General features: G+C 41.4%; 9 protein-coding genes, 1 long non-coding RNA gene and 1 other non-coding gene across 23 annotated transcripts; 5 read left to right on the top strand and 6 right to left on the bottom strand.

The window, feature by feature from the left end:
* Nucleotides 1–27523: 27523 nt before the first annotated feature.
* On the bottom strand, nucleotides 27524–32466 carry LOC129206641 (uncharacterized). 2 transcript variants are annotated; one of them, XR_008577240.1, is made up of 4 exons: nucleotides 31968–32466; nucleotides 31593–31814; nucleotides 30202–30298; nucleotides 27524–29529 (listed from the first exon to the last, which is right to left on the bottom strand). It is a non-coding gene; the product is annotated as an uncharacterized LOC129206641 (long non-coding RNA). The 2 variants fall into 2 exon arrangements; XR_008577239.1 differs by having other exon boundaries at nucleotides 31593–32466.
* Nucleotides 32467–33623: 1157 nt separating this feature from the next.
* On the top strand, nucleotides 33624–35596 carry ANKRD9 (ankyrin repeat domain 9). The gene is given in 4 exon segments (XM_054826207.1): nucleotides 33624–33777; nucleotides 33779–33879; nucleotides 34349–34409; nucleotides 34412–35596. Coding segments are annotated over 4 exon segments (1167 nt in total). The 5' UTR covers nucleotides 33624–33657; the 3' UTR covers nucleotides 35297–35596.
* An 18019-nt stretch (nucleotides 35597–53615) lies between these two features.
* TECPR2 (tectonin beta-propeller repeat containing 2) lies at nucleotides 53616–97047 on the bottom strand. The gene is made up of 20 exons (XM_054826206.1): nucleotides 96928–97047; nucleotides 90728–91012; nucleotides 90486–90614; nucleotides 89954–90085; nucleotides 89508–89665; nucleotides 88073–88385; nucleotides 87164–87296; nucleotides 85380–85847; nucleotides 83742–84736; nucleotides 82067–82250; nucleotides 79461–79634; nucleotides 77095–77275; nucleotides 75472–75613; nucleotides 73918–74158; nucleotides 73030–73119; nucleotides 71960–72193; nucleotides 68170–68318; nucleotides 55815–55956; nucleotides 54416–54565; nucleotides 53616–54149 (listed from the first exon to the last, which is right to left on the bottom strand). Exons 2-20 carry the CDS (start codon nucleotides 90959–90961, stop codon nucleotides 53992–53994), a joined length of 4407 nt encoding a protein of 1468 aa, XP_054682181.1. The 5' UTR covers nucleotides 90962–91012; nucleotides 96928–97047; the 3' UTR covers nucleotides 53616–53991.
* Nucleotides 96971–103740, top strand: CINP (cyclin dependent kinase 2 interacting protein). 2 transcript variants are annotated; one of them, XR_008577238.1, is made up of 6 exons: nucleotides 96971–97109; nucleotides 98191–98359; nucleotides 99474–99600; nucleotides 101158–101287; nucleotides 102777–103054; nucleotides 103692–103740. XR_008577238.1 is itself a non-coding variant. In XM_054826208.1 (5 exons), exons 1-5 carry the CDS (start codon nucleotides 97103–97105, stop codon nucleotides 102977–102979), a joined length of 636 nt encoding a protein of 211 aa, XP_054682183.1. In that variant the 5' UTR covers nucleotides 96971–97102; the 3' UTR covers nucleotides 102980–103740. The 2 variants fall into 2 exon arrangements, 1 of the variants encoding a protein (XP_054682183.1); XM_054826208.1 differs by having other exon boundaries at nucleotides 102777–103740.
* A 2789-nt stretch (nucleotides 103741–106529) lies between these two features.
* On the bottom strand, nucleotides 106530–119008 carry ZNF839 (zinc finger protein 839). 3 transcript variants are annotated; one of them, XM_054827943.1, is made up of 8 exons: nucleotides 118175–119008; nucleotides 116332–117267; nucleotides 113983–114234; nucleotides 113134–113226; nucleotides 112628–112780; nucleotides 110824–110964; nucleotides 109681–109819; nucleotides 106530–107901 (listed from the first exon to the last, which is right to left on the bottom strand). In XM_054827943.1, exons 1-8 carry the CDS (start codon nucleotides 118889–118891, stop codon nucleotides 106910–106912), a joined length of 3423 nt encoding a protein of 1140 aa, XP_054683918.1. In that variant the 5' UTR covers nucleotides 118892–119008; the 3' UTR covers nucleotides 106530–106909. The 3 variants fall into 3 exon arrangements, with proteins under 3 accessions (XP_054683918.1, XP_054683920.1, XP_054683919.1); XM_054827945.1 differs by having other exon boundaries at nucleotides 117157–117267; XM_054827944.1 differs by having other exon boundaries at nucleotides 116332–117264.
* Nucleotides 119009–119568: 560 nt separating this feature from the next.
* TRNAI-AAU (transfer RNA isoleucine (anticodon AAU)) lies at nucleotides 119569–119642 on the bottom strand. Its single transcript has one exon. It is a non-coding gene; the product is annotated as a tRNA-Ile (tRNA).
* Nucleotides 119643–127623: 7981 nt separating this feature from the next.
* Nucleotides 127624–140249, top strand: MOK (MOK protein kinase). The gene is given in 12 exon segments (XM_054826135.1): nucleotides 127624–127734; nucleotides 129317–129391; nucleotides 133119–133143; nucleotides 133146–133201; nucleotides 133703–133751; nucleotides 134690–134821; nucleotides 134823–134869; nucleotides 137078–137079; nucleotides 137263–137362; nucleotides 137778–137933; nucleotides 138163–138274; nucleotides 139524–140249. Coding segments are annotated over 12 exon segments (924 nt in total). The 5' UTR covers nucleotides 127624–127645; the 3' UTR covers nucleotides 139605–140249.
* Nucleotides 140250–143173: 2924 nt separating this feature from the next.
* WDR20 (WD repeat domain 20) lies at nucleotides 143174–192037 on the bottom strand. 8 transcript variants are annotated; one of them, XR_008577223.1, is made up of 5 exons: nucleotides 191701–192031; nucleotides 162602–162784; nucleotides 156429–157706; nucleotides 154619–154685; nucleotides 143174–145865 (listed from the first exon to the last, which is right to left on the bottom strand). XR_008577223.1 is itself a non-coding variant. In XM_054826130.1 (4 exons), exons 1-4 carry the CDS (start codon nucleotides 191962–191964, stop codon nucleotides 145812–145814), a joined length of 1779 nt encoding a protein of 592 aa, XP_054682105.1. In that variant the 5' UTR covers nucleotides 191965–192037; the 3' UTR covers nucleotides 143343–145811. The 8 variants fall into 8 exon arrangements, 5 of the variants coding, with proteins under 5 accessions (XP_054682108.1, XP_054682105.1, XP_054682109.1 ...); XR_008577221.1 differs by having other exon boundaries at nucleotides 154619–157706; XM_054826130.1 differs by lacking the exon at nucleotides 154619–154685 and having other exon boundaries at nucleotides 143343–145865; nucleotides 191701–192037.
* Nucleotides 192038–213262: 21225 nt separating this feature from the next.
* HSP90AA1 (heat shock protein 90 alpha family class A member 1) lies at nucleotides 213263–221826 on the top strand. Its single transcript, XM_054827108.1, has 11 exons — nucleotides 213263–213437; nucleotides 215145–215303; nucleotides 215401–215767; nucleotides 216313–216446; nucleotides 216919–217227; nucleotides 217919–218084; nucleotides 218367–218557; nucleotides 218700–218847; nucleotides 219955–220223; nucleotides 220562–220895; nucleotides 221079–221826. The coding sequence occupies exons 2-11, from the start codon at nucleotides 215145–215147 to the stop codon at nucleotides 221186–221188; spliced, it is 2187 nt and encodes a 728-aa protein (XP_054683083.1). The 5' UTR covers nucleotides 213263–213437; the 3' UTR covers nucleotides 221189–221826.
* A 10191-nt stretch (nucleotides 221827–232017) lies between these two features.
* LOC129207273 (uncharacterized) lies at nucleotides 232018–238250 on the top strand. The gene is made up of 5 exons (XM_054827957.1): nucleotides 232018–232111; nucleotides 234255–234325; nucleotides 234996–235049; nucleotides 236113–236172; nucleotides 236358–238250. Exons 1-5 carry the CDS (start codon nucleotides 232018–232020, stop codon nucleotides 236895–236897), a joined length of 819 nt encoding a protein of 272 aa, XP_054683932.1. The 3' UTR covers nucleotides 236898–238250.
* Nucleotides 238251–240029: 1779 nt separating this feature from the next.
* On the bottom strand, nucleotides 240030–284835 carry DYNC1H1 (dynein cytoplasmic 1 heavy chain 1). 2 transcript variants are annotated; one of them, XM_054825969.1, is made up of 78 exons: nucleotides 284480–284835; nucleotides 281801–281888; nucleotides 281020–281193; nucleotides 280542–280797; nucleotides 279475–279661; nucleotides 279031–279302; nucleotides 278694–278921; nucleotides 277121–278197; nucleotides 276655–276834; nucleotides 275913–276062; nucleotides 274906–275052; nucleotides 274619–274759; nucleotides 274301–274477; nucleotides 274074–274184; nucleotides 273872–273991; nucleotides 273400–273639; nucleotides 272725–272880; nucleotides 272251–272364; nucleotides 271521–271631; nucleotides 271233–271442; nucleotides 270683–270829; nucleotides 270299–270465; nucleotides 269452–269625; nucleotides 268544–268709; nucleotides 268277–268465; nucleotides 267999–268193; nucleotides 267021–267303; nucleotides 266661–266761; nucleotides 265063–265222; nucleotides 264578–264821; nucleotides 264213–264396; nucleotides 263518–263730; nucleotides 263098–263336; nucleotides 262831–262987; nucleotides 262191–262418; nucleotides 261715–261945; nucleotides 261448–261588; nucleotides 260948–261181; nucleotides 260172–260378; nucleotides 259951–260072; nucleotides 259406–259571; nucleotides 259044–259207; nucleotides 258625–258754; nucleotides 257724–257857; nucleotides 257349–257463; nucleotides 257046–257207; nucleotides 256754–256968; nucleotides 256463–256667; nucleotides 256148–256321; nucleotides 255929–256048; nucleotides 255681–255801; nucleotides 254850–255045; nucleotides 254084–254201; nucleotides 252905–253120; nucleotides 252126–252338; nucleotides 251812–251939; nucleotides 251238–251391; nucleotides 250298–250444; nucleotides 250057–250207; nucleotides 249595–249848; nucleotides 249291–249425; nucleotides 249098–249192; nucleotides 248833–249007; nucleotides 248374–248449; nucleotides 247058–247218; nucleotides 246671–246782; nucleotides 246528–246588; nucleotides 246010–246133; nucleotides 245559–245672; nucleotides 245161–245331; nucleotides 244766–244983; nucleotides 244464–244567; nucleotides 243855–244066; nucleotides 242837–242990; nucleotides 241892–242034; nucleotides 241318–241486; nucleotides 240876–241003; nucleotides 240030–240426 (listed from the first exon to the last, which is right to left on the bottom strand). In XM_054825969.1, exons 1-78 carry the CDS (start codon nucleotides 284748–284750, stop codon nucleotides 240298–240300), a joined length of 13956 nt encoding a protein of 4651 aa, XP_054681944.1. In that variant the 5' UTR covers nucleotides 284751–284835; the 3' UTR covers nucleotides 240030–240297. The 2 variants fall into 2 exon arrangements, 1 of the variants encoding a protein (XP_054681944.1); XR_008577195.1 differs by lacking the exons at nucleotides 240030–240426; nucleotides 240876–241003; nucleotides 241318–241486 and adding an exon at nucleotides 242301–242426 and having other exon boundaries at nucleotides 241897–242034; nucleotides 284480–284823.
* Nucleotides 284836–288358: the final 3523 nt, after the last annotated feature.

Raw genomic sequence — 288358 nt, 5'->3', positions numbered from 1 at the left:
TGCACAGCTATTCTAACACAAATTTCTCCTCTCCCAGGAGAGGAGAAATATAAAAGCACAGATTTTCCTCCCTCTGTTCATCTCTCTCTCGTCCCGTTACTTTCCACAGATTTCCATTTCCCCTAACCCTAATTTTCATCTGCTGAAAAAGTCCCTCTAAACAACTAATCCTCCTGCCCTCCCTCTCTCACCTCCCGTTTTCCCATCCCTGCTCCTCTCCTGCTTCAGGTTTCTTGCCTTTCATCTGGTTTCTCTCCACCAGCTGGTCTCTCCATACACACAGCCCTCCCTTCCTTCCCAGCCTCTCTTCTCTGTTCATCATATCATCATTTTTTCACTCATGCTAATTAGGCCCTCAGCAAACATCTTTTCTCTGCCTCCCTTCCCTCTCACTCCCTTTCCGTGCCTTCGTAACTCCCCTGTCCTGGAATTTGCCCCTCTGGGGTTGCCTTTAATGCCCTGCTGGGATGAAGAGGCCACCCAACACCTCCAGAGGTCTGCACAGGCTCTGGCACATGAAAACACCCTTACTCAGAAAGCTGACCCATTCCCAGAACCATGCTACACGCACGTCTGCCACCCTGCGCAGCTCAGCATCAGTGAGGAGCCACCATAATTACGACCGCCCCAACCGGGGCCCACCAATTAAGAGAAAGAGGTCAAATCATTACCAGCAGGTCGGCCCGCCAATGCTGGCTCTGCAAGCACAGCGGCGCCGGCCGCCTTCCTCCCCCAGCATCTCCAGCTCTGCATGCAAATTCCTGCGCCATGGTCCCAAATAACGACCATCTGGGGTCGGACACCTACGGCCGGACTGCACCCAAAATGCCTGATGCCAGGAAGGGCTGCCGAGGCGCTGCACAGCTCTCCCTGTGGAAGAGAACGGAGCTGCACGGAAGCATTTCATCTCAGAGCTACTATTCATGCCACTTGCCCTCAAGGACATATGTTACAGCAGCAGTGCAACTTAAACACAGAGTCTTGCTCTGCATCCTGGTGGCAAGTTCCCAAGTTCAAATAGCTCAGTCGCCAACAAATTGTATGATTCAGATGCCAAACCCCTGGTATCTGGGACTTCTCTAGTCAAGAAGGGAGGAGGGCTTGTGGCTCCTGAGGAACCCAGCCCATGAAAGGAAAAGTGAGAGGGTTTTTGCTCTGTACTCCTACTCTTATGTGTGCTTTTGCCAAAGCTGGCCCGGAAGAAAGTTTCCTCTCCCAAAAATGCCTTTGAGCTGCTTGTCCCAGGGGTATTTGCCCCAGCACAGGATCCCCAGGCAAAGATTTCTGCAGCTGTCAGAAAACAAAACGCTTGTAAAGAAAACCAGTCTGGCTCAGTATTTTGTTTCAACATCACTATCATTTTTCCTCCTGATCATCACAGTTTGTCTGTACCATCAGAGCAACCAAAGCCCCACTACTGGGCTAGACCCTGACTGTCCCCCACACAGAAAGATAAACTCTCTGGTGCAAGGGCAATCACCTAGAAAATTAGCTTACTTTTAAAAATCATTTGGAACAAGAAAAGTAGATTTTTTTAAACTTTGAAAATATTGAGACATCGTTTATATCACCACTAGCAGTTCTCCAGTTGTGTCATTCATATGCATGATCCACCTGAGAATGCAGGCACTCAAAGCTGGTTTGTGGCCAGCACTGCCTGTAATGCCCAGACTTTGCCTCTTTGCAGGCTGCCTGTAAAGGTTATACAGGATAGTAGGTACGTCTCTTAGCAGAGGAAGCTGAGGAACTGGGGCTTGGGATGTACATATGCACGGTCAACTCCACTGAAGCAACATCCAAAGCACTGTTTTGCTGAGAGTAGCCCCCAGCAGAGTCCCGCCTTCAGAAACTCACTGCTGCAAGCACCAGGCTGCATAGGCACTTCGGAGGCGTTGCCCCAGCTCATCATGGCCCCTCCTCAAACCACGAGGAGTCCACGTGGAGCCAGTAGGACCAAGGACTGGAGAAGGGCTCTGCTGAGCATATATGAGAGCTGGCACAGGGACACTACTGTCCCCCTGCAGAGCCTTTCCAAGGACAATGAGCCACCGCAGATGCATCTCTGCGCTGCAGCTCTCCTCGCTTGGAGGAACACCCGCTTGGGATGTGTTTGACCGCACACGAACCTTCTCCCTCCTCCCTCTGCCAACTGCAAATGCGTCACCAAGGGACATTGCCAGAGCCAACCCCAGTGAGAAGTCGGGTGCTTTTTATTGCAAAATCAAAAATGAGGAGGTTTGCACATAAAGCTGTCTCAAAAAAATATTTTGACAAGGATGAAGCTATTCACATTTTTGCATCACCAAATCAAAATTTTTTTTTAAATACAAAAAAGTTTCAGTTGATTTCTTTCTCTCCCTCTTCCCCTTTGATTTAAAAGCTGTGTTAGCAAACACCACAATGCAGCCTCCCCATTAACCTCACAGCACAGGCAGGCAAATGAATTCTAGAGGACTCCTTTAAATTGCTCTCTGCTTTTCCCTTCACCTCCCAGTCCCTGCTCCCCAGGACATGGCTTCCCCTGGGTCCACTGAGCAAGCACAGACCATCTCTGCTTCCCCAAATATGCAGCGGGGATAAACCTTCCAGGCTCAGGCTGTGTCCCCTTGTCTGTCTCTGGGTTCATGGAGGCTGAGGACCATCCCAGCTCCTCCCCAGGTCTGGATCAGTAGTCCATACCACAGCAGAGCTTTGCCCAGGCTGGATTATCCAAGCACATCGGCAGCCCCCTGGGGTCTGTGCCCCTGCCCACACAAAATATTGTTCCTCCACTGGTGTTCGCCAGCTGCGGGGTGGAACCTGCATGCCCATCTCCAGCCACAGCTTCACCATCTCCCTTGCCAGGTGTGAACACCAACAGGTCACCCACAGTGCAAAACTGGTGCTGGTCAGGTACAGGCACAAGGAGGCTGAATTACCCCACACACTGCGGTTAGCTGGGTGCTGCGCGCCGGGGCCGTGCCAACTGAGAGGATGGGTAATCTCCAATGAACTGTGCAGCTGGAGCAGCCCTGACAAACACTATCTGATCTTGCATCAAGCCAGCCGATACAGTTTACTTGTCAGAATGTTTTAAGCCCGTTTGGACATGCAGCAGGAGCTTGTGCTGCACCAAAGCTCTGCAGCAAGGGGGTTACAGCAGCAGCAATCCAGCCTCCAGCGGTGGGTATGCGCTGCACCAGCAAACCAAGCTCATGGGTCTCCTCTTGTCCAGCTCTTAATGTTGAAATCAGACAAATCTGCATCATAGCACGGAGCAAAAAGCAGCAGCACATTTTAACTGTGCTCATTACACAGTAGCAACAGCCCCAGCCAGCTAAAAAGGGGAAAATTTTAAGGCAGTTTCAGACCAGATTAACAGCACATATTCTGGAGATGAGGTACTGGTGTAAGAGGAAGCGATAGGGACAAGACCAGCAGTGCTTTCCTCTTAACAGGAGTGATTCATCCAAGACAGTTAACCAAGTAAAGTTTTTTCTGGAAAACAGAATAAGGTTTGTCTCTGCAATTATGTAAAAAAAAAAGCTGTCATTCAGAAAAAAAAGAGTTGTTTCTAAATTTTCCATTGAGCATCAGCAGTTTCCTTGGCCACTCTTCCCAGGAAAACCTTTCGAAATGTTGAGGGGGAGGAAGGGGGATGACAAGAGAAAGCTGTTGAAGGATGCCTGCAAGTTAATAAACAAGAATCAGTGTGAAGTGCTGTTCTGTGACAAAAATTTGATCACCTGATTTTCTAAGGATTTCACACTACTTTTTTGGTTTTTAAAAATTTGGGCATATTTCCAAGCAGCTGTAGTGTTATTTTTAAACACTCTCTCCCTGAGCAATGCCTGAAATTCCCCTCTGACATAGATATTGCTCTTGGGGAGATGCAGGTGAGGCGCAGCTTCCCATGGCCAATGCTGGGCAGGCACTGGTAGCAAATTTAGGGCTCTGAGGGCCATAGCAGACCTGGAGCAGGTATCGGCCAGGAGCAGCCCCTTGTGCAGGGTCTCAGGGCAGAAGCTCCAAAGCTCAGGACAGCAGTGCAAGAACCAGGCATAGAGAGGTGACTCACCCTGGTCTTGGTGAAACAAAGTCTGTGGTTCCTGCAACACCAGCCCTGCAATGGAGGTGAACTTTTAAAAGCGCTTGTTTTCTTTACTGCATCCTAAAAAGAAAAACAAAACAACGCATTTAATGCATATTTCCTGAAGCTTTTAAAATGCTTTCTCCCTGTTGTGCTCTGCCAAGTGCAGCCTGAGCCCTGACACCGTTTGGAGAAGAGGAACAGGACAGACAGGCAAGGGTAGAGTCACCTCCATCAGCTCACAACCAACGGCTTCCCATTCCAACGGCAGGCAATAGCAGGCGCTGAACACAAAAGCAAGCCTTTTAAATCAAACTCCTAAAACCCAACAGGCTGCATCCTGGTTCACAAGGGGAACACTGAGGAAGTGGGTTTTCCCCCTCTGAGCCTGGACAGAGGGTGAACGCCCCACACCAGCTGAGATAAAGTGCCTCTCAACTTGGTGGCTTTCTCCTTGCCTCTCTGCGCTGCTCTGCAAAGGAGCTGGGCGTATTTGTAACCAGAGAGTCCCCACAGCTCCGCGTGTGGCCAGCCCCTCATGCCTCCTGACCATTGGAGCCCACCCGGGCTGCTGGCATGGCCCCTGGGAACAGCTCTGCCCCAAGGGGCTGCTGAGGAAGACAGATTCCCAAAAGCTCCTCAAGTTACACTGGCAGCCCCATGGAGGTGGGAACAGGAAAGCAGGAGGTGGAAACACACTTGAGGAAAGGATCAGGCTTCCCATGGTGGGTCTGATTCATTGCATCTGTTCCAGCTCTCCATATGGCTGGTGCAAACCCAGCCTGGTCCAGGCTCCTAGAAGGGAAGCCAGAGTTTTCTCCTCACCCATTCCCTTCAGTGCCTGCACACCCATCACTTGCCACTAATACGTGACACACCAAACCCCCACTGAAACACCACCCATTGGGCTGCCTCCCTCTGCTTTCAGGGTACCCAAGAACCGCAGGGCCGTGGCATGGTGGGCACTCACAGCACCTTCTGCTGCCCACATTCTTCCACTTACCCTTTCCCCTATGGCTTTTGGGCTGAGGACTATCCTGCCCTGCCCAGCACCTCCAATTCTAAACTTCAGCAGAAAACAAAAAATAATGCCACCCTGCCACCGGCAGACACCTGTTGTAGACTTTGGTTTGTGAAGGGAGGGAAATGTGTTTTCAGGGGCTTTTTATGCCTTTGCGAGCTTCTACCATAAAAAGGAAAGGGGGATTCAAGCGCCCTATTTCCATAATCAGCAGTAAAATGTTACATACCTACGAAGCTGCACCTGAGATTATAAAGTAAGACTAAGTTGAAATTTAGTACTTTTGCCTTAGTTCAAGACATTGCATTTTCAGTGGAACCTTAATTACTTCTTCCAGCTGTAGGTCTTAAATAAGCCTGTCTGTCAAAAGCTCACAGGTTGGATTGAAGTGGAAATTTCTGCATAGTCAAATTTGGAGTAGATTAAATTAAAGAATAATAAACCACAAAAGAAAAACAAAGTGACATAATGCACTGAACTGGAATTAATTTTGCTTTCTTGCCAGCCTTCTGAAAGGAGTCACTGAGCCCCACATGCCTGTGCCCAAGGTACTGGGCAGGAGGAAAGGAGAGCTACTACAGTGTTAATGCAGTGAAGACCATCTACTAAGAGTTGAAGAAAACCTAGAATAACTAAAGCCAAACTTCATTAGGTAACTCCTCGTACAGCTGCATTTTGTCATCTCCCAAGGTCAGTTTTCCTGCAAGAGAATGTCAAAGTCAGCAATTCACATTTTTTTTTTTTACTGACATGCCATCTCACAGCAGGTTCCATGTTAAATTTAAAACGGGTGCAATTTCCTGCAGGGCAGGCAGCTGTTGTGGCATGTCTCCTCCCCCACGGGCAGCCCTTAGCCCTGGCTGTTGCTACCCCGGGAACCGGCTTGGGGCAGAGCCAGGGCCACTGGGGGCTCAAGAGATATTTGGCCACCAAGAGCTGTGGAGGGAGGTAGGGTCCCACAGGCCCCCTAGCACCTCTCTCACTGCACCACAGCCTTCCCTGGGGACAGTGGTTAGCCCAGCATGGACAGCCCATGGTAGGGGCTTTGACAGAACAGCATGAATGCCAGAGCCAAGAGTCACTGTTGGAGCATTAAAGTCTACTGCTGAAGCACATCCCCCTGAAATTTGTACAGAGAATTGGCCTGAAACCCCAAAACCACATTTGGAGCAGATCAAGACTCCCTCGGGTTAGCTTTCTCCTCACTTTTTTCCTATGGACAAGGGATGTGTTGCTTAGCCACCATAACAGACGGGACATAAAGCATTTGGGACAGCATTTGGCCCTGGAAGAAGAGGACCCTCTGCAGAGAAAGGAGCACAGGAGGGATCAGCTTTCAGCCAACAAGCCATATTTGAAGGTGTGTGCACTTCATAGCCACGCTGCGCAGCTTCTGGCCAGCTGCCACAGCCGCTTACCAAGTCTGCCCTCGCTGTTGGCAAAGCCCAGAGCTTTTCTTTGATGAAGGCACCCCACCACCCTCACCTCTCTGCTCAGCCAGCCCTGTGCACCCCCCCAGTCCTCCACCCCACAGTTGGGCTGGTCACCTGGCTGGAGCATCCCCCTGCCTTCACCCCCCTCTGGACCCACTCCTGCAGGTTTTGTTTTGCCTGATCATGTGTAACAAAGCCCAGATCATCAGCTAACCTCCACCCTCTTAAAAAGCAAAAAACAAAAAACCCCACCACATTGAAACTCAGTTTTCACAGCTTTCTGGGCCCCCAGCAGAAGCCACACTGTATCACTCATGTTCTCAAAACCAAGTGGTGTGATGTTATAACAAACCTTACCCACCCGGACCAGGGAAGGAAGCTAACCCTCTTTTACATTCAATATATTGAGTAAAATACAATCCCCCCCCACTCCCACCCTGACCCTATGAAAACAAAGTGGCCCCTGCACCCACCTCCCCCCCACTCCAGGGGAGGACAAGAGAACAGACAACTCGTGACAAGCGCTGTCATCTCCCACCACACTGGACAGTGCTCAAAGCACACAGCAATCGTCCTCGACATCTCCAGGGAAGAGAAAGATGTGTCTAGAGCAGGCTCCTCTACTCGCAGCAGGAACACGTACTTGTGCATGTCATCCATCCCCCCACCCACGCATTTTCTTTGCTGTTTCAGAAACGCTCAGTGTTACTTTGGGCTTTCCCCCTGTTTTTCGGTGACATTCATTGACTGTCAAGTTCTTTCCTGTCTCTGCACCGATCACCGAGCCTCACACTGGGAGGGCTAGCAGCAACGCGGGAGGTGCAATCACCCAACACTGGGGTCCCACTCATGGATGAGCTGAGCCCTTTGTTCATGCCCACACCAGGCCAGGGCCCACAATCGCCCACCGCCATCACTCCATATGTGCACATTGTGGCATTTCCTCTTGACTCACTCCCTTTCCCATGCCAGATCACATTGCCCTCTAGTGGAGATGAATTTATAAAAACCATCAGCCTGCAGTGACAATGGCCGGGAAAATTTAAAAAAAAAATCCAAACCCAGCAGAGCAGCTCCCAACCGAGCTCCTCCCATGCGTGAGGAGCCACTCTCTGAAGGCAACAAGATGCAACAGGCAGCCACCCCCACGCACCCAACGCTGAGCCATGGCGGGTATCAAAGCCCCCCAGTGCAGGGAGCCACTGGCTGTGTAAAGGAAACACCAGGGCCAAGCACCAGCCCCTCCGTGCTGCTCAGTCCCATGAAAAGCAAAGCAGGCTTTACAGAGCCGATGAGCACAGCTTACAGCCATCCCACGAGACAAGGCCAGGGCCTTTTGCACCCACCTGGTTCCCCTTTGCACCCAGGCTGAAGCCTGCATTATGCACAGGCTGCTGCATTTTGTACGAACGAGCAACAAGAGATACAGTCAAGAGATGCCTCTCCTCTCAGAAGGGAGGAATTTAAGCAAACAGTTACCAACCTCTAAAACGCATGTGCTTTTTGGAGGGAAACACTCCAACTATTCAACTGAGGTGGTGGGTTAGGAACAAAGTGCAAGCTGCTCCAGCCTGCCAGCGGGCTAATTGCATCACGCCCGCACTGGCATCCGATAAGAAAAGTGAGGTCAAATATCCCCATTTACAACAAGATTTCAAAGCATTTTGCATGAGCCATGAACCATCAGGGCAGCAGCCTGTCACTTCTGAAGGAAGAGCGGTGTGACTGGGAGCTGCTGGCCTTGCCAGTGATAAATGCAGCACCCTACATCCCAAGGCTGGAGTTCAGCCCTGAGACACAGGCACCCCCCAAAGCTCAGGGGAGGCTGGAGCAGCCCCTTCTCCCAGCAGCAGTTTCAGGGTGAATTCCTGCTGACTCCCATGCAGCACAGCCATGAGAGATGCTTCAAGGGGAACCACAAAAACCCAAGAGGCATTGCCAATGGCTACAAAAGCTGCCAACCCTCCCAAGGGGTTGATTTTCTTTGGCAACCTGACTTCAAATCCAGTAAGGGAGGACCAGTATGGTATGTCCATTGCAATAATTCTGAGGGCTTTGGCACAGTAGGTCAGGCCAACATCAAGATAGCTCTTCCACTGTACCAGCACAAGCCAGATTTTCACCAGGGCTTGGTGGAAAACCAGCACGTATGAGAAGAGGATTGGGCTTTCATGGCACTCCCCTGCCTAAAAGTAGTTAAAGTTAGAAGAAACAAGGCTATTTTTGTCTCACAGGTCAGCACAGACCAGCCTTACCCTGTGGTCCCTAGTAGGTCTCACACCCCCCAGGATGCCACCGGCCACACCAGAAGCTCAGGGTCACCTTGGTTCAGGGTATTGTCCCACTTCACCCTGGAGAGGTAGTCCCAACTTTGGGCCTTTTGCAGGCCTCCCCCTAGGTGCCATTCAGCAATTTCTGTTTAAAGTTTCTGTTTCTTTGTGGTTTGGGGGGCTGGATGGCTGCCACCGCATGACTGCACCAGAGAGGCATCCAGCATGAGCATTTGCTGAGGGGAAGCTCATCCAGGCTCAGATACTGACCAGAGCCTCCTGGGGCTGATGTCCCCCCTCAGGCACTTGCCCTCACATAAGAGCACCCCCCACACTCTTCCTAGGGTGATTCTGGGCATTGCCAACCACTGGGCAGGGCAGGTTTGTGGATTGAAGCCCACAGATCCTCACATCACCCAGCCAGCAGCACCTGGTCAGGACACAGGGCAGATTTCTACACCCCAGCAGGTTGTAGAGGAGGCAGCAGGGACCCACGTGCAGAGGGCAGCAAAAGTCTTCCTCCCCTCTTGATCCACCTCAGCCAGGAAGGCTCAAACCCTCCCAGTTAGCCAACATCCCTCCATGCAGAAGTTTCAAGTGCCCTATGCCACCAACACACAGTGAAGATTGGGCACGTGGTGTCCATAGCAGCTTTCTGGGTTCAGTTTCTCCTGTGCTCCTTACAACCGTGGCTCAGGTGTGAAGGCCCTGCAGGAGATGTCCTGTCACCAGAAGTGTACCCAGCTCTTGAAGGACATGCCCAGAGCAGCACCAAAACTATCCAAGATGGGGCAGGAAAGGAAGGGAGAAGAAGGTCAGCACACAGGATATTTCTGCTCATATTACTCTGCCAGCAATCACCATTTCATAATTTCTCCTGAGTACCTGTGCACACTCACCTGGTTCACAAGGCTAAATGAGCTTTGTTCAGCCAACACATAGGTGCAGGAATATAATAAGCCATCTGTAGTATGTCTTATTGAGTTAATCCATCTTTTTATTTCAAAGTGGAGCAGACATTGTGCAGGCCACTGGACTGAAGTTCACAACCCTTGCTTAGCACTGCCTTCTGCCAGGCAGCGGGATGCAGCTGATCCTGCAACCATTGAGGAGGGTGTACTACCAGGCTCCACAGCACATTTCACATGCCCCTCAGACACAGGCCCATTAGGCAGATCCTAATCTTTCCCACTCTTTTTCCAGTTTTACTCCTATGCTTTTCTCACACATCCACCCAAGTCCTTCCAGTCATCAGTCAACAAACACTCACCGGGCACTGGCTCATTTCAAGCATCTCCCCACTTCTGACAGCTCCCTTGCTGTGTTGGGAACTGAACATCAGTCCTTTGGCTGGCCCAGGAGAACTCTGCCTTTTTGGGAATGGCATTGCATCCCACTGTCAAGAACCAAAGGAAAAGCAGCAGCATTCGACCCTCTGGTACCTCATTCACTATTGCTCCTTGACAGATGTGGTGCCCCTCTGGGGACAACCACACACATGACAAGTCCATCACTGGCACCCAACGGCTCAGCCTGCTGCACTAGCACATCTGCTCCTGCTGAGCAAGGGAAGAGGCAGAGCACCACCTTCTCCCCCAGGAAAGTCCATCCATGGGAGGAACAGCACCAATCTTTCCCCAGCAACAACCCCCTCCTCCCCCAGCCTTCTCTCCCCGACTCTTTCACCCATCCCAGCCTGAAGCTGCTGTGTTCTGCGTGCACATTGGAAAACTAGTATATTTTCCAACATAGGCTAATAATAAAGAATAAATAATCCTTGATCTGCTCAGCCATTCTGCTAGTGCCAAATGGGGACAGCATTTACCTTCAAATGTCCTGAGACATAGCATCCCGAGAGCAAGATTTATAAGGGGTCCTGAATAGACAGAGAAGGAATTCAGCAGACTTATGCTATTTGGGACACTGAATCTAAATTTGGAATGAAGCAGTCACCTTCCTGTTAGCCCTTAGCCATCCACTTTCCCAGAAGTAGCTGCCTATGTTTCCAAAGTATTTGGCAACTTTTCCGTCTCTCGTTCACATCGTGACAACTCCCATTGGCTTCTCTAAAAGGTCTTTGAATAAAAGGAAAATGCTATAGAAAGGCAGAGTATCCCCTTCAATACAGGTTACAGAGGGCATAATCATCCTTTACCAACCTCACAGATCAGGAGGAAAAGTGGTTTTAGTTACAAGTGCACTTTCAATAAATAAATGCATGTTCAATGAAAGAGTTTCAAACAATTTTTTCATTATTACTAATGACAAATTCCATATGCATTCAACTAGTGCCAAGTTAGGTCTTCTAAACCATTGATAGAGCCTTATTTCATCTGATAATTAGTTACAAAATTAGTTCCTTGGGAATACCATCTCCTTGGAGGATCAGACAAGTTCAGAAAATTTCCCTCCAGAGAATCGCTGGTTTAATATTCAGATTCAATTCACTTCTAAATTTCTGGTCTGACTCTCTGGTAGCTTGAATATGTAGTTCAAGACATTTAGTAAAATATACCTTGTCATGAAGCTGAATTTATATTTTGCCTGGGAACTTGAAGGCCGAGCTGCTAGAAGTAGAAACATATTTTCCTTCCCACCTTGCTCTCAGGCTGTTCCCCGTCTGGGGTGTATCACAGGCGGCACCGTTACATGTAAGGCTAATTTTGCAATACACAGGTGCTTTGTAGCACCGCTCCCTGGGTGAGCGCAGCTGCCCAGATGCAAAGGTCTGTGCCCCAGAGCCCCACATTACAAGTGCCCTCACGTACAGCCTGTTTCCCAGCCAGGATGAAGCAACTCGGAGATGGCCATCCAGCTCAAAGGGCAGAAACTCACCTCAGCAGAGTCCCTGATGCAACCAGCAGCAAGAGGGAAGAGTGGCAGGAACAGAACCAAATACCTTTTTACACCTAAAAGCAGGCTGAGGTGTACAACACTGGTAGCTGCTGGAGGAGGGGAAACCTCACCCACCGGTGGCAGGGTGCTTGCCAGTGCCCCAGCGAGAGGGAGGATTCCAGTCCCTAGGGCTCTTAATCAGGCATTTAAAATAATAAATCTTCTTACACTAAGTATATTACTGTTAAGCCTTCAGCTGTTAATGTTTAGCCACTGTTGGAAGGGCTGGACCCAGCAACAAATCAGCCTAAAAGTGATACATCAGAAGTGGCAAGATGATACTTCCAAGATAATTACTTTGGCCAGGGAGACTGGGAGCCAGTGCAGCAACTGTTGCTCCCATGTGCATCACCAACACCATGGAAGCACTGACTAGTTATCATGGGGCACCAGTGGGAGATGTCCTCTGTGGCCAGCTGCCTGCAGACATGCCTTCCTCCAGCCTCATGCTGCAAACACCCCCCCACCCCATGACCCACCTGCTCCTTGGGTCCTAGCTCTGAGTAATTTAGACAGGCAGACAGGTTTTCCCATACCAGGGACAAGCCCCACACCGCACTCACTATCATTAAGGCACACAGAGCTCTCCAACCCTTGAACATCACATGAGGTCTGCTTCTCCAAGCCTCATTAGCCCCCAGCCCAGCTCCTACACCCTCCAGGGAGAGGAAGCCCACTTTCATCTTCCAAGGCAGAGGAAGGCTCCCTTAGGCACCACCCAGCCCCTAGTAGAAAGCTTAACAAAATAACCTTCTCTCCAGCCCAAATCCCAGGACTTCCACACTGCTAATGAACATACCAGCAAAGAGCAGTGCCCCAAGGCATCACCTCCTCTCCAGGATTCCCAAATTATATCCCCCAGCTTCCTGGTGCCCTTTATAGCTAGCATGAATAGCTAACAGCTATCACCTGAAGGCCAATCTGTAGGAGCTGTAGGTTGTAGAGGGGTTTTTTTTTTCTGTCTAAATGAAAGCTTTAACCACCCACCTGGTGAGAGGTTTAGCAGTCCAGGTGGTTTCTGTGGGTACCTGGGCATTGATGGTGTACAAAGAGTTGGAGGCAAGTGAGCTGCACTGGGTCTGGGTCTGGTTCTGCACCCACCCAGCATCCTGCGGAACCAGGCAGAAACCATGCTGGGTTGCACTCACACCACCTATTTGTCTTTGTGCCACAGGTTTTTTTCAAAAGGTTTTAATATTGGTCAGCTCCTTATGTACTATTTGTTTAAAAGGGACCTTATCTTGAATACCCTATTTTTGACATTATCAGCTGTGATTCCAGCACTTAAATATAACACCAGGCTCCAATTATCTTATGTAAAAATCATAACTGATCTTAAAACCAAGGCATTTGAGAAAGTCTTTTGATTTCTTCATTTTCCTAAGCCTTTTTTAGGGCAAAATTGTAAGCTAGAAGTTGAGAGCTGGAATAGAATTTAAAATAAAATAAAAGCTAAGTTTTGACTCTAGTACCAGGAACGAGGACCTCAGGCTCTAAAAGGATCCTTGAATATTTGAAACCAGAACAGTATTACAAGAACCAGCTGTGCTAAAACTATTCATCTTACTGTTTTTATATACAAGGTGGAAATCTTTATTTGAGAAGTATTGCGTGTGATTTGAGCACCTGATGGGAACCGAAGAAGAAAAATTCAACCCTGAAGATTTGGTTTATTGAACATAAATAACTGAAAATAGGGTATCTGCTGATTCATTCAGTTTGTGATGGACTCTGTCATCATTGTCACTTACTTGATTTCCTTCTCTGTTCATACTTCTCTATTTCATAAGGGACAGAGAAGACAGCATGCACGGGGAGGTCCTTGGAAGCTGTTATTCATCAGATCCGTGACTGAAAGCCGTGGAAACACTGCTGACTTCAGGCAAGGGCTCAACGTAAGACACAGCTGGCTTCCTGAGCTGCTGGTGGGTAGGAAACGGGCAGGTAAAATGAGATCTGTGTCACAGAAGAAAACCAGATACGAGTTCACAACACTGCACATAGGATGCCTGTGTCCGACCCATCCTAAGGAACAGGCTGGGAAGCCCTCATTTGCTACCACGGTTATCCTGCACCCGGCTGGCGGAAACCAGGGGGATTTCCACAATGGCAAAGGATTCCCAAAAAAGTTCTCCCAATGCACGCGTGCCTTTCTCCCCCCTTGGGGAAAGGATGCCTGCTGGACCAAGTCAGGCAGAGGCTGTCCCAGAGCCTGCTGCCCTACCCCAGGAGTGGTCTCCCTCCAGCCCTGCTGCGGCAGCAGAGGCAGCTGTGCGTGGACTGCCCGCCATGGGATCTCTCCTGACGAGCCTTTCCCATGCCATTTGGAACAGCAACATTAACAAAAACAGTTGAAGGCCCATTAACTATGAGTCATGCATCCTGTGACAGCCTTTGCACATGAGGACTGAACTTTAGGAAACACCATCTCCCACTGGTTCCCAGCAGCCTCCAAACCAGTGCCACCCAGTTCAGCACAGTGCATATTCTGCCTTGCAACTTGCACTGGTTCTTTAATGGAGTTTCTTGGCCCCCAAAAGCAGAGCCCAGCCATGTAGTAATCTCACTGATAGCTTGTTTCATACAGCCTCGGTCCTGCTGGGGAAAACCGGTGCTAGAATAGGAAGCCTGACGTTCAATAGCCCAGGGGCTTGCAGCCCAGATTTGAGGTACACCCTCTCATTTCTGAGATGCTCTCTGAAACATTATCCATGATTTGTTAATACGACCTGCTCTGAGCTGCCTGCAGAGCACAAAACTATTTTATTGGAAAGTCCTCGGCTCTTCAAGACAAACGAGGAAATCAAATGGGATGAAATATAACAACTCCAATGAATGTGGCACTCCGCTGTGTTATCCCATTTGAAAAGGCTGAACTAAATCCAGTGGTGAGAAAAATTTTGATTTCACTCCTGATTTAGCATTTTAAAGACTAACACAGGATTGCACTACAGAAACATGCTGTTACCAAATTACTTAATTTCAGGCCCTCCCCAGCTCAATAAGCGGTTGGATTGCTACAGCCACATTTTGCTCTACACTGCAGTAGGCTTTTGGGTGACTCCACAGGAGGCCAGGTGGCTACCACGCTTTGCAGTAGGAAAGCGTAATTTCACCCTCCTACTTGTGCGTATTTGGGGCCAAAACTGCTCTTCTGTCCCCTTCTATGCTCAGGCACAGAGATCTAGCCAAGGGCATTTCACCACCGTTGCTGAAGACCATCTCCAGACAGGATGCTGGTTGTAACAGGCCAAGAGAGACAAGACCTTCACTTTCCAGTTTTCTTCTCCACTTTCTTTTTGTTGTTTCTCTTCTCACCATTCCTTTCACCACAAATTTCCCCCAGCAACAAGACCAAATTAGTACTTGCAAAGAGCGTTGTACCAGACTGCAAATGCTGCTGCTCTTTGTTCTAAAATAATTCTCATGTGAGTGATTAGAATATGGACTCCCTGAATTGTGATTTGTTTTACCTTAGTCCAAATGTGGGACTTAAAATTATTAAGATTTTGAAAAGTGGCTGGAGAGTGCCCAGAAGTGCCATTTGCTTCTGGAGTGGAGCGTGACCTCTGCAGGGCACGGCTGTGTCCTCTGCCGCTCCCAGGGGTGACTGTCCTGCCCTGAGGCGCGGGGGACGGAGTCAAAGCTCTGATAAGTCTTTTATATGCTCTCTTTGATCCCAGGAAGAGCTGCATTTGTAATAGATAAGACTCAGGGTGATATCTGAAGCTGGCAGGTCCATGCTGAGCTGGCAGGGAGGCAGCAGCTCACCCTGGGTGATTTTCATGTTTCTAGAGGATGGAGAGGCAGCACTGGGCACAGGGACGTGGTCCTGCCAGCTGCAGAGGGACCGGGGCACCTCTTGTCTCAGCAGATCTAATTTGTCACCTGCAAATACCTTCTTGACAGACATTACACTGTATTTGACCTTACACACACGTGTTCACGTGTGGTCCCATCAGCAGCGTCTCTGATGTCCCTCCTACGCTGCCACTAGGTTGAACACTTCAGTCACCCAACAGCTAAAAGTTGGGCATTTCCAACCACGTCCCTTAGGGGACGTGGAAATGCCAGTCTCCAGACTGGGGGCCCCTGCCAACATACCCATGTACCCCAAACACAGTGGCTCAAAGAGCCCAGAGCCCAAAGAGACTTTTGGGGTCAGAGACAGGACTATGTGACAAAGCCCAGATCCCCAGTCACCCAAGACACTGGCAGCAACCAGGTCAAATCCACATTTGCACTGAGCATCTCGGCAGGCCTGTGGACAGCATGCCAAAATCTCAACTCCAAAAGGACTAAATCTAGGGGGAGTTTAAATCCAGAAACAAGACACACTAAAATCGTACAGTATTTACAGAGTGTGTGTGCACGGGTGGGAGTTTATATTTGCATCCTATGCACACACGTATGCACATATTAACCACTTTCATTTTTAACAAAAGCTAAAATCTAAGTTAGATCTCGAGAAAAAAGAATTGCTCATATTATTCCAATTTATCATATGCAAAATCACAGCTCAGGCTGGCACCACGATCTGCTTTTGCTCAGCTCTTTTCCCACAAACAGCGTTTTGGGGCACAAACGACCCGGTTCAGTGAAGCTGCAGAGAGCCAGCCCATGCCAGGGGCAAATTCCAGGCCTGGCCTAAATGGGTGCAATTCACATTCAAATCAGTTGAAGTTATGCCAGCCCGCTCCAGGACTGGCCCTGCTCCTGAAGCTTTTCTCCTGAGCTTTGTTCCCAGCCTGTCACTGTAATGAGCACACGCAGCCAGGATTTGGCATAGAAGTGATGCGAGGACAGCTCCGGACACGTCGATCAATCACAAAGCTTTATGTTGGACAGAAATGAAATCAGTCACCGATTACCAACTCCCAGCCTGGTGAGGCCTCTGACGATCAGAGCATTTGGGGATACATATTTGTGTTCCCAGAAATGAAAACATAGGGAGTTATTAATAGACGAATCTAAAAGCATCCCCGAGACTGTGTAAGTTATCATCATCTGGCAATACTTTGCTATACCCACTGCCGGGAACGTAATCATGTACATTGTCGCCGTGCACCCACCGTCGTCGTCAGCAGCACAAGCTGAGCCCCGCTTTGGGGCCAGCCCAGTCTCCAGGAAAGGGGCAGCAACGTTTTACCCCCCCTCCAAGGCACTTGCAGAGCGAATGGGTGCCAGGGCCAGGCACACCCAGGCAGGGCCAGATTTTCCTCTTACCAGCTCAGCTGTTTCCACCTTCCCTTGGAAGACAGGCTCCCTTTTCCTCTCTTCCCAGACAGGCTGAGGGAAAGCCTGGGTGCCACCCTCTGGTTTAACAACAAAGGTACACTCGGGAGCAGGAGGGCACCAGTGAAGGATGCTCCTGGCCTGGGGGCAATGATGAAGGGGGATCCAGAACTTACCCTTGCTATTCTTAGCTTGGAATAGGACCTGGCCAGGGCTGGAGAATGGCTGGATCAGTCTCAACTTCATGCCTAGACCTTCTCAGCATGCAAACTGAGAGGCTGGAAGTACTTCTCACCACCTGCATCCGGTGGGGCCAGAGGATCAGGTAGGACTCAGCCGCACCGGCCAGGTTTTCAATGCACTGTGCATCAGTATTCACCGCAAGGAACAGAAACGCAATGCCCTTGTCCATTTGTTGTTATGTCTGCTCCTCTGTTCCTCCCCGCCATGAGTTTCCCTTGATACTGCAGACACAAAAGACTTTGCTTTCCAGCTCCCAAATAGCTGTTATGCAAACAGACAGTGCGAGACTGTCCTTTTCCAATAACCTCTGAGGTCTCTGCTGTCGCTCTGTAAAGGTGGAGGTGTTGGCCGAGAGCAGGCTGGGGTACCCATGGCTAGAAGATGAAAGGCTGGAGAGGAAGGTGATGTAGCCAGCTGATTGCTGGTTCGAGTGCTCAGTTCCTGGGTATGGCAGTGTGCTGAATGCTGAGGGGGAAATATTGTTAGTAGTAGCATTATCATCATCATCATCATTATTATCATTATTATTATTATCATCATCACTACTACTACTACAACTATTACTATTACTATTATTTAAAGCCAAATACATGAAATAAATGACCAATTTTACCTATATTTTTTCTTCTAGAAATCTGTGAGTTTTCTAGGCAAAACTTTTCTGAACATGTTAAAATACAGGTATATCTCACATCTGCTCTGTTCTTGTGCTTTAGTGTGGTCATCTAGCACCCCATTGTAAAGCTCTGTTTCCAGAAGGTCATTCTGTTATAAGGCTGCTTAAAATGTTACAGATTTATAAACAATCACATATTTATGTAAGGGGAGGCATTTTTTTTTAATACACATTTAATAAGACACTCAGAATATGAACTGGCTATGTTTTGGGATTTTGTTCATTTTTATGGTGTTACTACCCATTTATTTTATGGGCTCTGGGGAGTGGAGGCTAAAATTGAGAGCTTGTAAGAGGTTATAAAGGAAAAGAATGGACATTTTTCATGGCAGTTTGAATAGCCAGGTTGGAAAATAAAAAAAAGGAAAAACCCCAGCAATGCTTTTTACTCACTTCTTAGTCAACACTCTTCAGCCAAAGGTAGAAATAAAAAGACACACATAGAGCCTCTAGACTGGGCAGTACTTGCTCAGCCTGAGCTCAGCATCATTTTTTTCTCATCGGCTTTTCTCTGGAGTGCTCCACCGGCATGAGAGCTTTAACTGCAGCCCGAGGAGCGGAGGGCTGTGGCTGTGCCCACCTTAGGGACTGGGGCACCCCAAGCAGAGGCTGTGAACGGCCGGTAACTGCAGGGGCCCAAGCGGAAAGCCCCAAGACCTGAGTTGCCGGGGTACGTGGCACCATGAAACTCTGTATGTTTAAAGCATCACTCCTACCAATGTCTGTCAAAGCTGCGGGCACTCGGCACTTCGATAAGTCTGATTTTCAGGGCTTCAGCAGGCATCCAGAGAGTGAAGAAAATACATTTACGGGCCACCCATGGTCAAACACTGCAGAGGTCTGGACATAGATTTGCACAAACCAGGAGGTCCCTGTGACCAGAATAGATTGAGTACCCAGCGAGCCAAAAGCTCAAACTCCTTGTGTGCAGTTGGTTACCCATCTCACATGCATTGCTTCTGGCCCCTGACTTTACAGCAAACTTCTTGAAAGGAGCGGAAGCAGCTGGTGAATAATTCATTGTGCACCCTCCCGGTTGTACTGCAGCCTCTCCGCTTGTTTGCAGGCAGGGTTATCTGTACCACTGCGAGCCATTCCCCCGACGCTGCTGGAAACAAAGGCTCCCTTTTTGCAGCTGTTTATGCAAAGGACACAGAGAGGGATGCAGGAGGAGCTGGGGAAAAGCAGTGGTCAGAGATGCCACCCAGCAAGGTCCCTCCTCAGGGAGCAGAGGTACCTCCAAGCAAGGAGGGCCTGGGACTCGCAGCCACGTCCCAGGTCTATCCGCTGGCTCTGTTCCCCTCACCACCAAGCCTTCTCCCAGCTTACTGAGGATAGCGACCCACCCTCCCATATCAGAAAGACTACTTCTCAGCTTGGGAATGAAACTGAAGTTAGGAAAATTAAAGAATTATGAAAATTGAAGAATAAGCAAATTAATTAGCATGGTGGGGGAAGAAGATTCCAGGAACATTTTGGAGGGTGAAGAGCAGGGCTGGGCACTGCAGGACGTAACGGTACAAGGACAGGCTCTCAGCAGAAGCTGGGGCTGTGCCAAAAAGTTGAGCAGAAGCATGGTGCCTCTTTGGAATGTCATACCACTCGGGTACATACCGCTACCCTTTATCTGGAGTTTGGTGGCACAGAGCAGTTCTGGGAGATGTGGCAACAGGGACACTAGCTCCAGGGAATGCTTTTTGGGGAAATGCTCCAAGCAGGGATGAGCCGTTCCCCAGGACAGGGCTGCCAGTCGGGATAACCATGCTGCTTGTCTTGTGCTGAGGACCCCCAGCCATCATCTCACTTCCAGCTCATCCTGAACTGGTGGAAGGTTATTATCCTTACTGCACCTCCCAGGCCATAACTCACACATCTACTAGTCAGTGACACCTTACTATATTTTTTTGCCATCACTTGCAGTGCTTTAGATGTTGCCAGAGGCCGGCCCAGGGAATGTTTCTCCAACATTCTTTAGATGTAATTTAAAAAGGACTCTTTTATTAGCTGGCCATCCCAATTAGCCTGTAGCACGGAGGCTGGGGGAGGTTTTGCAACTGTTTTTTTTTACAAGATCGCAGCAAAAAGCTGTTCCCTCTGACATCCAAGAAGTTTCCTGCAGGAGCAAGTCGGGCGCAGCCACAACTCCACATGGAGGGTCACTGGCTCCATCTCCAGGCATGGCTGCTTCGGGCAGAGGTGGGCACACAGCCTCGCAGCTCTCCCCCCGTCCTGAGCCCGTTCCCCCACGAAAGGCCGGGGGAACAGCTCATTTCCAGGCCCCCGCCGCTGGCCAGTGCGGCTCTTTGTGAGCTGCACAGATGCAGTGGGAGGGAGAATATTGGTCGAGCCCTGACAGACCTTATGCTAATTCAGCAAAGAGAGTTTTAGACCATACACGGACCCTTAATCAAGTGGCAGAGACAGCAGCGAACACGACATTTAATTATGGGAAAGAAAAACGAAGTCTTTTACCCTGCATTTGGCGTTCTCCCAACACAGAGTTAATTGTTAGGAGGGTATATTAGAAGGCAGTGAAGGAGAAGATTGAAAACCCTGATCACGCCAAGGTCCTGAAAATGCTGAATATATTGAATTTCACATGAGAAAACACAGGCTGTGCCACGCTGAGGGCTGTGCCAGCAGCCAGCTAAGAGCTCAGGGGAGGTCTGTGTGCGCATGTTAGAGGGGGACAAAGCGCCCCAACCGCTTTGTGAGCCCCTGCCAACTGCTGGCCAAGCCCCACTGCATCCCTAAAATGGGGCAAGTCAAGATACCAGCGTAGATGGCCCTGAAGCATGGGCAGACCTCAGTGTAGGTGATGCACAAGGTCAGCACGTTCTCCAGAGCTCCATTTTCCTTCCGAAAAGGATCTAACCAGGTAGAGCTGGAAAGGACATTTCAGCTGTGATCTCTGTGTAATATATTCAGCTACATTTGCCTAAATTTGGCAAGAATCTGCAGCAACGGCGAGGCCGAACCGCTTCAGGAAGCGCTGGCACAGATGCCGACGACAGCATGAGAGCCATGGGGCTGGAGGAGGGGGCACTACGAGAACAGACAATCCACAAAAAGCTTCCCCAAAAAAACCTCACCGCCTCCAGCAGTTTGATACTTCAGCATGTCCTTGGGCTGCGGCGTGGCTTTAGCATCCCTCAGCACGTTTCCCCATGCAATCTCCCAGTCCTCCCTTGAACCACATAAACTTTTAGCCTCATTTTTGTTCATGTCTGGTCACAGGTGAGGGCAAAACTGCGGCTGGAGCTGACCTGTGGATTTAGTCGTTATGCCATGATCCTTGGCCTAACACATCTCCCTGGGAAACTCTTCCAGTTGGGTCCCGGGAAGAAAAAAAGTGCCAATAATTCCCAATTCCTTCATGCTGTTAACAACCCCACCTGTGTTTGCCGAAGTCCGTAGAATTGACTCTAGCTTTCAGCAGAGCAAGCTGCTTTTTTCTGCCCTTTATTTATTTTTTTTAAACATGAAAATCTACACTGATAAATGAAATCCTGCTCATGTTATACCTGCAGTAGCTGTAGATGTACTGCAGGGGGTAACCTTTGGCTGCTGATACGCTTGCTGCTGCAGCAAGGCAAGTGGAACAAGTCAGCTTTGGCAGAGACGAAACTCCACCAGGAGCCCTGGCGATTTATACTGTGGTCCAAATTTAATTACAGCAAGATTCTTTTTTTCCTCGTTTTAAATAGCTTAGGAAAATGAGCCCTACAAATAAAAATAAAATAATAAATTTTAAAAAAGACAGTCAGAATCTGACATTTGGGGTAGGGTAGCTAAAAGTATTATTTTGCTTCTCTCAGATTGCATGATTTTTGTGCTTGACCAACGTCACCAGAGATACCCAAATCGAACATCTGAATCTGCCTCACGGACACATAGCCAGACCATCACTGCAGAGGGGGAAGTCCAGCAGCAAATGTTATTTTCCAGCTCTTAATGAAGTACAGTAAACCAGAGAGAACCTAAAAGGCTCATGTACAGAGCAACACACTCCTCGTGCCAGCAGTCAAGGAGACCTCCCAGTCCAGAGAGCACTGAGCCCACACTGAGCTTTGAAGTGAACCTCAGCAGCTTTGCTGGGAGTTAAGCTAAATGCTGAGCCAGGTCCCAAGCTGCTGCTCTGGGCAGCCATCAGAGGCCGCGCATCCCTCACGGCCAGCCCGAGGATGCTGCACGCACCTCCTGAGACGGGGAGCTAAGTCAGGACAGTGCAACACCGAGCATCTGTTCATTGATGGAAATCTCAGGGTGAAATTCTGCTGAGATGAGAAAATAAAAAAGATTGATGGCAGGCCCATCCCCAACAGCCAAAGGTAGTCTGGTTTTGGCTTTGATTTATCAGGAGTCTGACCCGGCTAGCAGGCAGCAGCAAGCACTAGCCAGGTCGTGTTACAAGGCTGGCGGCGGGCAGGAGCTCTGCTGCCTGTGCCAGCGCAGGACCAGCCAGGCAGAGCTGTGGCCACCGGACCCGCCGGGGGGTGAGACCCAGGAGCTCCGGCTCAGCCCCGCAGCGCTCAGCTCTGCCTGCCTCATGCTTGCAGTCTCCACCACTCGTGACACAGCTTTTAGGTAAATAATAAAGTTGGGCTCTTTTTTTAATGAGTCAAGAATTAATCTCTTAACTAAAACATCTAACATGCTGTTAAAAAATGGATTTAAACACTTCCCACTGTTTTTATAACACTTGGTCCTCTCTGTTGGATTTTTTTTTCAGTGAAGCAATTTTTCCCGTTAAGCCCTATAAACATTTTCTTCTGAGGGGCTCTTTGAGGAAGGGGCTGGCTGATCATTTGCAAGAGCGCTGTTCCCCGGGGCCGTTTCCAGCGCTGCTTGGTAATGCTCCAGGAGACCTGGCAATAATTCACCCCCAAGCTGTGCACGCCCTCAGTCACATTGGATTTTCAAGAAACATGTCAGCGTCTTACCGCGCACCAGGAGCCCGATGCCCGGGTTAGCAGGAGGAATGTGTGAGCCCACACCTACAGGCAGGTCACACAAGTGGAAATGAAGGTTAGAAAAGTGCCAAGGTCAGACAGCAGCGAAACGCGAGTGAGCAGATCCCTCCTTTTGCAAGGATTGATTTGAATCGTTTGCCTTTAGTCTGCAGCAACATCCATGCCTCAGATCCCTGTTGTCCTACCAATGCAAGTGTCCTCCAAGAAACCCGGGGAGACCTCTGGATGTAAGGAAGAAGGAAAGGTCTCAAGACAGCATGGACTCATCAGGGGAAAATCAGTGAGACAAAGCCAGGCCTCACTGCAAAAGTAAGGGGGAAAATAAATTAAAAAACTTTAAAAAAAAAATATTAAAAAATCTCAGAACAAAGCCACCTCATCTACAACACTGTTAAAATGGAAGTCAAACTGAAGATTGAAAGACCGGCTTGCTCAGGAAGCACATTTTCCTGTTCCCTGTACAACAGCCAGAGGGTGGTTTCAATTCATCAGTGGCTGAGCTGTTGCACACTACAACTCACTGATGAATGAGCTACGTTAAAAACAACAGACCTTTATCCTCTTGGTAGCTCAGCTTCTCCAGTGCCTCTCAAATGTTTGTTTATAAGTGGGAAATGACTAACAGGCCTTTGCAGAACCGAAGGCAGTTGAGGCTCCAGCTTCGGGAAGTTATCACGGCGTCAGGCAGACGGAGCTGGGGGAGCCCCGTGAGAGCAGGGGCTGGGAGGCAGCAGAGCAGCGTGGACGCAGCTCCATCCTCACCACTGCAGGTGACCCAAGGAGTTCAGCTCCTGGCGTCTGGTTCAGCCTACCCGAGCCCCGAAAGCAAGCCTGAATGTCGCATCCACTGCTCTGAACTCGCCTCACCTCTCCCCACACAGCCATCCTTACACTCCTGCTAAAAAAATCCAGCCCTCAGATACACTTAGTCTTTGAGAGCACAGATCAAGTATCGGAGAACCAGTCCCATCTTCCCCAGATGACAAAAAGCTGGAAGTGGCAGCACCGAGAAGGCTTGCCTTGCCTTTACATCTCCACAGGCTGTCAACTCTGAAACCTAATGATGGTACTAAAACAGCAGCCGTCCTTGGCTTGCTTCCAGGGACCACTGCAGTGGGCTACCAGCTGCAGTGGGCTACCAGCTGCAGTGGGCTCATGCCACCACCCCATGCTCCTTCCATGAAGCCCCAGCCCCTCAGAGGGAGCATCCAGCTTACCCCAAATGCTTGCCGTGGCATAGCCACTGCAACACATCAGAGACTGAAAACCTGGAAGCTCACCTCTGATGTAGGACAAACTACAACCCACACAGCAGAACCTTGTCTTACTCACCAAGAACAGCCTGGACACAGACCAGCAGCTCTGGTAGCCCAGGGATGCCAGCAGCAACTTAAGAAAAGCTGCTTTTATTCTATACAAGCAAGCAAAGACCTTGAACTGTTATCAGGCACTTATCACCAGGACAACAGAGAGAGGTGCTTGAACCCTGGCCAAAATGCTTTTCTTTCTGCTCCACAGAACACATGAATTGCAAGAGCAGCCTGTCTCCAGGAGTACTTGTGCCTCAGACACAGCAGCAAGTTTTCCAGGGTAAACTGAAATGAGATCTTATGTTTTCTGTGGCCTAAACCCAATCACAAGTATAAGGAATCTCACCATTTAAAAAACCACCAACCCAAGGGCATTACCTCTCCCAAGCACAGGCATTACTCCAAGACTTACATCTCTTTATCACACTACTCTGCTATATTAGCCCAGTCCCACTGTCCTCAGTAGTTTAAGCTGAAACACCTGGCTGCAAACTAGGACACGGGCACTTCTTATTTTGTCATCTCTGGTTTGGGGACAGAAGAGCGGGGCTAAAGGCTGGCAGCAACAAAGCAGAGATGCGAATAGGGGAACCTATTTTGTCTGTCTCCTGCAACACTTCTTAGCATGAGCTATAAAACTCTAGAAAGTTTCATTATTTGTACACATTTCCAGCCCCTGGAGCTGTAACTCACCATGCATAGACTTTTCCTCCTGCTTGTGTTACCTGCCTTCCTATCGGATTTAGTAAAAATTCCCATTTTATTGAAGTGAAATTCCCACCTGCATTCTTGGGTGCTTCAGCAGATGCTGCCATAGCAGCTCTGGGTGAGCTGCCAGACAAGAGCCCATCAAACGACCCTTGTCTGTGATGGACCATGTTGGCGTGCACAGGGTACGCAGACGGGCTGCATGGCCGGTGTGGAAACCAGCCCTGCCCAGCCTCCGTGGTATGCCATGCTCTGCAGCCCCCGCAGCACCAGGCTCTGGGAAAACATCTGAAGAAGCCCAAGACCTTGCCCAAGCATGCTTCGCACCTTTCTGCAATAAAAAAACCCATGTGCGCTTCAAATACGTTGTTCATGTCAACAGTGGGTGCTGCCCCAGCCCCACCGTGGGCAGCCCCGCTGCCGAGACAGAAGGCGATGATGAGCCCGGTGAGCCCGTTCCAGTCCCAGCATCCGAGCAGGGCTGCAGGAGAGGTCTGGGGAGCAGAGCCAAGGTGGAGCAGCCCACTGGGACCCCTGTGCTCGTCCCGCACGGCTCAGGCGGTGGCAGGGAGCAAGCCAACCTTTCTGCCATCCTTAGCAGCTGGGCTCGGGTGTTTCTCAGCCTCACTATTTATACCAGCCTCACTATTTATACCTGGCTTGTTTTTGTCAGGCGTCTCATCTCCCCGTTACCTTACATCATCTTTTTAGCCCTTTTTTTATTTCTGTTTACTGGGCTGGAGGCACAGTGGAAAGCAAAGATTGTCATAACATACCAGCAACATCTGGAAACATCAGCCCTCCCATTTCACTAAAATGCTTGTGCAGGAGCAAAGGGAAATCCTGGCAAGGGGAGCTACACTCTAATCCCCCAGCCACTTACTAAGCCATGAAAAAGACATACTAATGGACAAATCTGATCAGGCAGTTACAATAATTTCAGTGCAAAAGATACACTTCCAGATGGAGAATAGCGTAAAATTATACTAGTGCCGAATCCTGCAGGTAAAAGGCATTGCCACCCTGATTTTAGGTGGCTTTATATGCACAAAATTATCTTATCGCCTCTACGTAGAGGATAGCTACTGAGTTAGAAAAAGGAAAAGCAAACTGAAAAACCCTACTGTGAACTTGCTATGGTCTAACCTCCTGATTACACTCGGATTTGAAAATTTCATTAGAAAATAATTACAGAGAAACCGGAAATATTACAGAGGCCTCATCACCAGACCCAGGAGGTTTTCTTGGCAGCAGAGCAGTTTCAGGCAGCACTAGAAGACTTCTATTTTTTTACAAAAGAAAAGGGAAAGGCAGACTCTTTCTAAACACCACTTTGCAGCAAAAAAGGCTTTTGACTGATAATCCAATCCTTTTCAGCAAAAAAACCAGGTTTCCTACTGGGGACGTACAGGACAGATGAACATCTGCCTGTTGAAGTGGCAGTTGCTGTTAGAGTTGACTGCTGTAACGCAGCCGCTTACCACCGAAGGAAGTTCATGACAGAGCTGCCCTCTTTCCTCATCCCTGTTTGTTATTTCAACAGATCCAGTGGCAGCCAAGAGCGGGGAGAATGAACAAATGGGAATAAAAATAAATCCTCAAAGACATCCAAAGCATTAGGCAAATTTTATTTTTTTTTTTCTTTCTGCTTGGCCTTATATCTATTGTGTTTTAGGATTCAAATGGCAGAGGGATTTATACAGTAAAACCAGACCAAACACAACCCTTGGGTAAGCATTATACTGTATGTACCTGCTTCTAAAGAAAAGTGAGGTGGCTGCTTCGCTTTTCCTTAGATAGGAGGAATTTGCCCTGTGATGAGCTACGAGGTCAGAACAGTTTCATTCTGAACAGTGGGGTCTGAACAGCCACGCGCGCCACCAAAATTAAATACACACTAATCACATGTGAACTCACATTATTTAGGCCCGATGGTTGAATAGGTCATTTCTGAGTCGCAGAGCCCTGCTCACATCCCAGCTATAAATGCCTTGGGGAAAAAAAGGATGGTGAGGGTATCACTCCCTGCGGCAACCCGAGCATCTCCACGGTGATGCTGCTGCAGCGGGAAGATGTCTCTCTGCCTTGCTCTGAAGAAGCTCCATCCCCCCAGACCTCATCTAGAGAAAGGGATCTACACAGCCCTGACACGTACAGCCTGCTCCAGAAACCAGGAGCCTGTGAAGACGCGGCTCACACTACGTTCCCACGCATCCCTTGGCTTTATGCAGAGCCATCTCGGCATCCCTGGCAGCATCCCCCGGAATGAGGGTGCTGCTGCAACCAGCAGTCCTGGGGCCCTACAGCCCAGAGAACCACAGGCTTCATTCAAGCCAATTATAGCACATTATAAATAGAGGATCCTGCTTGTTTTGGAACCTGCAAATAACAAGCGGCAGGTTCTGCTTCTGCAAATAGCCCGGGGAGCTGGTAAGGCCAGGCTCATGTCAGCTGGCCCGAGAAGTGCTGAGGTTGAAATGACACTACCGGGGAGCAAGGAAGTGTCCCCCACCATGGCCAGAAACTGGGGTAGGCAAGCCTCGGATGCCGATCGTCAGTGGAGTCAGGTCCTGCTTTAGCAAAGCCCTTATCCTACTTAGCTGCAGGAAAACGGAGCTTTCATCCTACACCTTCCTCGAGTTTTTTAAGTCAGCAAACTTTAATAATCACAGAAACACTTTTCTAGACAAACAGATGCTTTTATAGCAATTTTAGGCATGTTCACAATATACAATACAAAATCAGGCAACTCATTGGTTCACTACCTCTTCTCAGGGAGCCAGAGGGCAACAAATTCACACTGAATTCAATCAGGCACTTGCTCAGAGCAATTCCCAATGGGGAAGGCATACCATTCTCTAATTGTAAAGCACTGCATCAGTTTTCTAACCTTTGAATATTATTGATTTCTTCTTTTTTTCAGGTGTGGAGAGAGAAATGCCAGGCGTGATGTCAGCAGGCAGCGGTACATGGCACAACTGCTGTTTCCAAAAGTGGAGCACTGAACGCCAACCGAAGCACCGGCTGGATATTGCATGGTAAGACACAAGCTACGCTGTGCATATTTGGGGCAAGGGAGGCGAGGGTTTGACCCCTCGAGCCCTTGGGGTTTGCTCTGCCAAGGCCAGGTTGCTGTATCATTCTGATAAGGGTAATCCTGTTAGGCAAGCACATCAAACAAATAGTCATTCCCGACTGCAAACCTTGTCTAGGCAAATCTAACCCCGGGTTAAAAATGTGCTGAGCACGCAGTCCTGTGGCACAGCATGCTAGGGGCCGAGTGAGGGATATGTGGGGTCTTCTGTGCCCCAGGACCCCAGCGCAGGCACTCCCTGAGGCTCGGGCTAATGCCTGGAAGCACCTAAAAATTGTAACAGAATAAGTTCCCCCTCTTTCCCCTTCACTTCTTGTGTAGAAGAGGACAGATGACTCCTATGTCAGGCTGTTTTGCTTCTATATTTATGTCCTGCCTTAGGCTCACAATGTTCAGCTCAGATGCAATCCAGTCTGGTCGTATTAATACATCTGGGAAAATATTTTTAACAACCAACATCAAGCTGAAGGCCAAAATAATCCACGGGTGCCAGGAGCTCTCTGACCCCTGTCGCCCACTTGCTTATGAAACAGAAAGGCTCCCCAAATGGTATTTTTTTGTCTTTTAAGGGACAAACACACTTTTCAGCTTCTCCTTGTAACATACTGGATCAAATTTAATCTCTGCTGCTGCTCTGGGAGCTTCTCTAGGCTTCCAAAAGGCTGAATGTGGCTCATTTATTACAGGTGTCAAAATCAAAGCTTAATGAGGGGTGGCCCGTAAACCTAGCCAAAATAAAGAGGACGCTGATGATAGCCTGTGACCAGTCCTGAGGGCTTGTGAGACAGCTGCAGCTGAAGGACCTTATCACCTTGCTGCCCACCTCACTTCTGCCAGACCACTTTTCTCTGTCAAGGAACCAGAATGAAAAATAAGTTTCAAAGCCTTAAAAATTGGGTTATCCCACCAGTGGATACCGACCACCTCAACAGATGTGTGACACCAGCTGAGCCATTTATTCAGCCTCCCATCAGCCGGGACTGACATTTGACAGCGGTCAACCCTCACGTTACGTACTTCCTCCAGAGCTGGTGGAGAGATTTCCTTTCCAAAATGAAGTGTTTCGGAGCTTCGCTTGGGCTCCCAAGCATCCTTTGGGATGCAGATTTTTGGAAGGGTGTCACATTTGCTCAGCAGCAGCCAGAAACAGGAGTAACAAAAGAAGACTTGTTGGCTTTGCTGTTTCCAAAGCAGATTTTCTTTCATGCTGTGGGTCAGGATGGAGCTGACCCTGTAACGCAGCAGAGAAAACAAAGCAGCCAGGGTTATGGGCAGCTCAGGCTCAATGTGAAATGATGATTCATACAAACTTAGACAAGTAGAGAGCGAGTGTAATACAAAAGAAGACAGGAGGAAGAAGAGGTGGGCACTGAGCAAGACAGTGTGGGGGTGAGTGGTGAGAACAGGGTTCAGGGCCACGACTCCTCCCCTGGACAGAGTGATGTTGTCTGACGGTTTCAGCAAGGGAGCCAGCAGCAATGCCCCAACCCCGACCACCGCTGACTCTCTGCGGCATCTTTAGTGATCTTGTTTCTGAAATAAAAATATTTTCCCACTTCCCAGGAAAACTTCTCTGTCTTTTTTCCAAAGCGATTTGAGATTCTGAAATGAAAGGACAGAGTGATTTGTAACAGCCACTTGCCAATACGCCCTCCTGAAAAATGGAGATGGGCAAAACAGGCACACAAAAGGCATGTACGTGATGGATGTTACAGACTCAGAGGTGGGTATGGGAGGGGGGTGCTTTCCTCTCCACATCTGATGTGCAACAGACATCCATGGTGAGATGCCCTCACCGCCACATGGGGAGGGGACGTGCCCTCCTCCTTCTCAGGGAGGGAAAGGACAGTCCTCGGGATGCCCTCCTAGCCCTGCCGCCTGCTTTCTGGCTGGGTGCTCTGGAGATGATAGAAATAAAGGGTGAGCACCTCAGGTGGGGAACCAGCAGCAGCAAAAGAAACGAAACTGAAAGGTTTCTGGAGAAAATCTACAGCTTCCACGAGGTGTCAGCAACAGCTATTATTCACCACAGCTAACAGAGGTGCCTGGGGCTGCCATCCGCCTCTTTGCCTGGCATGTCCTCACCAAAGGAGAACCAGCCCCGTCTGGTGACTGCCAGCAGCTCTGCCTTCTCGTCTCCTCACAGGCCAGCACTGGGCGACCAGCCTCTGTCCCCTGTCTGACACAGCAGAGCAGAGGGGTCCCCACGCAGAGCCAGGACCCCAAGGACCAAACCGATATACTTGCATATTATCCCTGACCTAAAGAGCTCACCGGCTAAAGCAGGATGGTTGAAGTGGCGTTACTGCACCCCTTCTGCAGACGGGATGCTGGTGGCACAGCGAGATTAAACTGGAGGTCAACGACGTACCTGCGGTGGGAGGGGGACATACAGCGTGGATATTCCAGCCCAGCACCCCTACTGCAAACCCCTGACTCTCCTTACTCTTTACTTCTCTCTGAAGACGTTTAATTTTAGCTAAACAGGACATTAGGCGTTTCTATGCGACTTGTTGACAAAGATCCAAGAAGCTTAAAGCCAAGCGGCAGCTCTGCTGCTCCAGCCCACCACAGGTCTGGGGCTGTTCGAACTCTGCTGACCTTTGGTCCTGAGCCTGCTTTCGAGAGAGGAGGCTGGCAAATGTTCAGAGTCAAACCCATGCAAAAAATCCTTGCAAAGACTGGAGTAAAACCCGTATCTTTCAGCCTTTTTCAAAAATGAGGGATGTACTCTTTGGCCATCTTTTGTCTCATCCCCAAAACCAGCACTAAACATTAACCACGGTCAGTGTGCTCACTGATACTGCCTATTTTCATATTGCTTTTAATTACACCCACAGTCATGTCCATTAAGTCAATATGATCCTGCCCTCAATTTAATGAAAACCTCAGGAAACAAATGACGTCTGCTACAAGAAACTGCAGAACTTTTCCCTTCGTTCCATTACGTGGCTGGGTTTCCGTAGCGTTAAGCAGGTTTTAGTTGGTCACTGGCTGGAGAAACTAAAGGATCAACATCCTGGAGGAGGGTGAAGAAAAAAATAGCTCTGAGAGGACACGTCACATTACTCAGATGTGGTCGCACTGACAAAATAATCTTCGTCATGTGCCAAGGAACCTGTGATAAGCCCTCTCATAGTCGGATCAGTAATAAGATCAGTTACTTAATTCAAAGTGATTAAAACCAGGCTGGACTGCAAACAAACAAGTCGTGTCTGTGCGTCTGCACATAAAATATGTATCACAAAATTCAAACCTTTCTGGGCTATTGTGTTTTGTCAGTAGAGCTGGGCAAGCTATAAACAATTTTGGGGGCAAATGTAATACTTCTCCAGTGCAGCCCACAAACAGGCTGCCTTTCCTGCAGGCAGGCTCCTGCTTCCAATGTCTGTGACAAACACCCTTTGCAAACAGGGGCCAGCCTCTGGGTTACCCACTGGCTGCACGGCCGCGAGGGCTCCGCGTGCTCTGGCCTATTTTTAAGCCAGTGCTGGGGCCCGAAGCACCCTGGTTGTAGCTGGTCCCCTCACCTCCATAGGAGAGCTTGGCCTGAGCAGAACAGTCCCGCTTCCACCCCAAATACATTAACGTCCTATGCAAAAGCCATTTTGGCTTTGCGACTACGCTAATCCCCTCCCTTTGGGCTCCAACACCACTTGGCTTACCCAGGCATGTGTGGAAGATGAGTAGAACGGGGCTGGGCAACCTGGCTCGTCAGCACGCTGGACTTCCAAATCGATGGAAATCTGTGGCAACGTCCTGGTGGCAGCAGGGAAAGGATTTGGGATTCCTCGTCGGGCAGGGCTGTCTCCCGGAGCAGGCAGCACGCAGAGATGTGGCGGGTACCGCTGCCATCAGCGACGGGCGGCAAGGCACGGGGGGTCAGGCTGCACCGGACACAAAGGGCTATAAAATTAGCTATTTTTAAACTATTTCTTTTGATCCTGCGCTTTGGTACAAATTATCCCTTGCCTGCGGTAACAGGATGTGACTGACAGGTGAGTGCCCCGGCGACAGCAGGCAGTGGTGGAAGCAGTTACCTTTAATGAGTTTTCATCTGGAATCAGACACGACCGACGAAAGAGGATTTTCCATGCTGCGGCTGACATCCAAGACACCAGGAGCTGCGCTGGATCCACGGGGATCCTCAGATGACAAATCGCACTGACAAACACTGGACGTAATTCTCTCCGGCAAAGCAGCTCAGCACACGTTATCTTGATTTCTCTTCCCTCAGGTGTGGTCACGGAGTTTCTAAGCGTGACAGTGGTGTGCAATGGCCTGCCTGGCTCGCCCACCCGCCTGCATCCCCTCGCACGGGCACCCGGGTTTTGGTGCGAGCATCGCGTGGCAGGAAAGAAGTTACAAAGCAAACCGAGCACAGTTTAAGCATTGTTTCCCTGGCTGAATGGCGGTTCAGAAGAGGCACGACAAAGGGAGCGGTTGTTCCTTGCCAGCTTCGTTCTCATCAGGGTCAAGGGGAGGGTTGGCAGCGTGCCACGGGCTCCCTCCCTGCCGCCCTGAGCAGCTTCACAGAGATAGCTGCAAGGAAGTGGGGTGTTTCAGCACATGCCTGGTGATCCCCCCCGTGCACGTGCACGTTGTGCTGGGACGTTCCAGCAGCGATCAGAAGCTGCGCTCCTGTGCTGGCGAGGGGAAGGCTGGAGAACCCCAAGGATGGAGAAACCGGAGTTATTGGCCATGAACCCAACAGCAACCGGCATTGCCCACCTGCAGAGGGTCTGATCACGCCTTTCTGACCAAGAGGGCGATGGCTGCAAGCGGGGTAGATGCTGGGGGTCAAACACAGTGTGCAAAAGAGGGAAATGCTCTGAACCCACTTGGGCGAGGATAAGGATGGAGCAATTCCCAGGATGTGCTGTTAGTGAGGAGGCCTTGTGAGAGAGCAGATCCCAGTCACGACAGCGCTTGCTTTACCAGTGCGTCGCTGTTACCTGTACACACACATTTTAGGGCCAAGGGACTGCAGGCACCCAAGGGAGGGAGTCCCTGGTGCAGGGCTGCTGGCAGCGCCAGGCTCACCCCGCACCACGACCATCTCCTCACTCTCCTGTAGCCAAGACCTGATGGGTGACCGCCAGCAGGAAGGGCAGCAGGCAAATGTCACTATCCAGGAGACAAGTGAGAGCCACGAGTTTTGCAGCAGGCACGTGTGCGCACACACGTGTGAGCCCGCAGCTGGCGCCGGCTGAAGGGCAGTGCCAGCCTCCGGCCAGAGCCACCCACGGGGGTGGCAGGGCGAGACTGAGATCTGCCGTGGGCCAGGCTGGGCCCTGCCAGGGCAGGCGGGGAGGAGTGACACCGTGTGCCCAGGGCAGGCAGGGAGGAGTGACACCGTGTGCCCGGGGCACTGCATGTCTGCAGCCTCCTACACCCAGCAGCCCGGGTGTCCCAAAGCCCCTGTGCGCGGGTCTCGCTGTGGCCCAGACGCCACGCTCCCAGGACCCCATGTGTCCAGGTCCCTGTGTGCCCCGGAGCCCACAGACTCAGGACCCCATGGCCCGCGACCCTGTGCTCTCTGCCCCCCATATGCCCAGGACCCCACGTGCCCCGGACCCCGTGCGCCCTGGACTCCATCCCCCAGGACCCCATGCCTCCAGCCCCCACACCCCCGTACCCCCGGGCCCCCGGCACTCCCCGCCCCGCCCCCGCCGGGACTCCGAACCGGCAGCCAAGTTTCTTGGAACTTTGCCTTCTGTGACGCACACGATGGTGCAGGGCCCCGTCCTCTCGGCGCAGCCAATGGGCGCCCGGGGGAGCCGGGGCGGCCGCCAATCGGCGGCGGCTGGACAGTTCCCCGGTCCTGACCGACCTTCACCGCCCGGGGCGGGGGGGTGGGGATAAAAGGGCCCCGCGGCGCCGCGCCGCGCTCCCGCCCCCCGCCCCTCCACTGCGGCTGCGGCGGCCACGGGCAGCGGCGCCAGCGGAGAGGTGAGCGCCGGGCGGCTGGCGGGGGCGGGACGGAACGGAGCCGGGCGGCCGGGTACCGCCGGGCGGGGGAAGTCCCGTGCACCGGGAGCGGCGGGTTGCCGTGCGGCGGGGGCCGGGAGGGGTTCCCGTGCACCGGGACACGGACGCATTGAGTGGAGGCCGTTCCCGTGCACCGGGTTCCTTTGCACCGGCGATATGTGCGTCCCGTGCACCGGGGGGAGGGAGCTGCAGTGTATCGGGGATATGGGCGTCCTGCGCACCGAGGGGAGGCGGTTACCGTGCACCGGGTTCCTTTGTACCGGCGATATGTGCGTCCCCTGCACCGGGGGTGTTGTCCGCTGCAGCGGGGCTACCGCGGCTCGCTGCCCCCCCCCCCCCCCCCCCCCCACCCGCGGCGGTAGGGGTGAGGAGGCGGACGCACCCGCGGAGCCCCGGCCGCACGGTACTGACCGCCCTTCTGCTCCCGCAGGTCCGGGCCCGATGCGGTCTCTGTGCGCCGGGGTGGGAGGCAGCCCCCGGCGGAGCCCACCCGCCTGCCATGCCCTGGAGCGTCCGGTGGGTCGGCGGCCGCGGCGCCCAGTCCCAGAAGCAGTGCAAGAAATCCTCCTTCGCCTTCTACCAGGCGGTGAGGGACCTGCTGCCTGTCTGGTTCCTGGAGGACATGCGGACCATGGAGGTCTTCCACTGGGAGGATGGCGGCAAGGTGAGCGTGTACTCGCCCTCGGAGGCCCTGCTCTACGCGCTGGTGCATGACCACCAGCCCTACGCCCGGCACCTGCTGACGAAGTTCCCCCAGAGCGCCCTGGCTGTGCCCAGCCAAAGCTTCAGCTGCTGCCAGTCCTCTGCCCCTCACCTGGCCATGGCTGTCCGCTACAATCGGGTCCGTGTCCTCTTCCGAATCCTCAAGGCCATCCAAGCCTTCCCGCCGGGCGACAGAGCTGGCCACCTGGACCGCCGGGGCTGCAGCCGCGTGGAGGGTGGCAAGACGGCCTTGCACGTGGCCTGCGAACTGGTGCGACCCGAGTGCTTACTCCTGCTGCTCGGGCATGGCGCGTCGCCCTGCTTGCAGGACAGTGCTGGGAATACCCCCCTCGACACCTTGCTGCAGCAAATTTCCCACACACCGGCTGCTAACATGCGTGCCAAGCTCCTCTGCCTCGACTGCCTCTTCTTCTTCGTGCCTCAGGACCTCCAGTTCACAATGAAACAGCAACTGTTGGACAACCGGCAGCGGTGGCAGGACCTCTTAGGGGAGAACAGGTTCCAATGCCTGCTGGGCTTAGCTCCCCCGTCGCTGTTTGTTGGAGCCATGCGTGTCTTGATCAGGACCATTTCACCTGAGCATTTCCCAGAGGCTCTGGACAATCTGCCTCTGCCTCATTTTCTAAAGCCTTTGGACTTGAAACTGGAGAGCTAGAGGGGTGGCATGAGAGCCTCCCGCTCACCTGACAGAAATAGACTGTTGTGCTAAAAATGTATTGGTATACGAAGCTGCTAATGTAGCAGCCAAGTATCTGTTTTAATTAGAACTGTATTTTTTAAAAGAATTGTATCTGGCACTTTACAATATATTTTATTTAAAGATCCCTGCAGTGAGGTGAGGTCTGCACTGCATTTTATAAAAATGTTCTGTGGCATGTACAAATGAGGGTATGTGGGAGAATATATTTGTAAATACATCTAAATAAACCAGTGGCAGATATGATCAAAATACAAACTGAGCAAGTGAAAAGCCTGAAGTGGCATGTGCCTTGAGAAAGTGTGCATGGGGTGGGGGAGTATCTTTTTCATTAGGATTTCCCTGTTACATAAGCCTCACAGTCCTGGAACAGGATGAGTCCTTTTTTACAGCTCTCCTAATACATCTTGGCAGGGATGTGGGGTTTTTTTAAAGGCACAGATGAAAACTTCCTCATCTTGTACACAAGACCAAAGAGAAGCCAGATACAATTAAAACTTCCCTAAACAAGGCTGGCAGGGATGTGCAGCTGAAGAAAATATATTTCTAAAATAAGAGAATAATAATTTCATAAATAACAGTTGGTCTCTGTTCCTCTTGGAGAGCCAAGGTGTCAGGCAGAGGAGGGCAGGAACATGCACGTCTCTCTGGCCAAAGATGTTCCTGCCCTGGCAGGAGGCAGGGATGGACCCTGCAGCCCCTCGGATTGCTGCAGGGAGAGGAGGGTAGGGCAGAGCAGGAGGGCCAGCCTCGTGCCCAACCTCTGCTATACCCACAGGGATTTACGTAGGTATGGCAACACCAAGACCTTAGAGCAGCTTTTTTTTTGGTGGATTCTGGCCCCTCCACTGCCAGTCTCCAGCGGGATCTGATGATAGCTTAGGTTCAGCTGAGTGCTGTGGCAGTCTTAGTGTCCACTCTGCGTACCAGAGGAGTAGCTTAGATATCCAGTCTTGCCCCCCCCACTATCCCTCTTCTGAGATGCTCTAAGGTACGTAAAACATCTTCACAGCTGCTCCACATCAAAAAGCCTTTTAGGGGTAATATCCTGCCTCCAACACTTGTGTTTAGACACATCAAAGTCCTGAGCAAAGGGTACAGCTTCAGTTCTTTGCAACCTTTAGTCTACAGCATTCTGGGCAGTCACGCTGCTTACTTCCCTGTAAAACTGGCACTGCCCCTGCCTGCTCCGCAGGGAGCGAGCTGCCCCGGCTCCACCAGCCTTGCAATGGTAGAAACCTCCTGGGCCACAGCGCTGTAGCTTTGCTTCTGTTCTTGGAAGTCATCAGTGAAACCGTAGGGTTTTGTTTCAGTGACTAAATTTGTAGCCAGGGAGTTGTTTGCCACTTAAACTATTTCAGCTCTGTTGTTCCCTTTGGGGTCATCAAGGAACTGGTGCGCTCAGAGAGAAGAGGGCACGTTAAAAGCACAAACTTCTTTATTCATGAATTAATTTTTGGTTAGGGAAAAAAAATGCAGTATGAGGCACTATAAGCTGTTCATACTTCAGCAGAACAGAGTGGTATTTCATCTAAAATAATCTCCCTACTGCATGCACAATAAAAGATAAGCCATACTTCTGAAATTTGAGATGCAACAGAAAGATTGCTATTCTTAGACTGATGGCACTGAAAATGTTTCCTAGAAGAGCAAATGTTCCTTTTTCCCAAGAAACCAAGCTGAATCGTGCTCAAATAATTACCATGGGAAATTTAGGTCCCTTGCTAGAAAGCACAGAACAACTCTAACTGTTCTCTTCAGCTACCTTGTTGATAATAAAAAATACAGAAATCCAAAGACCTAATCCCTTGCTTAGCAACTTCATAAAAAAAAAAAAATTAAAAGTCTATGTTGCTAAATTCTTTATTTGAGTACATTTTCCCCATTGCTTCTGTAATAACCATGTGGAAGCATGTTCCAAAACAGATGAGAAGCAGTCAGATCTAACTTGCACACGGAAAAATATCTTGAGGTGGAAGAGACAGAGCTGGGGGTGGGAGGAAAGGTTTATCAGCCTTGCTGACAAAGGCATAATGAGATTCAGCAGTGAGATTCAGTTGAACTGAGTGCTGGAAGACGCTCCAGCTCCCAAGCTGTGAGCGTAATTACACATTGGAACAACATGACAGGCTGGGCAGGACATCCTACACCTTAAAATGTGCCCGTTAATGAGAAAAGAATCCAAGGCCAAAGCTGCCCCTGTGATTCCCTACAGCCCTTCCACCAGCTCTCCAGTAATTTCACCGCAGCAAACAGAAAGGGTCCCCTCAACATGCTACGATGGGTCCGAAGTCAGCTAACTGCTGTGCCCCTCCTGTTACCCTAGGACAGAAGTCAAGCCTATCGCCAAGCCCGTGCTGGGGTCACTCTGCTGAAGGTCGCTGACAGACCTCGCTACATACGGCTCGTTGATGTGTTTGGGATGCTTAATCTGGAGAGGCCGAGAGGAACTGTGTGCAAACTACACCAGTAACTACACAGATCACTCACCCAGCTGGGTCCAGGCTTGTTTTTCAAACAGCGTCATGGCTTGGAAAAAGGCTGGGGCTTCTCGGCTTTGGGAACAGAAGTCCTTTGTTTATAGACCAAACCATAGTGGCATCAGCTTTCCCCAGCCTGACTTGCCAGCATGTCTCTGTCCTCCGCCACCTTTGGAGCACAGCGGAGCGCAGGCTCCACAGCCCGTTCAGTTCTCCGTCTCTTGGCGAAGGCTGCCAGCAAAAATGCCAATTAGTGCCAGTTGCAACACCATTGGCAAATTTAATAAAGCAAACACGGACAGTCATTATGTCTCTGCCGAGGAGGACTGCCAATGCTAGAGTCAGGGAGCTGGCCACAAAGCTGTGGGAAAGAAGGTTCACCAAGCCCTAACACCATGAGACCACAGGGGTAAGGATATATACTTAAAAGCTTCTGTCTTACCTGCACAGGTTAATCTAGTCCCACAAGGCAAGTTACCCCTCTGTAGGAAATGCTTTCAAAAGCATATAAGGCAATATATAGGGCCAGCATTCCCAAAAAGCATAGTTACAGCCAGTTCCTCTAAAAAACTACTTTCTGTCATGAAACAGTGATGAAATAGAATATTTCCCATGTGTTGCTCAAGCACTTTCAAAACAAAATATTCATATAATACCCACCTTTTAGTACAAAGTGATTTTATTTTCTCTGACAGGTAAAAAAGGCCTGGAACACTTTCATTTGGAAAGGAAGGGGAGAGAGGAAGTATTTGGCTACTTTCATTTTTGACTCTCTGCAATTGACCCCTCTCTGCAGCTCCCTTCAGTACTGCAGGAGTTACAAAGTTTAGCCTGTCTGGAGTCTGCTGAAGGAGCTGAAGTCTACTGTAATTTTGAGTAACTCGTGTAAAAGACGCATTTGGGATCTTTAACAATCTCCTTTTATCCAAAATATTAAGTAGTTAAAGAATTTAAAGTGACGTGAACACAAAACTAGGTGGTTTAAGTGGTCTAAAAAATCCCTTACTATAACATTTGTCTCGGTCTTGCTCTCTGATGTACTGTCTTGCTGTAAAAACTGCATTCTTGCTCTTACCATGGTCACAGCCTGGCACGAGCATTGCCAGAGGTGGGCACCTTAAATTTAGCAGAAGATGCAGGTATTAAGTGCACTTGAAATTCACTCCCTTTGTGAAGATGCATAGATACGGAACGTCAAGCCTAACATCAGCTGAAGACTCAGCACTGCACAAAGAGTATCTGCTGCAAATAGGTAAAGGTTTCATACAGCTTCAGAGGGAGAGGAAGAAGGCTGTTAATGAACAGGTTCCTCCGTGTGGACAAGTCTTGCAGACTAAACCGAACAGGCAGGCACTAAGTAAAGGAGAAAAGGAAGCAGGAAACCACTGAGAGCAAGACCTGCCAGGAGAGGAGGCCTTGGCTATAGGTATGGCTGCAATTATAGGCTGGTTTGAAAATGAAGTTGAAAATAGCAAGGACAGCAATCCAGCACGGAGGCGTGCAAGAACAGAGACTAGAAACAGGCCAGGGTGCCAGGTTTGTTTCCTAATCCCTATTTGTCATATGTCTGGTGTTCAAGTCATATGGGTTTTTGACTTGCAATATAACAAATCTATTTACATCAGCAGATCATTGTGCATTGCATCACTGTCTTCAGATCAATGTTCCCAATTAGACAAACAAAGCAGCCATGCCATGTGCTTAATATTTAAACAGCACTAAATCCTTGCAAACCAACTTTTGTAAAACCTATGTTAATAACAGTACCTCCATCCCTGGTTGGTGTCAGCAGCTGTCTGAGGTTAGATCACCATCAATTCCCAGCCTGGCTTCAGTGGTCTCTCCTCCACCTACAATGTGTGAAAAAGAAACTGTGCCTATTACTTGCTCAGACCACATCAAACTGTCCTCTGTTATGATGCCCAAGAATCACATTTATGGTGTTGCAAGGGTACTGCTTGCACTGATTTACTCCTGCTCTTTCCACCAAGCAGGTACACGTGCATGTGTAGCACAAGAACAGAAGGAGCAGAACTCTCTTGCAAAAACATAAGTCATCAGTCATAGCAGAAAACAGAAATACAGTTTGCAAAAACAGCGCTCCCTCACTGCTGCTAAATGAAATGGATCCAAGTTGAGCTGGGATAAAAAGTTTCCCCCTACTTGCCCTGATGACCTCTGAAAGGAACGGTATCTCTTGCCCAGTGCTTTACTTGATAAATTGAAAGACCACATAAATCAACAAAGCAAATCTTCAGAAGCCTCAAACAACGAGAAACTCATCACCTTTAGGAATTATTGCTAAAGTCAGAAGAGTCTAGTCATCTAGTCTAAATTGTGTATGACACAGGTCAGCAATTCCCGTGTTGGGCCTATCACATCTGATTGATTTGCAGCATCTGCTTTAAGTCCAACCTTATTTTATGGATTTTTAAACAGTGGAGCATTCAAGGCTGTCTGAGGAACTTGAGGCTGAGCCAAGCAAAGATCCCATCCAGATGACCTCAATCTCTCATCTGTCCCTAAACCACAAAACATCCCCTGCCATCAACCCGCCTCCTTCTTCTGTACGAAAAATTAATCACTTCCTAATGCAAATGCGAGAATTGACTAGAATGGATCTGAGTCAGCATGGAGGGAGGCAGAGACCCACTTCCAAGAAGCAGGGAAGGCAGAAAGGGGCTTTGGTCTGTCCCACGCTTGGGCTGCAGCTCTGCGAGCAAGCCGTTCCCTTAGGCTCCTCTGCAGAAAGCAATGGAAGGAGGCCAAGGGAAGAGAGAGAGGCTTCCAGGCACTTGGCTGCACGCCTCAGCCAGGACAGGGAGCAGCTTCCAGCTCCGAGGAGGACAGCATCCTCCCTGCCGCTCGGCTCCCTGATTCCTGCCCCACTCACGACCAGCGCCCCGGCTCCTCTCCCACAGCCTCACGGCTTTGAGGGCAAATTGCCTGTGCTCCCACCTCCTGCTCACACACCAGTGACCGGGCAGCGTCCGCAGACCCTGACTCCATTTGGAAGACTGGGCAGCCCCATCTTTTCTGTCAGCCAACAGAGCTCCCCTGCCCAAAAATTGTCCCTCTGCTCCTTTGTTCCAGCCCCAGTGGTAATTACTGTTTTGATGTAAGGGTGGGTTTTTGGCATCATGCTCTTAATATTCAGGCTTTATTTTATAATCATTAGGGTTCTTCTTTTTAATAGGCAAGTAAATTATAGTAAACACATTATACTGCATCACATTCATATTTTTAATGTGGTGTCATTTCCCTGACAATGTTTGAGGCAGCATTTTAGAGCAAAGCCTAAAAGGATAAGTAATTTCTAACTCACAGTAAGAGAGAAAATGAAGTCCCTTGAGGAGCTGAGTTTTTGAACGTCCTTTCCTCCAAAACCATCTGCTAGTGCTCTCCCGCTCTCTCCCACTCCTGCGATAAGGAAAGCTATCGATGGTTAGTGACTCAAAGTGACAAGACAGAAGGATGCAGACTCTCAAACTGATTTCAGTCCTGTGTTAATGACGTGCACAGACAGGGCTATGGCCAAAGCCAGGCTGAACTAGTAATGGAAGTGACCTGAGTGACTGCTTGTCCATCGGTTCTGTGAGAGGGGCACATTGCTTCTTTCACTTATAACGCATCCGCAGGCTGGCGCAGCAGGAGGGATGCTGGGACCTTAGGGACCACAGAGCTTAGGAAAACTATGGAGAGCGCCGTAGGGCCACGGCCATCCGACAAGAGCCGTCACAGAGCTCCCAGCGCAAGTGAGGGGAAACACACGCCAGCAGGAAGAGTGTGGCACTCCCTCAGGTTTGCCTCCTCCTTCAGATGGCCAAGGTTTGACTCAGCTTTGCTGCCACCTCATCTCTCCTGCCAGTACCAGCACCAGGGCTGTGGTTAGACCAAGATTGCCCTGGCAGAAAAACACCTTCTGAGACAACCCTGAGGTAAGAGCTGCCAGAAGGACAGACCAGGTGAGTCACTCACTGAGTCACTCATTGGGTAGAGTATTTTGAAGGATAAAACCAGATTGTTTCCTTCAAAGTGAAACACCAGCTGCACAGCTAAGGTAGTGCACATATTGCCCAGGTTGCCTTTCCTATGGAGAACACTGGCTGTGGTGTTGGAGCTCTGTACAACATGCTGGCCAGAGATGGCCAGTTCACATCCAGCAACATCATCTCAACCTTCCTGGTAGGTCAGCCAGCTCTCACCCCATAAGCCAGGGCCATGGTACCAAGCTCTAGGTGAACACCTCCAGATGTATCTCTTCATAACCCTTTGCTCCAGCCAGTCTGATCTCTTGGGAGACTATGGCTTCTCCTGAGGGTCGTCACCCCGGACTGAGTGTGCAGTGGGAGACACTCCACCCTCCATTGCTTCTCTGAGGAATAAAGCCTTCTCCCTCAGCTCAGCTCGTCCTGAGACTTGCCTGCCACTGGCCCCTTCCAGCACTGCCTGCACCCCTGCTCTTGAGGTGCAGGGGGAAGCACACTACCAGCATGGTGATGGGCAAAAAGCATGGCCAGATCCAAGCTATCCTTCACTGTTGAAGAGACTTAGTAAATCCTGGCTCCCCAGTGAGATCAGACCCCTGGGGACGCACAGGGTAGGAAGCACCTGGGGGTTGGGGAGGACAGCATGGCCAGGCAGGCAGTGGTGCCCAGCACCACCACACTTGTTTCACGAATGCTGTGAGAACTCGAGGTCCTAATTCTTTGGTACCACATGGTATCAGATATGCTTATGTACGTGCTTAGATATGCCTAGCAACAATATGCCTATGGTACTGATGTGTTGCCCACATGATGAACAGCCAGCTCACATCACATCTCCTCCCCTTACCAGTTTAGAGATACATAGAGCAGTTACAATCCCAGCTTCTGAGCTGGAGCTTTTTCTCAAGTGATATCAGCAAATACTCTTATCACCAGAGGTCTCTGGCTCAATATTGCCCTGTGGTGGCCACAGTAGTGGCCTTTAACTCCTCAAGTCTCTCAGGCACTCACTCAACGCAAGCCAGCTAGCAGCAGACCTTGTCCTGCAATGGTCCACGCTGTACCTGCAAGCAGGATTTTTGCTTGCGCGAGCCAGGGAGTTATCAGGCAAATGTTTCTCTCTACTGCACAGCTAAGCCCACCGGGCCAAAAAGAGAACCACGATCCTCTGCATGCTGCTCAAACAGCAGGACTCTGCTGTGTTCCCATCCTCTTTCCACTTTTGCTGCAGGATGGAAGGAGAAAAAAGGGGGAGCAAATTGCCTTGCTGCCCCTGATAGTGAGGGAGTAACCTTCCAAGCTAGAGCCAGGCAGAAGAGAGGAGGAGTAACGCAGAGCTTGGCTCTGGCCACCTCCAACTCAAAAGGAAAAGCTCTGCTTAGCAAATGCTGTGCCTTTCAGAGGGTGCCAAGCAGCACTGAGCACTCACTTTGGGAGGTGAGAAGTCCCAGCTGGTAGCCTGCACTGATTCACCTTTTCAGCATTCGCAGTTCATGCATGGAGAAGTGGTGCTGTACTGTACCAAACCAAGGATACCGAGCTGGGAGGGTATTTGGAAGACTTTTGTTCCAGAATCAAAAGAAGCCTTTCCTGCCTCCTGCTTGGAATTTGATGCTTTAGAAATTGGTTGCTCGGATACCAAACAAATCTTGTGTAGACTCCCTCTTAAAACAAAAGCATAGGAATTTATGCAACCAGATCGCTTCTTTGGACTGGGACCTTACCAGGCCCTATTCATTAATTAGGCTACACTGAAGCTCTACGCAGATCCAGACCTGACACTGATGCAGCTGACTCTGTAGGAGACACCCTACCTGATGGGACACATACCGAACATGCTGTTTTAATGCGATGTTGCCCACAAGTGGCCTTGATGACCTAGGCATTAAATATAGTGTGGCAGAAAGATATGTGTCCTAACTCTACTAGCTGGTGTCTGTGAAGAAAAAAGCCAGTTTGGCTACCTGAGCCCATGGCTTTAGCTCAGCTGGTAAAAGGGCTGCGTGCACTATGACAGCAAGTCGTGAGCTCCGAGCCTATGCAGAACCTGTACTCTTTGTGGTATCAAAACATGAATGTCTAGCACAATGATCATGGCATTTTTGCCCACCTTCCTAGTTCCCCGGTCTCTGCAATGGGCAAACATAATTCTTTATTGGTTTGCTGCTCACTTTGCTGTTACTGTAGGATGTACTTGTCCTGACCATCAAGCTACTCTCAAGTCCACGCCCTCATTGTAAACGCCAAGCTTGACACCCTGCTGAACTTCTGGTTAGCAAGGGTCACCCCACCCTGCTCACCACTCTGGTTTACTCCTTTCTGAGCAGCATTAGGAAACTACTCCTGAACACAGTAAGTCTGTCACCAGCAAACCTTCAACTCCTGCTTCCTGTTTGCCTGTCCTCCTCCTTCATCTGCCTACAGGTAAAGACAAGTTTACTGCTGATCATCCCTTCAGAAAGTGTTGCTACCAAAAGAAAACATGAAGACAGACATGAGATGGCTGGCTTTGGTGAAAAATTACAAGGTAAAAAAAAAAGGGGGGTTACACCACAGAGCTCAGATGTGTTGAAGACAAAGGCTGATACTAAATGTGAGCATCTGCTTGTGGAGGGATCACCTCTGCGAAGAAAGATTACTGAAACCAGCACCTACAGCTTGACAAAAATGGATTTACTATATGAGTCTAACCATTTTCTTCTTACAAATCTGCCATATTGTCATCGTGTCAAATCATCAGTGGTCAAATCAATCCCTCTCGTCTTATGCTCTTGACATACTGATTCTGAAAACAAAAACAACCAAACAAAACCCTGTTACAGGTGATGTCACATGTATTACTAGCAGGCCGGTTGCTACCATGCCTCCTCTACAATAAAGAGCACTGTTTTCACACAGGCCATCAATAAGCCCTGAATGTTCTCATATATAAACCAAAATAGCTGGAGGACTGATTTGCAGAAATGCTGAGTGTCCACAGCACCAAATGACATGATGGAAGATACACGTGTTCTGCACCTTCAAAAGCCCTGACTTTCTGCTAATGCCATTCGGATCTACCAAACGGAACATAAAAGGACATAAGAGCACTTAAAGAAGTGAAAACAAGATGATACCACCTACATAAAGGAATTAAGCAAAGCAACAAAACGTTAAATGGCTCTCATAGATGTTCTCATCCCTTTATATCATTACAGGGCTTGTCCCCTTTGTCCAGTCTTAAATGCTTCATAGAATGGGACTGCCACCCTTTCCTGACAACAGCACAACCTAATAAGCCTTATTATGAGGAAATGTTTCCTGCCATTAAGCCCGATTCTCCTTTCCTCATTCTTCTTCCACAGGTCAGAAGTATTCTTTTCAGCACTCTCTGAAACCATCATATTACCTCTACTCACCCTAGCAACCATGGAATAAGGCAGGTATTCTTTAAAGGCTCTTTGACTTTTTTTCCTGCCCTCCTTGCCAAGTCATTATCTCTGCTCAGTTCATTATCAATACCGGTGTTCTCAGAATTTTTCTGAAATTCAAGTGCTTCCAGCTGTTTATAGCAACCTAGATGTGAACATATCAATATCAGAGGGAAAAGAAACTACATTAGCACTATGCAATGCAAAAGAGCTTCACCCCGAACCAGGACCGAAACTGCAAATACTATACAAAACCTGCTACTCAGGTCCTCCTGGGACTTGACTATCTTTTGAAATCTTTTAAAAGCTGGAGGGGGACTGGGTACAAGTGACAGGACAAGGGGTAACAGCCTTAAGCTGAAGGAGGGTAGATTTACATTAGAAATAAGGAAGAAATTCTTTATGTTGAGGGTGGTGAGGCACTGGAACAGGTTGCCCAGAGAAGCTGTGGATGCCCCATCCCTGGAAGTGTTCAAGGCCAGGCTGGATGAGGCTTTGGGCAACCTGGTCTAGTGGAGGGTGTCCCTGCCCATGGCAGGGGGGTTGGAATCTTTTAAGGTCCCTTCCAACCCAAACCATTCTGTGATTCTAAGATATGCTCCTGGTTCCCAACCAGGGGCACAGAATGGCTTCCAAAGATACTCCTTACTGATCTGGACTACAGCAGAAACACTGGGATAAAGAGGGGACAAAAAGATGGTTCCTTCCCCAAGCATCATCCATGTTAAAACTTTATGAGTCACTGCCAAGACAGACAGACACTCAGTACCTGGCTATCACTTCAAAGTAGATGCATTTATTTTGCAAAATCACTTGCCTGGGATGGCTTCCAAAAACATCCCTTACTTGGCTGAACAGAAGCAGAGCTGCCTCTAGAGATGTCATACAGTGAAGCCTTAGATCCTACTAATAATATTCCTGAAGCCAAATCCAGATCCATTGTAGTGACAGCTTTGCCGTGGATTTATATGGGACTAAATATGAAAGACAAGTGTTTCAATATTCCCTGCTTGCCTGGCTGTGTTTTCAAAAATTATTTTGAAAAATAATCAAAAGATTATTTTTTTTCTAGTCATCATGGTATGGTTATAACTGTTACAACTATTAGGAGTATTTCTTGAGCTTTAACACAACAGGATTCAGATACTGCAAATCTGCTATTGGGAAAACAGCTAACTATAAGCCAAGAGATCAATGATACCAATGTTAATAAACAAAAATAAACTCATATTCATAGTTATCAGATTATTTATTCTTTTTGGGAAAGCAAGACTATATACACATTTCTACTGCAGCAGTTTCTGGAGCAGTGATTCTCAAACAACTGTCCATCAGGCACTGACAAGCGGAGCATACTTGGTTTACAGAAGTGTACAACTTCTGCAGTGCTTTTTATTAAAAACTTGATGGAAAAAGCATGGGAAAATCTGCAAGAAAGTTTTAGTGGTGACCCAGGTCAACCGACTCCAGCATTTGGGGAATCACTATTTTAAATTTACTCACTCTGTATAAAGTTGGTGCTTGTAAAAATAACAGAGATCAGTGATGAAAGATGGGAATCTTGAATGCAGAAAGCAAATAGGATAATGATATGCAAATCATCTGAGTACACAGAGACAGGTCTAATTGCTGGGCCCATTAGACACTGGATTTCAAAAATACCCAGCTCAAGCTGAATGTCACTGTGACCCATTAAGGTCCTCAAAAAACTGTAGATGGTAGATACAAGAGCTGTGCCACTCCCCACAATGCTAACTTTTAAAATGGAAAACTGCATGAAATTTGGTGAAATTCTGCACAAAGAGAGCATGAAGGAAGTTTCATTTGCAACAATTGACCAAGGATGTGACTTAGGTCTGTGTTACGCTGATGTCTTCTACCTTGGCTGGCTTCAGGAACCGTAGCAGGGAAACCCAAGACCTAAAGCAAGAATCCTTAAGAGACAGACCTACGAAACCACACGTTTTCCAAGATCTGTAAAAGATTCCTCTTATCCACTACAGAAGCTGGCAAAACTCACAAGGTAGGGAATCATATGTAGGCTATGAGCCTGTCCACGCTGCCCAGAACAAATGTACTATGGGAGACACTGAAGTCTAGGTTTTAGCAGTACAGTTCTGCAGAGACAACGTTCTGCTTTAGGTCTCTGAACCTGACACTAAGATAGATGCCAACCTGCTCCTAAAACTGGCTTTGAGAAATCACTGGATGTATGATTGCAAAACTTCGGGATTGAATGAAGCATGGCCTTTTAAGTGAAAGCTGAGCTCACCTTATTCAATATGCTTTGAAAACTTGTCTGGCAAGATACAGCATTTCTTGCCCATTAAAAAAACCCAACCAACCATCTGTCACCTTCCATCTTGAAAGTCTTCTATTAAAATCAGGTTTGAGAAGTTACCATATTGCAAGCAGCCAACAATGGTGAAAAACATGCTGCAAAGGACTATGGGCAAGGATAAAGGTAACAAAAAAACCTGCTGGCTTTAACTTCAGTTTCAATAAAATACCAAAGCTTAAGTAGAAGGAGCTGCTTTGCTACCTCCCTGGACCTAAACTCCTGTCCTACAGCTAGGAGAAGGGGCAAGATGGGGAGGAAGGAAAGGTGACATACCAAACACTCAGAATTGCCGCTACACAGTCCTGTGTTTTCCTCCCAGGAATGCTCTATATGTGCACCATGTAATCATGTAGTTGTGCGTGGAAGGACAGGAGAAAGATCTCTCCACTAAGCAAAGAACAGCATGAAAAGTTGCCAGCAGGCCTTAAGAGCAACAGGATCGGGCTCTCCAATGTATCTGTTCTTAGTACAGATAAACACCTATTTCAGGTTTTTTGTTGTTGTTTTAAACACACACCCCATGCTGACAGTATTTTAAGTAACTGTGCTGGTCTTGGCTGGGACAGAGTTCATTTTCTTTACCGTAGCTGGTATGGGGCTGTGGTTTGGATTTGTGCTGAAAACAGTGTTGGTAACACAGGGATGTTTTAGTTACTGCTGAGCAGTGCTTACACAGAGCCAAGGCCTTTGCTGCTCCTCACCCCACCCCACCCTTCCGATTCTCTCCTCCATCCCACCAGGGGGGAGTGAGCGAGTGGCTGCATAGGGCTTAGCTGCTGGCTGGGGTTAAACCACAACAGTAACCAGCTAGTTAGACCTGAAGCCCAATAGATCTCCTACACAAGTACCTATGGCATCAATGTTAATATTTAACAAGGTCAGCATTATTATTACAGTAATGATAAAGTGAATTAACAGTGCTAAACCTGTTATTTCAAAGCGTTACACTGATCATTTACCATGTTCTCCTTAATTTAAAAGGACTGACTTTCACCACAGCACCATGGAATGAAGTGCAGATCTGCTGCTTCACATGTTTGCTATTCCCAATTCGGGGTGCAGGGTGCGGCTCAGGGAGGGAACAGACTATAGCCCATCTGTTGAGGCAGAGAACGGATTTAGCAAGACAAGCGTGGGAGCTGAGGAAATACAATCCCAGTCATCCTAGCACTTACCCTACTTATTTTGCACTTCCCATGATTAGCTGGCTGGTCTGTCCCCTATAACAACCAGGGATTGGGGGGTTTCTTGCTGGCAGTTGCATTTCTTCCCCCTGCAGCTCAAGCAAATTCATTCTTTTTTGTATACCCCACTGCTGCATAGCCAGGCACGCGTGCCAGGCAGTCTGCTGGGGGCTTCCCTGGACCTTTCCTCCCAGTCTTTTATTTCTTCTGAGAGGGGTCTAATTAGCTTGATCTTTGCCCTGACCCAGAAGAGCTTTGCTAAATTCATCCAGCCCATGGTTAGGCAAAATACAACAGCATAACAACTTCAGCAAGGAGTCACATACTGAGTATTCTTATTTCATGCTTTAACAGATGTAACATGTACATCACTTCTCCTTTCCATATACAAGATACCTATGCACACTCCTAACAGACAACTCCTCCTGGCAAAGGCTCGCTATACTGATTAGACTGCAGGTCCACTGAATCCAAATAAAGCATGCAGTCATCTTCTGCAAAATCAGGATGGTAAGTATAGGTCATTAATACAATTCTGTATGCATATTTACATATATTTTCTTTGGATATGAGATTCAAAACACGAGTGTTGTAAATTGAAGTCTCCTTCCTTTACCTCTGCCTGCCATAAATGAATCTCAGCTGAGGTTATGAGAAAGGTATATTAAAAAGGAAAAAAAATAAATCACTGGTTTCTTCTATATTGGACAGAAATAGTGAATAATGTTTGGAAGATTAATTCATAACTACAGCTCCACTCAGTGCTATTCAGTTGTGCCCTATTTGGTGCCTGTATCAGAGAATCACAGGCTATAAAAATCAGTATATTTTAGTCATTTCTGAGGGCCAAGAAAGGGCATTTTTCAGCTTGGAGGACTTAGTATTTTTTGGTATTTTATTATTATTGTATTAGCTTTTAAAGAACAGAAACCAAAGCTTTTATATATGTGTGTGTGTATATATATACACACACTCCACATTCCATATGAACATAAAGTTTCTCAAACAGATTGTTACATTTTCTACAGTGCTTCTCCATCCCCACTAGCATCAAGCAGGTTTTTTTAACTTTATGGCTAATATAACAACTTTGATAGACCTATTCAAATAGATTTGGAGTCAGATAAACTCAAAGACCAAAGGAATCATAATGGTAATTTCACCTAGCTTCCAGTTTGATACCAGCCACAGTATTATCTACAACATTTATTTTATCTAAATATTTTAATCTTTATCGGTGGAGCTCTGGCTGTAATAATTCACAAAAGATAATGACTGCAACTCAACTTTCATTTTCCAGTACTTAAAATCTAGTTCTCTTCTGTTCTGCTGATGTGAGAGTGGTTATTTTTAACTACAATAACTCATTATCAAACAATCAGGGTGATCTACTTTGTTTGGCAAGGGATATATCAGCTTTCTTTGCTGGCTACTTGCCACTGTAATACCATTTCCAACATGCAACTTTCACTTTCAGGAAGACTCTAAGAGGAATAAAGCCTGCATCTCACATTTTACAGCTATAAATCCCCAATCCAGATCTTATCTCTCTACTCCTGACAGTAGGGATGGGATGTGGACAGGGCTGGTTAACGTAAAAACTGAAGACCAGAGATTTTTCACCAAGGTAATGAGAAGATCTCCATATCTTCATGTATGATTTATGCTTTTCTAATTGCTAATTAACAAGGCAAAGCCATAGGCATACAGGCACTTGAATTTCAAGCCTTTACACTCAGAACAGAATTTACTGAAAAGTTGTCCCAAGGTTGTTCCTTGAAATCCATCCAGAACTCTAGCAGAAACAATTAGCAACAGCTTAAAGGGAGTTTTAAGAAACAAACAAAAATATAAGCCTGGATGCCACGCTAGCCTGAAATAACCCACAAATGCCTTCGAGATACTTGACAGGACTCATCTATTGAGAAGTAATGTAGAGGAATTATGGGGTTCAGACCTTCTGATGTCCGTGTGCGTGCAGGGGTAAGAAGGGGGAGTTCTTGTCCATTGCATCAGACACTCTTTGTACAGGTACAGAGTTTGGAATAAAGGTGACTCTTTGTACCTGTATAAATAAAGCTATGTTTAGACAGTGAAACAAGTCCATAATTAAGTGCTCCTCATTATAATTTTCTTAGCAGTAGCAGTGTTTGTTAACAACAGTTCTACTATCTTACTTACACAAATAATGTATTTTCTTTTACACTTGTTAGAGAAAGATTTTCTTTGGGCCTTTTAACACGATCCTATTCCTTTTTATTGCTACAAAACAAAGAAAAACAAGAGTTACTTATATATCTAAGATGGCTGTTTCACATCAACTCATCACAGTCATCTGTGACATAAGGATTACTCCTGCATAAATGGGCCGGTGCTGTAAGGAGACTACAATTTCCCTGCAGGAGCCAGCAGAAGCAGCTGAACCGGTTTGTCAAGATAAAAGCTATGATAATTAGTAAGGACATTGCCATCTGAATCTGAACAGGATTCCTGTGGTTGGAAGTGGGTTTAAGTGTCAGAAGCATCATTAATCATTGCTATGCTTTCTTGTGTGAACTTACCCAGGTTGCAACTGGGTCAGGAAACAGTTGTCCCCTCTGGGAAGTGAAGCCAAGGTGCTCTCTTGGAGCCCCAGCTGCAGTTACAGTTAAAGGCCAGAAACACAGGAAGTCTTCAGATGACCTCAGATATTTTAAAATGCAAGGAAGGATGCAGTTACAGCACGTGGTACAACCACCTATTTTCTGCTTGAATATCTTCTACCTGTGACCACACATGCATGTGCTTCACCGAAAGCTGAAGTATTTAACATGCAAGTACAGTTTTTGTTTCGCATGTAAGGAAATAAACTTGTTTACTTCCATTACAGCAAGACCATCTTAATATGGAGGCAATAAGCTTACTATTCAAATATGAGAAATGTTTAATTGTCTTTGCTTGGAAGATGACCATTGTGCTGGTTTGACACACCTTTCACAAAAAAAATGTATGAAGTAAACTTTACAATATCCAGGTCTTACATTCTCATTACCATATCGTCTGGGGTGATAGTAGGGGAAGGGTTTCATAAGCATGTCTGTCTTCTGCATCAAGACAATTTCCAGACACAGAGAACTCTCTTGTGAATCGTAAAACAGATGAGTCTTACCACAGTAATTTATTTCTTAAAAATCTAGTTTATTGCACTTGTCTCAAAGCACAAACAAAATCAAAAACCTAAATACAGAAATAAAAGTAAAAACCCCATCCTAATTTCATTAAAACTACCCTAAAAAGTAGTCTGGTAAGAGCTCTTGACACCAATTTAATATTAATGACCATAGCAAGGTACAGTATTATACAGTAAACAACTAGCAAGCTCAAGCCATTACTAAGATGACTTTGAAAAATGTAATACAAAAGTGTCACTATTAAATAATGCCATTGTACTTGAGCATCTGGTGCTTGGCAGGGCACTGAGATGTACTCATGTCCCTTCTCCAATGTGATTGACTCAGGAGCTGCCACAAGATAACTTTTAAACTGAGTTTCAGCTGCTTTGGGGTCCTCAAGATACCAAGCTATGCTTGCATAAAACAGACTGGGTTACTTCACAAGCTGATTCCATTACGATCCACTGCCAGACAGGCTAAAAAAAACCCTCTGGGGTAATCTCCATATACGATGAGATAGCAATGAAGCAAACATATCACCTATAAAAGGGAAACAAATCTGTCCTTCCTGTAAGACTGAAAGACCAGACTGAGAACTGACAGCCAATATCACAAGTGCTACTAAAAAAGCCAGTGACATAACTTGATTCTCTCTCCACAGATTCACATTCTCACCTTGCACCATGTTTGTTCCAAGTTTAGTGCAGTACATGCATGAATTATTCTGAAAGAGAACAGAGGTTAAAAAGAAAACATATCCTTTTCCGTATGTATTAAGTTCTCAGAACAGAAACATCCCCACTTTTCAACTCCTGGTCTTTTCTGAAGCTGGCTCTTTTACAATATTGGTTAGCAGCTGCTTAAAACATTTTGATGATTTATAAGCTTAGAACGAACACAAAATAACTCCTCCGCCTACATACTGAACTCAAGTTCTCTCATCCATAGTTCTATTGCTTAAAAAAGATGAGGTATCTTTCAAAGAAGATTTAGAGTTTAAAGAAAAATAAACTGCAATGATTAACTTAGGTTACTTCCCAGTTCATCACATACCTCTGCTGCAACATCTGTTAAGTATAAGACACTTCAAAATGTAGCTAACATAGCTAAAAATCAGAATATTGTTAAGTATTTTCTCACAATATCACAATTTTTAATGGGATATATAGGCAATTCTATCAATTACCATTTTTCTTTTTAATACATCTAAGTTTGGTACTCAAAACAATTTGAGTCCAAATGTTAAAGCACTGGCCGGAGGCACAAATACAGCACAACAGGAATTATGAAAGCTGCCTTGTAATTCCTGCTTTGTACTACAAACCCAACATGCATATTCTTCCTATTCCAAAGTGGGACTTACCCCCCAAAATCTGTCAGCTTCCTGATGGCTGTGTGAAATGGGCAAAAAGTCCCCCTGATATTAGGTGTAATCCAAACTTCTTCTTTGTGAATGAAGCCAAATTATGAACCAAATTTTGAGAAATGGAAGGTTAGTGTAGCCTTGCAGACATTTATATGGAAATTAATCAAACTAAGTTCATTTCAACACCAATGCTGTGTAATCATGATGTTCTGAGATCTTACTAAGAAGAAATACTTTGCCATATTTTCTTCCATGCTGCAAGGGAAAATAATTCTAACTACATGTACAATAGTTGGAGACCATTCCCATCAGTTTGGAGTTCCAAGTACAAGAAGAAATTGAGAAATGCTTAATGTTTCTGCTGTAGAGAAATATTTAATGCAACAGAATTCCTTCTCAAAATAAGTACACATGTATTAGTGTGCATGCTGTTGTGAAATAGTCACTTTCATTGCTAGTAAGATTAACTTAAGAGTTATATTTCCAAAGGAGCTTCTACAGTAGTACGGTATAACAATTGCAGTATGCCACACCTAAAGAGTCTCCCAAGAGATACTGGAACAAACATCAGAACTCACAGCTTGGGGGCTATTTAACAGGTCAGTTTTTCAATACAAAAGTGCTAATATCACAGGTCCAATATGAGAGGCTTTTAGATCCAACATTCTGTACATACATTACAGAAATTCTGTCCTTCTATTTTTGTCACTGTTTCACAAGCTTGCAAGACTTCATATCACTTCCCATTCATCTTCAAAATCATCAGGGTGAAGCAGAACAGAAGTGTCATTATTTTTCTGCAAACTATGGGAATGGCTAAAGGTCTTAGTGAGGCGCTGGAGAAGGGATCCTGAAGTACTGATCGCCCACAGTTCATCTAGAGGGGTCACTGCAAAGCATAAATTATCCATCTTTTAATTATGGTAGCAGGTTCCAATTATAGACATTAAATAAATAATATTTGGATCTATTTTCCTAATTATAACCAGAGAAGGTTTTTACTAATGGGATAAAAGCACCCTTGCTGAAATTCTCACAGTCAACAAAGCATTTAGAGATATACACTCTCCCTGCATATGGTCAGCCTGAGCACCATCAAGCAGAAGTCAAAGCAGGTATCACGATGTTTTGGACCGTCACTCAGAACCAACTTGCCTGTTAAATGCGAGACACTTCCAGGAATCTTCTTCCAGTAGTCTCCTGCTGGATTCTTGTCAGTAATGCCATACCGACGAGCTACATCTCCATTTGGACAGCGTGCCCAAACTGTCCTCGTACTTATTGCCAGCTGACAAGCCTGCAAACCTAAAGATAATAGGACATGAAGAGGGAATAATCACAGGCTTTCTTATATACTAAACACACTTGCAGAAAAGTTTATTAAGAGAAGATAGCAAGACTATAACAGGTTTTATATATTCTTACATTAATACTAGAGAAGAACTTTCCATTACTAAAAAAGCACAAAGAAACAGCTAGTTTTCCAGGAGGCTTTCTAAGAAAGGATTGGCAAGAAGACAATTTAGGACAATGTATTTCCTTACACTGAGATTAGAGGAGTTGAACAGAGTGGATGCCATTCAAATCTGAGCTTCTGGCCCTGCGTAAGCAGAATATCAGAAAGTAGGCTACTTGAGGCCCATGCAGCACCGGTGAACAAAAAAGCTTTTTAATTGCAGACTTCTACTCACTGTGTCTATTGACCATAAGGATTTCGCACTACGGATATGTTTAGTTATGTGGCTGCAGCCACATGCAACAACCAATTAAAGGACCTTCAAAACATATTTTTGGAGCCTCCACTGTATTTTACCAGCACAAGGGGAATAATCCAACAGTTTTAACTTTAGTTTTTCTAAAAATGGTTAACATTATAGACATTGTGGACTTTTCGTTTCTTCCTCTTCACAAGAAAGCAAGTACTCCACAACTAAGTGCCATGCATTTATGCAGTGAAAAATCTTTAAAAAGCAAACAGCATTAATACACAGTTATTTAGAAAGAAACAACCAAAATTTAGTTCTATTTACAGGCAAGGCAAAAATGTAATTACCTAATCTAGAATGCATCCAGCATGCAGGATTAATAGAAAGATGTGCAAAAAGCAGTAGGTTTTTGTTAGCCACATCTAGATAGGAACCCCATGTTGTACTACATTTAAATACAAAACTTCCCACAGCACAGTAGTCAGTCTCCTATTGCTTAGGAATACTGCTTTAGTTCTAACTGAAAGGGGACTGTACCATTTATTAATTCAGTGGCAGCAGCCTGAAATAACACACAACGGAAATTCATAAACAAATAAATCAGATTTCTTTTCAGCTGACCACTTAGTGTTTTTAAATAAAACCAAGGTCATCTTTAAAAGATAACCCTTATCAAATACTTTACTATATTTCTATAAAGAAGTACACTTGATTGCTGAGAAAAAATATTTGATTTACACATTGCTATCCAATTTAAAAAGCAACAGGAAAAAACACAAGAAAACACAAGAAAACCCAACACTGAGAAAATGGCAGAAAGAACAACGAACTGATGCATTAATTTTTACCTGGTACATGTTCCCAGTCGGTGCCTACAGGCATTTCATCTGTAATTCCAACTCGTACATGGACATTCCATTTGCTATCAATTGCCCACAACATCTGATCATTTGGACTTGAATGAATGCTGACCAAGTTGATTCCTACTGGCTATAAAAATTAAGCACAGTATTTAAACTTTGTACTACTGTATCTTTGTACTACTGTATCACTTGTTCTCAGAAGTACACAAGAGAAGTAAAATATTTACCAGGTACTAAAGACAGGAAGAAATTTAACTGACATTTTATTTGTCATTGTACAAAATTACCAATTTTCAAAAGTCAATCCCTTCCTAAATAAAAAAGGAACATGAATGAATGTTACCCAAAGTTATTGATAAAGATATTAATATTTAATGTTCAGCATCTGACTCTAATAATATTATGTTATTCCAATCAGGTACAGTTTCAATTCCAAGTTGAAGAGGGAACTCTTCCACTGAAATGCACAAATATCTTCCTTTTGCTTTCCTGAAAGTTTTCCTAACATAACTAAATCTGCACTTTATTTCTAAACATATACAAGCAGTACATTTTTACAGTCTGAATGTCTCCTCTTTGCAATGAAATGGTGATCCGCCTTCTTCCCTGTACTCCATTCTACAGGAACATGACCGTGGAACTCATTGCAGACCACTGCAGTGCTGAGGCAGCCACACTGCAGGAGAGTATCCACAACCCTATCTGTCCGCAAACCCAAGTGAAACACACTTCTCATTCTGCTCCCAGGCAAGTCCTTACTCCATCTGCTTCTGTGGAGATTTGCCTTAACTACTGTTCAAAGTCAGTGTTATAGACCACAACATTTTACAGACATCATAAAGACGGTGATTTTGTAGCAAAATATATCAGCCAACAGGTTTAGTGAATGCAAAACATGTACTTTAAGTAAAACACAGATAAGAACAAGAAAAAAAGTTTTTCTCCATGTCAGCCTAATAAGGACACTGAAGAAGACAGTAAGATGCCCTAAAATATGTCATCACCTCACAAAGCAGCACTGCATTTCTTGCATTAACATCATAGGCATGAGCTGAATTTCCAGTGTGATAAATACAAGAGCAAGCACCTCTTTGCATGTATAAGACTAGGAATACAGAAACATAATCTGTATGTGTATAGAAGCACACAACCCAGTCCCAGATGGGCCTTCTGTGTACATAACAGTTACCTGCTTTGGTTTTGCTTTTAAAATTCTGGTGCTAACCAGTGTCTGACCCAGCTATAACCAAGTTCGACTTGCATCACCAAATCAATCCTGTCTCTTCAGGTTGCAAGGCCTCTGACACACTATCTTCTTATGTTTGTGCTCTCATCACTTATTTGCCCTCCGTTGGAAGCTTCAGGCTGGTAGAGCCTTCATGGAGTGTTTCCTTCTGGTCACAGTAAATTCACTATGGCTGCAGTTTCATCACTTATAGTAAGACACTAATTGTCTTGAAGAGTGTTGACTACATAGAATATGTAACTGCCTAGATACCTTCAAATTGGTATTCTGCCATATTAGAAATAAACTACTGTATCACAAAACAAAACAAACACAAAACCAAACAAACAAAACAACAAAACCCAACCCAACCAACCAAAAAAACCTCCCTAAATCACAACAAAACCAAAACACTCCAGACCCCTTACAACTCTCCCCTCTGGTCTTGCTGGCTCTTCACTGGAAGTTATCCTCAATCCTGGCCCTGTTCCCGTTTTCCCTTCCATTTTTGTTTCTTGTTATGGCTACTTTGGCTCTGACTCCTTCCCACTTTGATTTAGGACTTTCTGCCACTCTTCCCACATGTCCTCCACACCACGAATTGCCAGTGCGCCTGCCTATGCTCCACCTCTGCAATACACTTCATGTTCCAACTACAGTCCTTCACCAACTGTGCCAAACAGCTTGGTGTGACCCTTGCTACTGAACTGTTGGGGTCTGTGCACCTGCTCTCCACTCTTCCATGTCAGGATCCTATTCCTCTCTTCCTCTATCATTTATCTAGAAAAGAACTCCTTCCAGAATTTGTCTAGAAAGGAATCTCCCCCTGGTATTTCCATCCAGAAAGACTGAGTGCTTACACCTAGTGCCTAAGGCTGTGCATTACTATAGGTAGTGGGAGCTAAGAAAAGCAAACAAAACACCCCAAAGAGGTAGCATGAAAGGAGTTGCATGATGCTCAGCGAGATTGATTGTGATACCACTGTAGGTTCAAGTATAATCAAAGCAGTTACCTCTACCCTGTTTTGCAGCACCAACGTATCTAAGAAACAAAATGGAAATTATCAAGTTCAAAGTAACACCTCTACAAGCTTGGCCAAAAATTCTTCTCATTCTCTGTTTTTCTAAGTGAGCTCCTGCTTCCTCCTCAAGTTTCCCTACCTCTCTGGGTATTTCACTTCTGGTTTCTCTTCCTTTTTCAGGCTCTTTCTGATAAACTCACATCAATAAAACAAGCCTCCTACTTTCATTGAAAGGATCCAGGCAATGCACTGACAGCAGCACCCAAAGTTCCCCCCCTCCACTGCAGCTTTCTGCTGTGAAACAGACAGTAAAGGACACAACTGACAGGACAGCTAGGGATATGATTATATACAGCACCTTTTGGCACAAAACAGCGACAAGACATTGGGAAACAAGTGCAGGCAATTCTTAGAGCCTGTTGCAGAGGTTTTACCTCTGTGGTTTGGGTTTGGTTTTTTTCCAGAAAGCAGCCATCTACAACAAAAAGGTTTTCTCATGGCTACCACAGTAGGGTGGATAAAATTAATTTAAAATTTTCTTGACATAATGTACCATATTTTTTGGAACAATCACACTGACATCTCAGATATCTCTCATTTTCACGAAGTTTTAATTACCATAAGCATACTTTAAGTATTTTATAATTTATATAACAAGAAACAGCTCTATAGCTGCAGTTAAAGACTAAATAGAGTTCTCTCACAGCAGTAGAGAGAGATAACTTTGCAAATTTATAAATCTGCTGATAATATTTCAGAGAATGCAAACTGTGAAAATCAATAAATTATTTCAGTGTAGCCTTTTCTCAGCTGGTTTAACTTCCAATAGCATTCATGAGATTTATATACCTTGACTGTGAAGTATGTTGTATTTGTAAGTTACTGAAGAGTTTGGAATTTTAAAGTCTCTCACCAGTCTCTCAGCCTCCCTCCTCAGATGCTGACACACCAAAGGTTTACCCACAATACTCATTGCTGTGAGAGATTAACCTGTTATGGAGTATTAATGGATTCAGTGTTATCTGATAAAAAAGGTGGAACATTGTTTTCCTTTTCCTTGTGGTGCCAAAAATTTCTAAACTCAGGAGACTGACTGTTTTAGCCAAGAACAGAATGCAGATTCTCCTACCTACTGGTCTTGTACCTCAGCTACAAAATCCCCAGTTGCTCTCTTTTTGAATATTGAGGATTTCCTATTACAACCATGGACTGCAACACACGCTAATTATGTACTTTTCAACATTTAAAACTACATAATAAGAGATATGAATATCTTTGTTTGCTACAAATAAAAACAATGAAAAATAGTTTGCTAGCACCCACTTGTCTGTTGAGAAAACAATGCCAATAAAATGAAGTAAACCTGAAGGAAGCACTTAACCAACAAATTGTTAAATGAGATGGCGTCTATTCTAAACATATTTAAGTTATAAAGTTGTCTATTAGCTTTACAATTCTGTGCAAGTCATTTCCCTTCTTTCTGCACATCACAGAGAAATAAGCTTCAGTGTAACAACTTCATTTAAACAATAGTATCAAAAAAAATCCAAAGTAAAAACTAATGCAGTTCCCCCCCTACTACTCAAAAGTTTTGTCTTATTGTACTGCTTCAGTCACGGCTGAACCCAAAACACAGTGGTTCAACTTCATTGTCAAGGAGGAGGTGGGGGGTCTGTGTGTGTGTAAGACACACACACAGAGAAAAAGGCATCAGAACATCTTCCATGTCGCTTTTCAGGAGCAGAGAGTCCATGTATCAGCAGATCTCCACTATCTCTGTTTTGCTGCAGATAACCAGGATGAGGAAGACTGAACATAACATCTTCAGTCTGTCCAAGCCCAATCCTTTTTATAACAGGTTGGTGGCTACAAGCAGCACAGATGTTCTCCTCACCTTCAAAAGACAAATCAGAAACACCTTCAGCTGGTCCAGGCCAGGCTGTAAGAAGGTCAGAACAGAGACAATTCTCATGCTGTCGAGCATTACCTGTGTATCAGACTAATCTGACTATTTTCATGGGTAACAGATCTAGACTCTATTATACAGTATAACAAAGAATGCGACTTAGAGAGACTCTCCCCTAATATAGGCTTAACTATTTGCATATTATTTTCTGAGCTCCATTTGAATGAAGGTTGCAAAGCACTTTCAGCATTAGAGATATCAAGAAAGCACGAGCAATGTAAGAGCAGTATTGACCAGAATGTTTTGCATTCAGACTTCAAGGAGAACAGCTTGCTAAATTAAAAGCCTCTTTTTTCTCTGCAGAGAAGTTCAAGGCAATATACAAGAACAGGAAAGATTATGAATCTATGTTTAGTCTTCCTGGAAGCCTTGTGTTCTTCAGTAACACTGCCATTGAATTGTCAGAAAAAGATTATTATTTATTAACTGAAAAACTGGAGCACTATTTTCCTCAGAAGCCTTAGAACAACATGACCCTTTCCCCCACTTTCTGCCTTCAGTGAATAAGCAGACAAGGGCCTTAGTTGCCTATCTCCAGTCCGTGGCTAGCACAATCGGGAAGAAAAAGCAAAGCCAAAGGGTCAATTCCTTGACCTCTCCTTTGTCGACTCTAAATTTTTTATTCCAAGACTTCTTCTCACAGAAACGTGGGAACGACTACAACATATGGCATCAAATCCTAGAAAAGGTCATACCAAACCCATGCAACTATTCACCACGATAAAGCTCAAGAGAAATACTTTCAACTTTCAAAATATTTAGTACAACTGTTCCTTACAAGCAATTAACAAAAATAATTAAAAATTTCACTTTAAAGACCATACAAACCACAGGCCTACTCAGGTTTGCCCAACTGTCTTCTGATCAGACTGTCTTATATTTAAGATTATAAACTGTAGTGTAGGAGATAAGCTGCCTGTAATTACCACTACAGGTATTTTTAATAACATACTGAAAATTTTAACTATTAGGACAAGAACACCGAAGTTTTTATAGAAACTTATGTGAAGTAAATACTACGTGCAATAACTTCCCACAAAACATAACATAATTTAGCACAAGTTAATAAAAACCTTGTATAAGCAAGGTTCTGAGTAACCAAGGAGGTTTTTTGTTTGTTTTTGTTTTTGTTTTTTTTTTTAAACACACCTTTAACAAGCATCAGTAAAACACCCTCCTGCAGGCTATGCCAGTAAAGTGCACCTCTCGAGTTTCCGAAACTTAAATACCTTACTAAGGAAAGCATTTTTGTTAGATAAAAACACCCATGCATTTTTAACTTGAGCTTCAGCTCTGCTTTGCTCTAACAATTTTAAACAGTTATTAAACTGCTGCTTTTTCTGCCATTTTGCTTTTTATTGTTTGTCCATATTCTTTAACAAGTTTGTGATGAAAATGCCACATATCTTTGAGAGCAACAGAAATTCCCATTTCATTACTGTACTCCTTTATGAACAAACGCATATAACCTTTACGTGTGACAATTCATTTACATAACAACAGGGGGGGAAAACCCCAAACCAACACATCTGTAAAAGAAAACCCCACAAACTCAGGGAGGGGGTAAAAAAAAATAATAATTAAAAAACCATAATCAACAAGCGTTGACCAGTTCTGAAAAGTTACAACCTGTCAGAATGCAAAATACATCCTGTAAGCCACAAGAACACTGAAAACACACTCAGGATACAACAATTACTACTTATTTAGTAGTACTCATCCAGTGCTAAAGCTCTGGCCTAAGTATTGTCTCAGTTAAAGCATGGCCCCCAAATACAAGGCTATGCAATGTGTTACCGTACCGGATAACAACAGCAGTACTCCAGGGGTCAGGGATCAGAAATGAGGTCACTGCGTCAAAAGGTCTGATGTGCTCACCAGTTATCCCAGGGTGTCTCCTTACTCAGTGCAGACTTGTTGGCTCACTGAAGTTCCCTTCACTGACCGTACACTCAAAGCTTAGCACCCATTTTTGCTGTCCCAATTTGCTTCACAAAAGCTAAGCACCCACTTACAGACCTGTCAACTGGATCCAGCCCCCCATAGCTTTTAAAATCAAGCAAGCTGAAGTTCAGTCACACAAAAACCAATAAAAACTGCTCTAAACCAGAATTCAGAAAATGCAGACATAGTTTTAATGAAAATAAAACAATCCCAAAAACCTCTTAGTTCATACTAGCACAAGTAATTTTTTATGACTGTCTCTCAAAACCACTTTTCAAGGACTTGTATTTATTAAATACTTCAGACTATCACTACTTGCAAGCACATGAACATCTCCACTGAAACCAAGGCACGTGCTTGCTAAATTAAGACATATATCCTTTACCCATGAATTTTTACACCATTAAGTTGTGTTGTTTTTTTTTAAACAGAGTAATTCTAAAAAACTCTCAAAACAACAACGATAATTGTAGTTACTGAATGTTAAATACATTTCCTAATCTCTCTGAAAAATAATTAATATAATTCTGTGTTAGCTAACCAAAATATGGGCACATTGGAAGAGCGCAGATGTGAGGCTGTTTCTAGTACTGAACAGATGAAAGTATGAAAATGGAAGGTTCTTCTTCCCACAGGTCTTGTTTTCAGTGTAAGCTACTCTTGTCAAAAAACAAATATATCACCTTGACATTATATTTCAAAAGGATACAGAAGGATCGTCTGCTCAGTTTTCTGGGTGTATCTAATTTTGGGCACTTTTTGTGATCCAAAGCTTCTGGTGCTGATAATAATTGCTATCTAATGTTACAGGCGACATGCACGCTTTTCTGAACATGGCGATAGCAATGCCTTAAAACAAGTATCAGAAGGCTAAAACACCAAAGCAGAAAAATACAGTGAAATATAGTGACAGCAGTTTTCTTAACTAGGAACAAAAAGCAAGATAATAAGCACTGAACTGAGCAATGGAATTGGCATGAGGCAATTTTAGTAAAAATGCTGGAATTGCATTTTATCAGTATTTAAAGCACCTTTTATGTAACTTACAATTTCTTAAGGCATGCCTTTGAAGAATAGTACCCACCTGAAGTTAAACATTGTGGCATTCTAAATCAGCTAAACAAAGTAATACCACTGCAGGAGCTTTGATCTCCTATACTTATTTGCAAGCCATCTCCATACAGCTACTGACTACTGCCAAACAGTTTTCTTCTACATTATCTTGAAAAGCGCAGTCCTCCAGGAAAATCCTCTCCCTATTAATGTCTTCAGGAAGCCTCACATGAGTAAAGATATGTAGAGCAATAAAGTACGTAGTCTGGTCTACAGATAACCAGAAGGTTTAATGAGTGTATTACCTCTCCAACCTAAGCAGAATTGGTCTAAAGAAAGATACTTCCTCTGCATCTCATCTTGGCACTCCAAAGTAGAACTCCTAGCAACTCAGAAAGATACCTGTGCAACATCTAGGTAATGCAAGCTAGTCTGTGCTAGGGAAAACAATTAGACTTGAAAAGAACAGTCATGTGGATTACGCATTAGAAAAAAACCAGAGTTTTCCACGGCAAATACTTTCAAAAGTAGCATGGACAATTCTGAAGTTATGAAGCATTTCAACCGAAAAATTCTTCCCCCTCCAAATCTCCAGTCCTTGAAGATAATTTCAAACAAACCCTTCCTAAATTTTGGGTTTGATTTTGGCACCTACCAAAAATGACCTCATGGCAAAATCTGATCTTGAGGTGTGCTCATCGCTTCCTCCTGTGTACCACTTAACACAAAACTGGCCTTAATAATAATAGAAACCTCAATGAAAAATGCAAAGGCAAGGCAGATCGCAGAGGAAGAAAGTCTCCAGACTTGCATTAAGAGTTCTGTAAGGTAAGCAGAATTTCATTTAAAGAGAGGAAAGGAAACAAAGATCATGACAACCATTTCTAACAAGTCATCACTCATCCCTAAGGCACAACCAACTTCCTTACACTGAGTTTAGATTAAGAAAAAGTAAAGTATTGAAAAGAAATGAAATCTAGCATGTTTTGATTTTGCAGAATTACAGAGAAATTTCCTAAATTTTTCCTAAATATTTTAAACTACCATTTGCTTCATAGTTTTAACAATTTTTGAATGACAGTGAAAGTGTGAACAACCTTCATTTTTTGTGTGTGTGAGAGAGAAAAAAAGAGCTCCTCCTAGATCAGTAAGAATGTTGGCTATTTTCTCTTACCTATGATACCAAGCTTAAAATGAAAAGAGACAATACTAGGTTGTTTATGGCAAGAGTAGTAAATCAAATTTTCTCTAACTTGAAACACACATACTGCAAGAAACCATTTTATGGCAAACTAAGTTAAGCAGTACTCTTCTGCTGAGACCCTAGGAACCACAAAGGATCAACCAAAGCTTTATACAGTAGCCAAATCACAAACATCTCCTTAAATAAAACCCTTTTGCTCCATAGTTTGGACAAGCTATGCAGGTATTGAAATAAACCTCTCGATTTAATAAAATTGTTTTTTCAATCCTACTCTCTATGAAATTTGGTTACAAAAGAGCAAAGAGTAGCAATTAAGCAAATGGCAATTAATAAAATGTTTATTTTTAGAGTAAGATTGATTGTTTACAAACAACAGATGATTGGTCACTCATTACAAATACCTGTCCTGATCTTTGTTTCCTTTAATCCTCTTAAATAAAGTTCTGCTTATCTGACAGATCCCTTAATGTAAATCTGAGAAGGTGGTTCTTAAGGCCAGTTTTTATGTTAAGTAGGACTTGTTGGAAGTGAACGTTTCTCAAGATCAGCTTTTTGTCTCTGCACCTTTTTCAGAAGGTACCAAAAGCGAAGTGGAAATGTTGAAAGTATTCAAACAAGCATTTAACTTCTGGGGATCTTTTAAAGCAATTTGAGGATTTTTCTATCAACTTCTACTCCATAATCACACAAATTAGTCTTATTGACTAATTTTATATTTGATATTTAATTATTATTTCTTTAGGCCAGAAATCTGAAAAGCATTAAATCTTCATAAATATACCTGCACACACATATAGAAACATACTCTATAGTATCTACATAAATAATATTTGTATTTCTTGCTCATTTATTTGAATTAAATTTAATGTATATTGAAGCATGCTACAGCAGATAATAGTTTTATCCTGTATATTAACAATAGAATGAAAAACACTTTCTATTTCCTGGACTCAAATAATTTCATCAAATAATTTTGAGCAGTTTTGTCAATGTCCTTAAAGCAGCTTCCAAAAAGCTGCTTAACTGTGTAATTATTTTGATTTCTAAGACTGACGAATAGAATGGATGAAGCACAGAAAACATCTACATATAGACTACTGCTGCTCAAGACACTGTAATGACGTTATCAACCACTTCTGAAGTGTTGGATAAAATAAAGAGGGAGGCCAGAGAACATAAAATGTTATTTTTCATCTCAAGAGATATCGCAGTAGGGAGTTACAAAGGGAAGAGTAACAAACGAGAATGGTTTTAGTATAGATTAAAAAAACCACACAGCATCACAGAGCAAACACTGAAATTATATTCACTGATTTTAGCATAAGTAAAATCTCATCAAAACTATTGTCTCTGAATACTTTTATGAAGTTGTGCAAAGGTGGATGCTGTGCAATTGCAGCACTCCTTTAATGAGAAATGACACCATAAAAGCAGAGTCTGTAGCTGCTCATGAGTCATGAGATCTGGGATATGGCAAGTCATATTGGCTCTGACATTTACTAGGGAATAAAATATCCATAGTTGGTTTTAAATTACATTATTTGAGAATGCTCCTGTACTTAAAGCAAGTGAAAGGCAATTTTGATTTCCTTCTTCAAACAGAAAACGACTGAATCGTTCACAAATATTTCTTACAGTATTTCTGTTGTTATGAAGATAAAGTGATGCAGCATGAACTGTGTCAAAGTCAATTAAGGGATAGATAACAGTAAGGTGCTGCTAATAAGCAAATATTGTTCACAGAATAGTCCACTTTTCAGCCATCATATTTGTTATGCAAACACTAAGCTAGCATTTGAAAATCATTTTAAAGTTCACATATTTTCTTATTTTGCATTATGTCTTTGTAAAAGCATGAATGGCCGCTCCCTCAGTACTTTAATGACTTGTTTTAACATGCTGGATTTGTCTCAAAACGAGCGTGTAACCCGAGAGTTTTCATCTTCTCTGCAAGCAACGTTTGAATTTTTGCCCTTTCATATTGACTCATTAAATTTGCAGTGTCAGGTGTTGGCAAAATAACAGGAAAGAGAATGACACTGCTCTGGGTATCAGAAGGTTATCATTTTGGAAGGCAACATCACCCAGCTTCCTCGATAAGCTAATAGGAAATAATTTGATTTTCAACCTTGTCCAATTAAAGACTTTTTATGCAAGGAAGTCACCGCTAAATAATGAGCCACGACAAATCCCAATGTCTTGTGAACACCTTTGTATTGAATAATTTAGTCTACTTCAGAGGAGGAGTAGAGAATGCACTTAGTACAGACAAAATAGCAACAGTATAGAGAAACAGCTTTTTGGCCTATTTTCCTGGATAGACAAATCTTTGTTAAGAAGATACTACACAAGTTTAATTCTCTGTCTCTTGGCAAACTCAGTTTAAGCGGAACACATCCTGGAATGCGTTTCCCCCCCTTTTTAAGAATGCTACCTTCATGGAAGACATTATCACCGATATGCTCGGTCTCCTCTTCCTGCTGCCCTATTCCTGTTAGCAGGAAACATTTGTCTCTTACGGATTACATCAGAAAGACTCGCTTGCAGCACACAAAGAATAAGCAGTGTAATCTAGCCCTTGTTGCAACTGATATTGGTACTTATTTATCAGTCTGTTCTGCTATTCTGCAAAACAAGGTGCCACTTCTCCAGGTCTGACTGACCGCATTCCCAGCAGAGAAGAACAAGTCTAACCAGTGCTGTGCTACCTGATGGGATGCAAATCTGCAGTTTCATTTCCCTGTTTCCCTGCCCTTCTTTGCTGTAACACCCCGAGATTCACAGGAGCTAACAACTGGCTGACGAGAGATAAGCAGAACTAAAAGCAAATGACGTAGAAACTAAATAAACTATTGCAACTCCACTGCCAGAGATTTACTTTTATTTCTTAATACGTCCTATCAGAAGTATCACACATTTCAAAATCTTCAAGAGAAATTCTGTAACGTTATAAAATGTAAATCAAGTATGCAAACACATCCAGTGCTTCTATGCTACATCAGCAGACAGTTCAAGTGATTTCGTGCCAAGGAGCAAAGAATGAAATCAGTAGTCAGAGGTCAGCTCCATTACAGCAGTCCCAACCCACAACACAGAAATTACACCCATTTCATAGTTTAACTTGCAAAGTATTAGAGCAGCAACAAAAGCAAGCACTGAGGTTTAAGGAGAGATTAAAAAAGAAACCAGACACTGGAGAAACATTTTGTCCAGTCTCTATATTCAGAAGAGGTGCTCCCAGGGTACTTTAGAAAACTTCTTTCCACTCTGATCCTCCCAGCTGGCAGGTAGAAGGGATATAAAGTTTGCCCATTTCAGGAACAAGGGAGAAGAGCCACAATTGTACTGCATGCTTACTAATCACTGGATGATCAGGAAAGTCCCTAAATCCAGGCACAGCACCCTGGCAAGTGTCCCAGACTCACAAGGGTGAGGATAAAGGAAGAGGGAGGCAGGCACTTCAGCACCATGCGACTTGAGCAGAGCCTGCCCACACCCTCTGCTTTGTGCAGTTTGCCAGTCCAGCCTCTTGGCTAGCGTACAGCAGGTATTCAGTATGTGGTCCAAGGCTGCATTCTACCACATGCCTACAAAGCTACTGTGTTATGGGAAGAGTAAACTTTCATTAAGGATAGAAACACAAAACTTTCCACTTTTGGAAAAAAAATATATATATTTGGAACAATTAGATGATTTGGGGATGACAGAGTGGTAAGGCAGCATAATCAGAGTACATTATATAGACTGGGGTTTTTTTTTTATTTGGCTGGGAGAGAAATCCTGTAGAATTCAAACATGTGGGACAAAGTCTTAAACTACCCATTTAAAATCTGGGTCTATTGTTCTCCATGAGTGTTAAAATTATTCTTTTTCAAATGCACAGAGTTAAACCACTGGGTTACGAAGACTTGTAAGCAACATTTTACCTGTATAGGTGGCTCAATCATTATCCACGCAGGGAGCATCAAACTTGGGTTAAGAGGTTGAGTTCCTACACGGAAATAAATGCCACCACTGGTGTCACAGGCCCAAACATGCTGATTTCCACAGGTCAAGCTGATCAGCTTTACAGTACCTAATAACAAAGCGACTATTAGCAACCTGGCATTTTCCTTTCAAATTCAGCTAATAATGGGAACTTTTATTTAGACTTAATTGTATTAAACTAGCTTTAAACACAGTCACATAAAAATGATTAAAAGTTAATACAACTTGCGAGAGAAAAAAATCACTGGATACAACGTATAAACCAAAAGGTAGTATATGTGAGGTATTTCTCTTCTAAATCTAAAAAGAAATGTTTTAGTCATAGGATACTGCAATTTCTAAAGCATACTAAAAATACACTACTAAAATAACCGAATTCAAGCAGGGAAACATTCTGTGACAAATGTTATCAGTGCCTAGACAAACTTTCACATGACCTAATGTGAACTTTTCTCTAACTGGCTGTGCTTGTAGACTTTTAAAGGTGTTGATCTGCTAATACATTCAGCAAAGAACATTCCTAATGCTACTAGCTCTTTAAAAATATGAGAGCATATGGATCATGCATTTTAGTGTTAACATACCAGTGTCACATCTGTAAATAAAGGAGCTGATTTTCAAATGGATTTATATTCAACAGTGTATGTATTTATTACACCTATCTCAAAAGTGCAGCAGTGTTTTAACCCCATATAAGTCAGCACAATGAAAACAAAGCTGCCAAATAAGTATGTTTTGGATTTTTTTTTCCCCTCTACCCAATCGCACCCATTATCTTGCTTAAAAGTTTGCAAGTATAGTAGAGAAGCATACCTGATATTTTACACTAAAAAGAACTCCTAGTTAACTGTCAAGTGGAACTTTTACTCTTTGACATTCATTTTAAAATAGCCATGTGATATAATATACATAACATTTGATCATTTTTTTCTGCCAGTGTTGGGACAACATAATGCTAAGTAGTGGAAAACATGTTCTACAGAAAGAGGGACCCAATCAGTACAGATATACTACAGAAGGAACGCTCTGGTCAGACTCCAAACTAAAGACTCTAAAAATAGGCCTCGCTGGTTAATTGAACATGCCAGTGCTGCTTGGGATATCCCATTCTTGGTAACAGTTCTCTCTTCAGTGATGTGAAATTTGGCAACAAATCCTTGTCAAGTGCATCATATACAGCATTCCTTAGAGAGAGAGGTGCAATTTTATCTCACAGAGTGCAAGTTTAAAGCATTTATTTCTGCAGCAGGCAATACTCCCTGACATTAAGGCTTGCTGGGGGAAAGAACAGGGAACAACAGGACTACACAGTTTTTAGTTAATCTGTAATAGTAAACAGATCTTCTCATTAACCAAAATTATTTAACTTTCTGAATTAAAGGAATTCAAATTAATTCATCTTACCCCAAGATTTCCTTTGATCATGCAGCTGCATATTAAAAACAAATGACAAAACTATACACAAAAACTTCCACTGCTTGGGCTAAGAACAGCCAGAACAACTTTCTATTGCAGGCAGGGGCTTGACATTCAGCTACAAAGTCAAAATCTTACTTAAAACCTCATTATTCCTTCTAACATAAAGTATGACTCAAAGTAACAGCTTTGTCACATGACGTCTCAGCTGTTGTAATGTTCTGATCCAAACAAGCATCAGAGCACTCAAACATGGAATCACATATCACCTACTCGGCATAGCTGATATTATTTACGTCTACAGTACAATTTGATATTCAAAAATGCAGCCCTTATGTAAACGTTTTGGGGTTTCTCCCTCCTCCTGCTTGCTGTTTTTATCTTAGGAGAAGGTCATGCTAACTACATTCATCCACTGTTTAGAAGTAGCAGCATGATTCAGAGGCATTGTTTATTGTTGAAACCTAAAGGTCATTCTACTGTGTTTAGAAACCTTGATACCATAGTGGAACCCTAATCAAAATAACTTACCAGATACTACTCCCAGTACATAGTGTAAAGGTAAGAGGAAGATACTACCAACATAATATGAATATTTCAATAGTAATGCTGGCAACCCCATCACTTCCATAAAGAAGTCTGAATTTAGTTTTACAGCAACTTGTTGTTTTTTTTTTTTTTAAATTACAGTCCTATCAACAATAACAATAATTCTCTTATTTCTTCAGCCTCAGTAGAGCAAACAAAATGCTCTTATAACTGTGGATATGCACTATCTTGTCAGCAGTGATCTACCATACATGTTTAATTGAAGGAAAAAAGCCTAAAACCTTTTCACAGTTATTAACCCACAATGACAGGTAAAGTGGAGTGTCTGAAGTATTTCCTAACTCCAGATTTCTGTGGTACCACCAGAGAGTGCTGCAAAGCTACCAGGAACAACTAAATGCAAGGGTTGAAGCTCTGAACTGCTGAAGTTCACAAGCCAGATATTAGTCAGCTAGCACCAATTATACTGATTTCCTTTATGAACCCTTTGAGTTTTTCAGACAACAGCAAGAAGGTATTTATTATTTCAGTTAAACAGTTATTATCTAAACTGCTGGAAAGCAAGGGCATAATGAAAAAAAGTTTAAAACTCTGCTAAGCAAGATGAGAAGGACAGCGTGGACAAACCTGTCCTGTAGGTCAGTGAAAGTAAAAAGCATTACGCAAGTGCTTAAAGTATGGTATGATTAATGATTTGGAACCAATTCATCAAGTGTGGAAAACCTGGTGTACAACTGGCAAGCAAATTAATTTTAAAAGACACTTTTTAAAAAGTTTTCCATGAAGTATTATACATTGTATACTAAAACCGTATGTGAGGCTTAAAGTCTGTCAGCTGCATCTGCCCTTCCTTAACCCTGAAGTTAAAATTGCTGGTCTGTTCTCAGACCAGTCACGAACATTGCCATTGAAAATGGAACAATTGCAAGATCATTGAATTATTTTTAAAATGGTGTGAGAATGGTGCATAGTGTCAATTTCTTTCATCTTCTGTTGAAACAGGAATGCAGGTTAGCATGAAGATAAGAATGTTCTAACAGTCAGACTACCAAAGAAAGAAATCTAACTGGAATTTTTCGGATGAGGCTGACAAGTGGCCTGATTACCCCAGAGCCAAACCGGCAGGCTATCTGAATGATCAAAACACGGTCAACATCCTTGGACTTACGCCTAACCAAATAAAAAGAGCAGTTAACCAGTAGCATATTCTTAACATTATGCTGAATCATTAGATCTGTATAAACCTGCACGTAAGAGTGTTATCAGTTGCATCACTTACAGATCATGTAACTCTTGGAACATAATTTTTCCTTAACAAGATCCTAATGAAGCTTTGACCACTCTGTTAAGAATATGTTTAATCACAAAATACAGGGCCCTGTGTATGGAACTGCCAAGGACCACACGATTATGGTTACACTGTAGTAAAAGAACTAGTTAAAGCTACTTGTACACCTGCACAGCACTGTGTCAGGCTGAGTTGTCTCGGACTGACAAAACATAAGGAGCACATACACATATAAAGTATCTTGCAAACAGTAAACATGCTGTCATCTGCAAAGGGCTAAATGAAACACTGTTTGAAAGCCATAGTTGTTCCTGATGCTTTACAGTCCTCTGCTGTGAGGCCCATTATTGTAAGATACTATTTAAACCAGTAAGTGTAATATTCCATATCAGTAAACCAAAAGATACTTCTGAAGGAAAATATTGACTGTCTGCTAAGAGAGTTAAGAGACAGCCTACTCAATAAAAATGTCATACCTAGTTGAGAGAGATCCAGTTTTGTCCAGTGCATGCCTGTTGGACAGCTGGATGAAAGGGTTCTGATAAATATCTGCCCAAGACTATCCAAACCCCAAATGGCATCCTGGCAGGCAGAGTAGTGCACCATTTCAGTCTCTGGTGGCAACTGCACCGTAGAAGGACGAAACTGAGGATTCTGATCACTGACACAAAACAGATCCTTGTTGCTTTGGCACAGCCACAGAAAGCTTCCTGTGGAAAGGACATTTCTGTTATTAAAATGATTCCTAATCCACTCTGAGAAAGCTTACACATCTACTACTTCTGAAAAAATTATGAGTACATTTGAAGCCAAAACTAAAGCTTCTTGGCTATGTTCATAAGATAAGATTTTGAAGTACAAATACTCATCCTAAGCCCTTATTTAGGCACCTAAATACTCCCTTTCTCAAATCAAGTAAGTAGTAAGTGATCTCATTTGAAAAAAATAATAGAGAGAAGACACACATAACAGTGCACCATCACTTCTCTTTATTCTTTTGCTCTTCTTTATACTTGATAATTGCCTTTGAAAAACAGTATTGCTTTCAGCTCTAAATCACACATTTTTGCCAACAAAGCTAATGTACTTAGATAAAGCAATTGCTAACTATTGTAACTAGCAGTTTAATTCCTGAGTGTGGTTGCACTTTTATCAACAAAATGTGCAATTTTTCTGCAATAACTGCACTGACAGGAGAAGTACTTGGTTAGTATAGGCATTCTGGCAAAGCACGCTCCAAGATTTCATATTAAAAATTCTGGCAATTCACGCTGCGGCAATTTAGGAAGTTACTGTTCCTAAAGGACTACCCACTTCTCTGCTGGATGCCACTCCACACCAAATGTGGTAGAGTGAATTACAAACTTTTTTTTTTTAATCTCCAGTAGTTTTACAGACTTATTTCCACCTTACTTCAAATATTTTTGAACACTGCATACAGAAAAGGCACCCAAAATCTGAAGTAATTCAGGATATTTAATTGCTCACACCATCAATTTCACTCTAAAAACCAGATACTATATGCCTGCACTGTTGATTGACCAACCTTCTTTAGACGAAGCCGTGGAAGCCAACACAAAAATCCATTTTGTGGCAGAAGCAGTACCACGAGGCACAATATTATTCCAGTAAGTGCCTTGAAAGAAAGAACAAAGTGGTATTAGTATGAAACTTAATTTTCTATTAAAATTTGCTATTATTTAAAATGCTACCATTGAAAAGAAATTACATTGCAATCAATTACTAAATATCATCCAGACAATATTTTTTACATAAATGTTTCAAGAAAATGTTGGAGGGGGTGAAAACCTCCACCCAACACGTACGTACACATATGTACACACACACACAGAGAAAATTGGGAATGCAGAAAAGGAGGAGAAGGGAGAAGATTAATGGTCTTCAAGAGGAGACAAATTTGGTGACGAGGTTAAAAAGACAATGTTTTATGTCTACTCTTAGTGTTTACCTGATCAAAGCAATGTATTAAATCAAAATTCTATTTTGAGAAATACTGCAAGAAAAATAACTAAAGCAATTCCTCTATTATCACTGTAAAACCATAACATGACTGTTTTTGCATAGTCACACCAATCATGAACCAGACTGCATTGTGCTAGATATAACAGGTACAATAGCTTAAGACTGCCTTCTCACCCCAGAGAAGAGACAAGTTTAGGTACTAAAAGGAGTAACATGCACAGTTCACTTGGGGACAATGAATTTTCCATGAAAAGTATTTCCCTTTAAATGGGAAAGTATTTAAGACCACATGCTAAGGAATCATTTAATTTAATTTTTAAACATGGAATTGTTTGTTAAAGCTGCCCTGACTCACCATGGATAATTTTTGTGGTGACAGAACTGTAGTTAGTTACTTTCTCCTGTTTGTTTTCCTTAACTTCAAAAATATTAGATGAAAAAGCACACCAACCTATTAAGTTTCCCTTTGCCACATGAAATTCATTTTTGCCTGAAGAGATCCAGACTCCACTGCCATTAACTCCAAGGAGGCTGGGTTGACATTGAAGCTGCTGTGACCAAAATGCCATTCGAAGTTTATCGGCCACCTTCTCCACAGGTGCCTGAGCTGCTGTTGCCACTGAATGAGTTGCCTGGATTATTGTCTGGAACAGGCTGCACTGGTCAAACACTACATAATCAGTGATGCTTACCTGGAAAAAAAGCCAAATGTATTCTTGATAATTAGTTAAGCTTTTGGGTGAACTGCAGAATCTTTCATCAGAGCTTTTTTTTGTGTGTGCATGCTTTATGTACAGGAAATCTACGAAGAGTTTAGAAACCTTCAAAGTGTAGGAAGGGAAAAATAAAAATGGTACATTTTGAACAAGCGTCGTGATAATAAAGCCAACCCAAACCAGTATTAAACATCAGCTTACAACTCCCTCCTACCCAACAATCCACTTTGAATTCTGCATTTTAAGAAAGCCTTTTGTTTTGAGATGACTCTTCTCTCCCCCTAAAAACATGTTGAACTCTGCAAACCAAGAGGTGAATTTTCAGATTCCCAAGGGAAGAGAGAAACTTGTATAGTTTAGCAACTTAAAATCACAATCGCAAAAAATTGCATGTAATACTCCTTTACAACAACCTCATGGGCATTTTAATTCATAAGGAAGGAGGAGGTCTAAATAAGCAATTGTTCAAGTTCTGTCATGGACAACTAGGTTGGCAACACCCTGGGATACTCCTAGAGGAGGGTAAAATGAAAAAAAAAAAAAAAAGAAAAAGGCAGTCTGCCAATAACCTCAAAGCCACACTATGCATAATACTTATATGCATATAAACTGAAATTCTTTTACCTTAGGTAGACAAAGAAATTTTCTGTATAACTGTTTTCGTACCCCTCTTCTCCCCCCCACCTATCTCTGGGGAAAATGAGAAAAGTTGGGGAAAACAGAGTCAAGAACTCTAAATCAATACCAGGGACTACTTGTGGAAATTTTGTTTTTACCCACATGATCTGCAACTGAAGCAAGTAGCCTCACATGGTTCGAAGCAACCTCAACTGAATGGAAAAATGCATAATAAAAGCATTTTTGTTAGGTTACTTATTATTTATTTCATCTAGCTAAGGAAAAGGATGGATACTGGAAGACTAGAGAAGAGACTGCATTCAGCAGCCAGACTTGAAGGCTCTGCCTAAACAGCATGTCTTATTGCCACTGTTAAGATACCAAGCTACATGCATCATTGGTATGACCTGGTAATGCATTTCTTGTGCTCTTGAGCACTGCTGTGATGCTGCTCTGGATGACCACAGGATGGTTTTTTCCCCCTTTCTTATATCGGACATCAAAAGGGATTTCATCCATAGCCACACTGCAGTTTTAATATACCAAATAAAGAGTGCTATAATCTATCAAACAATTAATTGAATTTTATCTTAGAATCCCATGGGAAAACAATGCAAATAATAAACTCAAGGTAAAAGATTAAACTGAAAGCAAAATAAAAAAGTGCCTACTTGCCACCAATGGTTATCATCTCCTTGTGGTTTCTTTGAAACTATACCAGTTCTGAACCACAGATTTCCATGGATATCCAAAGCCCATAATGTCTGCTGATCTCCAAGGGTTATACACACTGGTTCCAAAGCTTGCATTTCACTGGAAATGCAAACAAGTGAAAAAAAAATTAAAAACCTTAATTCAAATTTATGCTTACGATATTTTAAGGAAGCTGTTACAATGCTAACAGCAGTTCAAAATGGTTGAACTCAGTGTGCCAAGCTCAAAACCACATTTGATTTCAAATTTTCAGTTATTCAGTAATTCAAATTTTATTAGTTTGCATAAGTAATAACCATTCAACAACAAAAAGTAAGTCCTTCAAAGATCACTCGAGATTTGAAAATTGGATATATAACAATAAAATTAAACAAAAGCTAATTTGTTTGGTAAATAAAAATAAAGATCTGTGTTAAGTTTTTGATAAAGCAGCTTCATAAATCTATCTCCTCTAACTTCCCTGACCTATTCTGTGAACAGTATTAGCAGTTCAGGGACCATAAATAGAAAACTCGGCCTAATGATATGGCAAAGATAAATGTTGAGGACTGTAAGTTTCCTGTATAAGTAAACAATTTTCAAGCTCAGCAATTCAACAGGGTCGGGTGATCATATCGGGCATTTAAAAGGTAGCTAACAATGTAATTTCTTTCAAAGAATCTTTCTCAACAATTTAAGAGCAAATAGGGATTGCTTTCTGCAACCTTAATACAAAGCCCAAAAACATTAAGTGTACCTAAGGCGTAGGTCAAGCACATATTTTCATTAAATAAACTAACTAAAGTACATGCAAATTTCGGATTTGAAGAAGACACTGAATATTTCCTCAGACTTTGAGAGCCAAATACCAGGTTGGGAGGTAACACAAATTAAAGCTTCACAATAGGATAGTCAGTAGAAGATAAAAATCATATGATGACAAGGACTGGAATTTTTTCCTATTACTTGCTTCCGGCTGATGCCACAAGAGAGACTATATTCTAGACTCAAAAAAGCCAGCAGTTAACAGTGCTTTTAACTTTACCACACACTAACTACCGCAAGTGCAGGATCAACTACAAAGCTAAATACCAACTACCCAGAATATTTAGAAAAATCTGTTAACTGGGAAATGGAAAAGTATTATCGAGCTGTGTGGATGACCAAGAAAATGCTGAGATTTAATCTCAGAAAAATTCACTCAAATATCTGGAGAGCTCATTAAAGCCATTATAGCACAGAATAAAGAAGCAGTATTTAATCAAAAAAGTCATATTGACAGACATTATAAAGATCTTTTTAAAATTGTTCTCACTTTCCTAAACTCGCTTTAACTGTGTTACCACTTCTGTTTACAGCAATTTCTTTCATTACATAGCAGTCATTCATCAGACAGAAAAACGCAAGTTACTCTGAATATGTCTGGACAAAGATTAAAGGACATGTGTGTGTACACACGTGTGCGCATACACATATATACATACACACACACACACACACAAGTTCAGGTAACACTTTTTCAAACATCAAGGAGTTCCAGCACTGAAAACAATTATTTGTGTCATTCTGGTCATGATGCTGTCCCACCACAGTGTCATTACCTGACAATATCACTCTTCCATTGTTCTCCTTCAGGACAAAAGCTGCGTACTCCCTCCCGGTATAGCAGGGCTCGCTGCTCACTCAATGCCCACACAACATTATTTCTGGATGTAACCTGTGACAGTGGACAAGGGCAGTCAACCTTTACTGCTCGGGCACAAGGACGATCCACACTCAGGCCTAGAAATCAAAAAAGGAGGATTGCTTTACAAACTTGATTTTTTGCAACTAAAAGAAAACAGACAAAGCTACCCAACAAAAGAAAATGAAGAGGGGATTATCCCTGACATGCTAACACTTTTCATTTGATCACTATTTCCTTGATTGACTATTTTTCCTATAAATTATTAACCATCTCCTCTAATATAGCTGAATTTATATTTTAAGAAATAGAACACTGTATATCCTTCACCATCCTGCAGAGCACACAAGTCCTGTCCTGTCATTTCTGTTCCTTTTCTCCCTCTAGTGTCAGTATCAGGAATTTTCATTTATAAAACCTGTATTAGACTTGGCAGAAGCTTCAAAGAAAAAAAGGCGGTAACGGAAGAACTTTTGCCCAAAACATGCCAGGGAGAGAGGCAGCCTGACCTGAATCATGGCAGCAGAGATATTACGGAAGAGCATGCCACAGCGTGTAGTACTGAAAGGAGAGGTGCCCTGGTAGATTTACATGTAGTTTGCAGGTAGTTGCTTTTACAGAAGCTCGATTTACGTGGCTGCATGTGAAACACCTCAAGAGACATAGCTCGTGCTTAATCTTCTCATGCTGCCAAAACAAGTATGGACAGACTCATCTGTATGATATTCTAAAATTAGAAGAATGCTCATTTCCAAATCTCTGAGCACACACTTCTGTTATGGAAGTTAGACAGGACAGCGGAGGGAATGAAAAGATCCTGGAGAAACAACTACCACTGGTTGCCTCACATTAACAAGACAGATATACTGAGAATTTGGTTTTGGCATCAAAAGACAGATTTAGAAACCTAAGAACAGCAGAATGGAAGCTGGTGTAATTAAACCAATCTCTCACAGAGAAGAAAAATATTGATTCAAACCTCCACAGAGCCCTGTGTGATTGGCATCAAAAGTTCACTCTTTATGACCACTATCCATGCTTTTTGGCAATATGGATGTGACCTTGGGCAGGCCACTTGACTTCTCTGTAACTACTAAACTTAATTAAAAGAAAATAATTTAAGAGTAGAGATTCTTTGAAACAATGCTGTGTATTTAAACAGTTTTCTTAATCATGACGAATTTCTATATTGTGCTACAGCAATTAAATCTACGAGACAAATTAGGAGAGTATCAAAATTAAATGGAAGATAAAAATTTTGATAGTCACTCTGAAATGTCGTCCTGCTTTAGTGCATCTTACTGTTTCCACCTTACCCAGTCCTCTTCTTACTTCTCCAGTAATTCCTTCATCACGTTATTTGTAATTTTTCCTTACCAACTCAGCTCTCTGTGCAAAGCCTGCATGCTAAGGACTCCTTGATACTCTTCTCCCTTAACTCTAAAACTGGGAGCTCCATCCTTTGTTCTAGCTCCTTGTATTTCACCTGAACATTGTCTGCATAACGCCTTCCAAATGGATCCTCTTCTATTCACTGAGGCAGATAAAACTAAAGCCATGACTTCAAAGTTGCCACTGCACTATCTCTTTTTCTGATTCTTGCCTCATTAACATCCAGTGAGAAGGCACCTGTAAAGACTGCTGCTCCACAGTCTGTTCCATTCCTCCACTGGCTTTGCTTTCTCTATCATATAAAATATATACCACTTGCCTATACTTCCAAAGCACTTTATGATCTCCTGTCTCAGAATACCTTCCTTTCATTATCAAGAGGTAAGAGTTACCTCCAACAGATCTATGCTTTTCAAAAAAACAACTTCTACTCTCCCCTACTCTGCCCCGTTACCTGCCACATAATATCTCATTGCCTTTCAAAGTCCTTAAAACTTTGTTAAAATCCTTAAGGCAAGAAAAGAAAACCAACTTAAGGCTCAGTAGTTTCAGTGCACCATACCATTTTCAAGGTGAAGATACTATTTCAGTATTTTCTGCAATTCTTTTCCATTTATCTGCATCCATCCCATATCCTTCCCATGTCATAAATCTTCGATACTGTATGTATTCCACATGGCACAAAAAATAAGTGGCTACAAACTGGCTTTTCCAGCCTCCTAATTACGCAGAATCTCACAACTGTTTCCAACCATTTTTCAAGATTAAAAAAGGTTTCCCTATGTCCTGGCTGTGGATAAAAGTTTAAAACAAATTGTGATCATTCCATAGACTTGAACTCTAATAATCTTAGCCCGCTAAATTCAAAGAGCCTGCAATTAATTCAGATACCTGTTTGCAGATACAGATCTCCATTTGTTCTGATAATCCAGGCAGTGTCATCACTTAAAGCTACAAATACAGCCTGGGGTAAAGCCTCATACCAGTGGCGTTTTCCTTTTATAGTTACTTTTCCACAAGCAAATGCTTTATTAGTCTTCTGTTCAATCTTCCAGAGAAGAGCCCCTGTACGAAGAGTTAAGAGAGAACATATTACCACTTGGCAAGTACTGTAGCAGAGACAGCTGATTTGTCCTACCTACACTTAAACTAATGTGACGGGAAAGGCAAACCAATAGCATTGAACAAAAATGTAAGATTTAAAAATGCTTATACATTTTTTTAAAAAGCAAGACCAGAACAGCAGCCAACTTCTCTAGGAATTGCTGAAATGCATTTACCATTAGAATATGTGCGATTTTTAAACGTTCAAATGCAAGTCATTTCTCCTTAGTTACACACTGAAAAACTAACAAACAAAAATTCCGTGTCAGGGCCAAATAAGCCTACTATTAAGAGACTGAAGTTCATGGCTTGCTTCTGTACTAGTTCAGTACATCCTCAGTACATAAAGGAAAAGGTGTTAAATACTTTCAGCTTTTACAAAAACTAGTAGTATTAATAAAGTAAATCATAACTTTTGTGGACCAGTCATGAGTGGCAAACACCTGAACAAGTGTGCTGTCCCACACCACACTGGGCAGCGCTATTACCTGCTCATTATGTAGCATGTCACGAGCCAACAAAACTCAGAAATGCAACTGCACAAATCTATCTTGAGAACTTTTTCCTCTCAAATTACAAAGGACAGCTCAGAAAAAGTGTCGTGGTTTCAGCTGAGAGGGTTAATTTTCTTCATAGTAGCTAGTATGGGGATATGTTTTGGATTTGTGCTAGAAACAGCGTTGATAATATAGAGATGTTTCTGTTCTATGGACCTACCGCTGAGCGGTGCTTACACAGAGCCAAGGCCTTTTCTTCTTCTCGCACTGCCCTGCCAGCGGGATGGCTGGGGGTGCACAAGAAGTTGGGAGGAGACACAGACAGGACAGGTGACCCAAACTGACCAAAGGGATATTCCATACCATATGACATCATGCTCATTTTATAAGGAGCTTGGGGGAAGGGGGGGCAGTTCATAAGGAGCTTTCAGAGTGATGGCATTAGTCTTCCCAAGTAACCATTACACATAACAGAGCCCTGCTTTCCTGGAGATGGCTGAACACCTGCCTGCCCATGGGAAGTGGTGAATGAATTCCTTGCTTTGCTTTGCTTGTGCATGCGGCTTTTGCTTTACCTATTAAACTGTCTTTATCTCAACCCACGAGTTTTCTCACTTCAACTTTTCCAATTCTCTCCCCCATCCCGATGGGGGGAGTGAACGAGCAGCTGCATGGTGCTCAGCTGCTGGCTGGGGTAAAACCATGACAAAAAGAAAACCCAAATGGAATTCCAAACTTAATTTCTGATTGGCATCCACACGCTGGTTACTACCAAAGCAGTACACTGTCATATCAACTTCCTTTGAACAACTCCAGCATTTGATTCCATTTTGATGCTTATGGTTAACATGCTCTTGTGTTAATACATCCACAGGAAACTGTGGATGCTAGAAATTTGCATGGATTCGATGAAAAACTGGGTGAGTTCCTGGAATTGAGTGATAATAAATACAGAGAAGCAATCTTTTGCCCAGAAAATCTCTGGGCCACCAAGAGTTGTAGTCTGAAACTACCGAGGGCAAATGTCATACATGCTAACCCAGTTCTTTTACTTTTCTGCAGACATCTGCTTCCAACCATTGTTAAGGACCAGATACTGAGCTGGATGAACCTAGGATCTCACCTAGTACAGCCATTCTTAAATTTTTTTTTAGTCCATAACGAAGCTGTGCTACAGATCAAACAGAACTCCTTTCTTCTTCTAAGAGTTAGTAAGCCTGCCTCTACAGAGAGAAGGGGAAGATTGGCATGTGCTTTTAGAGGCAACGGGAAAAAAAAAGTAGTGGCAAGGCTGGAGACTAAGTAAAGAACATGTCTACAAAACTTGTATTTTCACACCAGTCTTGGAACAATCTGGAAGGCCAGTGATGCAAGCTTATAACCAAAGCAGTTCCGTAACAAAAACCAAGGTTTTATACAGACAAGGACCTCTTCATTCATCTCCGCCTACCACTGAACTGCTGTTTCTGAAGTTCATTTTAATCAGGCAGACACATGTTGAAAACTTCCCAAAATGCAATGTGAACCTGTTAGAAAAACAGCCACTTAACTAGAACGTGGTATGTAAAAGTAGTGAAGATGCAGTCATATCACCCAATATGACTTTTAAAAAAAAAACCCAAAAAACAACAAACAAAACCAAAACCCACACTACTTTTGCATGAAACAAGTCCCAAGCAACCAAGATTCTGGAAGTACTGTATTAAAAACAGACCAAAAAATTTCCTACTTGAAAATTACACATGCACTGAACTGTATCTGTAATATCAGAAAGATGACAAGTTTCACCTAATTAAACAGTAGGCATTATTAAAAAAAATAAGAAAGCAAAGAAAACACACAAGTCTATGCAAGTTTTATGTTTATGCAGTTGCGGGGAAGTGGAAGCCAACCAACCTGAGGGGGAAACTGCCACCTGCTGAACACCGTCTTCAAACTTCTGCCATCGCAGCCCTGCCGCGGGAAGAGCGCTGCAGTACAGGCTGCCTCTGTAGTCCAAGCACCAAATATATTTTTCTGAGACAACCAGGCTCAGGATGCCATAACCAGGACCAGAGTATCCCATCCAGCTCTCTGCAAACTAAAAACTGTAGAGTCAGAACAGTGTCAGGTGTCTTCAAACTGCACAAGAAAATGGCTATAAGCACAGCAGCTTCCATATTTTGATTTAAAAAAGCTAAATTTAAGGTTCTTAAGTACCTTAATCAATGAATACATTTACCTTGTGTATAATTAAAACTACATCTGTCCATGTTCACTAACATAGTATGTACTGTGAAACAAGACTGCTAGAACAAAAGTTTTAGCAAAAAAACCCCACCAACCCTCCACACTCTCATCTACCTCCAGAAAGTGGGAAAATCTTCTCTTATTAATTAAAGAACACATACTTAAAGTAAATGGCAGATGCAAAAAGGAATACATAAAAATGTAGAGTCTGTCTGTAGTCCAGGAATTTATTGTCTCTGAAGTGATGAGCAAAGGGAACAAGATAGCAGGAGTGCAGAGACAGCAAAATATCCAACTCTGATCCTCCGTACAGTACAGGAGACATATATTGCAGAAATTTGGTTTACAGACTGCTATGTTAAATTTCGATAGCTTGCATGAGGTGAACTCAAGCACTGCATACACAACCTATAATGTAAACATCTGTGGAGCTTTTCTAAACATTCCAGTGTGTAATAACCTGAAACTAAGTGTCTTCTACAATTTGGACTGCAGTTGTTACTAAATAGGACACCATCATCTTATAACTCAACGTTTATCAACAAATATTTCATTAATCCCAATACAACGCTGTTACAGATTTAAAACAAACAAAAACAAACAACAAAAAAAACCCCAAACAAACCACAACAAAACCCCCAACTTGAAGAACTGTATTTCCTTCTTAAGACTTCTGCTAAAACTCCCAGTGATTTTGGTAATTTTACAGATTTTACAATTAATTTTAGTACTTCTTTTCTATAGTCTATATGAGAGTTACTATTTCTGGAAATGTTCACCCACAAAATGACAATGAAGGAAAGAGGGGTAACAGAAAAAGGAGAAAATGTCAACATTTTAAATAGTACTAACTGCTGTCTAGGACACAAAGGAAGAGCAATCCTTATTCTGAGCATTTACAGGTAAAATGATCCTTAACAAGAGGCCAGCCATGTGAGATAATCAGCATTAATTCCCCATGAAGTCAGCTGAAGTTGGGAACAGCATCATGGAGTATTTGGGCTACTGGAGAACCAAACAAGGAGCAGCCTTTGAGTGTGACTTGGTTTTACTGTTCACTCTCTAATGGATGGGTTTATGACAGCATTTTTGTTGAGCTGGGAATAATACAGCCAGTGCGGCTTCTTCAGATTCTAAGCACACATCAACTATTCTGAAGTTGGATACATCACATTTCCTAAGAGTTACAACACATATTGCTGTTTGGCTTTATGCTTTACTTGTTTTCTCGAATCAAGTAAGAAAAAAATTGCTTTCTTAAAGAAGTAAAGGATAGTAATTACATTAATGTTTCTTTTGAAATGCTGCAATTATGTATTTTAACTAAATTGAAAACATGTACCTGATCAGATTTTAACAGCACCATTTCATCTAGGCTTATCTTGGCCATATCCTGGGAACCAGGCCCAGCACCAACTTCAGGCATGCTAGTCTCCGAAGATGAATACGGTAATCCATGTCCATAAATATCCTCTTCATCACTTGAGGCAGATTTCTCAGTCTTACTTTCACGAGTGTCCATTACCCATTCAGCAGTGCTAGTACTAGATTTAGCTTTGATTGTACTTTCAAAATTCCATCCAGAAATGGAAGTGTTCTCTGAATAAACATCATCAGAGATGTCAAAGTGGAGCACAGAAGGATCTGACAGAGCGCTGTGTATTAGAGAGAGTTGCTGTTGGTCTTCCCTACCAGTTTCATCACTTTCCTTTGGTGTCATTGATGTCTGAACACCAAGTTCACTGTCACATTCCAAAAGCATTGGGTCTGTAAGGTCTGGCTCTTCAAAAGATTTTTCAGTGTCCTGCAGCTTCATTTTATCTAAATTTTCATCTATTTTACACAATGTAGGAAAATCCTGCTCTTCCTCCTGGCTCAGCTTTTCAAGACAGTATTCATTGCTTGCAGAAACCACGCTTCCATTATATCCACCATCAACACTGCTTGGAAAGTCTTCTGTGGGGATTAGAGGAGAGACAGATGTCAAAGTATCCGTAACAGTTGAAGTACCCATGCCACTGTCACTGTTTGGAAGTTTCTGTAAATGAACCATATATCCATTTTCTTCATTAATTAGTACAGTTGCAGACTCAGGAGACTGTAGGACACTGAAAGTTTCTGAACCATTATCTTCTTGTAAGATTGTATGGGACTCCACACTGAACACGCTTTCCTGATCTGGAGATCCAGTACTCAAATGATCAATGCTGCCGCTCATTAGGCTGGAAGTCATGGAAAAGGAGTCTGCATTCAATGAATGCGGACTGTCACCAGAAAGCTGACGCTCATAAATTGGTGTACCTTCCAGAGAGCTGTGGTTTTTTCTGGTCCCACTTTCTGTTCTCACAAAACAACAACAACAAAGGAGAGGAGGGAAATAATGTTAATAAAATCTATTACATTTTGTTGCAAAGAAATTAAAATATTTTTATCACTGGGGGAAGAATAGAGTTAAATCTAAATTTTGCTGTACTGATGTTTTTCAACTTCAACACTAAATGATACCTATGAAGCCAAAAAGGTCTTAATAGCAAAACATTTTAAAGTTGTAATGCCAATATAGTGAACAATTAGAATAATCAAGTACTCACACTATTTTAACAAACTAAAAAGCATGGCCCAGAAACACACTGTCAAATATTCTAAATAAGATGAATAGATACTATACAATGCTTCCAGTTTTACATTTGAAGAGTCCATTGTATGTTACCATTAGTCCATACATTAAAACCTTAAGCATGCTTACATAAAGCAAAATAAGTTAAAAGAATAAAACTAATAGATCTAAGACTTAATCAATTTATCACTTTCAAAACAGGCTTTCATCTTAAACATAAATGGCACTCTACAACCACTCAAATATCTCAAGAGCATGACAATATAATATAAAACAAAGCATGTCAAACACTTTCTTATGTGAAACATCAAAAGTGATGTCTTCTAATAATAAGCAGTGGCAGGGAAAGTTCTGTAGACTTACCTTGTTTCTTCTTTTTCTTCTTTTTCACTTTAATTGGCTTTACAATGAGTTCTTGATCAAAATCTTCAGAGCTGATTGTGCTGAACCGTTGTGAAGAAAGTTGACCTTCTCTCTGAGCTTCTGAAAGCTGGTCTGCATATATCATAAAGCTAGAGCCACTGTCCACAGAATTTACTGAACTGCTCCTGCTTCTCGATTCACTTACTACGGAACAGCCCCTTTTTCTTGTTTCATTGCTCAAGTCTCCCACTCTATCAAAACTTTTCTCCGATAGCGTTGGAGTTTCCAGATCATCTTTCACTAAAGAATAAGAGTCATTTTTATCACCAGTAACTGAAGGGGAAGTAACCAATTTTTTATCTGTTTCCACTGAAGGGCTAGATGATACAGATGCAACTGATAGTGGGGTCGGCAATTTAGGACTCGTATCCGTTAAAGGGTTCGGCAATTTTGAATTCACATCTGAAACTGACCAAAAGAAAAATAAAATTATAAATACTAGCATGTTAAGTGAGTAGGAGCATAGTTCTTAGAGAGTATTGAAAGAGAAGCAGCTTTATGCAATGAAAAAATATTCTAAATTCGCAACATTTCAAATATATATAGGCAACACACAATGTAAACTTCACGTAAATAAAACTATATGAAATCATTTTAGTAAAATCAATCCCCCAAAACCTATCCCAAACTTTTATTAGAAAAATTCTGAATTTATGTTTATGTATGAAGAATGGTACAGGTCTTTAGCTTGGAAGACCCAGCTGCATCACATACTGAAGTGCCACTCCAACTTCTTCATTCAAAAATGCAGTATCTCGAAAAAAGTCAAGGAAAATTTACGAGAAACAACTGTGGTAATTAGAAGAAAATATAATTCAAGAATGCTCCTTTGAAACTATACTTGGAAGTTAAGACTAAATTAATAAACATCCCCTAGAAGTTTGTGAGTAAAGAACTGCTGAAATGACTAAAGCTATTACTAATATGCAATAAAGTTAAGTTCTCTAGCATTCAGTGAGACTTCATAGCACATTTACTTGCATTTTGCTAATACAAAGCTAACATGGAGTATTTTAAATGCATAAGCAGTCCTTCTGTGAGTGTAATATGCTGGATAATGGTGTTTACAGTCTTTATGATTGAGAAATCAGCTAGCACCATCATTAGGAAAGTATTATTAATCCCTTTTAGAGAGTTCTAGTAACATAGATGCTGAACGCAGATGACAACAAATTAAAAAATAAGTTCTTTTTGGAATTTTAGTGAGTATGCTTTGGGGTTTTTGCCAGTTCTTTCTTTTTCATGGCTGGGATGGGTGAAATTTCCTCTGGAGTGTGGGTGGTGACGGGTGGCACAGTATCAACATATTCAGGTATCTCCAACCCAGACAATTGAGATTGATCAGTAAAGAGATAACCATGATCTGGAATCCAGATTGCTTCAGCATCATGGTCAAGCATCAAGGTCTCAAATGCACAGATTAGAGATGCCTGACTAGGATAATGCTGATCCACTCTCAAAAAAAAGGGACCATAATTAATTTCTTAATGCCCCCATTCTCACTGCAGCCAAAACAGAAGCTCAGATGAGCAGATAAATTAGATCTCTAAATATAATCTGTAGAAACAGATAAGTAACTCTACAGAACCTGGTGGGTTTTTGCAATAACCTGAAGGTTATTGTGTGGGGTTTGGTTTGGGTTGTGGGGTTTTTTAATATTAAAAAAGTACAATAGGCACCATGTTCCATGAGGTACATACTCTATTTTACTAATCTATACAAACCTATTGATGACAGTCCTTCAGGTCTACTTGAAATTCTTATTATGTCTCTATCTCCCTTTAAGAGAAAAATCTCATTGTTGGTACAGGACACAGACACAATATCACCATATCCTTCCAAGCCACCAATCAAAGCCTATAAACAGTCAACACAGAAAGAATTAATCGGCATCAGATTAACACACTGTTTGGACAAGACGGTACTCTTAACAAAAGTGTTCAGTGGAATTTAATCAACATATATAGTTACAGAATAAAGACTTTATCTTATCAAAAAGAAATAAAATAGAAAAAAGAAACAGGAAAGCACCCTTTAATCATGATGTAGCTCATTTTTATACTAATTTTAATTCCATAGATCTATTAATTTTCTCTGTCCAAACTAGCAGCAACAATATAACAACTTAAACAATATACAATTTGGTGGCAGAAGAGAGCCACAATACAAACGTTTAATACCATTTAGATAAAAAGACAGTAGCTTGTATTCATTTTAATACGTATTTTTAAGACGACAAATAACTAACAGCTTGCTCTATACCAAATAAAATTTAATACTTGGTTTTTTGCAGACACCAACAGTAGTAGAAGGGAAAGAATAAATAGTTCTAGGTGCTCCTTTTTGCATTAATTACTAGATTTTAGATTTGCTAAATATCAGAATTGATTATGATGTTAACACCAGGACTGAAACCTTTCAATATATTTAATTTTTGTATATAATATATCGAGCTAGTTTGTGAGGATATCATTGGAATGACAAGTTGAAGAGGGAGAGAATAAAGTCTTCTTTGTTAGGTATAAACATGGATTTAAATCACAGAAGTGTAATGGATAACCTAAAGAAGAGTCTCACAACATAGCATGAACAAAAAACAAGAAACAAAATATGCGCTGACAAAATTTATCTACCTGATTCACAGTGTCTAGTAAGTAGATGCTGTATTCATTCCAGGTCAGCACCCATCCTTCTCGGAAAAAGCACGAAACAAGCCCAAGGTGTTTCTCTGGGGAGCCGTAACTTCCTGTGTCAGGAGGTTCCAAACGAGGATACAGTTCAAAAGTTTTTATTCCTCCAGCAAATACATCTTTCAATATGAACGTGGCCTGAACAGTTCCATGAACATCAGACTTCCAGAGACGAAGCCCAGGTCTGGCGGCAAATAGAGTCAGGTCACTCTGTTTACATAGGCCAGGTATAAAACATGCTCCAAATTTGCCAGTGCTAAAATGCAAAAGAAGAATTTATTTTAAAAGATATATACTCAACTTAGAATTAATTTTTAAAACTTATGGCACAAATTTACAACTATAAATTATAAAAAAAATAAGAATCCTTGATCAAAGTATTCAGTCAAATGTCTGAAGCAGAAATTTGGTTACAGTAAGACAAAAACAGTGCTTCCAAATACCAACAATTTTCCCTCACCTTTAGATGTCAGATGCTATATCTACTAGGCAAGTTAAATGACTCCTAATAAGCTTCAGAGCCTTAATGGCACTCTTTGTCTATCTCAGAAAGATCCTACTATGCAGTCATCCTTCTCCCAGAATGAATAAAAAACAAGCAAAACACCACAAACATGCTAAGTAACCGACAACATCTACTTGCAAGAAGCAAGGAACAGTCCTCAACTGTTAGAATCTTCATCTCTCATGCATAAAACCACCATTACTACCACCCAAGAAAACCCCTTGTACATAAGATGGTCCTTGGTACTCCTCTTACTATTCATATCCCTGAAAGATATGTTATAAGCTTTCTTTGAAGAGTCAATTTCCTCTACTTCCAGATATAGTCAGTCATGCTGTTATAAAACTGGGTTCCCTCTTCCTTCATATCTGAGAGAGATTACACAACAGAAGATGCTGGAAGGTCATACAAGAAGTTCCGAGCTTTCAAGTCAACTTTAAGTGCTTGCTATACATTTTTCCCTTTTAATTCACTTCAGTGGATAAGAAAAATTAGGGTGCTGACTTGCTTTTTGCATCAGATATTACATCACCCATTAGATGGACCTGATCACAATGCTTGCTCACACCAAGTCACAGTAAACCAAGAGGGACTGTGGAGGAAGTTTGGCAGTGATTTCAGTTTAAACAATGAGAAAATAAATATTTTTGCATAATAGTGCCCTGAAAATATGATTGTAACATATTTGCAACCATGCACTTTCCAAGTAGGTAGAATTGTCATTTCATGTTTGAGCACACACAGCTACTCTAACTTTTTATGAGTGGACTGCTGTGTTGTATTAATTTCACTGCTTAGATTACTCTTTCTGTAATCTGTTCTGAAAAGCTAGATTTAATAGATGTGCCTGCATCCAGATTTTATGAGGGTTACTTTTTTCTCGGCTGTGTTCCAACTTGCTTGACAGATTTCTCTTCTGTGTAGAAAAGTAGAGTCCGTTGTAGAGTAGAGACAAGCAGCACTTTCTGGCTGTAATCCAACTGGACAATCGAAGATGGCTCTTCCAGTACAAGGCTGGAGTTGCAAATACCCTTTTAAAGATATGTGCAATTAACAAGAGTCAACCTTTCAAAAAATATAACTAAAACTTCAAAGAAATAAATAAACCAAAGAAAGAGAAAACAAATAAACAAAAACTTTTGAGCTACTGTTGCACAAAGTTCACTCAATGAATGTGGAGTAGAAGCATACACATACCAATAAAACAGTCCAACTAAATATGATACTAAGCAATTAACTAACTGCTAAATATTTAAACACACAAGCATTCTTTCAGAAAATTGTAAATGGGAATTAAGGTCTCTCTAACAAATGCTTACCTGATCCAGGTCTAGCGCTGAGTAGACAATCTTCCCTTTGTCATCTCCAGAGAATAATTTCATTCCATTGGGACTCCAAGCTAAAGCTGTAATGCTACTTTTATGGATACCAGCAACATCAAATCTCCGAAGCTGTGAAACAATACCAAAGCATTACAAGGAGGGGAAGAGTCACTGAATAGTAACTCTGACTGATAAACTGGAGATCAAGTACAAAAGTGCAGGTCATTCTGATTTTTATTTAGCACAAAAAAATCTAAACAATGAAAAAACCCACCACTGAATAGCTCAGCCAGTCATTACAAATGATGTTTTTCTCAAAAGCATTTTTGATTAAATATAGCTTTTGTAATGAAAAATATGCTTTAAGATTATTGCTTTTATGCTTAACATATGAAGCCTAAAATATATTCACAGCTATTTCATCAGGCAAAATTCTCTGGTTTTTACTATTATAAAGAATCACGATAACACTCTACTAGGATTCAACATACTAAACCTCACAGAAGTTTAGCCAAATGTAAAGATTTACCTGTTTGTTTCTTCCAGGTAATGAAGACACAAGCTGAAAAACTGCAACCCGACCTGAGGCTGTACCAACAGCAACTAGATCATCGAAACAACTCAACAGCTTTACAAAAGTAATAGATTCACACTTCCCCTGTTGAAACAAACCATACGTCAAACTCACAAACTTAATGAGAGACAAACAGCAGCTCAATTCTGAGCAACTCAGCTTCATTAGAAAACAGAAGAGTAACAGTTAGTATTTACCTCAAAATTATATTTTTTCATCTGGTTTAAATGCCTGCAGTAGAGATAAAGCATTCCAATGCTGCTCCCCACAGCAATGTAGTCTCCATTGGTATCGAGTGCTGTGAGGTATACCACAATAGAGCGAAAGCCTTTTTGGACCTTTGTAGGAATGGCATTGAGAAGATAGTATAAGGGACAAAACTCCTTAAATATAACCGGTGAAGCCACAGATGCCATAGCAAGCATTGGCATCAGCAATTATAAGGCTGAAATAAACACATCTACTTGACCACATAAGGAAATCTGAAAGACAAAAGCAAAAGACATGTCATTAAGTTCTAGGAAAGAGTAAATGGTTAACAGAAAGCCACCATTTGGCAAGCAGGGATGCGGAAATTCTCAGGTTTTGTTTTGTATGAAGAAAAAACAAGTTAAACTCTTCTAGTGAATGTAAGCTCTTTTTAGAAGAACCTTTTTCTTAAGAATAAGCTTGTTTCTTGGGTTCAGCCCACATCTAAGGATATGCAGTAACCACTAAATATGGGATAACCACTTTTTCTTACAGCTGTAAGCTCGTCCAAGTTGAGTTCAAATGCGGTATTTCTTCTCACGTGGCTAGTGAAAGAACCGTAAGGGCTCTGACACTGAACAATCCATGCAGCATATTTCTTCATTTATCTGCAAACTCTATCCTCAGTCCTCCCAGCGCTGAAAGCATGGGATATTCACTGTGTTAGACAGTACAATAGGATCAAAGTGTCAAACTAGTATTTATGCTCAACTCCTTAATGCCCTGCACCCGAACAAAAAACATGGTTGAGAAACAACAGTTAGAGCTACATCTGCTTTATAATCAAATAATAACAAAAAAATAAGAATAGTCTGGGAGGGAATGGCCAATGGAAAAATTAAAGAAATCCCAGTTTGACAGACACAGGAAAATATCCATGTAGCAAACTAATTCAGAAAGATAAGGACCAAACAGAAAAAAAGTACCATATGCTCATGTTTGCCTTTATGGTTAAGCAAATAATTTCATGCTGATGAGTGACACTGTACATATACTTAGGGGACTAGTCTGGTATCTTCCTAAGAATAACGGAAACAGAGTCTGTTTAGCTTGTTCAAGAAAAAAATGTGGTCAGAGCTCATCATAGTAATCATGTACTGGGATCTTCAGAAAAAGCTGATATGACCATGACATACATAGAAATATTTTAAAAATTTGATTAAATCCAGTAATTTTTCTTATCATGGGGTGATAGCCTTGACAAGAACATTTTGCAGTGGTAGCTATTCTCCTCATGGATGACTTCGGAACACAGAAAAGGAAAGAAACCTTCACTTCTTCAATTTTATTTTGCCATGAGCAAGTCTGATTAACAGAATGGTTCAGAATCTGCCAAAAATACCTGCAGTTTTCCAAGACAGGGAATTTGGACTTCTATAAAGAAGAATTTTCTATGGTTGTTTAAGCCTGTAACATTGAATATTTTCTTAAGCTTTAGCAGAGTTATATTTTCCTTAGAGAAATGAAAAAAAGAAATATGGTAACTGAAGTTAAAAACACTTCTAAATGCTCAAAATTATTCTCTGAAGTATTCCTATTGCAATTTATGTGATATGTCCTATGGTGCCTAGTTTTTATTTCTCTAAGGACAAAAAATGGTATTTGTTTGGCAGATTCACACATTGCTTACAGCGTATATCACAGAATCACAGAATGGTTTGGGTTGGATGGGACCTCAAAGATCATCTAGTTCCAACCCCCCTGCCATGGGCAGGGACACCCTCCTCTAGACCAGGTTGCCCAAAGCCCCATCCAACCTGGCCTTGAACACTTCCAGGGAGGGGGCATCCACAGCTTCTCTGGGCAACCTGTTCCAACGTCTCACAGCCCTCACAGTAAACAATTTCTTCCTTATATGTACTGTAAATCTCCCCTCCTTCAGTTTAAAGCCATTACCCCTTGTCCTGTCACTACATGCCTTTGTAAATGGTCCCTCTCCAGCTTTCCTGTAGGCCCTTTCATGCACTGGAAGGCTCCTAGAAGGTCTCCCTGGAGCCTTCTCCTCTCCAGGCTGAACAACCCCAACTCTCTCAGCCTGTCTTCATAGGAGAGGTGTTCCAGCCCCCTGATCATCTTCATGGTCCTCCTCTGGACTCACCCCAACAGGTCCATGTCTTTCTTGTACTGGGGACCCCAGAGCTGGATGCAGTACTCCAGGTGGGGTCTCACAAGCGCAGAGGGGGAGAATCCCCTCCCTCAACCTGCTGGTCACGCCTCTTTTGATACAGCCCAGGACACACTTGGCTTTCTGGGCTGCAAGTGCACATTGCCAGGTCACATTGAGCTTCTCGTCCACCAACACCCCCAAGTCCTTCTCCTCAGGGCTGCTCTCAAGCCATTTTCCACCCAGCCTGTAGTTGTGCTTGGGATTGCACCAACCCATGTGTAGGACATTGAACTTGGCCTTGTTGAACTTCATGTGGTTTGCACAGGCCCACTGCTCAAGCCTGTCAAGGTCCCTCTGGATAGCTTCCCTTCCCTCCGCTGTGTAAACTGCACCACACAGCTTGGTGGCATCAGCAAACTTTCTGAGGGTACACTCGATCCCACTGTCCATGTCCCTAACAAAGATGTTAAACAGCGCTGGTCCCAGTACCGACCCCTGAGGAACACCACTCATCATTGAGCCACTGACCACAACTCTTGAGTGCAACCATCCAGTCAATTCCTTATGACTGAGTGGTCCATCCACCAAATCCATGTCTCTCCAATTTAGAAACAAGGATGCCGTGTGGGACAGCATCAAATGCTTTGCACAAGTCCATGTAGATGACGTCAGTTGCTCTTCCCTTACCCACTAACACTGTAACCCTGTTGTAGAAGGCCACCAAATTTGTCAGGCATGATTTGCCCTTAGTGAAGCCATGTTGGCTGTCACCAATCACCTCCTTATTTTCCATTATTTCTATATCAACTAATTTAGAAAAAATATAGCTGCTCTAGTTCAATATCTCCATTACTGCAAAAAGGTCTGATGTCTCAATTTTCAAACTATTTCAGTTATTGTGCAAGGGGATTCAGCACACTGGCTTTGCACCCTGCAACACTTGCTGTCAACATAGAATTCCACTAAATCCAAAGGGATTACTTGCATGACATTACCCATTCAAGCCCACATTAGACAAGACCACAGGAATAAAGATTGGTTACTAGACCCGTACTTTATCTGTATTACAAAAACTGCCAGTAAATAAGCTAGCAGCAGTTGTTAGATGTTCTTAATTGTGATAAATTTTACTGCTTGCTATAGCTTAGAAATTAATTCCACTCTCATCCAGTGTTTACTACCTGTCATGACACCTATTTCATAAAATATCACAAGGATTAGCTGATTAATGTGTCCAAACTATTTCTGAATGAAGAATTCCTTTCAGAGTTGTTTACTAAGTTAACAGATAACCTCAGTGCATCACCATTCTTTTACAATATTTTCACACCCCATCTATTTCCTATCCTGTATTTTAAGTGTCCTGCCCTGTCCTTCAGTGTTTAATACTTTCTATCTACAGTCAACTAAATAAAAAGAGAACCCACTGCTAAAGTCTCATGTGCTCTTCTAAACATGCTGCTTTGTCAGTTTAGTAATTTTACTAGCTGCTGGCCTTTCTTTCTTTCTTTTTTCTAATAAAATAAAATCCATTCTTTCTCCTGAGTCTCACACGTACAAATCTTCCTCTGTCTAATCTCAACTTCTATTACCTCATGAATTTCACATATTTTGGTTTTTAAGTCCCCTTTGTCACACCTACAATTCACATCTGTCATCATCCCCAGCTGCTCTCATAGCTGGAACCAGCTCACACTCCCCAGTTGCCAAAGGACCTTGCAAGTCCTCAAAATTCACTATATGCTTCCAGCTCAACTAACTGTTAAAAACATAATAATTCATTATAAACTATGGAATTAGGGAAATTTCCAGAAAAACACTATTACTCTTTCCTCTACAACAACCCTATCTGCAATGTGATGCATGTTTTGTAAGTTTACACTTAATTTAAAAAGAGAAAAAAAAAAGTGAGAGTTTGACAGAGTTTTTTTCCCCACCATAGAAAACACTGGGAGGAATTACTTCTTGTCATATACTAAGTTAAATAAAAAAAAAATTGCTATCAAGTTAAGGTTCTCTTCATAAAATTTATATGCAATCTTATTTCAATCTTCTCTGATGGCAAAGTTGTAAAAAAAAAAAAAAAGAAATTAAGTTTTGTTCTCTATAACCCATTCACCCTGTACAATCAAAATTTTATTAATAAACTATAATTTCTTGCCATCGTACACAAATTAGTTTCAAGTGGTTTACAGACTAACAAAACACTTGCACTGCTTGTGTGAAAACATATAACTGAAAGCTCAAAATACTAAAAATATTTACTAAAAATATTGCTAATTAAGTAATTTTATCTACACAAAACAAATTATAAAGGACTAGAGAATTGCAATGTGGCCACAACTGTCTGCTTTTGAGCCTGAAGTCTTCAACATCCCCCTAATCACAGTTGTGTATCACTTGTAGTGTCTTTCTCAACAACCTTAGGATTATATGTTATCTGTTTTTCCTACTTCATTAATCAAAGGCACACAGCGGATATAATCTATTTTCTCAGACAGATTTTGGAATTGGACATGCGTGTTCACTCTGTGTCAGTCACAGTTACTCTGAAGTACGTAACAGCCGTGTAGGGCAAATCAGCTTGTGCTAAGCAGCTATCCTGAAGCAGAGATAAAATAGAGAAAAATACCTCATGTTGCACATCAAAAACAATCATCAAAGAGTCCTTCCTTCTCAGCTCACAAAGTTCACAACAAGCTTTTAAGCATTGCATTCAAGGCCATGTTTCGAAAAGCAAACACTTTTTTTTTTTTATTTTCTCTGGTCTCGCAAACAGAAATAAGGATCAATGGTGCGTAACAGAGTCAACTAATGCAAAAGATAATCCTGTGATTAAACAGATAGGCAGTGGTTAAAGCTTCAGTGCCAGGGTATGCCACAGATTGACTGCAGAAGACTAAAGCTGTCACTGCATTTCTCTGAGCCCATGTCCTGTCTGTACAAGAGGGTCAACACCTCTGGTTTTTTATTCTTTGGCATAAAAACTTAAATTTAAACTCTTCAGAGTATGGACAAATTCATATATATGACCACAGCCAAATACAACAGCTAGATCCTGCCAACTAAAAAGAAAAGCAGGTTTATTATTTTTTTTCAATACTTCTCGCATTTTTAGCCTAAGGAGCAGGCTACCAGACATCTGCAGAGCTTTTCACAGCGAAGAGCTGCCAAGCAGAGGGGACACACACCCCAAAACGAGGAGCTCTGCATTCCCACGTCCCGTTTGCAGGCAGAGGGCCAGCCAGCACACAGGTCGCGATTACCTGATTAACACGCACATGACTTTACACGGCCCATGGAATGTTGCAATTTTGGTTCAGAAGAGATTTATTTGAAAGAAAAACAAACCACAAACCAACAAATCTAGGTGACAAGAGACAGAAAGGATATAAAAAGATAGAACAAGGAGCCCCTGGGGTCACTGTACGTGCAGGTACGCTAAGGGGGGCAGTGGAAACCAGGCTTTACCCCAATGGCCTTGGAACACAGTTTCTCTAGGAAACCCTCCTTAAACGTATTTCTATGTTCTGGCAGATGTTTCAAACCATTCCTTCCTAATACGCTGCTTTCTAGCACTCGCGGGGATGCAGCTCCTGACAGGAGAGGAAAAATACAGCCGGGGGCTCCCAGATGGACAGCCAGCAACGCTGCCCCACCTTCCCGCCGGCTTTACCTGAGCTTATGCCGGATTCACCACCCAGACCTAGAGCCTCAGCCGGGCCGGCGAGGAGCGGCGAAGCTCCCCTAGCCGCTCCGCGGGCGCGTAACGGCCGCCTCATTCCCCGCCGGAGCCCGCCGCCCTCCCTAAACGCCACAGCGCACCCTCACGCCAGCGCTCTCCGAAAGCAAGCCTCCAGGAGACGGGCAGGAGAACCGGCCCGCTCCCCCCTCCGTGCCGGGCTCAATCGCTCAACCCGGCCGCAACAGGCGGCAGCGGCAGGCCCCCTTTGCGGCGGCCGGGGAGGGGAGGGGAGCGAAAGCCGAGGCAGACTCTCAGGCGGCTCCCACTTGTCCCCGCCGAGACGCGGCTCCACTCACCTCCTCAGGAGCACGGGGCGGCCATAGCTGCCGGCGGGTGTCGGGGGGATAAGGAGAGAGCACAGCGTCACCCAAGCCCCGAAGCAGCGGCCCCGGCTGCCTGCGCCGCTCGGCGGGGCCGGGCCTGGGCGGGGCCGGACGTGAGCGCACTTCCGCGGGGCGGTGGGGCGCCGCTATGGCGGGTGAGTGAAGGAGGGTGGCCGGAGGGGATGTTCCCTTCGCCCAGCCACGGGTCCGTCCCTTGGGGTGGCTGCTTCCCCCGGGTGGGAGCGAGCGGCGGTGGGGGCCAGGGCCGGGCCTGGGGCAGCGGGGAGCAGCCAGAGGCCGGGTCCCGGAGTTTCCTGAATAAATTCATAAGGTGTCTCGTGCCCTGCCAGCCCGCCGGCGTGATGCTTTCACACACGGATGTGGGTGCGGGCGAGGAAGGTGCCCAGCACCTCCCTCGTGCTCCCAGGAGAAGCGAGTGATACCCGTGTCTTGCCATGTGCGCGGGTGTCACGTTTGTGACCGCTTTTCAAGCGTGTCTGTGCATTAAAAAAAAAAAAAAAAAAAAAAAACCGCGTTTGTGCGGGCAGAGCGGTGGGTGCTGCTAGTTAGCTTGAAGCCGGGCTTGCAGCCCCCTTGATTCCTGGGCCAGGGCCTGAGGTGCGAAGGTAGGGCTGCGGCGGCTGGGCAGAAACAGCTGCTCACAGCCCTCCCCCTGAGGTGGATCTTGCATGTAAACGGATCAAGGTGTAGCTGGTTCCCGTTGCTGTACGGTCTTCTAAGGACACATCGTGAAATGTGGGCTTTACGCTCAGTGGGAAAGCGCCCACTGTCTTCAGTACAACCCAGCTTTCTCCCAAACACTTTAAGCTCAGGTGTAGAAATGAATTAATTCAGACGTTGATGGCATGAGCATTACATGCATGCAGTAATTGTTGCCGTGATTTCTTACCATCATACACTGCATTAGCATTTGACTATTGTACATTGACAGAAGACTGCTAGATTGGTCAGTACTGCAAAGCCACTGCTGTCCATGTTACAATATCACATCTCAGAACATGCTTGCATTATTTTAATAGCATTATTTTTTTGTAAATAGTAATAAGGCTGATAGATGAGGAATTAGATTTTGGGTGAAGACAGTTAATGAAAATTCCATTTTACTTTAATAAATATTCAGCAGTAAAACAAGGAAATCCACACAGCTTCTGGACAGCACACTGATTTCTTTCTGTATGCTTTAAATGGCTTGAATATCTTTATTTTCTCATACAGCTAAAAGTCCTGCTGATGGTACTCCTAGACGACCTGTTTTATCTGTCAGTGCAAGAAAAATTAAAGATAATGCAGCAGACTGGCATAATTTAATGATGAAATGGGAGAGACTGAATGATAATGGATTTACTACAGCAAACAAAATAGTCAACATGAAGATCAGTGAGCAGTAAGTATGCTAATACATACAAGTAAAGACAGCATAAAGATTGCCTTTATTGAGAAATTAATCTGTTTTCTTCACTAGAAAGTTCGCTTTGGAGATGGAGGAAAGAACGGGTCAGAGTGGATAAGCTAGCTCTTAGATCAAACTCAGCAGTCAAACTATTTAAATAATGTCTCATAAAGATTAAAATAATCTCATAAAGTAATGATATTTGCAAGAAATGGAAAATACAGTCAAGTATGATAGATATTTAAAATACTTATATAATGTACAAAGTTAGAATCTAATCCTATAGATCTCAGCCCATGTGAATTCCCTTACTCTCTTGTGTATTTATACTGAGACTAGTATTATCAAATTTCACTCAAGTCAAAAGTTCAGCAGATTTTATGAAAGAATCTGTGATTTATATAGACAAAAAAGTTATAACAATGATTTAAAAAAAAACCAACACTTTGGTAGAGCTATTATCTTCATGCTGTAAAGAAAAACCTATAACTAACAGGGTTTTGAGAAGAAACTTCTCCAGAGTCCTGACAGCTGAACAGGGTTTGTCTGACAGGGTTCTGATAGGTACAAGCTCAGGAATATTTTGCTGTAATGGTGTCAGATGTTGCTTTCACTCTCTAGCAACTCCCTTTCCCCTGTCTAAGTTTACAGCTGCTGTGGGAAAGTCAGCAAGACACAAACAGGTATCTGCACATTAGCTCCTCTGGGTTTGCAGTTAAATGTCTTAGCTTAAATTGTGCATGAAGGTGAGTTTGTGGTGAGGCACCAGATTGTCAGCTGGAGCAGCTGAAGCCTGGGCATACCTATGAGAGAATAACCTCCAACACAGGGGTAAGGTAAAGTGGGAAGAGGTGTTACCCTAACACCTGCAGCTGTTTTTTCAAGCACATGCTCTAAGGTAGAGTTCCTCTATGTTCCTCTGAAATTATGGTATCAGTCCTAATTGCTCACACAGCTAGCTATGTGTCTTACTGTTTTTATGTAGGAATTCTCATAAACAGCCTGTGAGAGAGAGATTTTGTAGGATCAGACCACATGGATTTTAAATCTGCACAGCTCAAGAAAATCTATATGCAGTTGTTTACTCTGCCTTATGTTTCTATTTTAGATTTCAAGACAACAAACTGGAGATAGCATGTGATAACAGTGCCACTGAATCTGAAAAGCCAACTCCAAAATACAATGAAGAACTGGACAATTGCTGTGCAGAGTTACTGGAGACCTTAAAGCATATGGTAATGCGTATTTTTCAATCTTAGTCAATATGAATCAGTTCCAGGTGTGTTCAAGTATGACATAAAGGAAATGTCCTCAAGTATTTGTTGTAAACAGAAAATTGGGATTTTTATTCATAGTTCTTTGGCTTCAAACCTAAATGATTATAAATCCAGTGTGCACCATTTATTTGCTTGATTGGTAAACTTGAAAGTTGGTTTTACATCTGCCTTCTGCTTACAATTCTACTCCTCCTTTTAGAAAGTGATCTTCTGAAAATGAGTCATACAGAAAATGCATTCTAAAACTGCACCTGTTTTTTCATCCTGAATATTCCCTCAGTTTAGAACAAAATAAACAAAGCATAAAGCAGTGCTTTAGCTGCTATCATATCCTTGCAGCTATCTTTGATCAGACATAATGCAGTTACATTTTTAGTCTGCCTACCTGCATTTTCTGTGCAGAACTCCTTCTCTAGAGAGAGTAGAGTAAGATAATTATTATGTAACCCATCTTTTTTCTGCATACATTGCTAGGAATTAATGTCACCTGTCAGTTTGACAGGAAACAAATATAATTTTTTTTGGCCTGATATTGTAATTTAAAATTCTTATTTTTAATAACTTTTACAGCCTTCTGCCATAGTGGAGACCCATTCAAAAGATGATAGATCTATTTTTTATATAGACAGAACACTAATCCAGTATTTGGAATAAGCAGGAAAGCAGCTAGATTTTCCTCAAATTTTGTTCTGGGAAAAAGTAACAATAATTTGGATTTTTTTCTTTTTTTTTCCCTTGAGGTAGTTTTGTATTCAGACTACCAAGTGTGTTGATGCAATTTTTATTACTCCTGAGTAATAGGAGTCTAAGCAGCCAGTGTTAGATTAGATACTAAACATAGCTACTACAGACATATTTTATTTTTCATTCCTTATGAGTCTGAACCAGTTGAGAAGTTTATAGAAATATCTGTATTTTAGCTTCTTGACTTAAAGATACTGCCCTTAAGCTCCATTTTGTTGTAAATATTAATCCCCATCACTAATGCACAAAGTCAGGTGAACATGAAGGAGGTGGATGAAATGACCTGTTCTTCAAAGCAAGTTGTTAAATCAGCCTGGATATATTGTCAGTCATAGCTTGAGCTGTTTTTCTTACCTGCTGCTGATCTTTTGAAATCAAATTTAAGTCATCTTGACATGGTAATGTAAGAAAGCATGTGTTTATAGGGCTTGTGCCACACTTGTTCATAGGCAGCCTGATGGTTTTCCCCAGTCCCCAGTACTAAATTGCTATAGAAGAAACCTAGAGAGAGGTGAAAAAAATGAGAGGGCACTTTAGGATTATGCAAAATCAGAGTCAGTAAGTCATGTTTGCAGTGTTCAGAATTTTAGAGTATCTCATATTAAATCTGTATATAAATTCCAGCTTTGATTCCTGTCTGCAGTTAAAAAAGTGAGTTACAAATGTTAAGACCGAATAGTCTTAAGAAATAGTGTGTTTTAAAAAAATGTTTACGATTATAGTAACCTACTGTTCCTGAGATTTTCAACATTATTTGTTCATCATTTTCAGACAAAGATACAACTGAAAATGGAAAAGCTTACTTCGACTACTAAAGCTATCTGTGACTTGGAAACATTCCACAATGGAGCTGGGAATTGCACAGCACCCTTCTTTCATACATGGCCAACACCATACTTCTGTAAGTAAAATATTGATTATCTTAGCTAATTGTGTTGTGTTGTTGATGTCATCTAATTTAGGATTGAAAAATAAACCCTTTTATTTGGATGTCTTGCCCTAGAGAGTGTGTATCTGTCTCCTTTATAATTGACTAATCAATAAACACATGAATGCACCACTTGGCTTAGGGTTACTGCTGATGGCTGCTTGTATGAATTGCCAAGCGTAGTCTGACATGCAACAGTTACAGCATAAAACTAAGCTTGTCAGCAGCTTACAGTGTCCAAGCTCCAACAGCCACATCCTTTGTAGAGAGAAACATATTTGCAACTTGGTAGTGTTAAGCTGTAGGCTTAACTGACTTGACTTGACTTGACACTGACATGAAATCCTTGAAGGCAAAGAACAAGCTATACCTCAGTTAATTCTCAAGCAGCCAAAGAAAAATTCCTCTGATCTCAATGTCAGTCAAGACAAGTAAAGAAATGTTCAGTTACCATCTACTGTTAATATCAATCCTTTTAGCATTGCTTGATGGCAAAAGATACTGCCTCCCAACTGGCATTACCACAGTTTTAAATCTGTTTGAATTCAAGAGAAGCCTGATTGCATGCAAACCAGCTGCCACCTTTGCAAAGTGAAAGTCATACCTTTGTGAAGCCCTGCTGCTTACTTCACTCCCACAAGTTAGTGGGAATCTTATGTATTAGTTTCTGCCAGCTTAAAAGGGTAAGAATGACAGAGACAACTGCTGTCAAAACAGTCGTCGTGACTGAATTGTTTAGTGATGCTCTCTACTTCATGGAAGACTAAATCCTCCTGAAGGTAGTGATAGTTCAGGCTAAGTTAGAAACACAAGATCAGTCTCTCTTTAAAAATAATTTACGTGCTATTTTTTAGAAGGTCAAACAACTAAAGATTATTACGTAAATATATTTTAACCCTCTTACCAGCATGACTAACATAACTAGTAACGATATTAGTTTTTACATTACACACTTCACTTTTGGTCTGTTGTTTTGTTTTACCGTTAGTTTTCACTATTGATATCACTTATTGGTGATCATGCATTGCTAAAGTGCCTACAGCATGTGAGGACATCCTTTAGATTAGCTAAAATAAACAGTGACTCTAAAATGTGAAGCTTGTATTTCAAGATAACATTATCAGATTTTAAAATCAAATTTCAGTTATTTGAAAGAATAGCTATAATTGCTAATTTTACGTTGGGTCCTGAGAATCAATACCACTGCTTATTCTAGAGTTAAAAGGGGATTCATGTCAAAATTACAAGTGTATAAAATATATCCAAAAGTTGAGGAAATTGTTTAGCATTTTATATTCTAGTGTACAAACATCATTAATGCTGTAAAAACCAAGATGTCTAAATATGGGGAATAGCTTATGTAAGGTGTTTTTAATGATCAACATGTTACAAGTATAATTTAACTTTTAGACATGTGCTGTAATGTTCTGGTCAATGTGCTTAGTTTTTCAATCCATTTCAGATGAGGTTTCTCTGAAGCTCTCTGAAATGTACAAGAAGGAACTACAACTCAAGCAAACGATTGTACAAGAAATTGCTCATTCTGCTGACCAGGATCTGATGATGGTCTATTTATCATCGTGGTTATACCAGCCTTACATTGAGAACAGCAGCAAACTACTACTTGAAGCCATGCTGCTGGAAACAGGACATAGACAGTGCTAGAATTTCAAATGTTACATGGCTTGATTCTAATGATGCTTACGTGAAACTGAAACAGCAAATTGCAAGGCTTACCAAGTAAGTTCAATTTTTGTAAAACTTTATTAAAGATCTTTTTCTCTATTTGTATTTATTATTTTGCCTCAGCTGATACTCCTTTTTCTTCATGGGACAATCTGGGTTTGGTTGCTTTATTCATTTTAAGTGCAATAGAGAGGCTACAGGTAGGAGACCAAGTCCCCTATAATCCGAAAAAGGTAAGCACTACTTTGTGGTCTGGGGGGATTCAATGCACATAGACACCTACAGCAAATAATTTAACTACTTTCCAAGTCTTGACAGTCTAAAATATCTACATTGTCCCTTTCACCATAGAAATTCAGCACTTCTTGATCTTTTGCAGGCTTTTTTTTTTTTTGCATGACTTAACAGGGCTAGTCTTTTCTACTTGCTTTATAAATGGGGAAATGGAAAGCACAAAAGACAGGATCCAAAAGGATGCACATAGTTTGATATGTGGTCCTGAAAAGCTGTCACAGACACTAGTGCTAATTCTGGTTTGGTTTTGATTATAACATGGTTAGGTACATCACCCTTGAAGAGTGATCGAGGTCTGAACTAGCACATTAGGAAGGTTTAGTCCAACTCACCACTCCACAGTCATTGTGTGAAAAAGTCATGTCTCTCTTAATTCATTGTAACTTTTTTCTTTTAGAGATGTTTCATGAAAGCATCTGGTGAATAAAAACAAGACCTGCTTCAGTCATGGCCTTATCCCATACTGTTTGCTTCCTGCTAATAGGGCTCAGTGAGGTTTTTCCTTGGATTACTGTTTCTGATGTCAAGTGGTTCTGGTTTAAAGATGTGCCCCCGCTGTATTTTTCGTTAGCAGTTTGTTTACATGACAAAAATTGGTGGGTCAAATTCTTGCTTTTCTTTTTCATGCTGCTGTCTTGGAAAAAGAGAGTAGAGAGTCTGTTCCAGAGAAACAGTTAATGCAAAAGCTAAATGCTGAGGTGGAATTCAATACTCTTACTTGCTTTCACTCATAAAGATGTAATAATCACTGCAGTGTATCGTTATGTCAGACCAGGGTAGCATGGAGAAGCCGCTACACTTACCCAAGCTTTAATAACTGTTAGCTGCTATTGCAAATTATCACTTTTCAGAAAAGAGTATTACAATGTGGAAACTACGCAGCTGTGTCATCAAATTTTTAGTTAAATCCCTAATGTGTAGCGAATTTAGGCCTTCTGCTTACTTTGTTATGAGTAATAGTCTAAATTCCTCCCACTTACTGATTGGCTGTATGACCTGTTCCTATATAAACTGTTGATTTAGGCCTCCTATATCACACAATTATGTAGTGTTTCTAAGTGCTGTTGACTCATTGTTGTGCCCTGACAGATGTTTACCCTTATTTCTCCTTGAAACAGCTATTTGACCTAAAAGACAGTAACACAAAATGCACACTGCTATGAAATTACCATAATGGCTGTGGTTTGACACTAGAAAATTCTAATTAAAACAGTGAGAGATTCTGGAAGAGATTTCTGAAAGGAAAAGTATGGTCACCTACTTAACAAGTTCCAAGCTGAAACCCCATAAGTTTGGTAAGGGACATAGATGAGTTTCCTGCACAAATGGGACAGACGCACATGAATTCAGAAAGTTTTCTCAACATGTTGGTCTGTTCAACGAGGTTGTTTCTGACAGCTTAATAGTGTTCTATTCTTACCCCAAACTTCTAGCGTCCAAAAAGAAATTCTGCTGTAGCTCAAGGAGAATACAATCAGTTATGAATAGCTTTGTTGGGTTTTACTATTTTTCTGTGCAAGCATTCCACCTAGTTTAACAGCCACCATAATTTGTCTGAGTAGGGCCAGACCCTTGTCACTATGGAAACACCTTCATACTTGAAAAATATTTTCCAAGGAGAAAAGGTTGGTTCACTTATAGAATTGTTCTTTTAAGATGAGAGTAGGTGTATTGTATTTCCCAGCATGTGCAAATCAATAGGGAAGGCAGAATTGAAGCAGATTTTCATTTTCTGCACAGGTGGAAATTGTGGTTTGTTCTTGTTTCTTAGAGGAAATGAAGCTCTTCAGGAAGGAGTCTTTACAGACCCTCTCACTCATCGACTGTTATCAGACACAGGAAGATTACTGCAAAATCATTGCAGAGATGTTTTGTCATTGTAGCTCTAAGCAGCTTATTGTTATATTTGAAGCCCTCAGATGCAGTTATTAGACAGTCAGTACAAAAGAGTGTAATAAAGAATTGCTCACTGCAATCAAAGACTTTGAAAGACCAGCAGAACCATACTTTGTATGGAATCTTCACTTGTAAGGTAGGCCTGTATCCTCTGACCATTACCACCTCCTAAAAAAAGACCTACACCATAAACCAAATCACCAGACAGGAGCTCACTAATATATGATGACATCTTTCACATCTACACATAAAAGGCAGTGTTTTGGTTAATCAAATTAATCTTCTACTTAGGCAACTAAGAAAAAGAACCACCACCAACAAAAAAACCCAAACCCAACTATGTTAAAGGGAGAGTAGACGAGATTGTTTCATCTCTAAATTGTCTTCTCTCTTGGTTAGATTCAATTTTGGTGTAAGTTTTTTGTCAGTAACAAGGCCATGAAGAATGTGTTCGTACTTGATTTAAGAACAGTTCTGCATATTACAGGTCCTTTTAGCCGATTTGTCCACTTAGCTCAGTAGCCTCATGTGTTTAGCAATGAGGTGACGCACACGTTTTAAAGGTATGTTACCAGTTTTCAGCAGTCTACAATAGCTCATGAACAAAATAAAGATACTGGGTATTTAATGCTCTTTTCTTTCAGGAAGCTTAGCAGGTGAAAAAGAAGACAGTGCCTTGGATGAGAAACTGCTAGGTGGTCTCCAAAAAAATTCTTATCATCCAACCAACACACTGAGAATATGACGAAAATACAAAATAGCAGTAGATACACAGACAAAGTTTTCTGTCTGCATAGAGAAACAGGAATTATAGACAAGGATATCTAATAGTACAGGGCAGTGTGGAGTTACTAGGAAGGTCAAAGCTTAGAACTGATAAAGGATGCATCATCTGAAAGAAAAAAGTATAACAAGTCTAACAAAAATAGACCATCACAGACTAAAGTAAAAAAAGAATCTGGTATCTCATTAAGGAAAAATCATATCACTACTTATGCACCTTCCCATTTCTGTCTAACTAACAGCAATTTTTAAAGGTGTGGCTGAACACCAGATGAGCATACTTAAATACATTTCCAACAGTTCAGTACAAACCAGATCTTGTTTGAGGCTATTTTTGTCTCTAACTTAGTAGATGCTTATTTAAGTAAGGATCAGCTAGGTTGTCACATTGTTCCCAGAATGCACAAGTGTGGATTATATTTAAAACTGCCCATTTTTTCCAGGCAGATTTATGCACATCAAGTCTAGATGCTAGTGAATATTCAAGCTAGCTTTAAGAAAGTGCAATAACAAAGTGTTTTGTAATCTCAATGACACAGAAAGTGGGCATTTTTAATACAGTTTTTATTTTACCCATAATACATCTTGCCAGTACACAGCACATCACTGCTGAACAGCAGTACAACTTACTGTATTTTTAGATGGCTAGAGAGAAAAGGAATTATGTAACAAAAGGGAATAGTGCAACAGTTTTAGGGTTGACAGATTTCCACTTTCCACCCACCCCCAACATATAAAGCAAATAGAATGATGTTAATTCTAGAATTTTTGGTTGCAACGCTGCTAGATTTATATAAACATAAGTTATAAAAAGTACAGGGCATAGAAACAGTTTACAAATAAGTTAAATTTCAATTATTTCAGTATTCACATTAGAAAAATATACATTTTATAGAGTCAGTCTTTTCCAGAAGAAAGCATATACATTTTTCTAATTTATGGCTCCAATTCACTTTGCGAGAGCAAAATATCTTCACTTTGGCCATCTGCTTCCATTGCCAGTAGTGCTTCCACAGTTTCCAAAGGTATCCCCTCAGGTGTGCGAATGTGCATTGTAGTACCATTGGAATCGGTTACAATAACGATGCCTTCTGCCTGAGACAAAACAGCTGTATCTGGATGAGACAGGATAAGCCCACCTGAAGTCTGAATAAAAATCTGTTCATGTCCCTGAGACAAAAAATCATGGCTCTCATCAGTAATCTCAAAGGCTACAGTTTCATCTACAGTAACTGTATTCTCCAACTCATGTTGTTCCTCTGTCCCACAAGAAAATGCATTCACGTTTTTAAAAGAGTTTTCATGGTTCACATGAGCAGACAGGGAGGATTCCTGGACAGGGTTCTGGTGCAACTCAGTCTGAGCACTGTGTGGGTAGTTTATTGGCACAATGTTTGTTGAAAAAACCTTTTCAAGTTCCTGCATCTCATCAGTCATATCAGCATTATGAAGTTGTTCAGAATGTTCTTTAATTGCAAAATTATGGTTTTCTTCTTGCAGTTTCTGGTATTTTTCATTGTGACCATTTTCTTCGCTCGTTGCTAAGTCAGTGCTATGACTGCCCACTGCATTCTCCAACACAGAGTCACAAAGTTTAGGAGCTGACAGTCCACCTGCTGAATTCTCCCTCACAAAGTGCGCTTGAACTAATTCAGGTGAGCCATCTGCTTCAACAGGCAATACAACTTCAGTATGTAGCAGAGATGCGTTGCCTGTCATATCTGGTCCCTGTATGTTCACAGGTTGGGAATACTCTATCCTCATTTTCACAGTCTGGGAGAAGGTACCTGAATTTTCAGCATCGATTCTAACTCCTGAATCAGCAAATGAATTATGTTCTTCTGCTGTCAGTAATGTACTTCCAGTTGTGCAGCAGGTGATATGCCTATCTTCTGAAAGCAGGATTTCTCCGTTTAATGGATTAAAACCTGAAAAGGTGAGAGAAATCTCCTTTTGTTGGGCAATCTAACATTGCATGTCCAAAAAAAATATTTCTCAGCAATAATTTTGGAGGAAAAGCTAGACTATTCCCTGCTTTCTTCCCCACATTAGCAATCCTGAAACACCTTACAAGAGTTTCAGAGCACTTCCCAATGAGAAAGCCAGTATAAGAATACTTAGTCAATAATATTTCACTATCCAAAAATTCCTTATTTCCATACCAAGGGACCTTACATTAGAAGCAGCATTTTTCTGTTCATCCTGAAAACAACCTGGGCTGAAAGTCAAACTCAATTTTTTCCATCTGGCATACAGCCAGCCACATTAAAAGATAAATAACATACCAGGCGCAAAGTTGTCAGCTGCTCATCTCCACTACCATTAGTAAACTGACAGAAGCATTTAAACTTAATAAAATTTCTGTTGATAATCAAGCTCATCCTGGACTCAGATGTGTCATGAAGTTACTATATATCTAATTAGCTATGCTAACAGCCCCAGGAGAACTTTTGTCCTGTGATGGAAAAGCCAAAAACCACTAGAAATATAGTGTGTTTTACCAGTTATTTGACCTGGACCAAGAGCCAGGTCAAAAACCCAGTAGGTAGTTGAACAATAACTACTAAGCTGCAGTAGCATGAGCTGTCAGTTTTTATTATTAAAGATCAAAAAGACCAGGTAGGTTGGGGTGGTTTTTGTTATGAAAGACATCAGTGCACAACAGAGGAGAGCTAACACTGCAGACAGGACCATTTTTAACTTTTTGTACTGAGACTAACAAAAGCCCTACTAGCAGATGCAAGTGAAACAAAATTTAAAAGACTCATAGCCCAGAAGAAAAATCATAATACAACAAGAAATAAGCACGGTCATGCAGAGAGTCTTTCAGAGAAATAAAAATAAACTAAGCGGAAAAAGAAAAACACAACCACTGACAGAAAGACATGCAAAGGGCAAAAGCAAAGTGGCTTACAGCAGCACCAAAAGAAAATTTTACACAGCAAGAGGACGGTACTGATAGAGACATCTCACTAGAGATGGATAAGGGCTGGAATCTCTCACAACAGTGATCATAACACCTCTGAATTACTTCAACACTTTCACATAAAAGACAGTGGAGTTTTGGGAGATTACAGGTGGAGACCCATTTTGCTTTCCTTTCTAATCCACGATTACCCTGCTAATCTGAGGGGCAGGGGGAATAAAGACAAAGAATGGATAGGCAACCACCCAAAGAGTACAGAGCAGAATGGTGCCTCAATTCCAGTCGTCAGGTCCCACATCTCCCCTGGGATACAGGACCAGCACCAGCTCTCCCCCTCCCCAGGATCCACAAAGCTCTGATGATTCTGCTGTTGCAGCCTGCTGGGGCAAAGAGGAAGGACATGCACACTGCTTCCTCTTCCTCTGCTCTCCCACTGCTGACCCAAAGGTCGTGCACCACCATCTCCACTATAAAGGATAGGGCTGACATGAAGCATTCAGGAAGTACGCAGTAGAGGACAGTCCTATTCTCCTAGTACTGCAGCAGTATCAGTAACTGGATTATCATGCATTCAGAACTGAGCTACTGCTGTGTCTGCATCATATGTAACTTCTCCCCCACCCCCCCAAAGCCTTTCCAGTTAAATAGCTGCTTTTGAAGGACCTGGGAAGCAAGTTAAGAAATAAAACCTTAAGATAAAAACCACAGTAGCTTGAAGAACAAAGAGATTTGTTCAGCTCCTCCATGAACACAACAGAATTGGAAAATATGAAGAAGTTACCATCTTTTTCAAACAGTGTACACAAATTCCCACTCTTTTCTTTCACTTCATCTTGACTGGCATAAGCATTATTCACATTCTCCATTACGTCTTCTAACTTGGTCCTTTTGGCTGATGGCAACAGTTCCTCCCCTGAGCTCTGTCAATACAAGAAATAATTAACTGACTGCCACCGTAACAGCTGACAATACTGGAAAAGATCACAAACTAACTGGGCACTTCATGGCAGTGAACTGATACCCTCCCTGAAAACAGGATTTTACACTAAAGGTCTTCCTAAAAGGTAAGGAGTTAAACACAGCCCTCACACTTCACCAAAATGCCACTGATTACTTTTGATATTTGGTTGAAACAATGTCTTTGCTTCAACCTCAAAGCTTCTCTCTGAGCCTTTGTGATTAGCTGTAGGACATGAAACCTGCTATAAGCTATCTCTCCAACTTCAGTAAAGGGCTGTGAACAGCCTGCCCAGCATTGTTCGGTTAATGAAGAAAGACTGATCAGCTCTTTACATTTAAACTGCAGGTAGAAAAATGGAAAGCCACCAGTCTTATTTATCCACCACCAGAAACTACTCTGGATTAAACAAAAAGTAGAACAGTTGAGGGACAGACCATAGAGATGTGACTTTCAAGAAGAGGAAACACTGCTCCCTGCTACAGCTGTCAACAGACTAAATCAGGTCAACTGACTAGTCAGAAAGAAAGGATCTCTTTTCACGCACCTCTACCAACCACCAATTAGCAGAGCAACTGCTCCTCCATCACAGCCTGCTGTAAGTTAGCCTATTTACTCCAAAACAAGTTACTAGAATCTGAGGATCCTTCTCACAGTAGGGCCCCCATTTACTGGTGCAACAAAATTCTTCCTTCCATCATGAGATTACCTGGAAGCTTTTGAGATTCTGTCCTGAATGATACCAAGTATCTTCCCCAAGTATATCTTTAGCATGCTAGTTCGTATATTCTGCTATGATACCATAGTAAAGAGTCCTCCTTTAAGTGTTTCCAAACTCCAAACACCACGAAAGCCTTAACACGAGTCAGATAATACTGTTTAGATTTTGTAAGGAATAATTATCTGTTTTAACAAGTTTTAATTTGTCTTAGTTTCATTTTTAATTTTCACAAAGGTATTCCGTACCTCAGCTAACCGTTTTTGTCCCAGTATCTCCACAGGCACTTGCTCACTAACCATTTTAATTATACATTGTGAACAAGAGTCTACACCTTGCGTCTTTCGTTCTCCAGTGAGTATTTCTGTAATTCCTAGTGATTCAGCAACCTTTAAAAACAGTTATAGGAAAAAAAGTAAAAGTTAGCCTCTCCAATCTGAATACATAAGTGCTGAAATAGTGATTCATTTTCTTAAAACTGAACTGGAACCGCACAGGGTCTAGTCTAATAATCAATCACCACAGCTCAATGAAGTATTTAGACTCCCATGTTTTCCACTAGCCTCCATATTAATAGAACACGACCTTCATTTGAAGGTGAATATTAACAGGCAAACGCAAAAGAATTAGGAGTACAATGGTTATATATAGAATTCAGAGACAGTTACTAAGAGCAATGTTTAATAAAGAACACTGCTGAGGCTCTCCATTATTTAAAAAACATTTAAGTCTTCCTGTTTCAGAGTATCTCATAGTAGTTAAGGATCGCCCCCCTCCCCACCATTGCATTCTTCTGCATCATCCTTATGTAGGCGTGCTATTATACAACTTCTCCAGGCTCGGTTGGTTTTGTTTGGTTTGGGGTTTTGTTTTGGGTTGTTGGTTTTGGTTTTTTTTTTTTTTTTTTTTTAAAGAGCACAATTCTATATTAAGAATCACATTATCACTGAAGAGAAGCAAGAAAGAAGTTCCATTTTGGGACTGCCAGTATCAACAGCATCCCTTTATTTGGTGTAACTTCATTTCTCCAAAGGGAAACACCAGTTTTAATTACAAAACAGCCTGATGAGCACACAGTAATTCTAGAAAGTTTTTTAGTACGTACAGTGAACATCATGATTTATTCTGAAAAATATTAACCACTGCTAGCAGTCCATACGGGACTTCATTTTTTAAACCAGGATTATTGTAAGAACCAAAATCTTATCTCCACCATCCCTACTCTGAGTTCTCCAGTATGCTCCCCTCTCATAGCAGTTGTGAGTTCAGTGCTTATAGTACATCGTTTAGAAATTTTGGTGGAGGTAGTATACAAAATAGTGTTTTCAGTACTGGAAACACAGAAGGGAAACCCAAAAAGATGTTATATATAAAGACCTGTTTTATTCTAAGGAAGGGGAACATAAATCAATGAGGATCCATAAGGATAAAGAGATCCACATTTAAAAAAACAAAAGAAAAACAGAAAACCAAACCTACATTGTCTTTCTAGACACAGCTGCATAAACAATGAATTTGAAGAGTCACTGAAATAATAGATTGCAGTTTTATTAATGTGTTCGCTGCCTTTCATATTTGTTAGTATAACTGTGAACTACATAGATGCATTGTTTGTCCTCGTTTTGCAATGAAACCACTTATTCCTTTAAATCAAGGCCGCTCATTTTAAATATAGACCCCTCCTTCCTGATCAAACATCAAGATGTACTTTTATTAGCAGTTAATGCTAGATACACCTTGCAGTAACATGCAGCTTCATACTACCCCAGATATGCAAGACAGATTCACAGTGCTGCTAGAATATTTTAATATTTCTAGTTGTATCTACTGCCATAAACTAGAATTGTAGTTTTATTATGGATTTCTTTTTCTCTTCAGTTAGTTGTTGGACTTTTGACAATAATGTCTATTTTTGCTCATGAAAAAACATTTTTTCTTCAAATAACTTCACTAGGATGACAAAGCTTATCAGAGAAAAATAAAAAAGCAAAGCATCTAAAATAAACAAAACAAACAAACAAAATCACAGTTCCAAACAGACTGCTTTATTACCTTAGCATCTTTTACTTCAACAGGCTGCTGGCAACTCAGCATATCAGAATTACTGAGGTGATCATAAGCCATTTTCTTTACCATATTATGCAAGTCTTCAAATTCCCTATACACATCTGGGAAGTAAGCTTTGGCTGGATACCCTTTTTCAACCTAGAAATAAGAGGGGGAAAAAAAGGGTTTGTTTCCCCCTCCCTGTATTTTTAAACAGATGAAATCTGTCAGTTTGTGTTCTCCAACATTTTAAAATAGAAACATTTAAGTCAAAAGATTATGGAATATTCAAAAATGCCACTGAACCAGGCAGCGAAAAGCAAGGCTTTCCATCAAGAGACCTGCCAGAGTTTTGCCTGTGTAGGACTGAAGTGACGTATAAAACATCTACATTCCACACAATTCTAACTTAGGAAATTCAGATACATCTCTAAAGGAATCTTTTGATGTATACTAATGGAAGTCTCCCTAAAATAATTCAACATTTTAACATAAAAAAAAAAACAACTCACCTTCATCAATAGAAATTCATACACTGTAACAAGCTTTGTAAGACGTGGGAGAGCCAGCTCCATTAAGTCTTCATTATCACACTGTTGTATTAGCTGTCAAAGGCCAGAATGAGTTTATTAGAGCAAAGTAGCCCACAGAGGTTATGCATCCCACATTCAGAACAGAAAACATCACTACCTTTTTTGAAATATACACTGTATGTTTAAGCAGCTTTGAGAAAAGATGCAAACACCACCAAAAGAGGAAATAAATTAGAAAACCTCAAAACAATTACTACCCATATACAGACAAAACTCAGTCCCACAAATGTTAGTAATTCATAGAAAGAGCAACATCAGTCGATTTACAGCCATAAAGGATCTTCCACAAAACACAGGCAAAAACCAGAATATTGTGTTAGTTGCACGCATTTTAATCCCCATTTCGTTCTCCCCCAAGAGCTGCTTTGTTTTCTTTTTCGATGTTGCCCAATGTCAGTTGGATTTATTTCTTTTTACTGTGTTGGAGGAGATACATAATAGTAGCTAGTAATTTTCTTCTCCAGAAAAAGAATAGTGAGAGAATATCTACATGTCAAAAATCCCTCTCCAGGCTGAGTTCCCATTTTCCCTTTGTCCAGTGTTCTGCTAGAAGTATTTTTTCCTTAATAGATAACTTAATGTTTTCTTCTCAGAAGACATCTTAGGCTTTCATCTTGTCAGTACACAAGGATGTTAAAAAAAAAAGGAAATTTTTTTTTTTAAAAAAATCAATCTTTTTGAAAATGATGCCTTGAAAGTAAGTGATAAAAAAAAAAAAGGAGGATAGGGGGAAGATACTTGTGAAGTAATTGCAGAAGAGAACCATACCTCTTTTAACCTAGCTTTTCTTCTGAATACATTGTGCTCTGCTGACACACTACTAAGTGACTTTGAAGGGGACTGACCAGGTCTGCTAAGCCTTCCAGAACACCTAGATCTTCCACCCATCCGTGGCCGACCACGTCTCTTTGGTCGTCTGGGTCTTCCAGGTCCTTTTGGAGTTATGGGTCCCCGGTGTCCTGAACTTGTTTCATTTTGTTGTTCTGCCAACATACGTCTGCTTTCTGCAGACTTACGAGTCTTAATTAAAAGAAGGAGAAAAGTATTTATTGGCCACTTTAAATGGTGTTTTGAGGAAGACAATTTTATAATTAAGTTCTTCATCTATGCAAACAATAAATGGCATATTAAATAAATGCAAAGCTGGATACAAGTATAACTGCAAACAAAGTTGTGGACTAAATCCAACACATTAGTAAGACTGCTGCTTCTGCAGCACATATATGCCATAATTTGCAAAGCTGTGGATTTCTGATCCACAAAATGTCATACAAAATACCAAGATTAAGGAAACATGAATGAAGAGCTGGTTTCTGTCAGTTAAATATGTTTAATATTTTTAAAGTACAGTATGTCCTCTTCAAATAAAGAGGTTGTAAAAATAATAACCCAAAGAAAAATTTGGGTTTCACTGTACCTATGTCAAAGCACAAAGACTTTATATGAAAGACAAACCTCTGAACAGCCATGAGCAGTAACAAGTCCAGTAACTAAAAATCAAAATATATTGCCCAGTTTCCACATTTCAAAATCCTTACTCTTCCCTAGGAGCACAGCTAAGAAGTAGTTTCTGTTATAAGACCACACAGCAACTCAAACTACATTTTCTATTGTTGAGTTATCGTTGTGATTTCAGTGCAATTTTTTTTTTTTTACCGATCAAAGCAGTGATTTCTTACTGAACATGTCTTGTCTTCCCTTCCAGGCTAGAATTTCTAAGAATGTCCTAGTATTTTTTGAGAGGAGTTTACAATAGTACTGAGGTATATCAGGCTTCTTTTCATAATCTATACATTTTCATCCCAATGTTCAGTAGCTCCCTGCTAATTCTAGTGACTAGTAAAGCTCTAAAAAGGGCAAATTTATGTCAGTTCTATTCAGGGATTAAATTACTAAATTAGTTCTAAATACGAGATAAGACTAGGTTGAATGTGGGGATCTTGATTGCCTTCCTTTCTGTGTCAATGTAACAGTTTTAATAATCCTGCTATTCTTTCTAGAAAGTATTTACCTGACCAAAAACTGTAACAAATTAAAGAGTTAAAGTGCAAATTTGTAGAATCTGTATTTGCTAGTTAAAAGCAGCAGGTACAATAGCAATCTAACAGTCAGTAGTAGCATTATGTATAAAACTGAAATTTTTCTAAAATTCCCACCATCCTGGGTAAAAGAAGTGCTGCACAGGGAAGTAACAACTACATAACAATACAGAGAGCAGACTTCAGTATTCTGCAATTCTCTTTTTCCACAGATGACAGTAGAGTATAGAGGACGGGGGAGGTTTGTGTGCTGCACTGGCATCTTAAGCTGTAAATTTTCACATTTCTGAAAACAACTTCATATTTATAAATAAAAGTAATAAATGTGACACTGCTACACCTAAATGAGTATTTTTTCCTAGACAGCAGCTGTATCGGCACTTGCTGCAAGATGTTAGAGTCATTTTAATATTAAAAGAGAAACTTTACTTTGAAGTGACCAGCTTAAAACTTCACAGAAAAATAGCTGCTGCTAAAGTAGCTTCCAATCCAGAGACTCACATTTCACCAAAGCCACACTTTCAAAACCTGCTCTAGGAAAAGCTGTAGTCCACTGTTGGATTCTAAGCAAGTGTCACTGCCAGAAAATCTCTATTTCAGTAACAGGAACTGATTGAGCAGATGATGTCTTGCTGTCTATCATGCTAAAGGCCGTAACTGAACAACACAGTATTCTTATCCGAATGCAGAGAAGAACGCTATTTACACAGACAAGGTTTTTTCAAGCCAAAAACTGTAGTAGCAAATGAACACTCAGTGAACATTTTGTTTTATATGCCTGTGCAAGAATACTATTCCTGCAACATTGCAAGAGACAATAATTTGATTTTTAAAGCACTTCAATGGGAAATTTAATTTAGTATATCGGTGGATATTTCTGAGCAGTACAAGACTTCCACATTTCCCAAATGACATGCCCTACTGAACTGACACATGTTTAAATCCCTACCTTCAGTCTTTCCAACAATACTTACACTGTTGTCAACAGGAACTCAGATGAATGAGTACAGTATGTGGCTACAAAACTGCCATTCTACTTTATACAGAACTGACAACTTTTCCAAGTAACATACTTTACCTGTTCTCCAGCCTTTGAATCAACAGTTTCTTCCAGATTGGTAGCTAGTGCATTTTTGTTATTTAAAGTGATAGCAATTGAATCCAAATCCAGTGCTGGACTCATCGTTTCCTCTCTTATTCTACAGGTATTATCCACAAATATACTTCCATTAAGCTTATTTAAAGGTATTTTTTGAGGTGAAGACTCCAGCTGTCCATGGCCTGGGTTAAGTTTATAATGTCTCGCTAATCCTCCTTTTCCTATATAAGATTTTTCACAAGTCTGACATTTAAACATTTTGGGTTTCAGATTATAATTTGAAGAACTGAATAATGCATCCTTTCCCTTCACCTTTCCTTCTTCTTCATCTTCTATACTCAGCTCAGAATAGTCATCTGAATCAGACTGATGACCATCAGCCAAATCCTCCATTTTAATGAATTTATAATCTTTAGCTTTGTATTTTGGGGGGCGTGAAATCCGTCCAGAACGAGTTTTCACTTTCAAGGATTTTTTTAACTTGTCATCTTTTTGGTTTTTTTCAAGGCATGGTATCAGAGTATTTCCTGAACTGGCTGCGACCACAGTAATATTTGGAGACCTTGTAGACGATACTGTGGCACGTGTAGCTTTCGGTCCATTTAGCATCTTAGATGTGGGAATCTTGTCCACAGACACTGATCCATGAGACAGCAAAGGTCTCTGCATAAGCAACTGAACTGGAGACTCGGAAGAACTATGCAGGAATAGCTGCTGCTGCTGCTCAGTTCCTGTAACAGGCTGTATCCTAATTATCTGGGGATTAATAATGCCAAGTCCTGGTATGTTAGAATTTCTACCAACCGACTGACTCAGCGTTATAGTTTTGGACTGGATCGGTGCCAACGATGGCATTGGCCTTTCAGTTTCCTTCATCTGTCCTGGCTGAACTTGGACACAAATGGCTTCCAGCTGCTTTTGTGGAAAAAAGGAAGAGTTGAGGTTACACAAATACAGTATTTATAAATAAAAACAATACTTATCAAGATGATACACACCCGCCCTTAAAGCAAAGCAGGGGGAAACCAATGCACATCATTAGTTTTCCATTTTAATGCATCAAAGCACAGATTCCCTTTCTTCAAGCTACGGGCTTTCCTGCACATTTATTGATGTGACTACTGTTCAACTAAAGTGTGTAAAGTTTGCTCTTAGGCCATGTCAGAGCTTTGTTTCCTGCTAGCAGGCCTGTTTGGGAATAGCAAAGTCAATGCCATCACCTAGGCAGGTTCATAACCTTCAGCAAACCAAACACAGGAGAACTACAGTCTGCTAAATGACACAGGCCAAATACCAGACCCAGGACATACTGTATTAAGTGCCCAGTTAAAAAAAAACCCTAACTTTGTGACAACGATTAAGAGGAGGTATGTGTTAACTGTTCATCTCCCCCGTAGTCTCTTCTCCTCATCCAAATTTCTGCCTCAGCTCGAACCAATCACTTGACAACCCCTGCACCCCAAAACGTGGGCTGAAAGCCCAGGTACTGCCACCTTCTGTAAGAGGTGCATGCATTGCCTACCAGTGCATCACCGCTTAACCACTATGAAACAGCTTTTCCAAGCTGTTCTAGCTGCACGTGTCGTCAGACCGAAATACTGACCACAGCAGCTAGTATCTACTTTCAAACATGGATTTTTCTAAACCACGTTGAAAGTTCTGTCTTTCAGCTGCAAGACTCGAGTCCACACCCAAGGGCAGGTGTGACTGAGGACGAAAAAAAAATTAAAAAAATCCCGAGACCTGCCCTGGGCGGTGGATTTCATCACCAAACGGGCGCCGCAGGCTCCCTCCCTCCCTTCCCAGCCCCCGTCTCGGTTACCTTCTGCGGGAGGAGCCGGGCGGCCGCCATGGATTTGCCCTGCTGCAGGGCGACCTGCTGGGCCACGCTCTGCAGCTGCTGGGCGGCGTTGTGCATGATGCTGGCCCGCGGCGGGGCGGCCCCGCAGGCCTGCGGCGGCCCCGGGCCAGCGTCCCGGGGCGGCGGGCACCCCCCGCCGCGGCAAGGCGGCGGCCCCGGGCAGGGCTCCAGCGGGGCGGCTGGCGGCGGCTTCTGCTGCTCCTGAGCCTTGCTCACTTGCTCGATGACCCGCAGGAGCTCCGCGGGGGCCAGCGGCGTGGCGGCGTGCCGAGGCGGCGGGGGCGGCGGCTCCGCCGTGCCCAGCCCCGGGCTCTCGGTGGCGGCCAGCAGCTGCTCCAGCAGCCGCCGCTGCTCCTCGGCGCTCAGCCCCGCGCCCTCCACCAGGCTCCCGTCCGCCTGCAGGTAGAGGACGGTGCCCGCCGCCGCGCCGGCTTCCAGGGCGGCCAAGCTCTGCGCCAGCTCCTCCGTCACCTCCAACAGCTCCGGACCCTCCGCGGGGGGCGGCGGGTCGGCGGGCCCCACCGCACCCTCAGCCTCCTCCTCTGCCGCCGGCCGGGCGGCCGCGCCCGCCACCACGGTGAGGGGAGCCCCGCAGGCGGCCGCCTCTCCGGGGGGCTCGTCTTCAGCGGGAGGAGGGGGCGGCAGCGCCTCGGTGCCCCCCTCCTCAGGAGCCGCCATCTTGGCAGGCGTCACCGGGCGGGAGCCGCATCACCCCCCCCCCCCCCGGGGAGGTCTCGGAGGCACGGGGCGAAGCGAGGGGCACCGGCGGCACGCGGGCCAATGGCGCCCCCGGCAGCGGCCCGCCGCGCCCCTGGGGCGGGGCCGCCCGACACCGACGGCGGCCTCGCGGGGGCAAAAACCTGCGGAGGTGCGGCGCCGGGAGCGCGTGGTCCCGAGTGGGATTGAAGATGGGACCCACGAGTGATATAAACCGGCTGCGGGGAACTAACGCGAGTTCAGTTTCCCTCTCTTAAGTGTCTCTTAACAAAGTACGCACTCCGCGACACTCGGTGGGGTTTCGCACGCCCGCGGGGAGTAAGAACAACAAGCAGGCGACAAGCGAGCGTGTGCCACGCGCGAAGTGAAACCCTCACGGAAGAAAACGCGCCTCAGGGGGTGACCCGAGCACGCTGCAGGCCGGCCGGCATGGCAGCCGCCCTCGCAGAAAGAGGAATCCATGCTTTGCCGGGGCCGGCCCGGTATCCATCAGCCGCAGGAGCGCGATGGAGCACGGGGAGCGCTGCGGTACACCCGCGGCTGTGTCCCTGTGCAGCAGTAACGTGCGCGGCTCAGCAGGGACCGGAGGGGCGGGTGGGGAGGCGGTCGCTGGGATGAGCAAAAAAGAAGTACTTTTTTGGCCCGTACGGGGATCGAACCCGCGACCTTGGCGTTATTAGCACCACGCTCTAACCAACTGAGCTAACCGGCCACCTGGCACCACGCTTTCCTCTGGGGGCTGATAACGCCACACCGGCCCTGCCGCCCCTGGACCCGTGGAGAGGGGAGAAGCACGGCGGCAGGAGAGGCGACAGGCGGAGCGAGGGACCTCCTTGCCCCCCCGCACTAGCGGTAAGACACGGTTAACTGGTCGGCTCAACCAGAAAGCGCTCGGCCTCCCCGCAGAGACGCAGCGCCTGGGGGGCAACAACCACCGCAGGGCACGTTCACGGGGTGACTTCACCTTTAAGTCAATAGGTTAATACCTCCCCAGGTTTTCTAGGATATCATTCGTTTAATTTAACTATTTATTTTGGGCGTTTATTTTAAAGCATTTACTCCTCTGGCTGTTTAATGCACTGTTAGGATCTTAGTTTGCATGGACAAACGATTCACCTTTTCCCAGTATTTTACTTTTTACTACACACGCAGCACTTCAAAGACAACTTTTCTTCTCAGCTTTGAAGCCTTCATTAAAATACATTATGTCCGTTTAGCAACAAGCGAACACCATGACGGGGGGTGGGGTGGTGAAGACATCTCTCCAAAACGTAGGTTTTTGGAGACGGGCTCACTACTGCTCGGTGAGGAGAACACGGTTAATACGGAGCAGGGGAGTCGTCCACATCCTCGTCTCTCCTACTCCGGCAAGCTGGGAAGCGGAGACGCGCACGGCACTCGCCTCACCGAGCGAGCACAGCCCGCGTACCTCACACCTGCAGCGGCACACGCACACCGCTAGGGATCAGCCCGCCACCGAGGATGAACGAGCTCTCCGGAGCGCTGCCGCGACCAAGTCCCTGGACCGGCCGCGACCCTGGACCGGCCGCGCGCACCAGTGACTGACCCGAGCCAGGGCCACCGATGCCGCCGGTGGTTTTACGGAGCGCTCATCGGTTCGGACCGAGGGCTGCACACGTTAACCCCTTAACAACGTAAGGCTCAACGCCACCGCCCCAGCAAAGACAGGCGCGCGGAGAAGCATCACCCCACACAAAGCAAGATCACACGCAGGGGCAGGAAAGGCCGTGGCGAGGCGAACGCGCCAGGCCGCCACGCGCTCCGTGGCCAAAAGGGACACCCGCTGGCACCCGTCATGCCGCCACCCGCCCCGCGCCTCAGCGAGCAGCACCGCGCAACGGCCCCGCCGGCTGACGGACACACACTCATGCGCCTCCCGCAACTGAGCATGCGCAGCTGGTGGGCAAGAACACTGCGCATGCGTGGCGGGGCGAGCAAGGCGGCTGCCCCTGCGTGGTGCCCACTGCGCGTGCGTCAGGTCCCTCCCCGCCAGCCGGGCGGCTGCACTGCGCCTGCGTGGTCTGGCGTGTCGTGGGGTAGAGGGACGTGACGCTAAGGGGGCGGGGCCGGAGCCGAAGCTTGGGGCGGGGAGTTGGAGCCTGCGCGGTTGCCAGGGTGACGGGAATACAACATGGCGCGCTGAGGGCTGGGCCGGGAGGTGTTCGGCGGTCGGGAGGGGGCCGGGCCGGGCCGGGCCGGGCCGGGCCGCGCCGCGCCGCGCCGCGCCGCGCCGCGCCGCGCCGCTCACCCCGAGACCCGCAGGCGAGCGCAGGATGAACAGTAAGGGGGTGCGGGGGAAAGCAGCGGGCCCTGCTCGGTGTGGAGGCCGCGGGCAGAGGGCCCTTCCACAGGGGTGGCGTGGGCCCGGGCGCCTCTGAGGAGGCCGGCCGTCACCAGCGACCCTGGCCCGAGGGGACCGGGGTCCCGGGCCGCGCGGGGAGCACCCGGGCTGAGGTGGTCCTAGGTGCTTTTGTAGTCCCTGGAAAACGCCGTCACTGCAGCCCGTTGCCAGCTCCTAGATCTCACTACCGAGACCGCACATGTAAACGCTGGTCTCTCGCTGCATGCCAGTCCTCCTCTTCAATAGGGTGCTAATAAATGTTTCTCCCACTCCTGTGAAACAGTAGCCTGTCTGTCTTCTGGTGCCTTTAAGTACTTTCTCAGAAATTGCTAAGTTTTCTTGTTCTTTGTTCTGCAAGCCTTTCCTTCTATTAGCATCCTTTGAATCATCCCATGTCACATCCTACATATTTGGCATGTTTCTAAATGCAATAATTATGTGCCATGGCCTTGTGGCTGAGGCTGAACTTCTTGTTGCTTTCTTCATTTGCTTGGTTATTTCTCTCTTCCCACATGCATCAATGTCATATTTAAATGTCATGGCTTTTTCTTCCTCAGCATCTCACCATCTTCACAACAAAATATCTGGTTTAGGTTTTTATAATATCCTGTTTTGACTATTGTAGTGCTATCTTTTTCTGTCATTTTGCATTGGATTCTTTAATTCCACATGATGATGGATTTTTTTGGCTTTTTTGTGCTCTCTAGTTACAGTAATACGGGTGTAGTCTGAATTCCATCACTTGCCCATGATTTTAATTTACATTGTTCTTAATTTGCTGGGTCCTGTAGCTCCTTGCACGTTAAACTGTCCTTCTGTTGAATGACTACCTCTCTGCCATTTTAATGGCAACTTTTTTGGTGTTAGATTAGTTCAGATTGCTACAACATAGTCTTGCTAACCTTTATCTAACTTTCTGCTAACCATTCTGAGCCTCAACATCTGTGTGCCTGAAACAGAGGGGAGAGAAGGAAGAGGTTAGGTAGTATCTAGCTTCTTAGAGATGCCACGAAAGAATTGCTAACCAGTGATCAGGTCTTCTTTATTCTTTAATGTTATATGCAAGTGTAATTAAAACACTGTTTACTTAATTTCACCCTCAAAGCTTTCAGTGTTAAAATGCTGATAACATTTTTAACATTTCTGTCATTCTTCATCTTTGAGCTTTCATTTTACCACAAATTCGGGTAAACTAACAGGTAATTAGTTTTGTTTTGTAGCTGTAGTTCCATAGCTTAAAATTGACATGCTTTGACCTGACTCTTGTCTTTCAGTGTGTGTTTAAGTAAGTCCCTTGTTTTGGTGGGTTTTTTGCCACTTGGTCACTTTCAAAGGATCAGTTATGTGGTGCTGAAGTGGATTTTTAAGAATGTCCAGAAATCTTGGCTTGTGGACGCAAATTCAAAGTTTGTATTGAATTGTTAGTTCATTTGAAGTCTAATTTTTATTTCTTCTTATTCTATATAAACTTCTATGCTATTATTCTTACAATGTGTGAGTTCCTTTCCACTTCTCATTAAACAATAACTAACTCATCACATGATTGTTCTCATTTTCTTCCTAGGAGAAAAGCTTTCATCTTCAGTGACCTCTTTTGTTGAGAGTTTATATGTTGATTTTATGCATCAAAGAGACATTTCAAATAATACAATTTTCATTCCTGATTCTGCACTTTATTCAATCAATTGAAATTATTCAGGTCTTTGCTGTTATTCTTTGCGCTGTATGGCACTCTCTTAAGTGCCAGGTTAAAGCCTCAGTTTTTTGTTATGTGTGGGGGGTTTATTTTGTATATATGCCATTCTATTGTAAAATATTAAAATAACAAGCCTTACATGCTTACATGAAAAAAATCTTTAGTGTTTCAAATTGAAATATTTCAAGTAGAATGTTTCAAAGTGTGTAAAGAATTAACTCTTCTTACACTACTAGAACGCCTCAGTTTAAAATTAAAAATAAAATCAAATTATTTTGAGCCCTCCATTGTTATCTGGACTTCTCTTGTAGAAGAAAAAAAATGTATAGAAAAAAATTATAAACAAAATCAAATTATATAAACAAATACTGACTTCTTTATATATCTAAAAGTATTTTCAATTAATTTGTACAATAACGCTTTCCCTGTGTTTCTCTAAGTACTTTGGTTCATTATCGTTCATTATCACCTATGGCTGGTATACCATAAATATTCATATCTTATTTTCAGATCATATGCTTTGAACTTTATTTTTTTTCCAGAGAATCAATTACTTGCATTTAAGAAAAGAAAAATATGAGATTGACCTACTCTTGGATTCTAATAAATGGCAACAAATAGCTAATTTTTTTGTACCCGCCCAGTGTATTTTTTGCCACAGGGACTGGCTCTGACATTGTATGAACATATAACATAGCCAGAGTGTATCTGACTAATTGGAGAGTACCAAAAAAATTCTGTAAGAGTGAGAGTTAAGTATTCTGAATTTACTATATCCATCTTATATGTAGGTATTTAGATAGGAAATGAAAACTTAAGGTCGGGGTAGAAAGCAGGGTGCAAAGTATGATTTCTGCTGACAAAGCATGTTACTCAATGAAAGCAGAAGGCTGGTGATCACCTTGCTTAAGGCACTAATTGACCACTTATGAAATAACAGCCACATGAATTAAACAGTCTCATGGTCTCTTCCCTATTTTGGAGTCTTTATTAGGGATTGCCTTCTTTATCTATAAAGATTTTCAAATTCTGTTTCTGCTTTTAAAATAGTTCTATGTGTAAATTGGCTGTATAGAGTGCAGTAGATGGTGTCATTGATTTTAAATCACTCTGCTTTTTCCTATTTTTTCAAATCTAGATGGCCTAATTAGTTAGTTTATGATCCAGCGTGATGGATAATGATCAGGAAACTTAAGCAGCAGGTGATAAAAATTAGAAGAGCAACCGACAATTCTCACAGAAGTGCTGCTACTGTATTGGAAAAAGAGGGATTTGCAAGGGGAAGGTTTCTACTAATTAAAATATAAGCATTTGGATCACAAGGAAAGGAAAGACCTTTTTTTTTTAACAGGAGTAAGTATGAAAGTAGTTGGGGAGGAGAAAAGAGATTAAGACAACACAAATTGATTGCTAGTTGGAAGACGGCGTTAGAATGTCCCTGTCTAAGTAACTTTTCCCTCCGCAAAATTTCTTGGCAGGCTTTCTCCACTGTGAGGCTGTATTTATACTTGTAAATTAAACATATCTGGAAATCTTCTTGGATACAAAGAGCAACTGGCATGAAATGGCCCACATCTATGCTAGTAAATTCTCTTATCTTCCAAAACAAGGCAGTAGGACAGAAACTGCTTGAGAAATGACCTTAGAAGGAGTCCTCACATCAGGCTGGGAAGGTGCCTAAGAGAGTGGTGGTTGTCACAGGCCAAATCTGTGCCAGGGACTGTTGTCACAGTAACAAAATTAATTGAATTTACTGCTATCAACATAGCTTAAGGCTCCTACAGTTATTCTGACTCCCATAAAGTGTTGAATATGATTAAACAGGTTTCCTGCTCTGCCTCCCTCAAAATGACTGGGTTTCAATCTTTCTTAAATAAGAAGAGTATGTCAAAAGCAACAGCAGCATAAAGCTAACCAGAACTGGGTTTTGCTCAGATGAAATTACTGGAAGAATTATCAAGAATAGAATCTGTAGGTGCTAAAAATAAAGGGAAACAGGAGGACAAAGTGGGTGAAGGGAACCAGGCAGTGGGATTGGTAAGGAACAGTTAATCACAAAGCTGAAGGAGAATAAAGGAGGAAAGAAAAGAAACATCAATTCTGAAGGAAATTAGGAAAATACTCAGAAATTAATATAAATAAAGCTTTCTTCATAACCCTTATGTTATCTGCTTCATCTCTTAAAATTCTGCACAACTAGAATTGACTGATTTTCACATCCTTTTGTTTGGTGCAATTCATTATTAAATTATTTTTGGCCTAGTGCAAAACTAATATCTGAATTTAATATGGGAATAAAGCTTTAAAATCAGCAACAGCTTTGCTTAAAAAAAAAAAAAAGACAAAACCCACCCAACTCAAAACCAAAAAAAACCCAAACAAACCCCACCAAAACAACCAAAACCCCCATACTGGAACAATGACAAGACACACTTGCTTTTCAAGATAATTTTATGTTTTCAATACAATGTCAATAAAGAGGTTTTTTTCTCGTGAAAGAAGCAAAGAATAAGTTCAGGTATGAATTGCTAATGTGCTGCAGCAGCAAAACAGTATGAAGTGCTGTGTGCAGAGGCGGCATGTCTCTGAGTAAGGAGGTAGTAGTTTATTGTCTAAGATATATATAAGTATCTTCTGTCTTAACAAAAACCCCTTTTATTTAAACATTTTTCCATTAGTCAGAATTTAATAAATCAAGTATGGCTTGATATGCATAACAATTTCTATTTTAAACATACTGAAACAGTATATTTTTGTTTTTAGAATATAAACCAGTTTGTAAGATAGGAGAGGGAACATTTTCTGATGTTCTGAAGACACTGAGTCTTAGGGATGGAAAGTACTATGCATGTGAACACATGAAGCAACATTCTGAAAGGTATGCATAATTAATCATACTTATTTAAATTTGGTGGAGAGATGTGAAATTAAGACTAAGTGAAGTTTTTTGAATACACATGTGTTAAAAAGGTTTGCATGTAGTACTGAAAGGGAACTCTGCTGCTGATTATGCAGCGCCTTCCCATTTGGTGTTGGGGTTATTTCCTTGAGTACTCTAGTTGATGTCATCCACTGTACTAAATGCTGCCTGGCCACTGGGTCAAGGGTGAAACAAGAAGAATGAAGACTAGTTGATTTCTGCCTTTCCAAAATGCACTGAATAGACTTGTGTGGTTTTTCTTCTTGCTCTAAGTAATAATAGGAGGAGGAAATGTGTCAGTCCTTCCCCTGGACAATACTTTTTTCAGTCTTATGTTAAGTGCTGTTTTAATGCAAGTTAAAACCACTTTATTTATCCTTAGTCCATGTATAACATTAGTTCTACTTCATATTTGCCTTTATATTTAATTATATCCATCACCAAGATGTTAAATGGTCACAAAATAGGTGCTTTTTATCAGTTAGGAAAATAAAGGAGAGGGCTGCATGGAAGCAGAAATAGACTTGACATTCTCCTCCAAATATATATGTCAAACAATGCCGTTTAGGTCACTGACTTTGTATTCTCAGTTAAATATATTAAGTTCCTAGTGGAATCAGTGATAGTGACACATTTGTACGTACGAAGTAAAATGGGACATTTTGCTCTTAGGTGAGATTTCACAACATAACTCAGAGCTTCAAAGAATGTAAGTTTAAAAAAAAAACCACTCAAATATCTTCAAGTGATGTGACTTCTGATTCTCTGTTCTGTTGTCAGAGAACTGTTGGTCTATTTATACATTACCTACAACTGACCAAATTGTCCAATTTATGATCAAAAGAGTATTTAAAACTAAGTGCTTAGCTATATCAAGGGCAGATGGTATACAGTTCAATGGTAGGGCATAACAACAGGGCATAACAAGCAGATTCTTTTTGTCATGTAGCATGTTTAAAATATCTTTTAGGCCTTTAACCCTTTGATAAATTGACAGACAAATTCTTTTGATGAAATGAACTCTTTTAGCAACAGATAACAGTGTTTTTAAACAGTACCTGCTTGTACAAGGTATTTCTCCTAGTTTCAAGTTGAAAAATATTGTTGTCTTTAGCTTTGTCTGACTGTGAAAAGGCGTATGTGTCCTGTTCTGATCCATTAAACAGTGTGCAAAGTTCTTTGTTTCCTCCTTCCTCCTCAGAGTTTCTGTAGCATGTAGTTTTCTTGTTTATTAAAGTCTAGGAGGGCAACAAAATAATTAAACAATAGTTGAATAGTGTCTATTTTTAATGTAAGAGGTTAGTTAAAACTTAATTTTAAATGTTAAATTTGGCAAGGATAGATTGTTACTTCCAGCATCATGCCGAGCAGTAGTTGGAATGTATGCTGCACCAGCACAGAAAAACAGTATCATAATAAATACTATTATGCAACACAAAATTCCTCCCAGATAGCTCCTTGGCATAGTAACTGATGTCTGGAGTGTAGTAGTTTACTACTTATCTTGTTTGGGTAAATCCAGCTACTCCAGACTTCAAGAAGGAATAAAGCCATTCTCCTGATTGCTGATTTGCTCTATAATGGAACAAAGCAGGCAAACAATTTATCAGGTCCTGCCTTTGAAGGTTCAATTACAGACTGAAGTGGAGTAGATTCTGACAGTCTCATGGCAGGGGAGAAAGACAATTATAATCCAGTCCCTGATTGTGAGTCAGTCTTCCTCTTTTCAATTTTACTATGGAACAAGTCAATAATCTGAGAGAAATACAAGTGCTAAGGAGGCCGAATCTGCATCCTAATACTCTTATGTTACATGAAGTCTTTTTGTAAGTATGGTGCATTCATTTCTTTCTTCTTTATTCCTTTATTTGAATGATTTGGGATCTAGAGGCACTTAACCAGATTTTTATTCCAACAGAAAGAAAAAAACCCAACAAATCTGTCAAATTTTGAAGTCTTCGTGCCTATTCTGTTAAGAAAATCTGATGTATCTCTCACTTTCTCTGGCTCTCTTGCAGCAGACCAAAAATATTTCAACATGAGTATTACACTTACAGACTAGATATGTTTTAAGTATAGTTAAACTTCATATCATAATACTTAATACTGGCTGGTGATTTCAATCCATGTCTCATATCCAGCGAGTGCTTTAACTGCACAACATTATGTCTACTGGAGACACCATTTTGGTAGTGCACACTCAAGAGCTTATCTGCTGGAACAGGCTCTGGTACTTCAAGGATCTTGGTTTGACTTGCCAGTTTGAACTAGGGATCCAAGCGAACTACTTGGCTGTATCATTTCATTGGCAACTTTACAGACACCCCTTTGCAAATAATAGAAGGTTAGACCTCTGAATTAGGCAGCAGGTGAGCTATGAATTTGGAAAGAGATCAGTCAGTGAAGTTGGGTTCCTTAGCCTCATTAGGCACTTAAGAATCTTCTGGGGACATGTTCTGTCTCACAACGAGATCAGGTTTTACAACAGCATTTACTCCATGACTGTGTGTTACACTTCATCACTATGCAACAGCAGACATATACTTCATTATTCAAATAATTGACACAAAATTTGTTGACTGCTCTAAAATATTTTTTTCTTGCTCTTCAGGCCATCTTATTCCTGTGCTCAAGGCTCTGGTACTATACTGTTATTGACAGGCTCATTTCTACAAATATATGGAAAGCCGGTAATCATGCCAGCAGCTTAGCTTTCTGGAATTCTCAGTTTCAGCTGCCATGTTGTTAACAAAGTGTAATCCAGATGGCCAGCCAGCTCGCCTAGCTCTTTCACAGTCTGCCTGCAAACTGAATTGCAGATTGTACCCTCAACCTTTTGCTGTCTGGGTTAATGGAACATTGTGGAAGGGATGTACTTTAATACAATTATCTTGTAAGAAAAACTGAAGACCTAAAGATGTCTGCCTCTGCAGGGTAGTGGAATGGAAAATAAAGCATCAGATATATTATTGTATTGTGATAATACTTAAAACTGCTGTTGTCAGGAAAACACAGGTTCCAGTCAGATACTCGTTTCCATGCAATAGAACACTACTGATGACCTAACTAGTAAGTATTTTCATATATGGCATAATGGCTTTCCTATCTTTTATTGTAAGATTGTATCAGTTAAATTACTGGAAATTTCTTGATACTAAATGGTGTGATATGCCAAGAAAACATGCCTTAAGTAACTTCGCAGAGTAAATCAGTTAACTTTTGCAACAGACACTTTGGATAGTATAAACAAAAACTATGATACCTCAGATCCTAAGTTGACAAAACTCTCTGAGAAAATATCAATTGAAAATGAAAATGTCCATTTTAATACTAGTTAAACTATACTTTTTTCTATGGTGTGTACAAATCAACATTTCTAGCTTAAAGTCTCCTTATTTGTTTCTTCAGCGATACAAAAGCTGGCTCCCTTTCACTGATATGTGAGCTTATGGACATGAATATTTATGAGCTGATAAAAGGTATGTAGCATATGCTTAAGAAATACACAAACCCTTCCTGTATAGATCACAAAGTGGAATTAATTATTTTTCACTTAGTTGTTCATCATTACATATTCATAGGGAAAATGTTGTGCCGTACTGCTTTACACTCTATTTCTTTCCAGTGCAATATACTCACTTGTTTAAGGCATGGATGCACGCAGAAGGTATCCAGGGAGTCAGGTCAACGGCCATCTATTTCTACAGTCAAACTTCATGTGAAAACAGGGAAACAACCTTGACTGCAAAACACAAGATAATTGCTTTATGTAAGAAAAAGTGCAACTTAAATAGGTTCTTTGTTAGGTCAGGACTGTAGTGATATAACAAGAAAATTATTCCCATTTGTTCCAAAACCTACAGAATCAGTGAATAATGATTTTCAGTTTTTATATCTAATAAAAATGCCTTTACCAAATTTTCTCTATAAAATAACATTGTTCCCTGAAACCTCCTATATTTAAAAAATCTGGAGCTGTTTGTTGAAGCAGATGGGAGACCATAAAGCTCAAGGAAGAGTTCCTACAAAAAAGTTTAAAACAAAAGCTGATTTAAAACCTGATCTCATATAGACATCAAAGGAGTTGGATACAGCAAATGAAGGGGCACTTACTTACAATTCAATATGAAAAGAGGATTTTTTTTTTCTGAATAATTAAAAATTTGTAATGTCTTAACAGTTGGGAATTAAATAACTGAGCATGCAACTGTCATTCAGTGTAATAGAGTAGATAAAAGACTTGCTCCCAAACATTATGTTAGTGACACTGAGTATTCATATTTCTAACAAAAGGAGTAACCTCGTTCCTGACCTAGATAAGAATTTGAGGTTAAAATACAGTTGTTTGCTGATCACTGAAGCAGACATATTTGCTGGGTTTAATAAGACATTTTATTTTATTAAGTTGTAAAGTCAGAGTAATAGCATATAGGAAGGAGTCCTCATTGGATAGTAACGTAGTCCAGTGCATTAAAAACAATCCTGCATCTTCTCCTTCCAGGAAAGATACTCTGTTTCAGTTATGAAAAATCAGAATGTTCAGGTTTGTTCTTTAACTGCCTTTTTTTTTACCTCAGAGTATTTGCTTTCATTTGGTTACATTTCTCAGTGTTTCTCTCATTCTTTTCATGTGAAAAAGCTTGCTATATTAAGCATTCTATACAGATGGAAATTAGTTTAATGGTTTCAGTATGTTCTGGTTTTTTGTTTTGGTTGGTTTTTTTAAATTTTAAAATACAGTTTTTATCAAATTCAAGTTTCCTATAAGAAGATTGTTTTCCTGCCACTTAGTTTTAAAAACCTCCTTTTTTATGGCATGGTGAATCAGTTCAAAATGAAATCTGTGTTCAGTTGTAATCTGAAATGCTGCAGTTAGGGGTTATCTAAACATTAATCTGAGTCTACCTGAACTTCTATAAATTGCTAGTTCTTCTTTATGGTCTGGATTTTCTGCCTGGACTGTTTCCCATGACACAATGTCTTTTTTTCACCTTGTACAAGGTGGTGGCATGTGGGGTGGAGCTTATCAAATCACAGAATAAAATGGAAAAATTAACAACAGAATCCTATGGAGATTATAATAAATGAAAAAAGTATTTTACTATTTTGAAGTATTGCAGAATTTAATTTCTGTCAAGTGTTTTGCATTTTTCAGAAGTTAATTTTGGAATTTCAAAGTAGAAATGTCAACACCACAATTTCGTATGGGGCAGAAATACTTTTTTATTTGTTTTCTCCCCCAAACAACTCTACTTGCGGCTTCTTGCAAAGGCAAGAAATGTAACATGTGGCAGTCATTTCAAACAATAAATATGGCAAATATTCCAAGTACGTAATTAAATTGGAAAATTAATCTTAGTTCTTAGGACACTTATTGACTGAGGATATCTTGATAACAATGGCAAGTGGAAGGAGGTCCTTTTGAATTTTCAACATTGTGATTTGAAGGAATGCATTACTAATTTGTAGAACAATTAAATTGTGTTCTTTAGTGATGCTGTGTCACAAAAGTTTTGAATGATTTGTAGTCTTGTAAATTTCTACAGTACATAGTAATGCCAGTGCTTGTAATTTTCTGACTACGCTGAATCTTGCAAAATGAAGTTTACTATAGGTGCAGAACAATTTTAAAAAGCTTTAAGTTAGAAAAATATAGAGGCAAGCATGGTTTGTATGAAATTTTGTAATGAAGAAAACCTTGAAGTAGAGGAAACTGAAAATTAATTTCTAATTTAACAAGGTGAATAGAGACACTTCTGTAATTTGGAGTTCACTGTAATGCTACTAATGGAAAAGTTGATCTTTTGGGGTTTTTTTTCATTAATAAACTGACAGATTCGTGTTATGTCAATCAAGACAAAGCTATTTGGCCTTACACAAAGTCATAATAGTCTTGCTATTAATTTATAGTGGTATCACAAGTCATTTAATAACTGAAAACAGTCTTGCCTTTTGTTTAATCAAGCACAGTTTGGTCATTTAAAGCGATGAAAAAAATATGGCTCAGCGAGAGGTGGGGAAGATGCCTCAAGCAACAATTGTAGCCTCAAGTGTTGCAGCCTTATGATTTGCTTCATCATTACTTCCAAATAACATTTCTCTAATGATAAATCTGGAAGTAGAAGAGCATCTGCTCCAGATTTTACTAGTGACCTGTAATGAAAAAACAACTGAGTGTGACTTCTTTTTATGAAGGCCTGATTCAAACAGTAATAATAATCCAAGTCAGTTTGAATAGCTGCATTTTATAAAATCTTTTTTACTATAAATGACAAAAATCCTGATGTTGAAAACACCATTTATGTCTACTGGGGTAATAATACTACAAGTCCCGATGTAAACAGTACTCTGTTTCAAGTGCTTTGTTACCTAATCCTGCTCAGTGGATTATGTGGCTTTGGAGGAGTACTGTAATCAGTGAGGAACACAAGTCCTGCTGGCTGCTAGGACTTGCAGCCTCAATGAGTTAGTGTCCTGATAATCTCCCTCCTCCTCCCCAGCCAATTACTCATACTACTGTCATCAGGCAGATCAGTACCTGCTTTGTTTCAAAACTGTGATCATTTCTGCCTCCGTTGATGACATTGCAGCGTTACATAAAGGCATTACAGCAAGATTAAAAGGCCTTTGGAGCCTATAAAAGAAAACAAGCTGAGTAGTTATGGAATGGCTCTGAAAAACAGATAAATTTTATAACTCGTTATTGTGCAACAGCAATAGCAAGCTAAACTACAGAGGTTAACCTTTAATTTGCAAGTCAAATGTGAATCACAGTCATTTAAGCATTGCAGTAATTTGAGGTGATTGATAGGAATCTTGAACCTTAAGGACAGTTACTTTGTTTGGAGAGGAAATTAGACGTTTGGAAGTGAAATACTGTACTTCTTTTAGAACTTGGGGAAGCAAATACTGCAAGAAAAACATGCAGTAAAAGCTAGGGCAGGTTACAGACTATTGAATTGACAGTTGTTAGCTGAGCTATTCTGGTGCATACTGAAATCTAAATTATATTTGAAGTTGAGTGGAAAATGGATTACAAAGCTAGCTATAAATGACAGAAAGAGTATACTTGAAAAAGTTAATATTAATGCTCTATTGGAAGCTGAAGAGGTTTGGTTTTTTGTTTTGTTGGGGTTTTTTTTGTTTGTTTGTTTGTATTCTGTTGTTAGCTAAAAAGGGCTTGTACAACTTGAAATTTAATTCTGGGAAGGAGAAAGCCATTACCTGGAGGAAATAAAAACCCAACAACTACTACATATACCAGTTATGCAAATCTCTTGATCACATACATAGGTAAGAGACTTGGTTCAGCAACGGCTTTACAGTAAATGTATCGTACATTTATTTCAGGGTCATCTCTGAGAGACATAGAACTGTCTGGGGCAGCAGGCTGCTGCAGGGAGAAAAGGTGCCCAGATGCATCGTTGCCTGTAGCAGAGCCCTGGAAGGCAGCAAGCAGGCAGCCCGTGCTGCTGCCAGCACCCCAAAGTAGCTCCAGCACCTGCTGCAGGAAGTGCTCCTGGGAGCAGGTGGCCTTGCAGTCCTTCGGTCACCTGGTGAGAGCAAAACCAGGACACTGGGTCTCTCCTTCCTGGACTGGCCCTTTCCCCATTCCCGTACCTGTAGCTGTTTTCTCAACATGGTGGCAAAATTCAATTTTTTTTTTTTTTTTTTACTATGCTGTTGGTAAGTTTGAAGGAAGTGTTAGTTTCTTTTTTTACAAATAACTGGAAGCACTGATAATGTTTATCTTTTTAGTGAACTTGTCTCTCTGGTGCATTTATATTGGTACAGAAATGGGATGTTTCACAGAGATGTGAAACCAGAAAACATATTAATAAAGGTAATTAATTTTGTGAGAATGTGAGAATATTTAACTGAAAGGGAAGTATATTGGTATTTTTCTTCTTACTCTGAGAAGGTAATGCTTCTTCATGAATAAAAGTACAGTTTTAAAAAAATATATAGACAGCTACTTCTAATACCATATTCCTGATCTAGAGGAATGAATGAGCAAGTTTGTTACTGGCTAAACCCTGAAATGAATCAGATGCATTACAGCCTGCATGTGTTCACTCCAATCTAAAAACCTGTTCTTTATCCTATATTAATATGTATTTTCCTTTCTGTGTTAACCTAGAAACAAGATAGGGTTCATTCTGCAGATTGCTCTTTATATATTCAATTCCTACATTTCATGGAAGTTATTCATACAAAAGAGAGCAGGAGGTCTTAGCTTTCAGAAGATTTCTTCACTGAAATCTATTCTCCTGACAGTTTCGGAATGTTACTTTGCTAATGTCTGAAAAGCAATGATTTCAAAAATCACTTTATGAAATTTTATTTTCTGGAGATAAATTTTTCTTTCAAGTCTTAGAAGTGTACAGGAGAAGCTGTTACAAAGAGAAGCCAAAGCCGCCTATTATATCACTGCTAAACACAAGAACTCTCAGAAAATAATTTATTCCAGATGTCCTACTTAGCAGTCTTCCCTTCAGTAATAGTCCGTATGCTTTTCAATTAACTCTCAGCTCTTTCTTTTAATGATGTGCAGAATGGTAGTTGCACATATTACGGGACACAGATATCTTCAAGCCTGGAGCTAGTTGCTATTTAAATGCAGTTTTACTGCTATAATACTACTCCTGGGGTTTCTGAAAGTTTATTCTTAAAGTAATCTGTGATTTCTTTTATGATGACTGCTTCACACGTTTAACGAAAATCCTTGCTTGGATACTTCAGTGTTTCTAATTTGTCAAAATACTTTATTTATTTTTGCAGCAGAATACCCTGAAGTTAGGAGATTTTGGATCTTGTAGGAGTATCTATTCTAAGCAGCCACATACAGAATATTGGTCTACATGCTGGTACCAAGGACCTGAATGCTTACTTACAAATGGCGACTATCATTACCAAAATTGATATGTGGAGTGCTGGCTGTGTTCTCTGTGAAATCACAAGGTACAGTGTTCAGTGGAGGGTCTTGCTTATTATTGATCAAGAAGATCAACGGTAAATAAATAAATAAGGAGCACCTGCTATGGGTAATATGATCTTTGTTTCCATGGTTTTGTGGAAGCTTCTTTTGTGATTAGTCTGCAGGGTTCATGAGGTAGTAATCCTGTCTTGCCTGGCACTCTCTTCACCCTGTGGCAGGTTAGTAATAAAGCAGTGGGATGTTCAAGAGAACATAGTACCAACAAATATTATTTACAAGTAAAATAACATTTCTGAACAGTTGGTTGTTTTGTTGTTGTGGATTTTTTTTTCCCCATTGGCTTTATATTTGACTTAGGTAAAAATGTGTTTTCTCTGCTTTATCTCTGAACAGAGTATGGCTCGTTTCCTGTCATAAGCATCGCTAAATATCCTCAGTCTTGTTAATGCACTTAATGGTAACATTTTTCCCTCTTGTTTTGACTTACTGTTCTGCAAAAACAGAGATCAGAGAAGACACTCCCTCTTATTTACTACTTTGATTTATAATGCAGTGTGTTTAAGACCCTTGTGTACTGGAATATTTTGAAGTTGGGTTCTGATGAAGGAAGAGCTCAGGAAAACCCAGATTGAAGTCCTTTAAGCTTTTCGATGATGATGAAACTATAACTGAAAAAAAAAATTGTCATTGGTCTTCAAGAAAAAAAAGGAAAAATAACAACCATGAGTATTTCTCCACTATCTTTGTGCCCTAGCAACAGCAGCAGTTCTTCTTTATTCTCCTCCCACACTGCTGTCTCTGGTACGCAACCAGGAGTGATAACATTTTGCTTTGCTTCTTTCCTCCTCCTCCACATGGCAAATGCAGCTGCTGCCATCACCATCACATTAAATGACAACCCTTATGCTTTGCCTGCTAACTTGTAGAAACAGTTCTACTTTGGTCAGAAAACTGTTAACAGAAAAATCCCAAATGTGGCAGTTCTCTTGTGAAGTAAATTGGGACCAAAAGCTTTAAAAATGCCATGTTTTTCCATTTCAGTTTGAATAGGGTAGGCTTTGAAGTTTGGCAAGAAAATTACACACTGCAAACTGAAGTTTTCTTACGGCAAAAAACCTTAAAGATATTTCCTCTTAATTTTAGCTTAATGTAACAAAATTCAGTCTTTGCAACCACTGCACATTTTCAGAGACCTGATAGATGTGTTCAGAGAGAAATGAGGGTTTTATTGGAAATTACCGAATTAAAAAAGATACAGCCTTGCCAAGCTAAAGGAAGTCCTGGACAGGTTTGTTTCTTTTTAAGTGGATCTTGCAGTTTTTGCTGGTGAACATTTGTGTATGCCTTTATGCTTTACACCACATTGTGTAAGAATTTTTTCATCTTACTCAGCCATGCTTATCTTGCAAATCTTGGTCTCCCTCTTTCTGTTCCTTATAAATCATGGTTCCTGGATTACATTTTTTGTGGATTGCACCGTTGTTCTTCCCTACTATAGTTTTACATTTAGAGACAGCATATATTTGTAGATCACACAAAAGCTACTCCCAACTGCTTGTCTTGATAGAGCTGCACAACATGAATCAGATCTCTCTTCTCTCCTTCCTCTCAAAGTTTTATGAAGACAGAGAATTCTGCAGCCAGCTATTTGATTGAATTTGCAAATGGTTAAAAGAAGTTTTTCCCGTCTCCAAAGAGGGCTGAGTGTTTTGCTTTCAAGAATCATGTGGTGCTACTGAAGTGGTTCTTAAATTAAAAGCCCAAGGAAATATTCTGCTATTATGGAAAAAGGCAACACATGCAAGAAACAAATGTTAGTCAACCTAACTTGTTAAGTCAGCTTGCTCTGTTGATAACCATGTTTTCAAGGACTCTATGCAAGTTTTGTATTAACTGTGGATCAAGCTCAGGAATGCAATTCAAATTACCATCTTTCCAGTATTGCTGCTTGCAAAGAACCTGTGTGCTAGGAATGGGATGTTTCTTATAAATATCTATTTCTATGTGCGTGCACAACAAGAGGGACTGCTTGGCTCTGCTGTCTTAAAATGAGGAAAACACACTGTCTTCTGGGATCTGCCACTTCATGAGAAGAAAACACAATCCCATATCTGTTGCCTTTCACTAGGAGGGATGTTCTCTTCACATATTTTACCCCAAACCTGTGAGGAGAGAGGAACTACAGGTTTCTGTTTAATAGCCCAAACTACTCTTTCCATTGAAACATGCAGTTGTGTTAATCTGCTGCTTACATGTTATCCTTCAGATGTTGGTTGGTATTAAGCTGTCCACAAATGAATAATTCTAAAATGTATCTTCCTCATCAATGAAATTTTTTTAACTGAAGCAGCAGCTATGCCACTTAATTAGTTGATTTGTGTCTTCTCTAGTGCTAACACCACCTCTTACCTTGCAGTTTTCAGCCTCTTTCCTGGATGTACTGAGCTGGACCAAATTTCAAAACCCCATGATGTTATAGGCACTCCCACTAACCAAACTCTCAACAAGTTCAAGCAGTAAGTATGCATTCCCATAGTTATTAATCCCACTGTTTAAATATCCACAATGTAACTGTACAACTGTGTACAATTTCTGCTCAGGGAACCACCACAAAAATCTAATACTGTTGCAATGGCTACTGACCAAAGAGCGGTGTCTTCTACCCTTCCCCAGAGATAGTCACGCATTTGTGATCCTTTTTGGCAGCGCAGAGGAAATCTGAGCCTATATCAGTCTTATTTGGCCTTTTATTTCCACAGTACCTTTAAGGCCAATGACAAAACTTGTTAGGAAAGAAAACATTTTTTTCCAAGTATTACTTACTTGTCCCTAATAAATGATTACCTAAATCAGAGGAGATTATTTTTTTTCAGTAAATTGTAGTGTTCTCTGAATATGCATGAATAACTATTCTCAACTTGTTTAATGCAGGTCAAGAGCTGCGAGTTTTGATTTCCCCTTTAAAAAGGAAACAGAATACCTTCTCTTGTGCACAATTTCTCTCCTGTATGCAATGGTAAAATATGATCCTGATGTGAGAATTGCTGCCCATCGAGCATTACAGCACCCTTATTTTCAAGAGCTCTGGCAAGTGACTTCAAATCATTTCAATCTTGAAGACTAAAATTAAATGTGGGAGGAGCACTGCATGCTAATTATTTAAAGTGGACTGAAATGAAGTTTGCTTACAGTGCTAGTACTTAGCTTGCAATACCATGAACACAATTCAGTCAACATAATTCTTTGCATTGACTCCAAACTTCACCTAAAGCAGAACTGATGGTTTGTTCTTTTTGTTTTTCCCAAAACTTTTTAGGGCAGCTGATACACAAGCTTTGGCCATGCACAAAAAATTCAGATTACTAGGAAATTCAGCAGGGCAAGTACCTCTGCATTTGTGGCAAATTTCAAAGGGAAGTCAAAGACAGGTGATATTTAAGTGGAAGGATTGTCAGCCCATTTAGAGAAAGTAATTTGTGACACTGAGCTTGTTAGCTACAAACAAATGTTTTACTTAAGCTGATTACTGGGTTTTATTCAGTCTGCCTAAACACTTTATTGGGTCGGTTGCAGTTCCCCCTGCCCCCTCCCCAAAGCCCTGAAACATGTAAGTTAGAATTTAGAAGCTGTGATATCACATAATCCCTTTAGTAGACTCTTGTCATAGTTGCTATTACTTAAAGGGTCAGTTCCACTTTTTTTTTTTTAAATATCATCATCATTTTGTTGTCTGCCTTTGAGTTAGAGTTTTACAGATGAAGTTGTAGCAGAGACAGAAAGTGGGCTTTTGCCTTTTTAAGGCCATCAATCTACATTTTGAGCAAATAAAATTGTGTTTATTTTAAACTTAATTATTCTGTATTTAGATGATATCTGACAAAATCCTAAACTTATATTTGACATTGGAAATCAAAAAAAGTAAAATCTGATTAAAAATTCCGGCAAACTAAAACTTTGTATTGAAACTATGTGAAAAATACTCAACTTGTTCACTCTTAAGGATTCGCAATATCTGCAAGGTGAGGTAGAAGTTAGTACTACATGAAAAACTCTCAAATACAGGTTTTTCTTAAACCCTAAATTACAGTAGCAAAACAAATTATATATTATTTTCTGCTGTGTGTTTAACCTTGAAAGCATGAACTCTCTATCCATAGGAGCAGCCAGTTTTTCCACCAACTTCGTTCTGGGGTTCATCAATGTGGGCTTTGTAAGAAGTTCCTTCAGGAAAAAAATGCAAAAAACATCAAGTGAGGCAGTAACTTTAAAAAAAAGAATTAGCTGAAGTAGTGTTTGGCTGAGTTGTTTTTTTTCTGATTATTTGGATTTTCTCTTTTAACTTTATTCCTTAAGATGTTCTCTGAAAGAAATTGAATCTTGTTTATTTTAAAAGCATTCTCTTAGGAAAGTCCAGGAAAAAAACAAAACAACAATATGGACCTCCTTGTGGAGAATTGCCGAAATGAAATCTTTCTGGAGGAGCCAAGTTGACTTCCTGTCCTGCTCCTGCATTGCACTCAGTTTTCCGGGCACCTGAGGAAAGTGGTGAAACCCCTGTGTTACAGTCTGTTAGATTTATTGGATCACATATGATCTACATATGGACTCTACCTTAAAGTGTCACAGCAAAATGTGTTTTACAGAGCGTGTTTCAAACTTCTGTTGTTTCCTCAACAGTCTGAGAAACAGAAGGCATGTAAGTCTTCCCTGAAACATTTCCACTTACCTGCTCTAGAAGGAAGAGGAGGAGGTTACTGACCACCTTGTAAAGTATTTGGTGTGTGAGGAAGAGCACAACTGTGCAGTGAGCGCGACCAAATCATGCTTCTGTTGTTAGAGACCTATAAAGAACAGCAGTGCCTCATTTTGTGTTTCCCTGACGATGTGTAGGAAAACCCCTTGAGCTTATGAGGGCTGCTTACCTCTGTTTTGGTATTCTGTTCCTGAGAGGTATCAATATTTAAATAAAGTGTTGTCCTCGCACAGCTTAGAGAGCACTTGCTATGGAACTTTCTAAGTATTTTTTCCTTTTAGAACCTGATGGAGGAGGAGGTTGGTTAAAAATAACATGAAAGGATTCTTTGAGCTTTAGTATTAGGAATGGAATATCTACAAAATATAAGTTTTCATACCATATTATAAATGACAGCTAACTTTTGTATATTTTGTAGGTGTAAAAAATGTTTATTTTTCAGTCAACTCTGGAAAACGTTCAGCTCCTGTATTCAATAACTTCAACCTGAAGTTTTATTGAGAATGTGCAGATTATACAGTCATATGACAGACTTGATTTTGATGCGGTTTCTGTAACTGCTGAATATTATTCTGTAACTATAGCTAAAAGCTAAAGCAACTTTTTATCTGATTCAATAGCAAATAAAATTTAGTCATCATTTTCTTCAAGCCATTAATATTAATTAGAAGTTTTAACAGTGACTGACATTGCAGCTAGTTGCTTAAAAGAGCGGTAAAGACATATAAGCATATTTCAGAAATTTTGTACACAGATCATCAGTAACAATTTAATATAATGTTACTGTTTACTAGTGCTATAAAAGGCAAGAGTTAAAAGGCAGTGTTTTTGTCTTAATTGGAAAGGAGTTATTGCAATTTGATACCACTGATGTTAAAACTCCCAAGAGCTCTTAAAAATTTGCAATAATTAATTTGCAATACTTAAATTTGGTGATAGCAAAACGGTTTTGCTATTAAAAAAAAAGTTTGTGCAAGTCATACTTAGCTGGGGGTTTAAAAATCTTCTGCCTACCAAGTATGTGTGCAAAACAGATTTTGCAAATAACATTTTTGGTTTTTCAATAGTTCTGAAAGTAACTCTTATAATTGGGAAGTGATCACCTTTTTCACCTACCCTCCTGAACCAGTAACCAGAGACCTCTGGCGCTGCTGCTGCTGTTCAGAATTTTCTGTGCAACAAAAAGGTGAACCTCAAGCTTTGGGTGATGAGAAGGCTGGCAAGGGGCACATTGTATTAGAAGTCACTGCTGCACACTAGGGAAAAAAAAAAAAAACCCGCACTGGTAGCAGATCATGTTAAAGATACTAAGCCAACCCTTAAGCATCAATTTCATATTGATGCTCTAAATCCAGACAAACTATTTATTCTAATCAGTTAAGCTGCAGCTCAAATGGTGCAGTAAAATACATGTTAACATAAAGATTTTATAAAAATACTAGTCGTCTAGAATGAAAGTTATGCCCATTATGCTCTCAGCTCTCCTTCTGAGATTTTACTAGGCTATGCATTTGTGAAAATAATGATTCTTCTCACTCGATTAGAGGTTTCCCAGTAGCTGGCTTTTTTGTTCTGGTTTTTGGTTGGTTGGTTTTTTGTTTGGTTGGCTGTTTTTATAACAGTTGGCATCTCAATGCTTGTAGAATCCAGTTGTGACTGCATTAGATCCTACTCCTTTTTCTACCAGTCAGCTTCTGGGTAACTTCGAGCTTGCCCAAATTCCACATTGTAGCTTTTCAATGTGAGGAAGCTCATGAGACTCAAGTTTTTTTATCAATCCTTTCAAGATCTACCACTTAAAAGCACCTCTCTATCTTATGTTTAGCTTCATGTTTTGAAGAAAGTATTATTTTCACATACTGTACTGAGGATCAACATGACATTTACTAGCAGACTTTTTAAAATGTGAAACTCTTAGCAGGCTAAATGTTTGTGGTGCATACCATGGGAGTAATTTTTTTGGCATTTATTCAAATTTGACTATCCAAGTTTAATATCTTGCACCTGCATCATGGCCTACTGTACTTTGCTCATTTCATTCCATTTCTTCGTAGCAAACTTTCAGTCTCAATGGCAAGAATGGAAAAACATCCCAGCCCTGGCAAGAATTCTTGTAAAAATAAGGCTACAGCAGACGAACAAGGCTCTGCAGGGAAACCTCTATTACTGCTACTCATCCTAGGTACACCAGAGGAATAGCAGGTTTCTCTTACTGAACAAATACATAAGCAGAGTTTTAGTGGAGGAAATGTTCTACACCAGTAGAGTGAGAACATTGCAGTAAAGAGAGAATCAAACAGCAGAAGGTAACGGTGTAGCTAAGTGCTCTTTCTCATTTTACTAAGCTCACTTGGGATGGATGCTCTCTTTCCTCCAGTCCTGAGCAAAAAATGTGCTCCTGACCACGGTATCTCAAGGTGCAGTGGGGGATACACAAAGACAGAGTGACTGACTGAGCTGAACTGCTCTGTTACAGTTAATCGTCTCCCCACTTAGTCATGCTTTCACATTAGCAGCTCATACTGATGGAACAGGTAGAGAGATTCAACAATAAGGCAATACAATATTTGTTGGAATACCTAGCATAGGTTGATATATCGATATATATAGAGATATATATCTATGTGTGTAAAAAAGAAAGGTGTGATGTTAAGCTTAGGAAATGGAATTAAGGACTGCAGGTCTACAGGCAACACAGTGTAACAGCAGTAACCTCCGACTTCTTACCTTTGGAACTCCAAGCAAAAGGTGCCGTGAGCTTATCCAGGGTTTTTTCCAGAGGAAGATGGTGAGTTGCTTGGTGTTAATATATTTGGAGTTGAGCATGGTGTGCAGCAGTAAAAATGATGGTCTAAAAATAGGTAACATTGTGTCTGAGGGATCTTGCTCGCCATAGTTACTTATTTCTTAGAAGATTTAAAAAAAAAAAAAAAGACAAATCCTACTACCCACATTTGACTGCTCATTCAGACTCAGAGCTGTCTTACCTAGCATGGTACAGTACAGCTCATATTATCTAGAGTATGTTCCTGATGGAGATATGTTAATTGTATTGCTAACGTCCCATAATCTTATCCTGGAAACCTCAAATCACAGATGCTGAAGTTTAAATATTTCCATCGAACAGTTCAACTAAAAAAAAAAAGAATTCCCCCAGATCCTGTTTTCAGAAGTGTTATTGCAAATGTTTGCTTCTATAATTAATATCAGGTAGGTATTTACATTATTCATACAGCAGGAAAGTGGTTATTTTTTGAAAAAGACAAAGTCAGGATTTTTAGTAAGTTTTAAGTTGCAGAGAAAAGCCTGTCAGAGTAGTATCTGTTATGTTACTACCAATTCTCTCTCACATACTCTGTGTCTGGGGCTGTCAGGCTGTTGTAACGAAAAAGGCAATTTCACATTCAGCAGATCATTTTGCCTAGGAAAATTGGGGATTTCAAGTGAAGGATCACATTGGAATGTTTTCTTCATTGATTTTATGCTTTCGGGTGGATCTTACACAGTTTGGCACATGCGGTGCTTCACAGGTGTATTTATTTCATAACAAGTTCTTTGCTGTTCTACCTCTGGAGACAACTTACACTTCGCTGGCTGTTGGATTAGTAGGCAAACCTTGCGTCTTCCCACCTGCTTTATCATTAAAATACACTCAGCTTTAAACTACAAACTGGCAAGTACTGTTCTTCCAGCTAAAATTCTGTATTGAGATGATCTGTGTTCCACTTTTTTTTTTTTTTTAACATAGTAAGAAAAAGTTACTCATTAAGAGCTGTATCTATAGTAGAACTCTAAGTTCTTTCCAGGTAAGTTATTAGTATCCTTTTTCTTCCTAAAAAAAATTTTTTTCCATATGGAATAGAGGGTGGGGTGGGCAGTTCAAGCTTCTAGATGATTGCCTGGTAATAAAGAAGAGGCTGAAAAAACCCACATTCAGTCCTTGTACACTGTTCAACTATGATTTGTAGTGGGGATGTACTCTACAAATGCATATGTGAGTAGCTGCTAATGTTGGATGCTATGGCCCTTTCAGTATTGGTTTTGTATTTTTCCAGCTGAAGGAAAAAAAAAAGTCTTTTAAAGTTATTACATATTTTCTCAACTGTTTCACTTTGACTCAAACCATACGAAGCACTTATATACAGGAAGCATACAGGGAGATAACGCACTAGTTTCAGTGACGAGGTTTATCTGTATTTTAACAGTTAAACCCACTATGTTAATAAATCAAAACTTCTGAACAATAATCCTGCTTAGTTTCAGTATTTTCCCTATTCTTCATATTTTAGAAGAATGTAAGTAGATAAGGATTGTAAAGCACAGCGCCATCTTTAATAAAGCACACAACCTAAATGCTGGCTTATAAATGTGTCTGGCAGTTTTCTACATGCTAGCTGCTTTACAAGAATAAGACTTAGTCACAAGTTGTTTCTCCCCAAATTTTCATTCATTTTCTGAAAAAAAATTAACTTCTCATGCCTGAAAATGTCTCACATTTACTTGCAATTTAAAAAATTTTACGCAGCTTTATCCTTAGAGAGCAAGAAGGGCATTAACATGTGCCCTCAGATAGGGCGTGTGCTTACTGGGGCAAGTTCCCTGCTCCCAGGCAGGTTCCCCGCTGCCTGCCTGAAGCCCGGCTACAAGATTCAGCAAAAGCCCAATTGCGAATATTGCTACAAAGGGTAAAGGGAAAGACAGGGCAGGTACAGCTGTCTTGTGTTGTTCTGGGTCCTGACACGGAGCAACATCTCTTGGGGGGGTTAATCTTTTTTGCAAGAGCTACTGAAAAAAATTTCAGTGTTCTGTTGCTGAGTGATGAAAAATAACGTGTGCTCAGACAAGCAGCATTAAACTACACAGCTACATGGGTATGTCTGTCTCCGTAACGCTTATCAGTTTAAGAGCGGTGAATTATAAATGCGATGCCTGATTGAAAACAAACAAGTTGTCTCAGAAACGCATCTACGCCACAATGGTGACCTAATTTTAGATTGCCAAGTCAGAAAGTGTGTATGTCTACTACTGCCGGATCTTTCACTTCACAACTCCTCAGACAAATGGATGGGACTATGCCATTACAAAATCCTTACCCCACAAAGCTGTCTGTCTGCAAGATTTCTGCTGTATGATGTATTTCAAGATAAAACCATTAAGAATGAGAACAGAACAATGTTATTTCACTTTCTAATTGAAATTCAACTATGTTAAATACAAAGCAATGTTTTAGATGAGAGATTTTTGAAAGGAATTTGTTCTACAAAGCTTAGATGATATTTCTGTACCAAACATTTAATTCAACAAAGGATTGGTTACATCAAAAGTGATTGAATTTGAACAGAAAGTAAACAAAAATGCATATTCAAGATAGTTTAATATGTATTTTCTGAATTAGAAATATCACTTTCTTAAATGAATGAGAATTTCTAGTGTAATGATCCATTACTCCCCTTCCCCACCACTGAATTACATTATTTATACATATAATACAGAGCCGATTGCAGTTGGAAACAACAATATTAAAATAAATGTTTAATAGATACAAAGGATCTTCTCTCCACAACATAGTTTCTCTGGTGTCTGGGCACCAATTTTAAAGTAATTCTCTATTAGCATTAAACTATTTAAGTGCAAAACAATTTTGTTTTAAAAATCTATGATTGCAGCATCCATCTTCCTGAATAACATTTTGAAGCCAGAAAGTAATGACTTTCATTTTCCATGAGTGCATTCCAGGCTGTCTTCTAGCCATCTCTGGTTAAAAAAAATCAGTGCAAAATAAACAATGGTGAAGTACTAGTTTAACCATTGAACTTACTTGAATTTAAGAAAACATACTTTATTTTACACTATATATATATATATGTCTTTTATTTATATATTTATATAGAGAGATTAAATTACACTGGACTTGAAAAGCATAAAGAAAACCAAAAGTGTTACTATTTTGTCCTGCAGCACCAAAGGAAGCTTTTTTTTTTTTTTTTTTTTTACATGAAAACTCTTCCTTGGGTGAGCAGCCTAGTAATATTAGCTGTAATAAGAACTCATTACATTATTCCTCTGCAAATTACTATGTGATTCACATAATTCCATGTTTACACTCTGCCACATTATAATTTGTGATGCTCTTTGCCTGAAGAACAGCTCCTGGTTCCACTGTCATTACTTCTTGTCCTGCGTTCAGAGATTTGCTAGCAGTAGTGTGATGGCTATACTACAGTTCCACTTGGAGAATTGGCCTGGTTTTGGGATGACAATAAACCCTGCAAACAAAGCAGTTTACATTAATCCAGCAAGAGAACCTGACATTAATTTTATAAAGTTCTTAGCCTGAAGCTAAAAAGAGTACAATTTATTTTTACCATTATTTGCTTACTTTAGACATCGGCACCTTCCTTTCTTACAAAAGGATCTAAGCCACTACTGTAGCAGCCAAGCAGCACACAAAAGAGCTTTCAGTAAGTAACAGAGCGTGTGCGGTTCTATGACACATGGTGAATCTGATCCCAGCATTTGATTTAATCTACCTTGCATTTTGAGTCACTGTGAAACTTTTAAAAACCGTACACCAAAAAAGCGATCAGCATTTTATTAGGGCAGCAACAAACAAACCTATTCCAATATCAACAAGTTTGACACCTAACCTGGTACAGGAATCTCTTATACACTATTGAATATTACAAGCTTTTAATAGAAAAATAGATTATCTAACCAAATACTGATTTTGGTAAAAGAGAATGAAACGCTGAGCAAGAGTTCAGTAAAGATACCCCATTACAGTTGAAGCTTGCATTCAGGAAAACTTTGTACCAGCTCGTTTAACTACATCACCATTCAAATAAAATGAGACTTACTTCATTTCAGACATCACCCGCGAGTGTGCGGCACCCCTTGCTTAGACAGAGGCTACTGCTCCGGATTAAGGCAACTACACCTTACGGGCAAAGATCCACAGATCGATCCCAATTCAGATTTACGCAGATTACCCTTTTTAATCATTCACATAAAAGTAACTGTACATCAGACTTATTTAGCAACAGCTTAATATCAAAATACAATTTAGTCTTCTTGCAAGGTCAATAGCTATAACTGAGGAGCATAATGGCAGCTAAGCTGGAAACACACTAGTGACTATCGCTGTGCAACTCCTCACTACGTAGGCACCATAAATGCACTTTTAGCAATTCCTCTAAACAGCTACCAGCTTCGGTTCTTACCTCAAAATTAAGATCCTGTGACTCAGATCCATCAAACTAGACAAGCTCAGGCAGCAATTAGCACACAATGTAGAATTAGGTCACATCTTCAGAATCTACAGGAGCTCTTTCTTGCTTGGATCCAAGAACTGAAGAGTCATGACAGATGGAAGAAAACCCTGACCATAGACTGAAAAGGTGGAAGTGGGGCTGGACTGGCTGGATTCAAGTCATCAAGTTTCTACTAAAACCATAGCCCTTACTTTTAAAAAACACCTAATCTACCAGTTCAGACACATTAAATCTGGATACATTTGTAGGATTTATACCAGACTCTGTGTGTGCGCATTTATATTTTACATTACATTTATATATAATGAAGTATGCAGTGCTTAATGTGATTCCCTCCACAGATCACACCTGCAGGAACGAGAACACTTTATTTATTTTTAGTTGTTTATGTAATGGGTATCTGATTCAAACACCGTTGAGGTAGAATGAAGCGGGTTGGTCTTTAAACTTGACATTCAGGATGTGCAAAGATACCGCATATTTCACGAGAAAGGAACAAAAAGGTTCCTAGTTATCACTTAAGGAACAGATGGTGAAAAAAGGCAGAATTTTAGAGCAAATAAGTTACCGAAGCACTTCTGAAATTTTTTACTAAGAAAGTTTTGTTCAAAAATGACGAGGACGAATCAGAACTCTACAGTTCATTTCCGCAGCATTCTTTAGAAGTCTATTAAATCCAGCAGCAACTGGAAGGTCTTTCTGGTCAGATTACCTCCACTAAGCAACTTTCAAGCTCCCTGGAAGAAGACATCCAAAGGTATTATTTTCAGCCTTTAATAAATCAGTGATCCCAGCTGTTCATATGCAAATATGTGCTTTATAAGCACATAGAACATCCTAGGGATGGCATAATATGAAGTCTTTTTCAACGCCATACAGACAAAGAGAAACGAGCACTATTCTAGTATCAGATTCACACTGTAATGAAACCAATTGTTGGGAAACAAAATGAAGAGTCATTAATTTTCTACAACTCCTCTAGAAACAGGTGACGCACACTGAAATTCAGTGTGGTGCCTTGCTCCCCATGGGCCACCAGACATTCTGCAATTCAAGACTAGGACCAAGGCATCACTCAATCCTGGTTTCACCTCCCAGACCATGAATACTCCCTGCTTTAAAGAGCAGAAGTGCAGTACAGGCAGCTCTTCAGTAAGCGAATACTCGGAACTCCTTGTATTTCAGAAGACAGCGTAGACCTTACGTGTTCATGCAAGAAAAGCAAGAATAAGAAATTGGGTTTTAGGCATAGAAGTTTTGCCAAAGTAGTGAGTGTTCTCGGTGGGTCCTGAGTAACAAAACAGATTCTATAGAATTTTGCCTTCCAAGCAAGGCCATTTAAGAAGTCATGGTAGGCGTAACATAGGAAACTTTAGAAAACCACATTAGAAAAACAAGTGAGGGCTCAAAAAAAGTTTCAGTTTTGATACAAAAGTTACCCTGCAAGAGTTGGATCTGTAACACAAAGGGTGTGGGACTACAATACTTGTAATCCCATTCTCTGGGAATATTACAATGGATAAGGTTATGAAAAAATACAGAAAGCTCCTGCCTGTAAAGAAAGAATAAAGAAATTAGAGTGCAGTGCTTTCTGTCATGAAACCACTCAGACCAGTCAACCAGGTGGTAAAAGATGGAACAAAAGCTGCAGCAACTTATTAGCACAACAGCAAAGCTGCACAGTTTTATAGCTGTGACAGAGAACAAAAAAACTGAGATGCAGCAGCTGCAGCTCTTCTGTGCAGGACAGTGCACCAGCTTAAAGAACAAACAGATCATACTGAGCAAGCAGCAGAAACCAGAGACTGTTCAAAAAAGTTTTGAAAATAAATGTAGTCTTTTATTAGTAGTATTATTTTGTCAGCATGTGGGTCTAGCAGGGGGTGGGACATGGAGCAGTTATGAGACCCAGGTCAGGAATTTGATAAAACAATCTTCATTACAACCTCAGAGAGGGTCCTCCAAGTAGGTGCTACATCATCTGCCATCTTAATGGAATACACTACAGCTGAAACATGCTTCTTTTGCAGAGGATGGTGTCGTTTTTCTTACGTCAATTAGCAGGGTGAGAGTACTGAACACGGACTGTTTCAGCACTAGCTGAACGTTTATCTGTGCACTCTCTGACTTCCCAAAGCACACAGGACTTCGCATATTTGGTAAAAATAGGCTTGTGTGGGTAGGAATGAAAAGCCGTAACAAAGGTGATCAGTAAGGTCATTTCCACCCAAGGTCCCTGGCACGGAGAGCTGTGGTCTGCAGCAGTGCTAAGACTGACCCTCCTCACAACTCATGAGATTGCAGGGGGGAGGGTTTTTAAAAATTCCACACATGCTCCAGCCAAACGTTTGGGGTTTTTCCAAAGATGTGAAACCGTGGGTTTCACAACAGAAACTAATTCTATGGAAGATCAGCATGTAATTGCTGTATTTTTAAAAAAAAAAAAAAAAAAAAAAAAAGGCAATCAGGAAGATACTACCAAGCAGAAAAAAAGCCATCAGTAACTACTGAGTATTTTCTTCATGTAAATTAGGGATTAATTGCAGCCAAAGATGCAATCATCTGTAGTTTCACTAATCTAGATAATAAACTGCAAGTTTGGACACATGAGCAGGTCGGTGTGAAGTTCAGGTCTGTGTGCTGCTTCCTGGCGCCCTTGGCACACGCTCAGCCTTGGCCCCAGACAGGAGCGCGCTCCCTCAGCGACGCAGCTCAGCCAACTGCCGGTGACACGCGGCAAGCGACAACTCCCCCTGTCTTTTCTAACGTCTCTTTTGAAATTGAAAGGTAGAAAAAAAACCAAAGCAAAGGGTCCAATGTAACAACCAATCAATCTGGACCAAAACCTTTGCTGGACAAAAGGGCCCACGGGCCAATTCAGTATTTGAGCAACAATTCGCATAACACACTACAGAGAAATATTTTGTATGGGATTTAGGGTGATACAGCAAAGCTGATACCTATCTTTACACAGTTTACATGTTCACTAAACAAAGTTTTAAATATTATTTGTCTTCCACTTGCTTTTTTTTTCCTTCTCCTTTGTTCCAGTAGTGTTACAGAAAAGTATAAATGCTTAAATTATTTGACACCAGATCTTGTAAAAGCATGTAGCAGCACCAAGGAGTTTTCACTTTCAAAGGAGTTTTTCTTCTAACAGAGGTGTTATCACCATTTTACTCATTGTCAACGAAAGTCAAGGCTGCTAAAAAACCAGGAGACTACAACTAACTAAAAATCTGCATGGTGGAATTAAGCAAGATTACTTCAAGAGGAGTGTATGATTGGCAAATGGAAAATATGCATGTTCAAGAGAAAAAAAATATTAAGATTAAAAAAAAGATATTAAGATTAGTGTGCTGGGAAAAGCACAAAAGTCTTTTGCCAGCAGAAACCCGATTTGGCTCGAGCAGTAGGACCTTAAGCTTCGTGTAGGTAGTAAGGGCTCACGTGCTTAGGAACGGTTGTTTCTCTAGCTTCCTCAAACTACAAAACTCTGGAAGGTTTAAAAATTTCATATTTGAAAATAATGAAATTGAGATAAACATGGGAAAACTCCAGGGAAAAGCATATGACTTAAGGCAACCTCATCTGGGTTAGTTGTAAAATAAGTGTGATCTTAGCAGGAGAAGTAGTGAGCAAAATTAATTTGCCAAGGTTGATCAGCACCTACCTAAAATCCAACTTCAAAAAACAGAAAATAATGTGATCACACAAGTTATTTCCTGAAGAAGTTTGTGCAATGTTATTAAAGACAAGCAAGACGACACATTCATGTTCCAAGACATCTTTTGCCAAAGTATCTTCTATGAGCACAGAACCTGGAAGTTAGATTTGTTTCATGCTCGCGCTGACTGTTAAGAAACTCGTTTGACCAAACAGTTCTTGCACCATTTGATGGAACTGGATGTTCCCAGAAGCTTTCGGGATGAATTTCATTTTGTTCCTCCACTGGCACCTGTTCTTAAATATACATGTGTGTTATATATATAGACCACCACAGTGGTCAATCAGTATCTTCTGAAGTACCAGAAAGTTCTCAAGTTCGCATAAGATGATTTCACAGCTTTAGTCTACAGAGTATTTGTGCCTAAGAGACACAGAGAGTCCAACCTCAGTTAGACTGGCCCCAAAGTAACTAACTTTTTCACTGAAATTTCTCAAAAGCGTCTTTGAAACAGTTTAGTAAGTGTCATTTGTTTGGCTCCTTCATCAGTTAACACAGAACCACTGCTGCAAGGGTGATGCAATCCCTAGTCCATTCAGATGGAAGGGCAACGTCTTAAGTCTTTGCCTAAGTTGGTTCCGAGAAATTTTGCAGCCAAAGTTTTAACTAGTTTAGTTCTAGTTCAGACAAGTTTAGTGCTAGACCAGCCACAGTTTCTCTAGACAGCAAACATGTGAATCATCTGAGTGAGCCATATCCTCAGGGCTGTCAATTCAGCATTCATTAGGTAAATATCAAGATCTAAAGCTGGAATGAAGAACGTGCCCTGCACCAGAGTCCACAGAGGAAAGAGCTCCTGCAGAGTCCTTAGAAGGAATGACAACGTTCTGCCCCACCTCCTGTGAGACAGGTGGACAGAGAGAGAATCTAGATACCTCCGTGCCTGTGTTTTACTGAATCTGAGTTCAAACAAGTTTAATAAGTGGTTTGATAAGTATTCTATTTCATATTACTCTAGTCCTAAAAGAAAAATAAATATCATGAGACATGACCTTATCAGCAAGATTTAAACATCAAAACGTATGCATTGTCTTGAGATGAAGTGAAACATTTACTCAGAGCAGGTTACAGGATGCAATCAACTTCTTTCTTTAAAATATGGCAAGTTAACAGCTTTCATCAAGGCCATTCGCACAGTATGATAGCATAAGACCACTAAGGACTGCAAGATAAATTAAAACTCAAATGTGGAAAGGACTATTGAAAGTTATCTACATTTACAGTTCAATCACACATTTTTATTTAACATCAGTATACAGAGGACAACCCCAGCAAGTTATTTTGTAATGTCAAGTATTTAGTAAAGTTCTTCAGCTGTAACAGTGACAATAGAACAGCTAAAAATAAGCAGTATGAAACAAACATGATCTTCTTAAAATTATAAATATACCAACAATACTTCTTAAAGCTTAATTATTGCAACAGTTAAATTAACAATAGTTCATGTTAGAAAGGCTCTATGAAATTTATTCAAGTTGTCAAGAAATTAGATGGAAGTGTAAAAAGGAAATACATATGAATTTTACTTTTGATTTTCACTAAAGGTAGTCAATACAATTTTGTACAGTATCACCTAACATGTCAATCTTAAACAAACTCCAGTATACAGAATTCATAAAATGCAGAAAAAATATTGTTTAATCTTTACATGTAAATTGACAGTAAATTAACTGACACAATTTTTATTATTGTAACATAAGCAGGCCAGCATTTTAAATATTAATTTAGTAGCTTTATGTTGTTAAAGGGGCGGACATATACAGTCATTCCAAGTACATAATCAAATTTTAAGAGGTGATAATTCAGAACATGGGTTTTCTAAAAAGTGTTTAGTAAAAGTCATGTTATTTCCTAATCCAGACATCCTCATCATAAAGCCTTTACAGGGTTATGATGTCTCCTGGCTTTACTGGAGCCACTAGTCACGCCTTCTCACACACGCACACGCGCAAACACACATACCTTGCTATAAATATCACACCAGTGTACTAGGTTTAAATTCACCCTGACAATGTGGGTATGCTATGTGCAACTTTGCTATTATGCACATTACAGAAAGCTTCAAATTTCAGCATGGTAACCTGAAGTCATACAGCTGTGTTTCAGTTTTACTATAATCATCCCTGAAGTTTATACAGATACCGTATCACGTTAAAAGAAATCTATTTGATAGTACTTAAATACCAGCAATTGAACTTCAATTGTAATGATGAAATGCTCCTTTCCATTGAGGAAGAATTAGTATGTATAGCTGCTCATCTCACTCAAATATAGTACATGAATGTTTAAGTACTTTCACTAAAACAGAAATCAGACTAAAACATGATACTGTACTACAATTGTAGTTAACTAGAAAATTCAAGGATGTTATAATTTAAGTCTAAGTTTTCCTGTACAATAAGTCAAATAAATAAATTCCATGTGCATTTGTTTTACAAAATGGTAGCATGTTTATCTTGCTAGGTTATACACTGCCATTTCACCTGTTTGTGCTTCTGGCCAATCTTACCTTGAGCTTTCTCAAAGGAAACAACAAATCAGCAACTTTTACTGGAGTCACCGTACAAGATGGTGAATAGTTAACTCTAAAGTCAAACATAGAAATCACACGGCTTCTCTGACCACTAAATTCAAAGAAAACTTGTTTTGCATATCCAGGTACCACTTTGGTTTTTTGGGGGTTTTGTTGGGTTGTGGTTTTGTGGTTTGGGTTTGTGGTTTTTTTTTAATTGCTTCTGCAGGTCCTGCAATTCGATTTGAAGTAGCTATAAGGTAACATGAAGTTTACCTTGGTTCCTTTAAAGTTATTTTTCTACATTTTCAGATTTATACAACAGTTCTATAATCCCATTTAGATTTCCCATCAGGGGCAGGGAAAGACAGGAGGAAGTGGAGACAGTTAACTGTCACTGTGTTGGGAAGAAAGTTCATATTCTTGTTAAGGCAACCTATTTTTCTCGCCACCCTGAACCTTCTTCCTCAGATAGAAGCTAACAAAAAGTGAGAGTAAACAATTGAAAGTAATGAACCCTGAGCCTCATTCAACCTGCTTCTAATTGAATTTTGCCATTCACTTCACCTCACTCTGACCGGGAGTTAGTACGACAGTTCTGGAAGCGCAATGCGAGGATAGTATGTCCAGTGAGGAAGCTCAAGGTATGATTATGTATACACTGAAGCTGTAATTTGGAAAGTTGATAAACAAAATGTCAGGACACCCTGTAAGCACTGTACAGCCTATCTACTATCATAAGGATCATGGCTGAAGAGACATTTCTGGATATTTTTTCCACTAAGGGCAGCAGCAGCCCAACCAGAAAAATGAAGAGAACTTGTCATACACCATCCAATTATCCAGCACGTCTTTTTTGATGGCTGTTAAAAATGAGATGGAAAGGTAGCACTGGCTCAATGGAAATTACATTAAGACACTGCAAGCCTGCTTCAGTTTTCCATCCAATTCTTTCTTTAGGCTGGCAGCGGCATGAATTTAATGAAGGCCTTTTGAGGCAATGATGGAAGCAGCAGCAAGATTCAGAAGCTTTCGCTCTAGAGTTGGCAGACAAAAAAGTGACGAGTTTTAAGATCACTTGGGGACCCATATTTCAAAAGGAAGACTAGAAATAGCAGCTTTAAACCCCAGAGTAATGGGATAGCCTAGGATAAAACAGCTGGCAAAACAGAAATGAATGGTATATAACCCAGTAAGAAAGACATTACCATGAGTGTTTTATACTTTGACAATTTTCATTAAATAAAATTATTAAGTGCTTTCCTATAAACTAAAATGATGCTCATAATGTCCTTCTGGCACAAATATTTTCCTATCAAAGCCCTGTAAACATGCCACCAAAATTTAGTTTTTACCAGCAGAGTGAGCTCACTAGAAATGCAAGTGAAATCAGAAAAACAAATTAATTTGAAAATTTCTAAGTAAATACTTCCTAAACAATATGGCATTTACATCAGTGTGCAATATATTCATTTTGAAAGTGATAGCTTCAGCATGAAAATTACTTACCTGTAATTAAAGTTTTCCATATTGGCCAATACATAAATCCTGATTTTTGGTACTGCATACTTTATCTCTGAAATATTTGAAATGTCATATTCCAAATCAAAGTCAATATACATAAATATTTAAGTTATACCCAGTCTAACAAAACCCACCTCAGCCACTGAAAATAAGTTTAACAGTGTAGTGTTTAGTAGTACGCAAAGGAGTCTTAGAACAAAAAGAAAATATAGGTCACAATAGAAATCTGAGGCACTGCTGTATGCTTATAAAGTTAATTCATAAGACACGTGAATTGCACTGAGTCACAGAAGCGGTAACTGCTTTAGTATTTTCATTTAGGACAAACATTTTAAATAGTTTAAGTAGTTTTGGGGACTGCTTTTCCCCCCCCCCCCCCTCCTTAAATTAATGCTAGATCCATAGTTCTTAGGCATAAAATACTATTAGATGACACCCTTCTCTCCAGAAAAGGGTTTACAACTTTTAGTTTTAGATTCAACCTTTAAATATGCATTAAGATGCAGAGTGGACATAGCTCTCTATGCATACCTATGTTGTGGCAAATTTGCTAATATCTCAAAGAAACTTATACAAACAGTTTAAAAAAAAAATTGAGTTTTACTTAAAAGTTTATAGCAATGAAGATGCAGTATATAAATATATATAGTACCTCCACTTCAAGTCAGATTTATGAACCAAATGGTTAAACCCTAATGAACAGCAGATTTCATTTAGGTTGCCCAACATGGCAATATTCAGGTATTCACAGATTATTTCTTTTTCTTCAAGTGATAACCTACATGTCCTTTCAGAAATTTTCATAAAAATAATGGTCCTTTTTGCTAGATCAACTCTGGAAATGTTTTCATAGCTGTATTCCTTTAAGATGTTGCTGACAAACAAAGCTATCGTAGCACAAAGTATTTTTTAATAAAATAATCACCACGTTTAGCTTCATTCAAAATTTAGCTTGCTATACATTGGACAGAAGAAAAACAAATTTTTAATCTGTGTTCAAGTGCATTAACAACAAGAGTTAACACTAGTTAATATATTTTAATGAAGGTTCAACTGATAGAACAAGTGCCAAAAAGCACGAGATTGTCGATGATCAAATTGCCTAACAAAACTGACAGTAACATAACATTGAAACTACTTAGAGAAAGCTTGCATGATTTTTCCCTAACTTAACAAATACATAAATCAAAAAATCAGAGTTCCTTGATAACACTGATTCAATTTCAAGAGCATAAACTACAGTCAGTAAAGGGCTCACAAATCTGTGCATAAAATGGCTGACGGTTTAATAAGAAATGGTTTTACATTAATGGCAGGCCACCACAGAAAAGGATGGAGGAACAAAACACTTTGGTTTTAGTTTTTTCAGAGGCTCACGTTTCTCATTAGACTTAAAAGCAAAAGCTTTTCATAAGCTACTTTCATTGGGAGTGCTGTATTTTGTAGAAAACATTAGAAGGATTATAATTATTTTAGATTGACAAGTTTTACTTCAATTTTTACATAAATAGCTTTCACCATATTGTGGTTATGCTTAAGAGCATTGATCAATAGTTTAGATGCACAGTATTTACTTCTTCTGCTGGAAGGCAACTATACTTAATTGTATCCAAGACACTTCAAATCATTCAGAAATATGGCATGCAGTATCCAAAAGTATGGCTCTGAGGATTTTTTTTTTTTTTTTTTACATTAAGCATAAAGAAATTTTATATTCAACATTCATTTATATTTCAAGAAAACTACCTATTCAGAGTTCTAGTTCTTTGATGCAGCATTAAGGATTAAAACTTACCACTTTACCAGGCCTTGCCCATGTGCAAATAAATCCCTCCTGACAAGCAGTGACTATACAGTCTTCAAGAAAAATTAACACAGTCAGTCTTTCATGTGCTATCTTTTTACAGATAAGAGGCTCTAACAAGGGAACATCTTCCATTCGGGGACAGAGAGGTGTTCCCAAAGTTTTAGCTGGGTCCGTTTTGGTTTTAGTAACTAGGTTCAGTTTGTCACTGCTCTTGCTAGATATATGTCCCATGCTATGATTTCTCTTGTGATCTTTTTCATGGTGTCTTTCCTTCCGATCATGTAGCGATAAGGTTGCAAATTTACTAACACCAGAAGCAATGGCACCATCCATGACACTGCTTTTACTGCCAGCATTTGAGACTGCAGAGTGTGGAAGGCTGTTTGACCGTGGAAGAGGAGGGGGTACAGAGTTTCCAGGTGTTGTGATACTGTTTCCATTACTTCCTGGGTTAGTTCCACCACTTCCAGCAGGTGGACTTGTGGCATTCATGACATTTGTATGTGTCCTTGCTCTTGAGAGAGGTTGGTGGGGGAAGAGGATATCTTCTGTAAGATCCCACAAACAGAGCTGTGTGTCCTGGCCTACCGAACCAAATCTATACGTAACACTCACTGGACGACTGTCTGTAGAGTTCCTTTTGGATAGCCTAGATTGCGTACTATTTGCTCGATCTCTGCCAAAATGAAGGTCTTGGAAATCCTCATCACTTCCGCTAAATTCCATCGGGTCACTCTCTTCTACACTAGTGGTATACGGATCAAACGCAACAACACTGACCCACGATTTATGTCCGTGGCCTCTCGCTATTACCCGACAGTCCACGAAAGACCAAACTGTTACCAAGTCATCCTCTCCACCTGTCACTATGTATTTCCCATCGGGACTCCAACAAACACACAGCAGTCCTCCAAAGTAGCTTTTCATTGTACCATGCAATTCCACCGAATCAAAGTTAAACACACGAAGAAAACCATCCTGGCTCACACACGCCAAGAACTTCCCATCTGGAGAAAAGGCAAATTCATTCAGGGCCCCCTCACCTACTGTCCATTTAAGCAGAGGGTTTCTTGTGGATTTACTCTTGCAAGTGTGAACTGCAAAACTTTCTCCTTGTTTAAGTAGCTGGTAGTGCGGGGCTGTGGTACCACAAGTGTGCTCCACGTTATACAAGTACATATTGCCACTGGAATGAGCTACTAGGAAAAGGCTTTCCGAACCTGGTACCCATTTTACACAGGTTACTCTGGACTTGTCTATTAGTCTCTGTGAAAAACAAAGAAGATACATATCAGAAAGTCTGAAAAATTAAAGTTTTAATGATTAACTGTAAGTCTGAGCTTTTGGGGGGGGGGGGGGGGGGGGGGGGGGGGGGGGGAAGGACGATGACAATACTTAACCAAAGTGAACTCAGCTTTCCAGAAAGGAGCTGTTACGGTATTTGCAAAAACTTATCATCTTATCAGGCAGTAAAAAGAGGAAATTATTTTCAGACAAAGTGCTACCAAAGGTTGTTATTATTATGGTCCGGTCATATTCCACAAAGAACACACTTCAAACAAGCCAACCTGTTGTTATGAATCTAAAGGTGGTGTTATTTTTTGCTGTGTAGGTTGAAGAGCATTGAAAAGGAAACAATCAAGAAAACACAGAATGAGCTAAAGGGAAAAGAGGCAGTTACTCATCTGTACTACACAGCAAATAGGTTACAAATCAACAACAGTAAATTTAGACTCTAGTTTTATCTGAAATCATAAATAAAATCCATCCTCTGAAAGAAGGAAAAAGAGGCTTTAGGAGCCTTTACCAGCTTTTACTGATTCAGGGAGCAAAAGCTACATACACAGTGAGCCTGTTATCATGTGGCTGGAAAGTCTGTCGTTAAATGCACACGTGGTTCAGTGAATTCAGAAGGCACCACATACTCTTCACCTTGGAATTCCCACCCTCCAATTACTTTTCATTCATTAGCCAAGGACCTGTCAATACTCTCAGTTATCACCTGATTAAGAAGTTTCCTTTAAAAAAAAAAAACCCTTTTCAATAGAGTCCATCATTGCAAAAGAATGAACACACACATTAAACAAACATTCCTGATTATGTCTTCAATGCTATATGAACTGAGAGATAAAATTCGACTCCTTGAGTTTGCTAGTGTAGTTCAGGTGGACTTCTAAATCTTACCAAGTCACCCATGGCATCACTCAACTGCAACTTGGCGACAAGTAATTCTTTACATGCACATTCAAGATTTGTATTTGGCATAGACTGATTATAGGCTGAAAGAAGAGCTGAGCTACCAAAAGGCAAGAAGGCAAATACAAAGAATCTAAGGAAATACCAGAACAAGTTACAAAAGCATTAAAAAACAAAGAAGCAACAAAACTAATAGATAACACATTAACGGTTATCCATTCTGGGCCTGTAACTATCACTGCAAAGCAGTACCTTGTCATTTTAGATTATACTGTTACTTCTGTCAACCTCAGTCTAAGACCAGGCAGTCTCTCTTCTGTAATTAGTCAAATTAGCCATTTTGTACTTGAGAGCTGAGACACATAACTTAATCTGGGAACTTTTCTTCTTTAAAAGAACATATTCTTAGCATCTGTTGCAGTATTTTTAAATAGTTTGCCACGTGTTCATTGATATATACCATTCATGTCTCAGTAATGATGATATCAGAGATATTACACAGAAAGTTACTTGGTACATGCCAAGAGAATACGGACAGGGAACATCAGCCCAGCTGGCTTGCTATAGTCTATAGTCTTCTCATTACAAAACTACCACTAACATGGCCACAAAGCAAAACTTCTTGCTCCCCTCTGCTAGAGCAGCTCAACCTGACATACAACCTCTACTCATAACAGCAGTTGCTCACCTTTTACACTAGAAATGGCATTTTAAGTCCACAACCATGTTGGGCTACAGGATCTTAAATATTCTACAGAAATCCTGCAAACCTGATCTTTACCTCAAGGAGGCTACGAACAAGACAGAAGATTGCAATCTGCAATGAGAACAGATTAGCTCAAAGAGACAAGATGCAGAGAGACTTTAAGCTGATATGTAGCAAGTGACCCTTTTCAACCAGCAGGAAGATAAAAACCCTGAAGTTTTAAAAGCTTTCAACTGGGCTCACACACTTCTGCAGCACAACAAAATAAGACCTGAAGTCAGTATGACTGGCAGATGCATTACAAGAATGCAGTATCAAGCAAATCAGTAGAGTAGCTGGGATAAGGAGCTTACGTTCAGTTTGGTAGACTGATAAATGTTTAAAGACTGGTAAATGAAGGAACTTCAGTCACCACTCAGGAAGACAAGCCAAGATTATCTTGGTAGCCATGTTTTGAATAAGCTTGAAGGGACAAAATTAGAGGCATAGCCCACAAAGAAGTGGCAATCAAGGAATATGCATTAAGGTCTGACAAAGAGCTTTGGAAACACAGGTATAGGAAAAGTTTATTAGGAAATAAAATGCAGCTTAAGGCTTTGGTTTAAATAAAAAAGAATAAAAAATAAGATGAAAGAAACCTAAGTCAACTGGCTAGCTTGAGAATAACCAACTATCACCTGGAATCAACTGAATCTGTGAGATATATTTGGTTGGTTTTGGGAATAAGAAAATATCACTAATTTAATTCTGACACAGCTAGAAGGAATACCACTGTTGATGCAGATTGATTTAGGTAGGCAGCCACAAGCTGCATAGTATCACTCACCTCAGCCCTTCAAGTCCCTGTTGTCTTCTACATCAATAGAATTAAAAAGAAGGGAAGAGTAACAAGTTGGACTGCATTAAGGCTAACACATTTTAAGTTCAACATAACCTTCTGTGTCATAACCAGTTAAGTTCTTTCACATATCACATATGATTAAGCACTATCCTGATTGCTTTAGCACAGGTGATAGTCAAAACAGACCTTTGGGCTACCTGAATCACCAAATTACTGACAGGACAGGTGGTGAATTCTACTACCTCTAGTACTAGCACTAAATTTGTCAAAAGTTGTAAGCACTCATTTAGACCACCTTCTGCCTATGAAGACATGTTTATTCTCAATCACTGTCTAAACTCTAAATATATTCAAAACCCAACAGGCACCTTCATCTTGAAGCAAACGAACTGGCTCAAACATCAGTAATCACTGATGTTTCTCTGAAATGGCTTTTAGATACAAGCCAGAACTTCCAAACACATCCAGGGCAAACTTCAATACTGTAACTGACAGATTAAAAATACATAAAAGCTTTAGAATTGGTTGTAACTGCAGATAAGATCAGCGTAGGGAACAAAAATTTGTCATTTAACTCTAGCCTACTGTGCGCATAGTTTTGGTAGCACTGAGCAAACCCTTATGTTAGCTTTGTAGAAAACGGATCATCTCATTTAATTTCCACCAAAACATCAAAGGATGTATTCCCACCACAGTGAAGTAATGCTCGTTACAGCACAGAGAAAAGACAACACAGTCTAATGGAAAGTGGCTTCAGTGCTTCCATCATTTGTGGACTACCACAAGAACTATTTAGCCTGCAGCACAGCTTTACACTGCAGACACTAGACAGTAAACAACATCAAGACCGGAAAACAGGCATTAGACCTTTATGTAAGTATTTCAGCAGAAGTTTTTCCTCCAAACAACTATAGTTCAGCTACAAGAGTGGGAACTCCTCTGTGATATGAAACTCTAGCTGTTCATAGTATTTCTACTGCCATTTGTAATACTTACACTATTATCATGCAACATTAAATCAGAGTTGTATTTACACAAGTAACTTGTTCACATCCAGACTAGCATTCCCAGTGGTGAAATTGCACCAGTGATAAAGTTTGGGGTTTTTCTTGTTTGGGGTGAGGTGTGGGGTTTTTTTGGGGCGGCAGGAGGTGACACTAGTGCAGGGAGAGGAGTGTTAGAACAATGCTAAAATGAACATTTTGACTACTTATGCAGAGGTTTCTACTAGGTTTCCCTGTCCAACATTAAAAGGTTCTCCAGCACTGTTTCCCACTCAACACAAGCAGAGAAAGAGACAGAGCAGGTGGGAAAAAGCAGGTAAGAAGAAAAACGCCCCTCTTCTGATCTAGATGTAGCTACTTTTAGAAAGCTGAGGAGGAATTAGGCAGTTCTAATTATAAAACGTCCCCATTGAGAGCAATATTTCAATATTCTTTGCACAAAGACAGAGCAAGGCAACATCTCTCCAAGGTGGGAAAGATGCTGGCTCAGTTTGAAAGCTGAGCAAGGCTTAACTTCATCTGTAAAACTCTTACCCAGACACCTGCAAAGCTCTTTGCTCTTAGCCCCCCACGATTCACCTGCAGCTTGATTAAAACACAAAAAGGAGAAAAAATACCACACACCACCCCAAAAAAACAATCATCCCCCCAAACCACCCAAATTCCCATAGCTTATCCTCTGCAGAAAATGCTGTCAAAAATTGTACCAGTTACCAGGCATCCAGACACTTACTCTTCTAAGAATGCCAATACTACCGGATAATCAGAGCCAGTGGTCTTGTAACTTGGCATTAGTCCCCCGCCACTAGCACTCCCTTCTATCTTTCCTTGTTGCACAGCAGCAGAAAAAGCAGATGGAGAGTTTCTTCCAGGAACATTACATGGCCAAGACCTCTTAAGCCTTCAGCTTTTTCTGTGAGGCATTCAGCTTGATATCCTAGCCTTCCCCAAGCAAGCTTTTAGGAATTCTTAATACAGACAGTATCTCCTGTAATGTCCTGATCATAAAAATTGTTTTTTCTACCTTATTTAACATTTTGACCATAATATATTAGTTAAATAGGGACTTAAATGTTTTCTTCTTCATTCAGAACCAGAAGCCTCAGAAACAACTGACTGCAGAGCATATGCAGCAATTTAGATTTGTAGACCTTTTTTCCATCAGTTATCTGTCATTAGTTACAGCATTACCCAAACTAGAAAGTCCTAATTTTTAATCTTAAACCCCAAAAGATTCCTTCATGAATAACACTTTTGTGTAGGTATTCCAAGCCAATGAAACAGCTGAGAAACAAAGGTAGCAACTGAATCATAAGCTGTATAGGCAAACAGAGCCATCTACAGAACTCTGAGAATCTAGGACCTTTAATACCACAAACACATTGCATGCAACAACGTAAAGATTTCTACTTACTTCCTCATTAAATAATTTGCTAGTTTCTTTTTTAATAGGGTCTATAAGTTGGACCTGGCCTGCAGAGAAGCCCACTAGAAGAGACACACTTTCTGCTGTGGCTGTTAAGTGATTGAAGTCATGGCATGTAGGTTGTGTTCCTTTGTATATCCTTTTGTCTATTGGTTTACTCAAGTCCGCAGCCTGCAAAGAGAGCAAACAGAATTAAGAGTTTATCACAATGCGTGCACAAAACCAGTTCTATTTGCAAATAATGTTTACAAACCCCCAGTTTAAAAAGCAGCTTTGTATTTATCAAAGATATCCAATATGTCATCAAAAGGTTTATCTTTTCATATAATGCAATACTTGTGTTTTTCAGTTTTGCTAAACACTACACCTACTATAGCCTTTGGAACTACATCACCTGACAAAACAACGACAACCATTCAGTAACACAAAGGCTCTGGTGATTCCTCAAGATCAACCTACTCCCAGAAGGCTTCTCTTGCCAGAAGAGGCATTCCATCCCAGAGACAAGATATCTCCTGCTTTCCTGGTAGCAGCTTTCTCAATATTAATTACAACCAATTTTGGATTAAAAATAGTATATTCTCAATCACCTGGTTCTTTTCCTGTAAGTCTATCCTTTCAAAGCAGGCAAACATATGATATTGGTCTCAATTAAAAAATGATCAACTAGATCCTAGGAGATCATATTCTAAGAACACTGACTCACGATGCTGATACTGTCATTATAAAATACATTTTAAGCCATTAAGCTACAAAGTAATTGTGCTTCTGACACTGAACACAGAATTCAAATATAGCTCAGACAAAATAAGTGCTAACAAAACTGAGGAACTTCAATATAAACAACTGAAGATCTGGCACAGAAGTGTCAGAAGGAACAGAAAAGCAATTTAAAATGCTCTCTCAGTTGTGTAACCCATGTTTATCCCCATATCACTTCTGAACAGACAACCTAATCTTCCATCATCCAGAGATTAAAACCCACACATATAATATGCAAGATCATACATCAGGTTCAACCTTTTTTTTAACTACCTATTTACTAGGTTCAGAGTCTGTAATTAGAAAGCTGCAGATACTCAACAATATTACAGACCTGAGACAATATGTGATTTGGAACTCCGATTCTAATTTTGATATATACTTTTTCAGTATTTTTAGGCAGAGGAAATTGGGCCAGCAATACAAGAAATAAAACTTCTTTGAGGAGGAGGAAAAGCTTCACATAAGAGAAAATTACTCCAGTGTATTAAACCTTCAAGGATGAGGTCTAAAGAGCAGCAAATCCTTGGTGTGCATGGAGCTACACAGACGGAAACTAAACCTGTCAGTAGGGAAAAATTGTAACTACCTGCACAGTGAATCATGTCAGGTGAGCCATTTCCGAGGCAAATTTATCTATGGGATATGCATGATAAGCATATATACGCATCAGTATTAAAGTTGCACTACTGTTTTGCAGCATATATTATAAACCAGTTTAATCAGGTGTATGGCCTCCTGGTTGAAAACTCCAAAATGAGATGATGTATTTCAACTTCTAAAGTCAGCAGATTAAAAAGTTATTCTCCAGAGCCCAGAGATCTATTATAAGCTAAAAAAGAATATTAGCAATACCTTTTCAAGGAGAACTTAAATAGAATACTGGCTCTACTGGGAGATCATAGGATAAGGTGCATGCCTACCAAGGAGCATTCACAGACAGATGTAAATCTGTAATTTGAAGCTGAAAGATCAAACCCTAGAGGCCTAAGGCAGTTATCTTTTACAGTGTGCAACAGTCCCTTGTCCTGTATCAATACAAAATAAGTGATACCATAGAATCATAGAATGGTTTGGGTTGGAAGGGACCTTAAAGATCACCTAGTTCCAACCCCCCTGCCTCAGGCAGGAACACCCTCCACTAGACCAGGTTGCCCAAAGCCTCATCCAACCTGGTCTTAAACACTTCCAGGGATGGGGTTATCAAGAGATAACTCTCAAAATTGACATGTTTCTATCTGGAAGACCGTTCTACAGAAACATATAGATGCATCCCTCCACACCTCAAAGAAATACAGAGTTAATGAGGTTAACTTACAGGATTCAAGGCTGTGTCCTCTGGACAACAGTTCCAGCAGGACCCAATACCTAAGCAGGAAGATCCCTTTTAAAGTAAATAGAACTCAGCCTGATTCATGCTGAATGATCAGAGAACCACAGACTCTCCAAGCCAGCAAAAACCACAGGTATTCCCAGGTGGTTCTTCTGAGTCCTCACTATCCTTTCAAGCAACAAAGAATCAACAGGTGGCTCTTTTCAGATTGGAACCGTATCTTGATCTTTTGTCTGGTTGAGGTTTTGTATCACTAGCTTTTGTTTTTGTTGTGCAACAAATTTGGAGAACTGAAGTTCCTCATCTTCTGAAATTGTCTAATAACAGATCTAGCAAGGCATGAAATTCTGATAAATTAAATCTAAGCACAGACTTCACTATGCTTGTTCTAGCTGTTCTCTGAGAGCCAGATGGCAGTGACAATCTGTCTGAACTTAAATGGAGTATAAATAAACTAATTCAACCCAGAATTAACCAAGCTTCTACTGACAGTGATGCCCCGCCTTTTATTTCCATGCAGCTAGTGTTTTCAGTTATAAAATAGTTGTCTTACGGAGATAAGACAAATCTACAAGCACAAAAGTACTCCTTTGGTCTTGATCTCTCTTAATTAAAAGACAGGGTAGAATCAATGAGCATAAGAACTAGGAGACATTTTCTTTATTTCTGCACAGTTGAAGGTCGCTATTGGATTTTGGTAAGAACAAGAAAAGCGTTTACTCATAAAATTCAATCACGTTTGGGACTCAGCATTTCATTAGCTCACCACTAAATAGCAATAGCAAATGGACTCTGTGGATGATCTGATACTCAGAAAAGAGCTTTTACATGAGATCTGAGTCCGTAACTGTCAAACCCTAGGACATGACACTATTTACTGAACAAGGTGATGTGAACAGCCCCCCTCTCAGAAGAATAGTGATGTACTTTGAAAGAGAATAGAAAGATCTTGGAATTAAGTGTTACCAAACGTGGAGGTTAAAAGCACAGGATCAGGCACCCTCACCCCTACTTGAGCTGGTAGCAAGCTATTTGCATGCTTCCTGTCCCAGTTCCTTCAAGATTTTCTTCTGAAAAACACTCAGCACTATTCCAGCCTGTCTCCTTTGAGAAACTCACTCCACTGTGGATGATTCATGATGAGAGCAATACTTTATAATCACATCTGAAAGAAGGTTGGGGCATTTAATGCAAGGCTAAGAATCAATACCATCCTTCCTTCGAATAAAAATCTGTGCAAGCCATTGAGGTACATCTTAGCTAACCAAGACCCTGGTATTAACACCTGGGCCAACCGGTATCTGCGTTAGAAGTCTGTTCCTTCCAATATACAGTGGTATTTCAAATACCCCTTGGGCAAAGGAACAAGGAATAATTGTTATCAGGCAACAAGAACACAAGGAATCTCACACACCACCTGTCTACAGTCAGTGATACAGCTGAACTAAATTGGTGTACCCTGGGCATCAACAGCTTCCAAGTTCTGTCTTTGAACAGATTAAAACTCTGTAGAGAACCTCACACTCACAGAAGAAAAATTGACCAACTTTGCCATTTGGTTCTCTCTGATGAATTCATACTCATAATAAAACATGAACCATGTAAATGTTTTGGGGACTTCCTAGTCCCATTTAGTTAACTCTCACAGCATGCTATTTTAACAAAATTACCCCCACTCTGCTGGCATAGGGAGGAAAAAAAATAAAAATCCAACAGTCTAGCAGTTGCCTATTCACCCTGAATCATAACTTCCAGCAGAAAGACAGTAAAATGGAACATCTTAACCACAGCTTTAAATACCTAAACACTAAGAAGAAAACAGGGCGGGGGGAATCATTTACCTCAGTCTGAAGCAAATATTTAAGTTTTCAGATTCTGATGTTTGAAATGTCCAATTAGGATGGGCATCAATAACCTTGGTTCTGTAGCTGTATGTAATTCTAAGGTCACAGCCAGATTAACATCTGTCCAAGATTCATTCTTTTTATGTACTATTGATCTGAGACTTAGAGCTTTCATACTAAGACTTCCCAAACAATGAATCACATTAAATGCTGATTTGAAATAATCATGGTCCTTGACAGATGTGATTTCTTCCTGTATCTTTTCTTTTCCTAACTTATATCTGCAGCTTTCTGCAAATTTTAGTTGAATGAAATGTATCATAGCTGCTACATTTCTTTCCAAGCTAAAAAATATCTCCAAGATCAGAAAGAAAAGGAGTTATTTATTCACTTATCTTGGATAATTTCAAGTGTAGTCATCAAAACGCTCCCTTTAGATACTTAACAGTATTTAATATCACATTTGCCAGGAGACTGGCTTTCAATGGGTCATACTTATAAGAGATTGAGACAGAATATTAGGTCTGTAAGCCTGGAAGCGAGGGCAAACATTTAATAAAAATTTTACTTCTAAAAATGCTCTTAAGAAAAATCTCTCTTGTCCAGAAAAATAATTGATCTTGAACAGCAGATTACAGATTGGCTATGTATGTAGAGCTCTAGCGCAAAATAAAAAAGAATACACAAAGAACCAAGATACTATACTTTTAAAAACAATTTCCTCAGCATTTCTGGAGCTTGGAATTCACAACTTATTACTTGTAGCTTGGTATCTCTTCAATACCTTGCTGTCCAGTGATTTAATGGTCCCTGGTCTATAAACAGAACAATTTAAGAAAGCTGTGTTTGTTATAATGGTATACAAGTAACATGAGAAATCAACTCTTAGAATTATTACTAAGTGAACTTTTTGAACTTCACAGGTGCTCTTTAAACCCTAGCTGAAAAAAAGAGGCAAGGTAACCCTTGCTGCAGCACTTTGCCTTACAGTATCCCCTAGTGAACAGTGTCTTCCAGGACAAACTTGCTCACTGTTTTAGCAAGGACAGAGAAAACCTAAACCAGTAGGCCCCTTACAGCTTGTTTATTCCTCCTCAATGTCTGTGCTGGTCTCCCTTTCCTTCCTGCAGAGCTAACTGAAGGACAGAGAAAGTTGAGGAACATGGCAGGAAAGCTGTATCTTAGGAGCTTTTGCAGAATTTTCTGGTGAACTCTGTTCATTGTTTCTGTACACAAGTGTTTCATCATAGAACAATTTGGGTTGGAAGGAACCTTAAAAGATCATCTAGTTCCAACCCCCCTGCCATGGGCAGGGACACCCTCCACCAGACCAGGTTGCGCAAAGCCCCATCCAACCTGGCCTTGAACACTTCCAGGGATCCAGGGGCAGCCACAACTTCTCTGGGCAACCTGTTCCAGTGCCTCACCACCCTCACAGTAAAGAATTTCTTCCTAATACCTAATCTAAATCTACCCTCCTTCAGCTTAAGGCCATTACCCCCTGTCCTATCACTGCCCTTGTAAACAGTCCCTCCCCATCTTTCTTGTAGGCCCCTTTAGGTACTGGAAGGCTGCAACAAGGTCTCCTTGGAGCTTTCTCGCCTCCAGGCTGAACACCACCAACTCTCTCAGCCTGTCTTCGTAGGAGAGGTGCTCCAGCCCTCAGATCATCCTTGTGGCCTCCTCTGAACTCGTTCCAACAGCTCCATGTCCTTCTTATGCTGGGGACCCCAGAGCTGAACACAGTACTCCAGGTGGGGTTTCATGAGGTGGAGTAGAATAGTAGTGGGAGAATTTCCTCCCTCAACATGCTGGTCATGCCTCTGGATCTGCCAGAAATACAAGCTTCAATACTTCACACTGGAAATCCCTCTACTTAATTATCAAAGGAGTAGATTTCCAGATTTTATTTTGTAGAGCCCAAATACAGCTCACTTTATTAGTAATAGAATCATTTGTAGTTACTTCAAGCTGCTCATAGCTGACCCTGCTTTGGGCAGGAGGTTAGACTAGAGACTCTCAAAAGGTCCCTTCCAACCTGAATGACCCTGAGATCCTAACCTTAGCATCAACCAAAGCAGCAGCAACATGGCCACTCCCAGCTTACTTAACAGATCTGCTTTATGTCTTAAAGGAACTTCATGCAGGAAGGAAACTAGAGAAACAAGTTAGTTGTCTTTCCCTATAATGAACATTGATGTAGAGCAAAAGTTCTGCTTAATTTATATGAGATACACAACAGAAAGTCCAGGCAACACTTCCCGCAACTATAAAGCCCTAATAATGCATTCCTCAGTGGAGCTGACAGTGCCATAGCCAATCAGTAATAAACTTGCTTCTACAAACATAACTGCACGTAAGCTGACAGACAGCTGACCTTAGCTTTCTCAGTAGAAAGTTTAAAGCCTGGCAAGAACTCACATCAGTCCCAGGATCTCTTCAACAGCACAAGTCTTTTGGGTAGTGTACAAGTGAACACACATTCAGGGCCACTTTAGAAGCCCCCAGAAAACTTAAAAACTAATTTGAAAGCTTCTGGGAACAGTTATAAATAAAAAAAAAAATTAATTCTCTTCAGGATTCTATAAAAAGCCAGCAGACAATCACCATTTGTAAAGTTGTCCTATTTATACATAGCTACAACAGGTTTCTTAAGTAAGAGCTGCTTCTTCCATACCCGAGTGATGTGCTTAGCTTTAAGGGTTGCATAACAGGTGTCTTTTGTGTACACACAGACTAGTTTTAAGTGTCTCCTAAGCCTTGCAAAGCCATTAATGACAGAAAAATTTTATGTCTTTATTTTGCAACATTGCATTCAATGCACCTGCTTTATATTAAAGTCACATTTTTAAACCTCAAGAGAATTAGTATTTCATTTTTAATTTTGCTTTTAAAATTTAGCTAAACTTTCAACTCTATGAATTGAAGCACCAATAGCTTAACACAACAGCACAACCAATGCTGGAGTTGCTGCCAACTAATGTAATGGCAAGTATGAACTAACACTAAAAATAAGCAGACATATTCACTTTCCCTTATTCCTCTCTAACTGAAGGCAAGAGTACCTATGAGAAAGGGACAAAAGTTGCACTGGACAATATGAATTTTGAAAATTGAAAACTAAAGAATTGGGATAAAAAAATTAGCAGGCAGGGGAAAAAAATCTGCTACTTTTAACACACTGCCTCAAAGACTTTCCATTAAGGTATCTCTCTATAGCTTCCTTTCTCTAGAAAGTCTCCAGAAGACATAGCTGCCAATTTCTGCCCTTTTTACTTTCATAAATCTTAAGATCCTAATCTTCAAGTCCTGATCATTATTAATTTGGCTTCAGTGGCATATCTTCTGATGCACTTTTTCTAATACATATTTTGAAAGATCTCAAAGTTTAAAATAATTTGCATTTATACCTGCTTCCAATAAAAGCATTTCAAGATTTATTTCCACTCAACAGAACATTTACCCTCCTGAACAACACTGTTCCTCATAAATGCATTCCTGTATCTTTGCAGAAGGTTTTTTATAAGTTACAAAGCACTTCGTTAAATGCTGAACAGGAACACTTACAGCATGTGACAGAGTTTCTAGGATACTGTATAAGAACAGCTCTGTTAGTAAAACAGGGACACCAAGTAATTTTATTTAACCTAATTTTTTTCAAGTGTTCTACACAGTTCATCCATAACAAAGTCTTAAAGATCAGTTTTGTACAAAGCTGCTTGCAAATTTGGGAAGCTACTTGATATTCTTCTCCCTTCTAGATTTAACCTGCACTTGGGGCCATACAAGACATACATGACTTTTGAAAGGAGAAATGCATTACTTAATAAAATTTCAGCATTTATTCATACAGCAGACAACTATGACAACATACATTAAGATAAAAGCTCTAGTCCAGACAACTGGACATAAATTCGTATTTAGGCAAAGATCAGTTTAGTTTTCTGAAACATCCAATAAAATAATCATATTCTGTTTCCAGAAGAATTATTCTAAGCACTTAAACAGAGGAAAGAGCACACACTGGTTTGAAATAAATCTACATGATATTAACTGAACCAACGGTTATATAATTGGCAAGATCAAGAAAGTGGATGTGAACATCATAAACAGCATGCAGAAAGGACTGTTTGATTTACAATCTACCATAACAATGTTAACTCCATTTTAGTAAGGCTATAAACCAAAATATTTATCTGGTTACAGTATAGATAACTTCCAATAGGATGCGCTTATGTAAGGTGAAAGCACCAGTCAACCAATAATTCTAGAAAAAGTAGACATTTTTATTTTAAAAGACTTCAAAAGCCCCAAACAGCAGACTCCCCAAAAAAGAAATTTTTTTTTTTTTTTTTTTTTTTTGCAAACCCAAACCCCCATTTGCTTCACAGGTGCATACAGAATCAACTTACCCTTTGTTTCTCTGTAAAACTGGGCAAAGGGCATTAAAGTAGGACAGGAATGTTAACACATTTGAACTACTGTAGGCCAGGAAGGCTGAGGTAAATTGAAACAAGGTTTTGAACCCCTCCACGCAAAAATACCTCCTCTGTCTTCTGAGCAGAGAACAGTGCTGCTGCTTCCATCTGTCACAACTCAACAGAGGTCTCAAGTCACTGAAATTGTTCCTTTAGAAACTTAAAGCATTTTCAGTTCAACGCATTACTCATTTGGTAAAATTTACACCCATGCTGTCACTGCTCCTTTTGTGTGGAAGACCAAAAGGTACAACTTGTGACAGTGCTGTTCAAAGAGCAAGGTCAGACCCAAAGTGTTCTAATGAACGGACCACAACCCTCAGCACAGCTCTCCAGAGCAAGTCCTGGTTAGTCCTGAAAAAGTCTGAAAGCAGTGCTTATCATCTCTGAAAGAAACCGAACAGCCTGCTCCCTCCAGGAAGTAGACTGGAAGCACTCCAAGTAACTCGAGCAATCTTCAGCTGCACTATAATCAAATCACTAAAACTTCAGGGAAGCAACATGACATTGTTAACTTTTCAAAAGGTATTTGCTTTAAAAAAAGTTAAATTTTTTACACCTGCAGAAAAAAAAATATCTGTCCCTTTCCTCCCTAGAAGCACTCCAATTTTTAAATCACACTTTGCACAATACTGCTTTACTATGATACAGAAAGAACACAAGAGCTTTAATTTGTTCTTGAACATCAAAAAAACCACTTAGAAACCCACACTGAAGAACAGTTAACAAAAGTAGTATTTCGCAGTTCCTTTTGCAAAGTTCACTTTATTGTGGGTGTCAGTTAACAACATGATCAATTCAGACAGAAATTGAGACTATGACTTCAATGTTATGTGCTTGGCCATACTAAATCTGTAAACAGGCTGGTTAAACTCAAACAACTCTGAACGTAGTCACTGTATCACACAGTCCCAACAGACATGAACTGAATTAGATATTCTATTTTGGTTTAAGCAATTAGTTGCCTTTTTTTTTTTTAATAGGAAGAAGGCAAAGAAGGCACGATATCAGTATTATTGTCTCTTCCCACTGGCTAGTCTACAGAATTTTGGCTCAACTGTAGCTCAGCCTGGTGGATAAAAATCTCTCCAACCTAAACCTAATTCAGAATCACGTATGTTCTGCATGCAATGCAGACACCTTCCTCCTCTTCTCCCCCCACTCAGCTCTTTTTAAGGAGATATGCAAGAAAGACATCTCACTGTGCAGTTTTAAGTTCAAAACAATGATCTCTCAGGGCTATTAATAAACCATGGGTGCCAGGTCACTATTTATACTGGTCTCTCCCTCACTGGCATAAAAATTAAGACACAGATTTAACAAGTCATGGTACATACATATTTCATAATCATGGACTGCAGAACTGGACTACAATGCAAGATTTTTTTTTACTCCAGTACCATTTCTTCAACAGTGGGCAGATACATGTTCCAGAAGTAAGTTCAAGAAGTCAGCTGCATTAATGGCTTATTGCCCATCCTAGATTTCTTTCAGGAAGCCATTTAAATTGCAAATATGGAGGTTTAATAACCCTTTACAGGATTTTTTTTTCAGTAACTACTGCATGGAATTGCAAATATTGCCAGATTATTTTTTTTTAAACACCCATCTTCTTTTCATTATTTACTTAGATGACCGAAGCAACACATCCTGATAAAATTAAATATGTGGAAAAAAGTATCAGTTCTGAATTTTGTTCCCCTCTGATTCTACTCAATACCTTCGTATTCCCAGGAAGAGACAATGATGTCTAACATTTCTTATATACACAGCACTTATATTGCTTACAAGAATAAGCAGTCGCATCCTTTTCAGTATTTCCATGGAAGTTTTCAGCTATCACAATTTTCACCATTTCTCTGAATCTCTTTGTAATAATCTTTTTTTTTTAGGCCTGTATGAACACTTACAGATGGATCTACTGATTTATACAATGCAATATGATTTACTCCATTCTTGTTTCTAATATTCTTCCCCATTCCATTTCTTATAATAAAGAAAAAATAAGACTCAAATATTGATTGATTAAAGCAGTCATCATAGCAATTCCCTCTTCTTTTTATGTAGTGGTTCCAAACTGACTCAAGTTTTTCCCTCCAGTGTGTGCCACCAAAAGATTAGTGAGAACCAACAGTCCTGCTCATTCACCTAGCATAACCGCATCTCCCAAGTTTCTTACAATTGCCTCTTGCCTTGACAGTTAGTCAGTCAAATCAGTCCACCTTCAATTTCTGCTGCTTTTCTCCTTTATTTCTTTTCCTGAAGTTACAGATGTACCACAGAACTATAAATTACCATATATTAAACTTAGTGGGATGAAAGCTATTTCAATTTTTATTTACTGTGGCTAATCAATGGCACAGTTCACTTCCTGTGGCCTCCCAGTTAAACCCTGGTATAAACTTGCAGATGTTTTCACATTCTACTTTTGTTTTAATTATAAAGCAATCAGTAAATCCTTTTTAAAGATGTCAGCAAAAAGCACAGACTAACCTGTAATTCAATATAACAGTTACTATTTGTAACAAGTCTGCAACTCGGCCTCTTTACACTTAAAACTCATGAGAACTCCTGAACGCCATTTCAGCCTAATACTAAACTGCTTGTTCCATCACCTTCAACACTTCATGTTCCAGTAACACCACTTCCTTGTAATCACGACATCAAGCCTTCCTTCCCAAGTCACCATGTCCTATAAAGGCAGAAGCAAATTAATCATAGTTTCTCAATAATAACAACAATCTAAACTGCTTTCCCTTAGCCTCCAACTATCTAACAATCTCGGATCCAGATTATGCAATGTATAAAGCGATGAGGTTCAGCCACATGTCAGGGTAGGTGCACACAATCTCAATGTCCAACTATGAGTCTAGCCTTGATCTTCAGTGAGTTTTTAGTAGTCTCTCAAGCCACAGAATGGCCTTTCTACATAACAGCTTACCCTTTGGGGCATAAGATTTAGGAAAAGATACATGTAAATACACATACTAATTTACATTCAGAAGGCGAAAATAACTGATTTGCATGTGACCACACCCATGGAAAACTGTACAGCAAGTCACATGCAATAATGTCAGTTTGCCACAACATACTGACAGGACTGCAATATGAAATACTGTGTTCACAGACAGATGATGAAACAGGGAAACAATCAAACTGAGAATCACCCCATTAAAACACCAACATACAGATCTTTGTTTCAGCCTTAAGACAAACAACTGTGGGAAAGTTAATTAAATACTCAAGATCTTTAACATACACAAATCATTAAATATATATATGGATTATATATATATGATCTAACAATTATTAACATAGACAAATCATTATATATACACACACACTATACTGGTCACATCTGTTAAACAAGACATGGCACACTGAAAATATGTCAACCTTGATTACAGTACTTAAGTAATTTATCTGTCTCCAAGAGGCTATTCTGTTCACTCAATGCCCTTACAGTTAGAGGGCAAGCCAACAAAGAACGTCACTCTTCTCTGCTTGTGAATATTGCCTGCTTTGTGCAAAACTCCAAACTGCCAATTAAAATTTGCTTGATAAAATAGGATTTTAAGACAGTATTCTTTGGAAAAGGGACTCTAGTAAAATCTAAACAATTACATTTGTTCTCCAAAGTGATTGTTTCAGTTTACAAGTTTTCTTTTGTGTATCTTAGTTTCCAAACTTTAGCATGAATTTCCTACTGTGTTTGCCATGGTAACCAAGCAGCCTGAGCCTCTACTTGAAATTCTGTTTAACTGTTTAGTGCTGCATGTTGATCAAGATACATTAACATCCTAATGTATTCCAAAGAGCAAAGGAAGCAATTCTCATACTAGAGGAATCACCTTATTAACTATTACAAGCCTCAAAGGATTTTTGCTGTTGTTTAAGATGGGAGGACAATGGGGAAATTTTATTGCCAAAGCTGTGCATAAATAGCTATCAAATAAAAAGAATGCACTCAGATGTGAGGAACGAAGTATATTCACTACATAAGGAGCTACACTAGAACAGCAAAGAGTGTCTATTTGACACTATCTTCTCTCCCATGAATCAAGACTTTGCATTCATGGCAGAAAGGAAAATTTGTTCCAAGAGTGCATGGAAATGAGAAAGTTTCCATAGATTAAAGCTTGTACCCCGGTGGAAAACCATTCTGTTCTGGTGCAAGAGGGGCCAGGTAACTGACTAACTTACTTGAAGTTCTAGGATTAACATTAGCAGGGCAAAGCCAAGCTATAGGTGTTAGCTTTTCTTAAGTTTCCATTTTGAAGAAAACTTTCTTCAAATATTCACCTCAAATACAGGATCATGAATAAGAAAGCATCTGTTTTAAGCACATGGAATCTTCCCTAATTCCCAGGAAGCATATCAAATACCTTACCATACTAAAATTTATTTAAAAGTAAATAAAGTACAGATTAGGAAAATTTGAAACAAAAAAATGTTTACTGCTTAGGTTTTTTTCAGTCTCACTACTCCATATGATAAAAAGAAGTAAAGGTTGGCTGCTCACCTCTTTTTATAATAAATTTATGTACCCACTATTACCTGATGATGTTATTCAAGAAAACCTCATCCTTTACTCTGCTCATGGTTAAAGATAGGATGGAATAGTTCTGACCTTCAATGCCTGCTGTGTAAATGCAGACTTACAATCTGCATTTTGGAGAACCATCTCCAAAAAAATCTGAAAACCTAAACAAAACCCCCTGAAGCTTCCTTACAAAACTACTGAGATACTGTTACCATAAAACATTGCAGATGTCATGGAAAGAACATGCTGAGTCAGGTGAACTTTCATTGGACTTTAGTGTCTCCAGCTCCTCAGTATCTTGCACTTCATTTCCTCTTCTAGATCTAAAAGCCAGTAAGATAGCCTCACTAGGCACCACACATATTTTTGTGACACAAACCCAACTATTTTCTTCATTCTGTTCATCTGGCTCAGCTCTAAAGTTGCTGGATGAAATGCTTTGCTCTTTCTTAAAATCTGTTCTGTACTTCCCATAGACTATGTAGCCTATGACACCACAGTATTTTCATTATGCAGTTCAACTATTGGCAATAGCTTACAGCAGGGCTAGTCAAGAGAGCATGATCCTTCTGAATTGATTGTGAATTTTGCATGACTGGGATTCGTGGGAGATCTAGCAATGTCTCTCATACATCTAGGGAAAGTTTTGTATTATTTATTCTCCCCCTTCTTTCTTCTCTTCTTTCTTTTAGAGCTTTAAGAAACAGTGATTGCTTTGCTCAGCTAATTAAAATCACACTCTTTCTCCAGTTTTACATTAGACACCATCGTTTCCCAGTAGCAGGAGCTGAAAAATCACCTTCATCAACACAAGCAACTAGAATTTCGTACAATATTAAAGCCATCTTTTCAATGCCTTGTACAATGGCACTAAAGATACTTCCTTATTTCTATTGGCAAACCTCATTTGATACATCTTTGAATTGCATTTATCGCCTCCTGCCTTCAACAGCTGTATCACAAGCTGGCTCAGCTCGTAATCAAGATTACACCCTGGTTATAATCTTTTCAAAGTTTTATGGCTGAAGCAAAAATTCCCTAACTATGTATTTTTTCCAGTGAAGTTTCACTTCAGATACTATTCTGGTATTAGTGAGTAGTGCTCTTGAATGTTTTTCTCTACATAAATACAATCAAGAGTAAGCCTTAAGAAAATACCTGCCTGTCACTGGAGTCACAGGCAGCCAAAGGGCTTTTAGCAGAAGTTTTCACTGTTAGGAATATGGTGAATTAAAACCAACTGACTTCAGAATATTAGAGAGCATAACAAATATTCACAGGCATTAAATAAAGCTCATGCTGCAATATTGTCACATATTGCATAAAAAATATATTTTCTTCTGTAAAGCCTGGAATGCAATGAAGCACATATTTTAGTCTCTTAATTTTCTCAGTTCCTCAAAAGTGAGGTGTACTATAACAATTATCTCTTTCCTTAACTACACTTCATAATTAAGTTCCACAAGGTTCACTTAAGATTTATGCTTAGTTAACTGTAATTCCTTTCTCAATTGTTACATTCTAGTAAGTTATAGCAGATTCACAGCTCTAAAGTAAAAAAGTAATGGTTATCTTTCTGATCCCCTCCTTGTTCCTTATCCTCCAGTGGATCTTTTCATTTCCTCCTACTCCTACAGTCTAGTCACAGTTGCCTACACTTACAATCAGTCCTTTCTCACCTGTTTTTAATGCTGAATGAGGCATAATTCAGATGAGTTGAACAAAGGTAAGATACATAGACTAGATGTAAGAAACACATTAAAATAATCAAAATAGGTATGTAAATACCAAATGGATTCCAAGTAAAACCACACATTCTGGCACAGTTCAGCAACTGGTCTCATTCAGTTCATGGGCTCAGCTGGGATACTTATTAAACACTTAGTAAGTTACTTTCACTGGGAAATGGTTTAAATTGGCTCAGCTCTAAGTAAAACTGGTTAGAAAATTATACCTGTTAAAGGTGACACTCATTTAAATCAGAGCTGGCAGGCTGTTTTGAGATGGCTCCCAAAATACAGAACAAACTGGAAACATTGCATGACTTAATGATAGCGTCATCTCTGAGTTGTTAATCTCCTCCCCATACGCGCACACACACAGAAAGTTACCTGACCTGTTGGACTAGTGTCCTAGTCAGTCACACCTTCAAAGCAATTACTTTCACTTGAGCTTTGAACCTTTTTTTTCCTCTAAAAAATTGGTATGGTTTTGTCATATCAGAAAAATGCACTTTAACAATACATGTACATCTATCAACAGCATCCTTTGAGGTTGACTGTATATACAGATTACCAGAGACAGAACTGCTGCTTTTGTTTTTTCTTTCAAGTAATCAGACACCCAAAGTATCCTTAAAATACATCACACAAAACTAAGCTCCCTGTTGAAAGACTAAGGCTGCTGTAGCTTCATCACTGAAGTCGTTCAAATTTCTCCTAACTTTAAAAAGATCAAAATACAGTAACACTCAAAAGTTGGCTTTACAAGTGTGTTTTATGGCAAAAAACCCCAATACCTGCAGTCCCTTCACAGTACCCTAATCTCCAATTTTAATAGTGAAGCTTAAAGTAGAACATTCCTCTCTCTAAGGGTATTCAGAAGTATTGAAACAAACAAAACATACAGAGACTTTAAATATACAAAGAACAAATAACCAAAAGCCTGACTGATTCAGGGAATCAACATCAGGACTAAACTAAATTGATTTACCTGAAATTTGCAAGCTACTACATGATCATTATTATTAAATTAGAGCAAGTTCAGTTTCATGTAGACTTGTCAACAGGTAGAAGTGAAGTATAAATTCATACTGCATAACAACATATCCAGTATAGCTCCATTAGACTAAATAACATACAGGCAAGTAGTAGTAGGTTGAGTTTCTATGAGTCTATCACCCTGGTATTTATCTTTGAAAACTTCCCTCATCCCCTTTTCAGTACATAAGAGGAAAAATTTTTTTGTTAGGAAAAAAAAAAGGCAGCAGCAAAAGAGCTCAGGATTATCTGTTGCTATAATAAAACAATGTTTTAGTCCAACAGTATAAATTCACTGCTTGTAAGAAAAAATTATCTGTTACGGAAAAGTAGTCTGAATAATTGTACCTTGCGTTGTCCTGTTGCTATAGAAACTTACTTCACTGTAGCAGTTAATTGTTAATCACTTCATTTTTTTTTTCATTACAAAGCTCAGTAAGAGTCGAATACAACACAGTAATGTCTGTCCACCAAATCAGAATTATGTCTTTTTTGGCTACTGTTGGATTTTGCAAGCCCTACAGGAATGCCAGACATTTTTGATACAGTGTTTTTAAGCCCATAACTCCATCATGTTGCAGCATGTTAACAAAATATTACTAGAACAAAGCCCTAATTACTTTTGTACTAAAAATAAGATGTAACTGGCTGTTACTCTAAGAGCACCAGAACAGCCCTACTGAAGTTATGTGAATAAATTATCGACCAAATTTATAACCTATGCTCCAAAAGCAGATTGAGGTCCATTGGTTTACGCTTTTTGTGGTCATATTTAGGAACAGACAGATGAAATAACATATTTGCCTTAACTCTTGTCCTGAAGTTGTTAATTTGCAATGCATCTTCCTTCTGGGCTGAAGACATCTCATAATGACCCAACCCAACTAGGCAAAAAGTGTTACAGAACAAGAATAGGAGCATAGGCTACTGGAAAACAAATATCAATGACCAAATCCCTAACACAGATCCTACAGCGAACTCAGATTTCCCACAATCCCAAACATATAAAGTCTAGGATATCACCTAGTCTGCAGACCAGAATCCTGCTTCAGGAGGTTTTAGAGCAAAAGGCAGCATGTTCCCAATTTCAGCACTAGCTTTCCCAATAGCCTTATTTTAAAGTAAGCAAAGTATTAAGATATTTTAAGTAATACGAAGTGCTGGCAGTTTCACTGGTACAGATATCATGTAGAAAAAAACCCCCACACTTTTGCCTGCTATTAATCACTTTCTTTAAAAATTACCATTAAACAGCTAAAAGTATTTAACATACCAAACAGTCACATAACATTGTCTCTTTCTTGAGGCAAAAATCAGCCTGAGGAGTAGGAGGGAGTGACCAGACTATCTATTGTCACCTACTGATCTTCCCGCAGACAGTAGGGCTGGCCACTGAGTAACTGCCCACATCTCAAGCGTTTCGCTAAAGGTCCTAACAGAAGCCTGTATGAGGGCACAGAACTGAACACAGGCTACTGACAGAACACAACCCAGCTATTAAATCATCCCTCCCATTGATAAAGGTATACTAACACTACACATGCTAGGGATTTCTGCTGTCAAAAATAATCATACCTTTAACCAGCACAAATATCAGCAGGCTGTCCAAATGTAAATTCTCCTTTATATCAATTTGCACTGGAAGTGCCACATCTGGAAGACACCTACTAGTCAGAGGTGATACAAATGAAGAAAGGGCTCCCGAATGACTGAAGACAAAGCACAGCTAAAGCATTTTCTAGCGTCGTGACTGGACTACTCCTAGCACTGATCTTACTACCATCCCCCTTTGGTTCTCTTATGTACAAGCAAAGCCTCTATCAGTTTAGCACTAACAAAAAACAATACACAGATCAATGCCAGCCCAATACTTTTTTGCAAAAGGGGTTACCTGTTGCTCGGATGGAACAGAAATGCATGCTGCTACAGTGCAACAGAGAGAGCAGCTAAGTAAGCTGCCTTTAGACTGCTGCAGTAACTTAATTGCCAACGAACACTTTGTTACTCTAACAATGAGGAAAAGTATGAACTATCTGGAGCATCACCAAAGGGTCTCATGAGTGTGGAGGGGGAGAATCCCCTCCCTCAACCTGCTGGTCACACTTCTTTTGATGCAGCCCAGGACACACTTGGCTTTCCGGGCTGTGAGGGCACATTGCTGGGTCATGCTGAGCTTCTTGTCCACCAACACCCCCAAGTCCTTCTCCTCAGGGCTGCTCTCAAGCCATTCTCCACCCAGCCTATAGTCGTGCTTGGGATTGCACCAACCCATGTGCAGGACATTGCACTTGGCCTTGTTGAACTTCATGTGGTTCACACGGGCCCACCTCTCAAGCCTGTCAGGGTCCCTCTGGATGGCACCCCTTCCCTCCAGTGTGTCAACCGCACCACACAGCTTGGTGTCGTCAGCAAACTTGCTAAGGGTGCACTCAATCCCACTGTCCACGTTGCTGAAAAAGATGTTAAACAGCACTGGTCCCAATATCGACCCCTGAGGAACGCCACTCATCACTGGTCTCCACTTGCACATTGAGCCACTGGCCACACCACTTTGAGTGCGACATGCCAGCCAATTCCTTATCCATTGAGTAGTCTATCCATCAAATCCATGTCTCTTCAATTTAGAGACAAGGATGTTGTGTGGGGCAGTGTCAAATGGTTTGCACAAGTCCATGTAGATGACATCAGTTGCTCTTCCCGGTCTGCAGTTCCCTGGGTCTCCCTTTTTTTTTTTTTCCCTTTTTAAAAATGGGGGTTATGTTTCCCCTTTTCCAGTCAGTGGGAGCTTCATCAGACTGCCACGACTTCTCAAATATGATGGAGAGTGGCTTAGCAACTTCATCCGTGAGGACCCACAGATGCATCTCATCAGGTCCCATGGACTTGTGCACTTTCAGGCGCCTTAGATGGTCTCAAACTTGATCTTCTCCTAAAGTGGGTGGTTCTTCATTCTTCCAGTCACTTGCCTTTGCCTTCTGCAGCTTGGGTGGTGTGGCTAGAGCCACTTCACTTGCTGGTGAAGACTGAGGCAAAAAAAATCATTGAGTACCTCAGCCTTCTCCATATCCTGGGTAACCAGGTCTCCTGTTTCCTTCCAGAGAGGGCCCAAGTTTTCTCTAGTCTTCATTTTATCACTGACATACCTATAGAAGCTTTTCTTGATGTCCCTGGCCAGATTTAATTCTATCAGGACTTATAGCTTTCCTAGCCTGATCCCTGGCTGCTTGAACAGTTTCTGTCTATTCCTCCCAGGCTACCTGCCCTTGCTTCCACCCTCTGTAGGCTTCCTTTTTCGTGTTTGAGTTTGTCCAGGAGCTTTGAGTTCGTTCATCCATGCAGGCCTCCTGGTGTTTTTGCCTGACTTCATCTTTGTTGGGATGCATCGCTCCTGAGCTTGGAGGAGGCGACCCTTGAATAGTAACCAGCTTTCTTGGGCCCATCTTCCCACCAGGGCTTTGTCCCATGGTACTCTCTACCTAGCAGGTCCGTGAAGAGGCCAAAGTCTGCTCTCATGAAGTCCAGCATTGTGAGCTTGCTGTGCACCCTCTTCACTGCCCTAAGGATCTTGAACTCGACCATTTCATGGTCACTGCAGCCAAGGCTGCCCTTGAGCTTCACATTCCCCACCAGCCCTTCCTTGTTGGTGAGAACAAGGTCTAGCATGGCACCTCTCCTTGTTGGCTCCTCTATCATTTGGAAAAGGAAGTTATCATCAACACATTCTAGGAACCTCCTGGATTGCTTATGCCCTCCTGTGTTGTCCCTCCAACAGATACCAGGATGGTTGAAGTCCCCCATGAGGACCAGAGCTTGTGAATATGAGGCTGCTCCTGTCCATCTATAGAGGGCCTCACTTGCTTGGTCTTCCTGGTCAGGTGGCCCGTAGCAGACCCCCACTATAGTGTCACCTGTCCCTGGCCTCCCTTTAATCCTGACCCATAAGGTCTCACCCATCCCCAGGTGGAGCTCCATGCACTCCAGCTGCTCACTGACACAGAGGGTGACACCCCCTCCTCGTCTCCCCTGTCCTTCCTAAAGAGCCTGTATCCTTCCATTCCAACACTCCAGTCATAGAAGCCATCCCACCATGTCTCCATAATGGCAATGAGATCATAGCCCTACAGGTGTGCATACGTCCCTAACTCCTCTTGTTTATTCTCCATGCCATGTGTGTTTGCATAGAGGCATTTAAGTTGGGCTGACTTACTGGCTGGAATTCCTTTGTGCTGCACTTCAGGGGCTCTCCTGCTGACCTGTGATCCTTCTCCTGGCTCCAGGCATCTATTGCTGGCACTGGCATCAAACTGGTAGGAGTGGGATGGATTGAGGTTCCCCTTCCCCAGCAACTTAAGGTTAAATAACATATACGTTAGTTTAAATAACATTTGTTATGGTTATGTTTGTACGTCAGGAATACAAGACATCTATGTAAGTCAGATTTACTGAGTTATCCTTGTGACTGTGCAGGCTAAAGTGTCCTTAAGGCATCATTCCAATAGTTTATTTCACTAGACTCATGGATTTTTAATGGATAGTTTCAATATATATTGGCATCCATTCAGTCTCCTGTTGTCACTGCTCCCCTTTCCTTTAGCTGAAAGGGAGCATTAAAGCCATAAACTGGAGTCTTCTCAAAGTCTTCTCTGGCATCACTTTCCTGACAAAAGGTATGCAAGCTTCCTGTAAGATAGTAAGAATTACTTTTTTTTTTATTCCTAGGAGACTGAGGATAATGAAATTTGTTCATAACATCCAATGTTTTCTCCCTACTCCAGGGCGTTTTTAAGTTCTTGCTTAGACTAGCATTTAGTCTAATACAGCACTTTACGTTCTCTAGGTGCACAAAAATTAGGTATTATTAAACCGAGAACTGCTTAGTACAGCCACCTTCCAATCCCACGCAATTGAAAATGTAGGAAAAGAAAATAAAAAGTATTATTTCTTTGACCATTATAGCCACATGAGAACCTTATGATTAACTAATGAAATTAAAGACCAATTATAGTTGGTAAACCAAAACTGAAATCAATTTTCAGAAAGTATCTATTAGAGATCTATCATTCCATTATGAACAGCTTCACTGAATAATGCAAGAGAAAAATCCCAACACAAGTTATGACACCGCCACTGGAAAGATTTCAATCGTAGCGGCTGGTGGTCCTGCCCACAAAGACTACAGAGCTACATCTAGTCTACCAACAGTCTGCTAAACAGAAGCCAGAACAAGCAAAAGCAGCTGCTTTATTTTAAGTTACAGGGGACAAGAAACGGGAGGTATGTAGATGCTAGAAGATGGACTGCATGTACATTTGGACTTACTAATGGGGTGAGGTAAGTAAGGAAAAATACTTTATTTCTGAGAAGGACACAACAGGGTATTATTACTTTAACTTACAGCATGGCACATTTAATATTATTTTTTAGTTTCCTTAAGCTTTCTAAGAGGACAATAGCATTATCAGGCACTATCGGCACTAAATGGCACCATGTGCAAATAGTAACTTGTCCAAGTGTGTCAACTCATAATCGTGACAACTGGACAGCAAGTGGCCTTTGGATACATGTGCTTCAAAAGAAAGTATTTCAGATGGTTCCCTTTAGCCAGAGAACTATGATAATTCCTCAAACTAGGGCATTAAATTTTATTATAGAATGTCAAACAAGACAATTATGGCTTGCAATCCTGTCAGAGATGGGTCTAGGCGACGTTTTAATTAGTGTTTGAGGCATCTTCAATGTACATTTTGACTATTAACAGTTAACTATTTAACTGTTTTGCAGACTGTCAGATGTCAAAGCACAATGCAAACTCCTTGTAATTTAAGCACATAGCACAACCCCTTTGTAAATATTCTGACAAAGATAGCCCACAAAACTCACTACAGACACAGAAGTGTTTGTTACAAATTACCATTGTTTGCATTTGTGAAGCATTATGACTAAAATTTTGTCAGTCTGCAAAGAATAAATGCCACAATTAATGGTTTTACATGAAATCAGTTGGGAGAATTTAAATTAGTGTAAGTGTAATATTACTACAAATACACTCCAATACAAAACAAAAAACAAATTAAACCTGCAGTGGCAAAAAAACCCACTCCATCTAACCACGCACAAATTCACTGCCTATAAAATACTGCATACCAATTTGGGGGTTTGGCCAGCATAGCCTAGTATTCACTCTCAAACATGCCAGCCAAACAGGCAGCCATAGATAAATTCCCTCAGAGAGCAATCCTTCAGAGGATATATTGCAATAGCTTACTGAAGGCAAACAGTTGTGATACAGGCTTGAAGCACAGACTAGGAGAAGGAAAAGCACTACAGACTAATGCCACTATCTACAACTCATAAGTAGCCCCCAGATAATAATCATCTTGCAAGCTCCATCAAGCACAGATATTTTGTTCTCTTCCACAGCAAGAAACATTTAACAGTGTCATTTTAAATCAGCTTTTTAGTCTTTCCTCTTACTCAAGCCAGTCCTAGTTGTTTTATATAAGCCTCAACAGAGTTAAACACTTAAATCTACCCATATTCCTGTAATCTACATTGGATCTTCACTATTTCCTTCAAAAGCATCATTGAAAGAAAAGAGTTACTAAAAAACCCGCACCTTTCAGAAAACTCTACAGGAACATTTTGTAACACGTCTTGGCAGCCCTTAGTACAGCCAAGCTAGAATTAAGAAAGAAAACATCTATCTACATCATAAGACTCAAACCACTATGTATAGTCATCCATTAAACACCTCAAACAAGTTTCCAAGACACTTTCAAATACCTTCACAAGCACAGATCAACAGGTAAAGTACTACTGATCTAGCCACAATATCTCCACAGGACTGGCAAATCCAGTCCCAACATAACAACTATTATCTACAGATAGAGAAGAAAAAAAACTCAGCAAGAAATTGAAAAACTTCCCATTAGCCACCATTGCCTGTCATCTCTTTGACAATAAGAGTGATGTTTCATTCTGGTATATTTAAATTATATTTAAATATTTAAATGCAGAACACTTTGCAGCAGAATTTGACAGTCAAAGTAGTAAGCCTTTCCTTGGGATCAAAACCACTGAAACAGAATGGACTATAAGCAACTAGACAAAGGGGGAAAAAAGCACACAAGGCAAGCTTTCCAAAAGCAAGCACCGAATGAATCTGTCTTCTGAAAAAATAACTGGACTAGAGAAAAAGGTCAGCAGCAAATGCAATGCATGGTTTTTAAGTTCTATGAGATACTTTTGTTAATGGAGGAGAGTACACATTAAATTTGTGAATGACATCAAGATCGGAAGGAATTTTTTGCAGTATGCAGCACAGAACTGGAAATAAAAACACTAATAAACTTAATAGAATAAAATTGAATTAAAATGCTACATGGCATTTATAAACAACAACAAAATCAAAGTATGGATAAAAATGGAGAGAAAGCAGCAATATAAGAAACAATCCAAGCAGGTCAAAACTATGAGCAGGATTCAAAAATGTCAACATTGTTCAATATGTTAGCAAGAATATTAGAAGACAGACACAGCAAGCAATAATTCTCCCTTACTCGGCACTGAAGTCACAGTGGAAGTACTGTATCTAGTTTAGGTACCACAAATGCAAGCTAATAGAAGCCAATATAGAGGAGAGCAATCAAACATTTGGAACTCAAGATCTGAGAAGAAAGGTTAAAAGAACTAGATTTATTTACCTTAGGAAAAATGAGAGAATAAATTAACAAGTTTTCAAATATGTAGAAGCCAAAGGTAATAGTCAACTGTTCTCTATGTCCACAGTAAATAACAGCATTCAGCCTTTTTTTTTTCCTTGAACAAGAAGTTTAGTTAGATATTGGGGGTGGGTGAGTGTGTGTGGGGGGGTGTGGAACAAACACCAAACCAAGTTATTTAGGGAGGCTGTGGAATTCTTGTTACTGCAAGTTTAAGAACTGGTCACAAAGATGGAGGTGTACTTCCCTCTGCTTCAGAGCAAGTGTATCTTCAAAGATCTTTACAAATCTCAGCATTTTTATAGCTCATGTGTGCTATTAAAATGTACATCTTTTTCAGAGGCCTGACACAGCTTATTGATCTCTAAATATACAATAATATAAACTCACCTTCCCACCACATCTTGAGAAAATTTGGTTTTCTCCACATATTCTAGCTTCCAACCCAGAATTGTCTCGCACTACTCTTCCCAGAGCAATACATTAAGTACAGTGACAAATGCCACCCATTACCATTCTGTCATTGTGACAAGATTCAGTCTATAGAATGAAAGTCACCACCAAGGATAACACTTCTCAACTGGTCAAAGACTCTGGTATCAAGCCATACATAAAACCAGTAATTTAGAGAACTGCAAAGAAAGGAATCCTACACATCATCAGTATTTTTACTGGTGACCAGGAACTGCCATTGTGCTAACTCTTAAAATAAGTTGAGATACGAGATTGCTTTTGTCTTAGTACAAATATAGTTACTTCTAAGCCACTTGCTAAACATAAGGTTAAAAAGCAGTCAACCCATTCTGCCCTCCACGCCTCCACCAACCTGAGCTTATTACCTACACGTTTCTACTCCAACACCATTACAACATCCTATATTATAATATATTTATTGAGAGACTGCTGCTTTAGGTAGCTGCAGGAAAAAAGCAGAACTAAAGACAAAGCCTCTTTTCATGAGAAAGAGGTTGCAAAAAAAAAAAAAAAAAGAAACAACCAACATTAGGCAAGTCTACCACACGTTAACAAAGAGAGCAGGTAGCCAGAATTTAAATAAAATGCAAAAAGTTTAACATAATGTAATAAACTACACATTCAATTTTCATAATTTCCCAATATGTCATGTAAAAACTAAGACTGTGCACCATGCAACACTACTGCTAATATGTACCTGCATATGACTGTATTGCAGTGACAGCTGCAGCCTAACTTGCCCAGAAACCTTTACAAAATACAGAGAATAACACATTAATTGTCATAGACATAATTTCTTAAAGGAAAATTCATTAGCTTCCTAGTAGAAAGGGAAATAGATTTGATAGTTAACATCAGCAGCAATCTAGAAAGCCTTGTTTTGTCAGTCATTCCTAAGGCAAGGGAGATGAGATAGTGCTCTCCTTTTCCACCCTAACAAATCAACTAATAAATTATTTTGCAAAGGTAGCCACAAACCATATTTAAGAACTCCAAGACTGTCTCATAAGCAAGAGCCAAGTAACAGCCCTCACCCCTGATTTGGGGCTGCTGGAAAAGGCAACCCATCCAAAGCATCAATGCATCATAGTCTGAGCAACAATTTTTGAATTATTACCTTATAACCCTACTCCATGAAGAAGCAAATGCCTAAAATAACAGAAAAGGCTTCCTCCAACACCTGTAACTCTCAATCAAAATTAAGTCAACAATTCCCCAAGAACAGATCACTCTGACTTAAGGCTGAAGTAAAGGCTTTATTCAGGTGAGACCCCATAAGGCACTGGATCCAATCTGACAGCCCAGGCCACTGAAGGGGGTAGCTTCGTTCCTGTCCACCACCCCCAATCCTTTCCTTGCTCACACTGTGCCTGCAAATATTCAATCCCAAGATGAGACAGTTCAACTCCCCCAGTCAAGAGAAAATTTGCCCAGAAAAACAGTAAGTATTTTACTGCTGGTTTAGCAAGCTGAACTAGCTCAACCAGAGGTTGAGCACTGCCAAACACAGCAAGGAGAGAAGAGCGCACCGCCAAGGCGATACTATACTGCTAGACCATCGTTTTTATCTGTCACTAGATCAGCTGAGTTCATGAAAATTTACCCCTTCTGTTTAACAATGGATCACTGTATACATCTAACCCTAAAGCCAAAGTTAAGGAGGACTGAAAGGGAAAGCCCATTGACACTCACATTGACACAGTTGAGAATAATTATATACTTACATAAGTAAAGCAATCACACCTCATTCCATCACAGTTTAATTTCTCCTTACTAAACTATAGTTTCATTACTTTTTTTCAGTGGGTCCAAATCAGAAAGCAGCAGTTTTCTGGAAGCCTGCATTGCCTTATGAACGCAAGAGAGCTGCATAAGTTTAATTACAAAAACAACAATGCACTGGCTCATAATTTGATGTGCTTTCTTATGACATGGAAGACACAGAAACATGGTAACATGTTTCACAGTAATGGTAAAGTTTAGTGGTAATAAGGAAACATGAAACAGTAAAACCTCAGCTTCCTTTTTAAAAGAGGAGAAGAACAAAGTTTGGAGAAAATACCTTTTTGCTTCAAAAAGTCTGTAAAGACAGCTTGAAATGCTGTTCAAAACTCTCTCTTGTCTCTCTACCAAGCTATTATCATTGTCTATTAGTACTCCAGTCTCCACATCCCTGTCCTGCACACTAGACATAACTTTTCAACCAAGTTTCTTGGAAGAAGGATCAAGGTTAAAGAAATATCTTTTTTTCTTTATATAGGTTTAATGTCCTAAACAGAACACATACATCAGCAGTCTACTTAAAAAGATGACTTACAAACTAGATGTAGCAGATACAATGTATTTAGGATTTCAGGAAAACTACAAGAAGGAAGCTTAGCATCATTGATTTCAAGAAATACCCTTTCAAGTGGTATCTTTGACTCAATATTACATTATTTATTCTTAAGTGTCATTCATAGCTTAAGTGTGACTCTTACTTGATGTTTACTGATGCAAGAGTTATCTCAGTATCTAACAGACATGGTTGCTTAAAATAAAGTCCTGATGGTTCTTTCACTCATTTTAGTAAAAGTACAGTATTTTCTTAGTAAGAAAAGCAGCAGATCTTAAAAAAAGATTTTAAAAGGACAAAATCATAGCTACCCGATATATACACACAGCACAGCTTCATTAAATTCAACTCATACTCTAATATTCTAATATGACTTAGCCAAAAAGAAAATTATAGTCTTTAAGTAATTAGGGGAAATTTTTTTAAGGGATACTTAGGTAATTATGAACTAACAGTTAAAGCTGAAGATATTATCATCTGTATTGTGCAGAGGATCACAAATAGGTTGGTCTTCAACAGAGAGTCCCTGTCTTCCTCCCACCCCCAAGAACAGGAAGGCATACAGAGTTTGATAGTTTGCCCAGTTTAAGGCAGAATTACATACTGTCAACTCAGGTAACAATAACTCTCTCCCTTTTATGATAGCCACAAGATACACCTTTTGATTCTGAAAAGCTCAAATAATCAGTCTAAAGATCGTCAGCCTCTTCTTATGTCAACTTTGTACATAGACAAAAAGATGACTTCCAATTGAATAGTTTCAAAATAAATTCCAAAGAAGCAAGCATTACAAGTTTAAGACAGACCATCTTCCCCATTCTTATTTAAAGCATTTTCCTTAAGTGTGTTTCAATCTATTTCAGCTCTTTCTCTAGGTTCATTTTAATAAAGTTAAGGTATTATACATATAGAATATACAGTGTACTTTAAATTGTTAACATTGTAAAAGGTCATTGAAATTAATTCTGTTCTAACAATGCATATGTTTTACACTAGTCAGAGGAAAACAGTATTTAAAACCGTAACAGGTATGCCTCAAAGCTCACAAGTTAACAATCTGACAAGCTAAAATTTTCTCAGTTACTGTGTATCACACCAGCAGCTTTTAGCATCTAAAAAAGTTAAAACCCCTAGCACAAATCAATTTTTATAATGCGAAAAGTTCTTCAGTTCCCTATTTTCAATGAAGTTGCCGGCTTTAGATTTTTATGTTTCAGAAGTGTAGCAAGAGATGACTAAGACAACTTGCAAGAATCACATGTACCATTACTAAACTACATAAAGGCCTGCTCTGTAATTTAAGTAAGAGAACTCTGCAGTTACTTTGTATGTAAAAACAAATGTAAGATACCAGAATCCAAACATGGTAATAATTTAGGATACAGATTTTTCAGAGCTATTGCCACCCACAATACCTTGTAAACAGTAAAGAGAGCAGCTGCTTATAAATAGCAAATACTGTTTTATACAAAATACTCATCACATGCTTAAAGAAACTATTGTCCAAGTATTATTTAAAAGATAACTAGGTTATTAAAATTCATTAAAGGATGAAATTAATATCCATATGCACATTTTTCCATTATACAGGACATAACAGATCTGTTAAGTCACACATACAACAGATAACTATATAGGCTTTATTCTCCAGTTGGTGCTTACATTTTATACCGAGAAGGAGCGATATGGGCACTAGCTTAGGACATAGTAGATTGACGTATAATTCCTTGCTCATCTGCAAGGGTCCTGCACAGCCTTGCATACATCACTAGTTCTCTGTGCCTTCATCCCCTGTTGAATGGTGGGCTACGAGCAGGAAGATTTCAAGGTACTCATCACATCATGGCAGCTGAGTCCCAAGTATGTAAGATAATGAACACCCACTTTTTGAAACATAAAATAGAAACCTCACAATCATGATATCTGTGTTTACATATATTAGGAGTGACACACGTTCACTTGGCATGACAAATTCTGAATCCTTGTCTAAATCCCATAAAATCAAGGACCTTAAGAAACAAGTAGTAACACGTTTGTTCATAAATATGGTGACCTGAGAGATTAAATGTTAGTCCTACATCAAATAATGATACATAAGGAGTCTCTCTCAAGTACATCAATGGCTCTTTCCTGTAAAAGCAACTTTCTCAGTGTTAATTATCTGACATTTAAAACTCAACTCATTGCACTGCTCCCATTTAGAAATGATCCTAAAATCAGTCCATACTTTAAAGTCATAATAAAGGCCTAAAATTACACTGAATACTGTAGCCATCTAGTCAACGCTAGAAAGATCCTGGAAGCCAGGATTTGACACCACCATAATCACACCAGGCATTAGGGTCCAGCAAACTCAGACCTGAAGCAGCAGGTGAAGGAGACCCAGGGTTGCCTTGCCAATGGAAAGCCAACCCTCATTCCTGCACGCCAAGGAGGGCGTAAGCAATCGCATCCCTCCAATGCCCCCCGCCACACACCCCTACCGTTGGTGACACCGTATTTGACATAGCCCACTAGTACTGAGCCAGCGCCGGTCCTCTCACAGAGCCCTACAGCCCAGGCCTACACTTCCCCTCCCCTAACCGCTACCCCACAGGCCAGTTAATCGAGAGAGCGACTGAAGTTCCAGCCGCAACCGGGCCACAACCGAGATGCTGCCAGCCCCAAGGCCGCCGCGGGAGGGCCGAAGGAGAGGCGGCCCGGCCTCTGCCCCCCGCCCACGGCGCAGCCCCCCGCCGCGGGGCTCCCACACCCCACTGGCAGCCGGCGGACCCTCGGCGGGCGGGCGGCGCGGAGCCCCCGCCACTCCCCCCCAGCCCAGCGGCCGAGCCCCGGTACCTTGCGGACCCCCTTGTAGATGTAAAAGTAGAGCTCCCGGCCCACATTGAAGCAGAGCCGGTCCCCGTTGCCGCTCTGGTCGTTGACGTTGACGAAGGAAACGCGGACCGGGTTGGAGCCCTGCGAGTTGAAAGGCACCCGGTTAGGCCGGCTGTACTCCGAGTGGCTCAGCAGCTTGTACAGCCCCTCCCGGGTGGTGAACTGGGTCTTAATCTCGTTCATCTCCTTCCCTCCTCCCTCCGCCGCCATCTTGGAAAGGAGCATTCATCCTGCCCCAGTGCCCGGATGTAGCGCCACTGCGCAACCGCCGCCACCGGCGTTCGCGCGGCCCTGCGCGGAGGCGGCCACGCAAACGGCGTAAGAGGGAGGAGCGGCGGCGCCTGTTTACTGCGCATCTGCGCACGCGCCGGGCTGCCTGCCCTTGGGTGGGCCCATCGCGGGGAGGGGGCGGGACCTGCGGGTTGGGGCGGGGCGCCGAGGGGGGCGGGGCCCGCCCGCCCGCCCGCCCGCCGCCAGGTCGCTCAGCGTGGCGGAGGCGTGAAGTGGGTAGCGCTGCGGGGTGAGCGTTGTGGGGGACGGGAAGAGAAAGGGGAGGCGCGCTCCGGCTGGTGGGCGTGGGCTTTTCGGGCCCACAGGGACCCACCGCCTCAGTCCATGGGCGTCTGCCCCTGGCAGCGTGTGGGGTGCGAAGGTGACCGCCACGGCCCGAGGTGCCGAATTGTAGTCGGAGGGGTGACAGTGTGTGCTGGGGCACGCCGTGTGGTAGGGCCGATGGCTCCCAGGGGAAAGCCTCCACCACGGGGCCGCCAAAATGGGGTGCAAGCACCCTGGCTACATTCATATGCTCGTTTGCCTTGGCCCTGGCCCCGGCCCCGGGCAGCTTTGTCCGCAGGTCGCTGCCTGCTCCTGAAAGCCGGGGGTTGCTAAACCCTGCTGGGAGAGTCCCGTGGGTCAGTCAGGTAAGGGACAGCAAGTACAAGTGTGCAGCTGTACCTCGATGCCTCGTGTCACGCCCACGCTGCCCCTGAAGGAGACGGTACCACCATCCCTCCAGCTCTGCACCAGCCTCTAAACTGCCAGCTGCACACAGAGCCAGGCTGGGGAGTTGACCTGAAACGTTAACCTGAAAAACTGGTTGTCACATAACTCGCTTCATTGTTCTGATCATCGTGCAACTACACAAGCAGCTGTGTTACGCAGTGAACTGGATCAATGCTAGGTGGAAGTGGCATAGGGCTGGAAAGAATTGTTTTCACTGGGCAGGGAGACAGGACTGTTTCTTTTGGCAGCAGTTTCAGCTTAAAGAGTTCGACTTAGCTACAGCCTCATGATTGACTCAAGCTAATCTAAGACTGATCTCCAACTGTACAAAAATGACTTTGACCTCTGCTCTATCTTCAGTTACATATTTCCATTATCTCCCTTGCATCAGCTCTAGTAATCATGCAACCAAAGGGTGAGTCGGATCCACCTGAAAACTAACACGCACAAAGAAATGACGGGTACTCAGGTAAGCAAACTATTGATCAGGAAGCAGGCTGATCCAACTCACCACAGAACTGCTAGAGCCAAAATAGGGGAGGAGTTGGGCATGTGCAGCTAGGGGAAGATAAGCAGCACAGAGTTAGTTCATCATATATCCACAATAAATACACTTTCAAGGTATAGAGTAACACAGCTACAGCATGAAACTACTGTGGTTGCTACCAAAGGGGTTGTCCTGCTCTCTTCTTTCACTGTGACTATCTGCTGCTGCTACTTCCTTCACCAGCAGCAGTGCTCATCTGACCTCATGAGAGCCATTTCTGAAAGATAAATGGATAGAGAATTAAACTCCCTGCAAATCTGAAAGGAATAGGGTTCAATGGAAAAAACACTGACTATGAAGGGAGGGGACAGGAATGCACAGCAGAGCCGGAGGGAAGCAGGACCTCCCTTTCTTTCCACTAGATCAGCTCAACCACAGAAGTCCACTCAGACTCCAGGGGGTTAAAGTGATTTAGTTTCAAATCAATTTAGTGCAAAGAGCTTTAGTTTGCAGCTAAATACTATCTTGCTGCTGACCATCAAAATATTAGTACAAGGTAGCTGAGAGACGTGAGACAGCCAAAGATCTCCGGGTTAACTCATGCAGAATAGAGTATGTATCTGTGTGAATATCTGAACAAGTACAGATAATCAAACTTCCAAAAGGCCAGGTATTAAAGCCTTGCTTGAAATTCTTGAGATAAAGCCAATCAATAATGACCGATAGATCTTGTCAGCTTATCAGCCAGCCCAGCCATATGGTATTGCTGACCCTCCTAAAAGCACATAAAGTAGGTGAGCAGACCTGCAATTATTTTAAGAATCGTCTTGAGAGTGGTTCCTTCATGCAGAAATTTCATGAATGGACTTTTAGAAGGTCAGAATGTTTTCAGTCACCAAAAGAAGAGCAGGAAATGCAAGGATCTCTAAATGATAATAATAATAATAATATTCAAAACAGACAAAGGTTTAACAACAACAAAAAAAAGTGTTGCTCCAAGTAGGCATACTCAGTATGTCTTATTCATTACACACTGACAACATTGGATAGATCACTTTGAGCAACAAAGCAGGCAACTTCAGTAGAGGGGCCGTGTGGAATGCAAATCATACTGAAACCACAGCAGGCCATCTGTCACTGATGGAATGAGTGTGATCCAAAGAATAAACACAGTTAACAAGTACCTGGTTATCAGCAGTACATGATGGTGCAGAAAGTCAAAGAATTGATGTAGTGTTTAACATTTACCAAGAAACATCAATAAAAGCTGCTGAGAGATTCCACAGGGAATCCAAGACAAATATTCATTTGAAAAACACAGCTGCAAGTCACAAGAACACTATTGTACAGCCCCATCAACAATACTCATCAAATACTTGGTTAAAGAATGGGAAAAAAGAGATTACAGAGACAAGCCTTATGAAAAATTTCTCTGTACTACTTGTAAATTCTTCTGTTTCAAGCTAACCAAAGATGACAGTTCTGAAATGATTCCATGAGGACACCCCTTACGTGTTGTTTTGTATGTGCCACACAACCAATAAATTGAAGTCCATCAAAATCAATGCTGTATCATGCATTTACTTCTCCCAAACGTTTTGGCAAATTGGAAAACAGACATGAGCAAAAATCACAAACATTAATAAAATAGCGTGGTCCTTTGAGATTGATTTATGCAGAGCATAAATTGCTCCTGCAGCTTTTCAGGATGTAGTATTATTAATAGTGCTTTTGCTGGCCATAAGGAAACTGCAGCCTTAAAACTTATGCAATACAAGTACAGTTATCAACAAAACTTTTCTATGCTTGAATTGGAGTGCCATCTGTTACTTCCCCAAAAGTGCAACAACATATTAGTGATACTTTTACAAGCTCTTCTGAGCCAAAAAAAAAAAACAAACGAGAGAGAGAATGGTGACTACACCCATATTTCATCATGCAAACAGTAGCAGATTATGATGCAGGAATAAGGAGACCATCTCTGTGGTGTCTGTCAACTATAGTAGGTCTGTCGAGTCTTGGACTTCTGATGCCAAAACCAATTTAGGCATTTAGTGTGTGACTGGCTTATGAGTCAATAGAGCCAAAAGCTCTGCAATGTGTCAAATTTTAACAAACGATGAATGTGTGAATTACTAACAGACAGAGGCATGCAGAGATATGTGAGCGACGCATCTGAACTAGTCAAAAGATTGATGCTGGTGAGGACAATGGCATGCAAGTGCCATTTAATATGGGGAGAAGAAAAAGAACTACATTGTTGGAAATACATTTCCAATTACTTAGATGGACTTTAAAGTACGTCTAACTTGCTTTCATCATGAGAAAATATCGTTTATGGCACGGTTTCATAGCCCCTTATTTGCATTAAGAATCTCTTCTTAACCACCACATACATTTAACCCTGAATACATGAGATAATGTATTATGACATGTATTACAAAGTGAAAGGTTGTTATCCAGTCTGTTTCTGCTATGCTAGAATACATTGCATGTTGTTTGTCCTCTCATCCCTCCTCAAGAGCAAGACCATGTGAAACATTCTGTTTTCATAGTTAGAGGGTTTTATTACTTAAAAATAAATGGATATTTTTCAAAACAAACATTTGGATTGAAGAAGGCAAGGTAAAAAAAAAATATCTGCTTTGCAGTTGGACGATTGCCTGAACTCTGTTGTCTCTTTGGAGGACTTAATTTTGCTGTTTGCAATCAGCTCTCTGTAAGTTGTCTCTTGAACAGACTCCCTTACCTCCATAGGGAAGAGTAGCGCTTTTGTCAACAACAGTTCTTATCTTGAAGCCGTGGCTGTCCTGGAAATTATGTTCTCTGAAGATAAGACCGAGATAATGAATATAATTTAAATTCTATGGAAAGCCAGAGAGATTGGTTTGATATGCCTACAAATAGCTTGTGTTTCTGAAATGTGCTACAGCATTAGGTACTTCTCAAAACTCCCTAAATATGGGAGACATCTTATCCATACATACAGTATTGCTGTAATCAAGCTGAGGAATGACAAACCTGTGAATAAGTAAGGTCTGATTGTTGGCCAGCAGCAGGGACTGAGTTTCTTACAAAACTGGAATTTCTAGACAGTGATGCTTATCAGTGCTGCAGCGTGAGAACGCGGTGCCATCCAGAAGGCCAAGAACACTCCTGAGCTGCAGTCTGCAAGAGACTCTTGTGTGTTTGTAACTTAAGCAACAAAAGATTCAGTATGTAAATGTTTCAAAATTATTTTCTCTTCCCTCAGATTCAGCTATTTCATTCAGCTGTTTTTTTGGGAAGCTTGTGGTTACTGTGTTGTGGTAATACGTGGTTATTGATAGGGGGGTGTGTGTGTGTATATATATATATATATATATATACACACACACACAGGTCAGCCAAGCAACCTGTAGTTGGTGTAAGCAACGGGTAGTGAAAAGTCGTCTGTGCAAGAAAAGTGGCTGCCATTGTGTGATTTAAGACTCCCTAAGCAGAATAGGATATAAGGAAAGCTGAGAAAGGTATCCTTGGAAAGAGCGGACTTCAACAGCTAGGGCAAGGGAAGCATTACCAGCCTAAAACAAAGTGCGTAAGTTCTAAAAGGTGATCAGAATCAAGAGCCTCTGAACGTTTTGTTCCTCAGTCTCCCCCAGGTCATCAACCTAACTGATGGTGAGGTCTTTCTCTGTTCCTTTGGTATGTCTCAACGAGGGACTGAAAGCTTGTTAGCACATTCTACGTTCCCTTATCACCTTTCTCTCATGAGGCAATATTGTCTCAAAGATGTTCTGGAGAGCTTCAGAAGAAGAATGGCTATCTGCTTTCTGTCCAGTCAGAGGAGGAGATTCTCCGTCAGTGTCATAAGTGTAATTTCAGTTCCATGGCTTGGATGACTGTCTCCAAATTGTTTTGGATGAAGCATTGAAGTTTTAGATAGATGATCTTCTAAAGGGACTTTTTATGAGTTTTTCTATGAGCTCACTGAAGCACAGGAGCTTTGGATACTGCATAGCACAGGCTGTTCATTCAGCGCTAATTGAATTATTGCACGTTTAAAGAAAGGAGAGTTTATTTCTCTGAATTATGTGCTGGCTTCATTATGGTCGTGCTTATGACTTCCATTTGCAAGGCAAGAAGGGCGTAAGTTAAATTCACGAGTGTTCGCCATCCATCTGGTGTCCAGAACTTACTCATACCTGGGAACTGGAAGACTGGGGACTGGAACTGTGTAACTATTTAGACAAAACTTCCCAACACAATTTTTCCATCTAAGTGGGATGGTTTTTTAATGATAGGGATTTTGTCATCTACAGGACAAAGAGATTGGCTGAGGAGAATGGGGATTTATTGCTATGAAACATGTATTCTTATGTCATTATCATATATACCTTATAATTTCATCACACAAAAAATTAATTAATCATAAATTATCAGCACTCAGGCTTTCAGCAATCTAAGTGCCTGTCTAACTGGAAGTCTGACTTCCTTTATGCCTAATGAGACCTGTTCAGTTTCTCTCTACTCTCTTTTCTCTTGCTGCCCATACAAAGCAAGGGATGGGATTACTAAAGAAAAGTGTGGTTTAGAGATTACCTATATAAACTCTTGGGTCCCTGCTTTTCTGGTTTACCTGAAACTATCATCCTTATCCAGCTCATACAATATTTGTTCTTCTGTAACATATATTTATCAGTAATTATTTAATCAAGCACACACATTAGTGTGACATTCCTTGTCTTTTGCCTCCATCTTTCTATGACCAAGTGCTAGGTATAACATGATTTACGTAATTTCCCAATAGCTATTCAGTCGGTTGAGTTAAATGCCATCTGATGTCTATTTGTTCACTGTTATTTTTATTTTCATAAGTAGGTATAATGTGCTAAAAATCAAGTATAGGGTAGATACATGCTAAATCTTAATGTATTTCACCCCCTTTGATAATTATAATGATAGAATTGCTTATTAAAGACATGGTAGAATATACAGAGCATCAGTCTGACATCTTTCACAGGCAATTACTTTCAATTTTCAAATACTAACTTCCCGATTCAGCGATTTGACATAGATGAGGACATTTGATAGATGCACTGGTATGCAGGGTTTGTTTTTTTTTTTAAATCAGCTAACTAAAACTTTACTGCAATGTCTAAATATGTTCAGAGTCTCTACACAAAATTAAATCTGGGAGATGGACTTAGGAGAATGGATCAATGTACCATGTGAAAAGAGAAAGCCATACACATTTATAAGCTTAAACTAATTTTTACAACTGTTATTTGCATTTTTATTTAAACATAGAAAAAAGTATAATATCTAGGAATTGAAGACAACATATACCCTTCCATTTTTATATATGTGGTTTAATAGTTGTTTAGAGATTTTTTAAAAATTTAAAATAAGTAAGCCTGATCTAACCTACAGATTTCCTGAGACAGCTATTGGTTTGTGGGGTGGTGGTGAATGGTTGAATAGTTAAACATGTAATTCATAGAAAATTACTGAAACAGAGTATCTATTATAAATAATGGACTCTATGAGGGGGTTAACCTAAAAAAAAAAAAAAAAACCAACAAAAAAAACCAAACAAAAAAACCCCCGACTTTTAGAAGGTTAAAACTCCTGTGCCATATATACAAATATATATTGCTCTCTTTACCTATCTATATATGTTCGTTTAGTGTGACTTCTACAGTGAATATTTATATTTGCTGTATTAGCCCCATCTGGTGAATTCTAACAGCATTGCAAACTAGACAGACTTCACGCTGCACTCTCATGTCCCAGCTCCTAGATGGGTTGTAGGGCACACACAGAGACCCATACTGCCCCCTTTGCCCACTATAGCAACAGCACAAGCACCAAGAAGGAACCTTCATTTGTATATTATTAACATAGTTTCTAAGCTCCTCTTTTGCTTTAATGGATTAATCTTACAAGTTAGGGTGCTACTATCTTCATTTGCATTCAGAAACATGAACAGCCCAATAATGCACTTCAGCCACCCCCCCATTCACAAACAGAGGTATCTTCCATTTCTGTTCTTCAGTGCTGTTTGAGCTGAGGCCCTGTGTGATGGGGCAGCATCAGCTGCTCCTGAAGAAGTTTAGCTTTAAGATTCTTTCTGAGAGAGGGCTGTGGTCTGCGTTGTGTAATTGCAAAGGGATGTCACCCATCTATCAGTGAGTTTGTTTCAGAGCAGCTCTTAGTGGACATAGTCATGGGCCACCTGCTCTAGGTGGCCCTGCTTGAACAGAGGGATTGGATGACATGACCTCCAGAAGTTTCTTCCAAACTCAAACACTCGGCGATTCTGTAAGTTTACCCTTAAAGTTATCATTTATATCTGTGCAATACCAATATAAGTCAACACTATTTTGAGTAGGTAGCATTTTACTTACCTTCTGTAAAAATAGATGATTATAAAAGCTCTTTTGAAGTGCAGGATCAGAATCATCATTTCTAAACATCACATGAGGAGGCTGCTTGCCTCTAATATATGGGTTAGCATTGTGGTTTAACCCCAGCTGGTAACTGAGCACCACACAGCTGCTTGCTCACTCCCTGCAGTGGGATGGGGAGGAGAGTGGAAAAACACTCGTGAGTTGAGATAAAGACAGTTTAATAGGATAACAAAGGATAATAATAGTAATAGTAGTAGTAGTAGTAGTAATAATATCTATCTCTCTATATAAAACAAGTTATGCACAAATGTGATTACTCAGCACCTGCGGAGGAAAAAAACCCCAATGCCAAGTCTGTTTCCGAGCAGCAATCCCACCTCCCAGCTAGCTTCCCGAGTTATATATGGAGCATGATGCCATATGGTATGGAATATCCCTTTGGTCATTGGGGTCAGCTGTCCCGGCTGTGTCCCCTCCCAACTCCTTGTGCACCCCCAGCCGACTCGCTGGTGGGGTGGGGTGAGGAGCAGCAAAGGCCTTGGCTCTGTGTCAGCACTGCTCAGCAGTAACTAAAACATCCCTGTGTTATCAACACTGTTTTCAGCACAAATCCAGACTGCAGCCCCATACCAGCTACGGTGAAGAAAATTAACTCTGTCCCAGCCTAAACCGGCACAGTTAGCAAACCCAGTCAGCCTTTGATACATGGTATGTCAGAATAATACTCTAAGCACCTGTCTTGACTTGCTCCATGCCTAAGGAGTCTTGTTCATTTTCTCTCTACTCTCCTTCTCCTGCTACATGTCTAAACCAAGTGATGGGCTGATTTTTTTTTTAAAAAGTGTAGTTTGAAAGTTACCTACGTAGAGTAAATTCTGCAGAAAGATGAGTGATGACAGTGGTTCTTTTACTGCCAGACTTGGCTGATGAAGATTAGTTACTCTGCTAAGGTAAGCTGAAATGTGGCTACAGTATGTTTCTTTCCATCATTTCGCTTTGGAAAATTCAAATATAATCTTGTCATAATCTTCTAAATCATTTTAGTCAGTCTAAATTATAATTTATTCTATTTCTTGTCATCTTTCCTTCCCAGAGGTGTGACAGGAGAGAACTATGGGCAAAATAAAACCAGCTAGTAGCAAGACAGAAGGCTCTCATGGTGTTTATCCAAAACGGGTGAATAAAGGGAGGTGTTTAAGCATATCTTAAATAGGAACTCTACATCTTTAGGTGGTTTCAAACTTGGTTACCATTAAATGAGCAACAGGAGGGATTTTACACTAGAACACGTCCCTTCAATAAAATGCGTTTCCTTCCAGTATTGTTCTGACTTGAATGGATCATGAGCAAGTCCATATTAGTCTCATTGTTAATACCAACTAAGCCAATATCTCTCACTCTGCCAGAGAAATTTCAAGCTTATGCTTAAAATTAAATAATTACCTCAGGGTGTTCCTATACATGTAGTGTTTCAGTTAAAGGAGACTGAAAAGCTCCAGTCTTTGTTATTTCATCATAACTGTAAAATTTAAACTCTGAGATGTTCCAGAATGTAAATGGGATATTAATTAGTGATAATGAATCAAATCTTGTGATGACTTTTCTTGCTTTGTAATACAATCTAACATAACTACATTAAAAAGCCTACTAAAATCATCTTGATTGATAAATATCCATCCTCTGCTATCTTAAGCAAGAAATTAGAAATCAGAGAGAAGTGCAAATCCAAAATATACAATGGAATATTAATGATATATCTGAAACGATAATAATATTTCTGTCTTTCTCTCTGAAGACTTATATTCAAAATTATTTGTATTTTTTCACTCAGTTTAAAAAGCTATATGCCACAGTCAAGTGTGTGTGTGTGTGTATAAATATGACATATACATATATATGTATATAAATATACATGCAGTAAGGTTTCAGCTCTACTTATCCTTATTAACACTGAATCTGTGCAAACTGAGGATCAGCCCATGGATGAAGAGGAGAAGACTTTTGCATTTCAAGCTGAAATAGTTGTTCATCAACACTTTCTATTCCAGCAAGAAAACCTTTCTGAGGGAGCCAGTTTGCAATTCATTGGTTGCAAATAATCTAGCTATTAATATGACTCAGCCAGTAAAACACTGCCTAAATTCTTAAGTATATCCTGAGAATGCTCAAGCTTTCTGTTGTGGTCCCTGGACAAAATCAGACTTGAGGCCTTGACTGATCCAAACAAGCTGGATCCTGGAAATGACTGACCCAACAAGCACAACTGCACTCCGACATCGTGGATTCAGGCACAGGACGACCAAAACTGTCCCCATTACTACTGTGAGGTCCAGCAGTAGAGCTTTAATAGAAACATCACTTGTGCTGGTGTCTCCAGGATTGGTAGGTTTAGGGTCAGCTTCTTCTGTGCCTACCTGACTGCAAATGTGACTGTGCTCACAAAGCAAAATGACAGGCAGTGTGTATGTCACCTTCAATTCCAGGCTCTCTTGCTGTCATCAGTAACGATAAATGTTTGTGAACAGAATTTGCTGTTCTGTGTCTTGTAGCTGGCTAATGTCAAGTGAACATATTGCAGAACAGTGCTAGGAGCACCAGTGCACAATCTGATATAATAGTATCTCTAACTTTAGCAGCAAATTTGCCCTGGCTGGGTAATAACCATTGACTGAACTTTGTGTAGCAAGAGAATAAAGATGGTATCACACAATACAGCAACACTGCTGCATTTCATTTTTAGTATGTATAACATTTAAAGAAAAAGGTCAAACTTAATGAATTTCTGCATTATAAATCCCCTCTTGCAGTTCATATGTTGCTGTGTACTGCTGTGCTTCATCAGGGTTTTGAAAGTTGGGGGAAATATTCATTGAAGTGGTGTAATTGCTGTAGTTGTTGTTTTTGTTGGAGCACAGAATGGGTATAAAGCAACAGTTCATCATTAGCAGGTAGTCAATGATGATTAAGAATTTCTTATTACAATCAGAAAAAGCTTGCTATTTGGCCATTTGTGCTGCCACTAAAACTCTCAGATTTCATTCAAGGGGAACCCCATGGCTGTAGAACAAAGATTATCCTAAAGCCGAAGGAAGACCAAAGAGAATACTTGGAAGAAGGGCAAATCAAAGAAATTGTGAAGAAGCATTCTCAATTCATCAGCTATCCAATTACACTCTTTGTAAGTGCCTTGTTTGAGATGCTAATAGTACATACTTTGAAACACTAGTTGCATAACTAATGTCCTTGCATCATTCCTAGATGCTACTAGTACAACATTAACTAAACTGTCTTTGTACTGCTGGCATTAACATTTACAAGAAGGACTCTACATTACATTGTGTGATAAATTCTCGGTTTGTTTTCCTAATGATCTCTTTGAGAGTACTATCTATGTAGGACAGAGTTATACCACAGAGTCGAATCTAGATGCTGAGCTTCTCGTTCATCCACCCAGAGGATGTCGTATAAAGCTAACATTTATGTTAGTGAATATAGTAAGACACAGTTCATGCTTTTGTTAAAATCTGGACCACTTGACAATGAAAACACGTGCGTGTAGCTGAAGATCCTAATTATGCAGGTGAAGCAATAAAATCTGAATGTGTATTTTATACTGATATATCCAAAATTGTACATTTGGGGCCAAAGAAATCTCCTGACATATTTAGATATGCTTCTGAAAGAGGTCTGGTTGGCACTGACTACTTAGTAATTCTGGCTATTAAGTGCTAGGTATGATGGCTCTAGTTCCAAAACTGAGAACAGAGGAGCAGAAGGCAATTTAGAAAGGTACTTCAAATGCTCAGTGTTTCAGTATTATTTCATGAATGAATTCTACAAAACTGCAAAGCAGAGTTGGAAATACTTCTCGTAGGATCTATAATGACCTTTACTCTTAAAAAAGCAGTGACATGCAGGGAAGTCAGTCATGATGGAAATAACATGCAAATTAAAGAATATAATAGGAATGTGAACACGGAGGTTTCTAGGGAAAAGAATGGATCACTGTAATATTCTGTCTCAGACAACTAAGGAGAATGAAGCCAAGTCATCATGGTTACATTTGGTATAAATTCAGAACTGTATTTCTGTCAGATGAAACAAATTTGGAACAGTTCTACAGAGCTACAGGTAAGAGAGATATTTCATTTTGAACAAATGGTCTGAGGAAATACAATTTTAGATAAGTCATTAGAAAGACCAGCTATGCCCTGAGGAAGAAAAATCCCTTCTTTTACTCTCCCAATCCTTTACTGCCCCTTCCTGCAACTTAGCTTTGCAGATCTACTGTGAAGGACAGCAAGAACAAGAAACAGAAAATGCATTCTATCATCAGTTTTTATAGTTTTATTTTATAATAAAGAACTTTTCTGGTTAGAGTGAACTTGCTGCTTTTATTTTAAACACTGGACATTTAAAAAGTAACTGGAATTTGACAAAATAAAGGTGCTTTCACTACTCCCAACATATCTAAGCCAAATAAAGTGGAGATGCAGATATCCTGCACTGTCAGCATGTGGAAGAGTTTTAAGTTTGTCAACCACTGGAGTCAAAGTGACTCCCACCCAGCTGAAAGAGCCATTCTGGAGGGTTTGTCCTCTCTCTTATTTTGTTTTGTCAATGGTGAGAGAAAAAAAGGCAGAAATATCTCCTGGCAAGTATTAACCAGCACCACTTGGAATAAGAAATAACCTGGTGACTTCTAGTAACTCTAGTCTGTCCTACTTTCATAACATAGAGCAGCTGCATTATACTGACATGCATATTAACTTGCTAAGAATACCCTCAGCTCAGCTGACTGCAAAGCAGGATTTCAGTAGAAACAGCCAAGTTACTTCAGGACATTTGCCTCACGAAGCATGGAAGCATGTCTGTGAAAGAGATGAAAACTGACTTTCCCTCTCATTCACTATGCCTGGTTACTGTAGCCTACAGATAGACTTGTATATGATTAATCAAGCACTTACACAGCTCTTGACAAAATTTCTCAAAGTACCTACTCATAGTCAGCTTTCATCAGAATTATCTTACTGCTACTATTCTTTTTTCAGCATTCCTTTGTACAGAGGAAGCTGGGATTCAATGCCCTCCTGTTTTTTTCCCCAAGAAATAAATCTTTTGATCTTTCTAACACAGCAGGGAAATAACATTAAACTGTGCCTAAGCGGAGTGTTCATTATGGATAGCTGTGAAGCCTTAATCTGTGATTATCTGAAAGTACTTCATAATTTTAGTACCTTGTTTTTTTCCTTAACAGCATCCCTCTAATAAAATGAAAGTACTGTCTGAAATATGAAAAAAAAATAATAAAAGAATCTATCAACCATGTACTAAAGAGTCTACCCAGAACATATGGAGAGATTTAAACTGATTTCTTGCCTTTTCCTTACAAGTATAGAGTGCCAAAGTAAAGACTATATCCTATGTTTGAAATACTAGAAAGAAGCAACTTCATGGACATCTATTCTAAATGCTTATAATCTCCCTTCCTGAAAAAATGTAGAACCTGAACTTGCAGATTTTTTAAATTCTTAGGACTTCTAAAACCTTTGTTGAAACATGCTTCATGATGAAGTCTGAAACTTCTAGGCATGTGGCAGACTCATAGTATAGTCCAGTGTGTGTTGAACTCTGAACATCTGACTTTAACTATTTCTTCACAGATACTACAGCACAGCAGAATTACAAAGGTGACAAGAAAAAGTGTAATAAATTCTTCAGAGTTTTCCTTGACCATCAGAAGGAAAGAAGACGTAACAAGTTTTGTAAGCAATTTTCCAGAATATGAGGTGTTTTACCTGGACACCTCTTTCAAGGAGGGACTGGACTGTCAGGGAAAAGAGCAGGTAAAAGAGCAGATAAAAGAGCAGGTTGCTCCACAGGGAAGGGCAAGCCAGGAGTCAAGGGTAGCAACAAGGCAGGCAGGGGGGGCAGTGAGCATACTGACGAGGGTCATAATCCCATGGTACCTCAACAAGAGGAGAATTGATCCAGTGATGTTTTACCCAATAGCTCAATGATCGCCACACAAATCTGTAAAAATGAGGTAGGTCCAAGGACAAGCCAAGTCATCAGGTCAGTGAGGCAAGGCTGGGATCAGCAAAGTACAAGGCTACAGCATAGCTCAGCAAAGATCAAAGCCAAGGCCCTCGGACTAAATGCAGCTCCTAAGCTAAGATGCAAAACCCCCGGGCAAGGCTTCTTGCAGCTCCTTCTCACACTGCTCCTTTCATAGTGGTCAGATCCAAGGTAACTTGGCTGCATGATATCAGACCTAGTTTTGAGCTGTAATTCAAACTTAATAATTAACTAAAAGTCCTCACTGCAAATTTTTTCTAGAATCAGGTTTATCAGATTCTTTTCTGCACCAGTTTAAGTTCTGCAAGATTCTTCAGTTCTTCCCATTTCTGTGCCCTCTTAAAAGTGGGATGGTTGAGGTTATTGCATGCTCAGTATCCTCAATAAAAATGTGTAATTGATTTTTTTAACCTAGTTTATCCTGATTCTTGTCATCACTCCTTAATAAACCTACTTTCTCAACTCTTAAAACAATTAAAATTCCATTCACAACTAAATCTGAAAGTGTAAGTGATCTCCACATCAGATTGCTCTCACTCTTTCCCTGAATCCTCTGATTTCTAAGGTAAACCTTTCTTTGAAGGTTTTTTCTTTGTCTAGGAACTGTGCTAATTAGGACGTAAAAGCTTCAGAAGTGTTCCTGAATTATGAAGGCCTTTCCAACAATTTTCCTTCTTGCTTTTGCTGAAGGCACTAGAACAGTTTGATCCCAAAGATGTCTTCTTTATATAAAATAATATCTTCTTTATATAAAATCTTCTTTGTGCAAAAAAAAATGTGATCTTTCCACTACAGGTGACTGCATGAACTATTTCCCTCAGCATCTGCTTACCTGCTTAAAATCCAGGACTAGAACTTATCTTCCATGTGTCTGTTTAGAACAAATCCAAAATCTATTTCCTACTATCAACTTTTCTGTCATGTCCTAATTATCTAACTCAACTCTAAAATGGCATCTCTGTTCAGTAATTTGAAAAATAAATACTATCGCATCAAGAATAAGCTAGTGAAGTACAGAATACATGCTTTGTGACATGATTTCCAATAGTATATAGCTTCCTGGTTTTAATTAATTTAGATTTAAGATGTTGGAGTCTTAGTTCTACTGTTTTGAAGGCGGCTTGAAGGATAGTTTTGTCACCAAATCTACTACGCACACAAAATAAAGTATGTAAGTGCTCATACCCATACCTGCTAGTAAATATGCAACAGCATTTAGCTGTTACATGTACTAAACCCACAACCTTTACTGTTATACTGAATCCAGTTCTTACAAGCTGAATATATACGGAGGAAAAGTATCAGCTTTATTTCCATGCCTGTTGATGCTGAAGCTCTTTTCAGTTATTTTTCTAGTGATGTAACTTTACCATCACTGTAATTTTTTAATGTCTTCATGGGAAGTCTAGGATTTTGTTTGTCTGGGGACTTTTTAGTCAAATCTCCTGCTCTCTGGAAGAGCTTTTCCTCCAAGTTTCTTCTCCTTCTGAGTTAGGATCTATTGAAACTGATGCCCATGAATGGAAAAAAGCTTGTAGGCTGCAGATAATAAAAGTTACAGCTGCCACCATACTTATTGTTCTTCCTCCAAAGCTAACACTTTTATGTAACTATTCCTGATTTAAGTGGGTTCTGAAGGGCATGCCATTCTACTGTCATTTTCCAAACCAAATAACTGTATGCGCTGTTTTATTGGTCCCATGCTAGACAAAGACAGCACAGATTTCAGCAAACAGGTTCTGCAGTCATCTTGCAATGCTCTTAAAGCACAGAGCAGAACCAGATACTGGAAAGAAACACTTGTAACTCTTTGGAAGACAAAATGTCCTGTGCCGCTAAGTTTGCATAGGTATGATTCTTGCTTTGTACATATAATTTCAGCTAAGTGCATAATTATGCATTTATTCTGGGAAAGTATAAATCATGATATAAGGTATAAAACTGTAAAGACAGTATGCCTTGTTCCAGTCACAAAGGAACATTAAGATGAGGACCAATTTAAAATATCAAATTGTAGGGGTTATAAACTTAACCTAATCTATTAATTTTGTATCAAACAGCATATAAAGTAATTTATGATAAGACATAAATTATTCTGGGGCCTTGTTAACATTCCACGAATCCAGGCTTTTATTATAAATTATAATTGACATTTGTTGGTAGTGGAATTGTTGACTTTTGCTATAACAAATATATTCTTGTTCAACAGTCCCTTCAGAATTCCTTCCGAGAGCTATGGCTCTGACAGTTATCACACTCCCTAACACATCAAGAACCATAAAATTTTAGAAAAAAAGATGCATGCATATTGCCCTTGGTCCATACAATTACTGCTGCCACCTACAGCTCAAAAGTACAACTACATTTTATGAGATCGATTTTATTCTCATGTTTCACTGCAAAAATATTCCTTCTAAGTGACTATCGATCCTATTTCTAGTATGAACGACTTTTTTTGTGACCTAAAGATCTTACAATCACTTTGTCTTCCAGTAAGACATGAGAAATTTGGAAACAAGACAGCCCGAGGAACAGTTTTAAGAAAGCATGAAGCTTTGCTCAGTCAGAGATCCCCAGCCAGCTTTACGTTTCATTATGATAACACAGATTTTACATGCATAATTCCATGTGTTAAAGAAAACTAGACACATATTACCACAGCCTTCTACTTATGTCAGTCTTCTGAAATCTACTGTTTAGATAATTTCAGTTGCTGCTGTTTTGTTTTCCTTAAGTAAACTCTGAAGCTCTGGGATAACAACGTGACAAATCTGTGTCAGAACTCAAACAGAATTAATTTTAAAGCAATGTTATAAAAGCATTAAGGCTGCAAGACCAAGTACTCAAAAGTTAGTTAAATGCTGGAATTAGAATTCTCTATGCAAATGTAATTTAAGTTCTTTGTGGCTTATAAAAATAGAAAAAGTCTTATTCAGCAACACTGAAGAAGCCTTTGATGGAATCGAGAATAAACCCCAGTTTTCCTGGGTGTTATTTCAATGCTTTGAACATTAAATAACTTTCTTCCAGCCATCTTTTACTTTGTTCTTTTTTAATTTTGTAACTTTCATATGGCAAGGAGTTCTATAAAATTATGTAATTAAAGACTTTATTATGATGCAAATGTATATGGGGAACAAGTATGAGAGTAATCCTTACAAAATCAGCAAATGCAAGATTGAGCCCCATGCAGTCAGTGCAGCAGTGTATCTAACTTCCTAGCTCGGGCTGTTGGCATGGAACAGTTTCTGGTTAAAGAAGACCTGATTCTTCAACATGTGATCCAAATCTGAATTTTCTGAAACCAAAAGTTGCTCAGATTCTGACAAGAAAATGGCAAATAACTACCTGCTTGGGCTTTGAATTTTGAATTAGAAATGACTATTGTGGTTGTTGGGGTTTTTTACCTTTGCATTTATGGTAACATTTGAAGTAGTAAATCTTACTGAGTAAATGGCAGTTGCCCCATGTTATTTATTTTAATACTGTATAATTGAAAAAATGAAATCCCATGTAGCCATCCCTCAGACAGTGGCCACAACAGTTGTTAAAAAATGGAAGAAGGTCTTTAGTTTAGTTTCCTAAGGAAATGAAGCACATGCAATAACATGGGGGTTGTCCATCAGTCCCTCCCTAATAATTTTGACCTATTTAACCAACTCTATTCCTTTAACAAAGGAATAGAAATCACAGAGATATTAAAGCCTGCAAAAATCAATAGCTGGGCAGCAGAAATGCGTGCTCTTGGTCCCTCTTTGGAAGGAAGGGGCAGGGAGAATTCAGCTTTGTCCTCCCAGTTTGGCTGGCCTAACAGCTAGGAGACATCAGCTAGCTCTTCACTGAGCACAACTGTGGGCACCAGCCGCAGTACGTACTGCTTCTCGCCCAGGCGGAAAATTAAAGGAAGGCAGATGAAGGACAGATGGGTTCGGGGCAATGAGGAGAGGGGTCAGGGCCATCTAGGAGATATGAGAGGGAACAAGTATGTGTGAATACAGGACTTGGAAATGTTAGGCTGCTGCATTTCCCTTGTTAATAGAACTATTTGCTAAAATATGAAAGTATATTAATCTCTTCATTGAAAAAAATGGAACTATTTTGCTCAGATTTCCCCCCAGAATGAACTCTGACAGAAACCAAGTCTGGAACCAATCTTTTTTAGCCTGAAACTGAAGCAATACTAAACTGGGATCATTTAAAATAGAGTAACCATAGGAACAAAGTGCCTGTCTTCACTAGCTCTCACTGCATAACATAACAAAAAGAATATAGATTATTCATGAGTCATGAAGAAAATATTTGTTTTACACAGGCACACAGGAACTTGGGTTAAGCAGAGCTGGGAAAACTTAGATGGTTTGGTATGAGATTACTTTCTCCTAGTGCACTTGTCAAACAATTTCGACAAAAGAAATCAGTGTGCTTTTGAAGACTGCTTTTGAAAGCTGAATAACACGATCACAAAAAAGAAACAGACTGATGACTGCTACGTTAGACAGTATAAAGGCACGTGATCCTGCAGACATATGCAAAACCTTCCATAGGCCTTCACATGCTTAAAGTTACATATATCCCTAAGTCTGAATGACTGAATCCACATTAATCAAGAGATTAGAAAGGAAAAGATTTTCTTAAAACTTCATCTTGAATATTCCAATAAAAGTGACACTCTTAAAATTCTGAACATCTCAAAAGGAGAGCACACAAATAATTTTAGTAGGATATTGCTGGAAAAAAATGCTTGGACAGATTTTCATAAATTGTAATAGTTTAGCAGTTCTCTAAAATACAGAAGTTATTTTGACACAAACAAATGTTAGAAAACATTTCAGTTAATGGAATCTGAATGTAAGAGGGTTTCAGCCTAAAAGGCATGTCCTATAGAATTTATACTATACCAGCACTATTTTTAATCTAAGAAAAACATGAAAGTTATATCGTTATGCTTGGGTATAACTGCCACACTGTTAGGATAGTGGTAAAAAGCCATTAAGCTGCTTTATGGAAGCAGGCAACAAAAGCAACTGTAAGACCACTGAAATCATAGTCACTATGCAAAGAAAGGAATGTGTCACACTCAAGAAAGGATCTTGGTGCATATTATTTTGTAGAAATGTATGTGTCCGAGAGAAAGGAAAAGAAATGCATTGGTGCATATTATTTTGTAGAAATGTATGTGTTTGAGAGAAAGGAAAAGAAATGCATTGAGAAGCACTCCAAAGAAGGTGCAGAAAACAACCAGCCAGAGTAAGCACCAAAAAGGTGACGCTGACATAAGCGCAGAACTTTCTAGGTCGAGCGTTGGCTGAAATCCAGCTTTTTCAGTGGCTTAGAACTGTGAGCAAATAACCTCACTCTTACAGTTTGATTTCTCCTGTGTGCTGAGCAGCAGCTCATCTACACACTGATGTTATTGCTGACACCACAATTAATTTTTCCCTCCAATTAAAGTAACCTGCGGGACCCTGTATTTTGCCCAACTGCTTGGGTCAGAGCTGTAACACCGCTATTTAGAAGGGCAGAGTCCTATAAGTCATTGCACCAATGCAGATACTGATCCAGGTACTGCAGAAACTGCCATGAAACCAGCTGTAATTTTAATTCCTTGACGGGTCCTACGTGATGTCTTATATGCATACTTAATGTATCTCCTTGTCAGATACTGAGAAGTACTCAAAACTCCCTGAAAGACATAATGCTGCAACAAAAATCAAGCCTGTAGGTCCCAATTCAATCAGGTTTGCTTGACTAGGTCAAACTGCAGGATAACAGATGCTAAGAACGTTAAATTCAGCATAAGGATCTTTAGTTAAATGCATTAATGGACCTATATATTGTAATATCTAATTCATGGGGCATGCTACCCAGTGTAATTTAGGATGCTGAAGTGGAAGAAGGGCAGGTTAGGCGTATCAAAATTTGATTCCCAAAAGTCAGTCAGATGGTGAACTAGCAGCAGCCTGGGGTACATCTAAGGCCCAATGGAAAATGCCAAGTTGCACCTGGGATGAATTTTTGCTACAGAAACAACAGCCTTTTTTTCCTCAAATAAATAAATAGTTATTCTTTAGAGCAGGGAGATTGTCTAGATTCATACTTACATCAGTGTACAGTTGTAACATATACGTTCACTTGGTATTTATATCCCAAAAAGTGGATCAGCTCCAAGAAGAAAGTTTTAGAAGCCTGCTTGGGAACATATGTGATGCAGATCATTCTACTGAGACACGGAAGACCTGCATTTACCTCCCTGCTCCCAATCAGGTCGTTCAGGATATAAAAATAACCCCCCTGCTAGATGCCATAATCACAGAGCTACTGGGTATGATGAGATGTGTAAATGTATAAGATGTATAAATGTATGTATAAAGATGTCTGTAGCTGCGTCCTTTGAACATCAACTGAGATTTCCCACAGATTAGATGACAAAGGCCACATCCAGGCTGAGAATCCCAGTGGGTTTTAGGCTTTGGGCTGTTAACAAACTGAACAGCATTGGCATCCATCTCATGTCTACTATTAGCGCTTAAATCCTTAAGTAAGTGCATAGCTATGTAGGTCTTCTGGGCTTCTTGGATTTGATCCCTTGACTCTTTTTATCCTGAACAAATACATAGACTAAGAGGCATGGGTTTGTTCAACTTGCAGACTGATACTTGCTGTGCAAGAAGCGATTTTGTTTTCCCTGATCAGGCGAAATGCTTTACCACAGCGTCTCTGAGACATGATTCATCCAGCTAGGCCTGGCAGAGCAGACTGATCCTGCCCGGCAAGCAGGGCAGGGACGCGGTGCCCGGCCCTCCCGCAGCCTCCCCATCCAGCCCCGCAGCCCCGGCCTGAGGGGAAAGCAGAGCCGCAGCCACCTGCACAACCGGCCTGCGGAGAGCCGCCCGGCGCGACTAACCCTCCCGGGGCCGGGCTGGCACAGCCTGGCCGCTGCGGCTACAAAGCGGAGACGGGGGGGGGGGGGGGGGGGGGGGGGGGGGGGCTGAGAGGAGACAGGGCGGCTCCCACCCCGCACCCCAATTCTGGGCCCTTCTCCCGGCGGGACAGGGCGGGGGAGCCCCACGCTTTCCAGGCCCTTCTCAACAGCGCAGCGGGACACGCCGGGGGATAGGGGAGTGGGGCAAGCAGCCGGCCCGGCCCCGGCCGCTTCTAGGACGTTCTAAGAGGCGCAAGGCAACGAATGACATCACCAGTGGCTTGCGCAATCCCCCTCCGGACCCCTCCCCTCAGCGCCGCGCGCGCGCGCGCCCAACCGCTACCCCCGGGGGCCACCGCGCATGCGCCCCCCTGCCACCCCCCCCCCGCCTCCCCGGCCGAGCCGACGGTTGGACAAATGGGGAGCGCGCGCGCGCTCATTCAGCCCCTGGGCTCATGCGCAGAACCCACCCCCGCCCTGGCAATTGAGGCAAGGCAAAAAAGCCTGCGCGAGACTCGTGCTCTGACGGGCGCCTTTCGCGGACGGCTACTATTGGCTGCGAGCGGCACGATCCCGCCCCTTAGCGGCGTGGCCGGGAGTCTCCGCCCCCATTCCCCCCGTCGCCCCCCACCGCCGCACCGCCCCCTCCCCCGTGCCTGTCAGTGAAGGTTCCCGATGGTTCTGGAAGGAGGCGGCGCCGGGCGTATATAAGCCCAACGGGCGGCGCGGAGCGCGCACTAGTGAAGGCAGAAGGGTACGGGTAGAGCACGTTTGCGGCTTCAGTGAGGAGATCAGCAGCCCTTCCCCCCCTGCAAAGGTGAGCGGTGGAGGCGGCTGTAGCGGTACCCGGTTATACACAAGGGATGGCTCTTCTGAGGGAGAGTTTTTCTTTGGGATCGCAGCGGCTGGTGCACGCCTCCGCGTGGTGCTGCTACTGGGGGTGCGGGGCGGGCGGGGGGGGGGGTGATACAGGGAACCGCGTGGTGCGGGACGTGCCTTTTCTCCTTCCCGTTTCGGTCCCCATTAAAGGTGAAGGGGGCTCGGAGGGGTGCTGGACTGGAAGTCTGGGTATGGCTGAAAGGGGGGGGGGGTGCTGATATCTCGGAAGCCCGCATATTTAATTTATGTTTTTCTGCAGATAGCGGAGGGGGGGGGGACGGGACTGGCGGGCATTCCTAGTGTATGTGGGGGGGTTCTTCCGCTAGCAGAGCTGGGGGAGGGAGGTATAGGCGGCGGGTGGAGAAGGCTGTTTTTTGCCGAGGGGTGTACCTTTAGGACTAGCTCCCTCTTCGCAGGAGTGTAGGGGGGGGTGACCCACTCCGGTTCGCTACGAAGGGGTAGTCGCGGGGGGCGGGGGGGGACACGACCAGCGAGGGAGCTTTGCTCTCAATGAATGGGCGCTCGGCCATGAGAGCGCAAAATGGACGGACTGTGGCGGGCGGTTCTGATGGGGAAGGCGGCTAAGGCACGCGTGGGGAAGGAGCGGGGGAAGGGGGCGGCTCGGCAATGCACCCTGGTCGCGGGGGGGTGGGGTGTGTGTGCGGTGCGCGGGGCTGGTGCTGGCGGGAGTGGGTGGAGGAGGGGGCGGTCGGGGAAAGCTCTGGCAGTTTCTAGAATCTTTCCTGCTTCCGAGGAGAGCCTGCAGGGGGCGCTGCGCGGCTGCGCGCGGGGAGGCGCTCGCGCCCGCCGTCTCTTGAGTCGCTTAACGGGTGCCGGCCCGACTGGGGCGTTTGGAGCCGCGTCTGACAGCTAACCGATTTATTTTATTAATTCTTACTTGGGTAGCCTTGTCTTTAAGGATTGCAGTATTGCACTTGGTGTCCATTCATTTTGTAGCGATTAAAGTGGGATGGTTGGAGAGGTTTGCCTTTTTGAGTCGAGTCCGTAGTTCCTGAGCTTTGACTCATGCAGAGAATATCCTAGGCAGCAGGTGGCCAGTCAAGTTCAGATAATATATCTGTGTAGGACAGTGTAATGACTTCGGCTGGGCTGTATTGGTACATAAGTTACAGTTGTGGATAGCATCTGCATCTGAAGATGATAGTTGTATGAGCAAAATGTGGATGGGAGAACAGGAAAATACTCCAAGCAGGGACTTTTACTGTGAGAATCGGCTGCAGAGTAATGCATTTAACCTCTCAAATGCCAGGCTAAGTTCTCGGTTGCATTTTTCTTTTTTTGTAACGTTTGCTTGGTCTGTGACAAGGGGAGGTAGGAGTTGCACACTAATTTGTAAATTAACGGAGGGGAGAGGAAAAGTTCTATGCTAACCCTAAATGGTGCAAACCAAAGTTAATGTAAAGCAACTCTGTAGTTAAAATTTTGTATCTAGTTTCTGCATTCCTTAAAATTGCTGAATTCTTACTTGTAGGAAGTAAGATGGGGGGGTGGGGTGTTCCTGTGGTGCTGTATTTGAAACCACGTAGTTAAATACCTTTATTTCAGAGTTGCATTGCCGCTGCCTGTAAAAGGGTATGTGCACCAAGCTGTTCGGATGGGATTTCAACTCCCTCTCTCCTTACAGATGCCGGAAGCTGTGCAAACTCAAGACCAACCAATGGAGGAGGAGGTGGAGACTTTTGCCTTCCAGGCTGAGATTGCTCAGTTGATGTCTCTGATCATCAACACTTTCTACTCCAATAAGGAAATCTTTCTGAGGGAGCTGATTTCTAATTCATCAGATGTAAGTACCTTAACTCCTAGACTGGTCTGTGTCAATAAGACTACTGAAATTTTTAAGAATAGTCAAGGAATGTTAAAGCCTGCCTTTTCTCTTGTAGGCTCTGGACAAGATAAGATACGAGAGCTTGACTGACCCAAGCAAGCTGGATTCTGGAAAAGATCTGAAAATTAACCTGATTCCAAACAAGCATGATCGCACTCTGACCATTGTGGATACAGGCATAGGGATGACCAAAGCCGACCTGGTCAACAACCTTGGTACTATTGCCAAGTCTGGTACCAAGGCTTTCATGGAAGCACTGCAGGCAGGGGCTGATATATCCATGATTGGTCAGTTCGGTGTTGGCTTCTACTCTGCCTACCTGGTTGCAGAAAAAGTGACAGTGATCACCAAGCACAATGACGATGAGCAGTACGCTTGGGAGTCATCAGCTGGAGGATCTTTCACTGTCAGACTTGACAATGGTGAGTATTAGAAGTTTCTGCTCAAGTATGCTTTCTAAAGATTTCTGGCATTCAGATAACTACTCTGTCCACTGAAAAAGACAAAACGAAGAGGTAAAATGGGTAGTACTAGTCACGTGCCAGATTGATCACAGGCGTAGCTGTTCTCTTACTGTTCCAGTTTGAGTAAGTATTGATAAGGGATATATCATACATTAAAGGAATGCCTGAAGTAAGTGGTGCATTATAATAAAGATCAAGCTTTCAAAGCTTATACATGAACACGCTTCTGTAGACTCCTACAGATAGCTCTACATAAGAAACATAATGGTGACACATGAACAGACTAATTGGTTGAAAACTCCTTAAGGTTATTTGAAATACATGCTGGGTACAGTAAGGTTGAGGAAGTGTCTGTAAGGCTGTTTCTGTACACAGAACCTTACATTTTCCTAGTGGTGAAGAAATTACTAATACAGGAGTGGCTTTTTAAAGAAGGCTTATTTTAGAACAGGCCAAAGCCTAGTCTGCTACTACACAAGTAAAACCTGTAAACTCCATTCTAGGTGAACCTTTGGGTCGTGGAACAAAAGTCATCCTGCATCTTAAAGAAGATCAAACTGAATACCTGGAAGAACGGCGAATCAAGGAAATTGTGAAGAAGCATTCTCAGTTCATCGGCTATCCCATTACACTCTTTGTAAGTACCTTGACGGAAGTAATCTAAGTATTGCCACCTTAAAACAAGGGAATCTTTGAAATTTGAGAAAGAGCAGTCCATGTGTATTTTGTTAATTAAAATTGTTACAGATGTTATATGGCTGTAGCTCTTCTGAAATACCATTATGTTACTTTACAAAAGTAAAAAATGTGTTTTATCAAGCCAGTAGTATCACTGTCTCCAAACCATTCAGTAAATTAACTGCATGTTGATTTATTGTTAGTGGAAATGCAGTGTAATGAAACTAAGCATAAACTGCCACATAAGCCATGGAAACAAAATACCAGCTGTGTCTCGGGACCCAGAATGTAAGTCCTTAGTTGAGTCTAGGAGGAAAACTTGACGTTATGTCCGTGTGGTTTCTAGCTTTGTGAGACTACAAGAGATACCTTAGGGCTGTTAATGATACAAGTTCTAGGTTTCTCAGTTCAACTAATGATCTCTTTTGTAGGTGGAGAAAGAACGTGATAAGGAGGTGAGTGATGATGAGGCTGAGGAAAAAGAGGAGGAAAAAGAAGAGAAGGAGGAAAAGACAGAAGATAAACCAGAGATTGAGGATGTTGGCTCTGATGAAGAGGAAGAAAAGAAGGATGGAGATAAGAAGAAGAAAAAGAAGATTAAGGAGAAGTACATTGATCAGGAAGAGCTCAACAAGACCAAGCCCATTTGGACCAGGAATCCAGATGATATAACCAATGAGGAGTATGGAGAATTCTACAAGAGTCTAACTAATGACTGGGAAGACCACTTGGCTGTCAAAGTAAGTTCTTATCCTTCAGGCACAATTGGTTTTGCCACTATAGCTGGAAGCTTGCTAAACATGCTACTGAGTTCTGATCCGTTGCCTCAGAGCTTACTGTGATGAGTTGCTTAGTGTATGGAGTGATACTGTTCTTTTGAACACTTCCACTAGGTGAGGGTGACACTTTGTGCCACAGTTACTCTGGCCGCTGTTAGGGCTGTGTTTGTAACATTAATCAAATCCATGTCTTGGTTCATTGTATGTGAAAGTGCAGATGCCTCCCCAGTTTGTAGCTTAGTTAGATAACTGAAAGATTTCAAATAAATGTAAATTCAATTATTTGGGTTTATAGCTTAATTTTGAAAAGGTCTACTGCTAAAGGAGATGAGTAAGTGAGAAGTACTTGCCCTTTTTCAGAGTCTGTATTGGGAAGTGCTGTAAGAATACACATGCTTCATGAAGCCCAGTATATAATATAGGGAACTGAATATGTTTTCTGAATTGGTCTACTTGCCTGGTAACGACTGACCAGAACTTACTCTGTCTGGAGAATGGGCTTGTTCCTCACCAATGCCTTGCCTACTGTGTTGAATTTTTTCCCTGAAATCTCAGATGGTTACTGTTGGCCTTCTGTGTTTGAAGAGCTGTTAAAGTGTTACTAAAGTGAGCTGTGCAAACTGAGTGAAATGATCGACTTATTTTCTCACAGCACTTCTCCGTGGAAGGACAGTTGGAATTCAGAGCTCTCCTGTTTGTCCCACGGCGTGCACCCTTTGATCTGTTTGAAAACAGGAAGAAGAAGAACAACATTAAGCTGTATGTACGCAGAGTTTTCATCATGGACAACTGTGAGGAACTGATCCCTGAATATCTGAGTGAGTATATTTTTGAGGAAAACATTTTTCAAAATACTAGAGAAACTGCTTAGCAACTTCGTCATTTCCCTTCATATTTAAACAAATCTGGGAGGGGGAAGACTGAGTCCTAAACAGACCTGATCAGGAAGTATCTGAACAATTGAAGAAAGTATTTAGTTTGTGTTTAGAATTCTGTAGAAACAAATTCATAATTTTAAAAGGGCAAAGCCATGTAGGTGGTGAATGGTAATCTTGATTTGTTTGATACCTGGAAAGCTAATTCTCACCTTTATCTTCCAGATTTCATGAGAGGTGTGGTAGACTCTGAGGATTTACCTCTGAATATTTCTCGTGAAATGCTGCAGCAAAGCAAGATCCTGAAGGTGATCCGGAAGAACTTGGTGAAGAAGTGCCTAGAACTTTTCACTGAGTTGGCTGAGGACAAGGAGAACTACAAAAAGTTCTATGAGCAGTTCTCCAAGAACATCAAGGTTGGTAGTCTTTCTGCTTAATAGCATTGACTGACTGTAGAAGCTACAGATTTTTGTTATGTCTGAAATAGTAAACTACCACAGTTTAGTATTTGTCTACAGGAATCAATAGTTTTGTTGGTTTTTTTTCCTATTTTCATAGCTTGGTATACATGAAGACTCCCAGAATCGCAAGAAGCTCTCAGAATTACTGAGGTATTACACATCTGCATCTGGTGATGAAATGGTTTCTCTGAAGGACTACTGCACTCGGATGAAGGAAAACCAGAAACATGTCTACTACATTACTGGTGAGTTAAAAACAAAAATTGTCTGTAAATGCAGGTACATATGTCAGGTTACCTTTTTGGAGTTAGAAAAAAGGAAAATAACTGGCAGTTCTCAGTGAATTTAGAAAGAAAGAAACTAGGATTTTTACTGAAAAAAAAAATTAAAGTACCAATGTAATTAATTCTGTAAAAAACATTACATTTTCAGTCTCTGGCTAAGTTGCCCTGCTTTCCAGAACATAAGTTGACATGTCAGTTGAGTACATGGAGAAACCTTAGCATGTTTCCTGACAAGACAGAACTTCCTGTGTAACTTCTACTGAATTTCTTTAGTCTGTGAGGACAGTAGAAGCAGCTACAGATAATGACCTCCTCTAGACTGTAAACTCTGCCCTTGCAAACTTGCTGGGAGTGCTGTTCACAATGTTCCCTGTTGATAAAACTGACTGCTTCAGTGCTGACTGCTGTCCTTGGGAACTAAACCATTCATTGAGTTGTAATAAAATAGTTGCTCTTCAATTACTGCCTTGGTCTTGAAATAATAATGCTCAGTGTTAATTGCTGCCACCTTGAGGCTGCAGGAGAATCCAGTTTAAGGTTGTGAAGTGCCCCTTGCACAGCTAGCTTACCCACCATTTTCCCCTGTAAGCCCAGAAAGTATGCTTTAGAGCCTTTGAGGGGCCTTTAAGATAGCTTTGTATTCCAGCTTTAGCTAATAAATTTGGCCAGGAGTATCTGAATTTTTAAGACCTAATGCTCAAAGCAGTTTGTTTTAACTCTTTGGCCATCAGATACTAAGGCTTTTTTCAAAAGGTAAATACTGCACAGGGGTTCTCAGTTTTTTCCTTGGCAGGAACGGGAAGCAATTCTTACCTGGCATTCCAGAAATGTAAATCTACTTTCAAACCAGTGAAGTACTCCAAGCTGTGGTGTCAGTTTGAAAGGGTCAAGTCTCCTGAGGCCAGCCTAATCTTTGCAGTAGCTTGTCATACCTGGTTTGTGCCTGTTTTTTTTTCTTCCCTGGACATGGAGCATCTCTGGAAATGTTGCATAGGCTCTTCCAGAAAATAAACATGCTGCCACACTAGTGCTGAGGCTCAGACCACAACTGTGGCATTCTTCTTGCAGGTGAAACAAAAGATCAGGTGGCCAACTCTGCTTTTGTGGAGCGTCTTCGCAAACATGGCCTGGAGGTGATCTACATGATTGAGCCTATTGATGAATACTGTGTGCAGCAGCTGAAGGAATTTGAAGGCAAGACCCTGGTTTCCGTAACAAAAGAGGGTTTGGAGCTTCCAGAAGATGAGGAAGAGAAAAAGAAACAGGAGGAGAAGAAAGCCAAGTTTGAGAACCTCTGCAAAATAATGAAAGATATCCTTGAAAAGAAAGTAGAAAAGGTAATTAGTAGTACTCTATGTAATAAGTTGTTTAATGATCTGAACAGAAGTTGCTGCAGAGAAGGCTCAGATGACAATCTGTTACAATTGCCTTTTTTGGAAGAGATGCAATCTCCCTGCAAGATACAGCTTTATAGATACAAGGTGTCTGTTTTGGGTTTTAGTGAAGCTGAGTGGTTCTGTTGGTATTGCAAATTCTTTAGCTCTGTCTCATGAGTCTGAGGTCTTCCATGATGTGCAGCAGTATTTCAAAGTTGAACCTTGGTTAAATCAGTGGGTTTATTAAGTGTATCTGAAATGTTAAATTGCAAACTTCTGCTTTATGTTTGCTTTCATAGGTCGTTGTGTCCAATCGTTTAGTTACTTCTCCATGCTGTATTGTAACAAGTACATATGGCTGGACTGCCAATATGGAGAGGATCATGAAAGCACAGGCATTAAGAGACAACTCCACAATGGGATACATGGCAGCAAAGAAACATCTGGAGATCAATCCTGATCATTCCATCATTGAAACCCTGAGGCAGAAGGCAGAGGCTGATAAGAATGACAAGTCTGTGAAGGATCTTGTCATCTTGCTGTATGAGACAGCACTCCTGTCCTCTGGCTTCAGTTTAGAAGACCCTCAGACACATGCCAACCGCATTTATAGGATGATCAAACTTGGCCTGGGTGAGTTAGAAATCTGTCTCCAGTAAACTCCAGGTGTGGTTATGTGCACTCGCAGGGTACACATTCTGGTTTCTTTGTACTTGTAGAAAAGGGGGAACCCTTGGATGGGTTGAGGTGCCAAGGAGAATAATAAAGCTTTGGGTTCTGGTGTTGGCATTAATGGTATGTGTGTTTCCTCAACAGGCATTGATGAGGATGATACTGCTGCAGAAGAAGCCAGTCCAGCAGTTACTGAGGAGATGCCACCTCTTGAAGGAGATGATGACACATCACGCATGGAGGAGGTGGATTAAAACAGTTTACAGGAACTCGTGAATGTTTCCTTGGCTACTATGAATAAGTTATATTTTGTATATTATGAATGTTACCTGCCAAAAAAAAAATCTTTGACACTTTGTCTGCATTCCCTCTTTATATTTATTTTCAAAGATGTTATACCTTTATTTTTGTTACATTGCTTTTTCAGCTGATGTGAGATACAAATGCCATTGAGGGAATATTTTCTTTAACACTGTACAACCCTAAACAGGCAAGTAAGGAGTAGTTATTTTTGTCTGTATTAGCTGGTTGCAGGTGGCAGGGTTTTTGACTTATTCTTAATTGCCAGAAATGTGGGAAAGAAGTAACAAAGATGGTATGACATCAGGATGTTCAAGTTTGTTTAGTGTTGCACAGCTCTTCAACTCTAAATATGTCTAACATACAGTACCTAGTAACTAGGTATCTAGGAGAGCTGAAATACTTGGGGAAGCTTTAACCCTTTTGCTCCTAACAAGGTCTTGATGTTTAAAGTTGTTTTTTATACTGTTCAAGGATTCTGGATTGCACTCTACCATAGAATAGAATCCACTGTAAATCTCTATTGTGACTTATGCAACTCTGCATGTACAGTTCAAACCTAGAACTGTAAGAATAAAAGTGTTAAGGATGAGGTGTGTCGCTGACTTGTCTGTTCAAGGCAGGGCAAAACCTGCTATTATTCTTGGTGTCAGTTGCTGCTTTGGATCTTGAGTACCACCTGCTGTCTTGTTACACCAATAATTTATCCTGCGTGCTCTGCAGTGTCACCACAAACCAGTACCACGTAAGGGCAGAAAAGTTGGGCAGTTCTTGAAGATCTCAAGACAATTTTAATCTCTGAAAAAGTGGTTGTTTGCCTCAAGTGTGACGAGTGATACTCCAGTGGTTTTTTGGAGACTGCAAATGGAGCTACTTGCCTTCTAAAGCTGCAAGCCTGATGCTTCATGCGGTACTGAGGTGCTGAGTTCTGCATGTGTAGTCAGTCAGCACTCCATCACACAGGCTCTCAAGAAATGACTAGGTTGTGCCATGTTCTGTATTCCTTGGCCTTGCTCCTTGAAGGAGGGTGGTAAAAGGAAATGAGAGCTATTGGGGGACAGCTCCAGCAACTTCTTTGCCTGCCAAGCACTTGGTGCAGATCAGCTGCCCTGCAATTGACTTTGGACAAATAATATTTGGTATTTACAACAAGCTTGAGTTAATGAACTCGGGGGGGGGGAGGGGAAGGAGGTGGTATGGGCAAGTTCTGAGCATCTTGCTCCTCTTCAACAAGTCTTGATTTAGTTTCCTATTTCTATCTGTGCCTGTTTCATAACAAGATGGTTGAACTCTGGTTCTCAATGTGAAATAAGTACAGCCATGTGTGTTGGCTCTTTTGTAGTAAGGTGAAAAGACAAGTAGTTTTGGCTGTAGCAGTGTTTCTTGGCTGCAAGCTAATACAAAGTTTGTGCAAGTTCTGCCTTTCTAAAGGTGCTATGCATTTTGCATGTTAGCGGTAGGTTGGAGAGGTGGATGTGCTGCTGCAGGTCTCCTAGTTGATCAAGTGGCCTTTTGGCAGTCGCTTCAGGCTGTCCGTTTACTAGACTTGCAAATCACCCTGAATTCTTTCCCCAAAATGAAAGGATTGGCTATGAAAATACTGCTTCAGTACTGCTTACACAACTGCTGAAGGCCTAATGTCCCTCAAGGCTTCTGTTTTTTCTACACCCCAACTGCTCACTGGAAGTTTCCTGTGTTCTTTAGACCACACTTGCATAAGATTATATAACTCCGCTAAGGAGATTGGAAATAGATGCCACTTCCCTCCTATGGTTCAGAATCCCAGTTTATGAAATACACCTTTCAACAGTGATTGCCCCCCACAGTTCCTAGTGCTGTACATGCCCTTATGTGTGTCCGAAGCTTGTCATAAAGCTTGTTCCAGCTCTTGACCAGAGGAATTACTTCATGGCACCTACAAAATAGCTTGAAGTTACAGATCACTGTATATGGGGGATTTGTCTTCCACACCTGTCATTCTGTGTCCCTGTCATTCTGTGTCTGGACATTTGATGTCTTAAGTCACTTCAAATGATGGGTGTCTCACAAGGGCTGCAGAAGGGGTTGGTGCTCACCCTGTTAGGGGAAAGAAGCAATGAGGTGAGGGTAAGCAATTTTGTGGAGTCTTCTCCAGAGATATTCAAAACCCCTCTGGACATGATCCTGTGCAACCTGCTCTAGGTCATCCTGCTTTAGTAGGGAGATTGGGCTGGATGACCTCTAGAGGTCCCTTCCAACTCCCACGATTCTGTGATTGTGTAAGCAACGTCAGAATGTGGAAATCATTCTCCTGGGCAGTGAGACAAGATTGGGTTCCCCCTGTGCCTCAGCTGGGAGGCTAGGCAAGATCGACTTTGGAGCGTCACTGTATCTAGTGAAAGGTACTCGTGCTGTTTGAAGCAGCATGAGTAGGATGAGGTGTCCTTCCTGCATTCCATTGCCTTGTGCCATAGTGATGAATACACTGTTGCTACGGTAATGGATATGACACCAAAACAGATGCAGTCTTCTGGCTTGTTAGAGGAGCTGCACAGCTAAAAGTGTGTGTACCAACTTGGAGTTCAGTGCATGCATGATGGAAGCAATGATCAGAAGGTAAACCCTTCCATCTTGGTGGTGCTCAAATGTTGAAAGCGATCAGGTTTACAGATTTCTGTCTACTTTACGTAATTTCTAAAAGGCCTCACTGGCAAAAATTCTTAGTAGTATTGTACCAAAACTAAGGACTTAAAAGCAGGTGGATTTTAAGATACGTGGGTCTTGTGACTAATATCTGTTTTACAAGACCTTTATAATGTGTAAAACATTGTGAAAATATCTTCCAATCAGTACGTTGAGAGCTAAAATTTACAGTGACAAAAGACACTAAAGACAGACCTTTCCAGTTGGTCAGTGAAGTGATGGCTCAAGTCTGACTCAAGTCTTTACCTCCCTTGAAGACTAATTTATCTATTAGAGAAGTATTCAGGTGAAACTCATAGGTTTTCTCCAGTATTTCCTGCCATGAGAACGTACTGGTGCTTTGAGCCCTTTCCTGCATTGCACTTAGTCAGGCCTTGGATCATGCATCGAGGACACAATGACAGCGGGTTTCGCTTTGTCGCAGAGTGTGGGGCTCCCCTCTTGTGTGCCAACTTTTTGCTGAAATACTTTTTAGGAAGCCAAAAGCTCTTCAGCTCAGCTACCTGTTGTAGCAGTTCATGGTCTTTGTTTCTCACATTTTGTTACTAACAGTAGATAAAGATGTTGCAGGGCACCACAGTGGAGTTTAGGAAAGGCTCTGTGTCCTAATAAGACACATTTTTTTTCAGGGCTCTTTGACCCTGCAGTGAGCCTCATGGCACAGTGCTGCTTGGGGCTTACAAGGTCATTACCAAGCAGAAATGCACAACAAAGTTCGGTGAAGGGTTGGGAACCAGTAGGAAAATATGTTTCTCCTTATTTGAGCTGCAGGACAGTGGAGCCAACCACTCTGAATAAGCAATTACGATATAACTTGGCACAGCTTGGTGCTGTGCTCTCCCCTCCCGGTTTAGAGCTTATACTGATGACGATTAGAGGAATCGTTAATGTTCCTCAGAACAGTTTCCTATTGATAACAGTCTTTTTGAAATCACGCCAGGGTTAAGGCATTGGGATACTGAACTCAGAAGTGCTTGATTCTGCCCCTCACTCTGGAAGGAAACCTACTGCATGTTTTGGGTTGTTGAATGTTAGGAGCTGAAGTGCTGGTGCCCCTGTTGCTCTAGCAAAAGGCTCTCACCATTGCATGCTGCACGGTCTGGAGGGCAGCAGCAAAGAAAAGTAGCTTTTATTGTCCTAGAAATTACAACCACCAATTGAACTTGATGGATTTCCGAAGGTAACAAGGAAAGGAGCAGGGAAAAAAACCATGGCTAAATTCTGTGTGATGAATTGGGAGGACAACGATGATGACAGTATTTGGTTTTGAAATAAAAATGCATCTAGAACATGCTATTGATAGCCCACGTACATAAACCCTGTTGTTGTAGCATCCATGGGCAATGATGTGTCTTGCCAATGAAGTTTTTTTTTCCAGGCATTTACAGCTAACTATGAAATGTTCATTTATTCATGTCCTTAATTTGTATTTGGAGGTCTTAATTTGACAGTAGAAGCCTTAGCAAATGGATCACTTCAGATCAGTGCGTAATTTAAACTTTTCTCCTATCAGGATTTGCTTAATAGCCAGGGCACCCTAAAATCTGAATTTCCGATCTGTTTGTATGTTTCTGATACTTCATATGTAGTGATCTTGTTTAAATGTTCTTTATCTTCAACAAAGCAAACCTTACCTAGAAAAAATACGAATAAGTCACACTGGACAATGAAAAGTGATTTCAGACAAAGGTTTGGTTTTGTGCTGGCAAATTGTATAAAACATTATATTTTTAAAAAATGAAGGCTAAAAAAAAGAACTGGTGAATAAAACTCCATCCAAAGTATGGCTGGTCCAAGGAGGAGCAGATGTATCAGAGGAGCATTCAGTATCCTTAGCAGCAGCGGTGCGAAGAGGAGACAGAGACGCGCGTTCTTTCATACCAAGGTGCTGTTTCTGTGGGGTGATGAGGAAGAGGAGGGTGTGGGGCAGAGGGTGTTTGGCTTTACACTGCACAGGTTCTAATTTGAACCATTAGCCAAGCATTTCATTATTGGTGCTTTAAAATACACAAGAATGGGTCCCAAATGTATTGCACTGTCATTTCTTTTTTACCTTTTAAGACTGGTTGTACATGATACTGTTGAGTTGCCTTTCTGTATTAGAAAAAAAGACATATTCCATAATAATTTTTAAAGCAAAAAAACCCTCCTTTTTTTTTTTTTTTTGAGGAGAGACCTTTTCAAATGCTGTTCCATTGGCTTTTCCTGAGGCAGTATTTAAAAAGCTGTTAACAGGCTTCTGTTGCAAAGTAGAAGTTACCTAAGAAGATATGTAGAGTGATTTATGAAACGACTAACGGTCGCAGTCTCAAAGTGCCACTGGGGCTTGTGCTCTACTTGCTAAGATGCTCTCCAGCATTCCTGCTTTGCTTTTGCTGGCCCCTGTGGCCGACAGTTTTGTGCGCTGGTAGTCTGTGGGAAACCTCCCACCCGGATAGCTCAGTGATTCCTTTGGTGGGAAATGGACCTGGTAGCACAGAACTCTTGCTCATTTGGAGCCTTTTTATTTTAGTTTTTAGATACTCATTGTGTTTCCTCAGAAGATGGATCACCTCACGCAGACCGCAGCATGAATTTCACTACCAGTAAACATCTGAAAGGAATTAAACCTCTACTGATGCGCAGCATGCCAGAGGCAGTAAATTTGGGAGACTTTGTCCATTTAGAAGAGCCACAACTTGTTCTTACACCTGGAAACTCTGTCCCGCCAGTTACAGAGTCCCCCGGTGACATTTATATGGAACCGGAAAATGATTTTCAGACACCAATGGAAATAATTGGTAAGGAGACAGCTGCTTTTCCATCAAAATTAGGAGAGTCATATGAACCGTCTCAGAAATCTACAACTACTGCAGAGTCCAAATGGCCTCAGATGCTTGAACGCCCCTCACCCATGGAGATCGAGTCTTCCAGATCTGTGGGATTTCTGGAGAACTCTATTACAGCTGCTCCACTACCAGAGCGGGACGGTGACGTGTGTGAGCAAAGGGCGAACATTTCCAATTCTAGAATGCACTGGTGAAACATTAAGAAAAAAACCCTTCATGCGCCCTAACGTAGGTACGGCTGTAATAATACTAATAGTAATACCCACAATACTTGGTCCTGTCATTAAAGCACTGTGAAATTTCTGAAGTTATCCTGAGGTTCCCTTGTGCAGCGGTTGAAGTTGTGTAGTAGAATTAAAGCTTCAAAATCATTGTTTTGGATATGGCTGGGTCCTGCTTACTTCATGAAATCCCGTGGGAGATCCATGCTGGATCTAGGCAACAACAACTAACGGCCTTGTCAACGCTGCGGGAAGCTAAGCCAAATGCTCAGGCTATTGCACAAGGCAAATCCCAAGGGAAGGGTCGTGCTAGCTCAGCGAAGACGTTCCTTGTGGATACTGACTTAGACTCTTAACACAGCCAGCACGTACTGTAACGCTTGTGACCAGGTGAACCCTTCCAGTCTGGAATTAGTTCCAGAGCAGCAGACAATACAGACTGTAACATTCATTGAATGAAGCCATGCAAATTAAGAGTTTTCTTCCTACTCAGTTCTCCGTTAGTCCCCTGTCCTTTTACTCCCATCTGCTTTCCAGCAGGCAGTAAGAAAAGAAGACAAACCCTATAAACACCCATGATTCCCATGCATGGTTTGACCAAAAATGATTTCCAGGCTTTCTTTTTCTGAAAAATGAGATAATAAATCTGTTCTGTATCTGTTCTGTGCCACTTTTGCCTGGCAGAAGAGGTGAATTTTTGGGATCCGTGGAATATTGATACCTCTAGGTAGAACCAGGGTGCAACCACACCATCTTGTTCCCTGAACACTGCTGTCACCCTGGAGTGCTGTTGTACCTGTAGGATCCCACAGACCCCAGCTGAAGTGAGGCAGCTCTGTATACAGCAGTATAGCAGTATAACCATAATATTCAGCAGAAAAGGCTGAAACAGCAAACAAGTGGCTGACTGATGTATTTATTCCTCAAGTGATGCTAATGCATCCCAGGATGTTCAGTTGGCATGAGATCCACTGGAAGCAGCAACTAAAATAAGCAATATTCACCCCCAGAAGCCACGCACAGACCCGGGTATGTAAGAATTCCGCATGTCAGGAAGCAGGCAGTTTTCATTAAATAAGCCCCCAAAGTTCGGTAAAACATTAAAGTAAAATTAAAGTGGGGCAGAACATATATAAGAGAAGTCTCTGGAGTAACATTTGTCCTTCACTTGATAGGATTAGATCACGTTGCACATTGGACCTCGTGGTGCCTTTGGTGTGGATGTACGTGTGGGGATGCTGGAGCTGCGCTATTCAAACACTTCGCTGTGTTACAGCCTGCAGAGCATGCTGAGAAATCGGTCCAGCAGCCAGACTGCGGCTCATGGGGTGGGTGCGGTGATGTGCATCAGCCTTCAGTTCGACTTCAGAGCCTGCTTTCTTCAGATGATGCAATTACTGATGAAACTGAGCTAAGAGGAGGAAAGTACAGAGGCCATTCAGAAAAAAAGAAGCACATTAGTCACATATAACTGGGGTTTTAGGAGAGGGAGCCTGTATATTCACACCTGGATCACCTTCCTTGCCTCCTCAGTATCCGAATTACAAGACCCCAGTCTCGTACCTAAGGAAGTGGCTGGGCGAATGGAGGCAGCCAAAATGTCTTACTTTTTGTGGTGGTTTAACCGTGGCTGGACACCAGGTGCCCACCGAGCCGCTCTATCACTCCCCTCCTCAGCAGGACAAGGAGGGGAGAAAAATAAGATGGAAAAAACCAACCCCAAACTTGTGGGTCAAGATAAAGGCAGTTTAATGTAGCAAAAGCAAAAGGCAAAGCTTTTGTGGAAGCAAAGCAAAAACCAAAAGATCATTCTCTACTTCCCATCAGCAGGCCACGTCCGGCCACTTCCCGGGAAGCGGGGCTTCAGTACGCAGAGCGCTTGCTCCAGAAGACAAACACTGTAAAACTGAATGCCCTCACTTCCTCCCCGTATCTCTCAGCTTCTTATTGCTGAGCAGACGCCATATGGTATGGAATATCCCTTTGGTCATTGGGGTCAGCTGTCCCGGCTGTGTCCCCTCCCAGCTCCTTGTGCACCCCCAGCCTGCTGCTGAGGGGAGAAATGCTGGAGAGACAGCCTTGATGTGTGCCGGCACTGCTCAGTAACAGCCAAAACCCCGGTGTGTTACCAACACCTCGCTGGCTACAGATACACAGCACAGCACTGTGAGGGCTGCTCGGGAAAATTAACTCCAGCGCAGCCAGACCCAATGCACTTTTACAGCCTCAAATGAAGGAAGGGGATGTGGATGCTCCAGGGATAACTATAAATTACTTCATCTTCAGAATAGCGTCACCCTGTCAAGGAAATCTGTGGGTGACTAAAGAGCTGTATTTCAAGTCAGGCAAAATCTTTCCTATCCAGTTTTCGTGAAGTAACTTGGAAGCAAAACAGCAATAGTCCAGACAGTCTTTAAAAATGAAATTCCCTCTCCAAATGTCAGCATGCCTTCCTGGGTAGTTAATACTCTGCTACAGCAAGATGTTTGGGTCTATTTTTGTTTTGACAAAATTTGGTACCTTTCATCTTCCCTGTCACATCAGATGTGACATTCCAAAGGCAGATTAAAGAAAACCAGCATTACACCTACATATTGCAAATGGGGAAACAAGGTTTAAAAAGGGCCAAAGTGATTTCTTTCCAAGGTCAGTGATTCTGTGTGTCAAGACACAACGAAAAATCAAGAACTAAAGCTGTGTTTTCTAACCTCCAGTTCAGGTCTCCAGATGCTGCTGCCCCTTACGTGCAAGAGAAAACCAAGAATCTTAATGACTCCTTCTGGTTTCTGTACGACGTAATATCCAGTATTTTGGGTATGGGTCCTTGGGAGTATTGAGAGCGGCTGCCTGTGAATACAGCCCTTCTGTACCCACAGGCTGGAGACACCAAGCACATTCCTTTGTCTCCCGCACCCTTCTGTCGCACGTCGCAGGGAGAAGACTTCATGAAGATAAGAACGGGATGCTGTTATGTAGAAACAACTGTGAGCACAGGAGCGTAAAGGCTGCCTTCATTCTCTCTTTCATTTTTGTGAAGAATTAGCAGCCCTACATTAACAATAATAGGTGCGGTAACACTTTCTGAGGTAAGCTGTGGGAAGGAGGAGCCTGCAGCAGCGGCTGTAGTTTGGCCATACTTCCAGTCGTATACTGCACCGTATGTACAAGTACCTATGAAGTGAAGGATAAAGCCAATTGCTGTTCGGCAAAACAGCTGTAAACTGTACTTTTAGTGTCATTGCTCACAGCTTGATTTTAATAGGAAGTGGAGTCTAAAAGATTTCCTACACTGCTCGTAGGCAGAAACACGCAGTGAGGGACGAGACCTTACAGTTTCTGCAGTAGCTTGTTTCTAGTTTCCCACAGCTCGCTCAGGCTTGACTGAAATGTTCTTGATCAGCGTTTGGCGGTGGGTTGGCCCAAACGGCCAGCTGGCTGCAGATCTTCATTCTCTGCACTTCCTTCATCTGATGAAGGATTAGGTATCTTGTTTTGACTGTTCCCTATTGCAAACGCAATCCCACCTTGCATTTTAAAAAAAATGTTTCCTGTGTGAAAGACACGAGTCCTAGTGCCTAAATAGCGCAAGCGGTACTGGTGCTGGGCTTCGCTGCCGTACAGCAATTCCAGCAGTACTTGAGGATTAAAATTTAGAGACAGGCATTGCCCTCCAAAGACAAGTCCTAGTAAGAGAGGCGTGTGCTTCTGTCAAGTCCTCAGTTAATAGAAACATCTCTGCTCATTCTGATCCTGCCTGTGAATAATCTGTCTTGTCTTTGGCGTCTGGGGGGGATCAGCACCAGGAGCAGATGAGCGCCTACAGCCATAGAGCCACTGGGGACAGGTGGGGGCTGTCGGGAGGCAAAGTGCCACTGGTCTAAGAGTAAAGGGAGGAAAAAAGCAGTAGAAAGTGTCGCCTGGGCTCTTTGGGCAGGGTGGAAACCTGTTCTATGGAAGGGCTGTGGCTTTAAGGAAGAAAGCTGATCTCGCTTCACCTTGGCCTTCAGAGATTAGGAGCTCGTTCAGGTGTTTTTTCTCCCTAAGAGTTCACATTCTCCTGTCCCCATGAGGAAGAAATATTATTTGCTTGCTTGCTTTGGTTTCAGCCCCCAAACCACAGCTGGAGCACGCAGATGGCTGCAGAGCTGCATGGGGAGTGCCAAAAGCCCCAGGTCGTCCTGTACTTTTTGCATTTCTTACAGTGGGAGGTTTGGCTGGAACAAGATATCCTTGAATCGAACCTGGTGTGCTGTGAATCAGTTCACGGTTCATGGCTCACAGATACAATCTATGATCTGCACCTAAATGAAAATCACTTCCATCGACTAATAGGATGTATTCAAGATTATTCAGTAATAAGTCAAGATTAACATAAACTGCCTCCTGTATCTGCTCCCAAAGACAGCTGTCCTGCCTGCTCTGCAGGCAAGAAGTGAGACACGGCCCTTTCCTGATGGACACAACCTCAGGCAGCCCCTGCTCCAGCTTTTGCACTCTGCCGGGCCCAGCCCCAGAGCCTTCACGGGGGTTTTCATCTTGGACAAATGAGTTTTCTGCAGTTTTTCCTCCAGCACATTTCATGGCAGACAATCCAGTATGTTTTGCCTCCGTATGCAGAAGTCAACTGTATTTCAAATGGGGCGGGGATTATTTTTGTAAAGAACAACAGAGATGCATGTGTGGTTTATTAGATGGGAAGTTATAACACAGAGGCTGAACTGAGCTGCCGAGAGCGGCTTTCGTAGTACTGGCCTCGTGGGGACACCCTGTGAAGCAGTGAGACAGCGAGCACCCGTGGGCAAGAGGAGTGATGACGCCTTTCAAAACGAGAGAAGTGTGGTACTGATGTTCTCGTCTGGCTGAAGGCTGGACTCCGGGGAAATTAGAGCACAAGGTCTGTGCGGGGTCAAGGGCTTTTTCCAAGAGCGACAAGGAGAGCCAAGACATGGAGCAGCAGTACAGCAAATGATGGCAATAAACAGCTGAAGCGAGCATTTCTATGCCGCTGTAACCCTCTGGCCGCCCTCCTTGTCCTTACGGCACCAACCGGGTATGGCTGAACGTCGCCCTGCCTTGGCGATGGCATTGCGCGTGTGCTTTGGGAAGTGGAAACCCAAACTCTTCCTTGGAAATCTGTTGTCTGGCTGTACTGCACCGCTGCCGCCCAAACCCTGCCTGGATGGGTGCTGGCAGCGTGTTCATTGTGCAAACCATGGCCTGGTCTCAACCTTACAGTCACCATCTCATCTGTGATCCCTTCCAGACCAACAGTTCTCTTGAGCCCCAGATGCTGGGCCCTCGTTGCTAACATCTACTGCCTGTAAAGCATCAGTAGCTAATTTTGAGCAGGCTTTTGTGGGGGAAATGACTCCAAGCCATGTGTTTGCATTACAGATGATGATTGTATGCACTCATTCAGCCCAGCTGGCACTGCAAACACTAACACAGAGGTTCTTTGCTCCTACCTCAGTGGTGGAAGGTGTTGGATGAGACTGTTGGTTGCTCTGTTTAGTTTTGAAAGTGGTTGGAGAATCCAAAGAGGGGGAATAGCCATCAGACAGTCCTGGCCTGAGTAGAAAAGGTAAGGAGATGGAAAGGGAGGTGTCTGGGAAGAGGTGTATGCGATAGGCTGTAGCTCAGCTGGTGGCAGAAGTGGGGTGGAAAGTTTGTGAAGTTTGCGAGCTGCTCCCAGTACAGCTGCTCTCGCTGTCACCTCCTGTGGGCTTGTTCCTGTGCCTTTTTGGAGCAACAACCCACTGCTGGCTCCAGAGGTGCTTGTTTTACTGATGCTTTTATACTCCTTTTAAAATTAATCTAAACCAATAGTACCTTCTGCATGGTGTGGGAAGATGCAAGAAAGTCAGATAGGAAGGAAATAATGGGAAGCAGAGGAACTTGATTTGAAAAAGTAAAAAGAGTTAGTTCTTCATTTCCCTGTAAAAAGGAGAAGAAGGGGAATGGAGATGTGGCCTTTAAAGGGTCAAATCAGCTTTACTTTGTGAAAAAAAAAATGGGCCCAAGGCATAGTTCTCTGGTAAGTCTGAAAAAATACTATTCTTTGTATTTAAAATAACAAAATTGTTGTTCTTTTCTTAGTGAGTGATGGCAAGCAAGGGTGATGGTATCGAAGCGCTCCAAATCACACGTGGTGGAGTGTGATTGAGATGCTTAGAAAACATTGTGTGTCCAACGCAACTGTCCCTCCAACAGCCGGGAGATCATCGGCCGCAGCGAATGGCAGGAGGAAACACCCTGGCTGCCTCTGGAGGGGACGGGGGTTTTCCCTTTAAATGTTGACTGTCCTCAGTCAGCCCGAAGGTTGTGTGAATGATGTGGGGCTGCAGAAAATAAACTGGTGAGAGCAGAGGGGGAGCATCGCATCTCTGGGCACCAGGCTTTGCAAACTCAACTGTAGATATGTGTGCACGTCTGTGTATACGTGTGGTTTTTATATATATATGGACTTAGAGAAAGGTAATGACTAGAGGACTCAAACTGCCGTGCTGTTTTGTGCACGTTCCCGCTGTAGACCTCCACACAGTCGGCTCTGGTGAACACGTTGTGAAGAGCAGTCTGGAGCCTGCAGCAGTGGCACAAAGTGCTTTCACAGGACTTTACTCTCTCTTTCCTTGCTTTGCTCCCATCTTTTTTGAAAGAGCGAAGTCTGCGGGCCGAGGGAGCTGAGCAGGGCGGGTGTGGGGCAGCTGGGGGCCCCAGCCTATAAAGCTGGAGCAGGGTGAAGGTGCTGGGAGCAGAATGGCCTCAGCTGAGAAGAGGCAGCGGCGGAGGAAGAGGCGTGGGGCTGGGCAGCCCATGGAGGGTACGGGGAGAGGGGAGCACCCTGTAAGAGAGCCCTGTTAGGGGGGGGCAGGGCCTGAATGCCAGGCTGGGAGAGAGGGCGGACTCTCAGCATGGCTGTGCGTTTGTCCCTCTGTAGTCTGGTTTGATGCCTTGAGTACAAATACCTCTTTCAGGGTTCAGAAAAATTGTAGTGCCTTAAAAAAAAGGAAAAAATCTACTTTACAAGGTATAAGCTTCTTTTTTTTAAAAAAAAAAAGAAAGTATTTTTCTCATGCTGCATGAAAGACCAGTGAATCAAGCAATTGTTTTGGTAGAAGACAGTAGCTTCTCCTTGTTTGTTTTTAAACAGAAGCTGCCTTTGAGAAATTCACACAGTCTTTGTGAAGGACTGACCAACCTTTCTAGCATAAAGGGAGTTACCATGTCTGGGCAATTTATCTATGAGAAGATTTTCTCTAATCTGCTCTCTTACCCTCTGCCTGTTTTAGTAAACGCTCAGGAAATGAAGGATTCTGTTAAAAGCCCAGACTACATAGAAAGACTGGCGAGTAAATACATGGTAACTTTTTTTCTAATTGCTATTTCTCTATCTCCCTATTAAAATATAACTTAGAAAGTGTTAGTTTCTTTGTCGTTAGCCTGATAGTGCAGCTAGCTGTGCTGGAAAAGAGTGCACGAAGAACAGGGGGGAATGAATTAATTCAAATGGTGTCACCTGCAAAGAAACAAAAAAGGAGGTGGAAGCTATTTCATGGCTGAGCTACCACCTGGGGAATAGGGGGGCTATTTGCTTGTAAGGTGTCTGTAGCAAGAGCTTCAGAAAAAATGAGGATGTAGTTTTAAGTAATTTATCTGCAGTTACATTTCTGGGATGTATGCCCACCAAAACCAAAGGAACAAACAAAACCTCAGTGCAAATGAAAAAACATTTTTGTAAAGTTGTTTACAGACCTGGAGTAACTGTTCCTAGCAAATGCAAGGCATGTTCTGGATAGCTTCCCATTTTATTTTTTGGGGGAAGAGGGGAAGACTTCTATTTTTCCCTTATGTCTCGCATGCACAACACAACCAGCACCAGCATGTGGGATATTTGGAAGGACAAGCTGGCTTCAGATAGGAGAGCTTTGGAGAAACACAGCATCTGCAGTTTGTACTAGAATTTCAGTTTCAACCCAAAGCTGAGGTAACTTGTGCTTTGAGTAGCGTTTCTTTCCCTTCCTCCTCTGCAGCAGAAGTGCGTAGTAGACTCAAGTACGGAGTCTGAGTCTGAATCCAGCGCAGAGGTAAGAACCGATTCTCTGAAGTATTTTGATGGTGACAAGGTTCCCTGACGGGTACCCAGCTCTTAGAGTCTCCCTGCCGAGACTGAAGGAAGGCATGGTTGCTGGGGTTGGTTTTGTGACTGTAAAAGGAACGGGGGGAACTTCAACAACCCCAAACCCAACACTGTTCTATCCATCGGGCTCTTCCTTACAACTGTTACTAATTTTAGCAAAATTGATTCTGGGAGGATGAGGCAGGGAAGTGCCAGTGTTTTAGGTAGACAGATGTAGCTGAACTGGGCTGTTTCTGGTGGTTAACTTTCAGCAGGTCTGGTCCAGTGGGATTTCCACAGCTCTGGGTGGAGAATCTCTACCTTCTGACTGTCCGTTTTGGATGAGATTGAGAGCAGTTCTGTTGCTGTGGCAGTTACTTAGGAATATTGTTAACTTCCTGAGTGTTGTTCTGTCAAACCAATGTGTTTAATGTTGCTGAAAAAAACCCCAATTCTGGAGTGGAGAAGTAAATACTTAATTTCTGGGTAAAAGTCGTCTTTGTTCAGGTCTGGACAAGCCCATGTTTAACCACACAGGGAAAAGAAGCCTCTAACCTCAGTGTCACAGCAGTGATGTCGAGACTGATTGAAAGGACTTTGACCGTGTTAGCTACAGAACTCTCCAAAGGACAGCAAATTCATAATCCAACTAACAAGGAAGAATTTCAGATCATCCCTATGTAAAGGAACAAAAAGGGACCTGAGTGGGAGGGAAGCTCTCTAAACTGTAAATTATATCCTGCCTACTATTGGTTAAATGCTCTTTTGGTTTACTTTTCTGGTGGTAAGGTACAAAATTACTCACTGTTCTCTTTATAACAATGTTTAAAGTGCAGTAAGGCTTAACCCTAGCTCTCCTTGGTCCCTCTACTTTAGGCTAACTTTACTAGGCCTTTCAAAGTTAGACTGAGATACTTTTTAGTATCTTTTAGCAAGGGGATAATATGGCTTCCTCTTCTCTAGGATTTTTACTTTGATTAGTAATTCATAGGAAGGTGCTTTATAAACCTCTGTTAACTTCTCTTAAATAGGTCATGCCTAGCCCACTTGCTGGAGGATTCAAGAAAACAAAGGACTCCAGGGGACTGCAAGTAGGTTTGGCTATTATGCAGCAGCTTTGCTCTCAGTGTAGCACCCAAAAATTACAGTATAGGTAGGAATGTGTGGATAAACAGAAAAACTTCCACAGTAAGTCTATGACTTATGTTGTGCTTCTCATATTTCTTTTTTATAGACAAATAAGTATCCACCATATTTAGAGAGACCTTTATTTTAGTTTTTAGATCCTTATGATGGTGATTCAGAAGATGCATCCATTCACTCTGACTGTAGCTTGAATTCTTTAAATAGTATAAAAGTTGCACCGTGGACGAGCAGTGCCCCAAAAGCAATGGCTCTGGAAGATGCTGATACTTCAGAAGAGGGAGAGTCCCTCCCTAAACCTCCGGACTGGCTCTGCCCAGAAACCAGAGTCAGTGAAATTTGGACAGGAAATGATGGTAAAGCACCCCTAGAACTTCCTAGCCAAGAGAAGGATTTCCCAAGCAGCCTGTTACAATCATCGGAACTGACTAGAGCCACAGAAGCATCTACCTCCATGTGGCTGACACCTGACCATTCCTTGCTGATGGGTATTAACCCTTCAGCCTCTGCAGCTCTCCTGGCAAGCCCAGGTAACAGTGCTCCCCAACCCACACCAGCAGCTGACTGTGATGGCACAATGGCCAAACAGCCCCTCATTAAAAGAAAATATGGGATTTCTGTTCCAGAGGGTGCTAGTGAAAAACTAAGAAGAAAGAAATTCTGTGCAACTTAATCTGAACTATGAATCAATCATTGAAATCTGTTCTGAAGAATGAACTTGGTAGAGATTTCTTTTGCAGATGACACCTGAACTGAACAAGCTTTAAAAAACTGGCTCAAGCCTGTTACAAATGGCAGCTGCATTATGTACTCCAGGCTTTGAGATCCACCTGGAAAGACAGAATCAACTAAACAAGCTTGCGTGGCAATCTTAAGTGAAAACTAGCAAAGGTATGTCCACAGAATCACACTGAGCTTCATGCTTGGGTGCTGCTTTGGCGCCTCAGGCCTCTGGAAGCACCGGCCTAACTCCCGTATCTGGTACCTGGCGGCACTTCTCTGTTTCAGTAATTGCAAAAAGGTATTATAAGGGTTTGTTGAGGAGGGAAGGAAAAATGACTGCACGGTTGCAATTAGTTTTCAATAGCTATAGCTTACCTCACACCTGCCTCATGTCAGTGTTTGGCTCTTTGTATATCTAACTTACTGTAGCTGTAGTGTGAATTACAAACAAATAAATTGCATTAAGTTGAACTAAGTGCAACTAAAGACAATCTAGGGTTTTTGTTTGTTTGAACAGGAAGAAGTTGACTTGTGCTATTAACCTATCTGTTCCTACTTGTTTTGAACAATGTTTTAGGTACACGAACTCAGTGTACCTCCCAGTTGAGAACTGACAATGCAAAGTTGAACATGTGAGCTGAAAGCACTCCTCCTCCTTAGGGAGGACAATTGCTTATGACCTGCAGAAGTGGTGTGCACAGATGGGAAGCCAGTTAGTCAGCAAAAACTGGTGTAACAGCTTGAAATATGTTGGTACCAACTACTTGTGAAAGCATTCATTCCATATGATGGGCAGAGATTTTTAATTTGCAGTTTCTTTCATAAGGTGGAAAGCCACTCAAAATAACTTCTAGCCTTGCACCCTTCCACTAACGTCTGCATATTTATTTTATTAAAGCAACTTTGCTTTCTCCTTTATCCCTGATCTGGAGATATGGACATGGTTAATTAGCTTGGAAACAAAGCTGTTAGACCAGTAAAATTCAGAGGTGTTTGCCCTAAGAAACAAGCTACTGTGCTTGCCCTCTCTGACATGCCCCAGCACAAAGGTGGCTGCAGCAAATGTTGTCCTTAACTCTGTGAAGTTAACTGCAAAAGAAATCCCTTACAGCTCTAGATTTGTGTGTACTGCAACTAGGCCACAGACCTTGCCAGAATTAAGACTTGTGAAAAGCTTCAAAAATATAACATTGTGATGCAGCCAAGCCCTTCAGCCCCATGTTGGGGAAGTCATACTGTTCTAAGTCCTAGCTGGCTGCTGAATGGTCGTCAACCACCTCATCTGAGGCTAAATAAAACTGCAGCCAAGAACTCTAAAGCCATCTAGTGAGGATTCCACTTAAACCAGTTGTTTAACACAGCATACTGAAATAATCCACTGGAAAAAAGAGACAGCAACAATCAGGAGAGAAGTAAGTTAGTTGCAGGATAAGCCACATGGGACAGTATTTACTCGGACAGTCAAAGTCTGCTTATTCAGCATGAGAAACCAACTGTGGGTTAACTTCTGAACTGAAAATGCACCTTCTGTTAATTCAGGCCTAATGCAGAAGTTAACATATAAAGAGCTGAATAGTCTAGGAAGTTCTAGCTACTTCAAGCATATTTGAGACCATCTTGATCTCATCGTTAGCACTTGCTAATAGTTGGAACTGATTTAACTGAAGATTTTTATAGTAGCTGTAAGCTGGCACCACAGCCCAGGTGCTAAGCTATGCACAAAAAGTAGCTGAAAGGTGCATGTTCAGCTGACCTGCTGATAGGTTGAACTTGTACATATTTTAGCTAAAGCTTCAGACTACAACTGGTATCAAGAGCACACTGCTATCAGTAGGAGGTCTACTTCCTTACTGTACAATGTATTTCAAATAATCCTGGAGAAAATGACAGTATAAATTCCAGATACTAAAATAGTCTGGTAATGGAAAGGAAAGCAATTTATAGATGCTGAAACTGAGTAAGGACATAATGTTATGGTTAAAATAAATCTTGAATGATACATGTTAATTAATTAATTCCCATATCTATTCATCAAACTTGGATGTGAACTACAAGAAGCAAAGATGATTACATGATGCACTGGTCTGGGATTCATTCTTTATAAGGCAATAAAACCAGACAGGACAGTTCAACCTATACAGATTAACTATAGGAGCTACAAAACACTATGGAAAGGGCAAACAGAATGTTTTAGACATCGTCTGGAACGAGCATGTGAGGTGAGGTAGGCTGAGGTAACACATTTTCCTCCCAGCACAGGCCTGTGCTGTAGAACCACTAATCACGGAAAAAAAAATATTAGAGTTGATACAGGTTCAGAAACTCACTGCTTTCATAGGACAAACCCCTGGAAGGAAGCTGCTCCTGAGATTTCTGTTTTGAGATTGAAAAGCTATGCACCTGTATTCTCCATGTGCATCTTTGAACACTTGCTATTAGCCACTGTTAGAGGACAGTTCTGACAGGTTGGTCAGAAGGGCAGAAATGCTTACCCAATGAACTTAGGATCAGAGAAAGCAAGTGGATACCCAAACCATTACAGCAACCCAAGCAATTAGCAAGAACTCTCAGCTCCTCTAATTTGGTAACAGTTGGTGACATGTAAGTGTCTGAAATAAGATTGTAACTCCTTGTTTAAGTATTTAATACTATCCTCCTGGGCTTAATGAGACATGAAATTGGAGCCTTATTTCACCATAAAAGCAGCTTAAGGAAGAGGAAGCCCTGTGGGTCAACAGGACAAGAAAGTCTTGTTTAGGATGCTCAAGCTTCTGAATGCATCTCAGCAGCTGCGTAAAAGCAGGTTACTTCAAGCAAGAGCCAGTTCATTGCAAATAATTCATCCAATGACATCTGATGTCATAGCAGATAATGTCAGGCTTTGTGTCTTACTGCACTGAAGACTTACAGTCTAAGGTTCTTGTTACTGGCGGTTAGCTGAACCAGCTGCTGCATGAGCTGCGTGAAGGTCAACAATATGCTTGAAAGCTGACTTATTACTTGTTATTCTCTGAAAAAAATCACAGGTAGTTTTTCCAGGCCCCCCCTCCCCAAATCATCAGAATAATTATATTTCCAGAAATAAGAGTAAAAAGTCTTGCAATAGATTTTATTTCATATAACATGATCCATCAAATATCACATCTACCAGTAACTGTCTGAAAATCTCATCCAATTTTCCTTCGAAGAAATCTAGCCTACCACCTTTCCAATGCACTGCCCCCTTTCTTTCTAGTCCACTTAACACAAATCCATCTGACTACCTAGCCTAACCAAGTTACAGAATTACAGGTGAATACTACTACATAGAAGACTGACAATTACTACAGTGTCATCAGTCAAAAATCTTTTCACTCAGTGCAGAGAACCGCAACACCACGTTCATAGAAGCTACGAGGGTCTTCCTTGGTAGCTATTTCGAAGTCAACTGTGAAAATCAGATCAGCACGAGTGAAGTTCAGATAAACTGGTAAAGTAACCTGGGGAAAAACACAAATATAGAAGAAGAGTTATGAAAGGTAGCTGAAAAGCATAAGAAATTTCTCTAACACCACACAGTATTTATGAGATGGGAATTTCATCTCAGATAACCCAATACCCAAAATATGAGAGGAAAACCAGGCCTACTAAATTCACTTAAAAGCACAGACTTCTTTATAGGTATAAATTCAAGTTTGGCCTGAACAGCATCAGTATTTTTGGGTACTGCTCCTTCTTTTTATCTAATCACAAAGAAAAGACCTAGTCAACACTAGGTCTGTTTGCTGCCAGCCCAGAATTTAGGTACCAACCGACACTGAGAACTTTAGAAAAGAACAATTTGATTTGTGGTACCTGATAAAAGTATCCATGAAGGTTCAGGAAAAAAGATTACTAGGTAGATCTAATTATGAGAGTTCTTTTTAAAATTATTTTTATCAATACTTACAACATTTGCTTTTTTATCAGCATTTGTCTGCTTGATCCAGCGAAGCTGTGTAATGGGCAGTACAGTTGAAATAGCATTTGAAAGCGACAGCTTGTTGTTACTGCATGTAGCTCCCTGAAGCTTCAGGCCTGTAAATTGAAATACACTTTAGAGTTCCAAGAGCTGTCATACATGCAAAGATTGTCTCCCTATACCGCAAAATAAAGAGGTTGTAGCAGATACATGATCCAGTACCACTTAAATATATACTGACCTGAGTCCTGAGATTTATTAGCATTGTAAGTATTTCCTTACTAATACCAAACTAATCTTTAAACAACTTTAGAAAGTGTGCATTAACTTTTGCAATGATATAATCTTCTTCATTTGATACAGCCCATTTAATACCAGAAGCTTCTGAAAGTATTTTAGAGCAAGGACCCCTTCTTTCTGGTAAGTTTACCTGTCACTCCAAAACTGCATGCATCCAGTACTGCATTCTGTGTAGTTGTAACATTGACCTCAAGACAGAGCTCTTCAAGGGACCAACTGTTTGCTTGGGCAACATATTGTCTTGTAGCAGTAATATATGCCTCTGGTACAAACAGGCCACCAAGGCACACGTGGATGTTCTATTTGGGAGGGAAAAAAATTTAAAAAAAGTATATCAGCTGCAGTATTAATTAATGATTATCATAAATATTACTTCAGCAATCTATTTACATTAAAACTTTCCTGCTGCTACTGGAACACTGTGTAACTGCTAAATTGCTTTTTGCTCTCTGGCTACATCTTCTGTCATTCTAAAATACTAAGTTTCCCTCTAATCTGTACGAACAGTTAGCCTGCTAAGCCCCACCATTTTGAGATCAGGAGATACTCAACAGTGTATTACAAGCACGTTTCAGAGAACATCAACTGATGTCGCTTTGCCTGAGGAACTATTTAGAAGTCTTGATGTGAAGACCTCCATGAAGTAGTTATACAGCTCCACCTGAATTAGACATAACCTCTAGAAAAAAGTCAGCACAAGATACCTTTAGTTCTTTTGCTCCACCAGAAGCAGCTGCCTGGGAAATACTCTGCAGCTGTTTAATGCGCTCACTGAAGTCGGACACCCACTGAATAACAGTCATACCAGCTGGCACTGTGTAATGGGACCAGCTACGAGGCAAAATACCTATGAAAAATGTGATTAAAATTAAGTTTTGTTTGCATACAAGTTGGAATTACACGCTATTTTGAAACTTCACTTTTTCTCCCAATAGCCATTTAAGACTTGGACCAGGACATCAGCCTCTATCTTAAAAGGCTCCTCAGTAAGTGAAAGCACTTTCAAAGATTATGAAACACATGGCCTCCAAGTCTAGTATTTATTTAAAATGCCATCGAGTTACAGAAAACACCAACTTCAGTCACACACAGCTATATAATGCAGTAACTGACCTTCAAGTTTTCATGAAGATTTGAGCTCTTTAGAAAAAACCAAAGAGGTCAAATAATCTATGTTTTAGAAAATGCCTTTGTTCAGAGCAGACAGCAGATCTTCATGTATTACTAGAAGCAGCGCGTCTGAAAATTCCACATTTATGTACAGTCTTGAAACAGAAGTTTAGAGAACTTGCATATTTTCTAGGAGATTTTTTAAGAGCACTACTACTTACTTTGTGGTATAAATAAAACTTTATTCTGTCACAATTCAAAGACTGAAAGAATTTAGTAAGACTTCAGCTGAGAAATTAACCTGCTGATAAAAACTGTACAAAAAAAAAAAGCCTAATATTAGCTACCTCAACTTGAAATCCCAAACTAAACTAACTGGAATTTTATGCTTGACTCAAAAGTATTGCTTGTGTCAAATGGTAAAGGCAATCCTAATTTTCCTGCAATTTTTTCTTGAAGCTGCTTAGCATAATAGCCTCTAACTTACAGAGTGCAAGAGGTAAAGAGAGCACTGGGAGATGCCAATTTGAATTCCATACCTTTCACCAGTTCATTTATAAGTGTACGCAAATAGTTGGTTTGTTTCTTTTTCCCTTCACACACTTGAACCACATCTGCAAGGTCCTGACGAACATCCTGAAGCAGCTTAGCTCCCATTTTCACCTCTCTCTCAAAGAATCGGAACAAAGGATCCTGATTGTCAAAACATTGAAAGTAAGTTGCAGATCAGAGCTCTTGCTGGAAAACCACTACAAAAAGCAACCCCAAAATCCTGGACGGACTGAGCAGTGACATCGTGCCTACAAGCATTAAACATGAAGATACAGTCTATGGTGCAGAAAGTGACTGTAGAGACTGTTTTACAACCAACAATCTCCTCTCCCTGGGAGAGGCAAGAAAAAAGAAGTCTCAGTTGAACAATTAATGCAGACTGCCTGCTGCAGCTCCTTCCAATCAACCCTGGATTTCTTTTATCAGCAACAAAAGGTCCTCACTGACTATCCCAGAGTAAGCCTTTAGAAGCAGTTCGTCACATCACAGGCATATTCAACTGGGGAGCTTATTCCCAGGTTAGAACTCAGGACACTACTGTCTGGACCTCAAAAGTTTCCTCCAGCCCTTGCAATTTCTGTTGCCAGTTAGCAGAAGCTTCTGCCCTATCTCCCCCCTCACTGACCATCACTACATTTTAGCAGTAATTAATATGCACTGGCTGTAAAGGCAGTATCATAAGTAGCAGTGTGCTACAAATACAACAATAAGCACTGGTTTCTTGCTACCTGATCACAGAGAAGATTCAGAAGTGGTACCTTTGAGAGACAGTTTGCCATAGTATTTCTTCAAATAATCCCAAGAAGACATAAACCAATTTTTAAGAGCATTTCAAGAAACCCAGCAGGGCATTACATAGCTATGGCAGTCAGAATCAGCATCGAAACAGGTTCCACTGTCCCCCAAAACGATTTAATCAATACTTGCAAATCACAATTCACTTGTTTCAATGGACCAGAACTTGTACACTTCCTCTACCCACATTAGATAAAATTTAGTTCTTACCTTAATGTTTTCCACGGTCCGCTTCAGATGGTTTAGAGTTTGTGGGATAAGGTGAAGCCAGTTAGAAGCTGTGGTATGCAGTGTTCTCATCCAGGCTGGGCGACCATCTGATGTAGAATCAGTTCTTGTCTTTTTCTCAGTTTCTGCGTAAGCTAGGTCATCCTCATCCTCTAGCATCTGCATTTTCAGCATTTTACTGATCATATCTATGCCTAAACCAGAAGATACACTTAGTCAGAGAAGCAGTGGCATCAAGATGAAAACATTCCACTACATGCACGAGAACTATGACTTTTATTTTTCTCTAGTCTAGACCTAAGATTCAGAACTGCCTAGCTATAGGTGGCTCCAGAGCTGAAAATAAACCTTTCCAGAATCAAGATGGGAGCTTGATATCCAGAAGGTTGAACGTAACTGGGTTTTTAATTCACAAGCTTCTGGTCAGTTTTTGGACTGCTCAAGTGTTTTACCTTGCAGAAGTTAAACCAACTAAGTTGAGTGAGACGGGGAAAGCTATCAACTCTTCAGCAAGATTTATATTTCTCTTCTTTTTAGTTAAAACGGTGGCCTGGTAATCTATGCAAGGCATTGTTAAAGTTCTGGTTTTACCTTGTGTGGTGAGAAGAACTTTCTCAGCATTATTTGGCAGGCCCAGCCATGATGGTGTTTGCGTATCTGGCAGCATCTCAACCCACTGGACAAATTCTTCACGCCTGCAAGTCAGAGTTTTAATATTCAGAATGGCAAAGTAATTCTTTGCCTGACACAAATGTTTACACAGCTAAATTCCATCGCAGAGCTACAGGTTAGTTTTGTGGGGTTTTTTTCTGTTGTGTTTTCTTTTTGTTTTTAATTTAAAAAAGGGAAGTTGTAAATAGAAAAAGTTGTACATACAAGGAAAAAAATTATACCTGATTCCATCTGGCATCTGAATATCTTTGTGTCCATCAACTTTGCAAGCCAGTTTGAATTCACTATCAAAACTTAAAGTAGTGAACAGACGTTCCAAGAAAGTGTTTAACAAACGTTGATCAAATTCATTATCGATGCGACCTCCATAGATAGACTGTGCCATCAGTGTCTTTAATGCAGACCAGGGGATTTTATCAGGTGAAATGTTTTGGCGGCCCTATAAGTAAAATGCAATGCAATTAGCAGGAAACAATCCTTTTCACCTCTCCTCTGATTGAGGAATCAAATTCTAGAACTGAGTCAAATTGCCATCAGGTTATTTGCACCTACTTATTTAACTTACTAAATGACCAGTAATTTAAGTATTACTACCTAAGTACACAAGACTACTTGCCTTTGCTGTATCATCCAGCCATGTATCTACTGTGTCACAGGCAGATCTCAAATCAGATTCTCCAAATTCATACTTCTTGGACCAACCCAATGGAGCATAGCGCAAGCGCTCTTGAATAATGGCATGGAACCAGGCAAGGAGGAAATACAAACGAGCACGCTCATTTGGAGACTAGGAAGTGGAGAGAAAAAAAAACATAAATACAACTATTAATTAAGTGAACTGATAAAATCAAAGCTGCTAAAAGGCTACAAAAATATTAGATTTAACGCTAGATTGCTACCAACACCAAACACATTCTACCAACAGAAGCAGCAACTACTACTTTACTTCCGCGAGAACAAAACATTCTACATGGATCTTAGAAGATTCTGACATTTTCTTTCATCTAGCCTTACCTTGCACATTCTAGAAACTGGAATGCTACTGAAAGTCCTCAGCATGTTTGCCTTTACGCCAGGAGGAGGTTCAAACACGAAGATTCGGCCGGCACGTAACAAATTCACTGGTACCTAGAAAAGATCAATGAACTCGAATCCAGCTACTTTAGTCTTCACTAAATTAAATCTAACAGCACAGTTTACATTAGCTTCAAAACCTCATTGTGAGCACACACAGTGAATTCCTGCCTTTCTTTTGGAAGGCAGGGAAAGCAGTAGAAGGAATGGTATGAAGGTTTTAGCTACAATTAAGTTATCAGAAACCTAGGCTAGTAACTACCCTGACAAGCACATATTCTCCTTTTTCTTTAATGCAGAGGCAGTCATGATAAAACCTTCCCCTGAGTAGCACTCTTGACTCTGCAAGCCAGTTACTCTACCAGAGGATCAAATTTCAAATCAATGTTACCTTTGGATTAATCTCCATGGTAAGGAAGAGTCTGAAGCAAGCGTGGGGTTGTAGGGAATGTAGCTTCTTTTCCAGTTGCATGAGCCAGCCAGGAGCTAGGTGAACGTTCTTCAGCATTACCCATCTGTGAAGTTTTGAAGCAGAACAAGTGCTTTTTAGTGTACAGCTTATGGATCCTGGCTATAATCATCACAAAGAGTAACAGAATATGAATATTAGTGCTACAGGTTTTCCTCCCTCTTTTAAACCTGTCTCCTACATAGAATCAGTTACTGTGTACTGTAAATGGGCTAACTTTTCAGTTTTGCAGATACAACCTACTTCTCTTGAAATATTTAAATCAAATAGAAGTTGTGAACAGCTGTACTTAAGTTATTACAAATTCCAGTTCAAAAGACAGTTCCCTCCTTTTTTATTGCTCACAGTTTTATCTATTTAGCCAAGAGATTACCTCCCCCTTTCCTCCCATTTACGTTTCTACTAGGCAGTATTCTAGCTAAAAAGGAGACAGAACTTACCTTCCAGATTTCACTGCTGTGTTTATTGCTTTATCTGCTTGGTTAAACCCTTCAGCAGAACCTAAAAGACAGAAAAGTTGCTAAAGCTCCTACTGCTAACAATTTAATTTATGCTTAGATGATGAAATAAAGTATGTTCTTACCAATAGCAATAGAAGTAATCTGCGTATTCTGCTCAGCTGCAAGGTCTTCAACATGACCACTGGCATCATAACCAGGCACTGAACACATCAGCACAGGGGTATTAGGTTTCACCTGTTGTACAAGAAGTTTAAACGAATACGAATCAGTCACTACATGAATACAAAAATGCAGTATGTTCAGTCTTTCTTCCCTCTGGCCAGCCAAAGACATTATGCTACTCTTAGTTTTACATTAAGAAATAGGAAAACAATCCACTCATCCTTCTCCCCATGGCATGAGGAGTGGAACAAATGTTCCAGTGCATCGCTTTACTCACTATGGAACTCATGCAAAGTGGCATTAAGCGTTACCTCAGGATTTTAGCCTTTCAAAAACAAGTGGCTTACCTCTGTATCTACAATGTGTGTCAGATCTAAAGGCTGCTCCATAATGGACATGAAAGACTCTCCAAGATTTGTTGAAACAAAGGTATGTGCCATTGCCAACAAACGATCTGGACGGAAGGCCTGGATCAGAAGCAAGCGATGAATGGCCTGTCCAATAGGAGCTGAAAAGCGGAGACAGGATTAGATGGACATGTAAGAAAACCATCCTCAACACCCTCCTCTCTTCAATTCTCCGTTCAATTTTTCCCACCTTGTTCTGAAGACTAGATATTTAGAGAGTTAATTATCCCTTTGAAAGATCGTAGTAATGGAATGCTTATGTTCTGTCTTCACTTTGACAGTCAAAAGAAACGTAACCATCTTCAGTTGGTTTGTCTTCTGCGACATTTTAATCACCTGCTCAATTGCTCGTGTTGTGAGCCTTTTAAAAGCCTACCTTGACAGGATGCTTTTGGATTCTGCTGCGCCACTACCGGTTTACAAAATCTACAGTCCAGAAGTATTGCCATGAAGTGATTTTAACTTCCAGGGACAATAGATCACATCTTCCCATTCATTCAATAATCTGTCATTCTCCTAGACTTTGAAGTATTATATACTTGCCTAGCATGGATAGGATAGATAACCTAGAGTTGCTTCAGTTAATGATCAAGCAGTTTTACGACAGCTAGTAAATACAAGCTTAGAAACCTTAATTTAGAAAGGCACCTATAGGTATGAGCCCTCAATGATCAGATGGCCAATGCTTCCTAACGTTACCTTTCAGATAAAGGAGGAACTGAAGAGTAATGGTTATCCTTAAGTTCTAACTCTTAAAAAATTAGCACTAACAACTAATGCAGCAATAATTAAGACTTCATGCTTAGACACAACTGCAGGAGGAAACATTCTAGTAGACCAGCCCCGTCCTCAGCAAAAATCTATGTCTTGGAGCTTTTGAGTACTGAGCTACCTCCAGATTTGCAATGACTAAGGTTAATCCAAACTATTATACAATCTAATGAGACTGTAGGAATACATTTCATTCTTAGAGGAAGACCAGATCACAGGTTAAGGTGCAGGAATCAAGTGTAGTACCTATGGCTTACAAAAGTTTAAAAAACAAAACAAAATACAACACACACCACGAAAACACACAAAACCAAAACCTCAACCAAAACCAGACTTGAGGTTCTTCCACAATCCCAGCTTTATGATTTTCCAAGGAATTAAGGTCCAAATTAAAGTTCTACTTCAGAATTGCTTTAAAATCATAGTAATTCTACTTAAAGTCAGTACAGTAGGATTGGTGGGGACAATGGCGCAACTTAACTTACTTGCAGGTTTTTCTTCAGACCAAAGGTATGGTACAGTCTGCTCTGGTGAACTGCTATCCAGCCAGATACAGAATTGCTGTATTGAAAGAAAATGAAAAAAAAAAAAACCTTGAAATGGAGTTTCATGGCATCAAAAATCTACTGCAAGGTGCAGGTCCGGTTCATGGTGCAACAGAGATGTTCAATCTCAGCCTTAAAATCTAGAATTTAGTGTACTGCAGAAGCGTTCAGTTACATACCAACTTTCAGTAAGAAACAAAGATTGCAAGGGCAGGGTTGAACCTGGTACAGTCCAACCTCTGCTAGCTTTGGATTTGCAAACAGATCTTTAAAAGTTCCAAGTAGCTGCTACATGTCATTTTCTTCAGTGAATTTCTCCAAGTCCTGGTATTTTTATTTTTTTTTTCAAACACTTTACCAGGTAGTTTAGTGCAGAAACAAACCCTAGCCAACACTTACCTCATCAGCTTGAACTTTGGAAACAAGATCCTTAAATGCAGGAAGGCAGCTCAACCTCATCATTGCTTCTGTTTGCTCTACAGTCAAACCACTGATTTTTGGGAGAGATGCAGTATTTAGTACAATCTCCTTCCCTCTCAAGAAATGCTGGAATTCTGCATCATATGTAGGCTCCCTAATGTTAAAGGAAAAGAAGACTTTAATTAGGTGCCTTCAAGACATCCCTCCCTTTTTCAACTAAAGTGAAGCGAGAAAACATGTTTACCCAATAGTGCCTTTCAGTTTGATCCGGGCCAGCAACATAGCAAATGTTATATGATCTTGATGCAGCATGCCACGTGCCACTCTATTGAAAGCCACCTACCAACAAAACAGTGAAGTTAGTAGCATAACAAGCCTTGAACTCTGACCCTTCAAAAATTATTAAAGAATTATATTTAATAATTAAAAAACTGAACCTGAAAGAGATCCTTTGTGATGATTGAGAGACGCTGAGTATGGTCTGTAATTCCCTTCAGATTTGGGTTCTCATATAAGACGTTGTGATAGATGTCCAAGAAGAACTGGAGAGAGTATTGGTACAGGAAATGTATCTGAAAGACAAAAGAATTTATTTTTTTCTCTCTAGAGTTCTGCTGCTTGGTAGTCAATGGCTTATGCCTACCAAGCTGCAATACAGCAGCCAGGGATGGAATTTGGCAGTACCTGTTTAGCTTTGAACAGTAAATACATTAAGATTCTGATAGGAAGAACTCATCCTACCTGTTTCAGTGACTCCATAGTAAAGTAGATACTGCTGCATGCTGTAGAAAGAGGCAAGTACTGCTGAGAAACAGTCTCCACTTCTTGCATGACAATATCAGTCTCTTCTACTTTTCTGGTGACCTCTGCTGCTTCCTTCTTCAGGTTCTCAAGAGTAGTAATGATGGTGTCATCATCCAGGATACGTCCCTTCACTTCATTAAGAGCTTGTAGTAGGGATTTTTCTAACTGACGCAAGCGCAGCTGAAATTCACCTTAATTAGAAGAAAAAATTATGTTACATACTGTATAGATGTGTTAGTTTTTAAGAATTACATGAATTGTGTATACTTTGCCATGGACATCCTGAAAAAGCAAGAGTATCTGCTATAAAGATATCACACTACGTATTTCTACAGCTACAATAAAACCACTGTATTCTGTTAGAATAGGAGTAAGTTCCTTTAATTTTGGTAAGCATACCCTGAAGCTTGAGGAGGTCAGAGCGTTTTTCATCAACATCTGGTCTTTCAGCTTTCAGGACTTCATTCAGACACTGGCTCTGTAAGCTGCTGCGAGTTACTGTGAAGTTCACAAATGTAACACGAGAGCAGAGGTCCGGTGGGAATTCAACCTATCACAGGAAACCCGAAATGACATACTATTTCTACCATACCTCTGACATACCATTTCTACAAACAGGACAGCCTTTTGTTTTACTTACTGTTGGATCTCTGGTGGAGAGGAAGATAACAAAGGATGGTGACAAATCAATATCTTGGTCTCCCAGAGTAATCAGAACTCTGCCTCCAGTTCTCCGGACTTCACGATTTAGAACAGGATTCAGAACTGGATCATAACTCTCCACATCCTATAAGCAGATATGTGTTAAAAGATTCTGTTTCTTGCAAATCTCAAGCTAAAAATCCTGATCCAACTGGGGATTAAAGCTCTGGTAGCAATCAATTTGCAGTTGGGCTTGAATACAGATCACATTCAGAAGATATTTCCACTTTAAAGTTGTAGCTGAGCTTCACAAGCACAGAGTTTAGGCTATTACCATACAAAATCTCAGTAGGGGAGTATTATTATTGCGTTAGTTCTAATGCATAATAAGCCCTATTCTAGGCAGCACAAGCAACAGTTACTGATCTTATCTGTGAGCTAATTCTTTGTTTTCCCATTTCCATAATAAGAAACAAAAAATAAATCCATCTCAAGTCAGTCACCTATTCCCACAGTTGCCTATTTCTTTGTAGTACTGAAACTTCTTCCTCCTACACAGAATAGATTTAATTCTAGATAATGAGCCATATTAGGTGCTATTATCTGTGACTAGAGATAGCATATGGGAACAAAGGAACAGACAGACAGGTTGCAAGTAATTTTATAGAGTGGAAGTAAAGAAAGATCATTTGAAAATAACAGCATTTGATCTTGAAATGGTGGAAAAAGAAAATACCTTCTTTTGACTGTGTATCTCACTAATCATATTTTTCTCAGGACTAACACCTCACATATCACTCAGTACTAGTTTACTTGTTAAATTACAGTTTGAAAATAAAGTTCTTCGCATTTTACTAACAGAAGAATTGCAAACTTTTCTAGTACATAGGGCAGAATTCAAGAATTTTAAATAGTTTCTACATAATCATGCAACTAACCTGGACCAGAAGTGGGTTACCAAATCTCAAGGCACTTTCTAAGTTCTTCCTGAAAGCATCATCCAAGAAACTAGTACGAGTTATCTTACGGTCTTTATATTCATTCATGATAAACTCTGTAGCTTGCCCCGAGGGATCGATGATCAATGGATACCTAAGTTAGTAATAAAACACTCTCATTATTTGGGTTTTGACTGAATACAGCCTCTAAGCAGTTTTATAAATTGAGGTTGCATTATTAGTCTCGAGTCTAGACACTTATATATTGAAGGAACAAATTGGCCAGGTTCAATGACTTAGTTCAGAATTTTGAAAGGTAAGTCTGTATTTGGACAACAAAACAGCTTCAGTTCAAGCCAACTTATTTTAACAGCTAAGCATAACAAAAAAGGCAAGCAAAGATGAATGAGAGTTTTTAACGTTTATACATGGTTGAGAAGCTTTTACAGACATCAGAAGCCCTCTCAACAGTGAAACATAGTAACTCTTTCAAAGCACTAGTTCTTTGATAGGTACAAGACCCTGCCCACTGTGAGAACGTTGCTTTAGAATTCTACATCTTAGAATGAAATACCTATTAAACCGCTTGAGCATGATGGCATTCTCAGTGCACAGGTCATCTGCAGGTAAAGAACTTGCTTGCCAGCGAAGCCGCTCATCTGCGTTGGAAAGGTACTCTGTCCTTGCAATGTCTGTACGGAACTGCAAGAAGTACACACAGTATTTGACTAGAGATTCTGCAACTAGCCGGTGAAGACATTTTGAGTAAATGCAGCTCTACAAGGCATTCTCCTCCAACAGCTCCGTTATTTACTTAGCAATCTTAAAACTGCTTTAACTATTGCAGTAAATTGATTTATGGTTAACTTATCATGACTGTATCTTTACCTGGATATTTGCTTGCTGCAAATGGTGAGACCACGTAGTGAACAGATTCTGACGCATCTGCTGATCAAAGTAGCCAGCATAGGCAATAAAAGCTCCTGAAAGTAAGCAGTCTCCTGCAATAGTGGACATCTGGTTCTTGAAAGTTTCACTTGTCTTCTCCCATCTTTCACGTTCGGCAGAAAGACTCTTCAGAAGAGCTGTGCTACGGTTTACCTAGAAATAAGTGTTGAAGTAGTCTCTTCAGGTGATGAATTGTCATAGTATTAAATGTCTCTGAGGACACTTACATTGACTGAAGGCCCAAGTTACATTTAAAAGCTCAGAATGAAATTAAATTTGTGTTTCTTCACTTCAGTGTTAGTTTATTATGTTGGTATTCAACTGTTATTTGGAAGAATTTAAAAGTGTAATTACTGGCATAGTGACATGCTAATAATTAGATCAAGGACACTGAGAAATGCTTCCCTCCTGCCACCAGGAAAGTCCAGTTAAGACATTACAATTACACTACATCCATGCCTGTTTTCAAAGGCTTCCAACTTATTTTAAGTCTTATGTGAACTGTCTAATGTCATTAATCAACTGGTGACATGAGTTGGTATTTCTAACTCCCACCAGGTTTCAGTAGCTTAATAAGTTTGTGAGATCCAGGGATGAAACAGCTCAGATGCACTGCACAAGGGAAGTAACCAAGTCTCCTCACAAGTTTGAAAAAATGATTCAATTTCTGACTGTCAAAGATTAAAGAATGAAAAAATACTGATACATAAAAGTCTTACTTTTGCTTCTACAGCAGCCAAGTCTGCCTTAATAGCTTGAGCTTCTGAAATCAGTACTGCATATTCTTCTTTGTAACGGGCAATACTGGCCTCAAGATCACGAATCATCTGCTCTACTTCATTTGCTTTCTGCTGGTTGTCTTTGGCATCATCCTCCAGCTTCTGCAGTTCATTGCGTAAAGGTTCCACTCTTTTCAACATATCAGCATAGTTCAGCTGTAAACAGTAAACAGGCGCTTTATACTTTCTAAAGTGACATGTGTTAACAAGAACCACAGCATTCAGCTACATACTATCAATTGCCTCTTTTCAAGCTTAGGTACTTGCGACCTGTATAAAAATTTATAGCTACTTAACAGAAACTTACAACTCTTTATCAGTCCCCATGACTCTAGTTTAAACCAAGGCCAAAGACAAAAGTAACTACTTTTTGCAAGATCCTTTTACTGCTCTGTAGACTTACAAGAAGTTATCTGAAAGGCTGAGACCACACTAAGTAGCGTACAGCACTGTTTTGTATAAATACCTGATTTGGTGTCCATGCCAGCACTGAGCCAATCTGCCTGCCTTAGTAAAGAATTTAGTATAGCCAGGCCACAGAACAATTAGGATAGGACCTATTGGCAAGATTTGAGCCAAACAGTGTCTCTACACATCGTGTCATAGCAGGCATAGTTTTAACAAGTCAAGCGTACTGCTGTATTGAACACCAACAGGCAAGTGAAATCATCCTTGGATATGTCAATCTGGGGGCATCTTCCCAGAAGCCTGTCCCTTCAGGAAACCAGTCAAGTATTTAAAAGTCTGCCTAGAAGACCTGTGAGCACGCCCCAGTCTGAAGCAAGACAGAGACCGCCTAAGTTTCGTTAAAAGGACTGCATTGTATTTTCCAGCTGAGAATTGTACTGTCCTGTAGAATGACCATACAGAAAGGATCAGCTATTTTTTACCCGAAGTTTCTCGGTGCAAAAGCTATTATCACATCTGGACATTAGTTTTCTGGCACAGTACTAAAGGGCCCAAAATCATTTGTCTGAACCTTCTACTGATTTCTTTGAAGCAAAATGGCTTGTAATATTTAGTTGATCAGAGCCAAATTCAGGGCCTTTAGACGCTGTTCTGCGCCTCCAGGTTCACTCTTTTCTCCTTGCATTTGCTTCCCCACAGTACTGACTTTACCTGCGCAATTGCCCATTTCACCATAGGTCCGCAGGCCAATGATGCTCTGTTTACAATTTCATAATTGTAACTTGGATTTGACAGGTAATTTTTCTTCATCTTCTCCCGAATGGCATCACTGCAAAGGAAAAGATTTCACAGATAGCAGGAGTACACTGTGTGTCAGCACACAGGCGTTCAAGTATCTTTTTATCTGGCCTGCCTTCCACAGCTGACGTACATTTCCTAGCAGTTTAGCTGACTGGTATCTGAGATGTTTTAATTAGTTCGAGATGTTGTTTCAGAAATTACAGCTTATAGGTGATAAAAGGCATTTAACAATATTTTAGGATTAGTCACTCACAAATTGTTTAACTCTGCTCAGAAAAATTTAGGGTTGGAGGGGAATTCAGGAGGTCTCTAGTCTGACCTCCTGCTTAGGTTCAGAGCCAGCTAGGTCAGCCTGGATAAAGCCCTCGGCAACCTGGTCTGTTATTGCTGCATAACTACTTTCAACTAATAACGTGGCTTTGGACAGCAACACACTGCTTTACAACTATGCCTTGAAGTTCCTCAGCAGGAGCTGTTATGTCCCAGTTTGCATGATACATCCTTGCTTCCGTAGTCTATTTTCTATACCGCCTACACATTCATTACATGCAGGAGTAAATTAGTCTCAGAAGTAGTCAAGTGCTACAAAAGCAACTACACACAGAAAAGTCCAATTCAGACCTTCCATATCTTTGTGAATAATTTATTCACATAAATATTCACACTTGCGCTTTACCTGATTTCCTCAGCAGAGAAGTTAACAATGGTTGGAATGAAGTTCTCTCTCATGATGATGGAACGTATTTGTTTCCAGTCAGTTGTGCTTTCACCCAGTAGCAGACAGATGGACTCCAGTGCTAGTTTGACTGCTGCAGGTGGATTAGCCATAGAACGGACCTCTACCAGATGCTGTTTCTTTATTGACTTCACAGCTAACCAGTGCCAGAAAGATGATGAATGTTGATTGGGAAGAAAACAAACAGTTAGCAAAGTCCATTAGAGTACCTTGGATTAGTAAAAAAGCTTCAAGAGTCTCAAAAGAAATTTGAGATTATTAGAGAAGCAGATACTAGTGGATAACATTCAAACTACTGTATCACAAGAGAAACTTTTGTGAATATCAACTTGCCAAATGGCCACAGGGAACTTATTCTACTGCCTAAAAAAGATTCACTTAAAGCTTTATTATAAGCAAAGATTCTATTCAGTTTAGCGAACAGACAGCTTGATTGTACGCTGTCTATGCAGTAATAAGGCATCAGTGGTATTTCTGATTATGAGGATTCTTTATCAATATATAGACTGAATGAATGAATAAATAAATAGAGCTGGTGTGCCAGAAACAAAGCCACAAGTCATAAAAGGAGTATCAATTACCAGATCAGTACTACAAACAGCACAAAATCAGAGCTCAAAAATTAGGAATTTCTTCAACACACTTCAGCTCCATGTTAAGAGCCTACACTTTTGTTAGGCAGGACCAACTCAGACCGCACCAAAACGCATTCCCATAGACTTCAGTTTTAGATCCAATCCCATAGTGTGATCTCTTCAGGTGCTAACATACCATTCTGAGCTTCAATGACAGCAGGCTCCACCTTGTCAAGATCTTCTTTCACACTCATCTGCTTGTCTGCAATGACCTCCTGCTGCTTGTGCAGCTGCTCCTGAATCTCCTGGCTCATGACCTAGGAGGAAGTGTCACAGACAAAACACTGCTTTTAAAAGTTGAATTTCTTCCAGTACTTGCTCCACAGTCTCTGTTTGGGAAATAAAAATATTGACTGTGCACAGACATTTAACAAAGATTCTTACCTTTTTCTTCTCAGCTTCCTGCTGATCTTTCACCATCTTTTTCAACTTGTCATTGGCTGCTGCATTCTTCACCTCCAGTTCCTGACTCTTTATTCTTAGGTCACGCCGCAATTCTTCCACCTGAGACAGGTTGTAAGATGGAAGAAATCAGATTAAGCACGGGGATTTATTTAATCACTCCAGTCTTATAAAGGGCACGGGGTTTTTTAAGATACATACCTGATCAACTGTTTCCTTGATTTTTCTAAGGCCAACGTTCAAATGCATTTGCTGTTCCTCCAGTTCACTTCGTTTCTCATTGAACAAGTTTGCATAATGGTTGATGAAGTCTAAATAGTGGCGTGGTGTGATTGCCATGGTTCTGCCTCCCCGTTTTGCCAGACGAGCATTAGCCTTTAGGGAAGAAAGAATTGCAGATTACACATGGGTTTTAAACCTATGCAAAAATGTCAGACACCATACTTTTTAGGGAACTGGTGCATGATTCTGCGGCCTAGAGATCAACACAAGTTAAGCAATGTAATAAAAACATACCTGATGCAGAGTCTGATGAACAAACACACAACTGTTAACAATAGCTTCCCTGTGCGTTGGTGGTTGTGGTAGCTTATCATACACAACTGGCATGTAATCGGGCACAATGTAATTTGGTTTCTCAAGATCCATTTTGCTTGTGAACTCTTTGCCAACTTGATACAGTGCCTCAGTAGACCAGTCTCCAAACCAGTTCAGGACACACCTGAAATACAAAGCATTTGTGAAGACTTCCCAAAAAGTTCTGTTTTAACAGTATTCGTAATGCATATTGGAATATACAGCAATTACCTGTTGAAGAGCGCAGGAGAGGTAGCTGCCCTGTCCTTCAGGCCCTCAGAAGATGGGTTCATAGTGAACACAACATGGAGATTGCGAATAACTTGGCTGGTGAACCATTTGTAGAGTTCTTCATGTGAATCTAACATTAAACCTTCTTTCTGTGCTCCTTCTTTACACTGAGTCATGAGGGTGGCATATTCATCTCCTTCAAACAGACCAGGAACCTAATTCAAAAGATAGTTTTTGTTGTAGCTTAGAGTTGTAGAAAGGTACTTAAGGTATTTACTTAAAATCTTCTTACCTCTCCATTGGCAAGGAGAGTGTTCATTCTCTCCAGGAATCCAGAATCCAATACATTTGACTCATCCATTATAAAAGCTATTTTTTCATTTTTACAGCCAGAACGTCTCAACACTGTCCTAAGGTCTTCATCAAAATCTTCACCTGTGTATTTTCTGTGAACCTAGTAAGATTTAACATTGATTATTAACACTGATTATTAACAATTTGGTTTATCTTGTAAGGGCACTTTTTTTAGTGGTCAATATTTAAGAAGTGTGAGTTTTCACTAATAGTTTCTGTTAAGTGAAACTAGCATGCCAACCTTAATTTGGTAGACGCTCAAACCATTCATCCAGGCAACAAATCTTGAGAGAGTTGTTTTCCCTGCTCCACTGACTCCAATAAGCAGCAGGTGACCCTGTGGCTGACGGAAGATTCTGTAAAAGCACATAAGCAAGGATGTCTTCATCAAGTGTTACCAACTTACTGAAGCTTTTCCTTCAGTATGTAACTTCAAGTTAGGACCAAAACTGACACATCTTTCCAGCTAGAATCCTGCTACCTGGAGGCCAGAAGTAGATAATTTATGGGCAACAATGGGATCATGCTCTATTCTTAGTCTGTACTCCGGCTACTCTATTTTAGAACACATTTCTAGATACTATCTATGTGAGCAGGAACTTTAGTCTCCACTTACCGGTCAATTCTTAACACATGATCCAAGACTTCATTGAACAGAACAAGTGGTACATCAAGTTCTTCTTCGTAAAAGACTTTAAGCCTAGCTTTCACATAGTCTCTTAATTCTTCTTGATCCACTGGAATATAATCCTAAAAGAATCAGCCAATACAGTATGGAATTTAAGATTAAGGGAATTTTGCTTAGGGATCAATTTATGAGTAGATGAAAGCAGAACTATTAGAATAATTAATATAGCAATCCCATAAAACAGCTTAAGAATGCTCTACTCGTTTAACTTGCCCAGGAACACGTCCACAGCTTAGAGTGCCATGGACAGAAGCATAGGGTTTAAACACCATTATCTACTGAAACTATCTAGGCTGAGCCTGTGCTGCCAGTCACCAAAGAGACTGGGAAGCAGCTTGACAGACCTACTCCCTCCTTCACTTCCCAAATTTATTTTAAACAGCCTTTCCTAGGCATTTGCTATTGGTCACAGAGATGGGTACCAGGCTAGATGGACTTTTGCCTTGACCTAGTGGGATTTCTACAGATTGCCCAGCTGGATCACTTCAGATTGCAAGAAACACTCCACCATAAAATTTACAATATTAGCATTGTTCAAGGGTCACTGCCTTATCCAAGGGATTCCATAAGCAATAACTCAGCAACTTTCTGGGAGTGTTATCCTGTTCTTGAGAAATATTACTTAATACTGCCTCCACCTACTGTGGCTCTTAGAATAGTATCCATGGCATAATAGCTATTAACTTTGTGGTAGAATGCACTTCAGATAATCATAGTAAGAACTTCTTAGAGATCAATTTAACAAAATGATAGGCATCAACTATCATGTTAATATAGTTGTAAGAGCAGCATCACTCAGTTGCTCCCAAACTACTTAATTTATTTTTACCTTTGACAGCCAGTTGCTGTATAAGATAGGTCTGCTCATAGCTTTTTCTTTGTCAATATTGGGGAAGTGCTTCAGAGCAACCATATCAATGTTCTCATCAGTCCAGCGTCTCTCCTCATCTTCTACAAGTCTGGATAAAGAAAAAAGTCAGTGACTACAAATCCTCTCTAATGGGAGGATATAGTCACATCACATGGCAGTGCTACCACTAAAATATGTTTCTGCTTTGCATAGATACAACTCCCAATAGTGTTAAGTAAAAGCGAAGAGAAATATTCTCATTTGTATTCCAGCTATTTAACACGAAGCACGTTTCAGTTTGGTCTTCTAATGAAGTTGGCAAGGAGTGGGGAAAATTAATTTTGCATCCTTATTTTTTTTTGGTTGCCCACCCTGCCCCAATCTCATCTTTATTTTACCTGTCTTGGAAGAGACGTAGGGCTTCATGGGCCCAAATCCTGATAAGGCCTTCCACTGGTAAGGCTTCTAGTGGTCTTAATGCTTCGAATATACCTCTCACCCATCGAGTCATTTCACGAGGTGAATAGATGTAGTGTGGCTGTGTGTCTTGAGTGAATCGCTCCTAAAAATATAATTAATTACTTCATCCCAAAGTTGTGCTGTATTTTTACAGGTCTTGTGTTGCACAATATTACTTTGCTAGTGTCGTTCAGTGGCTTTCACCAAAACTCAAGTAATTAGTTACATGAAAGGCAAACAATGCATATCAAGTGATTCAGCAGAAAAGGAAGACTTCTAGTTATTGTATTCAACAAATTACCTGAGACATTGTGTAGAATTCTACCATAGCAGCAGTGAGAGGTTCTGCATACGTGCGAAGCGATGGGATCAGCCTTAGCATTGCACGATTGAATGTTCCATATATCTGAGTAAGCGAAGCTGGTCCAGGATAGTCCACATACACCACAGGAACATGTCGTAAGAATCTGAAAGATTAGCACATTACATAGCCCAGAAGGTCACATTACAATCTGCATTACTTTCATTATCTTTTGCCAAAATTAAACAACAGCTTGATTCACAATTATCAGCAGTAACTCAGTTGGTTTGATTGCTCCTTAGTGACTTGGACCAAAAAGCATTCTGAAGCATCCACAGCATTTCAGCCAGGTTATTCAAGAAGCGTAACAACAAGCCCACTAACTGGCTGTAAGAATAAGAACCAACTGGTAGTTAGTTCAAAAGCAAGTAACTCAACTTCAGCACAGCTGGTATTAAACAGGTGTATTAAGAACAGATTACGTAGTCCATGCTTTGATTTTGACCCCTATTCTGTTGCTATATAGAGTTTACTAAATACATTACCTATGTGAGAGAGGTTTTCTTCCAGGATCAGTAGGTGGATTACATGCACCAACAAACTGAATTCTCTCCAGTTTCACCCATGTCTGATCTGATGTACGATAGAATCCTCCATGTTCCACCATCTGGGGAAAAAAAAAAAAAAAGAAAAATAAAGTCAGTGGAACACTGTATTTCCCCCAAAATAACTGTTATGATACAGCTGATTACAAAGAAAACCAAACCTGTCTAATGAAGGATATGACTCTCTGCGTGCCATATTTATCCATATCTGGCAAGTTGATTTCGTCACAGAACAGCACCAGCCACTTTCCTAACTGCACAGGAGCCAGCACCACTCCATTAGGTGTACGCCTGTACTCGCAGTAGTGATCAAAAGTTTTCAAGAGCAGTTCTGGAGTAGTAGCACTAGAGAAGTTGAGTCCAACCACCTTAAAAAGAGAATAATGAAAATAAATAGTTAAAATACACTAAGGCTTGAAAGAGAGCATATCAAGAGTCCTGAAAACAGGTATGTTTGGCTTTCCACAGTGGAAGTACATATACCATCTATATTTCAGGTTACTGCCTGTATACTGTTTGCTTCCTATTGCAGGTTCTTCATTTACCATGCAGCAACGCCTCCTGCCCAACCTTGTACTCAGAACATCACACCTTCAAATAACTGTTACTCCACTTAAATACACTGAAGGATGAGAGCTATTCTAGAATATTAGTATTCAAAAACCTGTGGTAAATGGAGGAATGCTCCTGTATTATTAAAGCAGCAAAGGAGGAAATAGCTTTTAGGTTAAGGATCTTGAGATATAAATTTAGGTTTTGCTCAACATAACCTTTATTTTTTCCTACGTATGCACATGACTGAGGTAGAGGCATTACTGAATTCTGGCTAGCAAATAATTTCCATCCTAAATCAAGGCTGCTTTAATCTTTAAGGAGATTAGAGACTTGTTACTACTCTGTAATTCACCTAAGTGCGTACACACACACTCTTGTGTACCTCCATGTCAGGCAGAGCTCTGAGAGCACTGAAGAGGGTCATGGTCTTTCCAGAACCTGGTGGGCCACACAGTACTAGAGGTTTGTGTTCTGCAAGCCAAGTATACAGCAATGCTTCATGGCGAACTGTATCTAGGGTTGGTACTACAACATCAGGAGCTGCAACTTTGTGTGTTTCAACTTCAATTTGAGGAACCTTGGACTGCCATGGCACCCATTCACCTGTAATGGACACCTAGGAACACAAAAACGTGATCAGACAATTTAGAACAGGAATGTAGCTTCAACCTTAGTTAAAAGACAATATTTTTTTTTAAACCACAGAATAGTTTGTGGCATCAAATTTGATGTTTTTATTTAAACAGGCAGTTTGTTCACTGAACTGTGAAACTGTAGAATTTAAGATAGTCTAGTGGTTTATTTTCCAGTTTCATCTCCAAAATCTAAAGCAACCTTCTAAGAATACAAAAGAGCAACACTTCTAGCCAAAGAAAGGTTTACCTCATAGTCAATTATAGGTATGCTAGGTGCAGTTGGCAGTGGCACAGTGGTGATTCTCCTAATGTATTCTCCCAGCTCTGCTCTCATTTTCAAACGACTGTCTCCAGAAAGAGACCAGAGTATTGCATAGACCAGGTACCTCTGTAAGCAGCAGAAAAAGCAGCTATTAGTTTTAGAGTAATGGAACAGAATTTAATGAACAACAAAATCAAATCTAGCTGCTATACTGACACGCCAAACAGCAGTCACACAGCATATCGTACTTACTTGGATGTAACGCTCTAGCTGATCTATCTGCATTGGAAAGTCTGGGTGATTGGCATTGTACTGGGCTACGTTGCGGCAAGCTTGATGCAACATGGAGAACAGAGAACCAAGACAGCGCAAGCGGGTGAGATCCATAATATGCTCCAACTTGAAAGCATGTTCCAGTGCTTTAGTTACCAGGCCGTTAGATGTGAAATACGGCTGCATTATTGTTGCAGCATCTCTCTGAATCTGTTGGGAGAGACAAACACTGCTCAAAAACCTTGCTTCTCATTTGATTACCAGGCAGCAAGAAATAATTTTGTTTAAGGTTTGAAATGCTTCATATTTTAATATTCTTTAAAAAAAAAATGAAAAAAGTATTTGAAGAGCAAGTCAGCTTTTCTGTGATAGACTCTCATAAATTAGAAGCACAGACTCTACTTGTGATACAAGTGTTCTTACTACATTATCCCATAATGTAATCTAAGTTATACCTGCAACATCGGAGATGCTGCTTCTTCTCCTTCATCTTCTTTGCCCTTTCGCCTTCGCTGAGCTTCCTCCTCACCTTCATCCAGAGGAATGCTTCTTAGTCTGGCCAGGAAGTTATTGAATATCATGTCTGTACTGAGAACATCCTCGCTGAACCAGACCATGCCACACCTTGACACAGTAGCCAAAGTGGCATATTTCAGATCCTGTACCTCAAACATGATACGTACCTAAAGAGTAGAAATTTAAAACAAGACTTTGAAGTAAAAACAAACACACAAAAGCAAAGCAAAACAAAAAACTCCCCCCTAGACTCCCCCTCCCCAAACAGAGACCTTTTAAAACAAGTTAATTTGTATTTTGCCTCTGAATAATCAACAGCAACATTAAACTATCCTAAGGTAAGTTCATCATTATGGACTGTTACCCTAGACTTTCATATAATCCACAAAGTTTGTCTTACAAAGTCAGAGTAGGTATAATGTGAAATAATTGCTTCCACAAAAGCTCTAACTCCAGCAGACCACAACCTGAGATCAGTATTACTCTGCTTGTCATGAGAAAGAGGGACAGTGCTAGTACAGATTAAGGTAAAAGCAACAAGTTTGCAGTCAGCACATCATATAAAAAGAGTAACATTACATTTGGTGGAAGGCTGAGACGTTCTCCATTTGGCAGAGTCAATAGTTTGTTGTCATCCAAAACAGAGTTCAAATTCTCAACCCATTCAGGGTCTACATCACCATCAAAGATAATCCACTGACGTTTTTGTAGTTCACCTCTCACATTGTCTATGATTCTGCATTAATGGAAATATATATTGCAGTAGAGAACAAAGACTCAGTAAGGCCAGAATATTCGTGGCACAAATGTACTGGCCATTTTTCATTTGTGCTATTAACCACTCACTTTCTCAGGACATGTGTAAACAAGCCATCTGTCCATTCTCTGGTGTTTGGATCCAAAGTACCATAGAGGTGATCTTTGCTGATTGCTTTTGGATCTATAATATGAGCAACACCTTCCACACCCTCCAGCCGTTCGAGAGCTTTCAGAAGTACTCTCCAAGCCATGCTCTTTCCACTTCCGGAGGGACCGACCATCATCAATCCATGATTTATCTGTGTAATCTGGTACAGCTGAAGAACCTGTAACAGAAGAAATGACGTACCAATTAAGTCTTCACTTCAGCAGTCAATCTTCGCTTCTCTGTATTGCTCACTGAAGACAAGAAAAAGGAAAAAGCTTTCCACCCTTCCTAATAAAAAAGGAAGTTTAGGCTTATACATAGATTAACTTCAATTCCACATTTTCAGTTTTATATTTTACCTTTTCAACCCACATGCCACCAACTTCTTCTCCATCACCATAGGTAAGGTACATTTCCTGACACACTTTCTTAAGCTCCTCTCGCAAGGCTGTCATCTCCCCGCGATGATACTGTACTCCAGGGAATACATCAGAAAGGAGACTGAACAGCAACGGAATGTCTTCTGCAACCAGTTTTGGTACCATAGTTTCACATACACTTTGGATCAGGATCTGCAGAGAGAGTCATGTTTCAGTTAAGATTTTTTGTTGTTTGCTTTACTGAATGTGTTTGACAAGGAATACTTCACTGAGTACTTTATTGATAAAGCACCAGACCAGGGTGGTCTTGGTGAAAACAACCATTGATGGGGTCTCAACTTTGAAACTACACAAGGAATTCCTATTGATTTTCAGTTTATGCAACTGCAGTTTCTTATGTCTCTTCACTTTTGGTATTAATGCTTATCGCTGCTCAGTTCCTCAGCAGTTACAAATGTACTGCCTCACAAGAACCTGTCTTTCGCTATGATTCAGGGACTCCTAAGACATGTTTTAGTTGGAGCTTCTAAGCTATCAAATTACCACCTTTTGTAACTAATATTACTTTGCTTGCATGGCTTGACACTAAATGGTAAACACTGCAGGGTTATTTGCTTTGTTTAGAGTGTATCCTGTACTTTAGCGCAGAAGTAAAGTGTTCACACACACATTACCTCTTGTTCTGGTAAATTCTCAGCGATTTCTCCCTCGTCAACAACTTCACCACGCTCTTCTTTCTCCCGCTTTATCTTCTGAATCCTCTCCCTCTTCACATTACCTGCACTAACCAGCACACTCTTCAGTGCTCTCAAGCCAAAATCATAATGACTTTGGGAGGATAGCTGTTCATCACAAAGCCTAAGAAGCAAAAGTGACAAAATACAATTTGATTCTCAATAGGGACCAACTAAACACTCAGTAAATGTCATTGTTTACTTGAAATGATTGCTGCACAATGTGCTTAGTGAGTAGCAAAGAACGTTATAGCTTTGAACAATAAGGTCTATTTTTACTGATTGGAGCCAAACTTGTTACTCACTTGAAGAATGGTACTATCTTATTGGCAAGCACTTCAGCTGTACGGAAACCTTGAGAGTACAACATGACCTGGGCAATCAGCTGACGGTCTGGTTTTGTCATTGCCAAGCTACGGAACAACTTCTTCAAGTTGTCAGGCAGATTTGATCTGCCTGCATAGCCAGGATTCATGGTGATGAAGATAGCCATGTCAGGGCTCACTTTGACTTGTTTGTTCAGCAGCTCACAAGTAATAGGTGTTGCAGCTGAAAAGAGAGTACATTTAGTTACACCTGAGATCAATCACCTTGAGAAAAGAAGTCATACTTTATTCTATTTTAGTTTCCTACAGTAGTGGACAGCAGGTCCTCTGGTACTGCAACTCAAATACAAATTTCTACCAGCTGAAAGTCACTTCAAGTTTTTAAGTTTTGATAGAAAGTGGCTTCAAAACAGCACAAAGGACGCCAGAGATGCTGTACAACACTATTAGGAATGATTACGTACTCTTGTCATAGTTGGGGTTGGAATGCTCTCGCAAGGCTTCCTGGATACACTGAACTTGCTGCGAAACAGCAGAGAGCATACGCTCCTCCAGTCTGTTGAACTCATCAAAGCAGCCCCAGGCGCCTACTTGGCAAAGTCCCACAAAGATGCGTCCCATTGCCTGCAAGCACAGGGGAAAATTCACTGAAGTTGCATGATCATTCTTGCCTCTGCATAGGCAAAGGGAACAGAGAAGAGCACTTCATACAACAAATCCAAGTCAGGAAGGAGCTGTATTTGTACATAGGTTGCCATCTTTGTAGTACTCTAAGAGTTGTACAAGGGTTCTAGCTGACTTTCAGATGTTCACTGCTTCCTACTGTTACCTACTGTCCTGCACTATATTCACAAAACAGTCAAGATAAGTCCACTGCATAATGTTTTGTTTGCTGATACCATTAATACCAGGTGCAGTTCTAGTTTTTATTGCACGGAAGATACAAAACATTTCAGAAGAGCAAACTGGATGGCCAAAGTATGATAAAGCATCCACCTAAAGAACAACATGGAGGTCTAAAAGCCACTGCTTTAGGACAAATAGGAATCAACTGTTCACTGTCTTTTCCACTACAACAACTAAGAAATCGTTAAAAAAGACAAAAGAAAGTGCTCCTTCATAAAGTGCACAGTAATGCAATGGAACTCTTTGGTAGAGAATACTATAGAAGCAAATGTCCATGTGGATTTAAGGGGAGAAATGAGTACCTGGAGAAAGGTTCACTGGAGCATGAACAGAGTAACCCATTTCAGCTTGGGACCTCCTGATCCTCACAACAGTCAGAGGCAGGAAGGGGACTGAGGGCACTTTCACGCACTGTGATCTTATCTACTCCCAAGGTATTTTCTTACAGACACTGCTACAGGCCAAATGCTGACTAAATGGACCCCTGGTCTGATCAAAATACAGCTGTACAGAAAAAACCCCAACAAATCACAACAGATGGGCAACCTGGCAGAGTCCATGAAGCATCATGATTCCTTGTCCATGTTTTTATATTGTTTTTTATATATATACCTGATGGAGGTTTTTATTTTGAGACATTTGCTGCATTACACTTTACAGAGGCATTTCATCTGGTTCTCAGTTTGAGAACACCATTAGTTTTGAAATATCTGGGTAAAGTTTTCTTAGTTTTGAAGAACCTTTCACATGCTGAGGCAAACTCCACAGTTATATCGCAAAGGATAATGTGGTAATAGTACAGCTATTTTGGCAGTCTCATACTCTCATCTGTTCTCCATTAAACCAGTACTATCAGTGCAAACTAATCGGTTTAAGTTACCTCCCTAAAGCCCCCCACCCCATACTTCCTTTCCGTCCATTTGCTGCTATAGAACTACTTGTTCTAAAAAAACAGAACCCCTCCCCCAGCAATGTTCTGCCCCACTTTTGCTTTAGGCATCTTTTGTTACAGAGCCTCTATGTGACCCACAGATATCGGCTCAGTAAGACTTAGATAATCATCTTGAAAATAAACACTGCCAGCTGTTGTAGAGTTCTGAAGAGATTCATATTGCTTGCTAGCAAAAACTACATTTTTTTTAATCAAGCAGCTTACCTGGAAGTCAAATGTTTCATCACAGTTGAAAACCAACACAAAGCGGCCAAGCTGATGTCCAAGAGCCTTAACAGATTCCGTTTTACCAGTACCAGCAGGACCTATTTTTGAAGTGGGACAGACATGTTTTAGTGTTTATCATCTGAGGTACCACTTCCTACTCATGTAATCTGCCAGCATGCTGATTCTGATGGTCAGAAGAGGGTACAGTGAAAACTAAAACTGTTACAACTTCCCCCAAAAGACTGTTTGGTTCTTAGTTACAAGTGTTCTGCATGTTTACATTACAACTATATATTAGAGAGGATAAGAGTTTATATACTTGTCTCAAGTTTTTATTGTACTTCAATACAAACTTACCAAATGGTGATCCTCCAAGTCTTGCCTCCAGGGCTTGTGTCATTGTCAGGTAACAGCGGTCAGTAAGAGGAGTCTGTACTAGCTTATCCTGAACACCAAGGTACTCAAAACCATAGTTGAATTTGGCATTTGCCATCTGAATGGAGAGCTGCTGCAACACATCTGTCTGCTTCGGGTCAAAGTAGAACCGCATTTGGCTGAGCCACTCAAAGGATTTGGAGTTGTCAATCTTGCTTTTGATCAGTGATCTTGTAACATCTCTCTGGTGCACCAACTCGGTGATCTGGAGAATGAAGTAATGCCTTAGATCACAGCAACACAAGCCATTGCTAGTAAAGCCAGGAATCCACAGCTTTTCAGATTAGCTTAGTAGATTGCCACCACTTAGAAATCACAACCTACCAACAGTCTCTGCTATGAAATCTGTTGCTACAAAGACAAAACTAACAATGTTGACTGCTCTCGTTAAGGACTTTCAGCAAAGCACTCCGGTCCAGTTAGTCTGTTAATCCATTACACTACTGAACTAGTATTTTACTTGCCAGAAACTATGAAGACAAGTACTTCTAAAGCAGACCAGATACTTTCCTCTCAAAATCTACAGAAATAACCCAGGATGATTTTAAGTTCCCCTTCCCTCAATCCTTATCTACAAAAAACCACCATAGAATAATTACAATAATAAGCAGCTTAATGAGATATTTTATTTTTTAATAAAGAAATCAGTAACTTCCATATTTGGAAGAGCTAGTTGGAAGATCAGTTCAGTGAGATAGTCTATAATATGCTATCATGCGCTAAGCTGACCAGAGTGAAAAACTACCACCACCTACAGGATCAGGGCTTGATGCAGTTGCTTAAATTGTATGAAACCTTTTCTTAGAGGAAAAATAACTCTTAGACTAATCAATCTTTTCATGAACCTTTTAAAAAATCCTCACCTGCAAACTCAGAAGATGAAAGGAGGTTTTTACTTACCAAGTGCTCCAGTTTCCTTCTGCGAAGAGGCGGCTGCTCCATCAGCACAGAGTCTGCCAGGACATTGAGCGTGACCTCAACATTAGCTAGTACAGACTGGAGAGGACTGTTGTCTCCAACTCCACCCATACCATTGAGGGCTGACTCGACATTCTCAGACCATGCAATCTGGGCTGACAGGACAACAAGCTGAGCCTGTGTAACAAAAATCCTCATCAGATAGTTTTCCTCACTGAAGAAACCAAGCTGCAGTATGCTTAAGTGTTCCCTACTGATACCTGGTATTTGTCAATCCAAGAGATGTAGACTGCTGGATCAATTGAAGTTGCTTTTCCAAAGATTTCTACTTCAGTAACAGATTCTGCAAGCAATTTAGCAAGGGTCACTCTCATTTCTTTCTCAACAAGAGTAAGCCACTCATTGATCTTGGGATGTTCTGTGATGGAGACAGGTGTTTTGAACAGCACCTGCAAGAATTAGGTTTAAGTCAACCCACGTTCACTTATTTTCAGAATTTTATTTAAGAAGAAACACTGCAGCTATACCTCCTCTCCCTCACGTGATGATATCCCAAGAACCACAGAATTATCTTCATTGAGAATGATGCTAGAAACGCCAGCAAACATCTTCTTGAAGTGCTTCTGCAGCTTAGCAACATTTTTGCTGTTTCCAATGATTTCAAGCAAGTCTTCATCACCAACAAAATAAAACCTAACAATTACATAAAATTAGATCTATATCAGAACTCCAACTATGACTTTTAATTTATTTATGATTCGTAGATGGCCACTACATGGGAGTAATGACAATCATTTCCCCAACACTGCAAGAGTGCATGAACCATAAATTTGCTAGAAGTTATACTTCAGTTCTAAAACTCTTAGTTCACATGGTCTGTACCATACAAAAGCGTATACATGCTCCATACTGCGGATAGCATTCTTTACCTATCCATCCCTGAAATACCCACAGTAGAGCCTGGAATTGAATTAAGTCTATCAGGCAGGGAGAACTACCCCTCAGTAACTGCCTCAGCCTTGCTCTCTTATGCTAAGTGACAAACTAGTTGAGGACTACAGGTAAATCAGAACCAATGACTTAAATACTGGACTGTGACAGTTTAGACATTGTCCTTCACTCAAATGCCAGAACTAAGCAGTTCAAAATAGAACCTGTCAGTTCACAAAAATCAGCTGCAATGGTTCCTCCTTCAGCAATATGTGAATCCTACAACCAGCCACAGATAAGCAAGTAAGGGCAGTTTTAGTCCCGCTTCCTAAGAAGTAGTTAGAACTGAATTCTGTATTTAGACAACACAGATTTAAATGGTCATAACACCTTATATATATCCAATACATAAAAACTGAGAGAAGCTTTACAGAACAGTACACGAATTCCTGCACAGAAAAATCAAATTACTTTACTTCAAGAGTCAATAAAGTCAATTTCTTACCGAGGGAAAGAGGACCTCTCCCTTTCTAAGTATTCTCCCAGTGCCTTCTGTATCTTCCCAAGCAAGTCTGCCAGTCTCTCTAATGACCTCTGCACACCTTGAATGTTAAGAACATCCATCACAAGTGGAGATTTGGACACCTTTTTCATGAGTGCCAAAAATTCAGTGCTGATGCTGCAAGTAAAATAACAGTGCAAATTAGTGCAAAGTCAGTAACCACGAGCCTGCAGAACACCAAATGACCACTGCCTGTCTAATTGTTGCGGCTGCCTTAGGGAACACAGGCTTTTCATCTACCTCAAGTCCACAACAACAAAACCCAACTTCTTTGCAATGTTCAATCTATCAATTCCACTGCTGAAGGTCTAGTTTTCTTTAGTTCCTGAAGAGATGCATAAAACTGATTCTTTGATCTGACCGGAAGCATGTGGAATGAGTAAGGATGACCACAGCAACTTAAAGCAGAGGAAGAAAATGATGTTTGAGAGATGAGACTAAAGGCTGCGGCAACAGAAATCAGTCTGCTTGTTGCAGGTCAGAAAAATCCTTTAGGTAGCCGACTGGAACTAGCAAGAAAACCCACCTGAATCCCAATCATCTTCTAAAAATCGTACATCAATCCGTTTATTATAAACCTTTTTCTGTCATAGTGTCTACATGCACCTCTTGCCATATTTGTTTGCTTGATAAACTTAGGTCTACAGCAGGGCTGTAAATCCAGCTGGACCAGGTAAGAATACAGTTAGTATTTCAACGTGGTGTGCTACACTGAAGTCATGAAGTTGCAAGCCTGTCCACATGGTGCCCCAAGGGAGGCAAGAGAAGGACAAAGCAATTAGAAAGTTACCTCTGGAACCGTTGGGTCTCTACAGGCAGCAAGTGCTTGATGTCTGCACTACCAGTAAAGATACCCTCCAGGTAGACCCATCGCCTTTGGACATCTATCCAGACATCAAAGAGTGCCATGATACGGTTCAGCTTATCTTCCCAGCTAAGCGCATCTTCCTCAAATACCTAAAGTTTAAATGCTGCATTAATATTCATTTTAATAGTATCAAGAGTTTGACTGGTAACAATTATTAGTGGAAACAGTTGTCTGAGAGTATGCATGTGCAATTAATTGTCTGTCAACTTAAATAGTGAATATAGTCCCTGCTGACAAATATATAAACTAAACAAAAGGGAAAGGCAGAATTAAATGAAGATTCTTTAGCTTTGTTCTCCATTTTACCTTGTAGTACGGTGACAGCTTCATAGCGGACACACTGTTAATGTGCTCTTTTACTTTGTTGAAAAGGTCATCCCATCCACGGATCAAACGACATTTGTTCTGGTAATTGACCAAATCCAGTTCGTAAGTGTTCCACACTTCTCTTATCTGAAGGAAAAAATGTTTAAGATATGACATCAATCATTTCTGCTCCAACATAGTTACAAAGTAGAAATGTATTACAGTAATCAGATTTTACTTTTCTTACCCAAGGATTTTGGGTTTATGCTCAAGCTTTTGTTAAAAATACTGAGAATATGATGCAGTTAGGTAAAACTTCAATAAGGTGGTGTCTTTGCAGCCATTATCAAGGACTGCTTTTCCCAAATATTTCAAGTTATTTGCAAGGAGGCTTACGTAGCTTTTAGCTGTTCCCCAAAACAGTGTGCCATGGAGTCTCAGCACTTGTATCAACAGCTTAGATCGACAAGTTTACTACAGAAGTGCCAGTCACCCAACAGCAAGCCTTTGATGTGCTATTATGCTCATACATGCAAGAGCTGATACTAGCCTGTTTCAAGAACTCTTCCAAAGCCATCTCTCCCTGAGCCACAAGCAGAACATCTTTGACAACTGCTTCATTTCTCTGTAAATCGACATCCCAGATCTGACCCAGGGTCAATTCTGAGACCACCCAGTTAACGTGAAGCCTTTTCATCAGCTGTTTCCAGTGACGATCTTTAAGTGCCTCGGATTTCAGTTCAATAACCAACATGTTTATCTATAGAAGACAAGAAAACAAGTTATATCATTGAACTATATATAAAATACATATATTTTAGAAATGACTGTAACTTACCTTCATGTAGCCCTTCAGAAGTCTCTGGACATACTCATAGGAGGCATACTGTCGCAAGCGGGCAGGGAAGTTTTTCAGCTGGTTCAACAGACCATCTAAGTTTTGTCGAAGCTGTCAGTAATATAAAATCAATGAAATCTTTCTCTGCAAGTGCTGTGCATGTAGTTGTACAAGTTTAAAGTTGTCTATACACTCTTATAGAAACCTCTCGCTAATGAGATATTATTGACAGTACAGCTCTTTCAGTGTTATATGCATTTGCATAAGATGTGGTTACTCTATAGCTGGGAATGTAATTTTATTGGTCTGATTAAGAATTATGACATAGTAGTCACAGGTGGTGTATGGCTTAATGTTCCTACCACTCTCTGCCTCCTAAGCATTGAACTAAAACTGATGCTCTTCATCCCACCATATAAAGAAGTTTCCCTAAGAGGTACAACAGCCTATTTAAAAAAAAGCACAGTTACTTCTCTGTAGATGCAGTCCAATCACAATTTCAAAACTACCACAACTGCATAAATCTCCAGCAAAATTACTTAAGTTGTGACAAACACTGCAAGTTTGTTTTTTAGCTTAGCATGAGAAGAAACATGCTCACAAGATACTGAAAAAGGTATCCAAACAATCTGGAATGTGACAATTGAGCACATCTATCTCAAGAGGTCTAACTCCTAATTTGCATATACTTGCGGTAGTTACGTTGTTTATGTATACAGAAATGAAGTACCTTGCGAGGCTGTACTGAAACCCAGGGTTGTTCTTTCATTTGATCAATCTGTTCCCAGACCTTAGAGAGTTCAGACCAGACGCCTTTGAGATCCTGCAACTCTTCAAGAGCTACCTGTAGTAAAGAATTTATCAAACATCAGCAGTTTTTCCTGATTTCTTCAAAGTCATTAGCATGGGGGAGTTAAATAGAATACTTTTAACACGTCAAAAACCTTCAGATAGCTTGCCAATTCAACAGAACTGCAATAGCAAGTGACCCAGGTTAGATTTTTGCATCTCAGGTCACATAATAGCTTCTCAAGAATAAGACAGTCAAGGAAGATATCAATTTCTTAAGGCTAGAACCGAACAAGTGTGGAGATTGTATCTTGACACTAGTACGTTGCAGGCTACAAGTCACTCTCTCTCTCTCTCGATGGAACTGAAACATTTTTATCTGAATCTGACAAGAAGTTGCATGAGCAGGTTGTACCTGGACGCGCTCTTCACTGCCACTGAGTAGTCCGGTATCTGTTAGTTCCAGAGCTTCCTTGGCCTTTGCACACTTCTCACGATCATCCTTCAGCCTACCAAATTTTCCTTCGTAAATGGTAAGAGCTTGAAGAGCCTCTTCTGGACGCAGGTTTCCCTAAAGTTTGCATGCGATACATTAATCCAAAAATTCTACAATCAAGTTGAAGCCAAGTTAAAAGCAAGGACTAAATACTAAATGTTGGCATGTCTCATTATTTTTCCATTTCCAGTTTGCTGACAATAAGGATACATAGTAATCCAGAATAAGTCTCATCCCACTTTTACATGCAGTTTTTGGCTTTAATAAATATAATTTTAGGAAAAAAAAAAAAGCAGCCTGCTTCTGAATCCTCCTACATGCATGCCTTTGACATATCCCCTGTTGCAGCCAAAGCTTTGTTAGTTGCTGAATTCATCTTGCTTTTTGCACTTAACAGAGGCCTATGTTTTAAAGGTAAATTTCCCTCTGCCCTCCATCAACACATCAGCAAGTTATTACAGAACCCTCAAAAAGACTTTTACTATCATCTAAAATGAAAAACTCCAAAAAATCCTAAAAATAAACTGCCTACTTCTCATTGAATGCAGAGAATCTACCTAATTTGCTGAACGAGTATTAATCATCACTGCTTACTGTTACGGGCTTTGTTTTCTCCCAGTCTGTCAGCAAGTCAGTTGTTCGGCTCTCCACTGCACGATCCTCTTGAACTATCTTCATCTGCAAATTTGCTACTTGTTGTTGAATGGCAGAATCCTTTCTACGCATGATGTCATTAAAGGCTCCCCATTCTCCTTCAATGTTGTCAATGTACAGCCAAGAGGATGGAAACTGGAATCTTTGTTTCTCCAGCAAGCGCTGACCATTGCGATAAAGCTATATAAGAGAGACAGTGATTCTAAGTTAAAAAGACAAAGCTAACTTAAGTTGCAAGGCCAAATACTCAACATATTTTAACAAGTGCTCACTATGTGAACTAGAGTTCACAGGATTCCTCAGGATATGAAGTTCAAGTCTGTTCTCAAGAGAACCTGAATATCATAAAGCTGCACCTCAAGAGCTAAGTCTGACATTTCCAAAAGTGAGAATCATTAGCAAGACAACATACCTCAACTTGCTTTTCGAACTGCTTGATTTTACGTTTCAAGGACTGCACGTATGTGATGAACGTCACTGCATCTGATGTGCTGGCAGTGTCCACCGAATGCTGCTCCAGTTCTTGACGGGACTGTTTGGGGCACAAATCAGTGTTTTAGAAGTCTAGAACAGTTGAACTGAAAGTGAAAAACTGGAATTTGGACTTGTCTTACCTTAGAAATTTGTGAATGAAACTCTGTCATATTCTGACCAAGCATTTGGCCAAATTTGCTGAGCACTTCCTTGTGCCAGGAGTCATACTTCAAGTTCACCTTTGATTGTACCTGTAATTGAATAAAGTTACATAACAGTAATTTGTTGGTGTTGCTATTTTCTGTTATACACCCATTCTGAAATTTAATGCATTTATTTATTATGAACAATTATTACAACTTCTTACCTTGCCATAGTCTATGACAACAGGTCCAAATTCCTTTCTGGTTTCTGCATTGTCAAATGTTCCTCTTGCCTTCCTTATCTGAACTAGAAGGGCCTGCCACTTATTTAGGTCTTCTCCAAGACGGTTGTATATGTTTTCGGCCTGCATATCCCACAGACACTGGTATTGCAGCCAAACCTAATTGAGGTATTTCATAAACAATGTTCAGAACTTCTCCAGTATATTCCAAAAGATGTGTGTCTCCCCAAGCCCCAGGAAAACAGAGAGAAAAGTCCACGTTCATTTCAGCCGTAGCATTACGTGGTGTCAGGCTCCTACCTTCACATACTGCTCCACTTCAGTCACAATTCCCATGACGGCAGAGTACGACTCCTCCAGAGCCGCAGGGCCATCAGGCATCCTTGTCAATGCATTACGATAGAATTTCTCTTCCTCGGACAGCTCATAATGCACTCCAACCTAAGAACCACAATTATACATGTGATATACATGAATTTCTAGGGCACTCAGCTTCAGTCCTAGAGCAACATGCTAAGGTATTGAGCACAATTAACTGCAAAGTGAAAATAGCTGCTCAGTCTTTGATACAGCTTCATTATACTTACCTGATATCTCTGACTTTGAATTCTTGGTAGTGACAGGATTACCATCTTCCAAGAAAACATTTCTTGATAAAGTTTGTATCTACACTCCTCAATTGGTGGATTCAAGTATATCACCTGGTTGGTTATTCTTAGTTCATGTACAATGTTCTGCAGAAACAGTAAACACATTCAGTTTTACTGGCAGATACAAGTACACAAGAATTTTGGACTTCAAGAAGTAGCACACACTTTTGAAAAATCAACTTGTACTTAAAATGGGAGGAGGTATGTATTCCTCCAAAACCAAGTGCAAAAGAAATATTTATCTCCCATTGTGCTGGTTTTGGCTGGGATAGAGTTCATGTTCTTCACAATAATTGGTATGGGGCTGTTTTGGATTTGTGCTGACAACAGTGTTGGTAACACAGGGATGTTTTAGTTACTGCTGAGCAGTGCTTACACAGAGCCAAGGCCTTTGCTGCTCCTCACCCCACCCCACCAGCGAGTAGGCTGGGGGTGCACAAGGAGTTGGGAGGGGACACAGCCAGGACAGCTGACCCCAATGACCAAAGGGATATTCCATACCATATGGTGTCATGCTCAGCACATAAAGCTGGGGGACGAAGAAGGAAGAGAGGGACGTTTGGAGTAATTGCGTTTGTCTTCCAAAGTAACTGTTACATGCGATGGAGCCCTGCTTTCCTGGAGATGGCTGAACATCTGCCAGCCAATGGGAAGCAGGGAATGAATTCCTGGTTTTGCTTTGCTTGCTTGCGTGTGTGGCTTTTGCTTTACCTATTAACCTGTCTTTATCTTAACTCATGAGTTTTTTCACTTTTACTTTTCTGATTCTCTCCCCCATCCCACTGGGGGGTGGAGTGAGCAAGTGGCTGTGTGGGGCTTAGCTGCTGGTTGGGGTTAAACCATGACACCCATATAAGCCTCAGATATAGTTCTTGCATTAAGTAATTGACAATAAGGAAAAAAACCCCAAAAACCCAAGAAAAAAAGTCCACAACAAAACTTACTTTGATCTTGGGTTCGCCACCAGGCTTATGGCTCACTTGAGGAGCATCTGTATCCATGTCAACTTCTGCTTTGTCATCTGCTTGACCAAGAAGAACTTGGGTCCAGGCCCTCAGTCCAGCTTGCAAACGAACACCCAGGATTCTTTCAATCTAAAGAAAATAAGCCACACTGGAGAAAAAAGCTGTATATTGACTGCAAAAATATCCTCACTGTCAATATATTCTGACACCAGGCACACTATGGTGCCTCAAAGAACCAAGTGCTCCTTTATTAAGTCATTAAGAAGAAGTTTAAGAGTTCTGGTAAATTTTCACTGAATATCAATTCAAAACTTTCGTTCTCATGGAATTAACCAATTTTAATTGCTTTGAAGTTGGCCTAGTGTCCAATAACCTGAAACTTAACAGGCAGAACCAAACGGTATGAAGGCAGTAAGTCTTTGCTACTAGCACAGCAAATTTTCACCACCCTGCTCCCCAGCACTATCTAGGCAGTCAAGCTGTATCAAACTTCTTTTCTTCAAAGGACAAAACTCCCCTCAGAATTCATTTACCCCAAAAGTCAACAGCTAAAACCAACCAGATCTTGCATCTTCTGCATACTGAAAATGCACTGAAATTTTCAGAGAATGGGGAGACAGAATTTTCCCTGAGTGACTACGAAGAGCATAATCAAAAAACATTTTGCACCTGATTAAAATGTTTCCTCTAAATATATACTAGTCCTTGATCTCAAACCTACCTCCATATCCAACTTATTGACCCAGATTGGCAAATTTGAATATGAGTGAAGATTTAAGTCATCCACAGCTTTCTGAACCCTGTTCAAGATTTCGGAGAAAGTCTTGTGATCGTACATGCATGTTTCCAATGATCTCACTTCCAGGTCTATCTTCTCTTCAATAATGAGCAGATCATCCACCTAAAACGGTTTAGGAAAAATGGGATGTTTAGTTTGACAGGTTAGATAGAGACAACAATAACTATGCAGTACTGGTTAGTCACTTGTCTATTTGGATGCAGCAAATCCATCAGTTTTAGTAGTACTAAAAGATCCATTCAGCGGGCCAACTTGTGCCAACTCCATCAGCTGCTTAACCAAAGAGCTACAGAACAGGTCATTGGCTATCTAATTCCACTTTTGGTTAACCACACATTACTGAAGTATAAATGTAAAAATTTTGCAGAATATGAAAGATAAACCAAACCTTTTCCTGGAAGCTGAAGACAGTCTCAGCTAAGCGCTGTACATATGGATCAAGTTTGTATGATTCCCACACGAGTGCAATTCCTTCTGCAATTAAAGCCTGCACCTCTTTCTTCAAGCCAGCAACCAGAAGTGAGATAGTATTACGCTCTTCTACTTTCTCACATGTTCGTTCATATGTACGGACACTTTCAATGAGAGAAATAGCAAATGGATAGAGCTGGTTTGCTTGGTGAGCTTTGTTGACAATTGCTAGTGGAACACGGAACCCAAGCCACTTCAGGTTTCGGACTTCCTTTGAAAGTGTAATTATTTCTGGGAGGAAGTTGACTTTCAGTTTCAGGACATTTCCCGTTCGACCTCTAACACGAGTGCTTTCAATGGTGAAAATACGACCAGACACACCAAGATTGCGTTGCTGAACTTTTCTTGCCCAGTCATCAAAGATCTCCTGAGTGTTGAGCTTCATGCGAAAGCTATCTCCATCCTGCTTTAGCTTCTGACCTTCTACATGGTTCTCCCAACCTTTGCCAAGGACATCCTCAACACGCTTCATGTAAGCCGTGAGCTGTCTGTCAATCTGTTTTGCCCAAATTATAGACCCAGACACAGGAGGCAAGTCACGAACGTGACTCATTTTACAAGCTTGACTCTGTGGGTATTGTACTTTAAATTTGTCATGAAGCGACTCAATATCATCTTTTACGCGCTGGATCAATTGTGTTTGATATTCACGAATGGCACCACGAATGTGAGGTCTGACAAACAAGGCATTAAACCGAGAGAAGATTCTGAACATTTCATTGGCATTCTTTGCTGTACCAAGCTGGTCTCTCAAACGGGCAGTTATTCTTGTTTCAACTCTATCAATTCTTTCATCGTATCGTTTCATTGCTGCTTCCCACGCTTCTGTACCTTCTTTGGAAACATCTAACCCATCTACTTCCTTAACATTCTCGTAAGCAAGATTGACTTCTTCGATCGCATTAGCATCTGCAGCATCAAAAAGGACTTCTGCTACCTTCATATCCTGTGGTTCAGGTACCTCTCCTTGATTTTGCTGGGCAACAGCAGTTACCTGCAATAGAATCACAGTTTAGTAGTTGGAAGCTTCAAAATTCACCTACAAATAGCTAAACACAGTCTGTTCTAACAAGCATTGCAAAAAACCTACAAAGTACTAAATCCTTAACAAACTTTCAGTCACATTTCAGATTTAAGTTCCACTAGGAATGGAGCAACACAGTTACTTTACGAACTTCCACTACTGTGCAGTAGAATCTCATTTTCCCCTGTGGTTCAGCCAAGCTCAAGTATTTACATACTTACTAATCTCCTCTACGTTAAGTCTGGACTTGCTGCGTCTATTAACATGAGCATGCACATGTAGTATGTGAAGTACATGAGAATTAAAGCTAAGGCTATTAGCAAGGATTCAAAACTAGACTGTTTTTGGAAGCAGATAGCAAAACTGAATGTTACATTAGTTTGCGCTGGTATCTTTTTAAAGCAACAGTGAACACTCTTGAAGAAGCCACATAGATTTTCTATCCGATAACGGCTGAGAATATTACCTGAGGTCGCAAGACTCTCACAATAACTGCCCTCAGCTGCTCGTGCTGACGCCTAAATTTCCTCATTTGATCAAGACGACCTTGGAGTTTCCTATGAGCAGGATTGATACGCCACACCATCTTCAGGTTCTCTTCCCTTTTTCTTTTCACAATATCTCTCAGCAGAACTTGTAGCTTCTCATACTCATCATCCCAGGTTTGGAAAACTTCAAAGCACGCAACCATTACCTGAAGAGAGTTTTAGAACAGGAACTTTAGCTCTCAAATGAAACGCTTCCTGAAAGTCACTAGTCAATGCAAAAATACAGCTGCCAGCGCCACGAAACCATGAACATACCTTTTCAAATTCTTCATAGGCAACATGCATCAGCTTTCTGGTTCCCAACACTTTAAGTAGCTGAGAGCTCAGATCTCTTGAAATAGCCTCCACTAAACGCAATGCCCTTTGAATTGGGTATTTTGTGTTTCTGATTTTTCTCAAATGGGTAAATATTGCAACAAGGGCCTGCCTTATTTTGTCCAGCTCAGTAGCAGACAGCAAGTCATTCAGTGGAAAGTCTTTCATCAGTGGATTATAGTCATTCACAGTTTCCAGAGCCTGTTTTAGACCTAAATGTAATAGAAAAGATTTTTAATATAACTTTTCATTAAGCAAACCAGTAGCTTTAACTAGACCAAGGTTACTCTAAACAGCATTGTTCTTTGTACCACAACGTTCAGGTTTCATAACCTTCAGTTCCATAAGACATTTGTTAAAAATTTTACTGAACGGACATTTTACCTGTGTCTGTATCGAAGCTGACAGTTGCATGAAAACGTTTGCCATGTTTTAGAATATCCAGAGTCAGAAGAACTTCTGGACTTTCACGTTTTTCCTGAATGCGATACAGAGCCCGTTCCAAATTTAACCAGAAGCTTATCTCCTGTAATGCAGTGCCTGATGCAGGATCTCGATCTAATTTGGTCACCTTAAAAGTAATAGAGAGAAAGAGAAGGGAGTGAGAAAAGCATATAATTTACATGCTTCAACTGTAGAAACTTGCTCTATTACTAAGTATAATTGAAACACATAACATCTACTAGGTTTTAATAATCCGACCCCAGACAGTTTTGGCACTCATTCTGTGAGAAGTGTAAGAACTGCAGCACAACAGGAGTCACAGTTTAACTCCAGGGGTCCTAAAGGTCAGGTTTAGGACCTCCATGTAGTATCTTCAGCACAGCCTAAGAAGATTACCTGTCCACTTTCCTGATCAATGCCTGTATTCTGGTTAATGACAGATGAACCAGGCAAGAAAACAAACATTTTATGCTCTGCAGTAAGAAAAGGCACCATTGTTCCATGAGCAATAGGTGTTTACTGTGCGAATGGAGGGAAAAAAGCCAGAATAGTATCTGAGATGCTATTTCTGAGTGACAGCAGAAGAACAGCAGAGTTGTTTTGTAAAGTAACAGGCAGTAGTACAAGAGATTACAAGACAAGCCTGGAACAACTGTTCCGAAATGGTTGTGGATGCACCTCGGGAAACAACAAAACAAACCAACAAGACTTGTTTCTCTCAATCTGCTGTCAAGATTTGAAGAATAGTTACAAAATTCACAAGGTTACAGCCAGTTACTTGAGTCTATTACGATACAGATAAAATAGTCATGCTCTCAGCTTCTTGCAGAACAATTTATACTGGACTCTAAATTTAGACTAGGCTTAGCCTAGTCTAGAATTAGTCTAATTTAGACTAGCGTCTCTGGTGACTCAGAAAACTGGTCTCAGATCTTCAGAGTATCCTGTATGGCACAGTATTTTACCAGTTAAACTGTGAAGAAGATACACAGTATTTTTTTTTTTACCTTTTGTATCTCTCTAATCCAGCGGTTGACTCCAGACTGTAGCTGATTGAGGAATAACGGATCCTCAGCCTTCTCACCAAAATCTGTAACCTTTGGTTTTTCTCCACGTTCATAACACTGCTTGGCAACATTAGTAATGGTTGCATGAATTGGCAGGCTAATCTCTGGAATTTCAATATTCTGCTGCAGATGCAAGAGGCCCATTTCAAGTTCTGCAATCTTTTTCTCAACTGAAGGAGCCATCTTATCTCCATCCCTGAAAAAGTACGGATGTTTCCGTATAAGAAGTCAAAACAAAAACCATTCACAACACGTTAAAGCCACGTGAACTACTTCCCCACAGTCAGCAACAGCATCATTTGCAACTGTGTGCTTACACAATTTCACATGACTTGTCTTGAACAGTCACTGTTATTTTTTTCATTAAACGCCTACTTTAATTCATTAGCAGAGAAGTGCACTATTTATACTGAATTACCTGTCTGCTTTGCCAGATTCTCTGATGTAGGACTTGAAAAAGGGAGCAACTGCATTGCTAATGAAAGAGTGTAACGTTTCATATGGAGAATCTTCACTGAGAGTGAGCACTCGCAGTTGGGAAGACACTGGTTTGTCGGCATCAATCACTGGTGTACGCTTAATGAATGCCAGACTGCAGAACAGAGAGCAGAGTTACCAACTAAACACTTGAAACTTAAGTGACAGAATAACTTCAATCTGACTGCTAGTTTAGGTCACAGGAATTAAACGCTAACATACATCATCATACTTTATAATCTTTCTTCTGAGAAACTTGAACAAAAGTCTTTCAATAAATACACCTTTATTGTTCAGTAATCAGCCAAACTTAGCTATCAATAAGGACTTTGCAGTATGGGCACGTTAAAGAGGCACACATCTTATGAAGCTTCACAGTCAAACATGCAGTAAGGTGACAAATACATAAGAGTCAAACGTAACTCAAGATTAGCGAGCCCAAGTTGTGTGTGTATGTTACATCTGCATGGAAGCCAAACTAGTAAGACTTTGTTTCTTCAACCTCAGAGCTAGAAGTCCTAAGTGCACTCCCTTCAGCTTCATGACACCCCCTTGTTTTATCACAGCCTCCACCTTGAAAAGCTACCGCCCTACCTGAATAAAAACACTGCATGAAGTACTAGGTAAATTGGAGGTAAATTTGTAGGTAAACTAGGTAAATCTGCTTGTGTAGGTTTTGCATTCATAGGGTAGAAATGCCAAGATCTATTTTACTAACTCACCTGTTTGATTTTATTCCATAATGAATGTCAGTGCTGATACTGTAGGAAATGAACTCTTTTTCCTCTTCTCCTTCATCTCCCACATCCTCTGCAAAAAATATTCTATGTGAGAAATATTTTATTTCTAAGGCATCTGCCACTGTCTCTCAACCATCTTCTGCCATTATCAAACTATCTTCTAACCTTTAATTTATACACCAACTTATTATGCAAAATAGCTTAAACTCAGAGTGGGTTCATTGGTTTTTAACACAACTCTATTAACTTTTTTAGGTTGTTATAAAAAAACATTACAACAAAAAAATTATAACCGACATTCTGTTTGTGAAGCAGAGAGAAATCTTCTGCAATATAGAATGTGCATTTATTTGTAGAGATATTCTACATTTAAGTAAGAACATTAAGCAGCTGCTTTTTTCTTTCATAGGTTGCTTTGCATTTTCAGACTTTTTCTTTAAAAGTGATTTGGAAATTAATCCTCTGAACAAAAAAAACCCACCTCGCAACAAAACAAAAACTCAAGCCATGGGAAGTACTCTGGCATTACCACAGCCAGTGTATCACAGATGATGTAATTGCTGGGGATGCAGGTGGTTGTGCTGCAATGCAGTGATTTTTGCACAGAAAGTTACTCCCCGTTGGGGGAACGCGCTCTGACTGGACACATTACAGTGGACTCTCATCCACCTTTGATTTCATTTAGCCCTTCATAGGAGATACAGCCTCAGGGTGTCACATTTGTGATCCTGAACACCAGAAGCCCAGTCACAGAAAAACACTGCACTAGACACCACAAGAACCCGTATGAAAGCTGCTGGCAGGCTGCGCAGCCAGTGATACCACACAGCAGTTTTCATTAATCAGAAATATGGCTTCTGTTTTACTTCATAGTATCTAGTCCATCCACAAGTTTCAATAATAATAATACTGGTTTTAATAGTGTCAGAGAGAACAAGATCTCCATATCTGTAAGTCTGAAGACCAGCTGTCAATCAGAAAATCTTTTCTCCCCAAATAACTGCTGTTAAACCAGAAGACATCAATAGAAATGCTGTCTGCCCACAGTAAATAAGTATTTAGCTTCTAAAACATGTAATAAGTGTCACAATTTGGTTTTAACCATATATATTTAACAATAGCTATGCAACAAGCCTGGAGCTAAGTGGTCACCACTATCTTTCATTATTTCCAACCCAAATTAAGGAAAACCAACCTCATGAGCCATACATAAGAGAAATTTAGAAATCATTTGTATAGCCTATTAACATCCAATGGATTTTCTTTAAATCCTGTTAAATGCTGGCTCATGCATTCATAAAGACTGTTGTTCTTTCCCCCCCCTCCAAATTCTACTGCTGTTCCTGCTGAAAAAGAAGTTGCGAACTTTGGAAGGGGGAGGAGAAGGATAATCAATGGAAATAGGCATAAAATAAACAAAAGACAGGATATTTTAAGCACCATTTTAAGTTCACAGTGAATACAGAGCGAATGGAAGAACCTTCGTGTTTCCCACAGTGTGCAGCAAGGGCAGGGCATATATACACTACTTACCCTGTGGCTGTTGACATGTTATATAATGCAATATGAAGTATGACTGTAAGAAGATTTGATAAACATCTATAGGGACTGAACCAACAGCACACTAGGGAGTAGAGATCCAGAAGTTTAATAATAAAATTTTGCAAGCTCAGACTGGCAGGCATGTAGCCATATACACACTGTAGGTCTTATTCAATAGTAAAAGTCTGTGTTATTAACGAAGCCTAGTTTTATTTTATTATTGTTCATGAGGCTGGATTCTGTAACAATGACTGCCTATTTAGCAACAGAATTGTTGACAATAAAAGTCATTTTTGAAATAAATAAAGTCAGTAACAGCAGCATGTAAATAACAAAGATGTTTCTCAAGTCAGAGTGTCAACTGAGCTGTAGTATTTAATGCAACATTTGATGAGGTTTCTGAGAACCGTTTAGAAGCAGCACGGCCACCAGGCTTTGCTAACTAAACAAAGGTCTACGCATTGATTTATCAACTTGAGTCACACTAATTAACCACAAAATAGCACTTTTTACAGGCTGATTGAGGTTTGAGGGGGTTTTTTCCCTTCAGGGTTTTGGTTTGGTTTTTTGGGGGGTCTGTTTTAGCTGCCTTGCCAGGGAAGTCATTTCCTCAGAGAAGGGAGGCCGCGGCAGGACGCGCCTGCAGCCCACTGACGAAGCACTTTCCAAGCATGACAGGCTGCAGTCACAGCACACAAAGCACCTGCGCCCACGTCCAGCCCACAGCATCTGTCCCGAGACGGCCGAGCAGCATAAGCTGCGGCCCCAGGCCCGGAGAACAAAGAATAACGGGGGAGGCCGGGCCAGGCGGAGGCAGCCAGCGCGGGATCCGCCCGCTGATGCAGGCCCTTGTGGGCCACCGCCCTCGCGTAACGTCGAGCCCCGCGGAGCCGCGGCAGCGCGCCTCTCCCCGGCCCTCCCGTACCCGCAGTGCGGCAGGTCGGCGCCTCCCCAGCCGGGGCCGTACGTGAGGCGAAGGGTCCCCGCAGCCCCCGTGTCGGGAGGGGGAGAGCGGCGCCGCGCCCCTCCCACCCCGCGGCAGGGCGGCGGCTCGACACAGGCAGCGGCGGGCGCCGCCGCCATTTTGACAGCGCGGCGGCCGCCCGGCTCTCGCCTCACCTTTGAGGGTGGAGCGCTCCACCAGGACCGTGTGGACCTGCGGGTCGGAAAGGAACTTGCGCATATGCTCCACGGCGCCCTTCTCCTCCAGCGCCGCCTCCAGCACCGCCGGGGCTTCGCCACCGTCCTCCAGCAGCAGCGGCACCAGCTTGCGCAGGTGCTTCTGCAGCACCGACACGTCGGCCACATTCTGCACCGCGGAGCCCGACACCTCCATGCCGCCTTCCTCGCCGCCGGGGCCGCCGCCCCCACCGCCGCCGGAGTCGGACATGCCGAGGCAGGAACACCGGCAGGCGCACCGCCCTCCGCCCGCTCAGCCGCCGCCCCGGCACTGGCCCGCCCGCCGCGCGGGAGCCTGGGAAAGGCAGTCCGCCACGCCCCCCGCCGCCGCGCCGAGGGGGCGGCTCCCGGTCCCGGCGCGCTGCGCGACCCCGCCCGCCTCCCCCCGCAGGCTGCGGACGGCGCAGCGGGGTCCGGGCCGCAGCCCTGCAGCACCCGGGGGAAAAGGGCGGTGCCTCGGCGGCACTGCGGGGAGCCGGAGCACGGGCTGGGCCCTGCAGACCCGCCCGGGCTGCGGCCACTCCCCCGCCTCTCTCTCCCCCGCCTCTGACAAGTGGTTTAGTCGGGTAGTTTCTTTTGGCAGGAGAGCGCAGTCGGTGAGCGGCAGGGGAAAGGGAACAGCCACCCCCGGCAGCACAGCCCGGGTGAGGTGTCGCCTGGTATTGCCGCCCCGTTACCTAGAAGACAAAGCAGCCCCAGGGCTCATTTGTCCAAAGAAAAAAAATATTTATTTCATGTTAAAAATAAACGCAGGAGCCAGCTCCTCCAGCTAGCCCTGCGAGTTACGGTTTAACAAATCCAGCACCCGAACCACGAATCCCAGTCTTTTGGAGACTTTCCCAAAAACATAGGACATAACTCAGGAGGGAGTGAAAGCACAGCGGTGAGGAGGGGACTTTTCCTTCAGAATCTCATTTCATTTTTAAAAATCCTTAAAGCTCTTTTAGAGCCGCCACATCCATGCCTGCCCTATCCCAGTGAGTACGTGTGGCCGATGTAAGGTATCAGATGAGTTTAGCTCACGGCCACTCCTGTTCCTCCTTGCCCAAACTAGTCCCCTCCCTCCCCTGGTCCTGGCTGGTGCCTGATTGTGCCTGGGAGAGCGGAGGCAGCAGCGAAGTTCCACTGACTCCCCAAAAGTACAGACCCAGAGACTGAAAACTCCAGTTCTTGTTCATATGGAAGTGGAGAAGGGGAAGTCGCCCCCCCCCCAAAAAAAAAAAAAAAAAAAAAAGAAAAGAAAAACGAGCAAACAAATCACACAAAACTGCCTCCGAACCCCACATGCATGTCCTCAGGTAGACACACAGGGAAATGCAGAGACCCTCGCGGCCAGGATCCGTTCAGATGTATAGCACAAGACGTAAGGAAGCCGGGGTAGGATATCCTGCCTGACAAAGGAAGTCCTGACCCGTAAGCCACTGCCCAAGTGTAACTCGGCATTAAAGCGTGTCCTTTGTTTCTACCTGGAAAAAACATACCTATGCTCAAGTAGGCTCCTAAGGGGTTTAGGAGTCCAGTTTAACTTTGAAAAACCACTCATTTCTTAATAGAAATCTCAAACCTTCTTGTCTGGAAGGAAAATGATCTGTTCAGCAACGGAGTTTCAACCACAAGCCCTGGAACCAATAGAGGTGATTCATGAAAACCTACCAAAACCATTCAATTTTCACTGCCCCAAAACCTTATTTAAAAAGTTTTATTTCTGATGAAGAAAAACAGTAGTAGATACTAATCTGAATATTCTATTTATAGAATATAGTTACTGAGATAGCATTTAATACAACACTCACCTAGTTCTGTTTTCCAAAGTCTAGTTTGCTCACACCCCATCATTCTTCTACATACAGGTTATGTTTTAGAATTACATTTAATATGAAAAAAAAAAAAAGCACTATCTTTGCTAGGCTGTCTAAATTCCACCAAGGCCACCCCATACCTGGTCCTGCCTGCCTCCTTTCCAATGGGGGAAGAATTATCTACTTACATCCACATAACATAGTGTCAGTACATCCAAAAGCCACAGGTTAAATTAACATCCTGGCCTTCAGGATGTTTGTTAAAAGGGTGTTGCTAATACGCTCAAGACCTATCTAGGTTGCTTAAGAGTAACTTGGCATCTCATAGGAGGTTAGCTCAAGCTATGGTGCCAAGTCCTAGCATGCTTGTTCTAAACCAGCCATCATCTGCTGCACCAAAATGTCACAAAATTTGTAGCTTACAAAGCAAGATACAGTATTTCATTACTGTAAATTTGCTGCCAGGAAAAAAATCAAATAAGTAAAGTAAGGAAGTAAGGAGAAGAAAGCAGGATAGAGATAGGAAATAAGAATTCAAGTGATTATTTATATACATTGCTGCTGAATTGCAGAGAAAGTAGGATCAAAAAAACCCAAGTCTCATCTTACTGGAAGTTCTTAAAAGAGAAATACTCCCTATGCGACAAGAGTTTATGGTACAAAAAACAAGTCTAGGATTCTGATATTTAAATGCTAGGCTACTTGCAACTAAAAGCCAGTGTAGGTAAGACACTCTGTAGTCCTTTAATCACTTCAGTCTCATTTACTGTGCCAAAAGGAGCAGGAGGAAGATGTTATAAATTAAGTTAAAGGAAATCGAAGCAAAGACAAGATAAACTAGCTTTTTGCACAAGTTCTCATGTTCAGATAAAGCCCGTGGAGAGAAAAGGCTTTGGCTTGCTCAAGTCAGGGTGAAAAATAGTTTGCCTTGATCTACCTCTAGTTAATTATGAATGTCCTTTTCTTAGATACACAAAGGACCTGGCCCTTCTCACAGGTATGTGAGAAGCCATTGAAATCAGCCATCCAAAAAGACAAGATTGCCAATATGACACATTTCCCCTATAGTTTAACTAAAAGTAAGTATTTCAGAGAAGCAGAATGAGAGCTATGACTTGTCAAAAGAGACAAGATTTGTTCCTGGCAAATGCCATACAACATATGTAGAAAGAAAACCTTTTGCATAAGTTATAAAAGAAACAACTTCAGAAAAAAAAGATGTCTTTTTTCTATATTTAATAATAATTTGGTATTGAGATGAAAAATAAAGGAAAAAAACCCAAACAAGTAACAATCAGAGCAAATCACTTGCTTTCCCATCTCTAATCTTCTTGCATCTCTAATTCTACAGCCAGAGAACCAGAAAAATTACTATGGCAAGGCCTTCATGCTAGCATGAACCCTCTTAGTGTGGTCTTCTGGATCTCAAAAATGCCTTAAAATAGGTTGAGGCAATTATGTGAATACCCTTCTCCCCCTTGTAGCAAAACAGTGGAAGCCCTTCAATTATGTGAGGAAGGAATAATGTATTATCTTTGTTAGCTCCACAGTAAATTCTCCCTTGGGAAATTTTTCATACAAAATTTTTAACTACATCAAAATTTTATTTCATAAGGTAAAGACAGCTCAAGCCAAGTCTCATCATATAAAAGAAACGATAATCCAGGGAGACAGCGATATGGTAATTAGAATGGCATTTCTTAGTTAGCTATATGCGGTCAGAGTCTCCACAATCATTACACACAGTAAGCACAAGATCGAAGGAGCAGAAATGCTCTACTTCTTGGTGGGTGGTCCACAATGGGATCCAGAACAATACTCGGGATACTCAGGTTATCTCCTCTAAGTACATTTGTACATACTAAAAGTTTCCATAAAGCAAACCAACAAAGATCCAAACACAAGCGTACTTGTGCTACACTACGCACAGAGTCCCAGTATGGTAGGGGTTGGGAGGGATCTCTGGAGATCTAGTCCAACCCCCCCTGCTAGAGCAGGTTCACCTAACGCAGGTTGCACA

This window comes from Grus americana, chromosome 5 (genome assembly GCF_028858705.1).
Source record: "Grus americana isolate bGruAme1 chromosome 5, bGruAme1.mat, whole genome shotgun sequence".
Taxonomy (NCBI): Eukaryota; Metazoa; Chordata; class Aves; order Gruiformes; family Gruidae; genus Grus; species Grus americana.
The sequence above is the reverse complement of the archived record's forward strand: the minus strand, read 5'-3'. Positions and strand labels throughout refer to the sequence as shown.

Excerpts from the sequence above, each read along its gene's own strand:
- WDR20 (XM_054826134.1), bottom strand. The coding sequence starts at position 191,964 with ATGCTCCTTTCCAAGATGGCGGCGGAGGGAGGAGGGAAGGAGATGAAC. Across the intron at positions 157,707-162,601 it reads GCAAATTATTTAATGAGGAA|AGACTAATAGACAAGTCCAG; the intron begins GTAAGTAGAAAT and ends TGTTTTTCACAG. Across the intron at positions 151,760-156,428 it reads GGGCAAGGCCTGGTAAAGTG|TCCTTAGTGGTCTTATGCTA; the intron begins GTAAGTTTTAAT and ends TTTATCTTGCAG.
- CINP (XM_054826208.1), top strand. Across the intron at positions 98,360-99,473 it reads AACATGAAGATCAGTGAGCA|ATTTCAAGACAACAAACTGG; the intron begins GTAAGTATGCTA and ends TTTCTATTTTAG. Across the intron at positions 101,288-102,776 it reads ATGGCCAACACCATACTTCT|ATGAGGTTTCTCTGAAGCTC; the intron begins GTAAGTAAAATA and ends AATCCATTTCAG.
- HSP90AA1 (XM_054827108.1), top strand. The coding sequence starts at position 215,145 with ATGCCGGAAGCTGTGCAAACTCAAGACCAACCAATGGAGGAGGAGGTG. Across the intron at positions 215,768-216,312 it reads CACTGTCAGACTTGACAATG|GTGAACCTTTGGGTCGTGGA; the intron begins GTGAGTATTAGA and ends ACTCCATTCTAG. Across the intron at positions 218,848-219,954 it reads ACATGTCTACTACATTACTG|GTGAAACAAAAGATCAGGTG; the intron begins GTGAGTTAAAAA and ends TTCTTCTTGCAG.
- TECPR2 (XM_054826206.1), bottom strand. The coding sequence starts at position 90,961 with ATGCCAATGCTTGCTATGGCATCTGTGGCTTCACCGGTTATATTTAAG. Across the intron at positions 90,615-90,727 it reads TGAAAAAATATAATTTTGAG|GGGAAGTGTGAATCTATTAC; the intron begins GTAAATACTAAC and ends TTGTTTCAACAG. Across the intron at positions 75,614-77,094 it reads TGGAAGAGTGATATTGTCAG|TGAAATGCAAGCTTTGGAAC; the intron begins GTAATGACACTG and ends TTGCATTTCCAG.
- DYNC1H1 (XM_054825969.1), bottom strand. The coding sequence starts at position 284,750 with ATGTCCGACTCCGGCGGCGGTGGGGGCGGCGGCCCCGGCGGCGAGGAA. Across the intron at positions 265,223-266,660 it reads ATGAAACATTTGACTTCCAG|GCAATGGGACGCATCTTTGT; the intron begins GTAAGCTGCTTG and ends CTGTGCTTGCAG. Across the intron at positions 240,427-240,875 it reads CTGATAAAAAAGCAAATGTT|GTTACTTTACCAGTTTATCT; the intron begins GTAAGTATTGAT and ends GTTTTTCCCCAG.
- LOC129207273 (XM_054827957.1), top strand. The coding sequence starts at position 232,018 with ATGGCTGAACGTCGCCCTGCCTTGGCGATGGCATTGCGCGTGTGCTTT. Across the intron at positions 235,050-236,112 it reads AGTCTGAATCCAGCGCAGAG|GTCATGCCTAGCCCACTTGC; the intron begins GTAAGAACCGAT and ends TCTCTTAAATAG. Across the intron at positions 236,173-236,357 it reads AGGACTCCAGGGGACTGCAA|TTTTTAGATCCTTATGATGG; the intron begins GTAGGTTTGGCT and ends CCTTTATTTTAG.
- ZNF839 (XM_054827943.1), bottom strand. The coding sequence starts at position 118,891 with ATGGCGGCTCCTGAGGAGGGGGGCACCGAGGCGCTGCCGCCCCCTCCT. Across the intron at positions 110,965-112,627 it reads TTGAAGTAAAAGATGCTAAG|GTTGCTGAATCACTAGGAAT; the intron begins GTAATAAAGCAG and ends CTGTTTTTAAAG. Across the intron at positions 107,902-109,680 it reads TACACTGTTTGAAAAAGATG|GTTTTAATCCATTAAACGGA; the intron begins GTAACTTCTTCA and ends TCACCTTTTCAG.